At 42.4% G+C, this 261,292-nt stretch overlaps 3 protein-coding genes across 11 annotated transcripts; 1 reads left to right on the top strand and 2 right to left on the bottom strand.

Annotated features, from left to right (window-relative positions):
- The first annotated feature begins 20,767 nt into the window (after positions 1-20,767).
- Positions 20,768-166,020, top strand: ABTB2 (ankyrin repeat and BTB domain containing 2). The gene is made up of 17 exons (XM_009564432.2): positions 20,768-21,915; positions 113,452-113,598; positions 116,849-117,059; positions 142,715-142,867; positions 146,839-147,004; positions 150,316-150,405; positions 150,872-150,973; positions 152,818-152,914; positions 154,367-154,502; positions 156,623-156,849; positions 157,625-157,803; positions 158,877-158,982; positions 159,088-159,190; positions 159,810-159,900; positions 161,731-161,799; positions 162,218-162,331; positions 163,746-166,020. The coding sequence occupies exons 1-17, from the start codon at positions 21,051-21,053 to the stop codon at positions 163,941-163,943; spliced, it is 3,054 nt and encodes a 1,017-aa protein (XP_009562727.2). The 5' UTR covers positions 20,768-21,050; the 3' UTR covers positions 163,944-166,020.
- Positions 159,967-193,441, bottom strand: NAT10 (N-acetyltransferase 10). Of its 2 annotated transcripts, XM_054066900.1 has the most exons (29): positions 193,282-193,441; positions 192,684-192,775; positions 191,857-192,028; positions 191,443-191,565; positions 190,731-190,792; positions 189,748-189,862; positions 189,150-189,257; positions 188,238-188,371; positions 187,819-187,912; positions 187,198-187,296; positions 186,499-186,635; positions 185,268-185,392; positions 184,799-184,949; positions 184,241-184,337; positions 183,371-183,487; positions 183,143-183,244; positions 182,961-183,035; positions 182,253-182,369; positions 181,930-182,063; positions 181,074-181,122; positions 180,334-180,427; positions 180,130-180,240; positions 178,775-178,947; positions 177,577-177,696; positions 176,263-176,361; positions 175,780-175,853; positions 173,248-173,331; positions 171,971-172,104; positions 159,967-160,732 (listed from the first exon to the last, which is right to left on the bottom strand). In XM_054066900.1, the coding sequence occupies exons 1-28, from the start codon at positions 193,387-193,389 to the stop codon at positions 172,011-172,013; spliced, it is 3,060 nt and encodes a 1,019-aa protein (XP_053922875.1). In that variant the 5' UTR covers positions 193,390-193,441; the 3' UTR covers positions 159,967-160,732; positions 171,971-172,010. The 2 variants fall into 2 exon arrangements, with proteins under 2 accessions (XP_053922875.1, XP_009562715.2); XM_009564420.2 differs by lacking the exon at positions 159,967-160,732 and having other exon boundaries at positions 166,589-172,104.
- Positions 193,442-198,716: 5,275 nt separating this feature from the next.
- CAPRIN1 (cell cycle associated protein 1) lies at positions 198,717-236,396 on the bottom strand. Of its 8 annotated transcripts, none has more exons than XM_054068095.1 (19): positions 236,205-236,394; positions 235,748-235,941; positions 226,541-226,603; positions 224,752-224,838; positions 222,490-222,728; positions 222,297-222,379; positions 220,217-220,354; positions 219,170-219,222; positions 218,997-219,083; positions 214,044-214,199; positions 213,114-213,222; positions 212,481-212,554; positions 208,857-208,967; positions 208,187-208,336; positions 207,834-207,984; positions 205,801-205,995; positions 204,502-204,602; positions 204,257-204,320; positions 198,717-202,858 (listed from the first exon to the last, which is right to left on the bottom strand). In XM_054068095.1, exons 2-19 carry the CDS (start codon positions 235,937-235,939, stop codon positions 202,794-202,796), a joined length of 2,118 nt encoding a protein of 705 aa, XP_053924070.1. In that variant the 5' UTR covers positions 235,940-235,941; positions 236,205-236,394; the 3' UTR covers positions 198,717-202,793. The 8 variants fall into 8 exon arrangements, with proteins under 8 accessions (XP_053924070.1, XP_053924072.1, XP_053924075.1 ...); XM_054068097.1 differs by having other exon boundaries at positions 212,493-212,554; XM_054068100.1 differs by lacking the exon at positions 218,997-219,083 and having other exon boundaries at positions 236,205-236,396.
- Between the last annotated feature and the right edge of the window lie 24,896 nt (positions 236,397-261,292).

Below are 261,292 nucleotides of genomic sequence, written 5' to 3'. Positions count from 1 at the left end.
GGAAACATTCAAGGTCAGGTTGGATGGGGCTCTAAGCAAACTAATCCAACTAAAGACAGCCTTGCTCCTGCAGGGGGCTTGGACTAGATGACCTTTAAAGTTCCCTTCCAACCCAAAACATTCTATGATTCTAATTTATGTCAAAACTTTCTAAGGTTGCTTATATGGGAGAAGTTATTCAGTGGTATTACAGGATGAGGGTACTAAAAGCTGCAATTACTTTGGGAATTCCAGAAGCAAGGTTTGTTTCAGCGTGGAAAAAAAAATATTATTTCAATTGCAGAATGAAAGCGATGATTTAGTATGTAGTTAAGTGTTCATTCTTGTATCGCTGCCTCCAATGAGGCACAGGTGATACATAAACATTGGTCAAATGCACCCAGTTGTAAACGGTATTGCTTTGAAAGCCTGAATTTGTAACCTTAAAAAAAAAAAATCCCATTTCTGAATTAGTAAGAAAACTCCCTGGTTTGTACTTGGAAATGATGAGGTAAGGACAGTTCTCTTAGGCAGCTGTAAGTCTGCTCCCTAAAGGGTTGTCTATGCCGGCGATGTTTTCCACACTGGAGCCCCCAGGTCCATCTCTTGCACTGTGACATCCAAACCCTGCAGCAGGTCCCTGGCTTTGTGCCACAAGGATGTGCTACAGGCAGTAAAAGGGGTTAACAGGAGTATTGTGTCCAGTTCTGGAATCCTCAACATAAGAAGGACATGGAGCTGTTGGAATGGGTCCAGAGGAGGCTACAAAGAAGATCAGAGGGCTGGAGCACCTCCCATATGAGGACAGGCTGAGAGAGTTTGGGTCGTTCAGCCTGGAGAAGAGAAGGCTCCGAGGAGAGCTTCTAGCGACCTTTCAATACCTGAAGGGGCTACAAGAAAGCTGGGGAGGGGCTGTTTACAAAGGCTTGTAGTGATAGGACAAGGGACAATGGGTATAAACGGGAGACGGGCAGATTTAGACTAGACATAAAGAGGAATTTCTTCACCATGAGAGTGGTGAGGCACTGGCACAGTTTGCCCAGGGAAGCTGTGGCTGCCCCATCCCTGGAGGTGTTCAAGGCCAGGTTGGATGGGCCTTGGGCAGCCTGATCCAGTGGGAGGTGTCCCTGCCCATGGCAGAGGGGTTGGAACTAGATGATCTTTAAGGTCCTTTCCAACCCAGACTAGTCTATGATTCTATGATTCTATTTCTGAGGCAAAACCTTTCAGCAGCAGCAATGGTCTTAGGCTACTAGGTAATGGGATCCTGGGCTCTTGAAAGACAGCCAACAATGTCTATCTACCTGTTACTCTGTTGGCTTGCACTTCATGGCACACACTTCTGTATGGGGATCCTGGACACAGACCAGTGGATAAAACTACCTATACAGACTAGAAAACAGAAATATATATTAAAAAACTAAAATATATATTTTATTAGCTCTTCCCTGATGACAGCGGTTCTGGGTAATCCTGGCAGGTAGGAGACCTTTCTAAACAAACAGAAATTACCTAAATGTGGTGGCAGGAGTATTGGTTTATAAAAGAAGCTGAGCCAGCAAGTTTTGTGTGTGTCGTGGCTTGATTTCCCCTCCAGTCATTCCTGATAAGGATCCCAGTATGGTTCTTTACACAATAAATGTTACAACAGTGAAATAGCACAGCTTTGTTTACTCATAGCTCGTCAGAAAGGAATGAAACGGGGAAAATGTTTATCTGCAATATTATGTCCTCATTTTTTCTTTTAACAGACACAAAAGATAGTCTTCGCACATTATTTCCATTAGACAATTGCTTTATCTTTATTGTGTGTTGTGGTTTAACCCCAGCTGGCAACTAAGCCCCACAGAGAAACTTTATCCCAGCCCAAACCAGCACAACATCATATTATGTATCAGAGGGTTAAGACTCCCAAATTCCTCTCTGTACTACATAAGGAATATCACTACTCGTCCTCAGTGGTAATAAAAGAAAATTCCCCTTTTTCTGCTTCAGCTTCATTTAGGACATATCTTTCATGTCTTCAGGTCTTAATTTTCTTTCCCAGCAGGCTAACCAACATCATAAATAAGAGCAAGAAAGATAGATCACCTATATTTCTAATAGCTTTATACTTAATAGTCGTTGTTGGAGTACACCTACATCCGCATCTTCTGTGCAAGAGCTGATCAATCCCATGTACCAGACTTCCACTGCATTCAGAAGATCCTTGGAAAAGCTAAACAGGAGTAAATCCACAAAGATCTAAACAGTCTTTGTACAAAAAAAAGAAACTCTCTATAGTATCAGCCAAAGAAAAAAGTGTCCAAGCTTCGCAACAAGGTCTTAACCCACTGAAAATTTTGTTTTCAGGTTGGTAGCTCCCATTCTGCAAACTAAGTTTCACCATCAGCTGTTTCTGAGAACATTTAATGATCTTCCAGGTACTTCTTCAAGCTTATGTAGTGTTCTAGGTAGCAGTATACAGCTTGGGTTTTTTTTAAGATGACCTAGTTTATTAAAAAAAATGGTCTTTTTTGTAAGAAAAGACTGATTGAGACATCATATGGATTTAATATTAGCAGTGCGTCTATTTTTTTTAAATCAAATAATTGATATTTCAGCTTGCTTAACCAGCAAAATGAGGGAAATGTGGACATTTTCATGAAGAGATGTTGTTTGCTTTTCCTTTAAAGTTTAACACTTCTTTTCAACTGATGTTTGTAGATAAACTTGTTTGTCATCAGTCTGTTTCAGAATAAGAGTAACTTTCAAAAATGGCTTCTCTTTCATTTCCCAGAAACCTTTATTAACTGTAATGATAGAGGAAAAGAGATATATATATGCACAAATATCGGTATGTGTGCATAAAAAAAAAAAAACAAGAGGAGATTAAATATTATCTAAGAAAATAGGCCAAAAAAATTCCAAGAGAGAACACATGACATGAATGGAATAGTTTTTCAAAGCTGTTTGCACTCGAGCTTTACTAAACCCAAGCAACACATTTAGAAAAGTCAAATACAAAGCTATGTGTGAAACAAACACAAAATAATTCTCTCATCTCACCTTAATCTTCTATCTTTTCAGTGAAGAAAGCAGTGAATACTGGTTTCAATTCCACAGGTGCCTTGCTGTGGGTATCTTATTTACTTCCCTTTCCTCCTCTTCTATTTTGATATTTGATTCCTGCGGCGTGCTATTTGTCTGCATAAGCCTGCAGTTATATATACATTAAGTAAACAAATTAATCATCTTTATTTACTTAGAGACTGGTTCTGCGTTGCTACATGTCTTTCTGACATGCATAACCCAAACCACACTTCACCCTTAATTAAGATTTTGTGAGATTAATAGCGGTAATACTTAGCATTTGTATTTTGGTTTCTGTATTTAAAGTGAGTTTAAACACAAATTACAAGGTCAATTCCACTCACACATGCACGCACACACAATCCTGCTGTATATAAAGTTTATGTGTAGTTCGTTCTGTTACATAGAATCATAGAATAGTTTGAGTTGGAAGGGACCTTAAAGCCCATCCAGTTCCAACCTTCTGCCATGGGCAGGGACACCTCCCGCTGGATCAGGCTGCCCAAGGCCCCATCCAACCTGGCCTTCAACACCTCCAGGGATGGGGCAGCCACAGCTTCTCTGGGCAACCTATGCCAGTGCCTCACCACTCTCATGGTTAAGAAAGTCCTCCTTATGTCTAGTCTAAATCTGCCCCTCTCTGGTATATACCCATTGCCCCTCGTCCTATCACTACAAGCCTTTGTGAACAGTCTCTCCCCAGCTTTGTTGTAGCCCCTTCAGGTACTGGAAGGTCGCTATAAGGTCTGCTCGGAGCCTTCTCTTCTCCAGGCTGAACCCCAACTCTCTCAGCCTGTCCTCCTATGGGAGGTGCTCCAGCCCTCTGATCATCCTTGTAGCTCCTCTGGACTCATTCCAACAGCTCCATATCCTTCTTATGTTGAAGATTCCAGCACTGGACACAATACTCCAGGTGGGGTATCATAGGAGGGGAATAAAGGGGCATCCAAGGGAATTATCTGGAATCAGTCGAGTGGAGGGTCAATAGTGGCTGTTGCTTTGCTATTTAAGTTACATGAGCACCTAAATCTTTCATAGTACATATCTCAGCTGGCTACTTGGTACCACCTCCTGCTTAGGATTAAATCAGATCTGTAAATGTTTTAGAAAAACAGAGAACTATTAATAGAAACCACTGATTAATGTCTATTGTAATACAGTGGATGGAACATATTGTCTGTCTTGATTACAAAGTCACAATACACACCCAGAACAATTTTATATGTCAGAGTTGCAATTAGAAGGACATGGAGTCCATGCTTCTTTAATAAAGGTCAGCCAACATTGGGGTGACAGGCACTAAGATGTTGGGCATAGTATATGGTGAGAAGAGATGGACTATGAGATAGGTACTAATAAACTGTATATGCTCAGTAAGTTATGTCTGAAAACTTTTACTGCTTAAGCTACCATGATTATAAGTTTATCATTCAGTAACTTGCATTATATGCAGCCTTTTTAAGCTTATATTTTCAGTCACCAGATCTAATGGAAAAACATTGAAAATACTGAAATACATCGTCTTTTGAAGAGGTGAACAACTGGACAATGGAGAGAATGATGCTAGTGGAAAATGTAAGCAGTGATTCAAAGGATGGAGCTTCCAAACTCAAAGCATATATCACTATAAGATATACAAGCTTAGACAATTGCCATTTATCAGCAGGCATGAAGAAAAAGCTAGCTTTTATGGGAAATAGTGCATGTATATTGGGCGGTTGGTTGGTGGAGTGAGATACTAAGATGCAAAGCAGAGAGAAAACACGGACTTCTGAGAAAACACAGGTAGAAGAAAACCAGGAAAAGGCAATTAGGAAACCTCTTGTTTTTGTGTTTGAACTATTCCGTCATCCTGTAGTTATTAGGGCAACATCTTCATTTAAACCACCAGAGAAAAAGATTAACCTCAGAGGTAGAAAAGTGGGTCAGAATAATAATTGTTTTTGAACTGCGTGTTTTTCTTGTCCTCTGCGTCTTTCATTCTCCATAGGTGATAAAGATTTCAGTGATTCTGGAGCAGGCATGTCTTCAAACTGTCATAGTGGATGTGGTTAGCAAATCGCAATGGATACACCAGTCATAGAGTAAAATAGATTTTGCAGATTTTTGTACCAAAAAGAGAATGTCATTCATCTATATTTGATGGTTTGCAATAATTTATCAGTTTTCATACACAGAACTCCTGATTATCCTCATCAAGAGTTTGTGTTTCATATTTACTGCCAGAATGAGAGCTGCAATAAACTTCTTGAGATAACAGAACAGAAGTAGAATAAGATATGCAATACTTTTCAGGTGGAAAAGTATTCAAACATGTTTAGCATTCTGGATATCTCAGGGTTTTATTTTTATTCCTAGAAACTACATTATTAAAATTAATTCCCATCATGTAATTTTGTTAATACATTTGCTTTTATTTGATTTTCTTTCAAGTTAGAGCACCACTAAGTAAGCTTATGAGTGCTTTTCTTCATTTGTTCTCTGTATTAGCAGCACTGTTTGAAGCATTTACCTAATAGCAGTTCATAAAGCCTCTACTTTGAAACATGATTTTGCCCATTAATGCTTCGTTCTGCATAAGAAAAGATTTAAAGCTAGACGCAACACTCTTTTTTTTTCTGTTGTTTGCATCAGAAGCTCTTAAGCTTTTAACTGGGTCATGCAGCCAGTAGAACTTAGTCACATGTGCTTTAAATTACTCAAATGCTTAATTGGCCTGCTGGATGTTTGCATATATAAATGTGTGATCCAAGACTTCTGTTGAAACTATAGAAGTCATTTTATATGTTCCCATTCTGTACAAAGAAGAGAATCCTAAATGAACTGGGTTTTTTCAAACCAATTAAATTTGCAGAAAATTAAAGGCAATTAATGTTGCCTACCCAGCAGGACTAGAAAATAATGCTATTATTTCATTGTCAGGAAGAATGAGATACATGCTTTTGAAAGTTTTGGTTATCTGTCTGTAGCTAAATGCATCAGTATGGCTCTAGACTGGTATATGGATATTATTCATACCATTCATTACTATACCAATAAAATGAACTAAACTGAAGCTGCTACTGAGATGTATGAACAGAATTTGTTTGTCAATCCTGAATGTTCTATGATCTGTAAGAAGAAGAAAGAATAGTTTGATGCTGTGCTGAAAAATATCAGTGTAATATATCAGATTAAAAATGTTGCCTGTGGGAAGGTGTGCCCGATATATGCTTTATTAGGGGTCTACAGAATGTGAGGTGAACAAAAGAGATTGCATATATGCATAACAATATCAACACTGCTTTATCACCTGGGCATTCCATTTTAAAAGAAAAAAGCCCTAATTAGTGGTGTTTGGAGTGCATAGATGACATTGAGGTTGCAGGGTGAATAACACCAATAATGAAGAATTTAGACATGGTTCATAACCCAACTTTCAACTAAAACAATGTTAAAATTTGTTGTCTAATCACACATTGTTCTTCAGAGTTCTTCTGAATTTTCCTGTCAATATAGTATCGCAGTTATGACTGGAAGAGACAACAATGTGATCAGAGGAAGCTTAGGGGGGGAACCCAAACAAACCAGCCAGAGGAATGTCAACAAATGAGACGGTTTTTCTGTAACCATGGCAAATGTGGACACTGGGAAATGACAAAGAAAAAGGTATGTTGCATTTGTAAAACAAGAGGAGGGACAATGTCACTGTCTTTGAAACCAATAGGCAAGGAGCTAGAAATCCTCTGTACCTGATCTAGTCACAAACTGTTAAACCTGAGTCATTTTTTAGGCATCTAATTAATGTTTAGGTACCTAAAGAAAGGCTGGATTGATCTTTTTCTATTGAAGTAAGTTGTGAAAGGTGTGACGCTCTGCAAGCAGAGATACATCAAAGACTATTACAATGCATGTGACAATCTTAATAGGTACACATGATATTTATATGCTAGAGTATCAGTAAGTGTTTTACACATATAATGATCCAGTGTGCTGACTCGATGGGTCAAACTCCCAGTGCACAGGTTGCCTGCCAGCATCCCATTCAGATCGTAGTGTTTTCTAAGTTTACATTCTTACAACCCACATGTAGATGAATATGTTTTCTCTTACACTTTTTTAGTCCTGAAAATACAAATACACTTTAAAATATTTAATGGAAGCCTGCTCATTAGTGGTTTGTTTTCATTGGTTAAAAGACACTGAACGCAACTCAGATTTTCGAAGATGATTTCATTGAATTGTGAAATTAATGTAGTTTTTTAAATCTGCTTTATTATAGAAGAAGTAAAGTGGCTGTCTCTTTTGTTGCCCTGCTTAAGAGGGATAACAGCAATAGACTAAGACTTGAGGTTTGTCCCTTGAGATGGTTGAAAATAGAACCAAGGGAGTACTCATAGAATCATAGAATGGTTTGCGTTGGAAGGGACTTTAAAAATCATCCAGTTCTGCCTCCCCTGCCATAGGCAGGGACACCTCCCACTGGATCAGGTTGCTCCAAGCCCCATCCAACCTGGCCTTGAACACCTCCAGGGATGGGGCAGCCACAACTTCCCTGGGCAACCTGTGCCAGTGTCTCACCACCCTCATTATAAGGAATTTCTTCCTAATGTCTAATATAAATCTTCCCCCTTCCAATCTAAAGCCATTCCTCCTTGTCCTATCACTACATGCCCTTGTAAAAAGTTCCTCCTCAGCTTTTTTGGAGCCCCTTTCAGTACTAGAAGGCCATTTAAAGGTCTCCCCAGAGCCTTCTCTTCTCCAGGCTGAACTGCCCCAACTCTCTCAGTCTGTCCTCATAGCAGAGGTGCTCCAGCCTTTGGATCATCTTCGTGGCACTCCTCTGGACCCGTTCCAACATTTCTGTTTCCTTCTTATGTTGGAGATTCCAGAACTGGACACAGTACACCAGGTGGGGGTCTCACAAGAGTGGAGCAGAGGGGGAATATCACCTGCCTCGCCCTGCTGGCCACACTTCTTTTGATCCAGCCCAGGACATGATTGGCCTTCTGGGCTGCGAGAGCTCATTGCTCACTCAGGTTGAGCTTCTCATCAATCAGCACCCCCAAGTCCTTCTCCGCAGGGCTACTCTCAATTCATTAATTAATCCTAGAGTACTAGCACACTAATTAGTATTGTTTGAATTGATGGGCGCTGTACGTTCTCAGGACTTCTGAAATCCTGTTTTTATTTTGGCATTAATATTTTAGCCTTTTTTCACATTAAGTAGCTGTCATTCTCAGTATATTTTACATCATAATAGCAGGCATCTGAGGATGGAATACTGGCAAAAAAAGTCTGTTTACCATCTGCTTACATCTCTTTATTTTGACAGTAAGAAAGACTGCAAAGAAGTCCAGGGTCTTATGAGAGTCAAAGAAGCAAGGAACCCAGTCAGAGTGAAATACAGCCCTGTTAGCAGAATATTAGATAAACATTAACTAGCTCTTTTAGCCTGGAATAATTGGTCCACCCCAGTGCCTGCCATATGGCCAGCAGCTTGCCCACGCTCTTTGTCCCAGCTGCCTTGCGTAATGGCAGCACTGGAGTTGTTGTTCCGGTCCCTCTGATATAAGCAGTTTTTCACACTCACTATTTCTATGCCATTATAGGTTGCAAAGATGGCCATGATTTTATTAAAGACACAATAAGCAGGGCCTACTTCTGATTTCTGAAGTAGAATAAAAGGCCTAGATAAGGTCTTGACTGCTTTGACCACAGGTAGATGCATGGAAAATGAACAGAGCAGATTTTTTCTATGTTTTCTATGTTTAGGTACAACTATTCTTAAAGCTAAAGTTCTCTTCTGGACATCTGGTTCTCTGTTCATAGAAAATTCATTGCCTCAAATAGGTAAGTTGAAATTATGGAAGCATCTAATATCCTAAAAAAAAAGGTAAATAATTCCATAACTACAGTACTTAGGCACTGGGATCAGGTTTAGAAATGATAAGAATTCTGGATTTTATGCACAAGGAGAGCTGTGCTTTTAAACGTGTACCTGCTTCACAATAGTTGCTAGAAGATATAATATATATTTTGACATATCGACAAAGAACTTGGCTGTTTCATGACAGCCAAAAAGTGGTGAAATGTTCATAGAAACTGTAGCAAATTATTTGTTTCTTGAGTTTCTTTCTGGTCATTGACATTAAGACACCAGGCTGAGAGAGTTGGACTGGAAAAGAGAAAGCTCTGAGCAGACCTTATACGACCTTCCAGTACCTGAAGGGGCTACAACAAAGCTGGGGAGGGGCTGTTCACAAAGGCTTGTAGTGATAGGACAGAGGGGCAATGGGTATAAACTGGAGAGGGGCAGATTTAGACTAGACATAAGGAGGAATTTCTTCTCGATGAGAGTAGTGAGTTCCTGGCACAGGTTGCTCAGGGAAGCTGTGGCTGCCCCATCCCTGGAGGTGTTGAAGGCCAGGTTGGATGGGGTCTTGGGCAGCCTGATCCCGTGGGAGGTGTCCCTAGCTATGGCAGAGGGGTTGGAACTAGATGATCTTTATGGTCCCTTCCAACCCAAACTATTCTAGGATTCTATGATTCTAATTCTATCAATATGTTTCTTTCTGTCCCCTGCACTCTGGCTGGCCATTTACACAATAATTACAAAAGGTTTACAAGCCATTTACATTGCTAAGAAACCTGCACTGTAAGGATAAAAACTAAATACAGGTCATAACTTACAAACCACCAAACTTACAAACACACTCAAACCTAAGATGATCTACAGTGATCTATCAGCATTTTTATCCAGCTTTGTCCATGTGTGCTGGGTTTGGCTGGAAAGAGTTAATTTTCTTCATAGTAGCCAGTGTGGGCTCTGGTTTGAATTTGTGCTGGGATCAGCATTGAGAACACAGGGATGTTTTTGCTCTTGTAGAGCAGGGCTTACCTAGAGTCCAGGATTTTTCTGCTTCTCACCCACCTCACCAGTGAGGAGGCTGGGGGTGCACAAGGAGCTGGGACAGGGCACAGCTGGGACAGCGGATCCCAACAGGCTCAAGGGATGTTCCATACCATAGGATGGCACACTCAGCATATAAAGCTGGGGGAAGAAGAAGGAAGGGGGAAGCTTTCAGAGTGATGGCATTTGTCTTCCCAAGTAATTGTTAGGTATGATGGATCTCCTGCTTTCCTGGAGACAGCAAATGCCTGCCTGTTGATGGAAAGTGGTGAAAAAATTCCTTGGTTTGCTTTGCTTGAGCACCCATCTTCTTCTTTACCTGTTAAATTATCCTTATACCAACCCACAAGTTTTCTCAAACTCTTCCAGTTCTCTGCACCATCCCACCAGGGGCATGGGAGCGAGTGGCTGTGTGGGGCTTAGTTGCCAGTTAAACCACAATGGTATACATTTCCTATCTTTGTTGGGTTAAGAGCAGCATTTGTTCTGTGTTTGAACCGCACAGTTGGGTCTTGATCCATAATGTGGGCTTCTAAACAATTTTACAAGAAATTAATTTTCCATGAATTTGCTGTCCATTTTTTTTTAATATTCCTAGTCTCAAAATATTTGATACATTTTTACAGGTACAAGAAAAAGTACTGTGTTATACCAACTGTGTAAATTAGGCCAAGTTTTGATAACCAACTACTTTCGATCCAGTTCTAATGAATTATCCTATGACATCCACCCACCATTCTTCATTTCATTTCTTTTGTCAGCCTCTGATGTATTTCTGATTCATCATTTTATTGAGTGCTGGTGGATCCCATTCTTCATAATCCTGGCATCAGCCCCTCTTTTACTGAATCATACAAACTGTTATTATGTATTTTTCGGTTTCTGATATGTGCTAAGCAGAGAACATTATATGGCACTGAGATGCTTCCATGCTGGATGATGTGTCACAGGTACACCTTCCCAATGACGTAGGTGGAAAAAAAGTGAGTTGATAATTATCTACCCATTGCTTACAGCATGTGTTTCATCCTGAGTGGCAATAACAAATCGGCTTGTGTTCAAAAAGTATTCCTGGGTTATATCATAACAAGCAACCCTGAGTCATAACTGGAATTAGGTACAGAAGGAGGTGGACAGTGTTATGTTCATTAAGACTGTGTGTTGACTGGGTGGTTCTTGAGCCAGTGGTGCTAATTAAGATCTCAGTTACCTGTACATGTACTGAACTGACAATGAGTTTTGGAACCTTGTGGAGTTCAACAAGGCCAAGTGCAGGGTCCTGCACCTGGGTCAGGGCAACCCCAAGCACAAACACAGGCTGAGTGGCAGATGGAATAAGAGCAGCCCTGAAGAGAAGGACGTGGGGTGCTGGGGGGTGAGAAGCTCAAGGTAAGCTGGCAATGTGTGCTTAGAGCCCAGAAACCAACTCTATCCTGGGCTACATCAGAAGTGTAACCAGCAGGATGAGGGAGGTGATTCTACCCCTCTGCTCTGGTGAGAACGCACTTGGAGCCCTGCATTGAATTCTGGAGTCCTCAGCACAGGAAGGACATGGATCTGTTAGAGCAAGTCCAAAGGAGGCCACAAAGATGATCCGAGGGCTGGAGCACCTCCAACAGGCTGAGAGAGGTGGGGTTGTTCAGCCTGGAGAAGGCTCCAGGGAGATCTTAGAGCAGCTTCCAGTACTGAAAGGGGCTACAGGAAAGCTGGGGAGGAGTGCAGGGATGGGATGAGGAGGAATGGTTCTAAGCTGAAAGAGGGGAGATTTACATTAGATATTAGGAAGACATTTTTTTCCTGTGAGGGTGATGAGGCATTGGCACAAGTTGCTTAGAGAAGTCCAGTATGCCCCATCCCTGGAGGTGTTCAAGGCCAGGGTGGATGATCCACAAATGAATAAGTTTAAATCTCCTCCTCTGCGCATGTGGCGTTGCAGGGTTTGTCTTTGTGAAGCAGGTGTCTGAAACAGTGTACTATGCTGTGTCTGTCTTGCCAATATGTTGTGACCAAAATGGGTTCTCCCTCTTCTAGAGGCTTTACACTAGGGATAAAGAAAGAAACCAGACCTCTATTTCTACTTTGATAAATAGGAAGTCTAGTTTTATAAATAGGAACTTCACTACTGGGCAGTTCAGATGTTTCATTGGGCCGTTCAGCAACTATTCTAAGCAGTTATGTATGCGAGGTGTTGCACACTCACTGATCGCTCTGTAAGGCAAGATGTGGGAGTAGTGCCATATTATGGGACATGATCCGTTTGAACCTGTGCCACACATGCAGTGCCTCATCAGTGTTTGCATCCACCTTTACTACGTGCACTACATCAAGCAGCAGTTGTGCACACAGCAAAGGGAAAGCTGGTGTTCGTCTTTCCCCTGAGCGTTCTTCATTTTGCAGTGAATTGCACTCTGACACATCTGATAACCAGCCTGGAGCAGTTTAAGGAGTGGTGTTGTGGTATTTCCATACAAACAGCCCCAAGAAGGGGCCAGTGGGTTACTGTGACACTGCAAATCTGACAAGATTTGGTGTTTCTTGGGAAGCAAAGCTCAGACTAAGCACAGCCAGGGGGAAGCAGAATTTGGGCACAGCCTGTATACACAGCGATGCAGCAGTAGCCCTCATGAGGGCTTGTAAGAACTTTGTGACATCCCACATCAGCTAGGACTGGCGTATGTCAATACCAAAATAAACACTGCAGCTGTTGACCTAAGCTTCTGACTGATTCCCAACAAGGTAGAGGACACCTTAAGACTTGGGCTTTGCCCTTGCATTTCCCCTATCATTTGTCTTTAATTATGTCAGCATTGTTTACCATCATATATAAACACTACTCAGCATGGACTGATACACTCTGGGGCGCCGCTTTATTGCAGTGTTAGAATACTTTATAAGCTTTCCCAGTGCTTTCCTGACCGTTAAAGATTCTGAAAACCAAAACATTTAATTATAAATCTCTGTTTGTGTGGCTATTTTTTTCATTGACTCTGTGATCATAGTGGTTGACTCTAGATAATAATGTCAATACTAGAATTAGAGTTGAGGCCGTGGACTTTATTTCAGCACACACGTGTAAGGAAGCATGACACACATCCGTTGCAATCTGCCAACATAATTTACTCTATTAAGTGTCTCACGAGACAGGTTAACATTGCAGCCAGTGTATGCCTCCAGTAATAAGTCTAACTTTGGCATGAAGTTCATCCAAACATGTGAGCTCTCTGGCATAAGGGGCTGTAGCAAGTTTCCACATGTACGTGATAGAGGAGTGAAAACATGATGTGTGACCCCATGACCAGATAACTGAGATTATTGTGAGTTTCTCCAACGAATTATTTTAAACTGGTAGCTATTCATATAGAGACTCGTCAGAGCTGGTGTTGTATCAGAGCTAGAGATATAGGTGACTTGGGAAGTTTATCCTGCTGTAACTTTATAGCTGGATGTTATAAATTAATAGCTGTCAAATGCTGAAGAACATCATAATCTGCAACTATTTTGGTGATGCCTAACAACTCTAGGAATGGTCTAGTTGTTTCATCTCTGCATAAGAAAGAAAATGCAGGCACTCTAGAATTTTAAGTAATGGTAGAACCTGAAATGAAAAGAAAAGTGGTGGGAAAATAGACCTCAGTAAGTTTTAGTACACTACTTGCCTTGAATAATGTCATGTGATGAAGCAAATACTCTTCTATCTCTTCCTTTTGATCTGATTTCAGATTATAGAATCATAGAATCACAGAATCATAGAGTAATTTAGGTTGGAAGGGACCTTAAAGATCACCTGGCTCCAACCCCCCTGCCATGGGCAGGAACACCTCCCACTGGATCAGGCTGCTCAAGGCCCCATCCAACCTGGCCTTGAAGACCTCCAGGGATGGGGCAGCCATGACTTCCCTGAGATGGTATAATGTTCCTTTGTATAAAGAATATAATTCCCTTCCCAGATGGTATAATATGATCCCTCCCACCACCCTCACTGGTAAGACCTTGCTGCTAATGACTGAGAAAGTCTGATACCAGATCAAGTTATCATCCAGGAATTTATTGTGTATTTCAGATGCTGGTCTTTCTTATTCAGCCAGTTTTCTCCACCATCACAAAAATTTTATTATTTGTAGGACAAAGGGATCAAATGTATAATTTTTTTAGTTCCACAATCTTCCTGAATAAGGGTGAGTATAACACTTGTTCAGTTGTCTGATGCATTTAAAAGTAAAAAGTATATGTGAAACAGCTACTGAGGAAGGAGGTTATGTCCTGCATGTAACAAGTGCAGGAAGCTTCTTCAATGCTACTTTCATTCTCAGAAAGTATTTGATTTAAAGATATCTTCCCCTATAAAGCATCTGCTGAATTAAGAGAGATTGAAAATGGAATTAACCAGAAATGATTAAAGGTAAGAGGATTCAGCAGCAGTGTAAGAAATGTTAGTGAGGAGAGGGATTCCAAATGTGGGCAGGGCACCTGACTTTGGAATGGAAGGTTGCACTGAAAATGGTTCATCCTTCACAGTGCAAGGAGCAGGATTCATAGGATCACACAATTGTTGAGGTTAGAAAACGCCTCTGGAGATCATCTAGTCCAACCCTCAAAGCAGGGTCACCTAAAGCAGGTTGTCCAGGACTATGTCCAGTCGGGTTTTGAATATCTGCAAGGATGGAGACTCCACAACCTCCCTGGGCAACCAGTAAAAGGGAGGATACTCCCTCTCCCCCTGCTGGCAATGCTTTTCCTAATGCAGTCCAGGATGCTGTTGGCCGCCTTTGCCACAAGGATGTGCTGCTAGCTCACATTCAACTTATTCCCCAGGACACCTCAGGTCATTTTATGCAAAGTTGTTTTCCAACTGGTTAGACCGGACAGGCTGAGAGTTGGAGTTGTTCAGCCTGGAGAAGAGAAGGCTTAGGAGAGACCTTAGAGCAGCTTCCAGGACTGAAAGGGGCTCCAGGAAAGCTGGGGAGGGGCTCTTGATCAGGGAATGCAGGGAGAAGACAAGGGGGAACTGTTATAAACTGAAAGAGGGGAGATTGATGAGATATTAGGAAGAAATAAGGAACCTGTGAGGAAAAGAGGTTGCCTAGAGAAGCTGTGGCTGCCCCATCCCTGGAGGTGTTGAATGCCAGGATGGATGGAGCTTTGAGCAATGTGGGGCAGTGGGAGGTGTCCCTGCTTACAGCAAGGAGGTTGAAACTGGATGATCTTTAAGGTCCTTTCGGATCCAAAACATTCTATGATACTATATAGTGATGCATGGGGTTATTCCTCCCTCAATACAGGACTTGGTGTTTACTTTTGGTAACTCCACGAGATTCCTGTTTGTCTATTACTTCAGGCTGTTGAGGACCCTCTGAGTGGAAGCACCTAGTATATTCCATCACTTCTCCCATATTTTTGTCACTTGCAAACTTGCCGACTGGCCTCCAGCTCAGCTTTGTGATGCTGATCACAACCAGCAGCTCAGGCAGCTTTCAGTCCACCTCCCTGACCACTGATCTAAGCCATAATTCATCAATTTGCCAATGAGGATATTACAGGAGCAAGTGTCAAAAGCCTTGCTGAAGTGAAGATAAACACCATCAGCTGCTCTTCCCTCATTCATCATGCTGGTGATTTCATCAGAGAAGGCTGTCAGGTTAGTCAGGCATCATTTCCCTTTCATAACTCAACGCTGACTCCTCTAAATGACTTTTTTTTGTCCTCAATGATTCTGCAAATGGTTTGCAGGATTATATGTTCCACTCCAAGAATAAAAGTGAGGCTGACCAATTTGTAGCCAGTTGCTTTGAGTGACTTCTGGAGGAGCACAGTATAGTCAAAGCCGTCCAGTTAAGTTATCTGTACAGGAGCAGCAAACCAGTCTTTTTTTCATCTCAGGAATCTGATGTATGCATGCACAGAGATGCCACTCCAAGTTCATTCTCTCTCTAATTGTATCTACTACAAATAGGCAACTTTGGAAAGCAGAAAGGATTTTTTTTTAACGGATCCTAGATATTTCTTACGCTTTTCATCTCAGAAAGCAGGCTGGTGTATAAAATCTTCACCAATTAAGTTTTGTAAATGGTTTTGCCTAACAATTGCTATTAGTCATTACAGACATGATCCCTAATTTCTCCTCAGTTAGTAACAATAGTGTGACGTGGTGTCTGTCATTGCAAATAATAGCAAAGCTATTCTTTGCTGATTTCCTATGCTAAGCAAGGTTATCTTACTGAAAAAAATAAATGGAGAGTGATCTTTTTTAAAATAGGAATTCTGTTTTAACTGACAGCCTAAAGATAACAGAGAGGCAAGTTTGGTAAGGATAGGTAATGGCATTTATTTGACTAACTGGTACAGTTGAAAAAGTAGGTAGAATTTGTTAGGCAGGAGTGTTTTTGTGGAATTGTTAATAGCAAAATGGTTTTAGTCTATGCTAAATCATAGATAAAACCAAGATGGAGAAGGTAAGATTATTATTTATTACCAGCAAACCTGGAGATCTCAGGGTACTCTCAGGGTAGACAATTTCACTGAGTTCTAGCTACCTGAAACGCTTACACAAGCGATGGTTTTATTCCTAAGGGGTTTGAAGAACAAAGGCTTGGCCTGAAAATTTACATTCACGAGATTCTGTGTTCTCTTTTTAGATTTTAATTAGCGCTAGCAAGTAAATTTACCTATGAATTAGCAATTAACACATTCTGAAATGTAAGCAGTGTAACCTTTGGAAAGGTCACTGCACAAAATGAATGGGAGAAGAAGGTGACTCATTATACACAGGGGAAAAAGTCTCTCCTCAGCTGGGAAGATGCAGCTGGTACTTCCATTACTGCTCAGTAGCTGGTGTGGTCAGCAGTATTAGTAACTTGCTCAGCTCCTGTTGGACCATAAATTGAGGGGGTTTTGCTATGCTTTAGAAAGCACACCAAGTATACCTTATCTCTTCATCAGCGTTGAAAACAGGCAAAATGTATTCTCTTGACTGCAGTAAACATTCCCCCCCCCTCCCCCCCGCATGTAATTTAGACCCAATATGGGATTCACCTGCTCCAGTCATGATTCATCTCTATTTTCAATACCCCGCCTCTTCTGGGCTCAGATGATCTTCAGGTGTTGGGCAGCAACTGTTAACAGAGCTACCTTTTTAAGTGAAAAAAGAGCGTTCTGAATGTTGCAGACAAAGTGCAGTTAAATTAAGGAAATTGCTATCTATTTACAGTGGGCAAACAGAATAAGCACTTGCTCAAAACAGGAAAAGCAGCTTGAGAAGGAACTTTCTAGCAGGAACCGTGGAAGGAGTTTGTGTCCTATGGAGAAGCCCTGCCAGGTGCTGAGCCTTTGGGATCAGGAGCACTCCTACCCACAGCTGCAGAAAATCAGGCTTGGAAAGGGCTCCTCTCCTCTGCAGGTGCTGCTTCAGGGCTTTGGTTGCACCATTCAAATAGCTTTTTTGAGCACTCTGCTGAAAATAGTTATGGGGTCTTCTATTTCCTGGTGAAAAGCTTGAGTTTTCACTCCCTCAAGTGAGTAAAATAAGTTTGTATGAGACCTAGTGGTAAGAAACGTTTATGCTGCTCAATAGTATATATGTAAATATTGCTTTCTAGGAATAAACTGAACTTTGTGGCTTGAACAACTAACAGATTAATCTTTATTTTACTTCAAAAAGTATTGATTTGGAGTCTTTGGTACAGCTTACGTTTATGGGGGCTTTACGCTTGTTTGACTGTTATGTTTGACTGTTTTTTTTTTCACTAATCCAAATGGGTTTGTTATTTGTATGTTGGAGAACGCTGAGACTTTTAAATTCTAATTAATTCTGATGTGCTTTAGAATTAAAGTTTTAAGACTCTTTGCAAAGTCTGTAGTGTATTAGAGCCAGAATAATACTTGTATCTGAACTGTTTATGTGAAGGAAAAGGGGTCTTCTAGAGTGCTGTACTCTTGATGTGTGACTTGTAATCTTGATTGTTTGGGTTAGCAATTTTCTGGTAGCCCAGGATAAAAATTGCTTTCTGGAAATAGACCTTGGTTTTCATAACATAGTCTATAGTTTTATTACAAATTAAATGTGTTCTTCTTCGATTATTTCCTTCCATTTGTTTGTGCTTCTTTTAGCTGCTTTGGGGAATTATGGAATTGGCTGTTTCTAGTTTTCTGATACAGGTAGTGAATTAATGCTGCAAAGCACAGCATGTGGGGTGAACTTGTTCTGTCGTGGATAAGTAGTGCCCATGAAATTGAGAAGTGTTAGAGAACCCTTCATTGTCTGGTCCTCCTTCTCCCACATCAGTGTTGCTTTTGTGTTGAATATCTTGAAGCTTGAGGTTTAAATCTTCAGTTAAGAATATCCTTTCCGTGCTTGGGAGCTTCTGTTCCATGGCTGGCTTGCCTTTGGAAAAGGCTGATGATACCTTTGCAGAGAAGGGAGAGGATTTATCAGGCAAAGTGTTGTTAGGATGTACAACATTGAAAGGCTAAAAAAAGACAGCAGTGTAACTCCTGACAAAAAGAAAATGCCACATAAGGGCAGCAAGAAAGTGGATGCTGCTGTTAAGCTGGATGGGTTTTGTATTCTTAAATTACTTGGAATTGTAGGAATAACAAATTGTGTGGGAGTATTGGAGAAGTGAGATAAAGGGAAAGGATAGTAATGACTTGTAGAAATATAGTAATTGCACAGCTGCGTTTTTCCCAAATAATATCAAGTTCCCGGTGGCCAACTATATAGTGATTCTTGGTGGGAATTTACACTTGGTTTTAGATTGAAATTAATCCTAAGAGGTAGAGAGAACAGGAGGAAATCTAGAGAGAGATTTTTCAAAGAGCTGTTGCAGAACAAAGCACAAAGGATTTTTGACTGAGAAAGAGGTGATGGAGATCAGTCTTACTGCCTGCTTCTGTTCATATTGGGAATGGTTGGACTCGATGATCTAAGAGGTCTTTTCTAACCTAGTGATTCTATGATTCTATATAGTGCTGCTTGATGAGAAGCTCGATGTGAGCCAGCAATGTGCACTCGCAGCCCAGAAGGCCAACCGTATCCTGGGCCGCATCAAAAGAAGCGTGGCCAGCAGGGTAAGGGAAGCGATTCTGCCCTTCTGTTTCTCTCTTGTGAGACCTCACCTGGAGTACTGTGTCCAGTTCTGGAATCCTCAACATAAGAAGGACATGGAGCTGTTGGAACGGGTCTAGAGGAGGGTGCAAAGATGATCAGAGGGCTGGAGCACTTCCCATATGAGGACAGGCCTCATGAGAGGTGCTCCAGCCCTCACATGATCATTTTTCAGGCTTCCTCCTCTGGAGGAGGAGGAGAGGATCTCTCCAACAGCTCCACGTCCTCCCTGTGCTGAGGACTCCAGAACTGGACGCAGGGCTTCAGGTGGGTCTCACAGAGTGGAGCAGAGGGGCAGAATCCTTCCCTGCTGGTCCCACTGATCTGGATGCAGCCCAAGACACAGGTGGTTTCTGGGCTGCGAGCATATGTTGGCAAGTCACATTGACCCCCAGCACCCTCAAGTCCTTCTCTTCAGGGCTGCTGCCAGGGATTCTGAAAGTGTTGGCTCGTGGTGTGGCCAGACCTGAACGGTTTGGCGAGGTGGTTTCCTCTACACTGGATGATTTCAAAGCTCAGTTTGACAGGGTTGTGAGCCATCTCACTTGAAACTATACATCACCTAAAAGGCTGTGGTACCAAAAATGACAGCAAATAAAATTCTTTAAGACTCGTTTTGGAGGTTTAGAAAGTGAACACCCTTTATTAAGCCTGGGCAATACGGGGCAGCGATCTCCGTCAATCCTGTGCAGAGAGACAAGAACTGTGGACAGAATTTTTCCTACTTACATGCTTATGTATAAATTTCCCTGGAAGTCCATATTCCTGTGCATAGTCTATTACTTTCCAAGGACTCTTTTTAATGTTAATATGAAACTTCAACAGTCAAAACTTTTGCTAATTTGGAGCTTTAGAGCCAGCACTGCTTGACCTTGCATTTGAGATGGGAAGAGGCTGCAAACAGCCGGGGATTAGAGAAGAAGATGCATCTGCTCAGTGTAGATCATGCTGAACACGAGGTGTTATCCTCAAGGAATGAAAAATGTCTGCAAAAGCACTTTTTGAAAGAAGCCACGCTCTTGGTGGAAGAAAACATGCTATCGGAGGGACGTAACTTTTGAAGAACACACTCACTCAGATGAAACTTAACTCTACTTTGGCTTATATCAAAATATTACAAAAAGTGGAATGGGAATTACTTCTTGTATCGGTTGGACGCGACGATCCCCGAGGTTTCTTCCAACCTGGAGTTCTACGAAGATGTGAAAACTGTTTTCGAGTGACAACGCGCTGCCCCCGCTGCCGTTTCTCTCCCGGCCGCGAGGAGGTGCCCTCGACCCAGGACCTCGCGTAGGACCCAGGGAGGAGGAGAAATGGAGGAGGGGGAGGGGGGAACCGGGCTGCTCCGCTTCGCACCCGGCTCACGGTTCAAGGTCAGCGCTGAGTAAACGCCCGCACAAAGGCTCCTTTCATCCCGCCCGCACAATCCCCCTCATTCAACCGCTGACCCCTCGTTGCTTTCACCACCCCCAGAGCCGGGTGAAGGCGAACGGGCGAGTGGCCACTGCGGGCGAGCGTTGAGCCGGCGGGCTGACACCCCCCTCCGTGTAGCCCTGTCTCATCTGCATACGCCACGCCCACTCGTCTCATTGGCGGAGACGGCCCTCTATTTGCATACGCCCGCCCACGTCGCCTCTGATTGGCTATCGCTCCGCCGCGTGCGCCGCTGATTGGCTGAGCTGCCCCGTGCGCTGCCGCGGGGCGGAGCGTCCGGCAGAGCCGCGGCGGCCAAGTTGAGTGGGAGCCGCTGCCGAGTGTCCCGCGGCATCTCCTGCCCTCTCTGCAGCATCTCCTGCCCACCCCACCGCCCCCTCCCCAGGCAGGAGATGGCCCGGAGCATCCCTTCCGCGGGATGGAGGTAGCTGGTCCCCAGCCCAGCCTTCGTGCGGGGAGGGCTCCTTCCCACCGTGCTGCGCTGCGGCTCGGGAGGCGCAGCAGGGACCTCTCCAATCTTCACCTTCCGTGCTCTTTGCTGTTGGTTTAACTCCCCACACCCCGTTTTTTCCTATGGCTGGGATATACAGCTCTACTCTGAAGACCCTGGAGGATTTGACTCTGGACTCTGGTTATGGGGCAGGAGATTCCTGCAGGTCCCTCAGTCTCTCTTCTTCCAAGTCCAACTCGCAAGCCTTCACCTCTTCTCAGCACAGAGGCAACTGGTGGTACTACTCGGGCTCCATGAACAGTAGGAACAACAGTTGGGATACAGTCAACACCGTCCTGCCCGAAGACCCCGAGGTTGCAGATATCTTCTCCAAGTGTCCTAAGCTGCCGGATCTAGAGGAATACCCTTGGACTGATGAAGACATTGGAAGAATCCTACGCAAAGGGAAGGGAGATGGCAACCCCCGAACCTTTTCTCAGGACGCTGTCAGGCGGCTCTCGCAGTTATTGAGGCGTGCCTTGATCAGGATCTCCAGGGAAGCTCAACGACTCAGCGTGATGCACTCCAAGTGCACCAGGTTTGAGGTGCAGAGTGCCGTCAAGCTCATCCAGAGCTGGTCGCTGTCGGAAAGCTGCATCTTGGCATCCGTCAAGGCCCTCTCTCTATATAGCATGAGCGCTGGAGATGGGCTGAGGAAAGGTAAATCGGCGAGATGTGGCCTCACCTTTTCTGTTGGGAGGTTCTTCAGGTGGATGGTGGACACCAGGATCTCGGTTCGGATCCATGAGTACGCAGCCATCTCTTTAACTGCATGCATGGAAAATCTTGTAGAAGAGATTAAGGCGAGGGTTTTGGCAAGTCAGAGCCCAGATGGTGGAGGAGGGGAGATCTCAGCTGAAATCCTGGAGATGGTTATCAACAATGATGCTGAACTTTGGGGAGTGTTGCAACCTTATGAACATCTAATCTGTGGGAAAAACGCTAATGGTAAGACCCAGCTTTTACAATCGCTAAGTTTCATCCCAGCAAGCTTTCCAGTAAAATCATTGATTTTGGTACACTTGGGTTTTTTTTTCTGTTTTTTCTTTTCATCTGAATTGTATCTTGGCCGTGGTTTGCGTGTGCATGATGGCTTTACCAGGCAAGAATGGTTCTGCTTTATCCTTAAGATGTCCCAGTTTATAAAAGATGCAGGGGCTGTGGGAAACCAAGCCCTGTTGTCTTGGCAAACCTCTCCTGACTTTCCACCAGCTGCTGTTTTGAGCATTTTTACTGTAACTGGGGTGTAAACATGCTTCTCTGTAACCATAAGATGAAATGTGCTTTAAAAGCAGCTCTTCAGGAAAAAAAAAAACCAAAACAGTGGTTTTAAACAAAATCTATATTATAGAATCATAGAAGAGTTTGGGTTGGAAGGGACCTTAAAGATCATCCAGTTCTAACCCCCCCTGCCACGGGCAGGGACACCTCCCGCTGGATCACGTTGCTCCAAGCCCCATCCAACCTGGCCTTGAACACCCCCAGGGATGGGGCAGCCACCACTTCCCTGGGCAACCTGGGCCAGGGCCTCACCACTCTCATAGTGAAGAAATTCCTCTTTATGTCTAGTCTAACTCTGCCTCTCTCCAGTTTATTCCCATTGCCCCTCGTCCTATCACTACAAGCCTTTGTGAACAGTCCCTCTCCAGCTTTCCTATAGCAAGGATCTTATAGTTTCGTCTTAAAGTTGCTATTCCCACATACAGCCTGGAGAGGGAAAACAACAATTGTTTTATTTTCTTCTTTGTGGTAGTAAAATTCTGTTTCTGAGCAAGAACTTATACCTACATGTTGCTTCTTTCTAGTTTAGCAGAAACCTTTGATGTAATTACACTTGTGCAATAAATGAGAGCTTGTGCGTAGTTGCCAAGGTGCCTGATCTTTAAGGTCGCTTCCAACCCAAACTGGTCTATGATTCTATGAATGTTATTAATGAAATGCTGTGTCAGGTAAGGGCTGACTCTTAACTTGTGCTCCTTGGGAGGGTCAGATTCCTGTGGTTATCATGTACCAAGGCCATTGTGTCGTGATTTGGATCACTAAGTTGGGTGCATTCGCTGTCCCCACTGGGCCAGCCTGGTTCACTTTACAAGGTGAGAGGATGGCTGCTATTATGGTGCTCACAAAAGCTCTCTTGTGTGCTCTCTCTGCCCTCTGTCCACTGACAGGGTTACTAAATGTTGTGAAATAAATGTAAGGAGCCCTTTGGGATGCCCTCTTGGCACTGGTACAATAACTGTGACTTTAAAAGTCAGACGCAAACATCTACTCCTTTAACTACAAGCTCTTAGATGGCAGGCTATAAAGTTATGGGGATATCTTCCCCTTTGCCAAACACTTGTTATAAATCTTTGTGTACCATGGGGGTATTTCTTGCCAGGTCCAAAAAGAGAATTTGATTCACTCTCTTGTTCCTTGTTTAGCAAAGCTGGAATGAAATAATGTGATTCTGTAAGTAAAGGGTGCACTTTAGCTGGTCTCTGCTCAGTGCTCCTGCCACCCGGACACTGAGAGGAAGACTCGGTCCCTCACGGAGTTTTTTTCTTAAGGGAAATCTCCATCTTGGAGAAATTGCAATGAATGAATGGAAGCTGGTGTTCAATGGAAACATGCATGACTCGGCAGGGAAAGGCTTATAAATATTCAAGACACCAAATGGCCAGTTATGATAACGCTTGTGTAGTGCAATACCGAGCAGTCCCTGGCCACAGAAGGATTGGCTTCTGTTGCCTCTTTTGTTGTTCCTGCTTTTCAGATCAATTGTGTCAATAATTGAATGCCTTTTTTAAGTCTGAAAATTGAATCAAACCGTAGATGAAGGTATCCTGCGATTCCCTGTGACAGCCTGTCACTTGTGTTTTACCTGACACAAGTCAGTGAATCTTCCAAATGGCTTTTCTTGCAGTTGTAAGACCCCAAATGGTTTTATATGGATGCAAAAAGCCTGAAATAACTCCTTTCTTCTTTCTCCCAGCAGGAATTGTAAATTAGTAGTATTCATATCATTCTCTATGATGCTTTCAAGTGATCTTGACTTTTACATTAATTTAAATCTAGCGGTAAAATAGCTGGATTTATTCCATTGTAAGGAACAGGAAAATTTGCTTTACTATCATTTTTTTCTTTTATAGTGGAACACTTTAATGGAGCACTCGTAAATTGTGAACTTGGCATTTGTTTGTTTGGTTTATTTTATAGCACCGAGTCTGATGCTAGAGATAAAAAGCACTTAGAGGTTAAGTTCTAACTGTAGTCAAGCATTGCAATCTCCGGATGGAATCTGTGGCAGCATACTATGTAGAAGATTGCACTGGATTATCATAATGGACCTTTCTGGTGTTATGATCTATTTAATACCATTTTCGTTATTAGATCAGGATAGCGTGCTTCTTTGGAGTCTAAGAAACAGTAAGTAAATACATAAATCTTCATAAATTCTCAAGGAATTTTAGACCTGTATTTCTTCAGTGTCTCATCAAAGAGAGCGTTCCAGTCGCTGTCCTTATGGTTTTAGAGGCTGCAGGTTTAATGTTTTGTATTATAACAAAGGTCTTTTAATCAACACCTCTTGTGTGAAAGATAAAGCTTAAAACCCTAAGTGCTTAAGGGCAATTTTAATATTATTTATAAATACATAGTAATCCGTGACTTATTTATTCACCCTTTCCATGAAGCTGTTCTTTAATCAACTGTTTGCTGCCAGTGTGAGACGTTTTCTACTATTAGTGTGAGTTCTGACTTGACGCTTGGGACTCGGTCTGTCTGCCTTGGAAGGAGGAATGTCATCTGAGCCTCTGGCCCTAAGGAGTTCTGTAAAGTTCTTTGTGTGTCCTAATGCCTCCAAGAGTGCAGTCTCTTCAGACAGTGTCTACCTGGGGTGTTGCAAAAGTTATGCAGTGCCAGCTGGAACAAAAATGAAACAAATGCAGCAAAAACAATAAGCAGCTACCGAACACCTGGAAGGTAAAAAAAAAAAAATGGTATCCATGTATTATTTTCTATTTTTAATTAGATGGAGATATCTTTTTGTGTGAGGGTCGTGAGATACTGGCATAGGTTGCTCAGAGCAGTGGTGGCTGCCCCATCCCTGGAGGTGTTCAAGGCCAGGCTGGATGGAGCTTGGAGCCCCTGATCCATGGGAGGTGTCCCTGCCCATGGCAGGGTGGAACTGGATGGGCTTTAAGGTCCCTTCAAACCCAAACCATTCCATCATTCTACTTATACTTACTGGTTTGATGTAGCTAAAGTAGAGAATGCATTGTAATTGGCCAAGGATTTTGAGACGTGCTAATTTGGAATATTAGTGTCTATTTAAAATGTTTGTTGGGAGATGAGGAGAAATATGCACTTACCTCAGAAATGCTTTTCTTTCTCTTGATATTTCTGTGTTCGACTGGTTCATGGTTCATTAGAATCCAAACTGTGAGCACTGCAAATAGGTTTTGATGTTACCGTGCTGTTAACTCCAGCTCTTAGGTTGTATTTTGCTGAACTATCTGGTTACCGCTGAACACTCCTGTGACAGCCAATCCACCTGCTGTGCTGTTTAATGCACCAGCACATCCTGGTGCTCCATAGATAGAAGTGTGGACAGATGTTTTTGCACCGAAAGAGGAAAGGAGGGGGGAATTAAGCCTGGTAACGCTGCTGCTTCACATTCCTTGTAGCTGGAGCACTTCAAGTTCTCTATGGACCAACTAATCCACGAATTAGTGTGTTGATTAGCTCAGCTGATGGGGAGTAGAAACAGTCTGAAAATAAGCTCTGCTTGTGTCTTGAGACATTTTTCTTAGAAAGAGGTTGAGGAAGGATATGTGTGACCTTTCCTCATGGTGGAAGAGAATGATTTGGACTCAAAACAAGACCAAAGATGAGCCCTAAGCATCAAGCTTTGGATTTAGTATCGCTAACTAACCCCATTTGCTTTTATATTCCTCACTGCATTACTATACATTGAAAATTATACCTGTTCTTAACTTTGAAGATTTTGAGGTATGCCATCATAAAAATTCCTTTTTATCGTTATTAAAATGGTTTGGATTAACTCTTTTATTTTGATGTAGTCGTGGTACTGTACTGAAATCCAGCATGGAAAAACAATGTTGTGATATTTGAATAAATAGAATGTCCTTTTGTTATCTGAACTGAACAAACTGGTGTGCTTATAAAGATCCTCATCAATTTTAATAAGCTATTGGCTGCACGGCTATTTAAGAAAAAATTGCATGTTGGAAGGGGTGTGTTTTGAGGGACGGAGCTGCAAGCGCAATCAATAAGCAGAATAGAAATACAAGGGTAGGACAGCAGTACCGCAGGTGGTTTTGCAAATCATTGGAAAAATCAAACACACACACACACACGCCAGTCCTCTGTGTCATCAGAGCTGAAGCAGTAATTTGAAGCAGTGTTGCTCACTGGGGATTCCTGGACAGGAATACGATAGACCCATGTGTGCGTTTCTGTGAGAGCTGAGCTGGTGTCCTGTTTGAACTACGGCTTTGTTCACTTCCATACCATGTACCCCCAGCATATTTGTGTGCTCCTACTCATTCAGAAACTTGGATTTATACCTATGAACCCAGAGGGATAAAATCTTTAAGCCTAGATGTGAGTGCTTATGTATACTCGCTCGCCTCTCCTACCAGTGCAAGCCACTAGATGCAGAGTTAAAAACGCAGACATCTGCATGTATGCATCTTGCTGATGGTAAAGGGCAGATCAAGTAAGGCTAAAATGCCTATATTTTTTTCTGCATTATACTCAGTTCTCTGTGTGTGTGTATTTACTTTATAGAATCATAGCATGGTTTAAATTGGAAGGGACCTTAAAGGTCCAACCCTCCTGCCATGGGCAGGGACACCTCCCACTGGACCAGGTTGCTCCAAGCCCCATCCAACCTGGCCTTGAACACCTCCAGGGATGGGGCTTCCACCACTTATTTGGGCAACCTGGGCCAGTGCCTCCCCACCCTTACAGGAGGACATTCCTTCATAAGATCTCATCTCAGTTTCCCCTTTTTCAGCACCAAACCCTTCCCCTCATCCTGTCCCCACACTCCCTGATCAAGAGACCCTCCCCAGCTTTCCTGGAGCTCCTTTCAGTCCTGGAAGCTGCTCTAAGGTCTCCCCAGAGCTTTCTTTTCTCCAGGCTGAACAACCCCAACTCTCTCAGCCTGGCCTCACGTGGGAGGTGCTCCAGACCTCAGATTGTCTTTGTGGCCCTCAAACTTCATTAATGAAGTAATAATGTTATCTGAAATTTATCCTTTAAATTTCTGATATTACATCATGGCAGTAAAATATGTGTCCTTTCAATTCAGTTGATTAAAGAGCAAATGCTGAAGCTCCCTTGATGTTTAACAACTAGCAGCAAATGTTGATATTTGGATTTCACGTGGAATCAGCATCCATGTGATAGCTTAACACTATGAACTGAGGAGTTGGGCTGGTGGAGAAGGAACCTCTGGAGAGAGAAGACTGTAACTGCTTGTGTCGAGGCTGAAGTTTGTTGTTCCTGCTAAAGCCAGAAGTTTGAACTGAGCAAACACTGTTGAGGTCAGGACAGAGTTTTATTCATTTTTAGTTTAGTTTTCAGGTGAAACATCAAGCCACTTTAGCTAGAAGTTTAGCAGTGAATACCTGTGTAATATTTGGATGGACTTGGACTGGATTGAGCCTGGGGGTCTCTTCCAGTTCTAGACGTTCTATGACGTTTGGGGTGCTCTTGCATGTTTTTTGTGTCTGCAGAAAATGAGGAATGAGCTTTGAGTGTTCATCATATTCTTAATAATAAAATATGATATGGTTGATGTACCTGCCTTCTGACATCAGAATAATGAAAATTAAATCATCTCATTCCCAGTTTGAAGATCTTGCAGCATGCAGTGAACCTGTCTCTCTGAACTGAGCCAGCAGAGTGTTTTTTTTTTCTTGTACCCTGTCTAATTTCTCATGTGATTTGAAACCTAAACTCGTCATGGTGAGAATTGATGATTGTCAGTGAACTTCCCCACCTGATTTCTAGCATTACAAATTGCCTTCTCTTTCTCAAGATCAGTGCTTACCCAGGGCAGAAATGTTGTATATATTCTAGCTGGTTTGAAACCTTAATCCTACTTAATTTGGAGCTATTCCAAAACTAAATGAAATGGTAACATAGGATGGCAGTGATTTTTCAGTTGTGTTTTGCTAATGGGGTTGAGACGAAAGACCTTTTTACATTGAAAAAATCTTGTTTGAATATTAATGTTATTGTAACATTTTCACGTAGTAATGATTTATTTCTGCTGATGTACCTGGTATGATTCAATTAGTGTAGTTAATGGTCCATTTAGAGCTTCCTTCCCCATCTATTTAATTTTTCTTTTCCTTCCCCTAGCTTGGGGTTGTAATGTGTGGGTATGCAATGCTGCAAGGGAGATATTTAAGCTTTTAAAGCCCTCTGTTGTATGAAAGGTAAATAAGTATTTTCAGTACTTTACTTGCACTAGACTGAAGAAAATTCACTTATTACCCAATTACCAAGTTGCAGATGGGCATGGGTTTAGGACTCAAGTGCTTAAATAACTTCAGAAAAAACTGAAGCTCAAAATGCCTGTTTATGCTTGGGAGCTTAAACCCAAGGTCTTGTTGAACTAGAAGGAACTTCATTTTTTAAAAGAACTTGTCTTGCAGCAATGCAAGAAAATAGAGAAATAAGGCCAAAGGTAGTTTTAATACTATGATCATCACTGATTGATATCCTGTGATCTTTAAGTGAATATCTTATCCTTTCTTAAAGTAAAATGAGCAGCTGTTTGTCTTGAGAAATTTGTCCATTGTGCCAGCAGAACACAAAAGAAGAGAAACTCTGACTTCTAAACACACTGAAACCATCAGATACTCAGCAGTCCTTATTCTTGGGAATGTTTAAAAACAAGATAAAAATATTTTTTTGTTTATATTTTAGCTTTCATTTTGCATTTAGTCAACACTAAGCTTTTCAGGTTAATATATGTGGTCCTTTAATAAACGTTTTCACAGTGTTTACAGGCTCAGGACTTTGCAGTCTTACACTCTGGACATAACAAACCCCTTCTCATTGACTATGTTCTACTTCACCAGTTAAATAGAATAAAATGTCCATTTGCTCACACTGGGCTCTGAGAATCCGGGCTGATGAACAAAAGAATAAAACTGATTTCTGATGCTCTTCTTGTTTTAATGGGATTAATTTAACAAGTATTTTGAAACATAAGTGCCTAACGTGACATTTGGTTAAATTTAAAGAAGCCTTAGGCAGTGTTAAAACCAGTACAATGGTGGCTTCGTGCTTTCTCAACTTACAAACTGGGACAAAAATATTTCAACAGAACTCTGATTCCTTCCCTTACAGAACAAGAGCTGCATTTGTTAACAAAAATAACTGCTAGACCTTGTTGAGGGCATCTAGGTCAACATTAAGAAGAAATTCTTTACTGTGAGGGTAGTGAGGCACTGGCACAGGTTGCCCAGAGAAAGTGTGACTGCCCCATCCCTGGAGGTGTTCAAGGCCACTGATGAGGCTGCTCCAAACCTCATCCACTGCAAGGTGCCATTGGCATGACTGGATAGGCTTTAAGGTCCCTTCCAACCCAAACCATTCTCTGATTTGTGAACAAGGAGAGTTGTCTTGTTGGCCATGCAGGCCTTATCACAAGAAAGCAATAGCAGAAAGATGGAAGGGTGCAGCAATGTGAAGGGCTTGTTCCTTTCACCAACACATCCAGACTTGCCCTCTGACTTGGGTCACAAACCAAGCTGGGACAGTGAGCTCATTCTAATCCTTAGGAAAATTTTGGCTGCAGCGGGTGTGACTTGGTATGCTTGGTGCCTGGAGCAAGGAGAGACCAGCTATGGCAGGGCACAGCTGTAGTTTGTTTGTCGACCTGTAATTAAAGTGTCTGCCTACAGCCTACTAGGGTGGTGGCTGCAGCTTTTGTAAGTATGGAATATGTGGGATAGAATTAATAGCATGAAAGTAACTTCTGAGGGAAGGGTATGCCACAACTGCTGCTGTGTTTAGGGTGGAAACTATGGATTTGTCCTTTTAATTCAATTTAAGTGCCTTTCTGAGCTATAAAATCCTTGTCTATTAAAACCTGCTCACTTAAGTGTTCCTTGCAGATGAAAGTTCCTTGGAATTGTAAACTTCCTCCTCATCTGCTCAGAACCTGTTGCTTAATTATGTGATTTCACTAACTACGCTCCAGTTTGTGTTTTTTGTGGTGCACCTCTAGGAGACAGAGGCAGTTGCTTGGAATGGTCTTTACTATGATTATAGAATCATAGAATGCTTTGGGTTGGAAGGGACCTTTAGAGGTCATCTAGTCCAACTCCCCTGTAGAAGCAGAGACATCTTTAAACCGATGATCTCAACAGGAAACATTTCTTTGAAACAGATGATCGGCAAAGCAGGGATTGTGGCCTTCAACTTGTGAGAATCATTAAATTGGGTCACAGGGATTACTTACCCTCTTCTCACTGGCCAAGTAAAACCTGCCTGGTGTTCTTCATATGTGTTTGACCCAGACGATTCATAGGTTAGTTGTAAGTCTGAGCACTTGTCCATCTTGTTCTGGTTTTTTAATTACTGCATCTGGACCATTTTTGTCTTAAAGCATGTTTGGTGTTCACCTGGCTACCTAACCTGCTTCATGTCTGAGCTGAGATAAATTCCAGTATCTGGTGGGTGCTGCAAGGTTTCCTTCAACCATCTGTGAAGTGCTAGGGGCAGGAGATGGCAAAGCATCATCTTAATCATTTTGGGTCAGTCTATGTTGTTCATGTATTTCATGTGAGGCTTTCTCTCTACCCTAACTATGCTGTCCTACAGTGAGAAAATGCATCTCCATTTGTTGCCTTCTCTTATGCACAAGTAGCAAGTCAGCTGTTTGACTGGCTTGTGGGTTTGTGAGAGTGAAATTGAAATCGAAGTGTAATGATAAGATGAGGGGTAACGGTTTTAAGCTGAAAGAGGGGAGATTTAGATGAGATCTTAAGGAGAAATGTTTTGCTGTGAGGGTGGGGAGACCCTGGCCCATGTTGCCCAGAACAGTGGTGGCTGCCCCATCCCTGAAGGTGTTCAAGGCCAGGTTGCATGGGGCTTGGAGTAACCTGATCCAGTGGGAGATGTCCCTGCCCATGGCAGGAATGTCAGAACTGGATGGTCTTTAAGGTCCCTTCTAACCCAAACCATTCCATGATTATTTTTATTATTTTATCTAAAAAGACAAAAGGAAACCAGAGAAGTTTCTCAGTGACCAAAGCAGTGGGGTTTTGGTAGTGTTGCAGTGCCACAGCTGTATATCAAGAGACTGCATTTGGCTCTCCCAGTCCCCAAAAGTCTTGATATAAGCACAAAAAGAAGAAAACTGTGGAAAATGTGCTTGAGTAGTTGCTGTAGTTTTTGTGTACTGACACCAAAACGCTTGAGATGATTAAGGTTAGTTCTGGTATAATCATGGACTGGAGACTAAGAACTGAAACCAAATAAACATTTTGGACCAGCTTTTCAGTTATGCGTGTAGATTTATAGCAAATGATAAATTTGCTGTGGGGCTATGTGAGATCAAAGTAAGTGTTGTTTATGATATTTCAAGGATGAGAGGGAAGGAACACTATGGAAGACATCATCTCCTTGTCCCATTCTTTAGTGTTTATAACACTGCAGTCCATGTTGGATACTGCTGTTACTTTCATTTCCAGCCCAATCTGCACTCTGGGACCTGGAGAATAAAGAAGAAAACATGCATGTTTATGCTGGAACTTTTACATTAAAGAGATAAACATGCAGAGGCATAATTATCTATTACTTTTGTTATCCTATGTAGCTCTGTTTTCTTTTCTGATTATTCCAAGATGTCAGTGAATAGATTTTCTGCTAATATTTTTATTTTATTGCTTGTGAATAAAGCACTTGCTTCTCTTTGAGCTGAAGGGCAAGAGCTGAAGCTGGGAATTAGGCCAGTTTTGCCTTGTATTCTTTCTTCAACCTGTTTTGGATTTTTTGAATTTAGTAAAAATCCATTTGTTTGCTTGTTTTCAACCCAGTTCTCTCTGCAGCACAGGCTCATGTCAGTCCCCACAGATGAAAGCAAAAACCTGTTTGGTTTTTTTTTTTTAGTTACTTTTTGACAGTTCACTCATCATTAACTTTGATTCCACTTGGATGAGCCACTGATGATCCTGCAGTTCTTTTTAATGTGGAATAGTGTGTGTCTCCGCCTTCCTTGTTGGGTGAAGAAGTGGTGTTGGGTTGCTGCTGTGGGTGGTGAGGACGAGGGGCTGAAGCCAGGCATTGTGTTCCTGTGGTAGATGTGATGGGTGCAGGCAGAGAGCACAGCTCCATACTGCTACGCCAGAGTGCTACCGTCAGAAGTGTCTCTGGAGTGTTTTGTTGTGTGCCAGCTTTGGGAAGAATTGGCAATATGAGCCATGAGGAACATGAATGGACTGGTGCATGCTGTTTTCCTCAAGTGCTCGTCTGTTTCTGCATCACAAATGGTCAAGAGGTTGCTTTTGTACTTCTTTTTCAGTTTTTATGCAATTTAATGAGACAGTACCACAGGTCTAACCGAAACATTGGCGATGTGTGTATGTGGTGATAATATATGGAATCGTAGAATAGTTTGGGTTGAAAGGGACCTTAAATCCCATTCATTTCCAACACCTTCCACTGGATTAGATTGCTCAAAGCCCCATCCCACCTGGCCTTTGACACCTCCAGGGGTGGGGCAACCACCATTCTCTGGACAGCCTGTACCAGTGCCTCCCCACCCTCACAGGAAAACATTTCTTCCCAATATCTCGTCTCCATCTCCCCTCTTTCAGCTTCAAACCATTCCCCCTTGTCCTATCCCTGCACTCCTTGATTGGGAGCCCATCCTCTGCTTTCCTGTAGCTCCTTCAGTACTGGAAGCTGCTCTAAAGTCTCCCTAGAACCTTCTCTTCTCTAGGCTGAACAAACCCAACTCTCTCCTCTGTGGGATGGGTGTAATTTCTGGTTAATTGCACACTGAATTTCTGCTCTTTGGTTTGGACTTTATCTTCCCTCCACCCCCCATCCTCTTCTGTGCTCAACTCTGGCAGTTTTGTTTAGTCTAGAGATTGTAAAAATTGCTCCAGAGTTGAACTGATACAGGGGGGTTTTTTGTGGTCTTAGTATGGTTTCTTGTACTTTAAAGTTGTTATATAAAATTTATAAAGTGTCTTTGAGTATTTTCACTGAAGTGATGCTTTAATGTAGAGCACAGAGAAGATGGAAGACTAAAATAGTAAGCAAAGAAGATGTATCTTTATTAGTTGTTTGTAATAAACCATTTCATTCTATTGGCTGTATAAAGACTTCTAAAGCTTGCCCGTGGGCTCATGTTTTATTTCCAAGGAGTGTTATGGAAAGTTCTCTTATGTTGTGGCAATATATATATGGAAGTTTTGGCTTGTATGATATTGGTTTTGTTGGAGCTTACAGGATACTTCAGGGCGATGACAATAAGATCATAGAATAGTTTGGTTTGGAAGGGAGCTTGAAGATCATCCAGTTCCACTCCCCCTGCTGTGGGCAGGGACACCTCCCACGGGATCAGGCTGCCCAAGGCCCATCCAACCTGGCCTTGAACGCCTCCAGGGATGGGGCAGCCACAGCTTCCCTGGGCAACCTGTGTCAGTGCCTCACCAGTCTCATAGTGGAGAAATTCCTCCTTATGTCTAGTCTAAATCTGCCCCCCTCCAGTTTACAGCCATTGCCCCAGTCCTATTACTACAAGCCTTTGTAAACAGTCCCTCCCCAGCTTTCCTGGAGCCCCCTGAGGTACTGGAAGGTCGCTATAAGGTCTCTCTTTTCCAGCCTGAACAAGCCCAACTCTCTCAGCCTGTCCTCGTACGGGAGGTGCTCCATCATCAAGTAGGGAAGTTCTCAGAATTGTTGTCAATGAACTTCTACTGAAAGCAAGCTCAGCATCCATGTGAGAAGTGCTGTGCTGTTTAACTAAAATTCCATCGTGCTGGAGCCAAAGGAATAATTTCCATTAGCTTTAACAGTGTTTTGATTGGTCTCCAGGAGTAAATTGTGAATCTCTTAGTCCTGAATAATGTTGCTACCTGGTCTGGTGTGGGTAGAAAAGAAAGGCAGAAAGTCAGGAAAATAGAGCAGAGTTGTGAACTAGCTTTGAGAGGGGAAAGAGTTTCATTATGGAATAAAGCAGTGGTTTATGGATTTTAGCCTGTGATTCCTTACAATAGCAAAGGAATGATTCTGCTTATCGGAAAAGGCTGGATTCTTTCCAAATCAGTTGCCTGGGCTCTTGTGCTGAAATTGCTTGGAATGAGGCCATGTGTTTGTCTGGGGTAGTTTTGGTAATAAAAAAACTTCATAATAAACTTAAGGGCTTTACACCTTGAGGTGGGAGAAGCTTTGATGGCGACCATTTATTCAGTGGATATCCTGTCATGTATGCCAGGCACGGGGGATTTTAAGCATCCATACACTGAGGTAGTTTTGTAGCTGTGATGGTGAGTGCGATGTGTGTAACTGGGGTGTTCTTGTATAATGTTATTCCTTGAAAGAAGCATGTCCTTCCTCCCATCACCCCCCATCCTTGTTCTCTCAGGGCACTGCTGGATAAAGAATCTCTTATTAAAGCCACTCAAGGAAGATTCACTTTTAATGCTCCATCTCCTGGTGGAAAACAATGCTGGAATTGTTTCTGGTACCTGTATATAATCTTGGGTCTCGTATTCTTGTTTCAGACGTGGAAAGCAAACTCAACAGGAAGTGCAGGGATAGGACAAGGGGTGACGATTTTAAGCTGAAAGAGGGGAGATTTAGAAGAGATATTACCAAAAAATGTTTTGCTGTGAGGGTGGGGAGGCCCTGGAACAGGTTGCCCAGAGCAGTGGTGGCTGCCCCATCCCTGGAGGTGTTCAAGGCCAGGTTGGATGGGGCTTGGAGCCCCTGCTCCAGTAGGAGGTGTCCCTGCCCATGGCAGGGGAGTTGGAACTGGAAGGACTTTAAGGTTCCTTCCAACCCAAACCATTCTACAAAATGCAGTTTTCATCATAGCTTCCTTTGCAGGGTGATGTAGGTGCTGCACGTCAGTACATTTAGAGAGGGAACTGCTTTGCTTTGTTTTTAACCAGTTGCAGTGACCTGTGACCGGCTGGAATTGAGTGATATAACTGTGAATTTTCTACCTTGACAGCCATTCGGAATATTGTTTTCCTTTTATAGTACGGTGATGTAGATGATGTAAGGCTGTGTGGCCGTGGCTTTATGTTCACTGCAGAAGGCCAGAGCTTCCCCAAGGCAAGCACAATTTATAAATTAAAATGAATATAATTGATTAGCATGAAGGTAACTGCTGCCATATAGCCAAGGCTTAGATAATGTGTATGTTATGGAAGAAGATACTAAATTGGCAGAGGGCATTTGACCTGCCACCATCTGCAAAGCCTGCACTTCAATTTTCTGCCGTTGCCACGGGCTGCAGACTCAGACAGGAAATCATGGTAGGATGGGAAAGGGTCCAAAACATACACAGCGAGTATAAGGCGTGCAGTTAAAAGAGTCAGAGAACAGGCTATCTGTTCTGCAGCACAGGCAGTGCTAAGTAAAACTGGCTTGCGTGTGTGTGCGTGCATGTACCTTAAATGTCTTTTCATATTTTATATGCTTGTTTTTTTAAAAGCTTGAATTTTTTCCATGTAAAGTAACGTGTATAACTTCAAATGATCCATTTATATATGAGGGGCGTGATTCAACCCTCAATTAATTGGCTGCATTGCTCTGAAAGAAGAGGAAAGAGGTGGAGAATCAGGCCCCTGCACACATGGAGTAACTGCAGTGTTTTGTCTCAGCACATACAACAGAAGAACAGCCCCTGCCTCTGCTGTGGGATTTAGGTTTGTTTTTCGGGACTGAGGCTGGTTTTCTGTGTACTGGTCAAACACAGAGTTCCGAGTATCCCTGCGAGAGGCTTTGTGTATGACCTGGCAGGAGCGGGGATGCAGAAAATATTTGGTTAGTGAAGCTGGGTTGCTTCCTAGCACTGGGTAGGTCACAGGGTCCGAGTTATCAATGTCTTTTTCTGTGAACTAGAGGTTGGAACAGGGAATAATGGGATAATCTGCTTTTGCGAGCAAACAGTTGTCTTATCTGTCAAGGAGAGAGTGAGCATTATTAATCTACAGGTAATGAATTGCACTGTTTGCGAAGCTTCCAGTGGTCTCCAGAGAAGTGTACAACTGGTCAACTTATGCTCCATTGACAGATAGAATCATAGAATGCTTTGGGTTGGAAAAGACTAGTACCACCTCGCCAGCCACGGGCAGGGCCTCCTTACACTGGATCAGGTTGCTCACAGCCTCGTCCAACCTGGCCTTGAACACCACCAGGGGTGAGGTATCCATGATTTCTCTGGGCAACCTGTTCAGAGATTATGGGAGAGAATAACTTCTCCATCAATTTCTCATGTAATCTTTGTGTAGAAGATGCCCCTTAACAAAAAAAATAGCAACAAACCCAGCTCTGAGTGTTATGCTAGTGCCACGTTCTGGACTGAGAACAGGAGCTCAGCAAAATTCTTATGCCAAAAACCTGAACTAAAACTTTTTCTCACGGGCCTGTCTGTGTTTTTTTAATTCTGACTGACGGGAACAGTACAAGAAGGTGGTTTGTTCTCCAGGTATTTTCCAACCATACCTTTCATTTGGCTCTAAGAACTGCTTCCTGCTTGTCTTAGTTGTGTATGCGGTAGTAGCTTTTCAGCTGTATGGAAGAGTGGAACTGTGGGCAGGAGTAAGGTGAGGTCTGCATTTTAGTGCCAAAAATTGCTGAATGCAATGGTGATGCATCTGCCAAGAACGAGACTGAAGCTGCCAATTAATCCGATTTAGAAATCAAATAATTTAGGTAGCATTTAACCTTGGGGCTGGGATCAGCGAACGATGCAGTCTTTCATGACCCTGTATATTCTAGTAACTGCTGCTTTTTCTGAGTAATACAACCTCAAAAAGCCTTACTGATTTTTATTTTTTATTTTAAATAAATTGTGACTGGAGACAGTGTTCAAATTGCGAACTGCCTCAGCCAAGCCATCTGCCTGAGCCTTCAGCAGCGCATTGTGTTTCTGAAAAGCGTTCTAGCGAAACATCATAATGCTGAAAACTTTGAGCTGATGCTACACTAGAAGTGATCCAAAAAGCTGCTGCTGATTTACATGCGAACATTGCCAAGTATTTCTCTGATGGGAGTTCATGACAAAGTGCTGGAGTGATTGAGTAAGGCTGATTTGAACAATCTGTTGTGGGTTATAGCTCCTTCCGATATTCTGCAATTGTGAGAAGCTACTGTCACTCGTATTTTCAATCCGTGATTTGCTTAGAGGTATGAGATCTTCTGTTCCCAAGTCCCTTGGCCCAGTTCATAGAATCATGGAATGGTTTGGGTTGGAAAGGACCTTAAAAATCATCCAGTTCCACCCCACCTGCGAATGGGCAGAGACGCTTTCCACTGGATGAGTTTGCTCAAGGCCTCATCCAACCTGGTCTTCAACACCTCCAGGGATGGGGCATCCGTTTCTTTTGGGGGCGACCTATTCCAGTGCCTCACCAGAATTGGGGAGGGAGAGATACGGTATTTCTCAAATAAATATATTAATGCAATGGCTGGCTTCATCTGCCTTTGTCACTTACAGCAGTTTCTGTAGGGTGACAGAAAAGTTGTATTTGATTTTTGTTAATTAAGGATCGATAGACAAACTCAAATTAGACTTTTGCATCAGAATGTAGATATGAATTAAGAATACTTTGCATTCCTAACCTTGCTGTTTTAATTATTGCCAAGGAGCTTGCTAAGTGAATATCTGTAAAAGATACATAGTATTTATTTTATTTTTATTTATTTTATAAATACTATGGTTCATCTGAGGACGCTTTCCTATTGTTCAGGGACAACAGGTTACTTTTTGTGCTTGTGATGTGATGAACAACAAGAGCCTTAAAAGGTTTGTGTGGGAGTGATTTCTTCTACTTTTTGTGCTGAGAAATGAAGCGGTTCATATAAAGCAGCTGCTTATTTTGGAACAAAACCAGAATAACACTTTAAAGAACCCATTAATCACTTACTTTGACCTTAATTTATTATTAAAAAAACCCTTCTTGCCTTTACTGTTCATTTCGGGATGCTAGGAAATATGTTAGGTATTCTGATCTGCAGGTTAAGAGCATCAAATTAAGTTATAGGGAGCAAAACCATAGTGGATTCCTATTAAAGTATTGGCTCTCCTTTTACTCATTTTTAGGAGAGGAAGGCAGCCCTATAAATACCTACACAAATAAAGAACTGCTGTGAACTCTCATCTTGTTCCATAGTTCCTACATGGCAGCTTTTGTCCTGGGATAGTGGCTTCTTCTTTGTTCAGTCCTTGCCAACACTTTCCTGCAAGTCTTTCAGGAGGGGGGCGGGAAAGAGAAATAAGCCAACTTCTCCATCTTCCCTCCTCTCAGAAATCCCAACATTTATTTTACAAAAGAACTTATTCTGCATTTAGGCTCTTGGGTTCCTTGGCGAAGTGTCTGTTTTTTTGTTTTTTTTTTCTTTATTTATCCCCCATGTAGTCCTAGTGGTATCAGAAGAGTTATAATCATGTTAACTCGTTGCAGAGGTTTTTGAGTGCTATGAGTAAATGGATCAACCATTAAAACCTAGATTGGTTTTGAGATGGAGGGAGGAACCAAGACATGACTTTATGAAAAGGTTGAATAATTTAGACTAGACATAAGGAGGAATTTCCTCACTATGAGAGTGGTGAGGCACTGGCACAGGCTGCCCAGGGAAGTTGTGGCTGCCCCATCCCTGGAGGTGTTCAAGACCAGGTTGGATGAGGCTTGTAGCCTCCTGGTCCAGTGGGATGTGTCCCTGCCCATCACAGGGGTGTTGGAATTAGATGATCTTTAAGGTCTCTTCCAACCCAAACTGTTCTATGATTCTGTGATTCTGTCTGTCCTACAAATTGTGGGCTGGGCTGTGAGCTTATTTTATGTCTGTGGTGGCTTCTGTCTGCAACAGAGATTGTCTCTGCGTTATGGATCAGAATCTGACCTTATTTCACTGCTTCCCCACAACTGTTGTGCAGCAATCGCACAGCTGCTCACGGATAATATTTTTCCCAATTGGCTGCTTTGGGAGATGTTCTTTGGCCTCGACTTCTTAATGCAAGTAATCAGCCTCACTTTGGGAACGACATTCAGGCCGAGCAGGCAGTGGTGTTGAAGGCATTAAGCACTACTTAAATATTTGGTTCTGCTCAAAATGTTCAGGTCTTTAATGAAAATCACATTTATTTTTATGGGCAGTGAATTATGTGCTTCCTCCCTCTTTTTCCCCCTCTGACCCATCTCTTCTTCAGCTTATGACAAGCAAAGAGAAAAGAATGAAGTGTTTCATATAGATATATCTTGGAGGCTTTTTTCATTAATGTTATATATGCATGCTCTGTTACGTTCAGTATCCCCACTGATGTCAGGGGAGCTGCATGGACTTCCAGTTCACTGCTTAGTGTTTGGGTTTTTTTAAAGTACGTTTGATTCATTCATTCTGGAAGTACTGTGAGTTTACGAATTGGACCCAAGAAAGGTGGGAGGAGGAACAGAAATTAATGCTTTGGGAGCTGGAAGTCTTGGCTGCACTGCAGAACTACTTGGTCACATTAGAATGACTGAAATACTGCTTAGGAGGAGCTTCAGGAGGTCACCTAGTCCAGTCTCCCACCCATAGCTGGACTCCTGCTGGCTTTGCCTCTCTAAATCTAAATGTCCGTGTGGTAGATCCCATTGCCTCTCTGAGCCACTTGCTCGCTTGTTAGTGAAGAAGTTTCTCCTGATCTCCAGCCTGAGCCTCTCAAGCTGCAGTTTATAGCCGCTGCCCTTGGTGCACCATCTGGCACTCCTAGAATTTGATTCTGTAATTTTTGTAGCTAGCTTTCAAATAGCTTTAGGCTTCTTTTAGTCTGGCCCTTAGCATCCTTATAGACAGCCTATACAAGCCCACCTCCCCAACTCTCTCCTTGAAGGCTGTGTTGAGGTAAGTCCCTGGCCATTTTCAGAGATCTTCCGAAGTTTGTCCACATGCCTCTTGACTAGGGAAGACTAAAATAGTGTTGCCCACAAACTTGCTGAGGCTGATTGTGAAGATATTAAGCAATATAGACCCCAGTATCAGCTCCTGTGTTCTCTGCTCATTATCATAGAATCATTGAAGAATTTAGGTGGGAAGGGACCTTAAAGATCATCCAGTTCCAATGCCCCCTCCATGGGCAGGAACATCTGCTAGATCAGGTTGCTCAAAGTCTCATCTAAACTGGCCTTGAATGCCTCCAGGGATGGGGCAGCCACCACTTCAATGGGCAACCTGTGCCAGGGCCTCCCTACCCTGACAGGAAAACATATCTTCCTAAGATCTCATCTTAATCTCCCCTCTTTCAGCTTAAAACCATTCCCTCTTGTGCTATCTCTGCAGTCTTTGATCAAGAGCCCCTCACTAGCTTTCCTTTCACTACTGGAAGCTGCACCAAGGTCTCTCCGGAGCCTTCTCTACCACCAGACTTAACCCCAATTGTCAGCCTGTCCTCATATGGGAGGTGCTCCAATCCTCAGGTCATTTTTGTGGCCTCCTCTGCACTCACTCCAATAGTTCAATGTCCTCCCTGTGCTGAGGACTCTAGAGCTGGACACAGGCTCCAGGTGGGTCTCACCAGAGTGGAGCAGAGGGGCAGAATCTCCTCCTTCCCTGCTGGTCGCACTGATCTGGATGCAGCCCAGGACATGGTTGGTTTCTGGGCTGCAAGCATGCATTGCTGGCTCATGTTGAGCTTCTCATCCAGAAGCAGCCAGAAGTCCTTCTCTTCATGGCTCCTCTCAATCCATTATCATTCTCTTATAATGAACACTGTATACATAATATATAGAACTGTGTATTATGCAAGCTACCATCGTTTCTGCCTCACGTTGAGTGTGGAAAGGCTTTTCTGTTTAGAAACTGCTGTTGAATTCTGCCCAGGCAGAGTGCAGGGAAGCAGTGGCAGAGCTCCAGAGATTGAGAGGCTGTAGTGTGGCAAGGAGAAGGCAGCCATCAGGAGGCTCTCTCCAAAGCAGGTGGTAATCCCAGGTCTTCTGACTCCTGCCTGGTTTCTACAGACTTGGCTTCTCTGTGATACCAGTGTAAGTACCAGCGCTTTATTAGGCATCATCTTTGGGCTCGAGAACTTGCAGTGGAGTTGGACAGAAGTAAGTGTAGGAGGATGAAGTGTCCTATGACAGCCCTGTGGAAAGGCAAGACAGCCTGGGCTGATTGGGTCCAGGCTTCCCACTTGCAGTCACTGTTGCACTCCCTGCTGTAGAGGGACGTGTCCTGGTGTTGCTGAAGTCCTAGGATTGACAGACTGTAGTGCACCACATGGTGCCTTTGTGAAATATGGCAAAAGAGATTTTAAATGCAGACTTTTCTTTCTGCCAGAGCACGAAACTGAGACATCACTGGCTCTAGGGGTCCTCTGAAGAGAAATTACTTCATCACTAGAGAGTGAGCTTCTTGCTACCACAAGCTGTGATCCTTGAGTTCCCTTTTAGCCATTTGTAAAGTCAAAACTATTTCTAATGTTTTTTAAAAACTACAGAAAAACCAACCAAAAAAAAAAAAAGGTCAAACAAAAAAATCCCTAAAATCTCCTGCATGGTTGTTGAATGCTTCTTTAAACTCCTCTAGTGGAGCTCTGTTAGAGCTTTGGTGTCAATGCTGTAGTGTGTGAGAATACTGGTATTTTCACTGTTCAGGCACTTCTCCAAAATCAAGAGTTTGGTCTGGCCCTGAGCTCCGCTGCTGGTTTCAGGTTTCAAGAGGGTTTTCCCTTGTTCCCTCCACTCCTTTCCTGTCCCTTCCAACCACTGTTGAAGGCACAACCTGCTTGATTGTTTGAAGTTGAGGAGATGGGAAGGTAGGGTCTGTTGGAGACAGCAGGTTGCAGATTTGGATTTGTTGTCATTCTGTAGGAAGTTGCAGTCACTTATGTGAATGCTGACTTGGAAAATGGAGTTGCTCTGCCCTAAGTAAGAGGAGCGCGGAGAAGCAGATATTTTTGTTTCTCCACTTCATTAGGTTGTGGAGTGTTCACAAACCAAAGATTCATTCAATACTGTTTTGGAAAACGTGGCTCTAACCACTAGCTGCTCCTTCTTCCTTACACCAGCTGCCCAGGAAAACACGTCTCTACATGTCTTTACTTTAACATAATGTTAAAATTGTGTTAAATTATGGATTATGTCTTTAATGTAATCCTTAAAACAGGAATGTCACCTACAGAAATGAAGGCTAAGATATAGGTAAGCAGTTGAAGAGAATTTTATACCAGTTAAAATAACAGTGCTGGTGACTGTATGAGTTTCAGTGTACATGTACCACTTTTCTTCCCTTTTCTTCTATCTTTTGTTTATTTTGCGTCTAGGTTGTAAAGAAGTAGAGAGGTGGAGGACTGTAGGAGTTCCTTGATAGTAACCTTGTTCAGCTCTTGAACAAAGTCCTTAATAAAATGTGAGCTCTTAAAATGATTAGTAAAAATAATGGATTGGACTTGTCACTTCCTCTTATGGGAAAACGCAGAGATTATGCTGAAACACTTCTGAAAGAAGCTGGATCCCTTTAGCCAGCAGAATCGCTCCAGGATGCAGGGTGCCCTCTGAAGCTGGCAGTACTGGTGGAAAAAGAGGCTAGGGACATCTTTTTTAAAATCCCTACAAACTCTGGATGTGTCAGCGGAGATAATCCTGACTGGTACCTTTTATTTTAATCTGAAAGAGGGGAGATTTAGATGAGATTTTTGGGAAGAAATGTTTTCCTGTGAGGGTGGTTGCCAGGAGACATCGTGGCTGTCCCATCGCTGGAGGTGTTCAAGGCCAGGTGAATTGGGCTTGGAGTCCCTGATCCAGTGGGAGATGTCCCTGCCCATGGGAGGGAGATTGGAAATGGATGGGCTTTGAGGCCCCTTCCAACCCATTCTATAATTCTATGATTTACCAAGCTGGTATATATTACCAATTTTGGCATACCCCAGAAAAATGCTATTCTTCTATCTTGAATAGTGTCTCTGAATGAACATCTTGGATAGTGTCTCCTTGTGTTTACTAGTAGCAAGAGGGAACTTGTTCCCTACATACAAATTCATGTCTATCTGTCTCTAATTGAAGTAAACCCTCTGTGAAATTGCTACCCAGAAATGACCTCACTAAGGCTGTTTGCTTGAGTTCTTGGCAGTCACGTTTGAATACTCAATGCAGTAGTGAGAAAGCAGCAACCCCTCTCATAAGCTAGAGAATGAGGTGGTGGTGTCTGTTATAACAAAATGCTCTCCGATTCTGTGCTTTTAGTTAAAAAGTGATTAAAATGGTATACTAATATTGCATTTATTAGTTATATGCTGCCATGTGAAAGCCAAAGAAATGGTTGTATATAGAATGCTAAAATGCCGGAGGTTAAATGTGCCTCAGTATTTTGTATTAACCAAAGTAACCGTAGTGAGCTACTTAAATACAAACATTAGGGTAAAAATCCTGCACTATTCGAAGTCTGTTGCCAGTGAACCTTTGAATTTAGGTAATTTCATGCATGCGGAGGTAGACTTTATTTTTCCTTCATCAGCTAAAATAACAATAAGGCTGAACTTGGTATATTTATTTAGTGAAACACAGGATCCCAGCCCTGATGGTTTTAATCAGTGCCCTCGCTATGTGGTAATTAGGGGTTCTCTCCTGTGGTTCTGTTTTTACTTAACTTTCAGAATGTGTAGCCGGTTTCAGTTTCCAGAGATACTTGCAACTAATGTTAACTCATTTACATGCAGATTATCCAGAGGGGACTCTTAAACACACACTCACAGAAACTAAGACCTTTTCAGCACTTTTTTATTCAGTGTTCTTGAGTAAAATGTTATCTTTTTGTAGAATGATAGAATGGTTTGGGTTGGAGGGCACCTCAAACCCTATACAGTTCCACCCCCTGCCATGTGCAGGGACACCTCCCACTGGATCACGGGCTCCAAGCCCCATCCAACCTGGCCTTGAACACCTCCAGGGATGGGGCAGCCACCACTGCTCTGGGCAACCTGGGACAGTGCCTCACTACTCTCACAGGAAAACATTTCTTACTGAGATTTCATCTAAATCTTCCCTCTTTCAGCTTCAAATCGTTCCCCCTCATCCTATCCCTGCAATCCCCAATAAGGAGTCCCTCTCCAGCTTTCCTGTAGCCTCCTGGAAGGCCGCTATAAGGTCTCCCTGGAGCCGTCTCTTCTCCAGGCTGAACAGCCCCAACTCTCCAAGCCTTTCTTCACATGGGAGGTGCTCCAGCCCTCTACTCATCTTTGTGGGTCTCCTCCATTACCCACTCTAACAGACCCATGTCCTTCCTGTGCTGAGGACTCCAGAACTGAATGCAGGGCTCCAGATGAGGTCTCACCAGAGCAGGGTAAAGGGGGGGAGAATGGACCTCCCTTTCCCTGCTGATCACAGGCCTTCTGATGCAGCCCAGGATATGGTTGGCTTTCTGAGCTGCAAGTGCACATTGCTGTCTTTTGTGGGTAACTCACTTATTCCACTCTGCAAGCGTGCCCAGCTCTGCCAGTTCTTGCACACGAGGACTCTGAAGTTGAAGAGGGCTGGGGCTGTTTGCTTGCTCGTGTGCCACTGGATACAGCTCTACTTCTTTAAAAGTGCGTACCTGGAATCGGCTTTGGTCTGTAAATCTGTCACAGAGAAGCCAAGTCGAGAATGGGCCATTGGTTTTCTGAAGAATGTTTTGGTGGAAAAGGGCTTGTAGCAGGCTTCTTCATCACTGACCCCCTAAAAGTGACCTAAAAAATATTCTAAATTGTGTTTCTAACTGTGCAGCTGGATGCTATTTGCTCCCAGCAGTTACGGAATCACTCGAGACGTGCGGAAGTAGAAAAAATATATAGCACTTCAAGCTCTCTAAAACAGCTTTCCTGCATAATATGTGATCTTAAAATACTGGGTGGCAGTTCGGTCTGATATAAAAGTTTTATTGGTATGAGTTTGGGCCAGCCACGTTATTCAGGAAGCCACTACTGAGTTTTCAAGTCGTCTGAAGTGTGTGCTAGTAAAATCCTTTTATAAAGCAATACAGCCTCTTGCAAACTCCCTGTGTGAGCAGTCATCTGCGCCCCGGGATTTGGCTGGTGGGATGTTTGTGATGTGAGAGCCTCAGGCGCTGGTTTGTACAGGTACGCTGCTTTTAAAGCCAAACAAAAAGAGCCAGCTTCTCCCAGTTTCTCTGGATCCCAGGCTTTAGCAAAGGGATTACACAGAAACCACCTTTGCATTATGATGAAACCTGTTAATTAAGCCTTTCTCATTGCAGAACTGAGCCTGGCTGCTAATTCCTTTCCCTTCATGAGTATTAAGACTGAGAGGAAACCTGTTAGGTTTTAGCCAGGGTGCTGTGTACTTAACAGCTTCTGTAGCACCAGGAACATCTCATTGTGGGTATCCACGGCCTCTTTGCTGTAAGCAGAAAAATGAAAAGCCCGTCCCAAAACATGACCAATGAAGCAGAGACAGCGGGGCTTGAATTTTGCATTGCAAAGGTAAAAAAAAATATCTGTTTTATTGTGCCCTGTGCACTTAAAACATTTTGGTTGCAAATACAAGTGAGTTGGGGTCAGGGCAGGAGATTACTAACCTGGACAACTGGTATATAAGCATTGCTTCCTGAAAATGGGAATGTACCCAGCTGCTTTTAAAGGTCTCTGAATCCCTGACTTTGGTTGGAATATCCCCTCTCCACCCCTGATGCTTTAGGAATACTGCTAATTGTGAAAATGCCCTTGCAGTAGAAATGATGCAGTGTTGGGATGAAAGCATGTCGTGTTCAGATTGCAGTGGGATCACTTGTTATTTGTTTAGATTCCTAGCTAAATAGGTCTTTCCAGGCTTGTTGGCTCATTTCTTTGATCTGCCTTGGCACTTTTTCATTCTGTTGTGATTTTTTTTTCTTTGCACCTCGGCTGTTCGATCAGAGCAGCTTATGAGTTCGAATGTGTACTTTAGCTCTGACTTTGAAAAGGAGGGGGGTTCATCTTTACAGTTTTATCTTAAATAACAAGAAATTGGTAATAAAAGGTGCTTTAAGTAGTTTCAATAGGAAAACATTTTACAATGCAATGTGAGAAACCTGTTTAACTGGTATCGGTAGCAGTCTACTAACAGCAGCTTAACTTTAAACCTATGCTTACTAAACACAAAAAATGCATACACTTTTAATAAATAAAATACAGATACTTGAGTTCTTCTAAGAATAAGGTTTACTCTTCCATGTTGTAGAAGACCTGGTGTGTGAATGCAGACCGCAATTTGGAAATCCATAGGAGGTAGATATTGCAAAATAAATTGCTCAAAATTCTTCCCCTTCTTCATATTCCTCACCCCAAAAAGGGAAGGATGACTAAGAATGAGAATTATTACAAGCAAACAGTAGGGAACCCAGCACTGAAAGGCTCTAGTGTTCCAGTGCAGCGCTATCCCAGTAGTATCCCATACTCACCACAGTGAGTTTGTAGTAGCATCCCATGAAGAGCACTGAAATGAGAGAGGGGACTCGGGCTGTCTCCTGCTTTCTAAATGAAGGATGAGGTACTACTCCTGTTTTTATGCTGCCCAAATGGCCGGTTGATAATACTTAATCATTGGATGCAATTGAAGTGTTTGCAGATCTCTCTGGGTTTGGCCACATTATTCTTAAGTGTAACAGTGTGTTGGAAGGTTGTGGTGAATAAATGGGACAAGCTGTAGCTGAAGCTTGAAAACATGGGACATGCATTCACTACTAGGGCTCTTCTGTTGGGAAAGGGGAAAGGTAAACTGATCCTTTCGGAAAAGAAGGGAAAGGAAAGCAGATCCCTTTATGAAAAGAAAAACATATTAAGGGATAGTTTTGTTCATATTGGATTCACTTTTTTCTAGCAAGGTTTGACTTAATGTCATAGAATCATAGAATAGTTTTGATTGGAAGGGACCTTAAAGATCATCCAATTCTAAACTGCCTGCCATGGGGGTCACCTCCCACTGGATCAGGCTGCCCAAGACCCCATCCAACATGACCTTGAACACCTTCAGAGATGGGGCAGCCACAGCTTGTCTGGGCAACCTGTGCCAGTGCCTCACCACTCTTATCGTGAAGAAATTCCTCCTTATGTCTAGTCTAAATCTGCCCCTCTCCAGTTTATACCCATTGCCCCTACTCCTATCAATACAAGCCTCTGTAAAAAATACCTCTCCAGCTTTCTTGTAGCCCCCTTCAGGTACTTTAATTTGAATGTTGCTGCCAGTAGTGCAGTGCTATCTGATGTGGCACAGAGAATTCAATTCAGCTATCTGAGGCTGCCTTTCAAGGCAGCGTGGGAGCTGAGATTGAACTCTAGATGTTCTGGCTGGTTTAAGTTTTGAATTTCTGTGCTCCCTGCATCCTCCACTGTCCAGCTGTAATTTTAAAACTTGTGATTATAGATTTAGATTAGATATAGGGTAGGTTTAGATTATATAGAGTAGATTTAGATCAGATATTAAGAAGAAATTCTTTACTGTGAGGGTGGTGAAGCATTGGCCCAGGTTGCCCAGAGCAGTGGTGGCTGCCCCATCCCTGGAGGTGTTCCAGGCCAGGTTGGATGGGGCTTGGAGTAACCTGATCCAGTGGGAGGTGTCCCTGCCAATGGCAAGGGGGTGGTACAGAATGGGCTTTAAGTTCTGTTCCAATCCAAACCATTCTATGATTCTGTGATGTGGTTCTGTGATTATGGAGGGCAGGAGGCACTTGGTGCAGCACCAGTCAATGTTGAGATTCTTTAACAGTGATTTTGTACTGTGAGTATCAAGCCTTCAATGGAAATAACAAAACCTGTGAGACCTTACTGCGCTAAAAAACATTGGTGTTCAGAATGGTCTCCACAATTTCTTCTAACAGCTTACATGTGTGATATTTCCTCTTTAGCCTTGAAGGTTGAGACAGTCAGGAAAGAGCAGGGAACATGCCAGGAGCTGGTTAACTTGAAGTTCTGTTCTGCTCCGCTGTGGCATTCTGTCAGAAATAAATTTAGTGTATCATGACAAAATGTTTTAAGGAACAGTTCTTGCATTTGAGTAACACTTCCATGTTATAGAAAAGCAAACCACTGTGGGTAGTCATTACAGAAACATGTTTGTGCAGCTCACCATAGATCGCATCGAGCAACGACCTACTCATTCCCGTCTGGTGACATTTGCTCAGCCCAGCAGCCATCTGACTTCTGCTTTATGATAAGCTAAGGTGGTTTCCTTATTGCAAATGATGGGAAGGTCTCTTTCTTTCTGAAGCACGTAGTCATCTATTTTTGGATTCGGTTTGTATCTCATTCAAGATGACTCTTGCCGAGTATGTCAGAAAGCTTGTCATCATTCTTTTTTAAGTATTATACAGCTGAGTAGAATTAGGGCATACCATACACATGAGGAAACCCTCTTCCTTTTCCCTTTCAGCTACTCTGAAAAGCTGTATTAGTTCTCTATGTATTTGTGCAGATCACTAAGCATTGTAGGCAGTGTAATAAGAGGTGGAGAATTTCTTGTGAAGATGACACGCAAGAGTTTCGGTATGTGGCTTCTGCTTCACACCCTGCTTACAAAATATTGCAAGGACTCAACCCAGGAGCTATAAGGCTTACTGTTATTATAATAAATAACTTGTAATTTTTATAAAGTACCCATTTGTTAGTGTTTTGCAAGTATTAAACAAGCCTTGTAGCACCTTACTGAAGCAGGAATATATTGCAAATGTAAAATAAAAAATGAAAATGTGAAATATATGCAGACAAAGTGATTTGTTTAAAGTCACATGAAAAATAAAGTGGCAAAACTGGAAAGAAAATGCTGAAAGGTGTCTCTGTTGATATTTTGGTGCTACATAATGGACAGTTGTGCTGTTAGGCTAGGGCTTCTGCCAGCTCATCGAGAATTGGAGTAGATGTGTCCTGACTATGTTGCGCTCAATGCTCTTCAGCCAGCGCAGCAGCTGGTAAGAAATTGGAGCAAAACACAGTTCTTGCAGCAACCTCGGGTCTTACAGCCCACAAACATTGAAAGGGAGTCACAACACAGCAAAGCACCTTCTGCCTTTCATTGTATCTCCAAACAAGAAATGGGATGCTGTCTTCCTGAAATTCCTTCTGATGTTGAGCCTTTACTAGAGGGTGGTCTGCTTGAGACTTATGGACAAAGGCTATGCTAGGCTTAGAGTGTTAACCATTTATTGTAAGAAATTACTGTGATTAGAAGTCTTGGAGTGAATTTTGCTGGAGGGTCATGCTCCTCTATCACCTTAAATTATTGGTCTTGCTGGTTATGTGTAAGCTGTGAGGTGGATTTACTCTCCAGTGAGCCCTGCAGATCTGGTCTAACACCTTCCTGATGTTCCTACCACAAGGCAGGATGGGACTTGAGTGTGCATCCCTCCACCTCCTCCCCAGTCTGCCTGGTTGCCTGGGCACCTAAGTTTTATCTTCTAAGGAAAATTGGAGATTCTGGTAGAGTTACTGCTGCACAGCTGGCAAAATAAGACTGCAGGGAGCCCCTGGAGTGGTCCTGTCTCATAGGTTAGACGCTACTGATGATGAAGACCAATTGTGGCCACCACCATAGGGCAGCAGTTACTCTAGAGATGTACAAACCTTTCCATATCTTTGGATAAGAACAGTGTTTTGACATTTACATTCAAAGTTTCATTTTACTTCTGCAAGGGAAGAAGGTATTCATAAAAGAGCTATTTTTTCTAAACAGATTCCAGTAAATAACATGAAGAGCTTAATAAAGGGTAATTATCTCTTGTCGGGGGGAAGAAGTTTCATTTTCATCACTGCAAACTGAAACCACGTTGTAGGTGGCTGCTTGCAACAGAGTCCAAGCTTGGCTCTGAGAACTGAGCTGGGTTCATCCTTTCCTAAGAAAGGTTCTAGAGTGCAAATTAAACCTTTCCAATGTGGGTGGCAACTGTATCGTGTTGTGTTTTTTCTGTTGCTGATGGGTTTGTATCCCAAAGCAAGCAACACCTGTGTTTAGGCAGAAGAGGATAGAGCTTGGTAAAGACAATCTCCTCTTTCTCATGTGCCTGTGATCCTGGACTGTTGTGGTCTAGGGGGTTGGACCCGGATGACTTTTAAGGTCCATTCCAGCTAAATCATTCTGTGATTTGGAATCGGACAAATTGACTTGCACAGGTACTCCCTTTCCTGTGTTGGAGGAATTATTCTAAGGTGACATACCATGATGTTAGCATACAAGGACTTATGTTGTCTGTCAGCATAGTTAAAATACAATAATTAGCATAAACACAGGCTCCTTTGCATTGGTTCTTGAACTGCTAACAGAAGAGGAAAGCAAGAAAGGCTTGATCCATGCCCTAAGAACCAGCGATCCGGCTCTCTACCCAGCGTGAGAAGAAACAGAGCTGTTGAGCAAGAGGTTATCTTTGCTTCAGTGTAATTTTTCAAGTAGAAACACTCTTCAAACTGAAACTCAAAGAGTCAGGTGCTTGTGGAATCAAAACTAAGTAGAATGCTTGGAATGAAACCGGTTAACTGCACCATCCAGTCAAAACGTGCTTGAAATAGATGAGCACTGAGTTTCATTCTTGCTACTTGAATTGGGTTTTATTTTCAGAGGAATACTTGCTAAAATGTGTGTGGTTGTTGAGAATTTTTTCCATGTGAGGATTTCAGTTCTAAATAAGGGGCGGTAAAAATTTAGTAAGGCTGTTTTTTAAAGCTGTATAAGTGGAGCTGCTCTGTATTTGATAGGGCTGCCCCCAGGAAGAAGACAGCACCCAAAGTTGTCTACAGCTTTGCTGTGGCGCTGATGCTTACACAGTGTAAGCCCTGAATTAAAACTGAATCCGGCAGCTGAGGAAGAAAAGATTATCTTTCAGAATATTCTTAATGCCACTGAACAAAGAGAAAAGATCAAAGGCAACCAATCAACCTCATTTTTTTGTTTTATTCAATTGACTTCCGAAGGCTCCTGTTACTATAGTAACTCCAGTAGGTCTTTTAATTACAAAATTTGTAAAATCGCATCACTTATTCATGCTGGGGGGGGAAACAGTGGCACAAGTGCTTTACAAAAAAAAAAAGAAATTTGCAAACAAACTCCAGCAAATAAAGCTTGACAGACTTCCCATTAAGCATGACGGGGAATAACCCACCATCACCATAAATAAATTGGGTTCAAGTTCTCAGAAGGCAATCCCCTGATACGGGGTTCCCCCTTTGGCTACATCTCCATCCCTGTCCAAATAAAGCACTTCCCTCTCCACTGATACAGATGGTAGAGCTTATTCCTTATAGCCCCTAAATTTAATTACAGCATATCTGAGGGGAGCAGTTGTGTTATCACGTTAATTAGCAGCTTAGAGAACTGTTCCCTACTGGAAGTGTTGAATGCCAGTGTTTGTTGCAGGTACTGGCTTTATCAAAGGGGAATCATTTAGCAATAATGAGCACCTTTCAAATAATGATTGCATTTAAAATAGATGCTGTCGTTTTGTATTATCAGATATGTTTCCAAAATGGGTTTATACTCCAAACAGACTTATATTGACAGGGCCAGGGAAGACAAATTTGAGGCATATCATGTTAAGCAATTTCCAAATGCCATCTCTTGACTTGAATACGTGCTGAGTTGATGTGTTTGGCGGGTCTGATGTAGCTATGGGAGGCATCAGGTTGTCTGACTCCACAGGCGAATGCCATAGTAGAATTTTATTGTGAATCTTTCACTTGTTAAAAATAGGACACTTTAAATGACTGATATTTGGAATATCTGTCTATATATTTATTGTTTCCCCCTGCAAGGAAGTACGTATTGCTTTAGTCCGTTGTATTCATTACTCCAGTATGTCACACACCCCAACCTTGATTTTGTCTTCTGAGAAAGACTTTAATTGTATATCCCAGTAGTAAACTTACCTCTGGATTGTAATTTGCAATAATCCTGCTTGCTTGCTTGGCTGTGTTGAGAGTGGAGATGGCTTCTTTCAGAAGCTTTTGCTTTCCAGACTTCCCTTTGTCAAGTTTTTATGTTTATGTGCTCCCTACTTACCCCCATATGTCAAAACCTGCTTGCTTATATGGTATGGCCACAGCTTAATCCTACTTTTATACACCTTAGAGCAGCTTCCAGTACTTAAAGGGGGCTACAGGAAAGCTAGGGAGGGCGTAGAATATAAGATGGAATGGGAGGGTAGGAGGTAGGATGAGGGGTAATAGTTTTAAACTGAAAGAGTGGAGATTGAGATGAGATCTTAGGAAGAATTTTTTTCCTGTGAGGGTGGTGAGGCCCTGGCCCACGTTGCCCAGAGAAGTTGTGTCTGCCCCATTCTTGGAGGCCAGGTTGGATGGGGCTTGGAGTGCCTGATCCCATGGGAAGTGCATTTGTTGGAGTCTCTAAAGTGACAAGCTCTGCTGTAGAAGTTCTGTTTAGAGAACAGAAACCTTGGGGGCCAAGACACTTTAACCTATAGGCTGACGAGCTGTAGGTGTTGTGGAAATGCCTTCTTGCAAAGCAGCACCTTCACGTCCTCACATCCAGGAGGTTGGCCACAGTGGCCTGCAGGGATCTCGCAGGACAGTCTGGTTCCTCACATCACAAGAAAAAAAACATAATGATTAATCCTTTTAGTTGACAGAGTTGTAACCTGATGCACTGAGAAGAAATTAGAGTAAAATTTCTGTTGCTGTTGAGTATATATATTTTAAAGAAAGGAAATATACTGTTCCTTGAAAGTTTTGAAAACACACAGAGAAAAAAATCTAAGCTGTCTCATATCATTAGCTGCCCAAGATCCTATTGCACTGAATTGGTTTAGGTTGGATATTAGGAAAAGGTTCTTCGCTTGGAGGGTAGTGGAATTCTGGAACAGCTCCCCAGGGAAGCAGTCACAGCACCAAGCCAGACAGTACTCAAGAAGCATTTGGACAACTCTCTTGGACATGTGGTGTGAGTTTTGGGGTTGTCCTGTGCAGGGACAGGAGTTGGACTCGATGATCCTTGTGGGCCCCTTCCAACTCAAGACATTCTATGGTGTTGACAAACTGGTGTCCACTTCCCAAAGGCTCCTGAGCCTGTGAATGCAGGGAGGCTCTCCTGGTTAATCACAGTGGGGTAGAAAATAAGGCACATTTCAGAAGCTGATTCAAAGTGAAAAGTAATTTTTTAAGTGGAAAACATTGACTTGAGGCTTAAAAGTAATATTCACAAAGGTTAATTTTAACTTGGAGAGATCTTTTTCAATCAGCTCCAGGCTTTATACCATACCCTAGAGAACCTTCCATTTTAAACTTAGTTCTTTCTCAGCTTGCAGATTGTTATTTCTCAGTATGTGAAGCACAGCCAATGGTGCTAAATTTGAGGACCCGTAACTGTGAAAAGCCCTTGATTTGTCTTTTTTATTTAAAAAATGGCAGGGGGTGGGGGCTAAAGTTTTTGAATGAGGACTCTATTTTGGTTGGTTTTGTGCTGAAAGTTGCATGTGCTAAAAGAGCAAATGTCTTCTATCATCTCAATATCTCAGGATCAGGGGAAACAACTGTTTGAATTGTCGGTTGTGTCCTATAGCACAACCTCCTTAGGTTCAAAACTGCCACAGATGATGAAGTTTCCATTAAAGGATAATAAACTCTGTCTGTCAGTGTGACAAAAGAACTCTCTTATCTCTTTGGAATAAGAATGCTCTTTGAAGAGCTTCATAAAAGGCTGCAGTATGAAATAAGTCTGGTGGTTGGTTATTTTGAATTTCTATAAAGTATGTCTACCCGAAGGCTAAAGGGATTATCTGTGGAGGAACAAAACCTGAAAGATGAATGCTTTCCTTCCATGTGGTGAATGACATCTCTTTAGAAAGCATAGGTATAAATTGTTCTTCTTCGGCAGTGGCTCAAATCAGGAATGATTCCTTGACGTTAGTGGAGCCTTTCAAATCCAAGGGAAATTGCTACAGTTGAAGGTTAATTCAGTTTTAGGTTGAATGTGGATTTCAATTTGGGAATAAGTAATCATAATTCTGATCTGGCGTATGGTTATCTACCTCTGGAATTGAAACACCTTCTTTCATTCAGCTTTGCTTATGCCTTTAAGCAAATTAAAGTGACCAGCAACAAAGCTTAACTAGAACAGGCACCTCCATGCATTAATTTACGTAAGAACTGCTCTCTCTGAACTAAATGTTTGCAAGCCTGAAATCAGAGATAGGTTGGACCTGAATATTTAAATTAGTCATAGTCATATTTAATGTTTATGGATTACTCTTCATTACTTTTTTATTGATGAACCAAGTAAATCCTGAGCCCTTACTCAAAGGCAGGGACCCTGTGGTAGGGAGACTGAGGAAAGAGTTATGTGTTGCTCACCACCAGCCATACGCACCAAATTGGTGCACATCTAACTCAGAAAGAGAAATGATTTTACTGCTTTCAAGACATCTAGTGCATTAACCATTTGATGAGTAGGAACATATTGGTTTTTTCTCTTTTTTCCCCAGAATTAATTCTTACTTTTTGAACTGAGAAACTGAAAATTAGAGTAGAATTGTATTTTTTAACCAGCAAGGGTGAAACTGTTTCCATTTAATAATATTCCTTGTGTGCCAAAAGTGTCAAAGCCCCTTTACAAATGAACAACCTTGGCCAGTGAGCAGTATTAGATAGATTTGGCTTGCGGCTGAGTTGTGTGCAGGTTCATAAGTGGCCAGCAGTGCAGAGTTCTTTATCTGAGAATGGGTGCATTGTACATAATGAAGATGACGAAAGGAAGAATGTTACCCTGCTCATAGAAAAGCAATAGAAATAAAAAAAACCAAGCTTTGGAAAGAATTGCCACAGCACTATGCTTTTATGAAGTGTATATCCACTGAAATCAAAGGGAATGTAAAACCTTCCTTTGGTTAAACGGCTTCTGTCGTCTCTGCCAGGAGCCTCGGCATCTTTGCTGACAACTCCAGAGCTCTCTTAGTTTCTAATCACCTTAGGGAAAAGCATGCTCAGCTCGATGGATGAGAGGCTTAAACACAGAGTAGTTTGGCCTCTACAGATGAGCAGGAGGGGAACAGAGAGGGTGGTGAGCCAAAATTCAAATTATTAAAATATTTGGATGCTTTTGGTGCTATTTCATAGAATCATGGAATCATTAAGGTTGGAAAAGACTTCTAGGATCATCAAGCCTAACTGTCAGTCCAAGAATTTAATTTCATTTATTAAATGCCAGGACTCTGGGGACAAAATAAAGGGGCTGTGGGCGAAAGCTACTGGAACTCAGATTTACAAGCCCCTGTCATTCCCAATAATATTTGGCAAATGGCAGAATAAAATTAATGATGCCAAATTATCCTTCAGTGCAGTGTGTGATAGCTTTACTATTTTAGCTATTTCGATGTTGTAAATGATGGAGCTGATGGCACACTAATGTGATCCTTTCAGGCTTCTCGTTTATATTAATGAGTTTTAGTCATCTAAGGCAAACTGATAGCTACTGATTAATCGCTCAGCAACTTCCAGACTGGCATCAAAGGCTGATCTCCCTTTTTTACCTCTTTTTTTAACTCTTTGATGGGTTATGATTTAAGACAGCTAACAATTAACTCTAAGCTTAATTGAAATCCAGATGTTAAATTCTTGATAAAAGCTAATTTAATTCTGATCTAGAGTTGATTTTGGTCTGATTCTTTTTTTTTGAAAGTAGCTTTGAACTTTCAGAACAAGAGTGTGATTCATTTAACTTTTTTTTTTTTAGTTTTTTCACTCTGTTGAAGAGAGTTTGTTAAACTAATATTGAACAAAGCTAAATTATCATCAGAGCATCAAATAGCTGCTAGCAAAAACAATTAAACCCCTCAGAAAGCCTCAGATTTACCAAGAAAAAGGCAAACTGCTTTTCCTAGAATTTTAAGGTGTTTTTAGTTGTGTAAAGAACAAATACCCCATTTTCTGGACAGTATGTAATGGTAGAGACTAGGAGTGCGACCCTTAATAAGGAGCACCTGAGGGAACTGAGATTGTTTATCCTGGAGAAGAGGAGGCTGAGGGGGGACCTCATGACTCTCTACAGCTCCCAAAAGGAGGCTGTAGAGAGGTTCGTCCTGGTCTCTTCTCCCAAGTAATGAGTGATAGATTGAGAGTAAATGGCTTCAAGTTCCGCCAGGGGGGTGTTTAGATTGGATATTAGGAAAAATTTCTGTACTGACAGTGCTGAAGCATTGGAAGAGACTCCCCGTGGAAGTGGTGGGGTGTCCATCCCTGGAGGGATTCAAAAAGCATGTAGCTGTGGCACTTCAGTACATGATTTAGCAGGCACGGTGGTGTTGGGCTGAGGGTTGGGCTTGATGAGCTTAGAGGTCTTTTCCACCTCAGTGGTTCTATGACTAGGTATGTGCAGGTCATGAGGGAAATAACCATGACTTGTGTAAGAAAAGAAGGGAGGGTTTGGAAGAAAAATTATTGAGAGTAAAATAACTAAAGTCAGTCTCTGAACAAGACCAAGGGGTTTGTATGCAGGCAGCTGCTTCCTGATGAACTCTTTGAAATCTTGATGTAGGTTTTCTGTCACTACTATGAATGCAGGATTGTCACAACATGTTGGAATGCTCAGTGCAAGTAAAGTATCCTATTAATATGACATATATTACGTTAATACCTACATTGGGCTTCAATCATTCCATTTTTGAAGGAAAGATTTTCAAAGGGCAAGCAGACTACAACTCATTACGCTGTTTGTGCAGTTATTATTATTAATAATTTGTATTTTTCCTGGTCTGCTTGCTAAAAATTACATCAAGCTGTTGAAGTTCTTGCCCTGACACTCAGGTAATCTAGGTCAGCTTCTGCTTTTCAAACAACTTCCTTGTTTTTTTTTTTCCAGGAGGAATATTGCTACAGTTTTCTAAATAAGCTATTCCTCCAAAGAAGGAAACCTGATATGCTGAGAAATCTTGACCTGGAGGTCAGAAACGCTGTTCAGTGATCAGTGTGGCTTTAGAATATACAGAGATGTTGACGCTTCGCCTTGGTGCCTGGCATTTGAACTTTAAGGCTCTCCCACACATGGCTTCACACATAGGATGTGGACAGTGATGGGAACTAGATCTGCAAAACCCCACTCTCACTGGAGAAAGAGAGGGGAAAAAATAAGGGTATTGGTACACATTTAGTCTTCACTTTGAATCGAGACATTTTATAGTCACTAGATATTCTGAACAACATCTGCTAGAAAGATAAATCCATTGTAGTGGAAATTAAATGCATATTTTAAATTCAGACAGTTTTGTATTGTATTGTCAGTGAAGTAGAGGAAAAATTAATGTGAAAGCCATTTAAAAAGCTTGTGTAAAACTTGCATGTGCATTAAAGACTGTTGTCCTTTAGAATTAGACCCAAATCAGACTTTCTGGTCAGATTGACTGGTTTGTCTCTAATCTTAAGAGTTCTTTTCATCTTTAGAAACTGCATTTTGAAAAAAAAAAAAAAAAGCTTTCATATTCTGCAACGGAGTTATCCATCTGAACAATGAGCATCTGCTGCAGCTTGAGGTTCCTTATTTACTTGTGAGAGTGCTCCAGTTTGGAGGACTCTTCTTTTCTAGCACTTTTAATCTTCCAAAATCCTAACTTGTCTATTGATGTTAAGAGCCTGTTCGTTAAAACAGAATGAAACAGAATTCCCCCAGTTTTGGTTAGGTTTCTATTTCAAGCCTGCAGGGTTTAAGTTATTCTTCTCATCTGTAAAGAATGGAAGGAAGGATGTTCTGTCTGCCTTGTTTTAAAGAATGCTCTTCTGTTCATTTAATATTAAGTTCTGGCAGAATTGCTTGAGAATCACAAAACCTCCATAATTTGCAATAGGATGGCATGTATTGACAAATCTACTGTACCAAAGCCTTGACTTCCCATCGAAGGCTGTTAAGAACTTCCCATAGCCCTAACAATACTAATTAATAGCTAGGGTAAATTTTGCTTTTGCTGAGCTTTATGTTATATGAGAAGGTAAGATGATGGTTTTGCAGTGTGTGGACCAGGTTTAGAATCATGGAACCGTTGAGGTTGGAAAAGACCTCTAAGATCATCAAGTCCAACCATCAGCACAACACCACCATGCCTACTTAAGCTATGTCTCAAAACACCTCTCTGAGCCTCTTCAGGGATGGTGACTCCACCACTGCCCTGGGCAGCCTCTTCCAATGCTTCACTTCTTTACTCTTTTGGTAAAGAATTTTTTCCTAATGCCTAATCTAAACTTCCCCTGCAGCAACCTGAGGCCGTTTCCTCTCATCCTATCACTTGTTACTTGGGAGAAGAAACCAACATCCACCTTGCTACAACTTGCTTTCAGGGAGCTATGGAGAGTGATGAGGTCTCCCCTCAGCCTCCTCTTCTCCAAGCTAAACAATCCCGGTTTCATCAGGAATGTCTCGTGATCAATCACTCTCTGGATAGGTTGTTCTTCTGCCTCTCCACTGTGAACTTTATGCCAACTTCTGTAACTGCTTAGATGTTGTAGCAGAATAGAATCATAGAATAGTTTGGGTTGGAAGAGATCTTAAAGATCATCCAGTTCCAGCCCCTGCTATGGACAGGGATACCTTCCACTGGATCAGGTTGCTCAAAGCCCCATCCAAGCTGGCCTTGAACACCTCCAGGAATGGGGCAGCCACCACTTCCCTGGGCGACCTAGGCCAGTGCCTCACCACTCTCATGGTGAAGAAATTCCTCCTTATGTCTAGTCTAAATCTGCCCCTCTCCAGTTTATACCCATTTCCCCTTGCCCTATCACTACAAGCCTTTGTAAACAGTCCCTGTCCAGCTTTCTGGTAGCCCACTCAGGTACTGGAAGGTTGCTATAAGGTCTCCTTGGAGCCTTCTCTTCTCCAGGCTGAACAATCCCAACTCTCTCAGCCTGTCCTCGTATGGAATGTGCTCCAGCCCTCAGGTCATCTTTGTAGCCCTCCTCTGGACCCATTCCAACAGTTCCATCTCCTTCTTATGCTGAGGATTCCAGAACTGGACACAGTACTCCACATGAGGTCTCACAAGAGAGGAATAGAGGGGCAGAGTCACCTCCCTCACCCTGCTGGCCATGCTGCTGATACAGCCCAGGACATGGTTGGCCTTCTGGGCTGTGAGTGCACGTTGCTGGCTCATGTTGAGCTTCTCCTCTCCCAGCACCCCAAGTCCTTCTCTGCAGGGCTGCTCTCCATCACATCATCCCCCATCCTGTATTGAAATTGGGGATTGCTGTGACCCAGGTGTAGGTCCTTGCCCTTGTTGAACCTTATGAGTTTCACATAGACCCACTTCTCCAGCCTGTCCAGGTCCCTCTGGGTGACATCCTGTCCTTAAATGTGTAACGTATTTAGTTTTCTCAGGTGGGTGGAAGAGGAATCGGCTACTTATGAACAGCTGTTCCTTCACAGATGTCTGGAGATGATGTCCCATATTCTGTCTGTCACAGGACAGAGTTAGGAAACAGCATGGTAGAAAATTCAGGTTGTAGTTTTATGTTACACTGAGTTCGTTCTAAGTTATGGCTTCCAATGAAATGAGATCCTGTTCTCCGTGGGCCAGCCATGTGCTTCCACTGTTTGTGTTTGCTCTGGCAACTCTGTGACTGTGGGCAAGTTGGATCGGTTTGCTGACTTAATGGAAAAGTGGCTTTCAAAAATAAAAGCAAATTTTCCATTGGCTTGGATTGCTGACCTGAGACAGAAGACTACATAATGCCTTTCAAGACTGAGGGTGAGAATATCTACTGTAGGAAGAAAGAAAGAAAGTAGGATTTGCCTTTCAACAGCAGACAGTATGATGTAAAGCTGTGACCTTAGGTTGTGAACTCTGATTCCATGTAGTTTAAAGACACAGAATATTGAGGTTCTCTTTAAAACATCAGTTAGCATCTGCAGAGTGGGATCTTGATTCTGTATAATTGGATGTGAACCACCCTGTGTGGTTGTAGCAGGGCGTTTTGAAACACTGCAATGGGTGGAATTTGAATAGAGAGCTGTCACATCCCTGCTATCAGTGACTGGTTTCTGCCAATGGTATGGCGCATCCCTGACATCATGGGTATTTCCTAGAGAAAAGGGGATCGAGATGAAACTTCTCTGTGGTGTAACCTCTTATCAGAGGGTGTGGACTGAGTCTTTAAGCACCTTTATTTGACTCAGACAAGTAGGAGGCAGCCTACAACCCAGGTTTAGTGTTTTGAGTGAATGCTTCTCTTGTCAAGTTGGTGACTGACGTAACCTGAATTTCCAGGGTGAAAATCCTTTTTCCTCTCAGCTTCTGTGGACTAATCTACTCTTTCTGATTCACAATACATGAAGTAGTGGATGGACACACTTTTTTTGTTCTTAGCTAAAAGCTTTATGCCAGATCTCATCTCTCTTATCCACTTTGTTTCCATTCACTTGGATATAGATCAGGCGTAACTCTGAAGTCAAGGCATTTATAGAGTAGAATATTATGCTTTGGCTTTATTCATGGAAGCAGTCCCTACAGTTAACCTGATGGGATAAGCACTGCAGAATCAAATCTTAAGTCAATGAAAGTTATGGCTTGTTGGACTGAGTTGTATTTATGGTGTGAACAGACACAGCAAAAATAGCGTGTAGTGACTAAATATGTTATAGTGCTTAAAACTGAGGACTGTCATAAATACTGTCTGTATCACACTCCTGCCCTTTGGCAGTGGAAAGTAGAATAAAGAGATTAATTTTCCACATTCAGGAGAATCACAGATTCATTTAGGTCAGAAAAGACCTTTAAGATCATCAAGTCCAACTGTAAGCCTCACACTGCCAAGTCCACCACTAAACCAGGTCCCTAAGGCTTGCTAGGGCTCTGATGGACCTGTGAGCAAAGCTAGGCTGGTGCAGCACCCCAGAGCAATCCTTGCCTCTGAGAGGAGTAAAACCACGTTTACCAGACTTTTGGACACTTTTAACGGGAGCATTAGCAGAAGTTCACTCTCCTTTGTGCATCCAAGAGCTGCCGCTGTGTAGATCAATGTTCTTTATTACAGTAGCTAATAAAAAGAGATTTATCGCGTTACCTTGAGTTGTGCCTGGTTCTTACATCATCTCTGTTAAGTGTTTCCCCATTTACTGCAAAGGCAAATCCAGTCCTGTGGCTGTGAGGGCAGCTGTGCAGAGGTATTGTCCAGACAGGAGTTTGCATTGAACAATTTCACCAGTGAACCCTCTCGTCCCAGTAATTCAATGAGGCTGCAAATTCCCTGTTCCAGAGCACACCTTTTAACTGGCTTGAGAACTTACATCATGGCAAAAATTTTTAAAATGGGTCAAAATCATGCTATGAAATCAGCTGACTCATTGGAAATCAGGGTGTACAGTCCCATGTATACACCCTTTTGGTGTATAAAGCAGGTCTTTGCAAAAATATTTTATGGCCATGGTAAAAATCCTTATGCTTTTGTTCAATTACAGAATCCAAGGGATAACAGTAATCAGTTGCCTTCTATCGTTTCATTAACGTGCACTAGTGTATTTTTTTTTAAGCTGCATTTTAATGTTAGTAGGATACATTATCAATACATAAGGAATAAGTACAAATAGGAAGGTGAAACTCCAGGCTTTTTAATGAAAATTGTAACTGGAGAGAAATTGAAGTCACAACAGTGTAAGGAAAAACAGAGCCTGAGCTTGGACTCATGAAAGAGAATAGGAAATTCAGAAAACTGGGAGAATTGCTTACCAGTGAATTTTACTGTCACGTTCAGAAAAGAGACTTATAGAATGGTTTGGGTCAGAAGGGACCTTAAAGCCCATCTAGTTCCATTCCACTGCCAGAGGCAGGGACACCTCCTACTGGTTCTGGTTTCTCCAAGCCCCATTCAACCTGGCCTTGAACATCTCCAGGAAAGGGGCAGTCACCACTGCTCTGGGGAACCTGGGCCAGGGCCTCCCCACCCTCACAGCAAAGAGTTTCTTCCTAATATCTAATCTAAATCTCCATTCTTGCAGCTTAAAGCCATTCCCTCTTGTCGTATCCCTGCACTCCTTAATAAAGAGCCCCTCTCCATCTTTTCTGTAGCCCCTTTCAGTACTAGAAGGCTGCTAGCTTATTGATTACTGTATAAAACTCCAGTTTTCCCTGGCATTCCTTACAATTATTGGATTTCCTAATTTGCAGTTCTCAAGTCTGATCAATGAAAAGGCTAGAAAGTCTGAAAGTTGTTTTGATTTCTTTCAGTAGAAGCTCTTGCCTGATAACTACCTGATATTGCAGAACGGGGAGAAAAAAATGAGAGAAATGTGAAAGCTATTGGTGTTTGAAGGGGAAGCCTTGCTCCCTGAAGGATAGAGCTATTTCATGTTCCCCTTTTCAAATGGAGCATTACAGCTTACAATGCAGCAATTATTTTGTTGGGTAGGTGTTTCATTACCAACCTGGGCCTTGGAGGTGATGGGAGAAAATTTGTCTTGACCTTCCAGGGAAGCCATAAAAGAGAAATGATGTCTAAATAATAAATGTTGAGGAGAAATGTGAAATGCCTAACGGGTGTTACGCTTGGCTTTTGTGACATCTGTGCATTGTAGTATGAAGAGCTGGTATATGGATCAGTTCAAAAGCAGGAATATTTTCTATTGTTTCGTTGCATTTTTGACCTTCCTCCTTCTTCAGTACCTCTCAGTTTATTTTTTTTCCATGCAGGATGTGTGTTTTCCTGGGTTTTCCTCACAACTGGAGCAAACCGCAAAAAGCAGATTTGAAGAAAACTTTGATTCTAAAGTGAGGGTGATGGGATCAAGTTTTTATTTACTCTACTTTGCCATATGTGCAGGGTTTGGTATCAGTAGCCACACAGGAACAAATCTTGCCTTCTCCCTTTGATGGTCCTATGACAGCACAACTGGTCATAGTGTGGAAGAGGACGCACAGGAGTAGCTGCTGTGACATGTAGCCCTACTTTGTGTCACTGCTCAGGGGTAGGAGCACAGGTCATTCTTGGGTTTGGGTGTTGTGGTTGGGTTTTTTTCTTCCTTCGTTTTCCAAATTTAGATTTAATGGTTTTTAAAGGACCAGCAGTTGAGGTTATTGTCATTCCTGAGTTCCAAAACTTATAATTGTGTAGTTGTGCTGTTTAGTCCCTTTTTGAATAATCACAATGCTTTCTGTACTTCTGTTCTTTTCAATTGCTTTGGGAAAGGCCGATTTCCTCTCCAAGTGATCTATGATAAAACTGATTCTAATAGAAAAATGAACTGCTATCGAATAAATAGTCCATTAAACGGTCTTACTCTTAAAGCTTTCCTTCCAAAACAAGTATGAGTGTTGCTGTGTGTTGGTTTTCTTCTTATTTTATATTGCTCTAGATTTAATGGGGATGTCAATTCTCTTTTGCCAAGTTAATGTAATGCTCCCAAAGAATTGCTGATCTGGTCAGATAAATGATCATTATGTTGAGCTTTATTAGCGTTCCTAAGAACCCTTGTGTATCACGATCCATCATGCCAGAGCGTAGGAGTAACTTCTGATGGTATCTGGCTTGAATGATCTGCCTCATTCACTGTGAAGTTTTACATCCTCCACCATTTCAGATACCGATCGATCAGCTGTTTTTCTCAGGGTGCTTTGGCAGTCTTTGTTGTACTCCTAACAAGCATTTCTGTTCTTAGCTCAGATTCTTAGATAGAAACAATCTTTTAGGAGAAGTAAATGCTGAACAACTTACCCCCTGCTTTATTATATTCTTACTTGTGTCAACCAGATCTCCTGGACCCTGGCTGCCCAGGGAGGTGGTTGAGTCACCATCCCTGGAGGGGTAGATGAAGTGCTTAAGGATATAGTTTAGTAGTGGACAGGTATGGTTGGGCTTGATGATCTCAAAAGGTGTTTCCAACCTAGTGATTCTCTGATTTGGAGTAATGCTTCTTTAGCAAACAAGATTTGCTCTGATTAGCAGAGCATGTAGGCAGGTTTTGCATAAAGCCAAACTCCTGGCAGCCAGGAACTGAAGCTGTGGCACGCAAAGCATGGTGTCTGTGAGAGGCAGGGACTCTCAGCAGCTGAGTTCAGAATGCAGCACTGATGGAGAGCCACTCCTTCTTGCAAAGATAAGAAACTGCTGATAAGGAAATAAGAAGGATCTTGCCTTCTTTTGAAGTGACTTTTAAACTTTATATTCCCTTTGGGAAAAAAGAATCTGATCTGATACGGTGGTCTTGAAATGTTGCCTGTGCTAATTCTAGCTTGGAGTCTAAGGAAGCTAAACTGCCTGAAAGATTCTCTTTGATGTAGCAGCTAGCCACTAACCCTTTTTAGCATGCTTGTTGCTGTTCTGAGATTCCTCTCCTCCAAACATAGCTGTGCCTCTCCCCTCAGGTCTGGGGGAGTTTGAGTGCATTATGTTACTTGTAAAAGCAGAAACTTGATGAGTTCAGAGGACAAACCCCATGATTCATCTCTGACTTCTTGTCACTATCACAAACCTAGAAAAATACACAAGGAGTGCTGTCACTTTAACTGGTCTCAGCTGAGAGTTGGTTTTGGATTTTGGGAGATGTGCTAGTTCTTGGGGCTTCTACAAAGCCTTGGTACCACTTTGACATTATGATGACTGTATGTGCTGGAATGTCTTCTCTGCTCTTTTTTATTGCCTATCAGTCCCTTAGTTTTGCCACAAAGAGGTGTTTTAAAAAAATCTACCGTTGTGTTTGCTTAGATGATAATATTTATCTTTGTATGATTTCTGTTGGCAGATAGTTCAGATAAGCACGTTCCAAATTATAAGCTGGAAGGCTCATTCATCGTTACCCTTCAGCATTGCAGTGGCCATATGGATCACGACAGCAGCCTATCAGACAGTTTGGTTGCTCTTTTTTGTCAATCAAATTGACAATGACAATACAATGTAATCATAGAATGGTTTGGGTTGGAAGGGACCTTAAGATCATCCAGTTCCAACCGCTGCTGTGGACAGGAACAACTTCCACTGGATCAGGTTGCTCAAAGCCCCATCCAGCCTGGTCTTGAACACCTGCAGGGATGGGGCATCCATGACTTCCCTGGGCAACCTCTGCCAATGCCTCACCACCGTCACGGGAAAACACTTCTTCCAGGTATCTCATCTAAATTGCCCCTTTTTCTGCTCAAAACTGTTCCCCCTCATCCTATCCCTGCACTTCCCTTCCATGTCAAGTGACTCCCGTAACTCTTTACATGAAGTTGCAAGACACTTTGATCTGTACACATACATACTTTATTAGCAACACCACCACAGAATCCTGATAAACACACCATGTCGTTTCCTTAATTTCCTAAAATGAAAATCACTGGTTTATGAGGCTGTTCCATATGGGGTCTATGTAACGTATGCACGGTGACCATGAAGATGTTCAGGATACAAAGTTGTTACTCAAGTTTGATACCGATTTGCATAGACCTTTAAGAAGAATGAGTTAAACCATCACTTCCACCAAAATGAGTTGCAGAGAGTAGGAAGAAATGCCTTAATAGCTGTGAACATGCTCTTTCTGAAGCCGTCTAAGCCCTCTAAGTAAGTAATGTAGAAGTTGATAGTGGGAGCCAGATAGTCAACCACATTGTAAATAGTTAAAAGCTTTCTCTGTCTCATGGTAAAAGAGTCACCAAAGCTCAGCTGGGTGAGGGCCTTGTTATGTTGAACTGCCAAATGGAACTGAAACTGTATTTGGTTTCAGTGCTCTTTGTCAAAGACTTTACTGCTAAGGTTTAACATTAGAGAGCTGTATTGTCACTCATTTCACTGAACAGTTGTAGACTCAGATGCTGAGCGTATTTCATTCTGTTTAGGTGAGCATCGTGGAGCATTCATGCGTTGTAGTCTCTGTTTTGAATAAGAATCGTGGAGTTTCGTGCAGGAAGAGAGAAGATGTGAAGTGCATCCATCCATACTCAATAGGGATGTAGGACAGTGGGGGAAGAATGCAGTTGCAGGCAGAGTGGAGTGAAGATGAGACCACCTGGTCTTACCTCTGGGATCTGGCTACCTCGCTAGCAAGGATTTGGGATTTGCATGGATTTCCTGAGTTCATCTCAGAAGCACAACAGCAATTGCAGAGCCCTCATGTAATTCTGAGGAAAGAATTCGCCCTCTTGGGCCCTGAAGAAACCTTCGAATGTCGTTGTGATGCAGGCTATGATCCAAAATTATTTCCTAATGCATAAGAGTAAGTGCTGGTTTGCTCTTGTGTCTCACCTGTAAGCCTGACCAGCACTATATGGATTTAAGCATCTGCTATGAATTAAGGAGGTTCATGCAGCCAAGCCCCCTGACTTTTACTTCTATTGTTACTATTTTTCTGGACTTTGAGTGCATTTCTGGTTGACTGTGTGTGCCCTCCATAGCCTCTGTCTGCTGTGTCAACACAAAAGACACCCTGGAGGATAAGATGGAAAAGATTCTGTTGGGGAAACTGCATAGGAAGAACCCTCAAAGGAGCGATGTAAAGAGCATCCCTTGAGACTTAAATCTCCTGATCAGCTAAACAAGCATGGGACCAGTTAATCTTTCTGGTCCACTGGTGAGTTCAGGGTGTCTTTCAGAAGTAGGGAACTCTCAAAATAGGCATTAGATGGATCCTACCTAGTGTGTTTACTGTTGATTTGAGTTGATGGTACAACAGAAAGTTTTGCTGCCTCAGACAAAAGGATCTTAGAACTTGAAGTGTGGCTTCTGTTTATAGGGCCCCGTTGGCGTAGTGAAGGCCAGTTAATCTCTGGGATGCCAGTCAAGGTAATTTCTGATTTCATGTCATATTGCCTGTTACCAGCCCAGCAGGCTGGTCTGTCAAGGCTGGCGCTTCTCTTTCAGAGAGGTTAATTTTGTCTCACTTTCTGAACAGAAGGGAATAAAACTTAGCTTCTTTATTCTTTTGTTCCCCCTACATTGCCCATGTTAATTTAATTTGACAGCCTGGTGAATAGGATTTGTCAAATATTGTAACCTTAAGCAATGCAGATATTGAAAACTGTGCTTTAAATTTATATAATCCAGATGTGAGAACCAATAAAATGTTCAGATGAAATGAAATGTCAAGGCTTTGTGGGGAGAAAAGGGAGAAATACTATTTGCCACTTTTTTTTCCACACAGCATAAAGTGCAGAGCAATGTTCAATTAATTATATTGGTCTCCAAGAAGAGAAGCAGGTTTTATCATTTCAGTGCTGGTAGCTAATAATAAATACGATTGATATCATATACCTGCAGGAAAGCTGGGGAGGGGCTGTTGATCAGGGAGTGCAGGAATTGGACAAGGGAGGATGATTTTAAACTGAAAGAGGGGAGATTGAGATGAGGTATTAGGAGGAAATATGTTACTGTCAGGGTGGGGAGGCCCTGGCCCAGGTTGCCCAGAGCAGTGGTGGCTGCCCCATCCCTGGAGGTGCTGAAGGCCAGGCTGGATGGGGCTTGGAGCCCCTGATCCAGTGGAAGGTGTCCCTGCCCGTGGCAGGGGCTGGAACTGGAAGGGCTTTGAGGTTCCTTCCAACCCAAACAATTGTATGATTCTATGATTTTTAATATCAATATGAATTATCATCTTGAATTTACCTGCATTCAGTATAAAAGCTGAAGACCTTTTCAATCAAAACCAAACAATTTTTCACTGTTTTAAATAATTTGATAGTAAGCGGGAAGTTGCATGCACAGCTCAACAGTAAGTAAATGCTGGTGTTGAGAACACTGAACTTGATTTGTCTGTACCTTGTTGTTGTGGTATGATAAAATAAAGTCAGGCTGTTCTTAGACTTATTTCTGTTCTCCACCGTCTGAATTAAGTGCCCAGAAATACGTTAGAAATTAAATGGTATTTAAAGCACCACACTTAGTTCCACTCTCAGGAAAAACACCTTTTGTATTTGAATAAAATTAGACCTGAATCAAGATCATCTGTGGTTTTGATCACACCAAATCAAAATGTATACAAGGATGAGATTTTACATATCCAACTCAACTACTGGCACAGAATTACCTTTTATTCTTTGTCTGTTATACAAGGTTATCGCTACCTCTTAGGTACGAACGGAGATGCTTCTGTTTCCTTTTTTCACCTTTGAGAGTCTAAAAGGCTATGATATTGAAAGAGCTTCTTCAGGCTGATGTAAAGGCAAAGCTTTTATCAAAGATAGGTTTTGGAATGCAAGTTTGGGGCAAAGTCTGCATTTTTTTTCTGGAATATCCAGGTATCCCACTTGTTCCAGGCCACATTTAGGGTGCATTTTTTTATGCATCTGGCTTAGAAGTTGAGGCAAGAGCCACATTTGAGCAGGTAAAATTTCATAGCACTGGATTTTTTTCCAAGAGAAGTATCTGGGTAGGAATGCATGGTGCTGTAGCTACGTTTGAGAGAGAGAGTGCTTCCAAAGTGGTTCTGGCCTAACTTTTGTGTCTGCTGTCACAGAGAAGCTTTTGCATCCATCACAGCTAATTCAGATGGAGACAACACTGCTGAAGGATGTCAGGGAAGGCAGATCCACACTAAACAATTCCATGGTTTTTGAACAATGCAGTATCTGTTTGGATTTCTGGCTCTTTGAAAGTTTAAGATAACCAAGCACAAAGACCCAAGTAGTAGAAATGCCATTTAAAAAGCTCAGTCCCATTCAGCTGATCATATGATCCAGCCTCTTGGGTTTGTTTGATTCATTCATTAGCTGTGTAATCTGTTCGTTTCTCCTGAGCTTCCATAAATCACATGCTTGCCAGCGTGGAGAGAGTTATTGGAAAGGATGGAAGATCCATTAAGTCGAAATGAGAGTATGTGTCAAATGCTTACCCTAGCTAGCCGGGGGGAATGAGCCTCGGCCTCTCTACAGTGTGGAGCAGAAAGACCAGCAAAATCTCAGCCTTTTTCCCTGTTTCTGGTTAACATAATAAACATAGTACTGGGTTATTCCCAGGAGCGACACAGTGCAACTTCTAAAATGGGGATAGCTTTCTTCTGTCATGCTCAACCGTGGCTTTGTATGTTTTTCCTCCACATTACAACATGGTTTTAATCTAAACAGACAGCAGTTTTGTATGCCAAGCACATCAAATATATATTGTAAGGATAATGGAATGGAAGAAAGTAGCATGGCTCGCAAAGTGACTGTGTGATGGTACATGGAGAAGGAGGGGAAATTAGGGGAAAAGGCTGAACAGGGAATGGACCCCCTAAAGCAAAGCCACTAACGGAAAAAGCAGTCAGTGAATAGAGGTATTGTATGCAGTTTTGTGAAAGAGATTCCCCAGGGAAAGGTTAGGTTCCAGTATAAATGAAATCTCCCCTTAAACGGCATTCTTCCCTGTCCAGATACAGGCATGACCACTCCCTATACAGAACAGAATTGAGAGTATTTAACACTTCTGTTCTAATCTACATGGTTCTACAAGTGTCTTATTTTTGCCTTGATTGGAAGGGCTGTGTCATCAGGAGATTCTGCCTTTCTGGAAGATCATAGAATCATAGAATAGTTCGGGTTGGAACGGACCTTAAAGATCATCCAGTTTTAACCCCCCTGCCATGGGCAGGGACACCTCCCACTGGATCAGGCTGCCCAAGGCCCCATCCAAGCTGGCCTTGAACACCTCCAGGGAAGGGGCAGCCACGACTTCCCCGGGCAACCTGTGCCAGTGCCTCACCACTCTCATGGTGAAGAAATTCTTCCTTATGTCTAGTCTGAATCTACCCCTCTCCAGTTTATACCCATAAGATATTTGCTTCTAGGATCTCTCAAGCACCTCCTCCAATGTATTTATTTTCTTCCTTTTTTTTTTTTTATACTTGGTGTTGGTAGAATGTGTAGGCTGCACAACTCTAGAGAATAGAGTCAAAGCTGTGTAATTCTCCATAGTTTCATGTCTCTTCATATTCTGGGGCTACCAGATGCATCTGGGTTGTAGATCAACACATGGAAGCAACTGGAGCAATTGGGCAACATCACTGTGGAAAGAAAAAGCCATTTCAGAACGGAGATGTGAATGGAGAAGTGCTGGCTTTGGAAGCCGTAGGATTATTTATCTTGTGTGAGCGCACAAATGAGTACAGATAGGGGATATAAAAATGCTGGAGAAGAGAGTACATAGGACCAAGGAGGGAAGAAACAGACGGGATGCCTCTTGCAACCTGCTCTAAGGCCTGAAAGCTGTGTTATGTCAGGATGTCGTTCTGTTGTTCTGCTGACATAGTGGTAAGCTCTGTTTCTTTGACAGTTGTTTTTGGGTGCTTTTTGTTTAAGTAATTGCTGCTGTAATTAGAAAGTTCAATTCAATTTCAGTTTCCCTTACAGAAGAAGTTGGGTTTAGCTTTGGTGATAGCAAGAAGTTTTAAAAATCATGGAATGTAGTCTGAAAATGCAGAAACCTGAGAGTTACTGAATCTTGGTTAGAATAATATCCCAGGATTTGTTCTTTTTCAGGTTTTTTTCCCTCATTGTTTTTCAGCTCTTGAGTATGACCGGTATTTGCAGTAGAGAAATATACGTTAGGCTGGGCATGGTGAATCGAGCACTGAATTTTAACTGTGTGTAGCTCAGCACTGAGTTTAAGTTTTCACCATTCTTTAGAAACTCATTGAAGTGCTAGGCAAAGCCTCAGGGACTGCTTCAGGTTATTCAGATCCTGTTTAGCTATCAAGCATGAAGATCATGGAATGGTTTGGGTTGGAAGGGAATACTCTGCTCACACGCATACAGCTTTTGTTCCCCGGTATAGTGCAAACATCAGGACACGGGAATACAGGTTTCCATGAAACTTAAAATCATAGATCATAGAATCATAGAATAGTTTGGTTTGGAAGGGACCTTAAAGATCATCTAGTTCTAAACTCCTGCCATAGGCCGGGATACCTTCCACTAGATCAGGTTGCTCAAAGTCCCATCCATCCTCACCTTGAACATCTCCAGGGATGGGGCAAATGCAATGTCTCTGGGAAACCTGGGCCAGTGCCTCCCCCCCTCACAGGAAAACATTTCTTCCTAAGATCTTATTGAAATCTCCCTTCTTTCAGCTTAAAACTATTTCCCCTCATCCCATCCCTGCAATCCCTGATAAAGAGCCCCTCCCCAGCTTTCCTTTAGGCAGGGGTCATAAATATCCTATAGATACATTTATCTACTCTGTTGATCAAAGGCATTAAACCAGAATTGTCTGCTATTGTCACTAATATAGGAGGACTCTGATACTGGTATTGTTTTTAGAAAGTTCTCTTTAAGTTTATTGGAAAAAGATGGATTGCACAAGTAGTCGTGTGGGGCAAAGTCTGGGGCAGCAGGCACGAAAAAGAGCCATTCTCAGAGTGTGAGTGAGCATGCAAAGGAAACAAACTACATGCAGAAGGAGTAGAAACACATTTTAAAAAAGAAAAAATATCAAGTTGAAACATGTTCTTTTTAGTATATGGTCTCACTCTGCAGCTGCTCCTCCTTCAGCCAGGCATGCAACAGTTTTGTTGCTGCACTCCCAAAGGACTTGGCATCGCTTAGGCTGTCAAGACCAACGACAACACGGTGCTGCTGAAACATATGAAGTATGAGTTGAATGGTGCCAATACTTTATAATGCTAGTTTTGTACCCAAATAGGAGGATCCTGCACCGAACTGCTTTCTGTTCAGTTCTTTTTACAAATCTACACCTCTGACTTGTAGTCTTTGAGAAACGCATTTCACTCTCACTGTGGCTCTTCAGAGATGTTGCACGTTCTCAGTGTTGTGCTTTGATGTACTATATTTTGACAGTCGCTTCAAAGCTTAAGTGGATTGGGCTCCAGAGGGTTGTAGATTCAGGCTGCAATTTCAGATGGATGGGAAGAAGGGGGATAAGTCAGGTATCATAAGTGTCTGAACCCTGGGAAGCAGAATGGTACTCGGTAGCAGAGCCAATGTGATAATATAAGAGTGGACTGCTAGGAGCAGAGTTACAAGACAATTGGGACTAAATCACTTCTTTCTGAAAGTTTTCTCTCTGGAGCTCCTTTACTTTGTTTTATAGAGTAACGGAAATGGTCTAAACTAAAAAATAAGGGGGAAATGCAGAATTTCATATATTCTCACACTGACTCTCCCCCTGTGACCACAGGTAAAATGTTTGATTTCCAGTCTGTAAAACAGGTCTGATGCTTGCTTCCCCTCCTCGGAGAGATGGTGTGGGAATTCCTTCCATATATGAAGTATTTCATGTGCTATGCATGCAGAATGGACTTTATCCATGGAGATTTTTCTCCATGGCTCACAAAAGACCACACCTAATGTGTTGCTATGTTGCTGTCAGGTTTATTCATTTGAGTCATCAGAAAAAAGCTCACAAATTGGCATGAGCTCAGAGGAGAGCAACCCAAACAACTCAGGGACTGGCTGGAAGGGTTATATTAATAACTCCAGATTGGAAGAGATAAATGTATGTACTTCGGTGAAAGCTGTTCCTCTGGAGTTAATGATGCTATATTATTTTAAAGATGTAAATGTTGAAGGATTTGCTTACTGTGCTCCGGAGAGGTAATTGGCAGAGAAAAGAGGAAGCAAAAAGGAGCTTCAACTTGAATACCAAGGGAAAAGTATTTCCTGACAGTGGATCTGTTCCCTGCGAGTCTGCTTGACTAAGCAAGTGCTGAAAGCCTCGCTGTTTGAAACATGAAAGCCTTCTAAATATGGAAGAAGTCCTGAATGGAGATAAAGATGAAACCTAGTGAGTCCTGTCTGTTGCAATTACTGTAATTTTGGGAGGCTTGTCTACCTTTATTGATACAGCAGGAATGCCCAGGGGCTCCAATCAGAGGTGCGTGTTGTAGAAACACACAAACAAGCTTTCCTTATCTGTTAGAAAAGCTGTAGAGCCATCGGGATCTAGACCAACTCAGAAGTTGGTATCGAAGGGCTGCAGGCAACACTGGTGTGGATATTCCGCCCACTTCTGTTCCTCTCCCTGCAGAGGCAGGACAACAGCCTGCTGGCCACACCAACGTGTCTTGGAGTACCCAAGCAGGCAGTGGCAAATATCTCCTACTGCCTCATCATTCGTGCACACGTTGACTGCAGCATCATGCACTTGTGCAGATCACAAACACAGAAATACTGTCCCAGGCTTCCAAGGTCCTCTTGCTCTGTAATCATAGGAGCAACTGTTGGAAGGCAACTACTGAGGCACTGGAACAGGTTGCTCAGAAGTGGTGGCTGCCCCATCCCTGGAGGTGTTCAAGGCCAGATTGGATGGGGCTTCGAGCAACCTGCTGGGAGGTGTCCCTGCCCATGGAAGAGGATTTTGAACTGGGTGTCTTTGAGGTCCCTTCCAACCCAAGCCATTCCATGATTCTAAGAAAGCTCAGAAACTACAGAGAAAGCTTAAGTAGGAAAACTCAAGGAAAATCAGTTTAACTTTCCAGTTAATTGTAAACATATTTTCCCTTGCGTAAATAGTTTTGTTTCTCCTAGATTCCAGGTGTCCCAGTGCTGCAGTAAATGCCAGAGTTGACCTGAATATCTGAGGAAGGACAGCTGTGGTGCCCTGCAGTTCCTTACAGGCAGATTTATCCTGATAGTCTTAGCAGGGTATATTAAAAAGTGTTTAGTGCTGTGCTATTGCAATTACTGTGGTTTCAGTGATTAGGCTAACTGATTTAGACTTATCACAAGCATCTCTGCAATGCTCAGCAGTCAGCTAAGCATTTTTCCTAGAAAATAGCATCAGCAAAAATCAGTATTTATGCCATTTAAATAAGACGGAGACCTAAAATCAAACTGTTCTGATTGTGCAGTCTATTTAGATCAGGCAAATCCTAAACTCTGGTCTTTAGATTTAAGGAAGAACTCAGCCTCAATCATGGCTTTTAATTTGTCATACACTGGGTTTGATCAGAGAACTGGATCAAATGTCCTTCTTAAACAAAACAGTATGTTAGAAACCACATATAAGAAATTATAGCTCTGCAGCAGAATTTGTATTGCATGGGAAACACCTACCTTACTCGTTTAGCAAGGAGCGTTTAGAGTTTTGAAGGAAGTCCAAAGCTAGGACTTTAATGCAAAGTCCTGTAAAGAATCTGTCGTGCAGCTTGTTGACAAGGCGCTGCTGTGCCAAACCAGTCCACCTCTTTCACTGTCAATTTTCAATGAGATGGCGAGAAAGTTTGCTGCTTGTATGCAGTCTGTCAGTCACAGTGGCCCACACCCTGCACCATTCCGCACCCTTGTGCTCAGAGCCTCCCTTTTGTCCAAGGGAGAAGTCGTCTCTGGAGTGTTTAGCCAAAGGTGACTTCCCAAGTATGGTGTTCCCCATCAGTTTTCACCACATGTGGTATGACGAGTATTGTGTCCAGTTCTAGAATCCTCAACATAAGAAGGAGATGAAGGTGTTGGAATGGCTCCAGAGGTATGCTATAAAGATGATCCAAGGCTGGAGCACCTCCCAAACGAGGACAGGCTGAGAGAGTTGGGGTTGTTTGGACTGGAGAAGAGAAGGCTCCAAGGAGACCTTATAGCAACCTTATGGTACCTGAAGGGGCTACAAGAAAGCTAGGGAGGGACTGTTCACAAAGGCTCGTAATGATAGGATGAGGGACAATGGCTATAAACTGGACAGGCACAAATTTAGACTAGGCATAAGGAGGAGCTTCTTCGCGATGAGGGTGGTGAGGCCCTGGCCCAGGTTGCCCAGGGAAGTTGTGGCTGCTCCATCCCTGGAGGTGTTCAAGGCCAGGTTGGGTGGGGCCTTGGACAGCCTGATCCAGTGGGAGGTGTCCCTGCCTATGGCAGGGGGATTGGAACTGGATGATCTTTAAGGTCTCTTCCAAGCCAAACTATTCTACAATTCTGTGGTGGGGCATTCGTGACTTCTCTGGGCAACCTTTCAGCCATACCAAGCTTCAGCCCCAGCAGAACAACTCTTCACATCTCAGTCCATTATTTACTTTTAGCAGCGCATTGTGACTATAACAGTGCAGGAAGCTTTAGGGCATCTTGGATGGAGGATCTACAAAGGGAGCTAAAATCCATAGGTGCACGTGTGGAATTTCAACCTTTTCATGTTGTCTTTTTTTAGGATGCTTCTGTCTTGAGGTATTACCTTTGAGATAAATAGGTTTTAAAAAGCAGTTCCAGAGGAATGAAAAGAGTGGAATTGTTGAAACTCCAAGGATCCCCTGCTGTTCCTGTGCTGGGTAACTCCAACACGTAAACACGTACAGGCAGCAATTTTATCAGGATGTATGCTGCCAAGCAATTAACTAAACATGAAAAAAGATGTGATTTGGAGTTGAGTGCATTTGCTTTACTCTTTCAAACTAAAAATTAAAAGATGTGTGCCATATAGAAGCTTTCAGAACACATTTGTTGGTATTCTGGTTAATTAGTGGCTTAAAAACTCACAAAGCTATAATATGTTTTGTTTGGATAAACTTTAATTCAGACTCGCTTCTTGCCAGGAGAAAGTCTATACAAATGAAAGCCAAGGTGACAGTTCTATTCCCAGGACCAATTCTGAAAGTCAGAGTAGCTGATTTCTCCAGGCTGGTTTAGCTTTCCTTATCCACTCCCTGCTGTCTGTACATCCGAAAGTGTTCTCTGCATCCCGTCACTAACACTGTTCCAAAGAGAAATGCTGTGATAATGAGCGGTAACTTGACTGTCCCATTCATTAGATAGATTGGGACTTAATGATAACATTAATTGAATTGGCTGAATAAGTGCTCTTTGGGCGGGATGCCAGTGTTTCTGCGAGTTTGTGTAACAGACACGCTTCTGAGGAAGTGAATGAGATACGAGTCCGTCTACAGCAGGCACCGATGTGGTGTCTGTTCTCATGGTTCCCACCATCTTATGGCTCTGAAGGGATGCGTATAGAAGCGTGTGGCTGTGGCTGTGGTTTGATGCTTATTAGTGCTGGGGAGGTTGTCACAGTGATGATGATTGGAATTAGCACTTTGCAGATGGTATTCCCTGCCCTAGTGGCATGTTCACCCTAACCAACTCCGGTTGTTTGGCAGCTGCTGTGATCGCTCCTTGACTCAGAGAGTTCAATGGCTCTTTACCTCTTTCTTTACCTTCTGCCCTCCTCATCTCTTTGGCAATCAGAAGGCAGGAAAGCTTTTTTGTTGTCTTTCAAGGTCTCCTCACAGCAGATCTGCCAGTTTTCCCTTCCATTTGCTGGTCATGCATGTCGTCGCCAGCTCCTCCTCCGAGATTTGTGAGGGAGCATTGCACTGCGTCGGGTGCAGGGCTCAGCCTTCCTGTGAGACTCCCACTGCCTCAATAAAGACAGGATAAATGACAATGGATGCTGTGCTGGTATTGTCATCATTGAAGCCAAGATAACTCCTTCTGATCCATACTAATGCACAGTGTATGTATGTTAACAAAATCTGAGTTCTTTCATTATTTAACTATTATTTTTACTCAAGCCATTTCAATTATTCACTGCTTTGGTTGATGTTCCTCGGCCTTAACCAGAAACTTTGTTCAGAGCCAACAAGTCTGTATGTAGGCAGAGAGACAAGCAGGTCTTTTTAGGATTTCTGTTTTATTCTGAACATGGATATAGGGTTTTTTTCCTTTTTTTTCCTCCTCTCTGTCAAACTTTGAGCTTCAGCAGGCAGCTTCTAACTACTAACACATGTCTGGGGATGGGGAAAGAGATGCAAGAAGGAATACTCCAAGGAGTACAGTAGCATTTCTGCGTTCAGTAGGTTAGTCATCAGCTACTTCAGTCGTAAAACTAAAAAATGAAATGAACGATCTGTAAAGGAGCTGTAAATCTGAAAGACTGAGCTTTAGCTGTTCGTATCGGGATTGCATAGCAGATCATAACTGTCGTTTACCTAGTGTTTTCACTGTGAGGATCACGGACCACTTCAGTGCTTTGAAGGAGTGGGATGTTTATTGCTTCTACTTTAAAAATGAAAACATGAAGACCCAGGCAAAGCTGGATCTTGAATTTCTTGATTCACAACAGCCATTTACTGTTTTCAGTGGGAGATGCTGTATGGAAGGAGCTTTTGTAAGTTCAGCGAGCGGTGATTGAGTGGGAGATGAAACTGTCTGAGGTGGTGGTGAAGACTAAAATCTCTTGCTTCTTAATTTGTTCTTTGAATCTTGATATCATCTTAACTTTTGTCTTCAAAGCGAAACTCCCATCTCTCCACCTTCAGCACTTCCCAGCTCTAATCAGACAGGGGCTGTTGTCACTTGTAGTATTGGGAATCTCTCCATTGAACTTGTCCTGATGGTGATCCCAGTCAGCTATTGGAGTCTCGGTTTTAGTGCTGTGGGCTTTCACTGTACAAACCACGACCTGCGGTCCGTCTCGCCACCTCCTCTTCCCACCTCTGCCTTTGAACACTTTAAAATGTTGTTTCTATCTCCACCTTTCCCAAAATAAGTACTTTTCCCCCCGTTTTAAATATGATAGACACATGTCTGTTTACTTTAACTCCTTAAGGAGCATAAAGTTGTGGTTTAATTGTTATCTCCGGAGTATTTCACAGAATCAGAGTGGTTTGAGTTGGAGGGGACCATAAAGATTGTCAAGTTCCAACCCTCCTGCCATGGGCAGGGATACCTCCCGCTGGATCAGGTTGCTTAATGCCCCATCCAACCTGGCCTGGAACACCTGTAGGGATGAGGCAGCCACGACTTCTCTGGGCAACTTGGGCCGGGGTCTCACCACCCTCATAGGAAAACATTTCTTTCTAATATCTCATCTCAATCTCCCCTCTTTCAGCTTAAAACTGTTCCCCCCATCCTCTCCTTGCACTCCCTGATCAAGAGCCCCTCCTCAGCTGTCCTGGAGCACCTTTCAGTGTTGGAAAGCTGCTATATGGTCTCCCCAGAGCCTTCTCTTCTTTGGGAAAACAAGTAGCTGTAGAAATAAAAGTACTAGTAGTTGTCTTTTAAATCAAATTACTTTAATATATGTTATGTCTGGTTAGTATCTCCATTTAATTTTTGGTCTCATCTTATATTTAAGTTGCTCGTGAGACCTCTATGACTGTTGCTAGGGGTAAGCCATGAGAAATAGTTGCTATAAGGAGTAGAAGCACATCTGCCACATAATTGCAATCACGTTGTACTGCAGAATTTATCTGTCTGCTTCTGTGCATTCCTTTGTTGTTATCACCTGGGTTTCAGTGCTGCACAGGGAGCTGTACTGGGCTGAGGCTTTGGTTCAAGTCTCATCTTGAACACATATTCAGTCTTCTTTCTTTGCTTAGACTGAAAACTTTGGTTACAAATCTCAGTGAACAAGTCCTTTGAGCGATGCCAATTGTTTCTGTAGCTAATTATTGTGTGTTAGTAAATGAACCAGGTAGAAGAATGTTAAATATATCAGACTTGCAGCAACAAGTCTCCTGTCAAAAGGCAAAATCCTAACCTCTCCCTAAACTGGTGGGAAATCAGCAGTTACAGCTACCAGCTGGTAGGAAGGTTGGGAGCAGAGTAAAGCAGGAATAGAATTGTAAGTATTATACAATGAGCTGCTTCAAGTAGGAAAACAGTGTTTGAAAAGCAGAGACCCAGCCTGTTTCCCAAGTGGTTGTGTGCTGCTGGGGCTGTAAGGAAAGCCTCTTCTCTTTGGTTATTTTCCCCTCACCCCTTCCAGACTTGGTAACTGCTAAAGTGGAAGAGGAATTTGAATGCTGACTCAGAGGCCTCAGCACGTATTCTGTCCTGGTTGGTTTGATTCCTGCTTTTCCAGCTACAGCAGGATTTCTATAAATGAAGTTTCAGGCTCTCAAATGCATCCACTTGCCCAGAGGGGGAATAATGAAATCCAGAATGTAGCAATTCAAAACATTCCTGATTCCAAACCAATCCCCTGAGTCACTTAGTGCAAGGGACACAATTTAAGAGTGAGCTCAGTTCAAAACAAACCTGGATTTCATTATCAATTTGGGTTGATTTAATCTCACAGCCCTTTTATTATTCCTTTCTGGGACTCTCTGGGGTGAAAGTTATATGTAGAAAGAAAGTGTCTCACGTCGGTGACGTGCAGTGTAGCCTTTGACCGACTCCATGACTTTCCAGTCCAAAAAGGAAGCTCATGCTACAAGTAGGGCACGGCCAAATGTTTTGCCAGAAGTCATCACTGTATTTATCCATGAAATGGATGTGATAAACTATATTTTGAATTTAAATACACCGCTTCCTCTTTTCTTCCTGCGTTTGTAATGTGGCACTGAGGTGGTTGCTGTGTTGAGCGCACACTGTGCCAAGGCGGCAGATGCTGAGATGCTATCGGGTATCTACAGAGTTCTCAAAGAGTCTGGCCATGTAAGAGCATCGCTGACAGTGAATTGATCTCAGGTGTCAATGGCTGTCCTGCATAATTAATTACAACTTTATATGGCAGAAAGAGAAACTGTCTGTGTTAATGGTAATAAATGGATCTGTTTACTAAGGATCTATGTCACAGTTCACATTTTTTTTTTTTATCTTTCCACTGGTTTATCATTTCAACCAGGCATTTCCATTAATTAATTATGTGGTAATTAATCCTTGTTGCTGTTCATATCTGTTCTATCCAAGTAAATTTGTTTAACCTGGGTGACTAAGAATGAAGGCATTTATGAACTTGTGTCTGCACAAAGTGACCCCAACTAAACTATGCTTTTCATTCTATCGGTATCAATCCCTTCTGCTACTCCGAAGTACGTATACCCCTCTTTTGCATTAACATGTCTTTAACTTCAGCCAGGCTGTGAATTCTTCCCAGTGTGTTCCTCTTGCAGCCTGGTTGGAGTGCTCTCGGTGTTGGTGAGAAGTGAGTGCTGTGGATGTGGCAGGGAGGCAAGGGTTCCTCCATCTGGCTCAGCTACAGGGTAGGCTATGCAAAAAACAGAGGGCACAGCTCTTACTCCTGCTGGCCTGGCTGTTCTTCTCAGGAAGGAGTTTGTGCTAGGCTCCCATGTATGTGCTGAGATGTGGTTTGCTGATACGGTGTGACTCTTGGATGTTAGCTGCAAGTGATGTTTCTTGTATGTGGGAGGCTTTATCCCTGAGCTGTAGGACTAGGGGTTTGGAGGTTTGCAGCTATCGCGATGTTTGGATTAGGTTGGCTGTCAAGGATATGGCCTCTGCTAAGACCTCTCCCTCTGCTGACAGTGAACATCTAAATAGCGAACATCTTTTAGATACACTCTACGCTTTTCTTGAATTCCGACAACAGCTAAAATATAAACCTGTTTCACTTACAAACTACAAAACTGTGCATGTTTTCCAGTTGTAACCTAAGGATGTCATTTAATCTTGAGGCTCTCCAGCTGCACAGTAACCCTGAAAGCTCAAGTGAGTTTTATTTTCAGTACAGAGGGGAGATGTATGTATTATTCATGATGCAAAATGCAATGCAGTAAGCAGGTATTTGTGTTTTCATTCAGGTCAGTTATTTGTCTGTCAAAAAACCCAGCAAGTAATAGGTTGAGCTTTCCCCCCTCTGCTGATTACAGTTTATCCTCTTTCCTCATACCCTTCTTATCTATTCTTAATTCTCTATAGAAATGCCTCACTGAACGTGTCAGATGTTTAGTATTCTGGTGTTCTCTGCTTGAGCTCAGACATTCTAAGCAGTTGTTTTAGAAGACCTATAAATTGATTTCCTAAACAAGAATAATCTTATCTTAAACTGTTCTGCTTGATCAAAAATAAAGACATGGGAATTGTAAAGGCAAGTTCTTGGTTAAAATTTGAGAAATTTGAGAAGATCTATGAGAATCATAACTTACTTCGAAGGATATCTGAGTTTAGATTGTTTCTAGTGCAAATGCTGCATAGTCAAATTTTGATCTGATTTAAACAACTGGCAAGCCTTTGATGTCAGTAAGGTTATGCAAGGCTGTCTTTGCAAGCCTCTCGCCATTTCCTCCTACGAATACAATCTAGACTCTCAGGCTCTTCAAGATGAGCAGATGATTTACTGGGAAATTCACATGGATTTCACCAAGGTTTTCCCAACTTGTGATGCATATAGGCCATCAAATGCAGTTCTGATGCATTAACCTGACAACAGCTGACCTAGGAGCATATACTTCTGTTTCTGTTTAATAGTGAGGTAGAGGCATTCTCTCAATTTTAGAGAGTAAAGAAAAGTGCAAGGAATTATAAAACCATAGAATAATTAATGTTTGAGAAGACCTCTTAATGTGATCCAATCTAATTGTCAGCCCAACACCACAGTGCCTACTAAACCACGTCCCCAAGTGCCACGTGTACACGTTTTTTGAGCCCCTCCAGGGATGGTGACTCAACCACTTCCCTGGGCAGCCTATTCCAATGCTTCACCACTCTTTTGGTATTTTATCTAATATCCAAGCTAAACTTCCCCTGGCGCAGCTTGAGGCCATTTTCTCTCATCCTGTCACTTAGGAGAAGAGTTCAGCACCCACCTCACTACAGCCTCCTTTCAAGTAGTTGTAGAGAGTGATAAGGTTCTCCCCTCAGCCCCCTCTTCTTTGCTTAACTTAACATTTTTTCTGGCTAGTGACAATTACCAAACTGCATTGCATGTTATTACTGTTGTTTTTTTGAGGTAAGAGATCTGGAGGCTGCTAAAGCTTTAATAACCATGTCTGCAGATAATGGCATGCACTGCATAGCTCAACAATTGCCTGTGCCTTTTTTTGCAAAGCCTTTCGTCTCCCAGAACAGTGTCTAAGTCTTAGTCTCTTTTTGCTCATACTGATGTTGGTACGTAAGTTATGCAAATCAGTGTCATAGCAGCATCCTGGTTTATGCCAGTGGAGAAGGAGGTCTTTATACCTTTCTTACACCTGAGAGTGTTCTCTTCTCAGCATTGCTGCCTGGATGGCCAAGGTGTTGCGTTGTACTGTCTCCAATGTGGCACTGTGCTGCACTTAATAGGGGTGCTTAAATACGTTCAAAAGAAGTGTGACCAGCAGGTTGAGGGGAGGGGATTCTCCCCCTCTACTCTACTCTCATGAGACCTGTCATGGAGTCCTGCATTCAATTCTGGAGTCCTCAGCACAGGAAGGACATGGATCTGTTGGAGCAGGTCCAGAGGAGGCCACGGAGATGATCTGAGGGCTGGAGCACCTCCCATAGGAGGACAGCCTCAGAGAGTTGGGCTTGTTCAGCCTGGAGAAGACAAGACTCCAGGGAGATGTTATAGCAGCCTTCCAGTACTGAAAAGGGCTCCAGGGAATCTGGGTGAGGGGCTCTTTATCAGGGAGTGCAGGAATAGGATGAAGGGAAACAGTTTTAAGCTGAAAGAGGGGAGATTTCGATCAGATCTTAGGAAGGAATGTTTTCCTGTGAGGGTGGTGAGGCACTGGAGCAGGTTGCTACAGAGAAGCTGTAGCTGCCACATCCCTGGAAGTGTTCAAAGTCAGGCTGGATGGGGCTTTGAGCAACCTGATCCAGTGGGAGGTGTTCCTTCCTGTGGCAGTGGGATTGGAACTGGATGATCCTTAAGGTCCCTTCCAATCCAAACTGCTCTATGTCCATGGTTCCATTTAGGATAGTTTATGCAGAATGTTAGTCTTAATGTGCTCTGTTGTTACAGTGGAGAAGGAACCATGGGTAGTTCAGCTACGTGTGACAGCAGCTCTTCAAAAGTTGAGCTGTTGTGCACTGTAAGCAGGACCAGCCTATGATAAGCTTTCTACCAGATCCAAAGCCCACCTCCAGGCACTGCTTCTGTATATTGAGACCCACAGTTCAAGGCTCTGCATGTTCTGCTTTCTGTCTGGGATTACCTCTGACAAGCAGATATGACAACCATGGAAAAAGAAATCAGCAAAAAGAGTGGATGAAGATGTCCTAGGAAAGGGAGAAGAGGGGCTGTGTGTGTGGAGAAGAGGAATTATGGCTGTTTAGTTTGGTAGAACAGCTTAGGTAACTGCTGTCGATAGACATTGGTCTTGCCTTTCCCTGACTGTACCCTTGGCAGGTGTATATATCCCTTCATTTCCCAGTTCTTGGACTGATGAAACATGGTCAATACCATGAATCCTACTCCAGCTTGAGCTACAACCTCTCCTAGGGAAAGGCAGGTCTGCTGTAGAGAGGATGACTACTTGGAATATTTGCTTTGTATCTCCTGGACACAGTCTTTCCTGTAGCCCTCCCGTGCTTGGGGTGCTTGGACATGACAGCCCAAGGCCCCACGGCACTGCTGATCACACCAGCCCTACAGCAGGGGCTAACAGTAGTAAAGTGTGTATGTGGGTTTGCTTCTAAAAAGACATGGAATGTGTTTTTAAGGAGCATATTTCCTTTTTGCCTCCCCTCTGTGCATGGAGATGCTATTTTGGAGAAATCTGTGCAGCTACATCGGTTTGTAGAGGTCATAGACTATGCTGTTTCCTAAAACCCACTTCAGTCTCATGCACATGTGCATGTATACACTCTTCTAACTCAGAAGGTCTGTTCTGCTGGGTTCCACAATGAGATTTATTTTCTGGGACTTACTGGGAACATTATCACAGAAAACTCCTAGCTAGTGACCCAGCTCTGTTGTGTTTTTCTGCCTGTTTTTTATTATGCTTGTGGTTTTCACTAGATTTGCTTCAGCTGTGATTTATTTTCATGTTCTGCTCTGGCATTTACTGTTTAAGATTGCATATTCCTTGCATTTTGTTGAGTGTCACTTCTTTTCTCTGAGCTGCAAGATTATTTTGAGGTGACATCCAGGCTTTTGTCTTTCTCCTGAGCACATGACACTGGTTGTCCAGATTTCTATTAGAGCCAGATTCCAAGTCTGCTCAGCATCTCCTGCTTGACTTGGAGGTTTTGCTGCCTTTTTTTCTTACAGATACTTTCCTGAACCTGAAAAAAGTACTAAAATCCAGGGTCGTCTGGCTTTGAATGTCTTATATACTCATCACAGAGCAAGTCCAGAGAAGTCCACGAAGATGATCCGAGGGCTGGAGCACCTCCTCTATGAGGACAGGCTGAAAGTTGGGGTTGTTCAGCCTGGAGAAGGCTCCCAGGAGACCTTAGAGCAGCTTCCAGTACTGAAAGGGGCTCCAGAAAAGCTGGAGAGGGGCTCGTGATCAGGGAGTGCACGGATAGGGCGAGGGGGGATGGTTTTAAGCTGAAAGAGGGCAGATCTTAGGAAGTAATGTTTTCCTGTATGGGTGGTGAGGCATTTGCACAGGTTTCCCAGAGATGTTGTAGAAGCCCCATCCCTGGAGGTGTTCAAGGCCAGGTTAGATGAGTCTTTGAGCGACCTGATCCAGTGGGAGGTGCCTTTGTCCATGGCAGGAACTGGATGGGCTTTGAGGTCCTTTCCAACCCAGACCATTCTATGATTTTAGCATTTAATATTGAAAGCTGAAAAGAAATTGGGAGAGAATGCCTTGAGAAGCTGTTGAATGGATTGACCAGGGTAAAGGCTGAAAACAAGAAATACTTTGGGCTAATGCTCCCCCATAGATGCCAAATGGCACAAGCGATGTATCTGTCTTAATTCTTATCTGTTGCTGCTGTATCTGCATGCCCACAGTGGAGTCTGTAAGCTCTGCAGGTTGAATGCATCTGTAAAAGTTCGGCTTTTATAGGTTTGGGCTGAAAGGAAAACCCACACTGAGCATGATGGGAATGACTTGAGCTTCCAAATGGGAGAGCAAAGGATTTGGTCAGCAGGGCTGACAAAAACTGCTGCACTTCCAGAGAGCTGGATGTCCCACTCAAAATTATTTTTCCACAGAAAAGATTAAGACAAATCCTCAGACCTGTCTTCTCCATGGGCATTTTTTGTTTGGTGGAAAACAGCTAGAAAACTGCCAAATTTAGTTATGGTGTTTGAGGGTTTACCTGAGTAGTAAATAACAGTCTGGTGGCATGTAAGGACATCTGAGATGATCTTTAATTCTTTCTTTATTTAATTCACTGTGTATAGATTTTGGGGTGAGCATTCAGCAGAAAGATTTTGGGGTGAAGTACGAGCCAAGGTTTTCTCAGTAGATTTGAGCTGTTTCTGTTCTCCGATACAGATAAAGTGTGACTGTTAAAGAGCCCAGGAGGTCTTTCGTTTTGTGCTGTTCCACGTGTCTGTTAGGGGCTCCCATTTTGTTGGTACTGTGGGCTTTTTCCAGCTTTCGATCTGTAAGCTCAGCACTGTTGCTTGCAAGACCCATAGTCAATACTGCTTGTATTGTGTGGGCAGGAACTTCTCTGTTGATTGCCATATGATTCACAGTCTCACTGTGATACCAGCCTGTGTCATGTGTGTCCTGCTCCCACACCCACGGAGATCGCGTAAATCCTTTATTCTACTTGTATTTATTTTTTTTCTTTTGTAGTAAAAAGGGTGGCTAGAAAGCAGAAAGCAAGGTTTTCTGGCTTCCCTTCCTCTCTTCCTCCATCTGCGTATACATACAGACCACAGCCCCGTCTTGCCTTCCTAAGCCAGGATCCAATTACACCATATCCCAGCTCTGCTCCCTCTGCTCAACTACAAACACAAACCCAGTTTTTAGTGTGTTCTGTACCTTCCTGCAGTCTCCTCTACAAAACTGGTGCAAAAGGTGCCCTCTGCCAGCATTTCCAAAACAATCAGGGTTGGTGTTGAGTTTGCGACTTCGTCTGTTCATTTAAACAGCCCATGCTACTCTTGTATCCAAGCTTAACAGCTTTATCCTCAGTCATTCCTGTGTGGCAGGGAAGGGAAATTAAACATTAAGGTTGTCTGCTATGGCTTCTTATCGTGGGACTTGAGCTTGTGCATATTGCCTGCTTGTCAGATAGGATCCTGCTCCTTATCTTCAGTGAGCCAGCTGGAACTCATCTGGAGGAGCTTTGAACTGGAGCTGTAGCCCTAGGAATTGTGTTGGTGCAACCTGCACGAGTCACCTGGCTGGGGATGGTGAGGCTGGTACTGGAGGTGTTCTGGGTATGGCTGGTGTCACTTCTTTGTGATTCAAGAAGAGGTGACCTTCTATGTCTGGTTGTTGTTGTTCAACCGTGTCAAATGTGAAGAAACTAAACCAAAGCCTTGGGGAGCAGTAGGGCAGTATCATAGAATGTCTTGAGTTGGACAAGGATCATCGAGTCCAACTCCTGTGCCTGCATAGGACAATCCCAACATTCACACCACGTGTCTGAGGGTGTTGTCCAAATGCTTCTTGAATATTGTCAGGCTTGGTGCCATGACTACTTCCCTGGGGACCCTGTTCCAGTGCTCTGCCACCCTCCAAGTGAAGAACTTTTTCCTAATATCCAGCCTCAACTTCCCCTGGCACATCTTCCTGCCATTCTCTTGAGTCCTATCATTGGTCACCAGAGAGAAGAGAGCAGTGTCTGCTCTTCCTCCTCCCCTTGTGAGGAAGCTGTAGACCGCGATGAGGTCTCCCCTCAGTCTTCTCTTCTACATGCTGAACAGACCGAGTGACTTTAGTCGCTCCTCATATGGCTTCCCCTGTAAACCCTTCACCAACTTTGTGGCCTCCTCTGGACAATCTCCAGTAGATTGATATCCTTTTGATACTGTGGTGCCCAAATGAAGCGGGGCTGCACCAGTGTGGAGTAAAGTGGGACAGTGTCCCCAGCATGGGCTGTAGGCTGAGTCATCAACCAGAGAGCTGGCACCCATAAGGAGATCCAGATGTAGGTGTGTGGTAATAGCCTTCAGGACAGGCCTTGAGTACAAACATACTGGCCTTACTAATGGCCCAGTGTGAATTCCCATTCAAATTTTATGGTTTTATTATTTCAAATGAAACTCTGTGTAATTCTTTAAACCATTTTATTGTTTGCAAGGCTCTGTCCCTAAGCAGAAGAGCAGGGACGCTAAGTGTTAGGCAGAAAAATGTGACTGGTAAACCACAAAAACTGGAAAAGAATTTTGAGTGTGAATAACACTTCTCCTCCCCTTTCCATGAGGCTTCAGTTTGATGCAATCTACAAAATACAACAAGCGCTTTTATGGTAGGAAGGTTTTTTCCCCGATTCTCTGTTAGCTGTAATACTTTATTTTAGCCCTATAATTTGGTAATACCAAGCAGACTCCCAGGTTGGCTTTGGTTGCCTTAAGAAACTTGGAGAACCACTCTCACCCCACAGTTCACTTTTCAGAAGATGTAAAGAGGTCACCAAGAAACTGTTTAACTTGTAGTTTCTGCCTTCACAGTTCTGAATGATGCAACCTGCTATGGTTTAGATGGTGAAGGACTGTATGAGAACATGATGTGAATTTCCTTGGGTGGTGCGAAGCAGAAGGTAGTCCAGTGAGACTGATGTAAAATTGCTTTGAGTTGAGAGTGGTACCAAGCAGAATATAGCGCTGTGACATTTGCACTGATTGTGTATGACATAAGTCACAGGGTAAAAGCAAAGGCGCTGAAATAAAGAATCAGGAAAGAGAGACTAGCATTCTGTACCAATGGTTTGAGTTAGAAGGGACCTTAAAGCCCATCCAGTTCCAACCCCCCTGCCATGGGCAGGGACACTTATCACTGGATCAGGCGGCTCAAAGCTGGTTTTCCACCACACAACACGGCTAAGATTGACTAAAATCAAACAGTGGTTCTGTTGAATAAATTTTTCATAAACATCACTTAGAGATGTGAAGTTCAAAGGAGAAACAGCAAAGCTATTTTGGATATCTCTGCAAGGATGAGAAATAAATTATATTCTTTCTAGCAAGTCGTTCGGCATTTATATAAGCATGGACATTTACTCAGGAGAGGCAGCCCAGCCACATTTAAACAGCTAGGCAGCTGAAAAGTTATTTGATGTTTCCTGTGACAGAGAAACCAGGAACTGCGTGAAGCTGCAGGATGGTAGATTTACCATTTCATAAATAGTTCTGAATTTCCATATTTGACATAGAATTGATCTCTTTCTGCTATATTATCATGGAAAATAATCTTTAAAATATTGTTATTTTGAAGCATTGCAGATGTTGAGATGACAGCAAGGGCTGCTTCCTTGCCACTCCCTCAGCCGTTGCTTCCAGGGATTTGAGCCAAAGCTGGTACCTTGGGTATTCTGTTTTACATGTATAGTTATCCCGACTTTCTGCATGGCAGGATAAGCTGGTTGCAAAGTAGGCTGTAAAACAAATTAACAATAAGAAATGGTTTATTTCAGGCTAGTTTATGTGGTGTGATTTATGGGTGTTCCAAAATCACTCTGCTTCCATCGTGCAGGATCAGACAGATGATGTTGAATAATAAAACAAATAAGGAATGTTTATTTAAAAAAAAAATTGCAGCAGCAATTGCATTTGTGTTGGTTGGAAGAACGTATGAATGCTGAAAAGAGATTAAAGAGGCATTAGGGTGAGCCAAGATGTTATGCTTTTTAGAAGAGTGGGGAGGGGAAATTCATCCATTTCACAGTCTGGCTGTGAGCCTGCCAACCCTTAGTCATGGCCTTGTGAAAGGCAGCAGAGAAGCTGAACTGACCATTTACTTGCCTTTTACATTTGGAAGGAGTTACTTTGGAATAAAGAAAAAAAAATAAATCGGATTCTCTTGCATGATGAAATAAGTTATTTCTCTTTGGTTGGTAAGAGAAGGGTTCGAGCTGACCTTGTAGAGACCTTCTAGCACCTGAAGGCTCATCAGGAAAGCTGGGGAGGGACTGTTCACAAAGGCTTGTAGTGATAGGACAGGGGGCAATGGGTATAAACTGGAGAGGGGCAGATTCAGACTAGACATGAGGAATTTCTTCACCGTGAGAGTGGTGAGGCACTGGCACAGGTTGCCCAGGGAAGCTGTGGCTGCCCCATCCCTGGAGGTGTTCAAGGCCAGGTTGGTTGGGGCCTTGGGCAGCCTGATCTACTGAAGGTTGGAGCTAGATGATCTTTAAGGTACCTTCCAACCCGAACTATTTATGATTCTATGGTATTCAAGAAAGGAGGGCTCTGCTGCCACAAACTTGGAAGCAATTGCAGCTTGCTGGGCCAGAGCCCCCCATGGGAACAGAGAAGCAGTTCCCACCGGGGCCGACATCAGTAATGTCAGATGAAGCTGAAGTTGCTTAGAACCAAGCTAGGAATGTGGAAAGCTGCAAGGAAAGAAATAACTTTCTCTTAAAGATGACAACTGCAGTAATGAAGAAAGTAATGTAGATAATAAGTGGAGTTTTAGTAGGGGTTGTCTCCATGGCCATGGAGCACATTAGCATAGCTCAGTGTGAAAAGCTGTTGATAGAGTCCAGTCCGGCGTCTTTTTCCTCCTCTATAAAGTAAAATGGATCACATGCTCCAGCTGGAACCGTGTGGATTCATTACTCATTGCGGAATTATGGTAAACTGTCCTCTCTGGAGCCTCTGTTCTCTGTGCACCCACAGGAACCTGTCCTTCTGTGGGACACATTTTGACTCTTACTTCATCCACCTGTGGCATTTCTTCCTAGGTGCTCGTTTTCTTCTCTGTTTTTCCTGGCTTATTTGGTGTTTGAAACCCGTATAAATATGAAATGGAAAAACTCATATCATAGAAATATATCACGGAATCATAGAATGGTTTGGGTCGAAGAGACCTTGGAGATCATCCAGTTCCAACCGCTCCTGCCGTGGCCAGGGACACCTTCCACTGGATCAGGTTGCTCGAAACCTCGTCCAGCCTGGCCTTGAACACCTCCAAGCGAGTGGCAGCCACCACTTCTCTGGGCAGTCTGGGCCAGGGCCTCACCACCCTCACAGGAAAACTTTTCTTCCTAGTTTCTAATCTCAATCTTCCCTCTTTCAACTTCAAAGCATTCCACTTTGTCCTCTCTGAGAAAAAGAGCGCCTCTCTGAGGCGCTCTCTGAGAAAAAGCCCCTCCCCCTGCTTTTCTGGAGCCCCTTTCAGTACTGAAAGCTGCTCTGAGGTCTCTCCACAGCCTTCTCTTCTCCAGGCTGAACAACCTCATCTCTCTCAGCCTGTCCTCATATGGGAGGTGCTCCAGCCCTTGGATCGTTTCTGTGGCCTCCTCTGGACTTGCTCTAACAGCTCCATGTCTTTCCAGTGCTGCAGAACTGAATGCGTCTTTGGTCAGAGAGAAGCTGTGCTGCAGAAATGAGCCTTATGTAAAAAATATTTTCACCCATACTGAAAATACAAATATGCAATAAAAATGCACGTATTTTTCCCCTAGTTCCCAAGTATGGAAAAGGAGGCATGGAGTAAAATGTCCCAAAAGCCCTGAAAAAAAGACCCAAGGGGGGCTATAATCCAAGAAGTGTAATGTCCTGTTTCAGTGTCTGGACCAACATCCTCCCGTAGCCAACCTTGTGACAGACCAAGCTCATCTCTTGCTGCAGGACTTGAAGTTTCAAACAAAGCGGTGCTTTGTATGAAGCACAAAGAGAAGATGGCTGGGGAAGCTGGGTGTCTTTTAGTCTAACCACAACAGATTGATTGATTTCTTTATTTTTCTTTTTCCTCTCTAGGCAGACTCGGGCAATAAAGAGAATTTCCTATGGGTGTAAGTGGTGATATTATAAGTCATTTGCTGGCTCCCACTAGTGTGCCCGGGCTTGCCTTTCATGTCTGTTCAGTCTTTTAAAGGCTCCAACGAGCACAGATAGATTTTAGCCTTATCTCATAATTTGCTGTAAAACAGCTTCTTTGCTGAATAATTGGGGTTGAAAATGTTTTCTAGCAATAGAAAAAGGTAGCATTTTCATCAGAAATGAGATGTTGAGGCAGTGCTCGGCCTGTGTAGTTTCATGGTGGATCTGAACCAAACGCTTCTGGGCTATTCTCTTGCTCTGCATCGTGGTCTGTGTAGGTTGAAAATTAGAGTTTTAATTCTAAATACCAGAAATCTGTAATTGCAGCAACACCTCCCTTGCCTTAGACAATGAACTGCTTGCTTTTCAGTTTAATAGTTCTATTATTTGCTAACTTTGTCATGACTGTATTTGTTTGCTGAGGTTTGTCTTGCTGTTAGGGTCTGGTTTTCCCCGAAAAGTACATTGGAGGAAAACCAGAATTATGAAGTAGCCTTGCTTTGGGGCTGATATTTAACGTTATGTTTTACATAAAGCAGCAAACCACCACTTAGCCTTTCATCTCAGTGGATCATGATTTTAGTGTACACAATAGGGTCTTTTCACTCTAAGACCAAGGGTTTGCCTGCCATACCGCTTCCTTCCTCTGCATCTCTGGAGTCCTCAAGACAGCAAAAGCACAGATCTGTTGGGGTGAGTCCAGAGGAGGCCACGAAGATGATCCGAGGGCTGGAGCACCTCCCATGAGGATGGGCTGAGACAGCTGGGGGTTTTTCAGCCTGAAGAAGAGAAGATTCTGGGGAGACCTTAGAACAGCTTCCAGAACTGAAAGGGGCTCCAGGAAAGCTGGGGAGGGGCTCTTGACCAGGGAGTGCAGGGACAGGACGAGGGGGAATCTGAAAAAGGGAAGATTTAGATGAGGTATTAGGAAGATCTTTTTCCCCTGTGATGACAGTGAGGCCGTGGCTCAGGTTGCCCAGAGAAGTTATGGCTGCCCCATCCCTGGAGGTGTTCAAGGCCAGGCTGGATGGGGCTTGGAGCAACCTGATCCAGTGGGAGGTGTCCCTGCCCATGGCAGGGAGTGGAACTGGATGATCTTTAAGGTCGCTTCCAACCCAAGCCATTCTATGATCTCAGAGCATTTTCCAAGCATCTCTGAGGTATCATAAGTGGGAAGCACTGTTGTGAACTGTTTAGGGGATGAGAAAGCTGAGGGAAATGCTCCAGTCACGCGGTTTAGTGGCAGACTTCAATAAATTCAGCATTTCTGCTGCTGGATCTCATGAGCTACATACTAAACCTACTGTTGCATTTACAGCCTGCTAAGTCTTTTCCCACCATAACCTCTGTTTCAGCACAGTCTTATGGTTTGTAATGCTGCCTCAAAATAGTTTTCCTTCTCTTCTGAGCATAGAGAAGTTTTTCTTTGAAATACCTACCCGCCCCCAGATTTTTATTTTTAATCATCTCCTGCTGAAAAGCTCCCCATCAATCTGATCTCAGCTTGTCCTTCCAGCAGGAGAGGGGGTCTGTGCAGGCCCCATCCAGAGCAGGGAATGTCAGCGCCTCTCTGGGTTATTTAAGATACATCCACGATGTAATAAATCTGATGTTGTCATTCTAACGGTACAATAACTTGGAAATGAAAGAAGTCAGCTGGGGGAATATGTGTGCACTGGAAAAATCATCCAGAATACTGTGCTGGAGCAGGGGGTTGGATATTGTTGTGGAAAAAATTCTTGGAAGCTGTTAGTCTGGTGCACAGAAGCAATGAAGCAAAGCAGTGACGTTTGTTTAATGAAGGGGGTGAATATGAGAGGTGGCAGACTTAGTGCGTCTGTTCCTTCCAGACATCTTCATTCTTTTTTTGTCATGGTGCAGGTCTTGTTGGCACTGTCCCACAGGAGAAAGTGAACATAAAGAAAGGCAGAGGGTAACCAAAACAATTCTGAAACAGGCTTTAGCATTGAAATGATTTATTTTTTTCATTGTACCTTCCAGCTGAATACACTGAATAAACAATGTCCATGTGGAAATGCCTTGAGCTTTTAGGCTGTCAACCAGGTGCCATGGACTAAGTTGCATAAAACTATTCCATGGGGATGAATTTCACCTGCAGATTGCATCAGGTGTTCAGTGTTCCCGAGTAACCATGCAAACAGGAAAAGAATTATTGATGACCACTTCTTTTCTCCTACCCTTTTCCCTGGAATATGTCTGATTTGTGGAGCACTGGGATTCCTGCCCCACCACAGACCTGGGGAACAATGCCTGAAAGAAAGGTGGGAAGGGGCTCTTTATCAGGGTGTGCAGGGATAAGACATGGGGAGGACAGTTTTAAGCTGAAGGAGGGAAGATTTAGATAATATCTTAAGAAATATTTTCCTGTGAAGGTAGGGAAGCACTGGCCCAGGTTGCCCAGAGAAGTTGTGGCTGCCCCATCCCTGGAGGTGTTTTAAGGTCGGATTGGATGGGGCTTTGAGCAGCTTGAACCACTGGAAGGTGTCCCTGTCCATGGCAGGGGTGTTGGAACTGAATGATCTTTAAGGTCCCTTCCAACTCAAACCATTCTATGTTGTTGGGCAAGGAGTGCCTCTGTTTCTCTACCTAAAAAACAAAGGTAGTGATATTGATCTTTCCTTTGTACCAGAGCTGGGGCAGCTGAAGAAAGAGGTTATGTAGGTATTGTTTAAAACTCGCACTCCAGTTGCTGACCTGCTTTAAAAGGTGGTAGGGCTAAGTTGATTCAAATACATACATCAGTGTTCCTGCAAAGAGTGGTTTATGTCTATTCTCTTCTAAAAGAAATGGCAGGAGGAGTTCTTGGTTTGTTTTTTTCAGTCTGTTAGATGAGAAGAGATTTAGAGAGACCTCTTGTTTCACAGAAACGCAGAGTTGGAAGCAGTTCCTAAAGGTTCCAGTTTGACCTGAACCTCAGAACTTTAACCACGTTTGAACAAGGAGTTGATGATGATGAGCTAGATGATCTTTAAGGTCTCTTCCAACCCAAGCTATTCTATGATGTCCTTCAGAGAAGCCTAAATCTGAATCAAAATACGCTGTGTCTGTGTAGTGGGCCCAAATGCTCTGTCACAGCCTTTCACAGGAGTCTGAAATCCAGTCCTCGGGTTTCAGGTGATGTGTAGATGTAGGTAAAAAAACATTTTCCTTCCCAGTACTTGGTGTGGAAAGCAGAAATGCTAATATATCTTAAGTGCACTTCCTTGCGTTATAAAATACAACAGACAAAATTAGGAATAAAAACTTATGCAGCGAGTACGTTTAACTTTTATTTGTGGAGAAGACATTTTGGCAGCAGACATCAAAAAAGACATCATAACCTCTTTGAGATAGATGGCCTTGGTTTGCACTGTAAAACTTCCTGCACTCTGCTTTCCATTAGCTATTTGCTTATGAGATTTATATACTGTATAGATAAAAAACATAAAATCCGAGTTATGATACAGTTTAGACCTAACACAAACCTCAGGGATGATGCGATCAAGCTTAAAAGAGCCAGACTCTTTGTGGTTTGCTGCAACACAGTTCTTACTCAAGTCAATGTGTGAGATCACTTCACTGAAATCAGTGAAGTCCCAACAGCTTCTGTAATTCTGGCTGAAATGTTCTGTCATGCATACTTAGGAGTCGCATTTTTCCATCTGGGGATGCTCTTGGTATTTATGGGGATATCTGACAGGGAGGAAGCTGGCTGATAACTTGGAGGGAGCCTCTTTCATCCTGGTCAGATATTTGATTTAATGAAAAGTTTAGCTCAGATACTGAATGCTTTTGGTTCAGTGGAATTTACCCCCAGCCCAGACGGATTAAGAGATTATTATATTTTTTCCCATAATGTGAGCTCTGATGGGAGCTTAATGGTTATTACTGGAGCTGTTTAAGAGGATTCACCATTGTATGAACTGCTTATTCAGAAGCTGAACCTCATTTCAAGTCTTCTTTCATCAGAACGCTCCAGCCTGTATGGGGGTAGGGACAAAAGGAGAAGGTAGAAAAAAAGTCTATCCAAAAAATACCTTTTATATTTGCCTAAAGATTTTTCCTGTGAAGAGATAACACATGATGGAATAGAATTTATGTATACACAGAAACAAATCTTGGAGGAAAAAAATCTTACATGGAGTGTGTCAATTGCATTCAATTCTGGAATTCTCAGTACAGGAAGGACATGGAGCTGTTAGAGTGAGTCCAGAGGAGGCCATGGAGATGTTCTAAGGGCTGGAGCACCTCCTGTATGAGGCCAGGCTGAGAGAGTTGGGCTTGTTCAGCCTGGAGAAGAGAAGGCTCCAGAGAGATGTTATAGCAGCTTCCAGTACATGAAAAGGGCTCCAGGAAAGCTGGGGAGGGGCTCTTGATCAGGGAGTGCAGAGATAGGATGAGGGGAAAGATTTTAAGCTGAAAGAGGGAAGATTTATATGAGCTCTTAGGACGAAATGTTTTCCTGTGAGGGTGGGGAGGCCCTGGCATAGGTTGTCAGGTTGCCCAAAGGTTGCTTTTACAGGGCACTTGAGGAACGTGAGGTGTCCCTGTGTCCTCAGCATCACTCACACAGACGTATTGACTAACCGATCATCTTAAAATGTGATGCAATGCTGGACATACACTGCAGAAGTACTAACATTACTGTTAGGTTACAGAAGAAGAAGAAACTTCTGCAATTGAGGAAAAGAATGTAGGAAATGCTCTGTTCACATGCATGCGTCTTTGTTCCCTAATATAGTAGAAACATCAGGATATGGGAACTCAGGTTTTCATGAAACTTGGAATCATTGGGTTGGAAGCAACCTTAAAGCCCATCCAATTCCAACCCCCCTGCCATGGACAGGGACACCTCCCACTGGATCAGGTTGCTCAAAGCCCCATCCAGCCTGGCCTTGAAAACCTCCAGGGATGGGGCAGCCACAACTTCTTTGGGCAACCTGGGCTGGTGCCTCACCACCCTCACAGTAAAAAATTTCTTCCTAGTATCTAATCTGAGTCTACCTTCAGTGACTGCAACACTATAGGAACATCTGCCCAGCTGAAGAGAGTCTAAAATGATTGCTCTCTCCTAAGCTTTGTAGACCAGCACTAAGACACTTGGAGCATCGTCAACACACTGTGGTGGTAGTGTTTGACTACATGTGCGAGCCAAGCCTCCTGTCTTGTCAGTAGACATACTGGCTGCCCCAGCACAAGTACTATGACAGTGAGTATAAACCCTTCCATACTTCCCACCTCTCTGCGACCATTTTTCTGATGAAGGAGAGGAGGGATCCTGAGCAGGCCAGGGCTGTCATGATCTGTGGCATTGGGAAGTGCTTCAGACTTGGTGAATGCACCCACCAGTCCAGCCCTGACTTCTCAGCAGTCCTCAGATTGGGTTATAAACATTTTGGATGTTTTACTTTCTTAACTGGTAGGACTGTGTGGAGGCAGCTACTGGTTTTCGTTCTCCTTTCACCCCAGCAGTGGCCGCATTTTCTTTTTCCAGGAAGCACTGCCTATGAACTACCTTGTTTAATGTATAAGTTCTTATAGATACTTCAAGATAAAAGGAATCCATAATACTGTCTCAGAATTAATGGTGTGATGCCAGCTCCATCAGAGAGTTTATGAGTCTTGGCTTCTCAGACTCATAAAATAGGTAATTTATCAGATGTGCGAAATGAGAGAAACCACCCTCCAGCTGAAGTTGGGAACCTGCATGCTTTGATTGCATTGGGAGAGGAAGAGAACATTATTAGAGAGGCCTTCATGTTGTCGCTAGGTCAGCACCGTATTTTATTTCGGAGTGAAATTGTCAGATATTGAAAAAATGTTCTCTATTTATGATCTTTAAAATATTGAAGCATCAGCTGACATTTTTGCATGCGTTGTGCTTTTCTTTTCTAAACACAGCACAACACACGGAATTCCATGGCACACTGGCACTATCCTTCAATCCAGCTTGCCATCAGCACGAATGGCTCTATGGCATTTGAATTGGAGCTGTGTTGTGTTCATCCATCTTTAAGCATGAACCAAGAAAGCTCATGCCTGAGAACTACAAATTCTGGAAGTGTTAGTAAGAGATGTTCACTGTCCTAAGAGTCTTAAGATGGTTTAAAAACAAACACACACCACTTCCCCCTCCAACAATAACAGCCAACCAACCAACCAACCAAGAACCAGCGTAAGGAGTAAAGAGAAGGAATGTATTTATTTCTGGTTGTAGGTAGCAAGTTTAGAGACGAGATGCAGACTTGCCCTCAGCTCTGGAGAGAACTAGCTAGGGAGAGAACCCAAACCTCCTGCAAAACCATTTCTCCGTGTCCTTTGTACCAAGCAACTTGCTAATTTGAGAGTGATATTGTTCCAGTTCTCAGGCTATTGAGACTGATGTAATATTTTGGCTGCGATCAGGTGGATCATAATAGATTTTCTGGAACTATTTCCAGTTCTCTGTTTCTTTTCTTATAAACAACTTCTTGCACTTGGCAAATTCAGTTTATCTCAGAACGCCAAAATTAGGGGTAAGTTTTCTACTAATTTCTGAAAGTAAGTCTTTTACTGTTTTCTCAAAAAGCAGAAGAGATAATTGTAAGGGGTCCTGCATAATTTATGATTTTCTGTGTTTCAGCAGTTTCTACTATTTCTACAAGATGTGGTGGAGATGTAAGGGTGTGATTTTGTGGCACCTTAAACCAAACTAAATAGGGATTGCTGGAGTCTCACCCATCCCCTTTTGTCCCCAAATGTGCATGCCTGCCCTTGCATTTATGTGGTTTTACAGTGCTTAAGCTGAGGCAAGGAATTGATGTGACCAAAGCTAATCCTGCTGAGTGAGGGAATAACAAAAATAAGAGACATTCTTTTGTTTCCTGAAGCATCTCATGATACAACTGCACAAATGCCAATTCTGACAAATGCAGAGGCCAAGAACACAAAGCTCGGGGTCAAAGTAGAGAGGCAGGAGAATGGCTGCTCTGACATTGGACATAGTGGAATGGAAGTTTAAAGCAATGTGGATAGTAATGAGAGTACCAAGCCTTCAGCTCATTTTTAATGCCCTAGGTCTCTTCAAGACATTACCTTTCTGTGCGTCGGTCTGTGTGGAGTGGGTGATGTGGAGACACATGGGTGGAATCTGGCCTGAAGCACATTATAACGATGATCTTTCATCAGGTCACCTCTTTACAGAAGGTGAGAGGCAACCAGACAAAGATAACAGGTTAGACAAGTGCCAGTCACCTGCCGGTGAGTCAATGGGAGAGCTGCGATTTGAGCGTCCTATGCTGTTCATTTGCACTGCGGATTCTGAACTGTCTCAGAGAACAGCAAGGGATAAAAAGCTTGGTTTTACTGACTTGAGCGTCCAGGCACCTCGTCTAAACTGTAACACAGAGGCTCATCTTGCAAACACAGAAGAAACATAGCTCTTTTCTATTTTTAACAATCTTGGACACGTAATAGACAACTCTTTTGCAACAGGATAATGAGAATAGCAGAGGCTATGATGGCTGCAGGATTTTGATGTGTTTTCTGCTCTCAAAAGCGGCAGCTTTTGCCACCTGTCAGTGCCACAAGTTTTTAAACACTATCTAGTAGAGCTCTACTACTGCATACAGCCAAAACTGAGAGCTCTGGGCTTGACTACCACTCAGCTTTTCTCTGTGCATACCCATTTTTTTCTGCTCTCTTCTGGTTTTGGTAAAACTGCAGTTGCCAGGTTTGATCCAAACATCTGCTTTTTGCTGCCAGTTTTATGTAGTTTTGTGCTCTACCAGCATCACCAGCTACTGAGAAAGTACTTATGTAGCCAAGGATTGGACAGAAAAACTATCGGTGACCTGCTGGTTTACTGGTAAAAATGGGATTACAAGAAGCTCAAAGAGAAAGTGAGAGAAATTGCTTTCCTGTACTCTAGAGTTGGTTTGGTGGACACTCTAGTGATGTTTTTCAAGGTGAGATGAAGGAGATGGATTGCTTACACCTGAGTGAGGCACCCAGCAAAATACAAATAGAGGAACAGTGCAGCTGGAGAGCAGGATTCCTACTGGCTTTACACAGCTCAGAGGTTTCCACATTAGTTGCTGTCAGCATGGAGACCCCTTGACATTATTAGGTCAAAGAAAGGTGCTAATCCATCACAGAAAATGACTCCACACTTGATTTATATTCATTTATCTTTGCTTCGCACAAATGCTTTGTTCCTTATCCTGCTTTGTATCAGGCCAGCCTAATATATTGGCATCTCAATCATCATTTGGCTCCTACTGAGATGAAGAAGCAGTGGTCAGGCCTGCGGGGCCGTAACAGTAAATCAGTGATTTATTAGTAAGAACAGGGCAGGAAGGTGAAGAGAATCTTGAATAAAATAGGTAGTTAGAAGACTGTAGCATTTTTCTGTTAGTGTTTGATTATTCTGTCCCGAAGAACTGTAAAACAGCAAAACCAAGACAAAATCAAGTATCTTCAGGTTTCAGAGAACATTATTAAAGTGGATTTCTCTATCTTTGTATCCCTGAAGTAAGCTTGTGAAGGTGCATGTGGAAGCTGAATGACTTTACCCAGATGGCTACAGTGGATATCGAATTCCATTGGTATTAAGAAGCGGCACATCCAGCTCTGCTGGCTCACCCTTTGTTTATTGTGCTATTTTCCAGGGAATGAAGTGAAGGGAATGGAGACAAATGATATCAGGGGTTAAAGGATATGGAGCATTGTAAGTTCCTCTCAAGATCCTGAAAATTTCTAGGAAAAAGAAAATATTTCCAAGAGAAGAAAGCAGAAGTGGCTCTTACTTATTGGACTGTTTTCTAACACTCTCCCATTCTTTAATCCCTTCAGCAGGGAATGTTTGGGGTTTTTTTCCTGTTGCTTTCCCACTAGGTATCTATTTCCAGCCTCTCTGAGTCTTCTTGTGTGCTCCTTTCCCTTCCATGTTGCTGTTGTATTTCTTGTTGCTAAAATGATAGGTCTAAAGTACAATTTAGACTCCAAATAAATCTACGTTGTGGAGCACCTGGGTTTCAGAACCGAGTGCATTTCTTCTCTTTACTCCTCAGGTTTGCTTTTGATTGTTTGTTATTGCAGGAGGAGGGGAAGTGGTATGTGTTTATTTTTAAAATATCTTAAGATTCTTAGGACAGTAAGCATCTCAGATCCTATTCCAATCTTTATTCCTATCTGCATTTTGAAATTCCATAAATGGAACTGCAGTGCACTCTGGTTTTAGCCTTTACCAGCTTGTCGTTTTTAACAGAACAGTCTCTTATTTGAGCACTTGCATCAATAATTTGGTGAAAGGAATGGAGTGCTATTTGAGGAAAAAAGTATTCTTGGATAGTTGAGCGTCCCCAAATCTACATCTGCCATGGTTCTTGCTTTTGCTTTCCTCCGTGACAAATTTAGAAAGCCTTCTAAGACCTTTTTTTTCCTTGGCAGCAGTCAAAGCTATTAATGTTACTGGGATGTAGTGGTTGCATACAAACAGCTGGATCCAAAAAGTGATTACTTATGTGGTATGGGATTATTTACATGGCAAGGACCTTTGCTTTTCAACTACTTCCATGCTGTGGATCTCTGCTGTAGAGATGCCATCAGAGAGAAAATCGCAATGTCAAGCAATAATCTGAGTTCAACAGGGAACCAACAAAATAAAATATAGGAGGTTTATGTCCTAGGAGTTTAGGAAGAGGGAGTTTAAAGAGGGCCGGTAGGAAAGCTGAGAATGGGCTCTTTATCGGGGAGTGTAGGGATAGAATGAGGGCGAACGGTTTTCAGCTGAAAGAGGGGAGATTGAGATGAGATCTTGGGGAGAAATGTTTTCCTGTGAGGGTGGGGAGGCCCTGGCACAAGTTGCTCAGAGAAGTAATGGACGCCCCATCCCTGGAGGTGTTCAAGGCCAGGTTGGATGAGGCTTGCAGCACCCTGATCCAGTGGAAGGTGTCCCTGCTCATGGCAAGGAGGTTGGAACTAGATGGTCTGTAAGGTCCCTTCCAATCCAAACCATTCTGTGATTTAGGAGAGAGCTTGTTCAGTGCTGGAAATGGATGCTAACTGAAAAGGGGAGAGGAATGCAAAATGATAATAGCTGCCAGCTTTTCGTTTGCAGTCAGTTTGTGTCCTTCCTCAGGCCATTTTCTCTAGTCAGTGGGATGCCATGGTCCTGCTGTTTGAATAGCGTGTGACTGTGGGGAGGTTATTTTAGCACTGTATAATTCAAGATTACTTGAGGGATCATTGACTTCTCAGGCCACACAGGTAAGTAGGTGGGCACTCCAGAGCTTGTTTCCTATACCTCACATCCCACAGAACTTGCCAGCAGGGATAGGGCTGAGCTGCTCCTCTAGCAAAAGTGCAAGAAGTGGCACTTTATTTTGCAGTTAGCAGTGAGAATTCTGTAACATGTAATGAAAATTATTTTTATTCTTTCTCTGGCAGAAATGGTGGGCAAAAATCACAACATTGTTTTTGCTATTATCAGTGAAAACAAGCACTTCTGCATTTGGAGCCCTGGCTGTGCTCCTGTCAAAACTGTTCTGGCACGTGTGTCCATGATCTCTGAGCTAAACAGAATTTCTCCTTTCCTTTTTCCTTCTGCCATGTGGCAGTTTTTCCTGTTTTTTCTTCATCTCACCTGAAGGCAATCATGTCTACAAATAATTATGTTCCAAGTGTCAAGAAAATAATTGCCTGCTGTGAAATGGTGTAATTGGAGACTCAACACGTGAGGAAGCTTTAGAACACAGCACACTTGCAAAATCAGTTGGGTTGAATGATTGAATGCATTACAGATATGGAGCACAGGTCTAATAAAGATATAAAAATGTATTTTCCATGTCTAAAAAGGAAAATAAAATACGAGATAGAGACTGTAATTTTCATCCTCTACGTAGATGCTATCTGGAACATGTGGAAGTGTTTCCAGATCATAGAATAGTTTGGGCTGGAAGAGACCTTAAAGATTATCCAGTTTGCACCGCCTCTGATGGGCAGGAACACCTCTAACTGCATCAGGTGCACAAAGCCCTATCCAACCTGGCCTTGAACATCTCCAGGGATGGGACAGCCACAACTTCCCTGGGCAGCCTGTGCCAGTGCCTCACCGCCTTCATCATGAAGAAATTCCTCCTTATGCCTAGTCTAAATCTGTCCCTCTCCAAAGTATACCCATTGCCCCTTGTCCTATCCCCACAAGCCTTTGTGAACAGCCCCTCCCAAGCTTTCTTGTAGCCCCTTCAGGTACTGGAAGGTCATTATAAGGTCTCCTTGGAACCTTCTCCAGACTGAACAACCTCAACTCTCTCAGCCTGTCAGTCATGCTTTTTATGCTTATAAAAAAAAAAAGATACTGTTCTAGAATAAAAATACAGGCAACCTGTTTTTCTTCTGAGCTATTTAGAGTTATACAACAATACTGGGGATCCATTCATCAAAGCGATTTTCTGATTCCAATATTAATGTAAATGTCTATAAATAATATAGTGGCAACAGCATTCTTTTGAAAACAAAATTCAAAGAGGTACTGTTTGAAAAGTGAATACTTGCTTAGGGCAGTTATATTTAGGGCTCTAATGGAAGTGTACAAGTTATGCTTTTTATACAAACTATAAATGACTACAACCAAAAGGCTTAGACTTTGAAATGGATTTGGTACTTATGCGATGTGAGAGACAAACCAGACTCTTGTAGAGGAGTTGTTGGGGTGGCTTTTTTCTGCTAGCTTTACAGATATTGCCAAATTCTTATGATGTTGCTACCCCTAAAGGGTAGGTTCAAAAATAGATATTGTATCTGCTATTGTTTGTAATGGGTGTTGAGCCTTGAAAGCCTGAAACCTGGGAAGAGTACAAGCAGTGGTGATGATGATGGAGGAACAAGAAGGAAAGATGCAGAAGTAGAGAGTAAAATAGGTGCTAGAAGCCTGAGCGAGTGGCATATATCATGAAGAAAGCCAAGCATGAATGTAGATGGTATGAGATGGTCCTTTAGTGCTACACACGATGTGAGAAGTGGACTAAGGTGTGGCAAAGATAGGGCTAAATGCAGCAGTTGGTGAATAAGTGGAATTCCTCAGCTCCACTTCTGAGTCTTTAAACAAATTGGTCGTTGTTGAAAAGCTCTCAAGGATGATGTGAGGAAACAGAAAGTTGCAAAATGTTATCATTAGTAAAAGAGTGATTTACTGTATTGTGGCGGGGAGGAAAGTGCTAAATACTTTGTAGAATGGTTTGGGTTGGAAGGGACCTTAAAGAAACACTTCCAAGTGTTTGTTTGAGAAAATAAAATTTAAAAGAGGAGCAGCTTCTCCTCTCGGATAGAATTGTTGCTGATCTTTAGTGCTATCAAAATACTCCTAGAGAGTAAACCCTGTCTAATGGTGCATATCAAACACAAACATTGTTGTCTGTATGGTGGAGGTTTGTGTCTATGCTTGTCCCAAGAAACTTGTGCTCAACAAGCTAATATTGGGCTCCAAGCAGTTTTGGGGTAAAACCAACAAAGCTTGTGATTCATGAACTACTCATGCATGTAAATGCTGGTGTGAGGAATTTGTTGTAGCGACTTTGATAAAAATATTGGTATGCAATCTGCAATATAGTGTCTTTTTCCTCATGAATTACCCAGGATACACCCACCCAAAGTTTTCTGTTGTCTGGGGGATGACTCAAAACCTGAATCATTTTCAGCTGCTAGCACAGTCTGCATGTGATCATTCTAGCAAGACTCCAGACCTTGCCCTCTTGAGGGCAGACTTTATGATCTCAGGACTGTGCTGTGTCTCATATAGATAAAATTTCAGTCTTATACTGATTGATACGTATTTCACCCTAATAAAATCAAATCTGTCAGGCCTGCATTGCTGGTAGCTAATGGAGATAGTCCTTCAGTCATGGCAAGAAGACAAGTCCTTGAGGAGCTGTAGTTTGGCTACAGTTGACTTCCTTTTTCTTCCTGACTTTAATAAGTCAGCATAGAATAAACACCTTTTAAGATGCTCTAAATCATTGACTGATGGAATCACAATCTTGATGTTTATTATTAAGTGATCACAGTTTCTAAAATTTTACTTTAATCTACATTTGCTACAGCCAGAAAGTCTAACGAGGATGGATTTTATCAGGCCCAGGGCTGACCTGCATAAAGAATTTGATGGGCAGAGGTTGTGTAGAGTAAGGTCTTTCAAAAGATTGCTCTGGAATAGCTGAGAAGGGAGAGCATGGGATTATTCTGGAGTACTGCCCTGGTCAGATTCTCCATCTAGACGTTCCCTAAGAAAAGGAACTGGGAGTGACAGAGGATATAAATTTACTGTCCTCTTTTTGTGTTTGGCAAGCATACAGATCATGGGATGTATAAATAGAAGAATTGAACGCAAGTAAAGAGAGGTCATTATGGCATGTACAAAGAGCTTAGTCAGGCCACATCTGGGGAACTGGGCACGATTCAAAGACCATATTTCAGGAAGGACAGTGAACAATAAGGAACGGATTAGAAGAGGGTATTGTAGAGGGTATGAGGGCTCTAGTTGGTGCCCGCCATTGCTGCAATCCCACTGGTTGCTCCAAATGAAGCTGGTTTTACTGTAAAAGCACCTAAATTGGAGGCATCCAAAGAACTCCAAGGGAATAGAGAAAGTGGTATAAACCTCATCTCCCTAAGATTTCTAATCCTTACAGTAATGGACTTATTGTTTCTGGAGTTGCCATTGTTTACCTGTTCTCTCTCTCTCTTTTAATAATGTCTGGGTTTTAGCTTTCATATATTGCTTCTTGTGTGTATGTGTGTGTATATACTTTCTTCTCTATAAATTCTTATGGTATTTTTGCTATGTTTGTCAGGATTACTCTCCTGATATTGTATCCACATCAGAATCTCTATTAGGGTGAAGTGCATTTTGCCTTTCTTAACCTTCTCAGTTGGGTAAAGCTTCTCTTCTTGCATCCTAAGCTCCCTTGAGGTGAAATTATACGTTGTCACAATGTCTCTTCATCTCAGAAGTAGCTTTGGGATTGTTGAAAGTAAAAAGATGAACTGTTGCTAAAGGGCAAGAGTTGTCCTATCATCACCTAGGGGAAGTGGGGACACTGCTGAAACATGGAGTAGCATGAAGGGGTAAGATGAGAATGAGAAATGAAGCAAAAACACTGTGTCTATCAGACTATCCTTAACAGGAATGAAGCAATATCCCCCTTTTCCAGATAAGTGAACTGGGACATAGATTAAGTAAAGTGAGGGGTTTACACAACTGGTTAATGCTTAGTCTTCTGCCTGCTGGGCCACAGTGTGTTTTTGGCACAGGATTCTGCTTTTCTATTTCTTTCACAGTGTTCATAGTCTATTTATAGCACGCCTCATAAAAATTTTTCTCTGTTTTTTTTCCACTGATATTTACAGCCTAATATGGGGGTTTCTCTTTTATGTGCTTTACTGGATCCTGAAAATAAAAGTCCTAGAAATGTAGGTGGGTTTCTCTCTCAGACTAACATTGCAGTCTAGTGGGGGTCTTTGCCTGTCCTCAGAGGCTGTGTAGATCTGGAAAACCACATGTGCAAAAAATCATAATGGATTAACCTTGTCTTAGGGATGAACTTGTTGACCCTTTAGCATACATAGAATCACAGAATTGTTAAGGTTGGAAGAGTCCTCTAAGCTCATCCAGTCCAACTGTCAGCCCAGCACCACCATGCCTATTAAATCATGCCCCAAAGTGACATGTCTACATGTTTTCTGAACACCTCCAGGAATGGTGACTCCACCACTCACTGGGCAGCCTCTTCCAGTGTTTCACTACCCTTTCAGTAAAGAAATCTTTCCTAATATCCAATCTAAACTCCCCCCCGTGCAACTTGAGTCCATTTCTTCTCCTCCTGTCACTTGGGAGAAGAGACCAGAACCCACCTTGCTACAACCTCCTTTCTGGTAGTTGTAGAGAGTGATAAGGTCTCCCCTCATGCTCCATTTAGTTGTAGTCATAGTACAGTTTGTATTAACAGATCATATTCTCAAAGTCTTTTGTTATGACATATAAAATAGGCAGCACAGTTCTGCAAACCCAAACTAAAGCCCTGCAGTCATGCCATTTATTTAAAATCTCTGGATGCAGGTTGTGAGAGCAGTGGCTCCATGTTGGCCAGTTTCATACAGGTAGAGTCTAATGGCACAGGGATTCTGAACTGGAAGGCATGGCACTTCATGAAGTGGTTTAGTAGGCACTGTGATATTGGGTTGGCAGTTGGACTGGATGATCCTAAAGGTCTTTTCCAACCTCGATGATTCTATGATCGTATGATCTGGACTTTGCAAAGACCTGGTTCTGATGCATGAGCTTGGCAGTTGCTTCTCCTCCCCTTGTCTCTCTCCATCTAGGAAATGGGGACAACTGCCGTCTTATAAAAGCACTGATACCTTTTATCTTGTGAAGTACGCTGCTGCTGCTGAGGATAACATTTGCTATGTTTTTGAGCAGTCATTGAAGCAAAAGCCAAGAGTACGTTCCCTTGAGCTCAGGTTCAATTATGCACTTGGGGCTAAGCCAGGCTAGTGGTTGTCCAGAAGACCACAGGGATATGGAAGTGGGATTAATGACTCAGTAAGTACTGACTCGGTACTAAACCAAGACCTTTCTCCTACATTTATATTCATTTATCATCTTGTAGATCATAGGTGGATTCAAATATAACAGTTTTACAGGTACTTCTTGCCTTTTCCCATCCAAGTTCCAGCACAATTCCACCATTTTCATAGCAAAAGTGGGGCAAAGCATGTCAAGTGTTTCCAAGCACAGGATGAAGACAGGGCACAGTTCTTGCCTAGGGATAAAGAGGCATTGAAGTATTTAGAGTGACTGTCATTGGGTTTCTGCTCTTTTGGTGTTACAGCTCGCTTTGCACTGCAGAACCTGTGAGATGCACTGCTTTCCCCTCCTTTTGGAACATGAGCTGTTGCAGTGGCCCACACCCCGGAGGAAGGGTAGTGGATTTGGAGAGTGCTTTAAAATGCTGTTTTGTGGTATTTTAATACAAGATTTTAGTCAAGCAATGCCTATTGACATTGAGTTACGTGAAGGACCAGACTGCATGCTTCAAGACAATGGACCTCTGATAGCATGCCTGAAGTCCAGGCAAACTGCATTTTGTTAATTTGAAGGGGACATTGTCTCTACGAGCAGTTCAACCAAGACGAGGGAGCCCATGTGAGTGCTGTGTGAATCAGACAGATCTGTCCAGAAGTGTTCGATTAGGAGAGAAGCTCTTTGATGGAGTGATTCAGTTGAGCACTTGCGGAAGATTTAAAGATCATCTCCTCTGCTTGAAGCTCCTCCTTCTTCTGCTTCTCCTCCTGTTTTCAATTACAGTATTCCTGTTTAATGTGGATGCAGATACAACCGTGTTTGATTTTTTTTCTTACTGCTGACAGAGACAAACTGAAAGAGATGCCTGCCTGCTTTTATAGCAGAAGCCACATTATTTCCCTATATGTTAGCAATTAGATGCATTGTTTTCTGATCATAAGTCTTTCTCACAATCTATAGCATGACTGTAGTTGATTATAGAGCCTGATGTGTTTGGATTTGAGTGAGTTATATCAAGAACACTTTGGTTGCCTGTTTTTTGGGGGGTTGGGAGTGTTTGTTTGTGTTCTGTCAGAATGATTCTGGCTCATTTCATAAAATAAAGGAGAGTTGAGCTTTTCTGGCAGGGGTAGCTCAGCAAGAAGAAAGCGTAGCCCCAGGAATTGGCACTAATTCTAGGTAGTGCCCTGGACTCGGAATTGATTGGCAAGAGGGAACTGCATGGCATTGTGTGGCTTGATAGAATGGGAAACAAAAAACCAAGGAAAGCCTTGAATGCTCCTTGCCATGAAGAATTACAGGACTTTGTACAAGGTGACAGCCATCCTGATGTCACGGCCAAATTCCAATGTGGGAACTGTAATTGCAATTGGATGAGGGTTTTGCAGGGTCCATTGAAATCGGTGGGATTTGGCTGTTCACATCAGTGTAGTCAGATCATCACCATCACCCTTCGACATTTTGGCCTTCCAAATCGCAGCTCAGTTCACTGGGATCAGCCATCGTTCTCACCTCACAGAATGTTTCTTATGTAATTTATCACAAGCCAAACATTGCAAGAGTATGCTGATACTGGAGACCAAGGCCGCTTTTTCTTACTCAGTTTCCTAATACATTTTTGTAGCATATTCATAGCAGCTCTAATTTCTCATATGTGGCTTTTTGCAGTACTAGGGGCTTTCAGAAACAATTTATAATGTGTCCACATGATCCTGAACTTTCTGAGGGCTTTCATATCTGGTTGGTTTTGCCAAGTAGATACTTGTTTCCCATTGTTCTAGTTTGTATTACAGTAGCAAGCAATAAGGATCACTGTTGTGTTGGGTGCAATGCAAACACAATACAGAGGGAATCCTTGCCTAGAGAACCTGTTTTTTATTCTGGCCAAGGGAGAAATCAGTACACATTCTATTGTCTCATAGACTTTACAGGTTTATTAAAACCAAAAAAGGCACTTTTTCTCTGTCGGTATTTTACAGTGTATGGCCCTGTCCTCATTATATTTCTGATTCTTTGCCTAACCTGTCATGAATCCAGCCAGTGCATTTCTGAAATAAGGGAGTTCATACCCTGGGCAATTTCCTTGAGGAATCCCAGACAGCAGAATTTGAGTGCTTTCCAGACAGGTCTCCCTGGCCTTTTGCCACTTGTGAGTGGCCCCATCTTAACCTCCAGACATCATGTAAGCATTTGAAAGTCATCAAATGACTGATGAGTGAATCACTAGGAAGTTGTCTCCCAATGTGAAGGATTTAAATTGGAGAAAGCACAGAGAAAATTATTACAGCAAGGTAAAAATGATGGGGAGTCCTTTTTCATCAATGTAACACGCAAGCAGCATGAAGATAACATGGGTAGTTTAAAAATTAGTTGAAATAAGGTTTTTAAACATTAATATCTTAAAATTCAGGTAAAAGTCTGTATTTGCTTATATTCTTTACCATGAGGGTGATGAAGCCCAGGGAAGCTGTGGATGCCTCAGCCTTGGAGGTGTTCAATGTCAGGTTGGATGGAGCCTTGGGCAGCCTGATCTAGTGGGAGGTGTCCCTGCCCATGGCAGGGAGTTGGAACAGGATGATCTTTAAGATCCATTCCAACTCAAACTATTCTATGATTCTGTGATTCTATCTTGATATCACAAGAACAGAACTTGATGCCAGCCTCTGAATTACCACAGAATACGCAGAGACGGACCCAAGTTCTCCAGAACTTGCCTTGCTTGAGAATTGGACTGGTTGCCCATGCAGAGTTCTACACAGTTCTACTCATAGGGAGCAATCACGTCATAGCCAAGGCTCTCAGCAGATCTGCTGTACCTCTTAAAGCAGAAAGATGTCCAAGAGTGTGAGCAGAGTTTTCCCTGGACCTAGCTCAGACTGTGGAAACATTTTTAGTTGCTATTAAAAAGCATCAAATTACAGACAACAATTTCAAAATCTTTAGGCAAGCAGAATAATTGGGAGTTTCAGGAACTGCTTAACTGAAATTTCACCCAGTCGTGACTGCCTTTAAGATCATTGGCAGCAAGTGCCCATGGACAGGTTTCGTATATTAACTGAGGTAGAATAAATATGCCTTTATTTCCATCTTCTGTTTCAAAGGCTATGGAAATATCAGAAACAAATTGTTAGCCAGCCGTGCCTTAATCGCGGCGCTGAAAATGTGCTTTCAATTGGATTGCTAGAGTGTGCTGCCTCATGTTGTTCTAGAGAGGGGGACTTGTCACTCCTTGGGCCTTGAGGTTTGATCTAAGCCATATCCAAATCAATAGGCTGTCTGTAATTTCATGTGGACTTGGAGCCCATACTTAAATCTTGGTTAATTAAAAAAAAAATTGTCACTAGAATTCAAGATTATAGAATCATCGTAGAATCATAGAATGGCTTGAATTGGAAGGGACCTTAGAGGTCATATTGTTCCGGCCCCCCTGCCATGGGCAGGAACACCTCCCACTAGATCAGGTTGCTCAAAGCCCCATCCAACCTGGCCTTGAACACCTCCAGGGATGAGACAATGTCTAGGATACAGCTATGGTTGTGTAGGAAACACAACGTAGCCCACATCAGAGAAAATATTGTAAGAGCAGTGGTGTGTATGCCTGAATGGTTCATTCCTGCACAGTAATTACGTGCTGGTTCACATTGTTGTCTTGTGGGGAAAACATGTCCTTGAACGTCAGGAAATAAATAGGCAGTTTTAACGTGGTTTCAAACTGTGTTTCGACATGAATTAGTTTCTTTCAATTACAGTTGTGCCTGTTTCGCTAGCCATGGTTCAAACTAGTGTTGCCACAGATATAAAAATACAGAAATGTGAATGCAGGTAGGAATAGAAATTGCTCCTATGGTTTATAACACCTTTCGACTGCAAATTTCTTGATTTGGATGGGAGGAGAGCAGGTTCTGCCATTTGAGCTACAAGTAGTTTTTACAATGGAGTTGTCCCTGTTATCAGACAATGTGATTTTAATTGGTAGTAAAGATTAAGTCCTGTTCCTAATTATAATACCAGTGGGTAAAGCTTGACTGCAGATGTCCTTCTTAAAGGGACCTACAGGAAAGCTGGGGAGGGGCTTATTATCAGGGAGTGAAGAGATAGGATGAGGAGAATGGTTTTAAGCTCAAAGAGGGAAGATTTATGTTAGATATTAGGAAGAAATTCTTTACTGTGAGGGTGATGGGCACTGGCACAGGCTGCCCAGAGAAATGGTGGCTGCCCCATCCCTGGAGGTGTTCAAGGCCAGGTTGGATGGGGCTTCAAGCCCCTGGTCCAGTGGGAGGTGTTCCTGCCCGTGGCAGGAGGTTGGAACTGGATGGGCTTTTAAGGTCTCTTCCAACCCAAATCATTCTATGATTCTGCCTGAATTTATGATCTGAAGATCAAAGATGATGCTTTTCCAACTCCACACAGTTACTGGAATTTTATAAGAGAGGAAATCCTGATTAGCATGCTCTAAGACATAGTAATTGTGAAGTATGTTTCTTTCTTGCTGCCCATTTGGTCACTGCTCTCCATCCGTCTCAAACCTAGTGTCTAGAGGTGTGTTTTCTCTTACCTACCAAGGCGTGAGGAGCCTTTGTGAAATCTTAGGTAACAAGGGCCTGATTCATACTCCATTGCCCTCCCTGGGAAAATCCCCAGTGGCATCATCGGGCTTTGGCACATGGCTGGAGTCTCAGTAACTTCCTCATTTCTCTCGTATATAGAGGATATTCCTCAGCTGTACTAAGGCAGATGAGAACATAAATCTCATCCGCAGCTATCTGCTGTGAGTAATTTTTCCACAAGTAAATAAATCCTCCCTGTTTCCTCTTACCCACGGCACCTGGCAAACTGTTAACTGAGAAAATGTTGTTTCATTTGTGAGCCAACTTAAATAATTCTACAAATCTTTATTTTTTAATTCCTTGTTAGAAAACAGAACCAACTGAAACTGGCTGGCAGAGGAAATGTGCCCCTTTTTTTCCCTCCTCAACCTGGCTCAGTAATTAACTGCCCGTTTCTGTTTTCGCTTCTGTGGAATTCTATGCCTCTTTTTGAAACTTTTGACAAATCAGTCTATTTTCATTCTCCCTCTGCTGTAAATTCAATCCATATGTCTTAAAACATCCTTTCATAGCTTTGACATGGAAAAGGAAGTGGCTTAGGCTCTGCATAGGAGGTTCCAGTGTATTTCAAGCAAGCTCTTCTTTGCATGCATCACTTCTATTAGCTCCCAAAGGCTCGACTTCCTAATTATTCAGGTTACAGAGGGCATTGGCAGAGTTTTCTCCATTAACTAACAGTGATGTACAGTGAAAAAGCCCAACGGGATAAATCATTCCCTTATCCTCAAGCTATCCAGGAAGTTTTTGATGCAGCCCTTGGCTTTGCCACCAAGCAGGATGCAAAGAGGATGTGAGAAGGGTAGGAGAGATCAATTCAGCATGAAATTTCAAAAGAAAACATCAAGACGCAGAAACAAAGCTCGTACACAATGCACTGCCGTTCAGCTGGCAGGGGTTTGTTTGAGGAGAATACACAGCACCTACGTGACAGGAGGTCGCTGCCATAGGAGAAAAGCGTCTCCACATCTAAGGCTGAACAGGGGTCAGAGGGTGAGGGTGGGAAGGAAATGTAGGTCTAAGCTGGAATAGATCATATGGCTGCACATGGATCAAAGCTGGAAAAAATACAGGATGCAGCGGGGTAAGAGCGCAGGCAGCTGGGGCTCTAAGTGTCCTTGCCTGAAATCAAGTAAAATTCGGGATGGGGAATTGCATGATAGATTCATAATTAAAAATATAGAATCGTGGAATAGTTTGGGTTGGAGAAGACCTTGAAGATCATCCAGTTCCTCCCTTCCCGCCATGGTACCAACTGAATACAACTTAAAATATGGTAGCGACAAGAGTATGGGAACACTGGGAGCATTGCAAAAGGCTTTTCGGATCCACCTGCACCCTAGATGCGGTCTCACACTGCGTTTCATCAGATTCAGCCCCGACAGGTCCCCTCTCCTATGTCAGCTTCAGTCACACATACCATGCTCCCCACCTCACTTTGGCTCTAGAGGTCACATTTCCACCCTTCCTTCTCTCTGCCACCCAGAGCAATCATATGGCCAAAGGGCAACAAAATTCAGCTCATTAATTTGAAGAGATGCTATTCAACTAATGGATTTCTGGGAGGAAAGCAGGGAAGGCAATATTTTTTTGGATCTCTATGTGCTGCAGATCTGCTGTCTTCAACCAAAGACAACAGATGAAAAGGATGACTGCAGGGAGGTGAATGACTGCCCCTTTTAGAGACTGCCTGCCTCTCAACATGAAACTGTATGTCAAGTTTTTTGTAGCATTAGATTTATATAGATATTAGGAAGAAATGCTTTCCTATGAGAGTGGTGAGGCACTGGCACAGGTTGCCCAGAGAAGTTATGGCTGCCCCATCCCTGGAGGTGTTCAAGGCCAGGCTGGATGGGGTTTGGAGCAACCAGATCCAGTGAGAGGTGTCCCTGCCCATGGCAGGGAGTGGAACTGGATGAGCTTTAAGGTCCCTTCCAATCCAAACCATTCTGTGATCCCTGGTTGTCACTGCCAGTTCCCAGCCAATGCACCCAAATGGTCTCTAACTTGCCGATTACACACATGAGTTCTAGGGATATGTGCAAAGTAGGATGGGATTCCAATAATTACACAAAACTGCTTACAAATCCATTGTTCTGTACAGTTCCTCTGCATTTAATGCTCATGTGTGCAAGAAGATAAAATGGAAGGGGTGTGTGTGGTGTGAATGCTTATGTGCAGCGTAATTATCCATCTAATCTCTCTTCTTCATAGAGTGGTCATTTATAGTGGTGAAAATATATGCAGCCTCAAAACTTGTGGGTGTAGTTTGGCACATCCAAAGGTTCATACATGTAGAAACCACAGTCTGCGCGTTTGAAACCACATGCAGGTTCAAAGAACTGGCAAAGCCCATGGTTTTTGTTTTCAGGGTTGCAAAGATTGCAGCTATTATACCGTTTACCTTAGATGGATTTGAGGTTATCTTCCACACCTCTAGAAATGAGGCGCTTATATCTCGCAATCTGCATACAGCTGCGTGTGCACAGCTGAGTTGTTGTATAAACAATAGGAGAGACTTCACTAAAGCTTTTAGTGTAGTTTTATCTCAACTGCAATTTGTTTCTAGTTTTGAAAGGCTGTAGAAACATCCAGCCATACTCCCTGGAGCGAAGTTTCACTGTTTCAGCCATTCTAATGGTATTTACAGCACTGTTTGATTTGATTTGAACTGTTCAAAAGACCACAAGACCCCAGAGAGATGTGAACGTGTTCAAGTTCCTTATCGCTCCTATCACTAGAGCATCTTGCTTTTCCACTCCCATAACTTCACTCGTAACCGGACTGTTTGCTCTCATCCCCAGGTGTGCTGTCTCTGCCCGCCTCCTTTAGCCCATACAACGATGGCACTCTGTGCAGCGATGGACGGGCAGATGCTTATGCCCAGCTGGAACTCCGAACTTTAGAGCAGTCTCTGTTGGCAACTTGCGTTGGAAGCATCTCTGAACTGAGTAAGTCTTGGATGTAACCAAATGTGGGTTTCTTTCAGTGAGGCAGGAGAGCCAGTGCCTCCACTATTGAGGTCAGTGGGAGTGTTGCCATTGTTGACAGTGCAAGCGGTACTTGGCTAACATTGTGTAAGGTTTAATTGTCTCGTGGTGCTGTTTATGAAAATCAGGTTGTTTCATTAGACTACTTCAGCATTAGACTACTAATTCACCTTGGAGATGTGGCTTTTCTAGCCTTTTGGTAGTTAGGGGTGTCAGTGCCAACAGAAGATGAATGCTATTGCCTTGATGCCTCTGCAGACTTTCTTCTACATCTGTAGAACACAGCAGTAGCACTTCCCTCAGGTGGTGAAGAGGGTTCTCTTTATTAGTGTTTGTGCAGTGGAAATGTCAAGGGTGCAGGATATTCAAGGAAAAGCTTTTTGGTTACTTAAAAAAACAAAAAAAAAAAGCGAAGGGAAAAAATCTGAGAGCACTTTGGTAACAAAAATTTGTTCAAAACCTTCTTCTTTAATGCTAACCAAATGAAATGTTCCATTCCTAAACTATTCACAAAGCCCCTTTAAAGTAAACAAAAATGATTTGTGTTTTCCTGGTCTACTTTTCCCTTGCAACTTTTCTGCTGGCATCACTTTCTTAGTCTCCACCATCTGAATGCTAATGAACATCAGGGCCAGCAAGGAGCTTGTGGGTTTCACCATTTATTTTGCAACCTGCCTTAATTTGAGGTTTTCAAATTCCTTCAACACACCTCTATTTATCCTGGAACACAAGAGAACATTTGTAGCATGGGGCTGAGATTGAATACAGCTTCCTCTCTCTCTCTCTCTTCCCCCGTCCCTGCTTTGGCCAACTTGGTCATTACATCTAGTGAATAGATCTCCTGATACAGTTGCCTACTTTCCCTTTTTAAAAAAAAAAAAAAAGTTGCTGCACGTTGCCAGAAAAATAAAGAGAGTGAGTGTGCGAAGGAGAAGGAACGTTATTCTGAGATGAAAATTTGAATTCCAGATGCATTTCTGCTATAACTGTGCAGACTTCTGTGTTACTACCAGCACTAGAGTCATGATAGTCTCATAAAATGGTTACATCCTGGAGAGTCAGGAGCTACCAAAGTGGAAAGGCAGAGATGTTAGAAGGTTTTTCTGTTCTGAAGTGGGTTCCTAAACTGAATGTACTGTGCAACAAATGAGTGCCATAGTTTGATGTTGCAAAGTGGGGCTTTTAATGCTCTGATGATCTCCTGCTCTGCTCTGGTGAGACCTCACATGGAGTCCTGCATTCACTTCTGCAGTCCTCAGCACAGGGAGGACATGGAGCTGTTGGAGCAAGTCCAGAGGAGGCCATGAAGATGATTTGAGGGCTGGAGAACCTCACATAGGAGTAAAGCCTGAGACAGTTGGGCTTGTTCAGTCTGGGTAAGAGAAGGCTCTGGAGAGACTTTATAGAAGCCTTCCAGTACATAAAAGGGCTACAGGCAAGCTGAGGAGAGACTCTTGATCAGGGAGTGCAGGGATAGGATGAGGAGGAATATTTTTAAGCTGAAAGAGGGGAGATTTAGGTTAGATCTTAGAAAGAAAGGTTTTCCTGTGAGGGTGGTGAGGCACTGGAGCAGGTTGCCCAGAGAAGTGGCTGCTCCAGCGCTGGAGGTGTTCAAGGCCAGGCTGGGTGGGGCTTTGAGCAACCTGATCCAGTGGAAGGTGTCCCTGCCCATGGCAGGGGAGTTGATGATCTTTAAGGTCCCTTCCAATCCAAACCATTCTGCAATTCTATCATCTGAACCTCTAATACCGTTGTCATGTTTAGACATACAGAAGCTTTGTGGGGGGTTTCTCTCTTACCTGGGTAACACCAGAACTCCATGAGTTCAGCTGGAGGTTGTTTGGCAAATTCAGCATATTTCTCTTAGATATGAATGAACAAATAACTTCCTAAGAATTTCAGAGGGAGGTGTGACTAATTCATATGTGGCGTGGCTGAGTTCAGGGCACTCTCTCAGGAACCAGCTTTGTGATGGGGCGACTATTTCAGTTCCATCCTTTCCCAGTATTGTAACTATAGGACACAATAGAGTAACATTTCCTGTGAGAATTTTAGGAGACCGAGAAACAAAAAGCAAAAGAGGATTCTCCCAAGGAAAAAATAGATCCTGGCTATGTATAGTAATCTATAGTAATGTTTCAGCTCACTGGTAGGGTGGTCACAAAGATGTAGTGTCTGAAGCCTTTATTGCAAAGCTCTTGAGAGTTTTTAATGCACCACAATAAAAGGAGAGTAAACAGGGTGTGCCCAAAGGAAGCTTCTTACACAAAGAGCAGCTTTCTGTGGCTGCATAGCTGCTGTCTTGGGGTCATCACGCTGTGAGATCTTTAAAAATCTGCAGTCTTAATATCTTTTCTGAGTAGAGACTGTGTAATATGGGTTGCCTTCCTCCAGGCTTCCTCAAGCCTACCAGTACTCTGACACAGAGGCAGGCTGGCTCGAGTTCAAACACCAAGAGGACTGAGCAACCTAGAAAGCTCCCGGATTGAGCTTCTTACAAGGCTCAGGGGCAAATTTCTGGCAAGGCTTGTGACAGTCAGCATGATAGAGATTGGCTTTTTAATGAGAGAGTCAGGTCTTGTTATTCTGGAGAACCTTGCAGTTAAAGTGAGAATGAAAGAAGCAGACTCCTAGAAGAAGGGATTTCAGTATTGAACATAACATCATTCGTCACAAGTGCCTGGGTGCGAGGGCAGAACGTCATCACCTAGTTGAAAGAAATAGTAGCAACCTCATAACATAAAATGGTCATGTCAACTATGACAGTAAAGTATTTGTACTGGTGTAACTGGATTTGCCTTGTGCAAGCTGTGCGCCCAGGTCGGGCAGTCGACATTTATTTTACAAAGTAATTTTTGTGGGCCAGCAAGAAATTGGTTTACATGGTTGGAAAGAGGAGAAAACCAGCAATAAAACTGGCTGGAAAAATCACTGTAAAGCTGTTTTTCTGAATGTGTGGTGGCTGAGAAAAGTTTCATTCTAGATTTGTTTACGTTTTCTAACAACTTGTAATTTGAGAGGAAGTTAAATTTCCCATGCAGCAACCTGCAGAGTGGCAGCTTGAGAACACCTTATGTGGAGGAAAAAGAGTCTGTGCACACAAAAGACATTTCTTTAGCTATGAGAGATTTTATTTAGTTCAAAAAGTGTTCTCAATAGGGCTGTGGATGCATAGTAAGGAGATACTTTTGCATTCTTTCTCTTTGTGCAGGTGATTTGGTATCGCGAGCGATGCACCACATGCAGTGCTTGAACACCATCCGCCCAGGAATGAGCCCTATTCGGCAAACCCGGCAGCAGCAACCCATCTCCTGGTCCCCTGATGCTCTCCACACCCTCTACTACTTCCTACGCTGTCCTCAGATGGAGTCCATGGAGAACCCCAACCTTGACCCTCCGAGAATGACCCTGAACAATGAACGGTATGTAGGTTGGTCAGCTGGGAATTGGGCTAAGAAGGTCTCCTTGTGTAGAGTAACTGTGTGCCTGGTCAGCTCAGGCAGCTTTGTGGGATGCTACCTATCAGGCATCAGCTATTCCTGCAGTCAGGCCGGATTAGGGTGTCAGCCTTGCCAAGTTTATGAAGCCTTGGAATTGGAACTGGAAAGTGAGCTGTTTTTTCATGCAGTCTTTCCGAGCGAGGCATATACTGTATGCTGCCAACAAGTCTTGTCTAGAGACGCTGCCAAAAGTACATGTGGTTGCCTAAAGCAGTAAAGACCCTTACCAAAGAAAATCTTACCTTCTGAATAGCGCCAATTAACAGTTGCCATCGTTCTTGGGAAAAGCAGTGTCATTTGCCGTGCAGAGGGTTGAAAGGATTTATGAATGTCTTCTTAAGGATTACTTCAGTTAATGCTGTTTGTCTGTATAGAAAGAAATTTATGTAGGAAGCCAGTAACTAAACAGAAAATGCAGCGAGTCTCCCTACCTTCTGCCAGCATCCTAACTGACTCTGAAAGTAAGCCCATTATTAGAGTGGGTCAGAAATTTTCCAGTGGGATGTTTTTTCTGTTAGAAACCTCCCTGGTTTTCTTCCTGCCCAGCTCCTTGGCAGGCTGCCTGGCAGGCTGGTGGCAGCGGAGAGCTGAGGAACCTGAGAGCCCTGGCCACAAGCTGAGTTCCTTGACAGGTCAGGCAGCTCCTGTTCCTCAGCTCAAAGGCAGTCTGATAGTTGGCATCCTGCAGGGAGACCCAGGCCCCTCTGGACCTGTTAGATTTTACCAATCTGAAATACATAGCCGATTTTGTATTTATTTGAGCAATCTTACCTAAATGCGAAATTCACCATATCTGAGAAGTCAGGGCAGTCCGGTGCTCCTGATACTGGCCCAGATTGCCCAGAGAAATTGTGGATGCCCCATCCCTGGAGGTGTTCAAGGCCAGGCTAGATGGGGCCTTGGGCAGCCTGATCTAGAGGGACATGTCCTTGCCCATGGCAGAGGGGTTGGAATTAGATGGTCTTTAAGGTCCCTTCCAACCCAAACTATTCTATGTTTCTATGAGTTAAGGGAAGTTGAATAAAATAGGAAGAGGCACAGCTACGCAACTCTGAGCCCATTGGTAGCTCCCTAATTTAAGGTTCATTAATCGTAATCCAGTGCCCTACCTGGTGCAAAGTGGTTTATTTTGCATTTCATGTTTGCACACTGTGCAAAAAAAGAGTTTTCATGAGGCCAGATTCTGTAAAGTCGCACCACTGGTTCCCACAGTTGCACAGCTGAAGCTGCTGAGCAGCTTTTATCAGAAACATAGATTAAGCTTTCTATTTTGTGTTTTGTTCTTTTTAGTGCTCTCAGGATAATGATGTTACTACAGCTACTTGTTTTGTACACTGAGGATAATAAATGAGTTAAATCGGGAGTGCGGTTATCTCTCCAATTGCTCCCAAACAATGATTTTCACATGGTTCACTGGAGTTTTGTTTGAATGCAGGCTGCAACTCTATTCTGTTTTAAAATCCACACTAGATCCTATAACAGCTGGTGTAAGGGAAATTTCTGCCATATTTTCTGACCAGTACTTAACAGTAAAGGAAATTAAAGAGGATGTATTAAAATGGAGCAAAAACTGACATTGGGGGAAATAGACAGAACCTGAGGACTATTGGGTTAAACAGTTGGCTTTGAAATGTTTATGAAATCTGGAAATGAAATTAATACTGCCTATTACACCAGAAAAATGAACATCCAACCCTACCTTTCACTTGCTACAAGATGTGTTTGTATGTCTTTTGCTCTATCGACCTCTGCACGTGTTATTTAGCATAGCCAGTGGGATAAATACTGCTAGCAGCACTTTATACCAGAGATAGTTTATTCCTCCCTAGCTTAAGAGGAGAGATGGCTGAGGCTGCGTGTGAGATGCCGGACTCGTGGCATGATAGATGAGGGCAGTGATTCACCTAATGTGCCTTGGCAAAGCTGTGCAGCCCAGTTCTTTTATTCTTTCCTGAGCTGTGCTAAATCAGCTGCAAACTCTGCATTGCTCTTTTGTGCATTTATGCTCTCGCTCTGGAATATACTTGTTTTGTGCACTTCAATCCCCATTTGTTTTGTACTGAAAAAAATCTCGGTCACAAACAAGGACGAGAACGCTGACCTATTCTGCGTTTACCCATGCTTCAGTTTTGAGGTTGCTGTATAAAACTATTAGTATTTAATCTTAAATTTAGCAAAGAGAGGCTGTTAGAATTGCAGATTTGGTGAAACCTGATTTTGGGAAGATCTGTGAGCCGCATTGATTCAGTGGCATTGCAGTTGTTCAGTACATCTAGAGACCTGACCTACTGTCCACCTTGCTTGGCTTTCTGTTGTCTATGAGCTCTGTGTGTGTGTCACGCTGCAAAACGAAGTGCTGTAGAAATCATAACACTGTTGGTTCTGGGAGGCCTTTGCTGTTCTTCAGTTCAACACAAAGGCAAGTATAGAATTCAAGTTCTGAAACCATGCCCAGTGGAGGGTGTCATAGGCCATAAAGGGCTTTAAAAAACCTTGCCGAGCTTCTGAACATATCCTGCAGGAAACTATACAAGGTGTAGAATCACAGAGTCATTAAGGACCTCTAAGATCATCCAGTCCAACCATCAGCCCAACACCACTGTTGCTACTAAACCAGGCCTCCAAGTGCCACATCTAGATGTTTCTGCAACTACACACTTGCATCTAGATAGTCGGGGCACCCCAACGAACGCAGACAGTTTAAACTCCTAGAAGCTGTGTGCCTTATCAAGGCTAAAAACTTTAGCAACCAAAGAACTGAAGTGGCTAAACTGGAGAGTCCTGCAGGAGTCGGGTGGGAGTAGGCATCTCACTAGAGCATGGCAGATAGAGGAGCTTTCTGCTTTGGCCTCCAGTGTGTGAATGATTAAGAATACTGATAGATTGGAACTATGGAAAATCTGTGGGTAGGATATACCTGGTTCTGATACTTATTTCCAGGTAAAGTAATTGAAGCAGAAGAAGGAGAGGAGGCAGAATTAGAGAGTCTTACCTGCAGCACAAGTGTAGTGAGGAGCAGCTGATGAAACTAGGGTTGTTTAGCCTGGAGAAGAGGAGGCTGAGAGGAAACCTCATTGCTCTCTACAGTTACATGAAAGGAGGTTGTAGCAGGGTGGGTGCTGGTCTCTTCTCCCAATTAACAAGTGACAGAGTGAGAGGAAATGGCCTCAACTTGTGCCAGAGGAGGTTTTGATTGGACATTAGGAAGAAATTCTTTATCGAAAGAGTGGTGAAGCATTGCAACCTGCTGCCCAGGGCAGTGGTGGAGTCTCCATCCTTGGAGGGGTTCAAAAAGCATGTAGATGTGGCACTTTGGGACATGGTTTAGTAGGCACAGTGGTATTGGGCTGATGATTGGACTGATTGATCTTAGAGGTTTTTTCCAGCCTTCATGACTTATGGTTCTAGAGATGAAGCACCCAGGTGTCATGAGCAAAACATTTGAAATGTTTCCACAAGAGCTGCAGCTGCTTGCTGTCTGACCAAACCCTGACCCACTTGGAACCCCCAAATGTCCTTATTTGCTGCATGGGCAGTAGACCATCCACCGTTTGGTGTCAAATAAGCCACCTGAGGAGGTGTTTTGCAAATGCAGAGTGCCACTTGTGCAGTATTTTGGCAAACAAATTCTATCCTGAGGTGAAGAATGAGCTGCTTTGCTCAGTAAGGATACACCTGACTGCCCAAAGGCTAAGAGCTGTCTCTGCCATCAGAGAGCACAATTGCCTTGGTGCTGCAAAAAAAAAGCAGCTCTACTGGGCAATAAGATTTTTTTGTTTCTCAGAGATCATAGTTTGTATTATGTCAGAGTTCAGACAATGTGGTTTTGGACCATGAAGAGTAAGCAGACGCGTGGCACTCCCTCTCTCTGCTCTGTTTCTACTCTGGGTTATTTCCCGTTGCTTATGTCAGGCTGGCTGCGCTTGGAAGCACTCTGCAGTGTGAGATCATGTCCCAGAGCAACTGAGTGAGTTTGCTGGGATTGTTTGGGATGCTGCAACTTGAGAAGGGCCATCCAAAGGTAAATGAAGTTTCTTATCCCTTCTTCACTTTTTCCCAAGTGGAATATAAAAGCTTTTGTCTTGTTTTTAATGGTGTGTCAAGGAAAGAATGCTCTCTCAGTGATACTTATCTGCTCCCCATAGAGCACAAATCGGTCCATTTTATGGTCTCATTTTCCAGCTGGGTGGACTAGTCTACCTCAGGTGAATGGGCCAAGATGGCAGTCCAGCCTTAAAGCTGGGTGTAGAAGCCATTGACTGCTCTCACCTATCTCTGTTTGGTTATCTTGTGTTGGTACAGAATTTCTTGTAGGAAAAAGAGCATGATCTAATACCTAAAAATAGGGAGGGAAATTTAGATCCTGTTTCCTTGCATGGCTGATCATCTGTGTGTCTTTGGTAGGCTGAGATTACTCCTCTTCCAACTACCCTGTTAAAAAAAGCTATAATTGCATTTGCCTACTGTTGACGCTGTTGGTCTGTAGAACATTCTAAAAGCAATTCTGGGCTCATCCATCAGTACCCACAGATCTGGCCGTGTCAGACTTTCCTGAGCTATCTATGTTGCAGACGTGCCCGGTTTTACACATTGTCTGAGTTTACTGGTGCATTGTTTTATTCCAAATGTCAACGAAGCAATTTACATCAGCAGAAGCACACAGGCTGTACCCATCTGACTCTGTCAGTGAAAATCCAGTATATCGCTCATGAAATTCCAAAGCTGATGTAGGATTTGTCAATTGCCAACAGTAAAATTTGGAGCTTGCCCAGTTGATCGAAATTCATGGCTCTTCCGCTGGAAAAAGCTGTGGACACCGCAAGAAGCCAACCACAATTGCAGAGAGGGCCAACTTATAGGAGAAGAGAAAGCTCCATTCTGTTTTCCATGTGCAGGCATCTAGAAGGCTTGATCCTTCAGATTTTCTGCTTCTCTAGAGGATTCTGGTTTGTGATGTGATTGTGAAAAAAACAGAGGTCACTTGTTTTCTCCCTAGTTGCGTGAAATCCTTCTGAAAGGCTGCTGCTCATTCTGCTTTCAGCTGGATGGGTGCTTTTATTTACAAGGTTCAAAGGGGGTATAGATTTTTTTCTGCTCCAAGTCCTCCCATTACATCTGTTACCTAATGTGATACAGGGGTCATGGATAAGTATATTTTTCAGTAGGGTCAAGCAGGAGAAAATGGTTTAGTGCCTACTCTCCTGTGCCATATTAGATGGGCAGGACGGGGGAAGGAGCTGAGCTTGGGTTTTCTCTGCATGGACTATTTCTAGCAATGTCTGCTCTGGAATATTATTTGTTGGGAAAGGATGAAAAATGCATATGTGCTGCCAGGAGAAAAGATTGTAGCTATTCCATGCTGGTTTTGAGTGTTATTTGCTCAAATGCTATATTCTTACAATACCTGAGCTATTGTTTTAAATCATCATTAGCTAGAATGCTTGATTTTCCTGGAGAAGAGAAGGGTCCAGGGAGACCTTACAGTAACCTTCCTTTACCTGAAGGGGCTACAAGAAAGCTTGGGAGGGACTGTTCACAAAGGCTTCTAGTGATAGGACGAGGAGCAATGGGTATAAACCAGAGCGGGGCAGATTTAGACTAGGCATAAGGAGGAGTTTCTTCACCATGAGAGTGGGGAGGCCCTGGCACAGGTTGCCCAGGGAAGCTGTGGCTGCCCCATCCCTGGAGGTGTTCAAGGCCATGCTGGATGGGGCCTTGGGCAGCCTGATCCAGTGGGAGGTGTCCCTGCCCATGGCAGAGGGTTGGAACTGCATGGGCTTTAAGGTCCCTTCCAACCCAAAATATTCTATAAATCTGCGTTTTTGTCTTGTGGCATACAATCCAGATTTACTCTGGCTAGCATGGAAACTAGAGATGTGCCTAAAATAATAGTTCCTGAGTTCCTGGTACAGCGTCAAAATCCTGTCCAAGCATCCCATACCTCAGTGGTGTTCAAGTTTGCGTCTTGGCTTATTATACTCTCAGACTCCAATACTCATCCTCAGATCAGACTGAGCAGAGCAGCAGCGCATGATATCTCTTGTACTTTATAAAATTCAGTCTGTCTTCACATAAATCAGAGAAAAATAGTCTCCGAGTAGTTTGTGCATCTGCTTTCCTACTACTTTCAAGAGCCTTCTGATGAATGTCCCTATCAAGGGTCTTGCAGTGACTGAAGCAAAACAAAACCCCAGTGCTATGGCTATTTCTAAATCTCCAGTGACAGTCAGATGAAAACAGCCTCTTCATCACATCTAAATTTCATGTTTTGAGAAAGCATTACTTCGCTCTTACTTAGCACCTATTTACTTAATGATCTCTAGGTGCATCATTAGGAATAATTAGGACCTTCAGCTCATTCCGTCATGGTTAGTTGCTTTCTTCCCTTGTGTTCATAAACTGCCTGGCACAACCAAATGTTCATTCTGAAATTGCTTGAGACGGGAGTGATTTGGTCGTATGGATCAAATTTAGACAATGTTATAGATTCATTCATATTAAAGAGCATACTAACATCCCAGTAATCGATGTGAATTGTCTCCAGAAGGTGTTGCTCTGTGTTGCATGGGCATCCAACTGGCAGAAAAGGAAGGAAAATCAGGAATAGCCTACAGAATCTGCTGCCGAGACCTCTTTGCTTGAACTGCATCCTCACCATCGCAGTGGAGTATCACTGCTGGTTTTCAAGATAAATCTTTTCTCCAGATGGATGTTTCCAAACTCTCATTGATCTGTCATGAAGCTTTTTTCCCCCTCTGCTTTTTTTAACTGCAGGTTTATGGAATTTTATTAAGTGCAATAACTACATCATTGTCTGTCTTTTAGATTTATCTGCGCCCTAGCCTTTCCCAATTCAAATATAATATATTTATGTCTGAATTCTTTTATTTTACAGCCATATCCCATTGTTACCATGCCACATCAGGAACAGAACTTGATACACTTAGTTCTACGAGCTTTCTATATGAAAAGGGCTGCAATGAAATAAGTTTTGTGATCTCTCATCTGAGAGATCTTAATATCTTTCTATTCTGTCTACAGCTGCCTCACCAGTCAAGGATAAGTATATAGGAATAATAAACCTAGACCCTGATTCATGTGCCTTGAGAGAATTATGTTGTAATCATACATTCATGTTTAACAGTACTTAAATCCAAAGCCAGTGGAGTAATTATGGAAAGAAGTGTCAGTGAGCACATTCCAATCCTACCCTGACGCAATAATCCCATTGATTTTGTTATGAATGTACTGATTAAATATGGAGAAACAGAAAGAAGCTTCACATTGGACTGTGACTATCATGGCATTTCTTGTTCAAAGTGGACTTAAAAATGTGCCCCTCTTTGTTTTAAAGAAAAAAGTCTATTTGCTGTTGATGAAAGATTAGTTTGGTAGATTTATTAGAAGAGTAAGGCAACTATAAACAGATGTGATCATCTTCCTTCACCAATGCTAAGGAGAGAAGCCGTTACCATGTATTTTTGACTGTTTTGGACTTTGACCAGTTAATGTCACACTTAATCGTGATTTTGAGATACTCATCCACAAGGAAGATGCAGTGAATTCCCTGTTTCAGAGGTCATTAAGCTACAATCAGTGTGTAACTACTGACTAAAATTACCCGTTCATTGGCAGTGCTGGTCCTGACTTAGGCAGATTTATGTATTTATTGAGCCCATACTGAATTGAATCATAAAATCATAGAATGGGTTGGAATGGACCTCAAAGCCCATCCAGTTCCACCCAGGGACTGGGGCAGGGACATCTCCCGCTGGATCAGGCTGCTCAAAGCCTCATCCAACCTGGCCTTGAACATCTCTCCAGGGTTGGGGCAGCCACCACTGCTCTGGGCAACCTGTGTCAGTGCTTCACCACCCTCACAGGAAAACATGTCTTCCTAATATGTCATTTACATATCCCTTCTTTCAGCTTCAAACTATTCCCCCTCATCCTATTCCTGCACTCCCTAATCAAGAGCCACTCCCCAGCTTTCCTGTAGGCCCCCTTTAAGTACTGGAAGGAAGCAGTATCTTGAATATCTTCTCCAGTTTTGAGAACTGAGCACAAATGTCACTTAACAGGAGGAGTCAGTAGCTTTATCACACTTGGGGTGAACACCTTTTCCCCATCCTGCTCTGTATGGTGACATCTCAGCACACATTGCAGCAGTAACACGTAGCCAGATAAAAGCAGAACCACTTAGCAATGACTGACCTGCCAAAAGAGTCGAATCCCCTGCTAGTGAGAATCTACCGTACGTGCCCCTTGTATCCTACCTGAAGGGCTGGAGAGAGGTTTAGGATGAAACATTTTTGTTTGTTTATCACTCCGCATATGTGTGTCCCAACACACTCTGAGCGTCACAGCATTGGATATGTGAAGTGAGTTAAAACCAGGTCACATTAAAGTCAATAGGTGACAGTAGTTATTTTGGGATTCCTGGATGCATTCCTGCCTGGCATCATCTGTTGAGGTATTTTTAAGTCTCGTAATTTTCTCTATTGTTCACTTCTTTTTAATTAAAAGATTGCAAAATGAGAACATGAGGGGTAACCCTGGCAGCAGTGAAGGGAATTCCCTGCTGTCCCTGAGGATCTAATTCATCCAAGGGCACCTGCTGAAGCTGGCAATGCTGTCTACTCTGAATTTCCCCCCCGTGTCTTTTATGTTGTTTGTATAAACAAACACCACTCGATGCTTTTTAAGTCTGCCTATCTCGCACCTGGGGAAGATGAGCCTTTCTTCCATCCTGCTGCCTGTAAGCAATTTGTAGTGTGGCTGGAGTGTTTCCAAAGTAGCCTGTATCTTCTGATCTTGATGTATTGGAGCAGGGGTGTGGTACAAACATAGGTTATTTAAATTCTCCACAAAATTGCAAGGAAGAGAATCTCACTATATAGAAAATAGGTTTAGATTGGATATTAGGAATATTTCTTCCTGAAAAAGTGGTGAAGCATTGGAATGGGCTGCCTAGGGGAGTGGTGGAATCACCATCCTTGGAGGTGTTCAAAAAACGTGTAGATGTGGCACTTTGTGACATGGTTTAGTAGGCACGGTGTTGTTGAGCTAACAATGGACTTGATGATCTTAAAGGTCTTTTCCAACCTTAATGATTCTATGAAAATGGGACAGCACTGAGCAGACTGCATGGAGAGCAGAGACTGCCTTCCCATGCCAGCCTTGACACGCCTGTAGGCACCCTGTGTTGGATATTGTTTGTTGTTTGCTGTTACATGGGGAGAAGACGAAGCAGCAAGCCAGCATCAAAAATGAAGAGAAAATAATCCAGAAAAAAAATTTAAAACAAAACTGTTACAGCATATTTTGCTAAAAAGGCGTTATAGAAACACAGAAAGAATGAGACAAGGTCTTCTGGCTTCTTTTTTCACCTGTTCTGGTTTGATCTAAAGTAGAATGGTTTTCTGACTCTAGCCTAGCCTTGTCTAAGTAACTTCGTTTTCTGAAAGTTAACTACACATTTTTCAGACAGTGTTTCTCTCTGTAAGCAGGAACACAGAGCATTGGCATGCAGAAAGGCATTGCTTTCATCTATCCTTGTGGAGACAAAGGTCATCCTCAAGTTGGTGGAATGCCATAAATGAAAGGGGCAAAAGAGGGAGGAGCAGACAGGACAGGGGACGCAAAACTGCCAGAGAGTATTCCATCCTATATACATCACACTTAGGTATAAAACTGAGGGATCACGATCTTCTTTAATGACCAACGTCCAATGAGGACCTTGTCTGTCCTTTTGCCCTGATCTCAGATCCATGCATTCCTGAATTCCCCAGTTCCCTCCTGCCACTGAATCCAGCCAGGACCTTTCCTTATGCCTGTTCTGCAGCATCTGTGGTGACATACTCATGGGGGAAAGTGGCACAATTTCATATATTTGTATATATTTATTATTATTATTATTATTACTACTACTACTTTTTTTCTCTCATTTCACAGAATCACTAGGTTGGAAAAGACCTCCAAGATCATCAAGTTTCCCTTTTCCTGGCTTGGGGGAAGGGAACTGGGATCACAACTGCTTACATTTTAGCTGCCAAATTGAGCCGAGCTGGGTCAAAACCATAACAACCACCTTTCAGGCAGTGAAATAGTAGAGGATTGACCGAGAGTCTGAATTTCTCTACTTGACATTTGCTGGTTTGCTGTCATTTAATATCTGCCTGTCTCCATTTTTCCTAGGCATAGATCCTTACAGACAGTATTGTGATACCAATGTAGTAGTGCTCTTATCGCTGATTTAGGTAAAGAGCAGTGGAGGAAAGGTTCTGAGCAAAGAACGATGATGGTTACAAGCCAACAAGGTTCTTCTTTTTCAGTAATTGTCGTTTCCAGTTGAAGTTAATATGATTTCCTATTGGACTAAATTACAAACCATTGCTCACAGAACTTGCCTGTTTCCTGAGGAAGAAGTTAGCCCGTGCTTTAGCAAAGGCCACATTAAATAAAGACATAATTTGAGCTTTAGCTGTGCGGCAGCCAGGGCTGGCAGATTGTTAGGGTTTCTGCTCTTATTGTTCCTGACATCTTGGTAACAGAGAACTAAAAGCTAAGCTCTTCTGGAGAGTAAATGTTTCTAGGTATAATTTATGATAATAGCAAAACCCATTCTTTCTCTTTGACCTCCTGGAGATTAGAAACTAAGCTTTCCCTGGGGTAATCCTAAATTGCTGTCTCTATGCTTTGCTCCCTTTTCTAAAGGAGAATCGGGCACTTGGTACTTCTTTGTTCTATACCTGTGAGTGCATGTACTGCCATGACTTCAGGGAGACCTTAAGAGCAGCTTCCAGTACTTAAAGGGTGGCTCCAGGAAAGCTGGGGAGGGACTCTTGATCGGGGTATGCAGGGATAAAATGAGGGAGAATGGTTTTAAATTGAAGGAGAGGAGCTTTAGCTCAGATATTAAGAAGAATTTTTTTCCTATGTGGTTGGTGAGACACTGGCACAGGTTGCCCAAAGGATTTTGGGATGCCCCATCCCTGGAGGTGTTCAAGGCCAGGTTGGATGAGGCTTTGAGTAACCTGATACAGTGAGAGATGTCCCTGCCCATGGCAAGGGAATTGGAACCAGAGGATCTTGAAGGATCCCTTCTGACCCAAACCATTCTATGATTCTGTAATTCTATGACCTGATGGTCTGATATAAAGCTAAACCATACTGGTTTTATCACATTTTTACAGTAAATACCGAACTGACTGTTTTAAAAAGCATTTCTGATCTGCAAGAGAAATCTTATTCAAATGAGTTACATGTCTGGGCTGATTCAGCTCTGGTTCGTGGATTGTTCTAGGGCTAAACAACCTTGTGTTGACACAAGGCATGCTAGTCTAACATGTTGCTTTGAGAGGAAAGAGGCTGAGCTGTGTTTTGCTCTTAACTGCTTATCAGTATGAATTTGGAAAGATGCTGATGAAAGGAGCAGTTTCAGTCTGGAGTCAAACTACTGGGAACTCCAGATCCACTGAAGAGTTTGTACCTGAAGTTCTTTCTTCCATAGATTATGGAATCATAGAATCATTAAGATTGGAAAAGGCTTCTAAGATCATCCAGTCCAACTGTCAGCCCAACACCACCGAGCCTGCTAAACCATCTCCTGAAGCTCCACAACTACATGTTTTTTGAACACCTCCAGGGGTGGTACGTACGAGGAGCGGCTGAGAGAGCTGGGGTTGTTTAGCCTGGAGAAGAGGAGGCTGAGGGGAGACCTTATTACTCTCTACAACTACCTGAAAGGAGGTTGTGGAGAGGAGGGAGCTGGCCTCTTCTTCCAAGTGACAGGGGACAGGACAAGAGGGAATGGCCTGAAGCTCCACCAGGGGAGGTTCAGGTTGGATATCAGAAAAAAATTCTTCACAGAAAGAGTCATTGGGTACTGGAACAGCTGCCCAGGGAGGTGGTCGAGTCGCCTTCCCTGGAGGTGTTTAAGGAACGGGTGGATGAAGTGCTGAGGGACATGGTTTAGGGAGTGTTAGGAATGGTTGGACTCGATGATCCAGTGGGTCCTTTCCAACCTTGTGATTCTGTGATTCTGTGAACTGTCAGGAATTCAGGTAGCCACTTCTTATCTCCTCAGCTTCCTTCAGAAATGCAAAAGATCCCTCCAGAGAACCATGGGGTTCTTCTGAGCCAGGTGCTTCTAAATTGGTAGGCTTTTTCAGTAGGAAAGGGTGAGTTGTGCTTGATGCAGTATTAGGAGGACATAGTTAAGCTAGTTGAGAGGAATACAAACACATTAGTACGAAATTGTAACAGGACTAATATAACCTGCTCAGAATGGCTCTTGTTGTAATTACATTGCTTGCAGCATCCAGACTGTGTGATTAAGTTACCACTGTGCCAATTGTGTAGTCAGTGCTCAATTCCCTGTTGTGGCTGCCAAATTCTTCAGAAAGGATCACTCTGAAGAGTTGTGCATTAGAACATCACAGAAACATATGTTCCTTAAATGACTTTCCATCTGGGCATCCCATTCTTTCTATCCAAGAAGCCAGGATACTTTAATTAACTCACTTTGGAACCTCTCTTAGTCTGCTAAACTCTCTGTTAAGAAAATATGATTAAGGGTAAGGGGCCAAACTAACTTAATCTGACTGTATGTGTAGAAAGGGCATTCACCCCCGTATAAGTGATGTGTTCTGGGTATGTACACCTTTATTCACATAGTCAGGGCTCAGAGCTATCTGTTGTGAAGAAAGGCAAATGAAAACTAGTCTATTTTTCGAATTATTTAGTTTATTTTTATTTGAAGTAAAAACTCTGGGAAGAGAGATGCTGGTTTCGTATGTTTTGTCAACCTCTTATTGCTTATTCTTCCTTTGTGTTTGTAATGCTGGGCACTGCCTGTTGATAGAAAGTTTTATTCAAGCAACAGGTTATGAAGTGTAGATCAGATGAAGATTTTGAATGATAGTATATTTCTCAACAAGCTGAAAAAAATAATTGTGCACGTCCCTCTTGGTGTTAGAAGTGATACAGGTTTAATTTTGTCATTCTTAACATACCGTTCATCCATGCTGCTGTGGTTTTAGATCTGCTTTCTGGCAGCAGAGTTTTAACAGGGCTGACGAGGAAATATCCTTGTTATTTGGTATAAGATACACAACTTAACATTATGTCATGCTGACAGGTAGCTGGAGCTTGAAATTTCTCCGTGTTCCTGTAGTAACCACAGTGCTGCACCCTCTGCCATGGTCAAAGTGGAGCAGGTTGGACCTGTTGCAAGAACAGGTTTTAACTGTGCATAAGAAATGTTTATCTAATCTATTAATATATGACTTTTTAAGTGTGCCTTTTTAGAGAGATGGGGAAGCAGATAACCTGGATATGGGAGCTGTACAGCAGTTAGGTTTGTTAATTTGCCTGTACTGCAGATGTCACGGGTACAAACATTGCTAGAGCCTTACTCAGACATTTGCAAACACCATGAAATCTGCAACTCTGTAGAGTACGAGATGCAAAACTTTGGTAGTGTGGCAAGTTGCTTTGTAGGGAAGTATTGCTTTATGCAGCAGTGCATGCTGCTGACCTCCTATTTGTGCTAGTGGTCTTGGCAATTGCATGGTTAATGGATACAAGATTTGAAGGTAAGACCATTCCATCTCTCATTTGTGAAGGTTCCCCCCGCTTCTGGTGTAGAAGTGCATGTGTTTTGAAGAATGATTTAAGTTACCTACTAGCTTCTGCAATGTATAGATGCACTGGAATGGGTTGCCCAGGGAAGCTGTGGGTGCCCCATCCATGGAGTGTTCAAGGAAGGTTGGATAGGGCCTTGGGCAGCTTGATCGAGTGGGAGGGTGTCCCTGTCCATTGCAGGGGGGTTGGAACTAGGTGATCTTTAAGGTCCCTTCCAACCCAGACTATTCTGTAATTTTATGAACATGTTCCTTTGGGAGAAACTGGAAGAGCAGTTTCATGAGTTAGCATTATGAGCTGACAGCATTTGAAAGACTTTACACCAGACTTGCTAAAGTTCATGATATTTTGTCAACCGTAGCTATTGCCTGCAGCATGTAAATTCACTGTAATAGGAACCCTACAACTCTGGCCTTAGATCTGTGTATCTTAGATCTAGAAGGACTTGGAGGTGCTGGTGGATGAGAAGCTCACCATGAGCTGGCAATGTATCCTTGCAGCCTAGAAATCCAGCCATATTATGGGCTGCATCAAAAGCATTGGGACCAGCTGGTCAAGGAGCCTCATTCTGCCCCTCTGCTCTGTAAAACCTCACCTGGAGCCCTGCGTTCAGCTATGGAGTCCTCAGCCCAGGAAGGACATGTATGTGTTGGAGCAAGTCAGAGGAGGCCAAAAAGGTGGTTTGAGGGCTGGAGCACTTCCCATACAAGGACAGACTGGGAGAGCTGGGCTTGTTCATCCTGGAGAAGAGAAGGCTCTGGGGAGACCTTAGAGCAGCTTCTAGGACCGAAAGGGGCTCTAGGAAAGCTGGGGAACAGCTCTTGATCAAGGAGGGCAGGGACAGGATGAGGGGGAACGGTTTGAAGCTGAAAGAGGGGAGATCTTAGGAAGAAATGTTTTCCTATAAGGGTGGTGAGGCACTGGCACAAATTGTGCACAGAAGTCATGGATGCCCCATCCCTGGGGGTGTTCAGGGCCAGGTTGGATAGAGTTTTGAATACCTGGACCCAGTGGAATGTGTCCCTGCCCATGGCAGAGAGTTCAAGTGGATGATCTTTGAGGTTCCTCACAACCCAAACCTTTCTATGATTCTGTGCTCTGTGGACCTTTTTCTAAGAGAAAGCCACACAGTTTTCATAGCTCAGTAGAGATGTCAGGATGCTGCTAATACCCACAGTGGGAAAATCTTATTAGCTTAAGTTTACATGTGTCTTGTTTGCATTGTTCTTGATTAGACCAAGCTGTTATCTGTTATTTTTCAAAATCTCCTGAAGGTATATATTAAGGTATTGAAACATAATAGTATTATTAAAAATTCACTGGAGGTTTATACATGGGGTAACAGTCAAAGCAAGAGGCTGTTCAGCAGCATTTCTAGCAGATCTAAGTAACCGTGCTGAAAGCAGACGTAATAGCTGGAATTTGTGGCATCTGCTGAGATGTGCTTCAGCTCCAAATGTTGAAATTTAATGCATGTATGCTCTAAATTTAGGATATTTGGAAACTGAAGGAGTTTGAACCTTACCAATTAAGTCCAAATGTCAGAATCCCATCGTTAAGCAGTTAGGCCTGCCATTTAGAATGGTTTGAGTTGGAAGGGACCTTAAAGATCAACTAATTCCAACCTCCCTGCCATGGGCAGGGGCACCTCCCACTGGATCAGGCTGCACAAGGCCCCATCCAGCCTGGCCTTTATAGTGCTACTCTGCTTCATTGATACATATTGATTTGACCATAAAAATCATGGGGATAAAGCATAAAAAAGTATTAAATTGGGATGAATGGAAGAATGAGGGAACTTCTAGTCTGGCATAGAAGGACTGACTCCATCACAACAGTGGTTTTCATTAAATTCAGGACACTTCTGTTGCTTGTATTTCTCATATCTATACACGACACTATTTATTTAACTAGCTAAGGCAAAATGCAAACATAAACTCGTCGCGCTTTCCAGTAAAAACCAGAAACACATTCATTCACCACTGTTTCCAAACATCTTTGGATGAAATAGAACTCTTTCTTCATTTCTGCCCAGCAGCTCTTTTCAATATTTTAAGACAAGAACCAAGGAACAAAACAGAAGCTCCTTGAAGATGGAGGTGAAAGGTGTTCATCGAGCAGCTTGCCATTAAGACAAAGTGGTGTTCTCTTGCAAAATAACAATTAGAAAGATGCCATGCTGTTATCCTTTCCATCCAGCAGTGATGTTGCTCCTCCTTCTAATCTTTCATTAATGGCAGATCTTATGTCTTATCTGGCACTGACTTAGAAGACTACTGCCTATTCATTCACAAATACTACACCCTGTGGGTTAGATTGCCTTTTATTCAAGAAAACAGACTGTTAAATTTTGGCTGTTGAGACTTTCTGTGATTGTAATACAGCAGCCTGAACCTGGCTTATATAATTACACTATTGGGTAGAGCGAGCGCCTGATTTTAGTGCACGCATTATGTTATTGTGCCTAAGAGAGCTCTAAAATCAGTTCTTTTCATCTGCATGTATCAGTGTATTCCTTGTGCCTTCCTTCTGAATTAGTTATTGGAACTTCTCAGATTCCAGGATTGTGAATAGCCAAAAGATTACTTAGATTTTCATTAAGAAAACACTGACGTCAGCATCAGACAGGACTGACGTTAGGAGAAGGCCGTGCTTACAGCAGCGTGACATGGCACAGAAGTTTTAACATCAGTCAAGCCATTAAAAAAATAGAAGTTTCATCAAATTTACTTTTAAAAGAATCATACAATGGTTTAGGTTGGAAAGGACATTAAATATCATCCAGTTCCAGCCCCCTGCCCTAGGCAGAGGCAACATCCACTGGATCAGGATGCTCATCTTTTAACCTTGAAACATTTAGCCTGTAGATACCATTATTTTGTGTTTGAAAACTCCTCTTGTGAAATATTAATTAGTTTTTGGCTTGTGCTGTAAGGCAAAGGGGAAACATTTCCCTGTTTATTGTGAAAAACTCCTTGCTTTGGTGAGGATTGTCTTTGTTTAGCTGAACAAACTTTTGCAGTTATGATTTATTAAACGGTTTTCAGCATTCCAGAACTGCATGAAAATATTTATCTTTCTGGCTCTTTGTTCGCACAGTTGTAACTCGGGCTCTCCAGGCAATTTTCATAATTATGGCAATGCTCTGCCTGCAGGGTTTTACAGCTGGGCCCCGAAAATTAGTTCTATGATGGAATCTGGCGGATTGGTTTTGGCTTGAGAAGCAGCATATGTTTTTAACATATGCATGTTGGCAAATCAGATTGAAGTCAGAACTGAGAGGCCTGTTATCTCTATCCTGCTAGGACTTTGGGGAATTAAGTATAAAGGGCAAAAAAAGGGTGAGTCTCAGAAAATGGATAGTAAAGAACTGCACTGACCCCAGATAAAAGGTGTTTAAGGCCAAGCTGGATGGGGCTTTGAGCAACCTGATCCAGTGGGAGGTGTCCTTGCCCATGGCAGAGGGGTTGGAACTGGATGAGCTTTAAGATCCCTTCCAACCCAAACCATTTTATGATTCTAGGAAATCTTCTCGCAGATAGCACTGGTTTCTTTTAGTTTGCCAGTGTAGTTGCTGGAATAAACCATAGGAGTTACCTCTTGGTGTTCCCGCCCACAGAATCGAGGCTAATCCAAGAATAGCAGACAACCCATTCTGGCTCGCTGCCTGTGTTTATCTCTCCCTGTTGCATAGCATGCTGTTACAGGCTCGTTTCTTTAATGCATGTAGTTTGTATTCGCCTCCTGCTCCAAAATGTTCTCCTTTGCAAGAGGAATTGTTGCACATGGCAAGGTTTCCTCAGTCAGTCCGCTTGGTCCTGGGTACCAGGTCTCCTTCACATGTCAAACTGGTTGAAGAGGGAACAAAATGTGCCAGCCACTTCTTTTCTGGTAGCCAACGATGCTCACTAAAATGAATAAAACAGTAGTTTTTAAAATAACAACATGAAGGGACTTGTTAAGATTTTCCATGTGAGTTTATTTTGAAGGACAGCTGAAACTTTGAGACAGTTTGTGACCTGCTGTGTAACTCAGCAAAGTACATTTGGGCTTTTAGCAGCTTAAATTGTAAAAGCAAAACTGACAGACAGAAATTTCTGAGGGACACGCAGATGCAAAGGGTCCTTTCTGCCAGTCTGGCCAAGTCTGAGGGGCAGCATGAGGTGTGTTCCCACCACATGTCTGTCCAGCAGATGCAAGCACTGCTTCCTTCAGAGCTACTGTTGTGAAAGGGCTTGGGCCATGGTTAGATCTTGTCCAGAAAGTGCTTTGTGTTAGAAAATGTAAAGCATGCAAGTCAGGGAATTATAGAATCATAGAGTGGTTTGGGTTAGAAGGGTCCTCAAAGTCCACCCAGTTCCAAACCCCCTGCCATGAGCAGGGGCACCTCTCACTGGATCAGGTTGCTCCAAGCCCCATCCAACCTGGCCTTGAACACTTCCAGGGATGAGGCATCCACAGCTTCTCTGGGTAACCTGTGCCAGTGCCTCACTATCCTGACAGGAAAAAATGTCTTCCTAAGATCTCATTTAAATATCCCCTTTTTCAGCTCCAAAATATTCCTCCTCATCCTGTCCCTGCACTCCCTGATCAAGACCCCCTCCCCAAGCTTTCCTGGACCCCCTTTCAGTCCTGGAAGCTGCTCTGAGTTCTCGCTGGAGCCTTCTCTTCTCCAGGCTGAACAACCTCAACTCTCTCATCCTGGCCCCATGGGGGAAGTGCTCCAGCCCTCTGATCATCTTTTTATAAGAGGTGGGAAAGGCTTAACAGATTTGATGCGAATGACCTGGCCGAAGCCACTGCTCTGTGGTGGGAAATGCCTGTGTCTCAATGATGATGCAAGGATGCTCTCAACCTGTTAGACATGGGATTTGAGACCCTGGTCCTTCGGGGGACATCTGTAGAATTGACCTCTGTGAGTCTGGTTGTACAAGCTGACACACATAGGTCACCAGCAAGTGGTGTTTCTGTGTGTAGTTCCACAGATGTAACAGCAAGTCAGTCCTTGAGCTTGCATCTGGTCTTCTTGCAAGTGATTTAAACATACAGCTGTGTATTAATTGGGGTCAAGACTGCAGTTAGGTCCAGAGTCACGCTATAATAATTCATCTCCCAGATTGTTTGCAGTAGTTTTCAGCTTATGGAGAACTTTAGGATGTCAAGGAGTTGAGAGGAAGAAGAGAAGCGTGATCAGTGGTTTCCCTTCCTCCGCGTTTCCTCTGTGGAGGTGGCTACTCGCCACTGGCCGTTGGGGATCAAACAGCTCGGTGTGCATCTGGGGGAGACAGATGGAAGTCAGTCACATCCCTGACCACATAACTATGACCATATTGTTGTACATAAATCTATTGTGTTTATCTATCTGACTCTTATCATCAGCTATATACAATTTAAGGTGGTTATAATTCTTTTCTGTCTGTCTAGAAACCAAGAGTTCCTTCTGCCACAGCATCCAGATGTTACAAATATGTTTTTCTAATGAGACACATGGCGTATTCCAGAGCAGCACAAGTACTGAAAATGGAATCTTTCCCCTGTTGTTAAAATAAAGTTTGTAAAATGTGATTATAATAAATAAACCACAGACTTGAGGGGCTTTTTTGAGATTCATAGCAAGTTCCTAATGATTACTTCATGTTTTTTTTTAGTGAGCTTGAGTTTAGTTTTTACTCTGATTTGCACTTAACACAAAGTAAGATCTGTCTGATGCTGAGCCTTATTTCTAAGTGCGGTTTGCAGGCAAGGGTGGAAAAGGTGGGATTTCTGTCTGTGGTTGCTAAGAAAGTTCAGAGCTGCCAGTTCTAGATTTAAACTATTCTTATACCATTGGATATTCTGTAAGCAAAGGAAACTGTGAAGGCAGATTCAGTGGAGAAAGGATCCCAATAAATCTAATATTATCCAGATGTTTTTCATTCCATTAGTGACTGAAGGATAAGTCGCTAAACTGTGGCAGTTAGTGTCATGGCATATCTAAGCCAAGACCATATTAACTTGATAATGATCCACTAAAAGCTGAGAACTCTCATGTGCTAAGATGTGAGCCAGTCACTGCTTCAACTGAACGCAGAGAAAAACTTACTTTTCGGGCCAGTTGGATGAGATTAAATCTCTTCTTCCCTGTCTGCGAAGATCTGGGACTGTCTGCTTTGAAAGACGTGGCATTTGTTGAGCTGATCCTTGGATCAGTTCCAGCATGGTAATTCCCAGCTTTTCTCTATAAACATGGGAGGTTTTTTACAAATGCAGTAGAATATTTTGAATCCAAAAGGAATGGCTCCTGACTTCAGCTGGTTGTGTTTTGGAGCAAAGATTTTGTGTTTTTCTAAATCATCGTTTCTGTGGTTATTTTATTCACGTATAATTACATACTCAGAGACTTTTTTTTCCTCTGCAGCTTGAAGAAGGGTTTAGCGTTTGAGAATCCACTGTTTTCCCCATTAATGTGACACGGCTTAGATTTTGGATACTCTTGCCTCAGAGTCTTTTCCTTTCTCTGCTTAATGAGACTTCACTCTGTTGTTCTGACTGTTGCCATCCTGGGAGTTTTTCCATCGTGATGTAAAGTTCAAATAACATCTTCTAGCCACCTTCCTACATAATTCACCATTTTGTTGTGCATTAGGCTTATTCCCACCTTTTTCCCCACTATATTCTGCTCCTTGGATGTGGATCTCCCAGGACCTCTAGTGAGGAGTCTCGAAGAGCTATGGAAAAGCTTGCTTGGCTTATCTGCACTCTGGCAGGCATTCCCAGTATCTCTGCTGCTCACATTACTCCCTTCTCAGTGTGTGCACATATGACTTTTAAGCGTATTCCTTCTAAAAAACAAATTCAAAGGGAACAGGTGAGACTGAGCTACAGCTTTTTATAGCTGTTCTTAACTTGCCTTGTGTTAGCGACTTTCGGCTCGGTCATTTTAGGTTAGAATGGGACTGAACCCTAAAGTTTGGTTCCAGCATTAAACCCAAACATGGGCTTACTGCACTGAAAGCCTTTCTTCTTTTTTCAGTCCTTTGCAAAAAACACAGTGATCTCTAAAGATTTGGGATTCTTCTCTGCACATAAGTCCCTGTATAGTTTCAGTAAATGAAATGTGGGAGTTGTCATGAACCATTGTACTCTGACCATAAGTATTCTGATATTTATGCAGGGTTTGTGGTGCTTAGGTTTGCACGTGTTTGAAATGTTAGCAGGTGAAGGGAAGAGAAAGCTTGTTCAGTCAAACCATTTAGAAGAATCTGTGACAGTATGGGTGGAAGGCTGTCTATTCCATGTTTGTCTGAACCAGCTCAGACTGCCAGGAGAGAGACAGATTTTGCTGTCTCACCTGCTTCCATTAGGACAATATTTTCCTTCCTGCTTGAGAAGAAGTAACTTTTTCAGAAGAACAAGGGGTTTCTTTCTTGATGGTGCTGTCGCTGTTGGCTCCCTCTTTGTTTTGCTATGGCAAAATGGTAGGCAATGGAAAATAGCACAGGTGGAGAAGAGAGGTGGCTGCAGGGAAAATGTCTCCTCCTCGCCTTGCTCCTCCTCTCTTCAGTCACTGGAGCCTCCTGGGGACCAAGGCAGGAGGGAAGAATTTGATAGCATGGCTGTTTCTTTTGGGAAGACCTACTGCTTCCATGTGAGAAAGCAGGCAATCCTCACCTCTCAAAGTCCAGCTCCAAGTGCATTGTCTGAGCATTCAAGGCAGAGGAAGGATGGCAGAACTTTCTAACTCCTGTGGAAGTCTTTCCTCTTTTGCATACAATTAACTTCCCTATACCAAAAATGCCTTGGTCTCAAGGCTCTTAAAAAGCCTCAGAAGAGTCCACCTTGGAGACTGGTTTCTTTTTGTTGCATGAGTTAATGCTAAACTTCTGTGATCCCATAGCATGTCCTCAAAGACTGCCCACATGATCTCCATATGCCAGTCATGTCCCAGGCCATTCCCATCAAATGAGTGTAGTATGTTTGCCAGGAAAAAGTTACAACTTGCTTTAAATTCTCTGCCAAGTGCTGCTGCTGCCATCCTTTCTGGTTATGTCAAAATAAAACAACACGTTGTAGTTCAAATGAGGGGAAAAATCCCACAGTAGAGTCCATTTTTGCTCAGAGCTCACCTCGCCCAGCTCCAACCTGATCCCCTTAGGAATGGTGGAGAAAATTTCAGAGAACCTATGGATAAAATATTGACAACACGTGACCTGGAGGGGAGCAGGCTCCAGAGAGTTGCTGTAACAGCCTTCCAGTACTGAAAGGGGGCCTATATAAAGGCTGAGGAAGGGCTCTTTATCAGGGAGTGCTGTGGTAGGGGAATGGTTTTAAGCTGAAAGAGGGGAGATTTAGATGAGATCTTAGGAAGAAATATTTTTCTCAGAGGATGTGGAGGCTCTGCAGCAAGTCGCCCAGAGAAGTCATGAACACCCTGGAGGTGTTCAAAGCCAGGCTGGATGAGGCTTTGAGCAACGTTATCCTGTGGGACGTGTCCGGCCCATGACAGAGAGGCTGGAACCAGATGATCTTTAAGGTCCTTCCCAACCCAAACCATTCTATGAGTCTATGACCATATCAGATATCCCTGTCATTTTTTACAAGGTGTATGGTAGGTGAGCAGTGTCTATTCTGCTTCCCACTGCTGTGTGCTTTCCCAATTTACATGTGGCATCACTCTAAGACAACTTCATGGGCAGAAACTGAACAAAGCACTGGTGACATTCTTCACAGAAATCAGAGAGTCGATGTCCCTAGTGAACTACTGCTGCAAGTATGACAGTTTCCCAGGGCTAGATCACTTCATGTGCAGGATTTAATGAGCTGCCAAATGCTTCTAAATGTCAGAAAGTCCAGAGGAAAATGTACAGCACAGAGCGTGGCACAGACAGAAATTAATTCTTTCGCTCACAGCATCTCTCAGTTAATTTTCCATGAAGGTTTTTCCCCTTCCCCTCGCCAGTGTGTTTCAGACTGTGAAATGATCAATGTTTCCCTAGAGGCAGAGGGATGCTCAGGTGAAGGGTCGCGGGGATGATAATTACATTTATTTTCTAGAAAATGAATAATTGCATTTATTTTCTTAGAGCAATGCAACCTAATGCTGGCATTTCATTCAGCTGAACTCTTCCTTTCTGCTCAGATCATGGGATAATACTGCTTATCTGATGTGGTGTCAGCAAGCAAAGGCACACAGAGCTGTTCCTGCAAACGTTCCCAGAAAGGAAGGAGTTGGATAAAAGAAGTGTGTGTCTGGAAGGAGAATAGAAAATCCATCCTCAAGCTAGAAATTTTCAAGAGAAGTAAAGCTATTACAGCGAAATAGAAACTGAAGTCATTGTAGTCATTTTTGATAGAATAATCATTTTTGCAGCTTGCACAGCAATGTGAGTGGTGGGTTGGGACAAATTAGGATAGAACTAAGAGGAAAGCATCCTTCCTGACATTTCTTTTTGCAAGCCAAAGCCTGCTGTTCTTTGGGCACAGGTAACTAGTCAGTCTATTGAACTGTGAGTTCTAAAACCTTTGGAAAAATCTATCAAGAGTGAAAAAAATAAACATAAAAAAACCTCTTTCTCCTTCCCATTCCTCCCAAACCAGGTTTTCCACATTCAAGGTCTGCCAGTGCACACAGGCCATTAATAACTCTGGCATGTGTGAATTCTTTGCAGAATGGAAATTCCTTCATGATACGAGTCGTTTCTGGTGCAGACTCCATGGTAGTTCCCATGGACCGACCATGCTCTCGTGCTGCCCAGCGCAGGGTGTCACAGTGACCAAGGTTTGGCTTGCTACCTGATAATATGTTCAGGACTATACTGGATCAACATCGCTCTCTGTTCAGTAGCATTCCCACCATCGTGGGTTTTGGATCCTGTACTAGAGGCTCTGCTGAGTACATAGAAAGTGTAGATAGTTAATTTAGGCTCCTCCCTCAAGTGCCTGAATTTAAAAGGTGTAAATGCCTCTTTTGTAGACCAGATAAAGGTTGAAGTTCTCTGGAAGGAACTGTTGAAAGGCATCTTCCTAATGCTTGTTGGAGTGGATTGCTGCTCTTCCCTTACAGAAGTCGATCGACTCTGAATTGGCTGTACTGGAGGGATTCATCCTATGAGTCTGGGACCAGTTAGAAGGCTTAAACAGGCTGGGAGATTTGAGCTGGACTTCAAGGAAGTCTTTCAACTGATGAGCTACTGGGTAATTTTCCAAGTAATGAACGTAGCAGCCCTAATGTTTTGGTTGTTTGACATAGAAGTAAGCTGTTAGAAGCAGTAAGTAGATGTCCTGTTAAAAACACCCTTGCATTGACGATGCAGGATTGATCAGATGCTTCAAAGGACCTCTAACTTTGTTGGTGCTGCTTGCAGCTCAGAAGAGTGGGAGCAGAGGGAAAAATAGTGCCCTTTTTTGTAAAGAGACAGTGGCGGTGGTTTAGAGTGCACCCTGCAACTGGTTATATGGAAACAGGTGGCACGTATTGTACAGAGTGGAGTTATTCCACCTTGAAGGATGTTTGAAGTCATGCAAAGGGAGTTCTGCTTGCAAATTCCATTACTGATAAACATTTTCTAAGGGATTGACACTGCTTGCTCTTACTGTGCTTGCATATATGCGCACGTGTGTACCTGCACTGCTTTGAAAATGCCTTTCAGGGCTTCAGCTCCTTTCATTAACGCCAAAATATTTTCTTTATTTTCTGATTTGTATCCCTTTTTTCTCCAAAATTTGTAAAGGAATTGATACCTTCTCCCCTCAGTTATTTTCTTTTGAATGATTAAAAGAAAAGGTGGTTTTTTTCCCCGGTGTTTATAAATTCACTACTGGAAACAGGAAAGGTGTTTCAATTACAGCTGGTCTGAGTCTGCCATCAGGATGGAGGTATCCTTGGAAAAAGGATAAAATAAGAGATCAGTCTGGCAGTATATTGAGAGGATGGATGAGGTATGCTGTGTATGAAAGTATTATGGTTCCTATATATTACTGTGTAATCTCAGTACTGCATTCATTCATTCTTCAGCAGGAATAAAGGGGGGGTCTTCATAAGCTAGTCCAGAAAAGCTATTGTTGCTATTGTTATTACCTTATTTATATTCCTTTATTGCCTTGCAACCTTTCCTATCAAGTAAAACCTCACTGTGTTGGATGCTGTACAAATTAGGAACAGATAAATTACCTTTCCACAAATTGCTTGCAGTTTAAGTAATGTTGTACATTTATTCTTGCTCAGAAATGCCTGCATGCTAGTTGATGTCTTTTTGATTCTACTCATTCCTCACTAGGAAAACAGTTCGCATTAAAACGTAGCTGCATCAGTTCACATTAAACCATAGCTGCATCGGTTCTGCTGTGGTCTAGGGTGTCAATGGTACAAAAATAGAGGTCTGAAGGATGTGAAAAGTCATCGGATAGTGGTAATGTAACATAAAGATCAGTGGAGGTAGTACTGAATTTGCCTGGTTTAATGGAAGTTTCAAACAATTGGATATTTTTGATATTACTAAGTGAGCCGTGGAGCAGCACTTATGTATGGATTGTTTAGAACAACAGGCACAATTATTATATGAGCTGCACCCCTGGATGAGAACCTTCTGATCCAAAACAAAGCATTGGCTGCTTGAGTGATGAGGGGTGACTGATAGCTGATAAGGGTAGGAGCAGATCCCATCTGTTCAGTCTGACCCTGCTTCCCACAGAGTGGCAAAATATATTGCAGGAAACCAATGTGTCCCAGCATGACCCCAGGAGGCAGTTTGATAACCAAGGCTGCGCAATTCCCATTCCTTCCACCCATCATGAGCTGCCAGTCTTGCCAAGCGCAGGGACAGAGTCCTGTGTGGGTTTTACCCGTGCCAGCCTTCCACAAGCACACCCAGGGATTGCTCAATGAGTTGTGCCTTTACCGTTCAGTACAAGGTAGTGTTAACTATGATGTATTTCTTCCCTTGTTTGCACAGACCCTTCATGCTTCTGCCACCACTGATGGAATGGATGCGAGTGGCCATCACCTACGCTGAGCATCGGCGCAGTTTAACGGTGGACAGTGACGATATCAGGCAGACAGCCAGACTGCTCTTACCTGGACTAGACTGTGAGCCTCGGCAGCTAAAGTATGTGGACTCTATAAAGTACTTTATAAGCAGCTAAAAGACTTGTCAGTGCTTACAATGTTCTCCTTACTGATTATCACAGGAGCCAAATCTCAAAGTACTACAGGCAAGACATGTTTGACCTTTTAGTATTCCCAAAGATAAAAAAAACTTTGGCCAAATACTGCACTTGGGGTAGAAAGACTTTGTCTTGCCAAAAGGTAGGGAGGAAGAATGAGATAGAAAAGGATTGAAACACAAGTATTCAGGGTTTTTATGCCTCGGCCTTTATGACAAGATTATTCTTTGCTTTTTGAGATGCTTTGATGAAAAGTATAGGTACTTTTTAAAATCCTCCCCATATTGAACAGGGATTTATAATTAGCTTATTGCAAGGTGTCTGTATCTGCATGAGTATATTGCATGAGGTGTCTGGATCTGGATGAGCTTTAAAGTCCCTTCCAACCCAGCCTGTGATTCTATGATCATCTTTGTAGCAGAGGACAAAAATCAAACTTAGGCTTGCTTAGGTCTTTACTGTGAAGTGTCTTCCCTGAGTTTCATTTTCAGAGGTCTAAGGATGCTCTGTGATGTGTGGGAGGAGAGCGATGTGTGGCATTTGCTGCATGAAAGATTTAAACTAACAAAAAAAAACTGTAAGGAGGGAGCGGTACCTTGTTTCCAGTGCCCATTGAATGATCCTTTAGAGCAGTTCTTTGCATTTAGCCATTACAAGACCTTTCAGAGAAAAGGCAGTCTTGGAACTGAACCCAAATTTATCCCTAGCTCTGTTGTTTGACTAGAGGCAAATTGCAGCTTGCTTTTTCTCGTGATGAACAAGCTAAATGTCATTTAATGATAGTTCCTTGCAGTTGTGATGTATCAGGTAGGGTATGTTGAAATCCCTGAAAGAGAAGTTGTGCAGGAGAATGAAGTGTAATTTGCATAACCTGAAATTCAAACCACTAATATCTACTCTTTGACAGAGGCTGCTTGGGCAGCATTGTCTTCCACTACAACTGCTTGTGTCTTAGGGAATGAAGCCTTCTAATAGGATGCTGTCAGTTTATGTTTGCCAGACAATTCATAAACAGCCTCAATAGTCACATAAATGATAATATAATGCTGGACTGTGAAGAACTGTATTTCTTTTCCACCTACTTAAATATAAATGTTGGGATTTTAGTATTAAGTTATTATTACACGCTGCTTTTTTTATCATTTTACCAGTATTTATAGTAGGAGTTACTGCTTATGAAGCTCAGAGAGCACACCAGGCTCCTGCTCCATCTTCAAGCTATCCCTTCCCAAAGCAGGAGCTCAGCCCTATCCCTTTCCCTGCTCTCTGGGCTCTGCACCCTGATGTCTTGCAGTCCAGTTCTTCAGTTCATCCCCTGCGCACAGCTCAGTCTACATGGAAGCTGCTCTCTGGGTGACTCCAGGAGCAAAGGCTTTACCCTCAGAAGCGTGCAAGAGTTGGCCTTTCTTCTCCACAGGAAAACATCTCACACATGGAAATCCTGCTGTGGTTACAGCTGCTGCACAGCAGTTGTGCGTGTTGAGCTCTGGTGGGATGCTCTAACTTCTATCACATCTAAAAGAAAGAGCTGGTTAGCATCTATCCTGGAGGAGCACGCTGCCAATCCACTGCTGTACAACAGCAAACGTGCAGTAACCTTTGCACAGGGTGAGCCTGCAGGTCCCCAGGAATAAAGTTCTGACTTCAAATTCTTGCGCCTTGAACTGGGCTTCTAACAGCTCCACTCCAAGGGCTCCAGCCCAGCCCATGTTTGTTCCTGGTCTCTAACACTTCTGTGCAACCATTTTGGTTTGCTGTTTGCTCTGCAGGGCTCATCAGTGAATTGTCCCACCATCACCCTTGCTCCAACATTGCCTGTAAATAGCACTGGGTGGAATCGTGCCTGTTAGCAAAACATAAACAATATCCAAAGATGGTACCATCCCTTCAAAAACTTTTGTTTTCTGAGGTTCACTGGATTTCAAGGGATGTAATTTTATTTCATTTTTTTACATCTTCTCCTTCTTCTTCTCCTCATTTTACAAAGTCATTGTATTGTGTTCCACGTAATATTGTAGCACCATGCTTGGAATAATCTCCCCGGGGATGTGGTAGGTTCTTCTACACTGGACACTTTTAAGGCTGAGCTTGATAGGGCACTGGGCCATCTCATTTAAACTATAGATCACCTAAAAAGTTTGGACTTTGAGGTTCCTGGTAATCTGGCATTCTATGATACCAGTTACCACAACAACAAGATTATGAATCCTAGTAGCCTAGGATTTATGTATATCTAGCGTTAAGTCTCTTGCCTGACTGTCCTCTGTGTTCTGTAATGTGTACATCCTAATTTAGTATCTGGGTGCTTCAGAGGTCTTGTCTTCTGATGCACTTGGCTGCCTTGGAGACACATTTTATTTGCAGATGTATCTCCAAAGACCAAGTGACTCTAAGACTGTCGCTTTGCTTCCGAGCTGAGTGTTCCCCAAAATATACCCTGATGTAGTTCCTTTCTGAAAGCAGCTCTGGTGAGATGTTGGTTTCCCCTTGGACAATGTGACCTGTCACCAGGGTGCAGAGGAATCTTAGCTCAGCATCTTATTCATAGCATCTGCTCACCATTTGTCAACCAACACCAATGTAAGTTCAGAAGCATAAAAAATGACCTGCTGAATTAAAATGTGAAGAAGATGCGTCTTGAATCTTCTATGTGAAGTGATGAGTGTTTTTCCTATCTAGCAGGCCATACAAAGTTCCCAGAAGAGGTTAGCCCCGTTGAAAGGATCTCGTTTTTCAAAGGAACTTGGCAGGCTGATATCTCCCTCACTGAGAGTTTGCACAAGAGCCTGCGGTGAAAACCAGACAGCTAGTAGAGAAGGCATTGACCCCAAAATAACATCAAAGGGCTGACCTTATCATTGCCTAACTGAGATAGAAAACACCTCCAGCTCAGCAGTGTTTCTTCAGAGAAGGAGATACACTTCCAGGTTTGGAGTTCAGAAGTCTCTGAGCAGATAGCCAGAGGGTTTACAGTAATCTCTGGGCTTCTTCCAAGTGAGATAAAGGTCGTTTTATAGTCATCTGAAGGATAAGGATTTAATAGAGCCTCATAGAATCACTGACACACTTCCTATTATTGGAGTGTTGGAAAAGAGGTGGGAATGTCCCACTACCTAAATTTGATTTCCATTTTTTTAGTTTTGATTTTCTTTTCCAGAAAGGAGTAAGGATCATTATCTTCTTTCAGAAAATACTTTTATTTCAAAAGAATAGCTGGTAGACAAACAGCATAATTGTTCCTTCCTAGAACTGTACTGGTATTTTATTATAAACACTTTCTCTCCAGCTTTTTCTCCTACTTGCAGTATGTTTTTGTATATGTTCAATGGACTATCCTTGAACAAGCAGGAAAATACAGATATAGTATCCAAAATATATGCTCCTAATTATTTATCTCAGCTAGGGGGTTTTGAGAAGGAGAACAAAGGAAATATGGTTGCTGCAGGTTTGCAGCCTGTGAGAATCGTCACACCATAATAACTTCACTGCTGCAGAAACCCTGGTTGCTCAGTGGCCATTAGGGCATATTCCAGCATCTCCTTTGCCTTTTGCTGGATGAGGTTTAGCAGAAACAGTGCCTGTTCCAGAGCTGCTCTTGTATGGGTGAAAACTACTGCTCATGGCAAGGAATGATTTCTTCCTACCTTTCCTTCAGAGGAGGGCACCGGTGAGGTTTCTCCACTTGGACACCATTTTTTTCTGTAGTGCTTACATGATCTTAGTGCCTTTCTCTAAGAACTAACATTCCTATCCCCAGTACAAGTGATGTTAGCTGGATTTTCAGAAGTGATTACACAGTGGGGAAGGTGTACAACAGATAAACCCATGAAAATCCATAGGGTTGATTTCTGCAGGAGACAGGGCTAAAAATAAAAAAAAAGAACAAATCAAGAAATTATTTTGTCTTTCACAGACCTGAATGCTGCTTTAGTTCCTTCCGGAGACTGGACGCTAAGGCTGCTACTGAAAAATTCCAGCAGGATCTGGGTTTCCGCATGCTGAACTGTGGAAGAACAGATCTAATCAACCAAGCAATTGATGCACTGGGACCTGATGGCGTAAACACCATGGATGATCAGGTATGGCATACAACTACACACGCACAGATTCCATGTTTCTTTCCGTGTGGCAAATTAATTTGTGAGATCTGAAGTGTTAGTTGCCTCTCTAAAACTTTATGAATTCGAGCTTGGGGTTTAGTCTGCAAATGTGTCCCTGGAGTGAATTGTTTCTTTATCAGCTGGAATGCAGGTCTGTTCCCAGGATGAGCTGTCTCCAACACTGACGGAAGGCAGGTTAATGTGCTGGTTGCGAGGGAAACTCTGTCATTGTCTTAATGCTAAGACAATGTCAAAACAAGGTGGTTTTTACTAGTGACACTCTTTTCTGGTTCAGTAGCCCAAATCCAGTCTGGGTCAGTGATGAGTGACCAAAAGGTGTTGCTGTCTGATGGCTTTCAGGCGCGAAGTGAGTTACTCTCACTGTTGTCAGTACAGTCTGGCATCTAAGAAGCAACACCGAGAACCCCAGTGGCATTGGAATCAGTCGATATTAGCTTTGTTGAAAGCTCATCGTGTGTCTGGTTTTCGTTTTGACCTGTTCGCTGCTTAGCTACGTTGAACCATAGGGATTTTGTAGTCTGGGGAATCTTTAGCTCTCGTGCGGTCAGTCCCAGCCAATAACATCAGTCTGTCCTGTGGGGCATCATTCAGTGCATTGAATTAGCTTTTAATTAAAAAAAAACCCCAAACCTCCTCCACATAAACACTCGTTAGAGCTGTCAGAGCAATGAGAATGAGCTGTCATGCTAAACACGGGATTCTAACATGAGCGGGGCTTTGAAATCTTATGTGATAAAGGAGCATTAGAAAGACTGTAGAAGAAACTGGACAAGTTGTAGGGAACCTACAGGCATTCGTAAATAATAGAATCATAGACCCACAGAAGCATAGAATCGTTAAGGTTGGAAAAGACTTCTAAGATCATCCAATCCAACTGTCAGCCCAACACCACCGTGACTACTAAACCATGTCACAAAGTGCAACATCTACCTATTTCTTGAACATGCCCAAGGGTGGTGACTCCACCACTTCCCTGGGAAGCCTCTTCCAATGCTTCACCACTCTTTCAGTAAAGAATTTTTTTCCAATATCCAATCTGAACCTCACCTGGTGCAATTTGAGGCCATTTCCTCTCGCCCTATCCCTTGTTACGTGGGAGAAAAGACCAGCACGCACCTCGCTAACCACCTTTCAGGCAGTTGTAGAGAGCGATGAGGTCCTCAGCCTCTTCTCCACACTAAACAGCCCCAGGTCCTTCAGCTGCTTCCAGAACCCCAGTACTCCAGACCCTTCCCCAGCTCCATTCCCTTTTTCTGGACAGGCTCCAGCAACTTAATGTCTGTCTGGTTGAAAGGGACCCAAAACTCAGCACAGGATTCGAGGGGGATGAGTGCTGAGTACAGGGGGATGATCCCTTGCGTATTCCTGCTTGCCACACCATTGATGATGCAAGCCAGGATGATTTTGGCCTTCTTGGCCACGTGGGCCACTGCTGACTCGTATTCAGCCACTGTCAACCAGCACTTCCAGGTCCTTAAATGATTCTGGAGTATCTAATCTCTAAGCTAAGCAAGTGTCCTCTTTTATGTTACCAGTCACAGAGAGTTAAATCCAAACCCTAGCAGTGACTCTGCCAGAGCTGGAATATGAAACTAAATCCCTGGGAAGACATCCGCCAAAGCCGGGATACCCTAACTTGGGAAAACCAACTTGGGCATGGCAAGAGAAGGCAGGTCTCGGATAGAACACTTAACGCTGGCATCTGGTAGAGCTCAGTTCATATATTTTGATTTCTTTTGATCATGATGAGTCGTCTTACCCCTCTGCACAGCAGGAAGGCACTGCAAACTGGCAGGATCATTTCTCACATGACAAGTACAGCAGAAATTCCTACAACAAACAGAACTGTTGGACTATTTTAACACAGAAGCTTTAGATCCAGGTTCAGATTTTGACCACTCCCAGATTGTGAGCATGTCCAATGTTGAGGTGTGTTCAGACCCACCTCTGTGTGTACAGAGATATTTTTAGAGAGAAGGCCAGGCTGGATGGTGCTTTGAGCAACCTGATGCAGTAGAAGGCGTCCCTGCCCATGGCAGGGAGGATGGAAGTGGCTGAGCTTTAAGGTCTATCCAACCCAAACCATTCTATGAACTCAGAACATATCTTCAGAATCTTGAGTTTGGAGCAGGACCTTATATTTGCTTCTCGTGGAGACCAAGTGTAGGATTCTGGTTACACAGAATTTGAGGTGTTAAGGGAAACAATCTCTTTTTCCCTTTGTATACTGAGGAACATCAGGGAATGCAAAACTGATGTTAGAATTTAAAAGAAAAAGGAAAGGTTAGGTAAGTCTGTACAAACCTGTAGTTCTAGAACCCTGGCTGGTGCAGTAAATACGGGCTTGTGCCTGTAGACCCAGGTTTTGAATTCTCAGTTAAGTTTACTTGTCTATAATGAGAATGGATCCTCTCAAGTCTTCCTGACTCCCACCCTACCTGCCCCTGAAACAGCTTTGGAAATGTGTTTAACTGCCTCAAGTGCAGGAAGCTTGGGGTTGTGGCTGTTGTCACAAGATGCCTTTGCAGATACAAGGTCAGAGCTTCTCTGTGTGAGATGTAATTCTATTTTATGATACATGTCCCTCTCTAAAGAAGCTGCATTATTATACAACGAGCAGCAGAGATGCTGCCTGTGAAAAATTCAAACACTCACAATAATTAAGGAGAGAGAGGAAGCCATAGGATGTGGGCAGGAATAGATTTTACTAGGCCATTTCCTCTCTGTCCTTGGCTACTTCTGGAATGAACTCCATAAGTAAGGCTCATTTCTCTCATAATTCATCTCTGAGCCGTCATGGTTTGCTGGTTAAGTAGAGAGAGAGAGAGAGATTTATGGGATTGAAATGCTGAAATATTGTGGCAAATAGGATTTTAGCAATGGGGATAAGTTGCCAAATAAATTCAGCTTGTGTATTTTTATGTTGTTTTCTGCTTTCGGTTCATCCAGCTACAAATGATCCAAGAAATGGTGTTTCTTTTTTGACAGCCTTGACCTGTCAAAGCTCAAGAATTGTAGACAAGACATGGCTGGGATTTTCAGCGATCCCGTTTTGATTCTTGCAGTCTTGTCCCCTGATGTTTTGTCTGCCTCACTTTCCAGTACTGGTGCATTGTGCCTCTAGAAACAAAAATGATTTGAACATATATATAAATGTCCCTACAGACACACGCTGTCCTCTACATTAAGATCCAAACTCGCTATGTCCATGGCAGTTTCCCTGTTGATAAATATGAAAAGATGACCTTTCTTTTATCTTTTTTCTGCAGGGTATGACCCCACTAATGTATGCCTGTGCTGCTGGAGATGAAGCCATGGTCCAAATGCTTATAGATGCTGGCGCAAATTTAGATATACCAGTGAGTAATAAAGGACCCTCTCCCCATAATTATTCATCTCTAAACTAACAGGAGTCGTTATGAAATCTCTCCTAGCAACTGAAGGCTTCATTTCTGGAAGCTTCTGAGCAAGGCATTTCTTTCAGAAACCATTGCTTCAGGGATTTGGGAGGGAGATGAAAACCTTCAAAAGCTCTTGGAGCACTCAGTGGCTCCAATTATGTTTGGCGTTGGCAAGGCTAATAGGCACGGTGGGGGTAAAGGGGCCTCCCTCCTAGAAAAGCTGCCACAAGGAGAAACCAATCAGCCCATTAAAAGGGCCCAGGGGACTGGACAGAGTGACTGGTGCTGGCAGTGTTCTCTAGGCTAGGTTGTCATTCCCTGGGGTTGTCACTTACAAAGGAAAAAAGCCAGTTATGTACAAGTCTGCAGATCATGGCAGATAGACACTGCAGCAGTTCATAACCTCTGGGTTCCTTTTTCCCAGGTTCCCAGTACCTCTCCACGATACCATTCAGTCCATCCTGACAGCCGGCACTGGACTGCTCTTACCTTTGCTGTGCTACATGGGCACATCTCTGTCGTTCAGGTAAGCAGAGGAGATGCTTCATCCTTGCTGCCAGGTGTCCTGGGCACGGGTCCAGCACAGGCTCCACGTGTGCTTTCCTGGAATCCTTCTAAAAACCAGGGAAAACTTGCTTTTCTTGGGGAACTGTGAATTGATGACATAATTCTTAGCAAGGCCTCCAACAGAAAACACAGTACATTTCCTTATTTTCTTTGGTTTCAGTATTGGTTCGGGGCTTCTCGCTTCCAGAACAAATGCTGTGCAAGCATTTTGCTGGTATTAGGTAAACCAGTGCTTTATGTGGAGTGGTTACAGGTAGACTGCTTGATCAGGATGCTTTCTGGCGTTAGATGTTAATTGGTTTATGTGCAAAAATTAAGTATATGCTGATTTCTGCTATAATGGCAGCAAACGATCTGTAACTTCCTTTATAATCCATGAGAATTGCATGAACAGGACTTAAGCTGTCGTGGGAGTTGAGCCTCTCGCATCCTCCCCACTCCCTTTTCCAGGGAATTAACGCGTGGGGCAGTGGAATGGGGTGGAATCCTGAAAACCAAACTTCCAAGAGGAATTCAAAACTGATCACAGAAGATAGTTGATAACTGGTAAATTTAATTTACCTTTTGCTCAAAGGGGATTAAAAAAAAGATATGAGCACGTGGAGGCTGCACACTCTCATTTCTTTGCTTGTGTATATTTGGAAATAATCACCAAGATTAATCCTACCGAGCAAATTGCCAGGGCAGCCTTAATTTACATGTGAGATAAGACGGTGATTCTCCCAGGAGATGCAGCCAAGTATATCAAAGCTCCTGTTGGACTACATTACCTGCAAGGTTTTGTCTTTGATTTTGGTTAAAATTTCTAATGATTACATACTTTTTTTTCATTTGGCAGCTATTAAAAGGCTAAATGGCAGCTTTGGCTGAAATTAGCATATAAAATTGCCTTTTCAGTTAAGATCTGCCATGCGATACTTGCTTGGAATAGAAAGAAACAAACTAGCCGATGAATCCACAGTCAAGCTCTGCAAAGAGGTTTATAATAAAAATGTGAATGTGTTGTGGTTTGTGACAAGGTCATCACTAACTGAGCACGGCTGAAACACTTAAGTTGTGAGAATGTTGTAGGACAGAGCCAGCTGGACTCCTGTGTCCAGTGCAAGCACATGGGCAGGGCTCATCCTCCCACTCTGCACCTGCACACGGAGCTCTGGGTGCCCCGATGCTGTCTGCCAGCCCTCTGTGGCTGTAAAAGGTCCTCATCACCTTGTGACCTTCTCCCCTTTATCTAAGAGGGGGTAATTTCCCTCCCGAGCTCGTTCAATGAAAGCAGGTTCTGTGTGTGGCAAATGACTGCAGCTGCCCGGCTCCACAGGCTCCAAGAGACCAAGAGGTGTCTTTGGCCTCCAGGGCCAATTCTCTGGAGGAACCTCATTTCCTGCTCACAGCGTGAAACTAAATGAGACAGACTTCCTGCGCTAAAGAGAAGGGCTGATTGCAGAGCTCTTTGGGAAATTACAATTGCAAAATGATGTTCATAAAGGAGAGTTTAAAAAAAAAAGGAGGTAGGTGCTGTTCCCCAAGCTGCCAGCTGAGCACCTTTCCTGCACAAACCCACTGTTGACAGCACAGGGGAGCGAAAGAAAATAAGAAGGCTCTAAATTGACACTCATGTGGAGACTTTAGCCCTAGGCTGAACAAGAAAGCAAAAGTAATTTCCCTTGTAATGCATATTTTGCTTTAGCCTTTGAGATGGTCCCTTGAACCTACTGGTTGTTCTTTCAAACACACAGCCTCTTCTGTTTTGTCTTTCTGAATTGCTCTTTTCTGAGCTCCTTGTCTTTCCTGTGTCTCTTGCAGCTGCTTTTGGATGCTGGTGCCCACGTTGAAGGCTCTGCTGTTAACAGTGGAGAAGATAACTATGCCGAAACACCTCTCCAGCTGGCCTCCGCAGCAGGTAAGTCCAGCACAGCCACAGTGTACTTTGGCTCTTGTTACCACAGAGCAACCACCACAAATTCATGCGTCGTGTCTGTAAAATGCCTTAGGAGTCACTTTGCATTGTGTTGGAAGGTACATTGGGGACATTAGGGGCCTACAGGAAAGCTGGGGAGGGGCTCTTTATCAGGGAGTGCAGGGATAGGACAAAGGGGAAGGGTTTGAATGAAGCTGAAAAAGGGGAGATTTAGATGAAATGTTGGGCAGAAATGTTTTCCTGTCGGGGTGGAGAGGCACTGTCACAAGTTGCTTAGAAAAGTGGTGACTGTCCCATCCCTGGAGGTGTTCAAGGCCGGGCTGGATGGGACTTGGAACAACCTAGTCCAGTAGAAGGTGTCCCTGCCCATGGCGGGGGGGTGGAACTGGATGGGCTTTAAGGTCCATCCAACCCAAACCATTCTATGATTCTATGACATTAGAGATGTCGAATGGGTTTGGCACAGCGAGTGGGCTACAAAAAAGTCAGCATTTTTTTTCATTTCTAAAACCCCAGTAGGAACTGGGTCTGTGTTGGCAGCAGTTTAACAGCTGTTGTCATATGGCAAGAGCCTAAGGGGCACTAAATGTTTCTCCTTTTGCAGCTAGTCCCAACGCTTTCCTCCTGTCAGCAGCCTCTGTAGTAAAGCTGACTGAAACAACTCCTTTGCACAGGACAATGTCAAGAAACATAAGCCAGCTACTGTCTAGTTGGGGCATGTCTTGCATCTAAATAACTTTCAGATGCAAGAAGTAACAAGTTTATTTTTCCCCAGGCTGAATTGAAAGAAATTTGTCTTATTAATTTAGTAAATATGAGTAAAATTCTGAATTTCTTCTACTTAACTGTCAGGAGAAGAGATAGCATTCTGGGAGCAAGTCTGTGCTAGCCCAGAAGTGCCTCTTGTTTTTCAACACTTTTCACCTCTAACTGGTTTTAGTCTTTTCCCTTCGCTTCTTTCTGCTTCATTTTTTGCGTGTTGATGAAGACAAGCCTCTGGTCTCTTATTTTACCTTATTGAAGGGATAAAAAGACCAGCCTCCTCCCCTCCCAGTGACAGACACTCTTTGTGCTGGGTCTCTTCCCACTGCTCAGCACTACATCTAACGGAAGTGGTGGAAAGGAGGCCGTGGTCTGCAAAGATATCCTTGTCTGGTTAAACTGGTTGCGCACATCCCTGCTAGGGTGTATTGAAAGCACCAGCCAATTTTAATTCTCTCTTCATTCTACCTCTAACCAGTTGTGCAATATTAGGTAATTTAAGTGCTTTGTGCCTCAGTTTCTCTCTCTGAGGTGCTTGCAGGATGCTGTGAAAGCCTTAGTTGGTAGCGTAAAAGTTGCTGGTACAGTGTCTGTTACCAGCCCCGTGTCAGATGCTTTCAAAGGAGTCACGGAGATGGAATCATCATGATGTTTCTGTCAATGTTTTCCTAGGGAACTACGAGTTGGTCAGTTTATTACTAAGCAGAGGTGCTGATCCACTTCTGAGCATGTTGGAAGTCAACGGTATGTCTTCATCGCTTCATGAAGATATGAACTGCTTCAGTCACTCAGCTGCGCATGGGCACAGGTAAAGTTCTGTTTGTGTTGAGAACAAGGTTTTTGCCTATGACTATCACTGTAGCTATTCCTGTGTGACTTTTTATCACACATCTTGTACCCCAATCCTAGAAGACAGTGTTATGACTCTCTTGGTAGCAACCACATTTTAGTGCAGCACGGTTTGGATTCTGAGCTTCCTCACTTTTGAGCATCTGGAGGAACTGAAAGATCCTTTAAACTGGTCTTTTTTGCTCTCTGTTACATCTCTTTGAGAAAACATGATGCAAGACTTTCATTACTCAGCAATTATAACTTTGATCAAAGAAGGCATTATATTTTAGCCAAAAGCACAAAATACAACAGAAAGATCTTTGTTTTTTCTTATTCTTTCCCTTGCTGATCCAGCTCTGTAGCACTAAAGGCAAATAGGAACTGGTTCTAGGCTGTACGTGAGCAGACTAAGTCCCACCTATATAGGGTGACAAGGTTGTGGTTCATGTTCTGAGACAGAATTTAATCGCATTAAAGTGGCAAAAATAACCTGCGGCAGAATTTGGTTGACTGTATCTCTAGTTTTTGGATGGCTGACGAGATCAGTCATTAAAATGCTGAAAAGCCATCTTGGGCTTTCCAGACCTGTTTTCAGGGCAGTTAGTTAGAAATAAGAAAAAGTAGAAATAAATACTTAGTGCCTCATCCAGAAATCCTTCTGTTGCCAGAAATAAAAAAATGCTAGCGTAACAAGGCAATTAAAACCGCCCATGCAGATGGGCTGCAAGCCGTGCTCTCGGTGCTTTACAGTGGTGCCAAAACTGCACCTCCAGGTACATCGCACATCTGGATCCACCAGGGGAAAATATCCCAAGCTCAGATGAGGCCCAAACTCTGTTCCAGCTGTTATTTACAGTGTAAAAGTACACAGAGGCTGTTCTGTTCCCAATTTGGTTCCCCTCCCACCATCTTCTGCAACATCTGACTATGCAAACTGTGAAATTTCAGGCTTATTCTGCAGTCAGATAGGGCAGAAAAGCACAAATTTAACTTCTTTTAGGGACTACTGCGTAGTGTGGGTGCAAAGAGAGCACCAGCTAGTGGCAAAGCAGCAGCACAGCCGAGGACTGGGGTGGGCGTGCTGGGATGGGGAATGCCTGGTGCAGCTGGCTCCAGCTGTCTGCAGGGACACCAGGGATGTGAGCTCTCTAAAGTGGCTGGACACAAACAAGAAAGCCTCTTTCTTGCAACTGCTGTGTGAAATTCCAAACCGAAAACAAAATTCTCCCTGGGTTTAGTGATGCAGAACTACCATTTTTTATGGTTTCTATTGACTGATGCAGGAAACGAGTCTGACTAAAACAACGTAGCAGGACTTGGAGAGGTCGTTTGGGGAAACAGCAAGGGCTCGAACAGACACTCTCTGTTAAACTCAATCTTACTTCAGAGCTTAAAATGTTACCATGCTCAGAGCTGGCAGAAGGAAGCGTGCTTCTTTGCCAAAGTACAGACCGCAATAAAAACCAGTTTGCCCTCACATTCTGAAATGTGCCCTTGCTGCTGCTAAGGGACAGGAGAATATCCCATGTTTTTGCCTTTGCTACCAGGGCATGTGGGATAGGGGAGGTTGAGTGTTTTAAGTTGGGCTTGTTTAGCCTAGAGAAGAGAAGGCTCCGGGGAGACCCTAGAGCAACCGTCTAGTACTGAAAGGGGCTCCAGGAAAGCCGAGGAGGGACTTTTTATCAAGGAGTGCAGGGATAGGACAGGAGGAATGGTGTTAAGCTGAAAGAGGGGAGATTGAGATGAAATCTTAGGAAGAAACGTTTTGCTATGAGGGTGGGGAGGCCCTGGCCCAGGTTGCCCAGAGACATCATGGATGTCCCATCGTTGAAGGTGTTCAGGGCCAGGTTGGATGGGGCTTGGAGCAACCTGATCCAGTAGGAGGTGTTGCTGCTCATGGCTGGGGGGATCAGAACTGGATGGGCTTTATGGTCACTTCCAAATCAAACCATTCTATGATTCTGTAAAATGCTGTCTGTCTTTGGGAAGGAGATTATTATTTACAGAGACAGACCCCCTAAACCTAAATCACCATAGTCTGGTCTGAATTGTTAATATTTCATTAAATAAGAAGTGATATCTCTTCTTCCTCCTCAGGAATGTTCTGCGCAAGCTCCTGACCCAACCCCAGCAACTGAAAGGAGATGTCCTCTCGCTGGAGGAGATTTTAGCCGAGGGAGTAGAGAGTGACACCTCCAGCCAGGGCAGCTCCAGCGAGGGGCAAGTCCGGCTGTGTAAAACGAGAATGAAGGCTCTGCAGGAGGCCATGTATTACAGCGCTGAGCATGGCTACGTGGACATCACCATGGAGCTCAGGGCACTTGGTAAGGTGTTTTCTTTATTTTAAGCATTGTGCACATTAAAGGCGTGAAAAGCTTTTCCCTCTGCCCCTTTCACTTGGAGAAGAATCTGTTACGCCCAACTGTAAAGCTATCCCAAGCTTATGGGAACCAGCTGTCTAACTTAAACAAAAATTGTTTAAAGCTCCTCACCAGTTTTTTTCAGATTCCCACTGATTTGGGATGTCACTTGCTTTTGGCCGGATCCTCTGTTCCCAGATACCAAAAGCAAGGGCCAGGTCTTTTCATCAGATACTGACCCCTAAAATTCAGTGTTCAAGAGACTGGTTTCAGAAACAAAAATAACATCAGAGGTAAAATGGTTTAACGCGAAAGAACAGATTTGATCTAGAAGTAGGAAAGAGAAGGCTTGAAGTTTGTGTGTCTGGACTGTTATAGGTAACCAGGAGAAAAGACTTCACACCATGTTTGTGTAGGGTTAGGTATTCTTACAAGTTGAATTCCAATTTGTTTGCTAGCTCTGACTGATCATGAAGCTAAATACACACCAGAGAGTCTCTGGTCCTTTGCGATCAGCAGTGAGTTCCGCCTTAGTTCCTGGTGCTGATCCTCTGCTGGTGTAGACAGGTCATGTAATCTGTCAATGACCCAGTTCAGTCATCTTTAATATCAAGACAAAAACGTATCTGCTGTTAGGATGTATGGAAAGCTCTATTTCAGTGGTACAAAGCATTAGCAGCGGGACCATCTACTCACGACAAGTCGTCATCTTTCACTGTCCTTTTTGCTGTGGCTGCAGGAGTCCCCTGGAAGCTTCACGTGTGGATCGAGTCACTACGGACAACCTTCTACCAGTCTCGTTACTCAGTCGTACAGACCCTCTTACGGGAATTTGTCACCATTAAGGAAGAGGACTATAATGAAGAACTGGTTAATGAAGGCTTGCAGCTCATGTTTGACATCCTCAAAACCAGCAAAGTAATTATGAGTTTTGTATCAGTATAAAAATCAAGTGTTTGGTTTTTGCTGTCGTACAAGGTAGCACACAACAAAAATGAGTGGATGCCTGCACAAAGTCCCTGATGAGTTATGGTGCAAAAACAGCCCCAACAGTGTTTATCTAAATTCATATACAGTCCACAAGAATGGTCCTCACATTAGAGACATTAGTGTCAATACATGTGAAAGTTATTCTGTTAAAGTCCCATTCAGCAACTGGCTTTTGAAACCATGTGGGTGTAAGTGGAAGAGTTATCGATGCGGTAGTGGGCCATGCAGATTCTCTCAACAGGATCTTCTAGGAATTTTCTGACTAATGCTTTTGTTCAGCAACGTTTTCATTTCTCTTTTATTTAAAGGTCACCTGTGACTGTTTTTTCCTTGCTTTTCAAGGTGTGTTTAGAACAGATTTGATCCATGGTGTATAGTTTAGCTATCTCATTTTGCAGATAATTTTACTACCGTGTTCTCTTCCAAGAGGCTGCTGCCCTCCATAGAGGAGGGGGATGCCGGCATTCCAACTGTGAAGAGATACATTTGTAATGTACGGGCAGGGGAAGACAAAGAGTAGATACAGCTCTTGCCACCTCCATAACTGGTGACTACAACACCCATTGTAACCGTGCTTTAAATTAAAAGCAAGAGCTATAACCACGTCGGGGAGGTGGAATTGGATGATCCTTAAAGTCCCTTCCAACTCAAACCATTCTATGAACTAAATCCAATCACAAACTAGGAACCAGAACTTGGTACCTGACAGAAAAAGGGTATCATGAATGAAATGGGTGTTTGTGGGTTTCCCCATGACAGAGCAAGTGGAAGGATGAGCTTCTGCCAATGGACTCTTTCCGTTGGCAGAGTTTGGCCTGTAAACTGTTGCTGAGGGTATTCTATCAGAGCATTCTCATTCAGACCATGCGCTTGTCCCTCTGTTTGGAAGTTGTTCTTGTAGGGTGCCGTTGCTGTAAGCCTCAAGTGAACTGTACACAGCATGTTTGAAACTTGCTCAGTACAAAGTGTGAATGGTGATACCTGTTCCACCCTTCTTACAGAATGATTCCATCAATCAGCAGCTTGCATCCATTTTCACCCACTGCTATGGCAGCAGTCCGATACCCAGCATTCCTGAAATCCGAAAGACACTGCCAGCTCGGCTAGGTAAGATGCTCACCTAAACAGCAACGTTCTTCCAATTTTTTTATTTGTAAAGCATCCACAGTTTCAATAAAATATTCCTTTTTGTTTTTCTTCCCCCCCTTACAGACCCCCACTTTCTAAACAATAAGGAAATGTCTGATGTAACTTTCTTAGTAGAAGGAAAGCTATTTTATGCACACAAAGTCCTGCTGGTTACTGCATCCAACAGGTGAGTCGCTTTCTACGGGTGAGCGTTGTTAACAGCAGGTTTGGCCCTTCAGTCTCTCACATATGTCGGTGGCACTCGTCCCCTGCAGTAAGGCAGCTGCTAAGGATAAGAATTATAGACCATAAGTCAGGTCTGTGGGACAAAAGAATAGTAGGAGAGTAAAGATGAGTTTTTCTATCCACTCCTACTATCTGTTAGGGATTCCCAGAGCTCTGTTGATATAAACTAATCAGATTATATCTAAAAACCCATGCAGTAGTTGGAGTGGACATATCCAGCCATTCACTGCCTTTCCCTTCCCCGTCTCAGAGTCTGCTAGCTCCATCTACATTTGCTCCAGGCTTCCTGGAAACCTCACCCCTGACCTGCCACAGTGGCAGTTATTAGTTTCTTTCTCTGTTACTGGCATAGTAACAGCATTTTGCAACTGCTATAGGGTGGGATTGGATCAGACCCAAACAATTTTGAGGTTAAGCTGTCCCTGAAGTTCTAAACTAATGGCCATTAAATTGCAAACAAGAACAAAGAAGGATCTTTATTTTCCCCCAGCTCAGGCTGTTTGTCAATAGTAATGAGTATGGAAAGCGCTAATACAGAAACCTATTAAAACTGTTCTCAGATTTAAGACGCTGATGACCAATAAAACCGAACATGACGGGCACGGGAGCAAGACTGTTGAAATCAGTGATATGAAATACAATATATTCAAGGTATGTAACTTCACATTTTCTCTATTCTTTTCATCTTCTTACGTGCATGGAAGCTAAGAGGGCCAAGGCTTAGTATCACAGGAAATGTACAAGTTGAGGTGGAGTTTGTTTTGACGCACCAGTATTTCAAGAGTATCTGATCTTTGTCAAAACTTTTCAGCTAAGACCAACCTTAAAATGAAACCTCCAGCCTGCCTTCTTATTTTCTCACTAGGCAGCTGACTCCTCCATAAAGCAGGAGAATTCAATCTTCTACTGAAAGTAGTTTATACTTTTAAGACATTGTTTTCATTTAATTCAATTTTCATGCTGTGCTAAGCAAAATGTAAACTCATTTACAGCAGCTGGACCGCCAGGCTGTGTATTAATTCAAATGCGATGATCAGAAATCAGTGGTGTCCTGTGCAAAAAAGGCTCAGGATTGAGACTTGCACTTTGCTTTTATGATGTTTCAGTATTTAATGGACCTAAGGGAAGTTCATTCATGATGGATAACAAGTAGGTTACCTAACATACACCCAAGGAAGAAAAAAAGGCAGTGAAATGTGATAGTTAAGTTATTCCAGCTTTCCAGATCTGCATTTCCAATTTGGAAGTATAATACAGAACAGGGAACTCTGAAGTGCAGAAGAGGTTGTGTAACTATTTCATTACAGGGTTGGGCTTTTTCTCTTTTTATAAGCAAACAGAACAAGAAAGCTTTGGTCAGCAGTGCTGTCATCTCACCGACAGGACCAAGCTGACCATAAGAACATCTTTGTTCTACTTGAAAGGGGCTATACAAGTTTTGTCTTGGATAGATGACATCCAAGTTCTGCAGCTCAGGCCACAACTGAAAAAAAGAAAATATAATTGAGAATATTGAAACAAACCCCCTTAACAACATTTTTACATCACAAAGTTTCTAACGATAAACTTCTGCTTCACTGGAGAGTGCAACAATCCAAAATTAATTAAAACAGTGAAGTAGGCCATGGAATTAAACAGTCTGGTGGTAAATAAAATCAGATGAGTTAAGAAGGTGATGGCATCGCAGCAATCTCTGTTGCGGTACACAGAGAATGCTGAGCCACCAGAGATCGATGTTCTGCTCAGGGCTCTACCAGAAAGCAGCTTTGCTCCCCTGTAATTCTGTTATACGAGTGAGACAAGTTTAAAAGTAGAAGCTTAGTTTTTTTACCACTACTGTCAGGAATGTTAAGTACAGCATTCAATCCCCACACCTGCTTATATAGCACCCATGACACCAGAACAAGTTCTCTTTCCACCATCAAATCTAGTCGATCCCTAGATAAGGCAGTGTGGGTTTAGCTGGGGGTGTGCACACATAGATCAAAGAGCAAAAGCTGCCTCTTGCTCTCCCTGCAAACAATTAGGCCTTTTCCTCTGGCCCTGACAGGGGGACGGGGAGTGCTGGTAGCTGATGAGAAGCACAGCAGGGGAGGCGAGTGGCTGGGAGGTCCTCCAGGCACACATGCTCCTGGCACGACAGTTTCGGTGCTCCGGCGAGCTGGCAGCTCTGTGTGGGACCAGCCTGCAAGGCTTTACAAAATGAGATCCAAGGAACCGTTTTATAAGGACATCCGTGTTGCTCAAAGACACACTGGTACCCTTGGCCTAAAATCCTCAACAGGGCCCTTTTCAGAGCCCTGAGGAAGAAAGGAGTATTAGAAAGCAGCAGATGTGCAACACTAGAAGAAAGCGGACAGCAGAGGCAAAAGGCAGCACACCCCACGATTCCTCTCCACTCAGGAAGGAGAGCTCAGCCACTCACAGCCTCTTGTGACTCCGGTGGTCACAGCTTCATGCCTGGCCTTCTTCCCATTTCAGATGCTGATGCAGTATTTATACTACGGAGGAACAGAATCTATGGAAATTCCCACCACCGATATCTTAGAGGTAAGGGCATTTTCTTCTAAGTCTTGCCAAGTGCACTGGGGCAAAACCACAGCTTCAAAGGCAAAATCCAGGAGCTAAGAGCAAGCTTCCAATCCAGGAGTATACGTAACGCTTTGAAACGAGCTTAAAGTTTCAAAGCACCATTGCTTAGAAGTGAGAACTAGCAATTAATCATGGTTTATTATATCCATGGGATGCTGGGGGAAGCAGGGGGTAGGTGGCTGGAGAAGCAGGCTTTTGCTAAGAGGGAAATCTGTCGCTTTGGCTAGGCATTGAGTGGCCTTTCTGCTCTTTCATGAGGACTTAGCCCTTAAAGCAGGGAGTTAGAGATTGTTCAGAGAGAAAATCATCGGTTCTGTGTGCCTGCCTTCCCTTTCAAGGCTCATGATCTCAAATAGCCTCTCTCTTGTTCCAATAGCTGTTGTCGGCTGCCAGCCTGTTTCAACTGGATGGCCTCCAGAGACACTGTGAAATCCTCTGTGCCCAGACGATCAGCATGGACAACTCCGTTAACATCTATAAATATGCAAAGGTATATGCCAGACCGCCTTGTTTAAGAATCACAATGGAACAGCATGCACACTTTCTGCAGTCTCGATCTGTAACTAAATACAACAGGCACCGAGCCGGTCCCTGCTATGCTGGGGACTCAACCCCAACCGCAACCATGAGCAAGATGTTGTAGTCAAGTTGCAAAGTCCTACACAGCCCCAGAACATTTTCTTGTCTAAAGCAATCATGTATGAAATTGATGGGAGATCCCTACAGAGCGGGGAGAGGCATCTCAGCAGGCTGAGACAGCAACACCATCCAGCAAAGCGGAGGAGATTGAAATCCTCAGAGCAGCAGGGGTGATTGATCATAGCACAGCAACCAAGTAAACCCTTTCCTAGCACTCCTACTGCCAACACACACTATTTACAGCTCCAGAACTATTATAAACTGTTGTGTGACACATATTCACCTCTATGGCAAATAACCCACCTTAGCAATAAATTCATACATAAATAGTCTGCCATTCTGGAAGTCTATAGGGTCAGATCCCTTAAAGGCAAGCAGAAAGACTACACAAAGGGCTGATGATAATGTGCGTGTTTACTGTGTGGATAGTGTCGCACTGATCCTTTTTGATTCCCAACTCACAGTGGGACTTTTTTTTTCCTTGGAACTCAGGCCAGTTTCCTTCAGGACCTAAATTTTGACAGTGGTAGAGAGTGAGAAGGGAGCATTCCCAACTGGCCTTCGGTACTTTTCTTTAAATTAATATTTGCACAAAGATCCCAGAAAGTACTTTTCTTTAAATTAATATTTGCACAATCCCAGAAATGTACATGTGCGAAGTGCTTCTTAATACTGAACTCAAGTTCTTGGGTTTCATTTTTCTCCTATTGCTGAGCTTCCCCCACTTGTTCTGAAGCAAAGGGAACCAGATCACAACCAGAAATCCACCTAACATTTTAGAAGTGTAACATCCCTATTTTCCTGCATCCAGCTCCTTTATCTAGAAGTTAGAATCCCATCCTATGAACCATATTCTCATCGCTGTGAGCTGTGCGTGCCATCTGGCAGTGCGGTGTTTTATCTTGCAGCACACGACCTCCCCACTTGCAGAGCTAACCAGGTATCTTGGCTGCTACATCAGCCAGCTGCTCTGCTCCTTTAAGAGGAAGGGATCAGAGCGCGAGGCAGTGGCTCTGCCAACAGCACGCCATCAGAGGAAGGAATTAAAAAAGCTTGAATGCCTCCCTGCTCACACCTGTGCCTGCAAAAAAACACCAAAAGAAATGATCAGCCATCAGTAGTCCTACTTTTAGTGCTTTTCCAGTGTTACTACTGTCCCATTCCTGGCTTAGGAAACACTAAAGAGAAAAGTATTACAAGGGAGAAGAGCTCAGTGTGTCCTCGGATATACAGAAAAGGCTAATTGATCTTCCTCTCTCCTGCAGATTCACAATGCGCCTGAACTGGCCTCTTTTTGTGAGGGCTTCTTCCTCAAACACATGAGCTCCCTTCTGGAACAGGACTCATTCAAACAGCTGATCTACAGCAGGAACAGCAAAGTGCAAGGCCTGGACCCTCTGCGGGACTTGCAGACAGCCCTGGCCAGCCGCCTGCACTCTGTGTACGTCACCTCCAGGGTGTGAAGCAGGAACAAGGCAGTGGCAGGAACACTGGTTCAAATTGCATGGGGATGCATCGTCAGGCAACGCTGTGGCTTTTCTGTTTGCCTTCTGGATCTTGCCGAAAAGTCCCCTCCAACAGATAACCCCTCAGCAAGGGTGCTGTGCCTCATCCCGCTGACGGAGGGGGAGCTAAGCTGGCTTCTCTGTGCTACTACTGTCACAGAAACACTGTCACAGCACAAACAAGAACTGAGGATGCACGTGAAGAACCTGGACCGAAGAGAAGATCAACGCTGCCATTGAAACAAGCACAACACAAGGCTGTAGAGAAGTGAGGCAATTTACCTAGACCCAACACCTAGTACGTAGTCGCCAGTGTCCATCTGCACACGTCATGGCCACAGAGTTCATACACACCGATGTTTGACTTGTCAAAAGGCTGCACAGAAGGACTTTTCCAGTCCTGCAGACCGCTGCCCATCCAGTGAGTCACCTGCTGAACAGAAAAGCTGGTGTACGCACACGCTACTTCACTACAGTAATACACACCAGTGTCTCTTAAGTGGCAAGAAACTCAAACATAAAATCTCCCCTCAAACTCTTTGCACCTCGAGAGATTCCATAGATGTTCATGGCTGAGTAGAAGTTAATACTAACATCTAAAATGACTCACTCTTTAAACCTAATATGAAGTATCGAGCTGCTGGGGCAGGGAGAGGAAAATTGGGGGGTGCATTTTTTTAATACGGTTTTACTGTGCTCATTGTTAATCTGGATCCATTGGAGGGGGGTGCGGAAGAAATCTGTCTATCCTTTCACTATAAAGGTTTGATAGTCCCAATCACTTTCACCTTAAAAACCTGTTTCTGAGTGTTCTCTGTGAGACCTGACACCATAAAAGATGCTTTCTAACAGACTCAGGTATAGTAAGAGCTAGCACGATGCTGAAAAACTGCCCTAATAGCATAAATAGCAATAAAAGCCTCCCTAAGACCCTGAGGAGCTGGTTGGAATCAGAAGCTCTGACCTCTGGTCTTCGCTTCCTCATGGAATGATGTTGTTTCCAGAGATATGCTACCTCAGCAGGGACTGGGCATAGCGAACACCGGACTGGTTCCTATAGGTAAGCTGTGGTCTAACCTTTAGGCCCTGGCACTTAAACAAGATGCCTCAACTCAAATGCCCACGATTCACATTTTCCCTTTGTTCACAGCAGAAACATTTTTCTGGTCCAAAAGGACTCATTCTAAGCCACCTTCTAGCTGACTTAGAGCTTAAAAGGAGGCAGTTCACTCTACAGTTTTGTGTCCAACGCCGTGTTTTTGTGCATGTGTTTTTGTTTTTAATAATCCCAAGCGTAGGAAGGCAGGCAGCTGTGTGAAAACACAGACCTTGCTCTTACCCATAGCTTTAAGGAAAGACCTTAGTCCCACTGATCTTGGTTAGCACCCACCAGAAGCAGTTGCCAAGATGCTTTCATTCACTATAGGGGGAGGGAAGGAGAAGAGGAAGCCAGGTTTTCAGTGGACAACTACTGCTTCTTAAGAATTCAACGCTTAAATTGTAACTGAACACACTGGAAGAAGGAGGCTGAGCTGGGCCCAAGCTCCAAAGCACGACACGGACATGGTTTAGGTAGAGGAAGGGAAGGAGAACAAACTCCAGCATCTCCCACTGACTCCATCAAAAACTGACATCACCTTATTCTTAAAGGATTTATATCAGAGGCAAACTGCATGCAAGGATAAGGATGATTAGTCCAGGCTCAGTAAAGCTGACAAACAAATTAGTCCAGGCATGTTCCAGTTTGTGCTTTAGGTACACATCCAATTTTGGAGATCACCAGCTTCAATAACTCTATTTATTGTCTGAAAACCATATAGGTGTTTCAAAGTTATCACTGGTCTGCCTGAAAAATACCACGAAAGGCTTTATCTTGGAAAGTATTTTCAAGTAGCTGCTCCAGCTATCTGTACAAATATGTAGGTCCTCTTTTTGTTGCTGTAATATTACATTGCTTTGTTAATTGTACATTAATGTTGTCATTTATGTAAATGTACCAGGATTTTATTAACAACGTAATTTTAAAATACACAGCTGCTGTTATTTATTCTGCTCTTCTGACAATGAGAAAAACCATATTTAAAGATAATTCTGTGGAAAAGGCTGTTGGAGTTTTAGCACCTTAAATTTGGGGTTGCTATATATATATCTAATGTTATACTTTAAAACAAGGGTTAAGAAGCATCCATTTCCCCTTCCTAGGTTCAGATGGTTTTGGAAGTAATAAGTTGAAGTTGCATTATCCCCAGCTGAAGTGAGTTTATCTGCTTTCCGTCAAAAAACAGCCTAAAATAATCTTAATTCTAGGATTCTTCTCTGCAGCAGAAGAGACAGTGGGGGTTAAAGCAACTGTAAACCTGGAGGCATTCAAGCAGTCCTCAGAAATTAAACATCAAATTCCCTCCCAAATGCTAACAAATAGAATGTGAGGCATGTAACACTTCCTTTCCGAGTCACCTCAGAACCCAGCAGGCTGCAGCGGCCCTGGCTGGTGCTTCCCAGCAGCAGGATTCACATCAGAGCAGAGCATTTAAGAACGCTGACAGCCACACACAGTCAGGCATGCAGCAGCGTAGGAAGCAAAGGTGTTGATTTATCTACAAAGCAAGAAGTATACAGGTTAAATTCCACTGTCAGAGCAAGAATTTGACCCAGAGATATCGCCCCCTCCGCCTAAATTTACCCTGTAAATCTTGCAGACCCCTGCCGAGTTTGGGGATAAGGGCTGAGCTGTAACTCTGAATTTGGTGCTGCCTCCACGGGACTTACATACCTGCTCAGGGCACTAAGCACATTTCAGAGGAAATCATTAATACAGCTGGAACCTGTACTTGGCTGCCAAGAATCTTTCTATTATTCTTTCTTCCCTCGAATTTCCTTCCCTGTAAACAATGGGAAGCGTGCAGCGACTCTCAGGTGGAGCAAGGCTTGAAATCTAGTTCTGTAATAAATTACAATCACAAGCATTTCGTAGCATTTGATTTACATCATCCAAGAGGAACCTGCTGGGAATGATACGGTGCTTACTCTTGCATTGTGCCCTTACACCAGCATGCCTGGAAACCCACCAATGCAAACAACAACTTGTTCTCAGCAATCATGGAATACAAACACCCCAGATGCCCTTTAGGAGCACTTTTGCTCTAACAAGTAGATTAAATAGAAGTTTCTTATGAAACTAATTGCATCCCGCCTCTGTTTTGTACACTGCAGCCCTCAGAGTCCTAGAAAGTAGCAGAGCAGGGTTTGCTCAGCTTTGGGGAAGCACTTTGCTTGCTGTGATTATATCATTTCACGGAGCAAACAGCAAAGCTCACAGGTCTGTCGGAACACGCTCGATGACTCGCAGACTAGAATAAAAGCTCTTTGCTTCATAAGCAGCCTTTGCACAGCAGGCAAGCGCTGGCTGATGCGGCCCTGCTACCGACTGGCCCTTTGCCCTCACCAAATGCTGCCCAAGCCACCAGCCTTCCTGCACCTGCCGTAACAGAGGCAGCCAAGGAGACACGAGGAAAACAGAGGAGAGTGGAGACTCCCTCGAGGAACAGCGCAGCAAGCGGCTGTCGCCACTGCCTGTGGCAGAGAGAGGACTCAAAAGTGAGATTTGCCTCCCCAAAGGGTGGGTTTGAGTATAAGGGATCCATTAATCCAGAGAAAGCAATATGGCACTCGATGCTATTTGCTCAAGCGAAAGTGAGGCAGGAAAGGTTTCTGTCATTCAGCACAAAAGGACTTGGAGCTGTTAGAGTGAGTCCAGTGGAGGCCACAAAGATGATCTGAGGGCTGGAGCACTTCCCATACAAGGACAGACAGAGAGTTGGAATTGTTCAGCCTAGAGAAGAGAAGGCTCCAGGGAGGCCTTAGAGCAGCTTCCAAGACTGAAAGGGGCTCCAGGAAAGCTGGGGAGGGGCTCTTGATCAGAGAGTGTGGGGACAGGACAAAGGGAAACAGTTTAGAGCTGAAAACGGGGAGATTTTGATGACATCTTAGGCAGAAATGTTTTCCTTGGGGGTGGGGAGGCCCTGACACAGGTTGCCCAGGGAAGTCATGGATGCCCCATCCCTGGGGGTGTTCAAGGCTGGGTTGGATGAGGCTTTGAGCCCCTGATCCAGTAGGGGGTGTCCCTGCCCAGGGCAGGGGTTGGAATTGGATGGGCTGTAAGGTAACCTCCAACCCAAACCACTCTATCATTCTATGATGTGATGAAAAATGACAGCAGAGCAGGGAGAAAGGCTTTGCTAGCAGCAACACGCAGCCCCAGAGCTGGGTTCAGTGCTGCCTGTTAACCTCTTGTTTGTAACTAGAAAACAAGCAGGCCAGTTCACAACTGCCCGGCCACAGAACGACCCTCGTTCAAAGGGCAGCCAAAGCCCATTGCTTCACGTACTCACTCACTGGATGGGCAGCTTACTAGAGCACAGGATTTCACCCAATGCCCCCGTTTCCACCTCTAGCTCAGGCAGGGAAAGGCTCCCTGTGTCCCTCACCACCTCTCTCCATCCTCCAAGTGCCTACGAACAGAAAGCAGCCGTTAGAAAACACACGCCACGAGGTGCATGTAGTGTCATAGCCCTTACCAAGAGACAGGTTCGTGATTCAGAGACTGCACAGGGAGGGAACAGTGACACAGTCAAAGAAAAATCCAGCTGTGGAAGCAAAAAAGCTCCCAAGGCAGCATCATGATGGCCAAATGGAAAAGACATAGTTCCTCCTGCCCACTCTACACCTTGCCCTTATCCAGTACACCGATCTTTCCAGAGAGCTCATTTTTCCCTCACACAGCTGTGGGAGGCAAGACCCCTCCTGCAAGTACAGCCAGCTCACAGCAGCAGGGAAGATCCTCAGCTTCACTGGTTTTGCTTCCTCCCTTATACCTCACAGAGGTCAGTTCACTCCAGCTGTCAAAATAGCTCACGGGTCTCCGAGCAAGCAGGATGATTCCACTGACAACTAGGTCACATCTACCCACCACCTGCAGAGAGCTGCTCCGCTCAACGTGGCTTTCCAATTTCCCTCCAATTAGCCACAGCACTCCATCACTGCAGGCAAACAAGCACAGGAGAGCAGAGACAACCTGAGCAACGTGACAGATAGCGATCCAGGGAGCACTGAAAAAAGACCATAGACTGACCTTGTAGGTTTAAAATAGGGCCAGAGACACTAATGCATGTGGTTACTGGGCTGTGCAAAAACCTGTCCCAACTGACTGGAAAAGCAGGGGCAGAGGCAGCTGCATTGGCTTTGCCTGCGATAAAAGCTGCCATCAGCAGTGCACCAGGATCTTTCAAGCATTCACAGCCCCATCTGCAGGGGACGTGGGTACAGAAGGACCAGAAACCCGCTCTAGGCAGGGAAATGGGCTAAAAATGAACCAAACCAATCCAATCCTAAAATTCAAAGATAGAGAACTTGCTCTCCTCTCAGTTCATGTGTTGCAAGGCACTTTCTTAGGACACTTCTGGCTACAGAAAGAGGCATTCTTGCTTTGTTGTTGGATTGCATTCAACTAGCCCTTACTCTAGCTAGAATTCACTGATGGAAAGCACAGACAGAGGAAAATGTGGTTTGACTAGACTGGTTAAAAAAAGAGAAAGAAAAATCCACAGCTCTCACTTATTTTAGTATCCGAGGGCTTTTTTCCACTTTGCTGTTCAAGGAGCCACAGACAGGCAGAGGAATCCAAAAACCTGCCAGGAATCATAAAATGTACACGGAAAACCTGGAAAAGCATGGTCCAACTGAATACATACATTTTCTATAGACCTAGCAAAATTCTGCTTAAATCCAACTCCCACTCAGCAATGGAGAGGCAGACACGCAGCTCGGATCCTCCAAGCCTTTTAGAGCAAGTACAGGGCACCCAATCCACAGACAACACAGCAAGAACTACTACAGCCTACAGAAAGCAGTGGAGGCAGCTCTAGGAAGCTGTCAGCTAAATATTCCAGTAAAATCCCAGTTTGCTTGAAGAATCCAGCTTAAGTTTTAATCCTCCACCTTGATTTACAGACAATTTAAAAGAAATCTTGCTGGACAATATTTTCATACATCAACTCCTACTCAGACTGTTATCATGAATGTTTCCAACGTTCTTTCCCTAAGACGGTGCCAGTAAGTCAGGCATCAAAGCTGTTATAACTGCCACCTACCAGCATGAGACTGTATTGCCTGAAACCACCAGAAACCTCAGTCTGACTTAAGCCGTACACAGTAACAGCTTCATCACAGCCAGGCTGGAGAGTGAACCCTGAAAGGGCTCCAGCAGAAATTGGTTCTTTGTCTCTCAGGACCAAGTCAGGCATAGGCAGCATCCCCCATCCCCAAAGCAAGAGGCTGTAGCTCTTCACAGGACCACCACTTACCCTAATTTTAACACTAACAACAGCAAATTCAGAGAATTCACACTCACCTTTTCTTCTGCAGACTTCCTGGGCAGCTGTGAAGAGCCTCACACTTTTTGCCTTCTGTATCTGCTCCTTTTACCACTTTAAAACCTGTTGAGGGCAGCCAGCCACCACCTCATCCCTGCAGGCTGCCAGCACTGCTCTATCACACAGCTGGGTGATAACGTGCCCCTCATCAAGCCTTTAAGGGCTGCAGCTGCAGTTCTCCCTTCTCAGGCCTCAGCCGTGCCCCAAACGTGGGGGCTGTGCCCTCAGCACTGACTCTCAGAGTTGTCTGCTCACCAAAGGCACACCCAGGCCGTGCTGTGCAAAACCCATGCTTAACACAGATGCCTCCTAAACCAGCCTCCTAGAGGAGAAATACTCTTCACCGAGGGAGAAACTGTTTATTCAAGGATTTGATGGGAAAAGGCACTGTGAGATCTGCAAGTAAATATAATGCAGCTGTGTATCAGCTGTAGGCAATTCTCTGTCGTGAACCCCTAGGGTGTGAAGCTGGAGCATCAAGACAATGCACCAGAGCACTGAGATTTCAGATAGGGATGTTCTGTGTCACAGATTTGCTCTGGTTTTGAAGCCTCTGGAGTCTGATTCCTGTCAAACTTAGTCTTTCAGACACAAAGTCCCAGCTCCAGCCCAGTGAGTATTTATTGCCAAGCAGGGATCGTGGAGCAGCAGAGCCGGGGAATTCAGTTACTTGCCTGCTCAGCTGGCCCTGAGCTCAGAGAATACCACTATGACCAGGTGCTGGTATGGTAGTGCTGATTTCCTTAACACAAACCTTCTGACAAAGCCAAGCAGCAACTCTAGGTCAGCAGGGAGACAGAACGGCCAAAGCAGCTTCCCCAGCACCTGTTAATCCTGCTACCCTGCTTGAGAACTAAGAAATGTAAATTACTGAGCTATGGGAATGCTGAGACCTCGTAAGCAAGTGTGAATGCAAAAGAATAACCTTTATTACAGCTGCTTGAGGAAGACAGTAAGCAGGAACTATAGACTACCATCCAAAATAGAAGTGTTCATTGTATCCCCTGAACTCCTGCGAGCAGGGACCAAATTGTGAGTCTGAACTGACAACACGGTTAGTGCTCACTGAATAGCCAGCCCCAAATAAAAAGTTAATTGTTGTTAACACCAAAAAGTCCCTCAAGCTACAATGGAGTTGGTGGCGCTACTGAGGCAGTAGCTGCTTGTACCAAGATGTGCTGTGATGCTAGAAGGCAGAGTCACACAGCAACGTCTAACACATTTCTATCCTTAGTTGTCCAAACGTGTTTTTTAATAAAGACACCAAAGATTACAATGCAGGGAAGTTTACAGATCCATCTGCCCTCTTGGAATGGAAACCGTAGCTGCTAAAGTGCCCTCATAATATTCTGGAGTGCTGCACAGTGCCTTGCTCAAGCCCTGCAGTCACACTTCATAAAAACTCTTCATAGACTGTCTCCTGACAGGGTCACTCTACTTCCCAAAATGCAAACACTTTCAAAATGCCTCTAAGGTTTTTGCTTCCCTCCAGTTCTCACCCCACAAAAGAAAGTCTTTTGATTTAAAGAAGAATAGTACTTCTTCAGTACAGACCCATCGTGTGTTAATTCAAGTTCACTGATTGGCTTTAAAGTCATTTCTTCCACTTCTGCTTTATATCTTTAGTCTTCTTAAATTTCTTCAGTTTCTTGGGTCCTCTTGCTGTTTCTAATTTTCTCTTCTTGTCACTGGGAAACAGGAACAAAATATCTGTTAAAAGTACACTAGATTCTCATCCGGCTGGGGAATTTTTGTTGTAAAAGGGAGGCAAGGGCCTATATAGAAATGTGGTCGGGAGAACTATTTCTTGGGTCATTTAAACAGCTGCTAAAGAAAGCAGGAACAAGAGTAAGGCCTTGATTTTCTCATGCCTTCAGATTCTCTAATGCAATTTGAATCCCATAAGATCTTGATTTTTAGCACTTGTCATCGCTTATCATGACTTTAAGTTACGTGTCCTAAAGGCAATTCATGCAGGGCATCTGGAATTTAGAGTACCCAGAAAAAATGTTTGCACTGACAGTTTTAAGTGTACAATTTTGTTCCCACACTAGATTCCAACGAAAGCAAACATGACGGAGCTCTGATCTACATAAGCATTGACAAGACTCGTTCCCGCACGGCTTCTGGAAACTCACAGCTTCCAGCATTCATGAAAAAGCCAATAATATACAAAGAGTGGAATAGAGATCACGTCATTACTTCAGCTGTCAGGCACCCCAGGAAGGGGAAATCAGCAAGCAGGCAAGTCTCAGCTACAAATCTCCAAGGAAAAGATGAGGGAAGACCTCATGCTGGGCAAGGTAGAACAAAGAAGATGGATGAACAAAGAAGATGGATGAAAAGGAAGGAAATGCAGAAACTCAGACTCAATATACTGGAGGCTTAAGCTCACATTTGAAGGAATTATTCTTCCCCAAGTCTGCATTTTCACCAATGGGAATACCACAGGCTCCCACCCAGTGTTAATTCCCACCACAAACGGGACAGTTACATGGAATGAGAAGGGAGAAATAGTACCAAGTTCTGCGCATGATCTGGATCAACACTTAACTGTGTCTACACAAAAAGGCAGCTTATTATAACCGAGTTACACAAAGACAGGGCTATAGGGCAAGAGAATTCACAGCAGCAGTCCCGCCACTGAGGACCCAACAAAGCTCTCAGGTGCTCACACCCCGATTTCTCCAGGAAAAGCAAGAATCTACCAAGGACCCTAAGTTCATTTTATCTGCATTTAACTTTTCAGCTCACTCTTTTGATAAACATAATAAAGCCAGCAGTAAAGACCAGAGAGACAGACATCTGTGTAATATTTCAACTTGCTTAACCTTTTCAAACTGACGACGGAAGCATTCTGTCCTGCTTTGCTCAGCACCTCATTCCATTCTTCATCGTCACCCCGGATAATATATCTAAGTGAAAAAAGGAAAGGAAAACGCAAGTAAAATTGCTAGCACAAAGTAAGAAAGTAAGGCGATTATATTGTCAGGCACACACTACTCTAAAAGCAACCATCACCAAACAAATCTGTATTTGGAAATACACACAAAATGAGACCAGCAAAGGCATACAATAACTTGTCATGACTCTGTCAGCAGACTCAGTCCTAACTAGGTCAATAGCAACCAACAATTGTCCCCATCCAAAGCTGGTCAGTGTCCAATGCAGTTCTCTCAGGAGCCCCTATTGTAAACACCACAGAACTGTTCTATGAAAGCCTCTCATCAGAAAAGCAGAGCGCTGAGTAGAGTACATCTGTTATGAAAGCAAACATAAGGCCACAAAGGTTATACTTTCCATAGCAGTGGCATATACTTCTACTTTGCCCACTGGATTTCTTGCAGACCTTCAATCACTACAAACCTTTAAGCTTGACAACCACAATCAGATGTATGAAGATGTATATTCACTATACAGATTTCTTTATAAAAGCTTGAGGGCTTTTTTAATTTCTCTCCTCCTCCAAAAAAGAGAAGGATGGTTGTGGTGGTAAGGGAAGAGGATGTAACAAGCAATGGCTTATAATGGAAAGTTAGGTAAATTAGCAGCTGCTTTTAGAGCAGGAGTAAGCTTTAAGGGGAAGCTTCAGCCCGGGAAAAACTGAAGACCTGCAGCTTTCTTTTCAAAAGAGAAATTGAGACAACAATTGCTATTCAAATAAGCTCATGGTCTGTGTTCCTTGTCTGGCTGTTCAAGTACCCTGGAAATTACATTCAAATTTAACTAGCCAAAGCAGTCATGTAGGAAGATCGAGTGGTTGCTCTCCATCTCAGGTTCTTAGAGATTTAGAACAGAGTGGCCTTTGCTCATGCAAGGCTGAACAATACTGGACAAAGCCTTTTCAAAACAAACAGCTCTCTCTCTTCTATCAGTTTTCTATAACCTATATTGAAAATGGTTCAAAATAGATTTTTGTCTCTCTCTCCTTGTGGAGAACAGAAATCTACTTCTGGGTAAAGGAAAAAAAAAAGGGAACATGGTCCAAAATGACAAACAAGAATGTAACACTGTTAATGCTAATAAATGGAATTAAAACTTTCTAAAAATTCTGGTTATATTGTTATCCTAATGTGACTGACTAGCAAGCCACTTCAAATCACATCTAGTTTCGTCCTCCCTTCAAACAACACAACCAAAGATTCAAAGAAGCTTTTATTCCCTTTCTCAGATTTAACAGAGATTAATCTAGAGCCAAATCAGACAACTTTTCTAGGATATCAGTGCAGTAAACAGGATTTACAAGACAAAAAGTGGGAGGAGGAGAGACAGAAGGGAGAGTCAATGGTACGTGTAACTCCGTTGATCCAGAAAAAGAGACATCTGCTGACACTCCAAGTAAATTGCTGGTTCAGCTACTCAGTACCTTACAAATTGTCCAGCTCTACAGCTGTTAAAACGCTGTAGTTAGTAAAAGAAACTCTGCTTGGTTGCTCTTTTTCTGTTACTTTCATGTTTTGATGGGGGTTTTTTGTTAAAGGAGAGAATATCAAAATTAGCCAGGGACTATTTTCACTTGAGTTGTACGCACAGCTAAGCTGAATAGCAGACAACAAGATCTGCGTAGCCTGGTTTGAGGAAACTAATGACTATTTCTAGAAGCACAGGAAACATTACAAACAGTCCACAGCCAGGCAGCTTGCTTTATTACTCTGTATTATAGAACTATATAACATATATTGTATAACTACTGTACGAGACTGACACATAGATGCATAGTAAGAGCTATTACCATTTAAGTGAAATGAGAACAGATGTAAAAGAAGAAAGTGCTCAAGCTCATGCCAGAGGCACTGGGACAGAGCTGAGGACTCGTCCAGCATCCCTGATTGCAGTACATTTTTGGTCTGCAGCACTGTAACAAGAGACAGCCCCAATTCTAATAACAATATTCACAGACAGGCAGATCTCACTGCTGATAGCTGCGATCTGCTAACTCGCAAGCTTTTGCTTTCTGTTCAGAACAGCAGCAGAAAAAGGGAAGTCAGTAAGTTACCGTTTGGGAGTAGGACACGCTTCTTGAGCAAGGCATTAACCTACTGAGGCATAGATGTGAATGGCCTTGAACAGAAGTTGTTAATTTAATTCATACTGGTAAGCATGTTTCAAGCATGAAACAAGAACTGATAAATATTTATTGGCTGTCAGGCACACAATATCCAAATTTTCTATTAGAATAGCAGCAGACATTTATTCTACCTGGCCACTGTTGAAAATACCCACTATTTCCCCTTTTTTGTGGATTCAGATTGTGATACTGCAACCATGGCCTCGTGCACAAGTCTCGGTAAGATGTGTTAGTGTCCCAGCAGTCAAAAAGATATCAGGGGAAAACTGGATTTGAGACTCAGATAAATTCTTACTGTCTAAGGTCCATCTCCTTCAGCTTCCCCACTTCTCGCTTGTGTTTTTCTTGGAATTCTTTTGCAGCTTCTTCCTACAACAGGACAGCACAAGAAATGCACTAAATTCTAAGTGCAACAGTGACCAGTAATGCAAGGAGAACACCTTTCCCACTGAAAGAGAAGCACGTTGCCAAAACCAAATACCAGACGATTCTGAAGAGTTTCTCTCTTTTATATGAATATGTTTTCATGCTATTTGTATGCATATACTTGTAATATATAACTCCAAGAATAAGGTTCTGTGAAAAAAATCTGTACTGCAGGTTAACAAAGCACTACTACAAGCACATAACACAAAGCTGTCGCGTTTTAACTACCAGAAAGTGACAGACCTGATGTGGAGTTCTTTCCAGCCAAGAAAATTTAGATTACAAGGCTTCTACATCCAAGAGAACTCCACAAAGTGTGTACATAGGGACAAAGGAGAAAGCTCATAATTACCAAATCATCATTTAAAGATTTCAGTGTTGGCTCCATTACAATATCCTTTGTTGCCACCATCTGCTCCTCCACAGCTTTTTCCTGGACTGTGTTGAACAGCTGAAAATAAAGGAAGCCAACACAATTAAGACTTGCTCTAGGTTATTGTTTTAAAATAAATAAGAATTGCTGTCTGTCCCCATTAAACTCTTCTAACCTTGCAAATATTATCAGGCAGCTGTTTGTTTCTGATGCATGCATTCCATCATACAGGAATAAAAAGCTCAAAGCTGCTCCCTGAAAGCATAATTACATACAACTTTTACTAAAAGTGAATAAGTAAAAGCAGTCAGCACTCAGTGTCAGTCGCAGAAACATAGGGATCTCGTAGTTTATAACATAATTTATTAATACCTAGAATTATAGAATAGTTTGGGTTGGAAGGGACCTTAAAGATGATCTAGTTCCAACCCCCTGCCATGGGCAGGGACACCTCCCACTGGATCAGGCTGCCCAAGGCCCCGTCCAACCTGGCCTTGAACACCTCCAGGAATGGGGCAGCCACAACCACCCTTGGCAACCTGGACCAGTGTCTCACCACTCTCATCATGAGGAAATTCCTCCTTATGTCTAGTCTAACCAATGTACAGCACCACTTGATTGCATTTGTAGCTAAAAGCTGCATATTTATTTTTAGTATGTTATTTTCTTCAAGATAATTAATTACAAGAGTGTTATGCTGAACAAATCACCTCTCTAATGAACAACCTATGCCAGACAGCATCGCTACCACATCCCAAATCCTGAGAACCAGAGGCCTCACAGGCTCAGCAAGCAATTGCAAGCAGTTAGCAAGTATTCTGCCCATCTCACCATTTCATAACTCATCACGTTATTCACCTTATCACAAACATGAGAGAGAGAAAATGAGATCTAAAACTTTCCAATTATTTCACTGGACTTCAAATCTACCTCTGAATGACATTGGAAAAGGCTTTTGTCACAAAAAGTGAAGACGCTGCCTGTATAGTGAACGATCATTAAGAAATGGGTCAGGCTCAGCTGGCAACATGGGTTGTATGCTCAGCAGTCTGGTCAGGACATTTCAACATTTAAAAACATAACATAAGCACTATTATTTGGGACAACACTAAATAAAACAATGTCCTAAACACTTGTTTTTCCACTGGGATTTTCCCACCTTACAAAGAAGTTTACAGTCAATTACCAGGGACATGTTAAAGATACACAGTTCTACTCCAGCTTTCTATCAGTGCCACGCTAAGTATTGGAATTACACTTTGGTCAAGCTGAAGTTTGCCACGAGGCTCTTACCTGAACCACTTTGCGGATGATTCTGTTGAAGAGCCCCATCAACTGACTGCTGGGCAGTTCTACCTCCTTTTCCAGCTGGTCCAGAGATTTATGCTGTAGGCCAATCCCCAGAAAAAGGGCCTGAGGAAACGACATGCATTTGAGTTATAGAGGCTTTCAGAGCAAACACAGATCTGTAATACCCTCTGCACTCCCTATATTTTACCAAGCCCTCTGCTCAAGTAGTACAAGGCTCCTCTGAAGCTTTGTGCAGACACACTGGAAAACCCCTATATTATTCTGTAGATGGCAGGTTCTGTTCCATATTTAGTACAGATCAATACTTTTCTCCTGAAGTACAGTTCAGAGCCAAGTTTTGAGGGAGTTTAAGTCATAGTTCACACCATATTATAAATGCACAGAGTGCTTCACTGAACACAAAACAGAATATGATTTCCTACAAATTTCATTCAAAGCTAGGCTAAGGGTGGAAGAACACTACAAGCAGGAGAAATCACAAAGAGGACTACAAAAGAAGCAATCAACTGAAAGAACTGTTTTATCTTCTTAAGATAACATAAAACAGGAAACTATTCTGAATATATGAAGTCTGACAAAAAAAACCCCAAGACTAAACTTTTAGCTCGAGAACCAAGAGTGGGAGGGGAGAGACAAAGAGAACACGTTATAGAACATGTTCTAACCTTTCATGGCAAGACAAGGCTCAACTCAACTGCTTCACTCAGTATGAGTGGATGCAAGTTCAAATAAAGACGCTTTCTTACCCTTCATTGGAAAATATCAGGATGAAGAGCAAGACAATGTGCCAGCCCACAATGCTTTGCCCGTGAAGCAGCTTTTAGCTAGTAACACCACCACTGTGCTCAAGCATCCCATACTGTTCGCCAGACCTGGCTCACTCTTCCCAAAAAACAAGTCAGTGCTCAAGGGAACCCATTTTTTGTCAGTAGAAGATGTGAAAGCAAAAATGATAGAGATCCTCAACAGCCTTTCAGAAAATGATCTGCAGAATTGCTTTGAACATTGGCAGCATCATATGCAGCTGTAAGTCAACTCAAAAGGGATTTAGTTTGAAAGTAATCATAGTTCATTTTATTCATTTGTTTATTTAAATAGTTACAGGCACAGTCTTGGGATTTGTTTTGGCGGAACTCATATACAATGAGAGGTGATGGCTTGTTCTCACAGAGATACGTACCGACTGTGCAGCAGAGAGAGTGATATCACCCAGCTGGTTGAGAAAAAACATCCTGGCAATAGTAGGTACCATATCCATGATGAGATGATAGTCCACCATGTTGCGAGAGTACATCTCTAACCTCTTCAGGTCATACGGGATGAAAACTGATTCTAATTCAGCACGGCTGATGGCTAATAAGTAGAACAAAAAACAACAACGTCAAGAGTGTTCTTCATAGCTACCCAGGACCTTAGTATTTGACAAGTTTCTTTTCACACCATTGAGTAAAGGCCAACAACTATCCCATAGGTTCATTTCCCAACACACTTCAGAATCCAACATACTAGGTACAACCGCTTGTTCCAAACTGGTTTGGGTATTCCAAGTCTTTTCAGAGACATACCTCCATACGAAAAACACTGCAACTGTCAAAACAGACCAGCACATCAACTCAAAGATGCCAGAGAGACTGAAAACAGTGAGGGCTGAGAAACAGTTTGCCTAATCTTTAACTATCTTACACCAGTTTTCATAGCACCATAGAATGGTTTGAGTTGGAAGAGACCTTAAAGATCATCCAGCTCCAACCCCCATTCCACTAGATCAGGTTGCTTATTCAAGATGGCTTTGGATTTGCTGTTAAAGAGCTTTGTTTCCTTGTAGCAGTAATCAAAACTTTTTCACCAAGACAGACATGAAAACCACACAGCACACAGATTACTAAGCTCTCTCAAGAGGCGTCCCTTATCAGCCATACTGAGAAAATAACAATTTGCTTTTCAGCCACAAGTGACTGTTAGAACTGTCTTGTCTGGCCCCTTTCATTATGCTGCTTGTGTGCTTCCCCCAGCAAGGGCTGCACTGAGCCCCGTAACTTGTCATTGAACTAAAGCCTCTTTCCTTGAAAGACATCACATTCCAGTCTCCAAATTTCTGATGACAGTGCTCTTCCTAAGACCCTAAGCAAGCTGCTCTGCCTACTGACCCTTGCTGTTCAAGGTTTCCCTTTTAATTCCATACTGGATTTGGCAGTTGTCAGTATCCATCCATGTTTTGTCAGGCATTTAGTTGTTACAGTCAAGAGCCCTCCAATTTTGGGTTACTTAAATCTTTGATCAAAAAAGCAGGGGAAAAAAAACACACCAAAAAATGACCATTATTTGTTCTCAGTGTAAGAAAACATCCTTTTAGGTTTTACTTAGAAACTGAAGCATTTTTCTGGATAACAGGAACAAAACACAGTAACTAATCAAGAGAAATTCAAGGCACTTCACAGGAAACATCATATAACACAAGTAATTTGAGACTCCAACAAACTCATACACAGACTTTAAACTACAATTTAATTGAACATCACGAGCCAGGGTACTCACGCGGTTGTGGCTGCTGTTTGACATTTTTGTTCTGTAGAATATTCAATGCCAATGAGGGTGAGAATGTGCTGAACTGGTAGGAAAGCAGCGAAACGAACCGCCTCCTAAAATCTGTAGGACAAGATGATAAAATGAGCGATTCCTGCAGACATCTAGAATAAATATCCCAGAAGATTCTTCTACTGTTGGCCAAATCAAAGTTACCTTTCCAGAAGGCAGTAAGCCAAGGCTCCTGTTCACTTTCCTCTTCATTCAGCATCTTCAGCATGATGCACGAATGCTCACCAGTCAGGTCATTCTGATAAATGAGACATATTTCCCATCATGCCCATGAACCTGTTGCACTCTATGCTCAACTAAAGAAGGCAAAGGTCTTTTAAATCAACAACGACTCATGTATCTACTGCTACTGATCACCATTACCTAATGTAAAACCTATGAACTTCTAGAATTTGGTAAATCCCAGGGCTGAGGGATTCTGGCATCCTGACATAACCAGTAGCCAACAGTATTGCAAATTCCAGGCACACTCAAGAGCCAGAAAAACAAAAGAAAAATGCAGTGACACTGGACAAACAAATTGCCATCTCCAAAAGCACTGCAACTGCTAGTTCTGATTTCACAAATACCTAGAAAAATACAAGCTGAAGGGCCACTTGTGTATTTTACCAATAACCACATTAATAACCCTCAACAGTTGCACTTCTGCTCTGACTTTTCAGTGAAATGTACTTAGAAGACCACATTTACAACCCTAAAACTTTACACATTTAGCTACCTATAGGTCCAAAGAACAAAAATGAACACAAAACACACCTCAAATTTAAAAAACAAACCCCCTCAGAAAACATTTCTGCCAAAATCACATCTCACAGAAGGTCATGGAAAGATGCCCAGTGATTTCAATAGGGCAGGATTTCAATCCAGAATAGCATGCTACTTACTGGTGTCTGCCTCAGATAAACTGGCACAAACCCAGCACGTTTCCAAAACCTGGGGAAACGAAAAAGAGAAAATGCACCCAGAATCATGGAGCTGTTGTTTCTACAATAATATGCTGTGTTATTTTGAAACCGTCTCCTAAATTATGAAATCTCAACTTCCCACGCCATGGCTGAGAAAGTCCCAGAAAGCTATCTTACAGGCTTTGCTAATATTAGAAAGGTTAGCATATGTATTTTATATAAAATTACGTTGTAACATGAAGATAAAGCTTAAGAAAATAATGATTTACTGCTGCTGTAACTCAGTTCCTTCATGGTGAGAAAAGCAAAGAGCAGCCGCAGTTGCTGGTGAAAAGCATTTGCATTAGTCAGGAAACTAAAAACTGGCATTGAAGTCAGCAGCAGCTCAGGGTTCCACAGGTCTCAGGAAGAAGTATTTAACTATTCTCCCTATTTAGTATGGACTGTTCTTACTTCCCTAGTCTGGAAAAACTGGGAACAGAGACAACCAGTTAGGAATAGGTTTTCCCTCAGAAGGAGTCTGAGGAAAAACTACCTTGAAGGATGCACTTAGGGTCAGCCCTACGTAAAAATATCCAAGGGCTAAAATACCTGCATCTATATGCATTATATTATTTATAATATTATATTATGTGGCATAGAAATTGTTATATTAATATTTTATTCTATTATATAGATCCTTTCATTATTTATATTATATAATATATAACAATCATTAAAATTAATAGTCTATTGTGTAAAATACAAATAATATAATGTATGTAGATGCAGAGGTTTTAGCCCTTGGGTATTCTCTTTATTCTGGATGTAACTAGCAAATACACTAATGTCTTACTTGAGTAATCTTGGTGTTAGGCCATAAGATACCCCCAGATAGTCCAAGTTTTCAGCTTGTCTCTCACTCAGTTTGAGAAGTAAAGGAGGCAAGTCTTTCCGAGGTGTCACAACCTCTTCTAATAAACTAAGAGCCTGAAAACAGAAGTGGAAATCTGTTAGTAGCAATTCTCACAGAAATCTGTAAATCAAATCTCTTATTCCGTATAAAAAATAAATATGACTGTTTCCTCCTTACAGAGAGAAATCATTATTGAGACTTTCAGTGAAAACCAAACAGCTTCACACAATAGAAAATAGAAATAAATGTACTGGGCTCCATACCTCGATGCTTAGGTTTGCAATTTCTTTTGGCTTTTGAAATGGTTTTTCTTCCAAACATGGGAATTTGCCTTCATAGTACATCTGCAGTAAAGTCAGAGCTCTGCTGCCATAGCCCATCTGTCAAGCAGGAACACCAAACTATGAGCAAAAATATGAACCTAGCTTTTAAGACAGGGCAACAACATTCTCTCCTTACAAATCCTTTAAAACATTATCAGCACAGAGGTCACTCAAAAATGCATTTTCTTTGCTACACAGCAGCTCCGTGAAGGACACTACAGAACCTGAGTGTCTGAAATCACAATGAGAGCCCAGTCGGTACTCCAGGACTGTGTAATAATTCTCGGTACTAAACACTTGCACTCCCTAATGTCAAAAATATTTGGTAAACTCACAATGAATATAACTGGATCTTGATTTTATTCGTCTGCTTAGGATGTTGGCATGCTATAATGCTGCCTAGGAATGGCAAAAGCACTGGTTTGCTGCCCACCGAGAGGAAAGGAATGCCCTCAGCCTGCTGTGGCTCATGCCCATTTCTGGGCACCAGACCTCTTCTGTTACTGCCACTGGCTCACTCCCCAGGCTTAAAATGCTGAAAAGTGAAGCAACTGAAATGTTTGCCCTGTTCTCAAATTCCGCCTGTACAGCCATTCTCATTGTCCCACTGCTGGCTATTCACAGTAACTGGATTCCAAAATACTTTACCCCCTGATAATCCGGATGAACTGCAATACGAACAACACGCCCACCAGAGAGGCCCCCAAAATCTGGATCTTGGAACTGCATGAGAGACAAAAGTCAAATTAAACAATATAGATGGGTACTCTGTAAGTAAGAAATAGTGCTGAAATGTATCTTGGGTGTGATTACACAGCGAAGTTACTCACCTGCTCTGAAATGGTCCAGGGAATAAGATCACCAGAGGCTTTCTTCCCCCTAGAAAGGCTGTTCATGATCGACTGGCGAGAGATCTCACCTTCCATGCACACCTGCCAGGAAAAGTAAAAGAACATTAATGAAGGAAAAGTGTTTTCATAGAATCACAGAATGGTTTGCATTGGAAGGGACCTTAAAGATCATCCAGTTCATCTCACAGATAGATGCTGCTCTCTTACCTGAACAACAGCAAGTACTTCTGGCAATGAGTTCTGGGTAGGTGGAACTGGTGGCAAAAGGCAAAAAAGATGATGGGCAGGTGCATCAGATAGCATCTGAAGGTCATTGGGTGAGTTCTGGAGGGAACAGGAAGTTAAAGAATTATTCCACGAGAAGAGCTTCAAAGCCCAGTGTGATATTAGTCACTGATTTCTAAACAATACTGCCTTTTCTGAATTTAGGGCTACTAGGAAAGTCAGAACTAGCACAATACTGATGGATGAAGAAGCTCACAGGCCAGTTCACAGCTGTTACACTACCAGACAGCATCTGGTTTTCTCTAGTTGAACCTCTTGCTCTCATGTGTATGGAACTGAACTTTCCAACTTTATACAGCCACTTATCTCTTTATCTATCAAACCTTAAATAACTTTATTTAAGTGTCAGATTTTTAGTACTTCAGTATTTACAGACCCCACTACTCACACATACCATGGTCTTAAAACCTTGAGAAATTATTACTCTTTTCAGTAGGACAATGGAACTACTCTTTTGGTTAACCTCAGGCTACTAGAACACAGTAAAGAGAACTACAGAAGAGGTTCATCATCGATACTATTCTGACAAGCTTGTAGGCTCATCTAGAATTTTTTCTCCATAACTTCTAAAGACAAAAAGATTCTGGATATCTGTAAATCCAGTGTATTCAGCCAAGAGAAAGGCAGAGATCCTCTCAGAGAGGGGAGAATGCTGATCCGCATACAAAAAAAATCAACTGAAGCTGTTCAGAAAACCTCAATAAGTCAAATTCCATTAGACTATCGTAACAAGCACTGCTTCCTCCACAAAATTCCTAGCTGAAATTTTGATTGAAGCAGCACAAGCTTTACCTTGTAGTGCGAAGCCACATAGAGGGCCATCAGTCTCTGCAGAAAAATTTCCGATGCTTTGTGGTAACAAAAAAGTGTGTCTCTATTTACATAGTATCTAAACAGAAGGGTTAAGGAAACAACCTTCTTGAAAGAAGGAAAAAGCTCCTGTTTGGTTTAGAAGAAATATTTTCAATACAGCCTTGGGCTACAGGCCAGCTTGTGCTCTTTAGACTGTACAGCTCTATCTACGTAAATGAATGATAGGGCAGTGTTCATAGCTTTCTCACCCTTCATCTATAAAACTAAAACTTTCAGAATTCCAACAAGGATTTCCTTTCATTCAACTCTTCCTTAGGATTGTCTCTGCAGTAAAACTGGAGTTTGGTAATGTCCTAGTAACCCATACTGTCTTAACTAAAACTCAACTCCAGAAATGCAATAATAGACTTTTGCCAAAAGATCACATGCTGAAGTTATCACTTTAGCTGCAGAACCCACTATTAATCAGCTTGAAGAAGCCTCGTTCACATGAAAACACAGAATTTTGATCAGAGCACAGCACTGGAATAAGGATACAGGTCACATGTCTCAGGTAGTGGGCAGCCAGAGATAATTCTGGTGATGTTGAGACAGTCCAAACACAGCAGATCATTCAGCCACTTTTCAACTGGGTCACCGGGGGCATATCTGATCGATTCATGGAGGGAGACTTCATGCAATGTACGAGCTGCAAACAGATTTCAGAAAAGAAGATCTACTGTTGGAAGTTAGACCCAGTAAAGAATCCAGTAGGATCAGTGTCTTCTGAAGGGCTCCCAGGAAATCAGAAAATCATCAAATCATCACTTGTATAGCTTTCAAGGCCTTTAGAAGCATTTATATCTGAAAACCTTGAGGGAAACCCAGGAAAGTTCCTCCATGTTCCTGTACCACTGCCTTCCCACATCTGCAAAGTACATGGACACATCGGATATCCACAGGACTTGCCAGTCAGCAGCATCAGAGATCGGGGTTATACACCCCAGTCCAGAACACAATGGAATACCTGAGGCGAGTTTAGCTGTAGCTGTAGATTTGTTCTCCGCTGTCATGGTGACTTGGGTTTGTGCACTCTGTTGACGGAGCTGCTGAATGAGCTTCAGAGAGAGTGATCGACCGGTACCCTCATACCTGAAAAGCAGAAGACAAAAGCCTGAAGCAAATAACCGGGCAGAAATCCTGAGCCATGGAGAAGCTCCAACACAGAACCAGGCCGCCATCCAGAGCTGTGTTCCATTCTGAGGCCTGTGAGAGCCCCAACCATCTGTGAGAATCACTGCCTTTCGATGTTCTTGTGCATGCAGGACAAGATAGCCTACTCTGTCACTTTAACTTAGTCTCGCCATATTGGAAGGAATCACAGAATCACAGAATGGTAGGAGATGGAAAGGATCTCTGGAGCTCTTCCAGTCCAATCCCCCTGCTAAAGCAGGGTCACCTCGAGCAGGTAGCACAGGAACACATCCAGGCAGGCTTTAAATATCTTCAGAGAAGATACTCCACAACTTCCCTGGGCAGCCTGTTCCAGTGCTCCATCACCCTCACAGCAAAGTTTTTCCTCAAGTTCAGATGGAACTTCCCATGCTCCAGTTTGTGCCCACTGCCCCTTGTCCTGTCACTAGGCACCACTGAAGAGTCTGGCCTCACCCCCTAGACACCTGCCCTACTGATGAGCATTGATGAGACCCCTACTCAGTCTTATCTTCTCCAGGCTAAGTGGACCAACATCTCTCAGCCTTGACACCCAAGAGAGATGCTCCAGTCCCCTCATCCTGTTCATGCCCTCTGCTGGACTCTCTCCAGTAGTTCCTTGTCTTTCTGGAGCCGGGGAGCCCAGAATTGGACACAAGACTCCAGATGCAGTCTCACTAGGGCAGAGTAAAGGGGAAGGAGACCATCCCTCGACTTGCTTCCTGCACTTTTCCTGATGCACCCCAGGATACCAATGGCATGCGGAAGAAGGAAGGAACATCTTCCTTCTCTCCTAACAGACTGCAGAAACTCTTTATATATTTGCTCCTTGTAGCAGAACAAAGAGGTGCAAGTCAAAGTCTTAATGAATCCACAAGGGAACCAAAGGAAAGCAGCAAGTATGAGTACCAACTCATGGTTATTTCTAAGAGAAATCAAGAATTAGCATGACATGATGTAACTGTGTGTAGTAAAAAAGTACCACAGGTAATAAACAGTCCACTCGCACCTGCTTCCCAGGTAGAGAGTTGCTGCTCAAGCCTTACCCGTTAATTGTAGAAGCCATGAACACAAGGTAAGGCCCTAGCAGGTTTTTCACCAAGGGTAGAGGGATGGCAGCAGCTTCATCAATCACCACAAGTTCAGCTTGACCCAGTTTCACAGCATCAGCGGGGTGTATGTACTGCAAGGAATGAGAGGAGAACATCATTGCTAACAGCAGCTTGTTTGGGAGTTAGGGAAACATCAGAGCTGGCAAAACTGGAGCCCTTAAAAGCTCTTTGTTCTCCCTATTCTCCATGACCATCAAACCAGAAACTGACACATGAAAACAAACAGCTGGGAGAGGTTCCATGTTACCCTATCAAGGACTGGGTCACAAATCTTGTTCTGAACACTTCCACACAAAATTACCTCTGGAGATTGTGAAAATTAAGGAAATCTAAGCACAGGAAAAATGCTCTTCCTTCACTGTTTCTTTCACTTCCCTTTGCTTTTGTTTCAAGAAGAAACCCAGGAGCAATTACCAAGGTAGCTTTGCCAATATACAAGCTACTCACAGAAAGAAAATACTTTGTGAAAGTCACTCACCAGAAAAAAAGGAATGCCTTAAAGCCAAATCAGTCAGGACAGTTACACACCACACCAAATAAACATACTTAAAATCAAAACAACTACAGCATCAGTAAAGCCAACTGTTATGAACAAAAAAGCAGAAATGCAAAAAAGCAAAAGATGCCAGTAACCTGAATGGTCTGCCTGTGCTCCTTGAACACATTCACTCTGACAACAGCCTTGTTAAACTCTGGATTTAAAGACTGAACAATCTCGTAGTCCAGATGTTCCTGAAAGAAAACATTGTTAAATGTATGTACAAGCCAAAACATAAGAAAAATATCATTTACCGTTATCACAAAAATAAGTTTGCTAGTAGTACACTGTTAGTTCAAATTCTAGCTCAAAACCTCATAACAAAAGGTTCAGAGGCCTGAGAACCAAGAATTTTTTTTATTTGTGTTAAAAACTATTCCACAAAAGATTTTCCCAACTTAACAGACAAGGAAATACAACTGCATTATGATTCACTTTTGCAAGATATTGTTAGAAGAGCTCATAGAAGCAAAAGCTGGTAGCTAATCCATGTAAATAAAAATGACATATCACAGAATCATAGAACAGTCTGGGTAGGAAGGGACCTTCAAGATCATCCAATTCCAACCCCCCTACCATGGGTAGGGACACCTCCCATTAGATCAGGCTGCCCAAGGCCCCATCCAGTCTGGCCTTGAACTCCTTCAGATGAGATGTAAAACCCCTCCTAAACATGAAATCTGTGGAAGTATCATAAAATAAGCTGTTCTTCTTACCTCATATTGCAGTGCATCAAAGCCTTTAAATATGAACTCAAAGAGAGTGTGAAGGTTATCAGGGCTTGGAGACGTGACAAAGATATTGGAGTAACTGCATGGAAAAAACAAAATAAGACTTAGTTCTTTTCTACACATACTCAAACGGGTTGATTTCACCTAATAACCAAAATACAGCAGATTCTTTTGGACACTTATCTCACTTCACAAGTGATTATTTTTAAAGACTGGGGGTTTCTTATTACTGTGAAACAGGAAAAACCTGCATCAGTGTACGCAGCAATGAAAAGATTTAAGGCAACTAAAAAGGAAAGATGTGGGATCGGAAATTACAAATGTATTTAGATACTATTACCTTAATTATAAAAAAAACCTCATGGATGCAAATAAAGCCCAGGAGATGGGGAGGGATCACTCACCCAAAAGCTACTGCTCCAGCAATAGCTAGTCCTAAAGCAGCAGATTTACCGCGTCCCCTGGCTGCTGTTAATGCCACAGTGCTCCGTAGAGTCTTCTCAGAAATGGCTTCAATAAATTTTAGAACTGCTTTTGCCTGAGGGTCAGAGAAAAAAAAAAGAAAACAAAACTCAGCTGTGTTTAAATTGTTTTCAGCATTACTGAAGACTTACCACTAAAATACGTTTTCTTTCCCAGAACAGTAAGAAGGAAGAAAAAGAGAAGACAAGGTGACATTGCTGAACATTAAAACCTAGACAAATAACATGCAAAATTGAGTCCTTGCAGTTATTCAGGTCTAATCACAGACCAGGAAAACAATTCTCAATTACTACTTCCATGCCACTGACCACACAGTGTATTCCACAAGGCAGAAAGAGGCACATTGCTCTCAAAGGAGGAAGAACACACCTAGGCAGTGAGAAGGACTACTACAAACAGGCTCAAGCAGTGCCCGGCTCTGGGAGCCACCAGGCTGAATGGCAATTTCTCAGCGGATACTCCAAATCAGGAAAGAATGACAACAAGGCTTTCAGTTGCTCTAGCCAGTGATTCTCAAATTGGAATAAACACAGTGTAGAGCAAGCAACAAGGGCTTAGTAAGACATGCTATAGATTTTCCACTTCTATTCAGAACTAAACTAAATGGCAACTTCATCTTCCTGTCTCCATTCCACTTATTTGTAACTTCATGAAAAAAATCACCACTACTTCCATTGAGCTACTCTGTTCAATAAATTCTTCAAGGCAATTCTTTTAAGATCACACCCACCAATGCTCACTCACTAATTTGATTACATGCAAGATAAGACACAAACATCAGCACCTAAAGTGACCTGTCAAGCAGAGTATCTCAAATGTAACACCACACCAACCTGATCCAGAGTTTTACAGCCATCCACTAAAACTCCTACAGGTTGTGTGTCCTGCAAGCTCTCCTTCAGTTCTTTCAGCTCCAAGTCCTGTGGCTGGAGCCTATCTTCCTGTAAGGACAGGATTTACCAGAACAGGATTAGTGAAGAACATTTCAGCACAATTATACTTTTGTGACGTCTTCTGGTATCTTTTATCAGGCATAGAAAGGTTCCTGAAAAATTTAAATCACAGAATCATTTGGTTGGAAAAGACCTTTGAGATCATCGAATCCAACCGTACCTACCCACTACCAAACGTTATCCCTGAGCAACTCACCTACCCGCCTTTTAAACAGCAATACAGCAAAACCAATAAATACAGGCAAGTACATAAAAAAAACCTGTGAAACAAAGTAAAACAAGGAGGGAAAAACAGACAACTTTCCAAGCTTCACCCACACCAGGTTTAATTTTTGCAGGACACCCCACCTCCTTGTCTGCAACAGCATTATTTGATACAGAGGGAAAGGAAAGCGTCCTCTTTTTAAAATCTTTAAGATCCTGCGGTCAACCTGGACCAATTTCACCCAAGGAACCACAGCTGACGTTGCTTACTGACCTGCGACTGCGGTGGAACCGGTGTGATGTTTGCAACGTGACTGGAGATGGGCAAGATATTCAGTTGATCATCAATCACCATGCAATTCTTGCACGAGGCCAGAGACAGAATGAACCTGGGCAGTCAAGCAAAGACAACTGGGTAAAAATATCAGCAATACAATTGCATTTTGGTAGTTAATTTGACTCTTTTCTAAACCAAGACACAGTATCTATAGCTACTTATAGCTGAGCTACAAGAAGTTCATACAACTGGTAGTGTGCTGCTTCTCACAAAACCAGGACTGTCTATGCAAAACAGGTATCCACTTACTAGGATGTCTCCAAAGAACACTAACTAAAGACAAACTACCAAGAGCGCTACAAAGGGACTTCTAGTAGGTAGCTGCGTATAAGCATAAGGTGTGAATCCTCAGCAATTATGACGAACACTGACCCCCAAAGACTGCAGCCAGTGCTGGCTTATTCATCCTTCTAATTTCTGACATCACATAAGTACCTGCATCCTAAAGATCGAATTCTATAGTTTTTCTATGGCTAGAGCTAGCACTCAGTCACTCAACAAGAGCTGCCTATTCCATACAACAAAAGCAGAAGAAACATCTTTATATCACACTTCTAAAACCATAGAGAATACTCTGCACTAAGCAGCTTTATGTTTTACAGTAGTGCAATAAGCATCTGAACTTCTGTGCATCTGGAAATATGTTTCTATAGAACATTTCAAGACAGGGACTCAGGGGAGTTGACAAATAAGGGCTTATTTGCATTTTCCCTTGTAACATATGCCATAAGCTTGTATACAATTCCTCCAACAACAAACAGTATTCATTTCCAGAACAGTACATGAAAACCTCACTGAACCAGCCCAGAAGCCCAGTTCCAGCAAACCTATTGTATGCTTTCCTAATAAGAATACACAAAGCTATTCCAGATGCTCTTTTGGGCATACAGCCTAGATCCTTTACATTCTTAATGACTTACCTCTCATTAAACCGTCCCACCACGTCCTGGTGTGCTTCCGTTCTGTATCGAGAGTGTACATCCTGCAACAAAAAGAAAAGTGAATCAGGAGAACAAACAGCAGCAACCATGACTTTTAGGAGATTGTTACTCATGGGACAATCCAACTTCTTTTCCACTCTTGTAAATTACCATCTGCCTTTCCATCAACACTGCATCCCAGACAGGATTCTGATTTTCTGGTTTTTGTGAAACATCCACATTTTCCAAATACCTGCTAAAAAGGTACTTTTCCCTACTGGCATCATTACTAATGGAAACTGTTCCTGCTTTAGAGGTTAAGCATACTCAATGTGAATAGATCATACATAGAAATATATAGTGGTTGTGAAGCTGATCTCACCTAGCAACAGGTCATGAAACTCAAAAAGCCTACTTTTTACTTAAAATTTCTGTGACATGGGCATGCAGCACAAATACTTTCAAAACTATTGTGAAACAGAAGGACCCAGCTAAACCTGTGAATTTGAGTGGTGTTCCTTTGTAGCCTAGCACTGCTTCAAGACACATGGGACGGCAGAACTGCCTAAGCAGACACATTTAATCACGAATGAAGGAGCCAGAAAGATGATGCAAGGAAACTCAAAACCCATAACAAAAACAAAAAGGCAATCACTCAGCATCACCACAATGCACATGCTGATACAAAACAGATACATTACGTTGAACATACCATGGTCATGGTATAGAGCTGCTTCAATGAGTTCATAGTTCTCAGGAGAATCACCACAATTCCACCACCTTCTACTGTTTCAACAGTTCTAGCCAGCAGGTTTGGAGTCAAGGCTTCAAAATCCTAGGAAATAATATTTCAAAGTTCCCCAGAGCTCATCAGTGCCACTAGCACCTACTAAAAGGAAGCCTCAAAACATTATTTCTTTAAGTTTGATTCACAGTTAACATTTGCATTAATCAATGTCCCATTAAAATCCTACCAACAAGGCAATCTCACCCACACAAAATGCATGAAAGACACATGAAGCCATCATAACTGAATTAACACAAGCAACAAATACTATTCCTGCAGCTTTTAAACTGAAGGCAATTGATACCACGTCCTTTTCAAGCCAGAAGTTTAACTCCTTACCTGAAGTACACACATGCCGAAAGTATTACCAAGGATCTTATGAGTTTCATTGTAATAGCAGTAGCGAATGTTTGTGGCTGCTATAAACAACTCAAAAGGATCATCGTCCTTTATGTTTAAAGTTCCACTTCTAATTTTCTTCTGTAGTTGCCGCATCCTCTTCTTCCGGTGGCTGGAGAACAAAATTATGTAGACGTTCTCTTGGAAACAGGTTTGAGAAAAGTGCATTCAAGTCTAATGGGAAGTGAGAGCTCAGCCTCCAAGGAAAAAGAGCCTTGGACCCCAACTGCTGCTGTCAGGATATGTTCCCATGTGCCTTCAGCCTGAGTGGTGGATATGACACAGAACCAGCTGGTTTTGCAGGGAACCGCTTGGTTGGAATCACGTGGTTCCAGGTAACACCTCCTTCCTGACTCAGTGTGCAGACTGTAAGTATGCACATAAATCTAAGAATTAGAATTGTAAAGGTTTATTCAAAATGATGACATTTGAACGCTTAATCTGCATTCAGTCCTTGATATTACTGAGGCTGAAAAGGTGAGAAATTAAAAGTTTTGTCTTTTTGAGGTTAAAGAGGTGAAGGAGACCCCGGTCCAGAACAACAGAGTTAGTGTTAGTTCTACAGAAAGAAACCTAGTGCTGATGTCAACAGTATTACGGAAACCAAATTCTAGTTCTGGAAGACTAAACATCCCGTAGCTCCTCCAAGAACTAACCTAGTTTCTGCTTACAACTGAATTACACAATCTATGTTCAGCAGGCCAGTCACGGAGGTTTTGTTTCACCCAGAGCAGCAACCACTGCATGAAACACAAACGGTATCTTACCTGCTAAAGCCCAGCTCCTTTTTGTAACACCATAGGACAGAGGGTCTGGCCTTAACAGTTGCTTTTGACAACATGTGATGAAGTATAACCACCTGCCAAAACACAGAAGCAACTGTACTCAGAAGTCAACACCAAAGACGGAAGCATTCTTCTATACTTGGTTCTACGGTTATGTTTTCATCCTATCACTATAGGCCTTTGTCTAGTCTAAATCTGCCCCTCTCCAGTTTATAGCCATTGCCCCTCATATTATCACGACAAATCTTAGTGAACAGCCCCTCCCCAGCTTTCCCGTAGCCCCTTCAGATGCCGGAAGGTCGCTGTAAGGTCTCCTCAGAGCCTTCTCTTCTCCAGGCCGAACAAATCCAACTCCCTCAGCCTGTCCTCGTATGGGAGGTGCTCCAGCCCTCTGTACACTCCTTGTAGCCTCCTCTAGACTTGCTCTAAAAGCTCCATACCCTTCTTATGTTGAAGATTCCAGGATTCCAATCCCCTCCTTCCCTGCTGGTCACGCTGCTTTGGATGCAGCCCAGGATACGGTTGATTTCTGGGCTGCGAGCGCTCCGGCTCAGGTCGAGCCTCTCACCAACCATCTCACCTGATCCTTGCCGCGGTCACCCACCACCACGAAGAGGGTCCGCTGCCTCTCGGCCACGCCATTCTCAATCAGCACCCGCAGGCGGTTATCCACCTTGCGGCGCTGCATGGCTGCGGGGCGGCTGCGGCCGCGCACCCTGAACACGTGGGAGCGAGGACCCCGCGGCGCCCGAGGACCCCGCGGCTGCCCGCGCCTTCGCCTGCGCGGAGCGAGGCAAAAAGGAGTGCCTGATAGAAAAGGGGAATATTTTTGAACTATGCTAAAATAGAGTGAAATTTCATCTCAATAATTGTATTTTTGAGTTAGACTGAACGACCCTCTGATATCATGGCTTTTGATAGCAGGTTTTTGGTTCAAATAGTGTTTTTCCAGGCATTCTCGTGATAAAAGGAGTTCCTATTACAAAAAGCAGAGTATTTTTGATTTACGCTAAAACGGATTGAAGTTTCACCTCAATTATTGTATTTTTGGAGAGTTAGACTGAACGTCCCTCTGATATCATGGCTTTTTATAGCATGTTTTGTTCAAAGAGTGTAGTTACTGTTACAAAAAGTGGAATATTTTTTATATAAGCTAAAATGGAGTGAAGGTTCATCTCAATAATTGTATTTTTTGAGTTAGACTGTAAGTCCCGCTGATATCATGGATTTTTATAACTTTTTTGTTCAAATAGTGGTTTTCCAGACACTGTCATGATACAAGAAGTAGTTACTATTAAAAAATAAGTGGACTATTTTTTATTTAAGCTAAAATAGAGTGAAATTTCACCTCAATAATTGTATTTTTTGAGAGTTAGACAGACAGTGTCCCTGATCTCATGGCTGTGAAATGTGTTCACCTGATTCGTGTCAGTGTGGAGCAATGCTGGGGCCACAGGATGACATGGCTTTTATAACATTTTTATGTTCAAATAGCGTTTTTCCAGACACTGTCATGATACAAGAAGTAGTTACTATAACAAAAAGTGGAATAGTTTTTGTATTAAAGCTAAAGTTTCATCTAAGTAAATGTATTTTTTTAAAGTCAGACAGAATGGCCCTCTTAAAGTGTATTTTTATAGCTTTTCTTTTAAAATAGTGTTTTTTCCAGGCACTGTTACGATACAAGAAATAGATACTATTACAAAAAGTAGAATATTTTTCATATAAACTAAAGTAAAGTTTAATCTCAGTAATTGTATTTCATCTCAGTAATCGTATTTTTTGAAAGCTAGAATGCCCCTCTGACACCGTGTTTTCTTTCCAACTGTGTTTTTCCAGGCACGGCTCATTCTTTGGAGATGTCTGTGCCCACAAACTGCAGCCTGCGGGGAGAAAGTGATATAAAAAGTAGTCACTACTACAAAATACATTGATTTAAGCTAAAGTAGAGTTAAGTTTTCATCCAAGTAACTGTCTTTTTTGAAAGTTAGACAGAACGTCCCTCTGACAGCATGGTTTTTTTATAGCTTGCTTTTCAAATGTTTTTCCAGACACTCTTACACCCCGTGTTCAATATCTCTGCTGAGCAGATGTGTGTTCTTCTGAAATCCCCTCTGTTTGCAGCCTTTCACTTCGATAAAAGAAGTAGTTACTATTACAAAAAGTGGAATATTTTTTATTTAAGCTAAAGTAGAGTTAAATTTCATCTAAGTAATTGAATTTTGTGAAAGTTAGAATGTCCCTCTGAACACATGTTTTCGCACAAACGGTGTTTTCCCAGATACTGATTATGCTTTGGAGATTATAATGTCTTGTGTTAAGTATGATCTCTGCTGAACAGATGTAATCTCCAATCTAATTCTTCTCTAATCACCTCTGTTTGCAGTCTTTCTCTATCTCAAATGTAAGGTCATACAGAGCTGGCTCTAAAGCTCCAACTTGGCAAGAGCTTTGACTGTTGTGAAATTCATAACATTAAAATTAGTCCTTGGTAAGCAATGGAACATGCAAAAGATTTCTGGGAAAAATTATACATATGCAGGGTAGTGAAGAATACATTCTGTCCGCAGCTCTTGTCTCACTGCACATTATTGATGGAGATCACTCCCTCATGTTGCCCAGGTCTGACCAAGGGGTGTTTGCTGTCTAAAACTCCAAAATGCATCTTATTGGCCGGCATTTTTGGTATTAGGCAGAGATATATTTTAGATACATATAAGCAGAATTTAAGCTTGTTTTCCACATGGAAAGGTCATAGTGGACTTAAGGAAACACATTACTCAAAGCCTTGATAGTGCATTGGCACTCCTCAAATCCTGTGTTCAGCCTCCTGTTGACAGGACAAGGAGGAATGGCTTTAAACTGGAAGGGAGAAGATTTAGGTTAGAAAATAGGAAGAAATTCTTCACAGGGAGCGTGGGGAGACACTGGCCCAGGCTGCCCAGGGAAGTTGTGGATGCCCCCTCCCTGGAAGTGTTCAAGGCTGGGCTGGATGGTTCAGTGTGAGGTGTCCCTGCCCATTGCAGGCAGGTTGGAAGTGAACAATCTTTAAAGTCCCTTCCAATCCAAACCATTCTATTATTCTCTGATTCTTCATCCAGGAAAAGGAGTTAGTTTGGGAAGCTACTTCTTAGATGACTGCTGTACCGCACTTACATACAACACTAGCACCAACCTGACTCCTACCGCAGCAGCTCTCCAAAGCCCCCAGAGAACAGCTCACTCCAGGTATGAGGGCTGGGAACCTCCGTGTCTGTTCTGTTTGGCCATTTCTGTGTAACAGACGGTAAAAAGGGGAGAAGCCAAACATCAATTGCAATGGCAATGATGATTTTATGTTTTTAAATCCTTTGTTCTGAAGACCTCTTGCTTGCAAACCCCAGCCTTGCTGGTGCAAACACCGTGCGTCTGATGATTTTATGACCATTCCCTTTCCATACACCATGGTTCCCCACTATCTGTGTCACCAGGTGTCCTGAACTGCCGAGAGGGGAAAAAATAAGGCATTTGGATACCCAGTATTCCCATGCAAACAAGACTGCAGAAAGCAAGCAGCACACACACAGACAGAAGAATAACCAGGTCTTTAGGACACATTATTACCCGATACTAATTTATGAAATCCTAGGAAATTTAGGAACCCTGCTTCTCAATAACTCTACGTTGCTTGTATCGTCTAAGCTCCACTGTTTAATAATGTCAGAGCTGTCTGAAAGTTTTCCATGCAAAATCCAAAGTTTCACAACTGTGGAGCCACAAGTGAACAGTTTATCAGTCTGGCTTTATTTAAATTGTAGTAAAAGCTTTCAGAAACACTAAATTTGTTCTCAAACCAGGAGCAAAACTATCCCTAATACCCTAAACTCTGTAATATTAATCTTTCAACACCAAAGTTGAGCCAAGCTATTTGCATAGATGTATTTATTCTTAGTTTTTAATACTGCTAAAGGAAAAAGGAGATCTGAACACGTGAACAATGAAATATTTAAACCTGGTAACACCGTAGGAAAAATGTGTTTAGCACTGGATGTGTTTTGGGATAAAATATTCAAAAGTTTTAAAATATAGCCATAGTATGATAAAACTATTGAATTAACCACCATGAAGGCTGTGGAGCAGTATTTTTTGAGGAGGTGAACCCAGGTAAACCCAGTTACTAAGACAAAACCACCAACACAATTGAAGTGTAACAAGACAATTCCTCAAAGTAGAGGTATGAAATATTTGCTTAAAAGGGAAGAACATAAAACATTTAAATAGATTTATTTTTCAAGTGTGTACATAAGCCATGAACCAATTTGCTTTTGATGTTGAGTTAAAGAACCGCAAAGACATATATACAAGTATGTTTAAGGCCATCAGAAAAATTTAAATCTAACAATTAACTAACACGTAATTCTGAAGACTTATTTTATATGGCAGATGCATTACTAAAAGTTGTTCTAAAATTGAATAGCTTCAAAAAAGGAAATACATTTTCATGGAATAAAAGTCTAATGGATAATTACTAAAATTTATCATGATACTAAAATTTCTGGTGTACTCTTGATCCACTATTGGGTATTTGAGCACGTTTTATAGGAAGGAGTTGGCCACCGTAGTTGGAACTGAGCTACTTACACCCGTCTGATTGCTTTATGAGCATTAAAAAGTGTGTGTGTGGGGGGCAGAACATAGCTCTTAGAGTTAATAGGTTAATAATTGCAGCAAGAGCTAGTGCAGATAAATTTAACCTTGAACAAAACATCAGGTTAGGCTGAAGTTTTCCTAACATGGATCTCTTAAGCATTGCTCAAATTTGCTCTAGGATGTGGATTCTGGAAAACAGAATTCTTTCCTCCATTAAGGCTGGATCTATAGAGCCACAAATAGTTTTAATTGCTTTTTTTAAATTGGATTCATAAGAAAGTGGTCAATACAAAAGCACCTCTTTTAGATAAATTAATTGCTCAGAAAATCAGTCTCTCATACCTGTCACACCCACCAAAAATGCAACAATGCCTGGTTCTGAAGCCCTGCAGGAACAGAGATCCAAGATGCTGGTTTTAAACATGCGAGCGTCAGGGCCTTCATTTTACAAAGGAAGAGATATTAAGTTTCTTTAATGGTCTACTACAGCGTAGATGTTCACCTTCCCTTCCCTGTTAGATGATTTGAACGCAACACCAAATCCTAAACAGCCAGGTGCAGTGGTTCTTAGAAACATTGAACCTTTCCTCTCAGAAAATCTAACTGACTAGGATGAAACACATTCAAATGTAAAATCAAGCAATGTTTGCAAAGCAGTAAGTCTGAAGGGTCTTCCCCATCTCCCTCCCTCTGGAAAATCAAAAGGCCAAACAGAAACACAATTAAGTGTAAGTGGTTTGCCTTTTTCACCACTACCTGATATTAAATAAGGGGATCTTCCCTAAGTTCACATCAAAACTCCTTCCGTTACGTTCTGCCACTGATTCTGACAGCCAGTATCAGTACAAGGTCCACCAAACACTCAAGATGCTGATGTTGTGACCAAACAGTCAAGGAAATTTAAACCAATTTTGTCATTTAGAGAAAACCAGCATTACAAGGAAACCACACAATTTCACAATGTCTTCGGTTGCCAGTGACATTCCAGACAATAACCATAACTATCTTTAAGCCCAGCTTTAAATACAGACGTAACCTTCTTTCTAGGGACATAATCTTCTTTTACACTAAAATGAAGCTCTCATTGTTCAGAACTGTTTCCTGCTTGCTCTCCAGATGAGGCACTGCTTTTTTGGTGTTCTTCGCTGATTGATAGATCCACCCCATCTGCCGAACTTTAACGATCCCAGCTCAAATGCTTAAAACCCTACTCTCACCCATATTCAATGCAGATGGATATTGTAAAAACAGGTGCATAGATCTGAAAGACTAAACTATACCATCTACTTGATAGTCACAAAACTCAATTCCAGCTACAAACTGGTATCTTCAAGTATTTCTTTAGATACTTCACATACACTTCAATCAGGATCAGTTTCACATCAGTGAAAGGGATGGTCTTTATTTTTCAAGATGTGACTGGCAGCTGCATTAACAGGGCTGGTAATGAGCAGTGTTTTCGTGTCCCTTGGTATCCAGAGAAGACTCGGCAAGGGAGAAGACTCAGCATGCGAGAAGACTCTAAAAAACAGCACAATTTTGTTCACCAACCCCAAACGCTTGTATCTTAGATGTGCATTTATAAAGAATAGCAAGAAAAGCCAACTATTCAGCTTAGGCAGTGGCAGTACCTCAAAGAGATTACAGCGATTTTTCTGACCAGTTTGCTTTGTAGTCTGCTGGACCACAAAGGTTTTATGCCATTTGCTTTTAATCCTATGAAGTTTAATGACTTCTTCAGTATTATAATCTTTTCGGTATTTGCCTAGAGTTAAAGCCTTTCCAGTAATATTGCCATTTGGGGGTAAAGACAGAAGCTCGATCCTGTTTCCAAAGACCCATATGAAGGTAATGTGCCACCGAAGAATCTGCCTGCCTAACAAACAAGGTCAACAGGACAGTATAAGACAACACATTTTTTAAGTGCAGGAAGCTCTCAGAGAGGTATGAAGTCCCACCAGAACACACTAACTGGCTATTAACAAGAAGGCTACATTATTCTTCCAACTACTCTGAATGATGTTTTGCTTTAGGGATTGCTATACAAAAAGGACAGGATCTTGGAAAGAAAAAGTAGGGGTTAACTGATATCTCCGACTCCCTTCACAGCAAAATCCAAAAGTGGTATTGGTGAACTGGTCTTAAAAAGACAGCCTGTATGCAGGGAGAACAAGTGTAGGACAACATTGACCTTAGGTGTGAGACAACAGCTGATTATTTTTTAGTTACAAAAGTATTCAAGTTGTAAGATGCCTAAGAAGAATCCAAGTTTCCCAGGCACAGTAAGATTAGGTAGAAACATCTGGAAACTTGAGTGACTTATACATTATTTACTCGAGGATCTTTGTATTACAGTCAAGAGGAAGCAAGATGCAGAAGCTAGAATCGTGTTTTCGAACACATACCATTACACATTATCACAGCCTGACAATATCAAATAATGAATCCCCTGCTAAGACAAAACTCTCCTCAGAGTAGCTGTATATGCAACAAGGCAGACATAACGAGATTGTTATGCTCCTAAATGATTGATTCACAGCAGAATCAGGTAAAACGACCCCAAAGTGCAAATGATGTGTCTACATACAGGCTCAGAAGTACCACTTTGTTATGAGTGCCTTCCAACTACAGGCACCAAGCCTGCCCTATCCTAAAGCAGCACGTAACCAGAACACACAGTTGCCTTCCCAGGGCCCAGAAAGGGTTCACAACAAAACCAGCCCCCAACGGACAGTATTACCTAAATATGATCACTTCTTATAATGGTCTTTGTTCAAAACATCAAGACTCATCTAGGAGTGCTTGTGAGGAGGATATAACTTGGAACTAGACTGATGTTATGGAGTGAAGACACCTAGACGCTCCCCTGAACAGGACAGAAAAAGGGTGTGCATCTGTGTGCCATACTGTGACTCAAGCCAACTTTTCAGTACATTGTTTATTAGACGCATGTATTGAGATTAAAGGAGTCAAGTGTGAATTCCCAGATCAAAACACATCTTGCCTACTTGTTTTACTGTTATAACACATCTCCCTCTACCAGCATACAATAGAGCAGCTACTCTAAAGACCATTTTTATACATAAAAAGGCTTACAAAGCTGTTTCTCAATTTAAAGGCCTCTCAACTACTCCACGTTTTATTAATAAATTTAAATTAAAAATACCTCAAACCTGTAAGTGGAATGCTCTGGTCCATTCAGCAGTCTTTAATTCAATACACTGCAAGTTGAACAGTAAACTAAATTAGCTCTTTAAGAAGCATTTGGTGTGCAATGGAAAAAGCTGAATAGCTTGTGTTCCACCAATCATTTGAGAAGTAAGCTGATGCACAAAAAAAAAAAAAAAAGAACTGTTTTCCTACATCAGTTCAACAGTAAAACGTTTGAAAACGTTTGTCTTTTTATTTTTTCCAGTTAAAAAACAGTTGGGACTATTAGCTCAGTAACAGCTTCCTAGAAAAAAGACACAGAACAGCAACTTCTCACCAGACTGCAGTTTATATTCGGAATGTTTCTAGGCCTTGACTAAAACTGCTGCTTTGAGCCATCAGCATTGCTTCAGGATGTCTGGTCTGTAACGTCTTCTTCACAAGCTTATCCTTCTCAGTAAAAACATCACTCAGTTGTGCTTTTCACACAGAACATGGAAAAGTGTTATTATTCGTATGGAGTTTCAGATTATTCCACAACAAAGCCAAAATATCAAGTCTGAAAGTTCAGTGGCGATACGAAGTAGAAATGACCCTCTGAGTGAAAACACCCTTCAGTTTTGTATGTAACAACGTGTAGCTGTTCCTTATTTTCACCTTTCTACAGGTAAGAATTATATGACAAGCAATAATTAACATATATAGCACTTTTCTTCTTGCAGGTGCTATAGAATGTGACAGAACTACCAACACCTCTATGGAGGCAGCTATCAATATATTCTCTCCACTGCAGAGAGAGTGCATGTGCGCAAAAGGTAGGCACAAGTGATTTTCTGAAGATTATGCCACAAGGATGCAGTAAAACTTGAATAAGACTCGGTATTTTCCAGCTCCTAGTCTTACGCCATTTCTTTTATACATTGCTGCCTTAACAAAAAGTCCATAAAATAAAAAGTTTCCCAGAAGTCACAGATGTTAGAATAAAATTAGAAAAACAGGAGGAGGCTTTATATCTATTCAGGAAAGACAGACTCTACCAGAGTAGGGGAACCAACCTCATGAAACGTCACCCCATTACATTCAATTTGTTTCAGTCGTTGAAAACCAGTGTTCCAGGATACAATTTTTAAAAACATGTTTTATTTCTCTTGCTTATACCATCAGAACTGTAACTGCTGTCTGTCATTTCCCTTCAAAGGGGAAATCAATTCAAACACATACTGGTGCTTTTCAAAAGAGAGCAATTAAAAGGGCAGCAGCAGCGGGCATTTGAGATTTCTTAAAACCTTCAAGGCTGCAGGAAAGACAAAAGGACATGTGACCAAAAATGTTATGATTATCCATTAGAGATTTCCATCAGTACCGGCATCAGTTATTTAGGTGATAATACAGCAAGGTCAAGTATTAGTGACAGACAATGTGCAAGTCATAAGGAATGATAGAGAATACCAATCCTTACAAAAGTCATTGCTATCAAAGAAACTTAGAAGTGTTTCAAAGAGATATCTAAATACTTCACATGAAATATACAGTGGCCATCAAGATTATATCTCACATTTGTCACAAAATTTTGTTGAAGTGCCAAATGAAACCTTTCTTTTTTAAAAAAAATGACACAGCTACATCAGCAGTTATGCGAGCAATCTGAGATACTTACTTAGCCACAGTGAACAGGGCCCTGGGGATCAGGGGAGCTGTAGCTAAGGGTGCTGCTTCTTCGTCAAAAACTGGCTATAAGCCTATTTATCTATTTCGGGAAATATGCATCGCTACGCATCTTTGAACTGTTCAGTGCTTCAATTTAGTAAGAAAAAGTTGAAATGCAGTTGCTCTACCAAACCACAGTTCACCTTTTCCATCCTTTCACGGGGACATTAAGTTTTGTCAATTGCCACCACAGTAACTCTTCACTAATTTACAGATTTTATCCAAATTTGTTACATCACTTAAATGTCAGAAGTGAGTCTTCGCTTTTTCCTGCCACTTCAATTAACCATGGAGATTGCATCACCCTGAAAATTGCCTTTTTTTTTTTTGCTTTACTCTTAGCAAGGGTGAGGAATCTGAATCTCATGTGCAAGGCTCAAGATGATGCTTAGGACAGAACATGCAGAGTAAACGTTGTTTTGTTCCTTTCCATATCCAGGTAATATAAAGCTGGCAACTGTAGTCCTGTCATTATGAGTAATGAAAATAGTCCCTTTACATCAAACTTCCTGTAAGGGAGAACAAATAGATAATAAATCTTCTGGTAACATGTATAGTACACTGGCCAGTGTGTTTTTGGCGTTTATTGTAATCCTGTGAATCCATTTAATTCACTTGCTGAGCATTCATTTGAGGCATCCCTCTGTTTGGTCTTGGGGGCCCTCCACGACCTAGAAAATAGAAAAAAGCAGCACTTGAATTATGCATGAAGTCAGGTTATTTTAAAAAAGAATCCTCAGATACATATTCTAGACTATATATGGTTCTAAAAGTTCCTTCAAATCAAAACTCAATAGCATGTACCTGCCTTTACAGTTTTCATCTTCATTCTGATACTTTCCCCCCACCAAACTCCAAAGTTGTCATCACTTCCCAGTAAAAACGGGAAAAAAAAAAAAATCAAGTCATGAAGAATAAAAGTTTTGCACTCATTTAAGAAATAACTGGTTTACAGTATTTTAAATTTAAGTACTGTGAGGTAACTAGCCCATTTTAACTTCCATTTTCTTGCTTCACAAAGAGATTTCCTGTAGATGACATGCTCAGTATGAGAATTGTGGGTCACCTGGGGGATTCCTCTCACTTTTGCCTACAGAGCCCTGTCAAGAAACCTCAAGGCTTTTCTTCATTGTAGTTGCACTTCCTAAAATAAGCTCCCAGTTTCACCGTGCTGCACTTCAAGGCAGTTCCACACTACAGGGACTTTCGGCACCACCAAGACAGTCAAAGACAGAACTCTTCAAAACCAAAAGTATCACAGAGAGCTGTGGTTTCATATAGACATGTAGAGCCTCAAGCTTGCCTCACTGATGAGGTGCTGTGGTAACTCAAGGTTTTCAAGGAAATGTCTCTGTCGAGACAGACAATCTCACCACCAAAAATCTACTAAGGAAAGAACTGTGGGAATCGTGTTTAGAAGGGCAAACACTCATACAAAGCTAGAAGACAACACACCTCCATAGGCTAAAAGCAACAATTCTCTAGGATCAAGGAACAGATGAGCATAGGCGGAAGCTCTGTATCCTTACAGCAAAAAAGACCTCCACAACAGATGCAGTAGGACATCTTATAACGCAACAGAGTACCATACGATTTGAAGGCCTACAGCAAGCTGAAGCCCAATGTCTACTTTATAAGCAACTCCTACTTGCAAACCACTCATGCACCACCTAATCAGATCTTAAGTCATGATTAACACACAAAAATGCTTACTTTCCTAAGGTGTACATTAATAAAAGGCAACTAAATTGTTGTCCTACATTTAGAGTGTCAAAAGCAGTTGTTGTTTTCACTTCTTTTCAAAGAATTCGTCATTCAACAGCCATCTAAACTGCTGCAAGTTCAAAGGATCACAGTAGAATTCAAGTCTGAAAGGACTTCAAGAAGTCCTCCAAGTCCAATCTCTGTTCACAAGCATGGTCAACTATCAAGTCAGAGGAAGACAGAAATATTCTTCAGTTGTGACCTGCTACATAAGGAATAAGGTTGCTTTTTAAATCCATTACTCCAGAAGTTGGACCAAAAAATTCCATTCTGCACAAATCAATTATTCACTACTCAGGAATTACCTCTAGGAGCTCCCCGAGGTCCACTTTGTCCAGAGCCACGTTTGAAATTCTGCTGATATCCATCCTAAAGCAAAGAAACGAAAAAAGCTGACCAAAAAAAAATGGGTATTTTGTTGCATTTCAGTAAGCTATTAACTGCCAATAAATTAAGATGCTTTTAAAACTAAATGCACTGACAAAATACCTGCGACTTCAACGTGCAAAATTTTATTAAAGTAACTATACACAACATAATACTAGCTTACCCGCTGGTAGTTCGAATAATCCCGAGGAGCACTGAACTGGGGCTGCGTGTAACCACTGTTTGGAGTGTTGGAAAAGGAAGGACGGTAGCCATCATATCCTCCTAAGGAACAGGGTACAAGTCTTTCACTTGGAAATGACAGCCTATTACTTATTGCTACCATCTAAAGAAAAGCAGTAACAGTACTCTACCTAAACCTGAGGAAAAAATCCTCTGTACCTGCAAGTCAAGCATTTGCAGCGTCAATGTTAATACTTTTACAAGAAACAAGAATGGAGACCTAATAAGAACCGGGAGAAGACAGCAATTCACTGCATTTCTCTAGTAATGTCAAGTTTGATTTCTGTAATGTTCAAATCCAGAGTTAAATATAATACTAGGATCTAAATGGGACAGCTGCGACTGCAAGGCCACAACTGCCAACTCAAGTAAGAAGCTGCTCCTGAGCCAAACTTCTCCTGCATGCTGGGAACCATGTCCAACGATGGTTCTCAAGAGTCCAACATGTGGAATTCAGGTCAGTTTTAAACAGACAAGCAATGACCACTGTGTTCCCTACTGCAATCAGTTGTATTTTCATTATCCAGGTTTTCCCTCTACTTTCCAGCCACATGAGAGGAAAAGAGCACAGCAAAAGAACACAATACTGTATCCATTAGTGTAACCCCTTAACACATGACAAGGACACCATCTCTCTCCTGCTCAAACATACACACCTTCCTAACATCGACACATGTAGTAATCTTGAGGAATCATGAAAGTTCTGATGTATCCAGAACTACAGTATCATTTTTCTGCTGCTAATTCCCACAGAGCAATGACTTTTGGACTTTTCTATTCTTGTATTTCTACATTATCCAGCCTCCTCTTAATATGATGGAACATAAAACTTTAAAAAACAGTGCTTCTACTGTAACTGGAAATCAAAAACATTTTTTAAACGCTAATTGGCATCTAAATTCCTGGCTTGATGGTTGCAAAATTCTGCTGGATACTTCCATGTTTGCTTTCAGTTGCAGGGGGTGCCTAGTCAAACTAACACTAAGCACTCAGCACAGAGCAGAAAAAAATGCAACTTCATTTACATTCTAGTTCAGAAGCCTAACCAAACACCTCAAGCTTCAGTTGTTTGCCTTCGCTAAAGCAAACCAAACTTTTACTACACTTTTAAATACCTTACAGAGACAATAACCACAGTATAAAAACATCAGGAGGTCAGTTTAACACTTGATACCTTGACACACTCTTTCCAGAAAGCAGTAAATAAATTGAAGTGAGTGAGTTAAATAAAACTGCTTACCTCTAAATCCATTTGACGGTCCCCTGTAGCCATTCATTAAACCACGAGCCCCACGTGATCCACCACGGGACACTCCTCGACTGTTATAATAAGGTTGACTGTTCCGTGGAAATCCAGTGTTCTGCTGGGGAGGCTGCTGGTGGTTACCCGCCACTTGATGGGTCTGGTCCGGGGATCCATGGTAGGTTCCAACCACTATGTTGGAAGTAGGGAAGAAAAAAAATGAAGTCTGTGTTCCTTTACAGTCCCACATATACTCTCTTCAAACTCAACATTCCAACCTTTGATGAACAAAACTTATTCACTGAACAAAACTTATTACTCACCGAACAAAACTTATTTCTTTGAATGGCTGAGCAGAATTAAGTATGAAATTTCCTTGTCAGATACCCCTGTTTCAAAGGTGCTGTTTCAAAGTCTAAAAATCAGCAACACACTGAAAAAAACCCAAAACTAATAAAGTTAACTTACTTCTCTAACTTCCTCCTCTCTGAGCTGGCAGAAAGCCACTGCATCTTTGCTTTCATTAACTAAATCCTCTCTTAGGTGTAGTTGTACATACTAAGGTAAGATAGACAGGAACATTTTAACAGAACTGCTGTTTTGACTATGTAAGCTGGGGGATCCTTTTTATACAGGATGTGCCAATTGAAAGGCAAGAGTAGGATGGATAGCTTGGGACTATCAGCATCTTTGAAGTAAGATACACCACATATTGACTTTACAGGCATCATCAACAACTGAATGGATTACAAAAGCAATACAAGGGCTACACGCTCAGTAAGTGAATAAAAAATGGAATTCTGTATGTAAGAGCAAAACAGCTGTACAATTTAGCCTGATACCAAATTCTGAAGCAAGATCTCAAACAAAGCTTGTGTGATGAAGTGCCTTTCACACGCTGGAAAGGAAGATTTTTTCATCAAGGAGCACAACTTTGTTTATTTCACTCAGCCACACAGCACTATGGAACTTCTGCAGAGATCTTCCCTTCTCCTCAGCTTCACATCAATCCTCATGGAATTTATCCTTTTGAGCGTCTATTAGCATGTAGGTTTTGTTCTAAGGCCACTGCATTTTCTATGCATCAACAGTTATATTTATTTAGCTGTTTTTTTTAAAGTAAGCATTTAATATTGCATGGCCCAACTTCGACACCTGCAATCCGCGGATTGTCTTCCTGCCTTATGCTGTACCATAACTCAAAAAACAGACAAAAAGTTGGTTCTCCCTCTTCTCATCCACTCACTCCAGTACCCTAGCTTGCAAGAAAGACAAAATTCAAGACCATAATCAGTTACAGAGAAAACTGATCAGGCTCTCCCTCGCTCTACCTCCTGTAGTTGCTAGCCCTTCACCCTTATCTCTGTCCTGTCTCCATCGCTCAAAATCCCTCACTGCACCTGCAAAATCTAAATCAGTGGAAAGTGAGGACAGCACTGGGAAGAAAACAGCTTTGTACACAAACTTTACCATTTGTCTGGTTTTTTTTACATTACTGACTTGGCAAAACGTCTTGCCTGCTGTCTTCAAACCAGATCTAACTGATCTTAGCAAAGGGTTCTAGACCTTTATGAACCTTAAACCACCTGTGAGCAGCAGTCTATATCTGCGCTCAATTCCAGCTTACCATTTCCTTTTTAAAATGTCATCTCAAATAGCACAGCCTTTTTCTTTCTTTAACAAGCCAATTTAAGTAAGGACCATCCAACCTTAACATCAGCAGAGCAAGTACTCCACTAAACACCTTTTACCTTTAGAATAATCCTTAATCCTGTTCATGTTTTCTCTTAAACTGAATCAAGTGGCAAAATTATTTTAACAGCTGGAGATCCATATTCTGAATTTCCTCTCCTGCTGGATATTCAAACTGAGACAGAGTAAAAAAACAGAAACTGTTCAGGGGAAAGCTTGGCAGGACTGGGAACATTTGAGAATGTGTGTGCTTTGCTACATCACCTAGGACTTCACAGCCTGATCATCTGCTCTGCCAGAAGTACTGCCATTTTAGTTTTTGCGGAAGTAAAATTTACCTGTCTGGAGCTGATCTTGCTGAAGATCAGATTGTTCTACTTGATGAGGCTGATTGGAGAAACTCTGGTTGTAACTGGCCTGGTACTGGTTTTGCTGCTTAAGGGTTTCTGGCTCATTAACAGGAGGAACGGGTGCATTCATGTTGAATACCTATAACGAGAGAAAAACAGCTCTCTGGTCCAACTCATATTTTCTAATTCCTTACTGTATCGTTTAAAGAATTATGCAAGTCTGAGAAATGTGAATAATGAAAGTCTATTTTAGGTAATTACGTGACTGATTCCAGCATATGTATAACATCACGAGGAGCAGCTATCAAAATAAAGGGATCCAGAATTAATTTACTACTTACTGTTTGCATGGATTGGAATGGAGCTGCATTAACATTGATTCCGCTGCTATGCAAAGGTTTGCTAGATCCAGCCTGGAACACCTGCGGCTGGGATGCAGTGGGAAGTGATGATGATGATGGGGTCTGGTCTGCATTCAGTGACATTGAAGCCTAATAATTAAAACAAATACATTTTAGCAGTTTTTGAATAACAAAAAAACCCAACTTAAAACTTCACTTAAAACGAAAGTAACGCCTCAGGTTCACCTCAAAGGAGCATTTTCTACTTCAGCTGAACAGCCTCATTCACAACTACATAGCGGGAGAGGAAAAACCTAGCAGTCTTCTCTCTCATTAACTTGAAAAACAACTAGGAAAAGCTACAGGGGGAAATGAACAGGTTTGAGCTAACTGCTAGCCAATGTGAAAAAATAACTCACATTTCCTAAGCCAACAACACTGACAGTCACATGCTGATGTTGATGCATTACTTCTAACTGAAGAGACAATCTATTGAAGTCTTACTACGAAGGACTTGCTGGTCATAAACAAGTTCAAAAGTTTGTAGTTAAACAGAACTGAAGTAGCCCTATCAGCTAAACTAAAATGACAAAACGTAACAAAAATACAAACTAACGTTTGATCACACCTGCAAGGAGAGCCCTTCCCACCCCTGCAAAATCTGACTTGCCTGAATCTGGTCAATGGATTCTTTCTGTGGCCGTTGCTCTGTTGTGTGAGAAGGCTGATACATGGGCTGGGAGGCTGTATATCCCTCACTGGTAGAGGAGACCAAGGGAACCTGACAAAATAAACCCCAAAGCCCCCACAAGTCAGCTGATGCTCACACACAGTTTTATAAAAAGTATCAGAACCCCAGGATGAATGGTACTCTCCAGTAAAAATATGTATTCCAGCAAGTCTTTAAAACCATTAAAAATTAAGTACTTTTTAACAAGCAGAGGTTTAGCCACCTCATCCTGACTCATACTCTTAACATGCCACAATACCGATCTCCTGCCAGACCGTATTCTATGGATATTTCTGAATCCGCTCAACACACTTGCTTTTACTGAAGAATATGGCAGGGTGGGTTGGAACTGGATGATCTTTAAGGTCTCTTCCAGCCCAAACCATTCTATGAGTCTAATCTCCTTCTCCTCATTCCCTTATGCAACTTCAACTACCGTTACAGAAGACCTGGGGAATGACACACAGAGAAATACACAGAAATTTGAATGAGAGAACTCTAAGCTTCTAGAGAAATAGAGCAGTGCTGGTTTTCAAGTGGAGTGAGTTTGCTTATATTATAGCCACTGCTCCCCTACACAGGGTCTGTCGAAAACTCTGGCGAACAAAGCAGAGCACTTTGCATTTAAGGCTACTGGGGACTTTAAGAGGCAACTGCTAATGCCTGATGGGTGTGTTCACATCACCTTGTTGAACACTCAAAAGAAAAGAGGTAAGTTTGGATCCTGCTCACAAGATACCCAGGGGAATTGCTGGCAGCTTTGGTTGAAGCAAGCAAAATGAGGAAAAGCAACAAATCCACTGTAGTAAGAGGCATAATTTAACAGTAAAATAAAAGCTAGTGCAGAGAGAACGCTCTCACAAAAATACCCTGCTGAGTGTACGAGAACTTCATGCAGCTAAATCCAGAGGAAACTCGAGAAAAAAAACCACATTCCTGTTTCTGTACAAATGAGTGACTCAAAACTTACAGACCTAATCTGGACAAGATAGAGCAAGCAATTTATACTGGCATCACTCTGAAAGAGACAATCTATCCCGGTTTTTCTAGTGGCTTCCAAGCACCTACAGCGATTAAATTTGTTACTTGAGGCCAGCAGAGTCCTCAGAGACACCACACGTGCTTCATACAACATCAGGATGTTCTTTAATTGCTAGACAATTCAGTAAAAAACCAGCACATCCTAATGACAAGGTGAATACATCATTTATACATTGCAGAAATTTAAGATACCCTACTTAAATAGGAATTTCATGAAAGCTCAACTGAAAACCAGTGAAACTCACTCTGACTACTCTATAAGTCCAGTATTGAAGTATTATCCAAGCAAGCAAATGGGACTCAACCCAACAGAACAGGTCAAAACCATCACAAACTATACTATTAGCCTGTTCAATCTATTCACGGTCTGATGCCCACTTTAACAGACGCAGACTGCCCTTTAACTAAACAATTTTGGTTTGGGCATTTCTGTCACAAAGAAGCATATAAAGGACAACTTGCATCTATCTACAAGAAAGGTTGCAGGGAGGATCCAGGGAACTACAGTCCTGCCAGTCTGACCTCAGTGCCGGAGAAAGTCATGGAACAGGTAATCTTGAGTGCTATCACGAAGCACATGCAAGAGAACCAGGTGATCAGGCCCAGTCAACACAGGTTCATGAAAGGCAGGTCTTGCCAAACTAACCTGATCGCCTTCTATGACAAGGTGACTCGACTACTGGATGGGGGAAAGGCTGTGGATGTAGTCTTCTTGGACTTCAGTAAAGCCTTTGACAGTTTCTCACAGCGTTCTGCTTCAAAAACTGTCTGCTGCTGGCCTGGACAGGCGCACACTCTCCTGGGTTGAAAACTGGTTGGATGGCCGGGCCCAGAGAATTGTGGTAAATGGAGTTAACTCCAGCTGGAGGTCAGTCACAAGTGGGGGTTCCTCAGGGCTCAGTACTGGGTCCAGCCCTGTTCAATGTCTTTATCAATGACCTGGATGAAGGCATTGAGTGCACCCTCAGCAAGTTTGCAGATGACACTAAGCTGGGTGGAAGCGTGGATCTGATCAAGGGTAGGGAGGCTCTGCAGAGGGATCTGAACAGGCTGGACTGCTGGGCTGAGACCAATGGGATGAGGTTTAACAAGGCCAAATGCCGGGTCCTGCACTTGGGGCACAACAACCCTATGCAGTGCTGCAGACTGGGAGAAGTCTGGCTAGAAAGCTGCACAGAGGAGAGGACCTGGGGGTGTTGGTTGACACAGCCAACTGAACATGAGCCAGCAGCGTGCCCAGGTGGCCAAGTAGGCCAATGACATCTTGGCTTGTATCAGAAACTGTGTGACCAGTAGGTCCAGGGAGGTTATTCTCCCTCTGTACTCAGCACTGGTGAGACTGCACCTTGAGTACTGTGTTCAGTTCTGGGCCCCTCACCACAAGAAGGATGTTGAGGCTCTGGAGCATGTCCAGAGAAGAGCAACAAAGCTGGTGAGGGGGCTGGAGAACAAGTCTTACAAGGAGCGGCTGAGAGAGCTGGGCTTGTTTAGCGTTGAGAAGAGGCTGAGGGGAGACCTTATTGCTCTCTACAACTACCTGTAAGGAAGTTGTGGAGAGGAGGGAGCTGGCCTTTTCTCCCAAGTGACAAGGGACAGGACAAGGGGGAATGGCCTCAAGCTCCGCCAGGGGAGGTTCAGGCTTGACATCAGGAAAAAAAATTTTCACAGAAAGGGTCATTGGGCACTGGAATAGGCTGCCCAGGGAGGTGGTGGAGTCACTTTCCTGGAGGTGTTTAAGGGTCAGGTGCACGAGGTGCTGAGAAGCATGGTTTAGGGAGTGTTAGGAATGGATGGACTCGATGACCCACTGGCTCCCTTCCAACCTAGTGATTCTATAATTCTATCTAAATTTAAAATTATTACTCCATATGGCTTTGTTCAGTAGTATTCTCTTCTATGTTAAAACTGACATCAAATTATTAGTCCACCTTGAACAGAATGCACAGAGTTAACCTCAAGTTAAATAGCACATATTTGAGAACGACTGCACAGAGCAGCATCCCAAAGTCCTTCCTCGCAGTCATGAAAAATTCAGTCACATGGGATACAGATTTTAAGTGATGGAAGCCTAACACATAGGCATGTGGAAGTAAATTAGTGAAATGAATCACTTCCACACACTGCATTTAAGGACTGAGGTGAGCTCCACAGACGGAAACTACCAAGAAGTTCACACTAGGCCATTAGAGCAGTGCAAACTGCAACTGCTTCCACGCCTGTGCCCTTCAGGAGCACAGGAGGCTTCTAATTCTAAATGCAGTTTCCTCAATCAACTTGTACTTCAACCTTGAACCCCACAGTTTTTTAAAGAAGGTTATGTCTGATAAGACTCAGTTACAGAAAATCTGCAATGTCTGCATAGAATAAAAACTGTGTAGAGTAATGCTTGTAATACTGAAGAGAGAACCAATTTCCCAAATCAGAACTTCAGGTTTTTCTTAGTTGCCCACATAGCTAGGGCTTAAATACTATTACAGTATCAATCAAGACTGAAATAAATTTAAAATTCAAAATACAACTTACTGAACATTTTACCTGCGTAGCTTCTGGTTGCACAGGAACTTGATTAGGCTGGGCAAGTCTTGACTCGGCATGAACTGCAGTAAAATAATTTCAGTTATTACAGAGTACAACCAAATCTTCTACAACATAGCACTACCATCTTATCTAGACCAGTTACTATAGGGGTTCATCATTGAAAAGATGATTATGCCTTCAGCATGGCAAAGCCGTACTGAAAATACCAATTACCATTTCCATTCAAAGTATGTTTTTTCCAGATGTGCAAAATATTCCAGTGATTTCTGAAACGCTATTAAAAAAAGGCTATGAAAATTATGTTTTGCTCATTTAACTAAGTTTAACATGTCAGGGATATGGTTTAGTAGTGGACAGATATGGTTGAACTCAATACCAAAGGCCTTTTCCAACCTAAAGATTCTGTGATTCTATGTCGCACACTTCCAAGCAAAACCCAGACACAAGTGAGAATCTGGAGTCTACAAATGCTTGGAAAGTACAATTGCATTTCTGAGAAAAATCACACATAGCAGCAATGTAACAACCCATTTCCTATGTAGCAATAAGCGAAGCACTGCTAATCAGATGACTTGCACGCTCCCCCGATACTTGTGTTTAGGATTTACCATTACAAACCTGGAGGGCAAACCATTTGTGGCATGTCCAAATTCTGTGCTGGATTCATGGGCTGTGCAGACACAATGGCAGGATCAAGTGTTTGGTTCTCAAACTCCAGCATAGAGTCCTGGGAGAAAAAGAAAATCAAATCCAACTTACTGTATTTTTAAAAAACTAACATTGTATATAGAAGTGAACAAGTCATATTAAAAGAAGTTGAGTACACAGTTACACAATTGCTGGGTTTGCCACACATTTTAAATCAATTAAGGTAATAAAAATTCCAAAATGCATTTATCACAATAAATATTCAGTTCATGTATACAAGTTCGAACCTAAGTGACAAAGAGAGAACTGGTGGGAGATTTTACTAGCCAGAGAGAACAGGCAGTGATCTGTTCTTTATTCTTTATCCTAAATTAGCATTTTTCACTTTGTAGGAAGAAAAAGGATTGTAAGCACATGCATCATTTGTTACCAAGGTGTCTACTCTTTCTTTGTGGAGGAGGAGAGGCTTTTTCTGATGTACTCCATTATCTCCCAATGCATTTCTAGCCATTCTGACTTCATGGGTTAGAAGAGAGCATTAAGGAAAAAACTCAAAACACTCTCTTCACATGTTGCTGTTTTTCATAACACAACATTTCAAGCGAGTTTACAGAAGGAATATTTTACATGGGTCTTAAGTAGAAAAGACTTGAGCACCCAGTGATGAACTTTGTGCATCCTCTGTAGGTTCAGCACAAACAAGGACTGAAAAAAAAAAAGCTAAATAACATTCCAGTTGAACTTGGACAGCAATACTGGTTTATACAGCACTACATAGTTTGCAAGACCATTTTATCTGTCAAATAAAGCACAGCAGAATCCTTACATCATGACTATGAGCCAGAAAGGGCTAATTTGTTTCTTTGTTTCTAACTTCCCAGTAGGGTGGGTTCATCATACCTGCATGAAGTTATAGGGGCCCTGCATCTGTGCCATAAGGTCCTGTACTCGTTGTCTTCTAACCAGAGGATCTGCTTGAGCCACAGTAGTGAGCGTGTGAGGTTCAGGAACTGGAGGAGACGTAGCTTGTGTTTGTTGCTGCAGCGAATTTACAACCTAAGAAGAAACAAGCAATGGACTGAAATTTCAGCTTAAGACAACACTGCACAGAAGTGACTCAGTAGTTCTTGAAATTTACGGCTATTGCCTAACTCATTACAGACATAATTGCTCTAGTGTTCTTGAGGAAAAATAATACATCCTTCTACAGTCACACCACAACTGGTGGCCAGCAACTGGTCTGAGCACTTCACAGAATGAGACAGTTAAGATTGCTCTATTTACTTTCAATCTACTCTGTTCCCCATCAAGAGCAGCGCTAACAAAATTTTTTTCAACATCACCAAGTTTTTTTTTTTAGAGCAGGATTTGAGAGAGCAATTTATCAACATTTGGAAATCCAAAGAAATCCAAGGAAGAGCAAGTTTCAGGAAGGTGCACACATGGAGAACAATTCTTGTCACATCTTTTTGGTACATTTAAGTAACAGTCAGAATTTCAGGGTCTTTAAAGACTTCAGAATTTAAAATTTTCACAGCCTCATCTGGACCCGAGTTCTCAAGTGTTCCAGCCAGCTGATTGATAGCCTCAGAGCAGCAGGCAGCACTGTGTGATGGAAGGATTGCAAGACAGCACCATGAGGGGACATCAGAAGCCCAGAAGCAGAAGCACAACTCACACTGGGCAACAAAGCTTAGATTTACCAGGCATATTCCAATATGGGACACACAGAGGTACAAATAGCAACACACTTTCAAATATCACCTCAAAGACAGCAGAACAACTGGGAATGCTACACACTAGCATCTAAGAACATCCATCAAACAGCTTAAAAACAGATACTTACAAGCACAGCTGAGCCGCACAAAGGAGCACTTTTGCCCTCCTAACCAGTTTTGCTCTTTAGGCAACTCCCATGATACAGAAGTGCCATTTCCATTTTGCATTCATGTCAACAACTGTCTTTTAAAGGGGTAATAGTCAATTTGTTTATTGCTTCTCTGTTCCCATGAGCTTTTAATCACGTCCCAGATAAACAGGTAAGCCTTACACTTAACATTTGCATAGGATGTAAGTGAGCATACACACCCCTGAAAGTTATATTTATGTAAAATAGCTGGTTTCTTATTAGAACTGCAGAAAACAGATTTCTGTCACTTGTCATGGCTGCTGTATAAAGCAGTCCTAATTTAGATCAGTTCTATAACCACAGGTCTGAACTTTGAATTTGAACTTCCTCTATCCACCCTGAAAGCCTTTGATTTTCTTTAAACTTCTCAAAGAAAGCTACAGCACCTTCCCATATGCCTCCTCTTTGCTCAGATACACAAACATGTTTGTATATGATGTTCCACACATGCAATTGCCTGACAAACTCCAATGCCTCTTCCCTTTACCAAAACCCTAGCCATCTGTAACAGAAAATTAAAAAACCAACAAACCTCTAAACAAACCTAAAAACCAACCACAGCCTCCCTTTCTCTTCAAGATTTCCTTCAGATCCAAATCACAGCTATTAGCCATCCAAAGACAAGCAATGTGACAGTTCCCATGGAAGCATACCCTAAGGCTGTCCACACTGGAAAACAAGCAGAACTGCTCTGCTGTATTACAGTCCCCAAACTCCAAATCATGGGATGTTTCCAAAATAAGAATCAAGCCCTGCGAGTATGGCTTTTTTTTCAAATGTTATTTAAGAGTACACACTTACATCACAAAGCTTTAAAGAAAAAAAGGCAGCCAGATGACAAAGTGAAACTCAAGGGGTAAAACCAGGAGCTACTCATCACCTACGTAATAATTATCAAAGATGTTCTTAATTATTTGAGCATTCGCTCAACTTATGAAGTCCAAGTCATTCATAACAATTCAGAATATTCAAGAAAAAACAAGCTGATGGAATAATAAAAAACAAAAACAAGGGACAGAATTTTATCTGACTTTTTCCTTCTTCGCAAATAGTACATTACTAACTTCAGATGGCATTTAGTATTTTACATTATCTTTTTCAAACTTTTTTTTTAATGCCCAAAGGAACTGCTTAGGCTCTCTTCTTTGTCTCATTATGACTACCTGATACTTCGACCTGTTACAATCATAGCAGGATGAACCTACAAAAATATGTCCTGTTTTGTGTGCTGAGTAGCCAGTGGACAGGCTGCAGTTCTACAGTTAGATTCCCAACAGTCTGCTCCACGAAAAAGATACCGAGGCTACTCAAACATAAGGACCATTATTCAAAAAGCAAAGTATTACCCAATCATACATTTCCATTCATCTTGTAGACACAGCAGCAAGATGAAACTTTTCTTTTAGAAAGCTGAACCTCTCTGCAGAACAGTATTTGACGCAAACGGCATGTTCCCTTTCTGACACCCTGCCCTTTGACCTTCTCAAGAGATAGAGCTGCCCAGAAACAATCAGAGCAGAATGACAGGGTGTACAAGGCCAGTGGGCAAAGGAGGAGTTTAAAGATAAAGACCGCAAACCAACTGGAATGAACTTGTATTCTGGCAGTCACAGTACAGGGTTTACAATTCTACACAAAATACACATTCATCCAACTAGAATTCCACAATCTAAGACACAGAGAACGTTGTATACAAACAGAATCAGGAATTTATTAAAAAGGAAGTGGTTAAAAAAAAATAAAACAACAAAATACCCCAAACAACCATACCCACCCCCAACTAAAACCCCCACTGTTATCAGTGAAGGACATCTTCACCAAAATTAAAACATCACATAATCCAAATACAAATACACTTGGAGAATTCACAAGCAAATTCCTTAGTTTAGAACTTGTGGAAGGTCCATACAGAAATGTCACTGCAAGACACCATCACTTCTCAAACTATAAACATACTACACCACAGAAATCTTGACTGCGTCACATCTACTGGAGGGTTACTGAAAGAGAGGAGTTTGCAAAAGCCTTCCCCTTCATTAACAATGATGGAAATCTTCTGTGTAAATGCTCTCTTTTGGAACACTATCAAGTTCCAAAAGCAACAGCCATCATTTACAGCTCTTTCTACACTAATGCCACAACCACCTTGAGCTGGAGAGGACAAAGGCTCTATACAACATGCATCATTGTCTTCCCTAAGGACAACCAAGTTGCATTCTTGTGAGAAACAGGATTCTGGTGCCAAGAAGAACAACAAGAGTAATTTTTAAAGACCATTATTCTCAATTTCTCCTTTTTGTGTTAAGTCTGAGAAAAGGCTCTTAAACTTTAAAGTATTCATCTGTACACAGTCCAAGAAACGAGGACAGAAAGGAGTACTAGAGTAGATATTCATTGTGCTGGAGAACAAGATTTAGTCACGTATTAAAGACGTGAAAAATCAAGGGTTTGAGATCAGTCTGATACCAAACCATAATATGAATTTTTGCTGTACTAGTACAGTTAATCCATATGATTATTACTCCCATGAGGAAGCGTCAAGGTTAAACTGTGCAATACGGGTTCTTTAAGAGGAAAGGGAAGCACAACAGGCTTCAAGCCTAAGGGCACGGCCTATACTCTCATGTCTTCATCCATAGTATTAAGAACTACAGAGAACTGAACCTCTGAGCTACTCTGGACACTTGGTATAAACATCAATGTAATTTGGATATATTTCAAGATAGATTGAAGCCAATCAAGCAGTAACTTTAAAATACTGCATCTTGCAAGAACATCTCAATAAAGCATGACTTCAGTGTGTTGTTTTGCAGGGTTTCTTTCAGTTTAAGACAGTTCTTAAATTGCATTCAATAGCAATGCTATTGTAGGGTTTTTTAATTACGCAAGGGAATGGGATACTGTGACAAGATGCTACCAAAATCATTCACACACAGCAAAGTTGTCTAGTTACAGAAGCCTCATTCTAAGTAGCATTGAATATCTTGATAGTCTATAACACCACAAGATATGAATTTCAGCCAGAATTTTATATTTATGAATGTAAAAATTGGGCAGATTAGATGATAATTTCAAGACAGCTCCTCTTTTTCATGACCTGAAGGGATGAACACTTACTCCACTCCTACATTTAAAAGGGCCTGAAGTCATCAAGTCTAAAAAACTGACCATCTGTAATTTGCTGCTAGCACAGGGTAAAGTAAATAAAAAAAATTATCTTCAACATCTGGAAGATGCTGCTCAGACCTGTTCCTAACAGATGGATATTACCCAAGTCCCAACATAAAATACGTGAATGACTCCACGCAACTTGTCCTTTCCAGTACATGAAGAACATGAATTCTAGTATCCTAAAATGGAGTTGTACATATAGTTAAATCTAGAGCCAGCCTAAAATCACTAAACTGGGAAAGGATCCCAATAGCAACGTACCACAAACATCACAAGTGGACAATCACTCAACTGCAAAGCAGTAACAAGTTAAATAACTACAGCTCTTGAAAGCAGAGATGTACAGACAGGCATATTTTAACATCAAATTACGTGCATATGCAATCTGGGGTAGCTGTTGAGATACTAATTTTCAGCTCGCTCTCCGTGGAACTGCTCAATGAAACACACAACTATGCCATGCTGTCAGCAGCTGTGTAGATAAACTTAAACTCTACAATGGCAGCAAAGTTCTCTTAAAAAAAGTGTTGAAAAAAAATATTTTTAAGCCTCAGACTTCAGTCCTATTTTCCCAAGCAAGCCACTATTGAACAAAAGCAAGTTCCCCACAAACTTAGCCAGCTAAATATTTAACTGAAGAATGAGTGAGTCCAAGCCTACTTACGTATTTTTATATATATTGGGGGAGAAAGGGTACAATACTATAACCTATCATGAATTGCGAGCCAGCGGAAACAGGGATTGCATTTTACCTGCAGTACACAAGATCTTACCTCAACCGTTTCAACTGTCCACTCATCTACCTGTTCCTTCTCACTACTGCTGAACTGAGTCTCTGCCATGAATTGTCTGTTTACATACTAAAATAAAAATAAGAAAGGGTATGAAAGTAAAAGTAAGTGGCATTAAAGCTGTATAAAATGACAATCTTTCCAGTGAATAATACCTCAGTTGATTCCACTTCAGTTGGCTCAGTAAATTCTTCTGCTGGATCAGGTTCTGAAAGAAGAATATACCATTTATTTGTGGTTTTTTCACATAAACCAAAAACCACGGTACAGATCTAAAAGATACAAAGGACAATGAAAAAAACTTCCCCAACAGAAGTGGAATTTCGAAAAAGTGTGATGCAGTTTTTCAGTCATCCCTTATCAAAAAGCATTTACTTTAAGTATTCTAGACTATTAGTACACAGCAGGTACAGTGTGTAAGAATGGACATTTACTCCTGAATGACATTAATACTGAATATTAGGAGCTTGCTAAGGAAATAAGACATCTTCAAAAGGACAGGACTTTGAGCCTCAATATTGCTGACTTGTACAGATAAGTATCTGCTGGGTTCAGAAACAAATCGACTTTAATCTTTCATCTCTTTAATGCTACAGACAAACAAAGTTTTGTTTATAAATCATAATGAGAAGTCCTACAAGAAAACCAAATAGTAAAGAGATGATGTTCATTTCATTTGCATAAACTGGCTTCTAAATAATTTCACTGTGAGCCTGGGATTATATTTCAGCAAGTGACATATTGGACAAGTGCTGAAAGCAGCTGTGTTCAAACCCAAGTACTACTGAGTGACTTTGTTCCTGCATTCAACTGACACTCCACAGCTATAACAGTAAGGCTTTCCTTGCACATGATATGAGATATTTATGATGTAATCATTAGGAAGGATTACTGTCCCTCCAAAGAACTAGCTGGCAAGAATCAGAACCTTTCTGGAACACATCTCTGCTTGTCTTTCCTCCCTGCTCAAAGCCAGGCTGAAGGAATGTCTGACTGCTCCTCTAGATGCTGTCTGGCTGGATGTATACTTATCATCAAAAAATGGCTTTTCTATTCAAAACATCAGTACACCTGAGGACCTTAGAGACAGGTGTTTTGGGGGCTTAAAACTGCATTTGCAATGTAATCATTCTGACGAATGCAAAGGGACAAGACAGTACAACACAAATATGCTAGTCTTGTAGGGATATTCATATTCTTACCAGCTTCCGCTACAGCATCTTCCACTGCAGGTGCAGGTGCTGCCTCTTCTTCCTCGCATAATCCATTCTGATGGTTATGGGTGCTATCAAAGTAACTAGTTTGAAGAATACGTTCAACAATCTCCTTTAGCACTTTATCTAGGAAAATGGAAGTTAAAAGATTAATAGTAATCCAATCCACATAATCTTTCCTTTCTTCCTAAATCAATTTTATTACCCTTTTGCTGGGAAGATGCTGCTGCCCTAAGCTAGAAGTATTTCTGTACCAGTGTCCATGGACTGTCTTATTAAGTCATATTAAATAAAGCAATAAATAACCAACTTCTATTCAGAAAATCTGGAAGGGCAAGGAGCCTCTTAAGAATACATAATACTCTTCAGAAGATTCGTGAAAGACTTAACCTCACCTTTAAGTGTATTAATTTAATTACCATACTTTTATTCCTGGTATTTTAAAAGAATCTGTGGTTACTTAGGTTTCAGTGAAAAAAGCTTCAACTGTAACTGATTTTATTTGCAATTTCCTAATTAAGACACCTTATTGTAAGTCAAATTCTTACAAAACAACTGTCAGAACAGTACAAATTCCCACAGGCACCACCTTCCCGAAGGTTCTTCCCCTGAGGTGAAGTGGCTCAGAACAGCCTTTGTAAGCGGAACAAGCACAAGCTTGCACTCAAATCAACACTGTGGTGTCTTAACCCAAAACAAATCAGCCCCTTTGGCAAGGCAGCTTTATTGTCTAGGCCAACAGAAACCAAAACATACTCAAAAATGGAAGATTCATAATGCTCACCTGGCAAGGCAATACACAGAAAAGCAAAGACATACATTAATGTTCATCCCCATTCTAAGACTAAGCAAACCTACAAGCGCATCCTGAGATCCAGATACAATACCCAGCCCGACTTGATCTAGTAAGAGTAAGACAAGGTCTCCAAGGACCTTGCATCCACTCTCTCCTGAAAACTATCCCCATACCTCCTCCTTCCTCCACCTCCTCAAAGTACATGGGACGTGACCTCTGTGGCTCTCAAAGATCTAATATCACAACCATTTCAGACACGAGTTCTTGCAGAACAAATATTAATGAAAAAAATTCTCACTAAATTTAATTTCAACAATGCAAACAATGTTAAGTTTCCTAGTCTGCTATAAACAAGGAAAATCCAGTTACCATTAAGACCATAGTATCTTACAATCTCATAGTATCTTACAATCTCACTTTCTGTGGTTACAAAACAAAATGTGCAACAGCTCAATACTGCTCTAATATAGTATTTTTCTTATAAATGAGGAAAGTTTTAAGTAATTTTACCTATGAAATGATTCTACGCCCCAAAACTCACCTATTTATTTCCGACTAAGAGGCCTCAAAAATCCCCCATGACACCAGAAAGGCCTAGCAGAGTCATTTTCTTCAAGTCTAATGTTACAAGGTATCATTTGTGAAAATTTGCATTTCTGACAGGAAGCCTCTATCTGCATGACCACATCCTGATTTACAGAGTTAATAAATCAAAATTGGACAAAACCAGAATGCTTTTTTGCATAAGACAAGGATGAAGTCAAGAAGCATCTGAACAACACCCTCAGAAACATGATGTGAGTTTCGGGGTTCTCCTATGCAGGGACAGGAGTTGGACTTGATAACCCTTGTGGGTCTCTTCCAACTGAGAACATTCTACGATCACAGTAAATAAGGCCACACCAGTTTATATATTAGGTCATATTACCAACATAGCTCCTTGTTCACACATTCCCAGAAAATGAAGAGCTGCTACTAAGCACTATCAGCCGCAGAATACTGCTGAAAGAACAAGAATGGACCAAGCTTAAATACCAAGAAATGCTACCTCAGTAAAAAAATCACACACAAAGCTCACACTTCAGAAAGTTATTCTGTTACTGTCCAGTGAACATCAGAAAAAGTAGCTACTCTTAAAAACTCAAAGATAATTAACCGCTGAAATTCTCTTTTCTCAGACACTATTTTAGTTCAAAAACAAATTCAGGGCACTCTTTCAATATATACTACATATATTATGATAGTTACAGGTACATATTATACTATACTTACAGGTTGTTCCACAGACTGGTTTCTCCTTCCCTTCCAGTAAGTCCCACAGGTGAACAGATGCTTGCTCATACTGCTCAGTCAACCTTAAAAAATAATTACTGAGAGTGAATTTCTTATTAAGTCTGTAAGTTACCCTAGTACAAATATGTTACCTGACTTGACAATTACAAAAAGTACTTTACTGTAAGCCTACCTCATGTTCATGTCTCGTTCAGGGTAAACTAGCTTGTAAAACTCATCCAGCATTGTCAGTTCCTCCTCTGTGAGTACTGGCACTCCATTTGTTCCTTGTTTCAAGTCATTGCGAACTTCATCATCATCCAACTTTTCCAAAATGAACTGCAGCTCTAGTACAGTCTTTAAACGCTTCTGTTCAGCTTCTTCTCGCATCAGTTGCTCCCTGCGAGCTGTCTTTTTTATTGTTTTCTGGATCTGTTTAAAATTAAAAGACGTTTTAAGTTGCTTGAACCTGGATTCTGTAGTGAACTTGTGGCAAAAAAAAAAAAAAGATCTGTAATGTCTTTTATTGATAAGTAGAGATGCATACTGGTGTTGAACTGCAACTTTATCTAATGTTACAGCAGAAGTCGAAAGCCTACCAATTAAAGCAAACTTCAAAAGTTATCATAAACCTTGGATCATATTGGACCTTGGTCATACTGTTTCTTGAAGTCTGTACTCCTCCGCGTGACTCAACGAGGATTTACAGCAATTAGAAAAGGCACAGAGGAGGGCAACTCAAATGATTATGGTGACAGACCAGTTGCCTCAGGAGTGAGGCCCAAGTCTTAGGTTTTTCAATTTGGAGGAGTAAGGGTGATCCAGATTTTTCATAAAACCCACAAAGGCCAGCAGATGACACAAACAGAGCAGTTATTCACCATATCCCATGACAGTAGGAGGCACTCATTAAAATCACTAGGAGATCAGCTTAAAACAGATAAACAGAAGTACTCAGAGTTCTTACACTTTCTTACACAGAGGGAACATTCTGCCACGAAAGGCTGAGGAGACGGACAGCATCAGCAGGTCGAAAAAGGATTTAAACTCTAAATGCACCACTAGCCTGAATCTATAGGATATTTCTTCTATTTTTGTTCTTAATCCAAGCTTCTAGCATCCAAAATTCAGCTTGTTTACGTTGTAACTATACAAAATCTTTCACCTTTTTTAAAAAAAAAAAAACCTTGTAACAACAACTTCTCTGTAGCATCTAAATTTCTTTCTTTAACATCAGAGACATATCTTAGGATCAACTGCATGAGAAATAACTGCAATGAGGAAAAATTGCAACTCCGTCTGAAAGCAGAATACAGATTTTTCACTCCTGGATTCAGTCGCTTACATTTAGCTGACCAGGGAAACACTTCAGGACAAACCTGTCAGAAGAAAGTTCTTCATTACTAACATACCATAAACGTACACAGAGCCCTGATGCGAGAAAAGCAAAACAATTAATTGGCTTAAAGGCTTATAAATTTATCACTGCATCAAACGCAGCAAGAATTTATAATGTGACGATGCTGATGCTTTTCAAATTATCATAGTCTGTTCAGAATCTAAATACGTTTGTTACACCAGTCTGCTGCACTACCAGCACTGCTGCTCTTTCTTTAACTCACTAACTCTTAACCGTGTTACTACCTTTAGAACCTTCCAGTCCTGTGTAATACATTATACTTTCAGCTTTCTCCAGAATTAATTCTGCCTTTCAAAGATACTGCAGAGGCCTGAACTGTATCCTTCTATTTGCAGCTCTTGGCACAAGAAATAAAGCAAAGCTGTTTAAACAACAGGAATCGTCTATCAGTTTAAGAACTTGTTCTTGATTACACTGCTGTTATTTTACATCCTTGATAAAACCAACTGAAAACATGACCTCATTCACTAGTATTCAGTCAACTTATCCTTTATAAAAATAACATTAATCACACGCCGTACTGCAGTTTCAGATTGTATTTGCAGTTAACAACACAGCAGGAGTATTTAAAAAGGAACTGCGATGCTTTCAGTTGCTGGATTCAATATCCTATGGTAATATAAAGAAATTAAAACCCCCATCCACTTGCCAGAGGGCAAAGCAAGTTAAATCTCCATTTTCTTTTAGAAAATGTTACTATTGGTGGTAAATGGCTGTCTGAAATGTTACACAACAGAGAGGTCTCTTTTGCACTCAGTTTTAAACAGTTATGTTTTGTCAGAAAATTAAATTATTATCGTTTCCTACATTTACACAGTCCACCCCAAAAATCTTTTTGGAATAGTATTAAAAAAACCACTGACACAAACTAGTACAGAGTACTAATGTACAGCCAAACACACAGGAAATCATGAGCATTTCAACTCTGGAAATAGAAGAGACTACTGCATCTGGTATTAGTGAGAAGAAAGTTTAAAGCCCAAGTCTTTGGCATTGCAGCCAACAGTGCTGTTGCACCACTTACTCTTTACTTACATCTTGGCTCAGAGCCATGAAACTCCTCTGCAGTTCTTTCGCAAATTCCAGATTATTCGTCACTTCCTGGTACTTTGACACTGCATCCTTAAAAAAAAAAAAAAAAAACCACAAAAGTAAACTAACACAAACAGAACAAAATACATACTCACAACAAATGAATTCCTACAGATGTAGTTCCTAAGTGAGACATGACATCCTTGAATGGGACTGCAACTGTGCGAAGACAAATTTTGATTTTTCAGTGGCCAAAATATTGTGAAGACTAATCTGGCAACTCAACACTGCTCAAGAGAGAAAGTTTTGAGAATTAATGCATTATCTTGAGTCAGAGCCAAAATCAAAATGCTATAAAGAGCATGACGTTCCCTTCTCCACAAATCTTTACTATTTGCTGTTTTCTTAAATCTAATATTCTGATTTGCACCGAAGCAATCCAATCCCCTTAACCCACTTTGCAGCACTGAAAGGTTAGTCAAATCAGGAGAAAAAACAGATGAAACATTTGCACTCCTGCTGTGTCAAACCTAACAATGGATGTTCTCGAACTACTGACCCAGAGAAAAGGTACTATTTTCTTTGACAAGCAGGGAACCTTAACTGTACTTGCCTTTTTTTTTTTTTAAAGGATTAATACTTCTAACTAAGAAAATTGCTACACACAGGAAATTCACAAAATTCATCATTCTTAGCCGATTTGTAGAAGCAGAAGACATAAGTGGAAATAAATACTTTCAGCATTTCCCCAACCAAAAAAGATTTTATCTTTATGAATTGTGTTATTCTGGATGCAGCCTTCAAAGAAGTTCATGAGCTTCCCTCCTAACTATGAAATTTCAGTTGTCTTTCCTGCTCATCAAACAGAAAACTTCTCATGCTTCATTTTTACAACACACCATTAAAAAATAAAAATATGGGGATCAGTGATATTTCAGTTTTCGGCTGGCACAGAACCACCAAAGCAAAGCCTTGACAGATGAAAAGATCACAGATGAAAAGATCACAAAGGGAAGCATCTAATTCTAGTAATTGTGAACAGCTGCAATAGTTGCAGGGTGCAGTTTTTTTTTTTTCCCTTCCCTCTTTTCAATGTTAAAAATTATTAACAAAATATTGTTAATTACTGAGCATGTGGTAATCTCCTAAAGTATCAGTATGCATGTTTGCATCATACAACTGAATTTAATTTGATACTTGTTTTATATTTATTACAACTGGGAAACTGCTGTTGAGTCAGCTCCACAATAATCTGCTTTAAGAAAGAGCCTCAACAAGGAAAGAGGCAGCACACATCCAGTGAGTCCTCCTTACCCGGAGCATCATACCTGCTGAATCGAGAGCTGTGATACACACACACAGAGCTGATTTCCACAGCCCTTCACAACTTGCTCTAAGCTAACCCACTAATTTCACCACATAATATTTGCGAGCTACCACCAAGTGACCACACTCCCGAAGTTCCAGGGCACATTTTCTAAGAAAAGGATGACTGCAAGAGAACCTCAAAGGTATCACTTAGCTTCTTCAACAGCCCTATGTTAGAAGGTATCCCTATTTTCACTGCAGCTTATTTACAACCTAACCGCAACAAGCGCAAAGCATCACAACACATTCCTCTACCTACTCTTTCAGTTTCTGACTAACAGAAAAATTAAGACGTTCTAGGCAAAAAAAAACGGAGGCCAACTCAGAGCTCTTAACAAGGGAAAAGCAGAAGTGAAACCCAGTCACTCCTTCCCCACTCAGATCACAAAACAACTTAGAGATTTGGCGTGTTTTTTATTTTTACCAGTTGATCTTGATTCAGACGTTCTCCCTTGTTCATTCGTTCCTGGTAATCATCAAGTTTGCTCTGAAAAGAAAGAAAAATGTTATTAAAGGAGCCAAAATAGTACAAGTAGAAAAAAGCAGTAACTCTCAACAAAATTAGCTACTAGTATTACAGTAAACACAGACTGTAACACACAACACAAGGACACAACTGTTAAGTAGAAGTGGTACCTGAGAAAACTCATCTTCTGGGTTAAAAAAAGTGAATACTTTCCCAAGAGACAAATATTTTAATGTTACTTGGTTATCACAGTATATCTTCAAGACCAGTCTTAATTTCTGAAGAAATGCACATTCCTCCTAATGGGGAGAGCACTCTCAAGCCACACACTTCCTTCAGTCCAGAGACCTGAACTCAGCTCTGAGACAGGGCTTATTACCACTGTATTAGTATGATACCAAATCATGACTGCAAAAACACACTGTCAATGTAATAAGATTCAGAACTGTAATTCTCTGTACTTGCATCAGTTAAGATAGTTTTAAAGAATTTAAATCAGCTTCTAATCCTTTGCACAAGAATGCCCACCAACAGGATTCATATTAATAGCTCTACAATATTTTTCTTCAAGTACATTAAGGATTCTTTTTCACGGGAAGAAAGTAAAAAAGCAATCATTACTTCCAAATGCAGCAGAATAAGTTCTCTAGTCTGCTTAAATACGAGACCATACAAAATGTTGGCATTAGCCAAAAGCAGGTAAAACTTGTGCAATCCCAAGGCATAAGGATTCTACCAGGGGAACTAGAAAGGTTCTTAAAAAGGAAGCAATGCCTGTAAGAATAACGTACCCTACTATTAAGCTCTAAATTTGCACTATTTCTGTATTATCACAGATCATTATTTTTTAAGAAATTTGCTGTGATCTTATTAAAAGAAAGCTCTTGAAGTGAATCCTCAACAATTATCTTCCCAATCTAGCGTAAAGAGCAACATGAAAAAGAAAGCAAATGAACACTTTATTTTGAATGTAAAAGGATTAAAACCCTGATGCAGAGTTCATATTTGCCACTGGATGACAGCTTTTTTTGCTGGTGGTGATCTTTGCTTTTTACTATTTTTGTTTCAGGTTGTTTCAGTTAAACATTTTACTGATATCTGTTTAACTTATTCAAACTTTATGCTCAATCTCAGACCTTTTGGAAAGATTAATGTCTGTGGAACAGTTTAATAAGAAATCTCTTATGAAGTATCTGATGTCCAGCATCACTTACTGAAAAACAAAATTGCCCTTATGAGACAGACTCAGTCTTTTTGATGTCAACAGTTTGTGTCTCTGGAAATCCTACTGGTTAGATGCAGCACTTCATCTTTCAGTGTTTCAGAGCCACTAACAGACTAGGCAAAGTCAAAGAAGTTAAGAACTTCATGAGCTCTGAAAGTGTATTAATGGTAATTTCATGCTGGGGACAAATGCTAGAACAGGGTAACTGTAGTCAAACACAGCAGCCCCAGTTGAAGAGCATTCGGTATGTTGGAGATGTACCACAACAGAAAACGGGCGTTTTGCTCTTTACATACTAATTTTAGAATAGATGATGACATGGTTGGACAATCACAGAAGTAGCTTTCATGATTTAGAAGACTGTAGCCGAGCTGTGAAGTCAAAAGGGAGAGCAAAGAGCTCTAACACTGCATCGCCCCAGTGAAAAGCCAGCCAGGTTAACCAAAGTTACTGGTGCTTAAAGTAGCTTAAATCCTACAATGAAGCAGCTTTGGAGACAAAACTTTAAGGCAGTCCTACTTGCTCAAACCATTTACTCCCATGCTGCAGATCACAATTCCCTTGGTCACAGGGATGCAATTGTTTGTGAGGCTGCATAGCAAAGAGACTGCTAACACCAGCCAGTTTAAACAGCATCTACATAACTGCATTAAAAACCCCCAAATTTCTGTGATCCAGCTTCCAACACAAACCAACAAACAATAACAAAAGGAAGGAACATCAAATACTAGGAGAGCACTAAATAGATCAACTGCTGAGGAAAACAAACTGCAAAGTTATGCTGCAAAACACTTTTATCACCCATTTTGGTGGCCAAGGGCATAAGGCAGGGGGGGTGGGGGAAGAGACAAGAAGTACCACAAATAACAATTGTTTCTGCCTAGCTTTTCACACAGACTTCAGCATGGCTGGTATCTATAGATTAAGCATATTGCAATAACAATTCAAACTGTTCAAGTGTTTCTTAAACAGTCAAATATTCTTCGGTCCTATGTAAACGCTTTGTTCATTTTCATTCAGCAATCTATAAGATAAAAACAAAGGCTAACATATCCATTTCTAACCATTACGAATAAAATAAAAGCTACTTCACTTTTTTCTTCCTTAAAACCATTTGTATCAGAAAAGTAAAAGCAAAGGAAGGAAAGATCTTTCAGCTGCAATGCAGAGGACAACCAAATGTGTTTAGTTACATATTACCACCAAGACTTCAACTGCCAAGTAAGCATTTTTCTATCATCCCAAAGATACTCTAAGAACCAAATGCTGCATTACACAAAAATACTAAAGGAAGCAAAATGCTTTCTTTAATCTGTACCGTCAACTACCAGCAACCCTAGAGCAGCATTAGTTCTCTAAAATAACTGCAGTACAATCCCTGCTCAGCAACCCACTGCAGTGTCTGCAAGAAGTAAAGATTTTCTTAATTTCACTCCTCCAACACAACTTCATCCTCTTTCAGCATGGATATACATCTTGAAGCACAAAAGCTAAACTAGCAGGAAAAAAGTATCAAGTGAGCACATAAATTGCTCATCGAACAGCTTGTGAGCCAGCAGCCCCCAGTTCTCCAGACAGCAAACCACCATGCTTCACCTTTCTCCACTGATACCTGAAGTATTTTAGAGCTCCCTGGAAGAAAAGCAGAATGTATCAGCTACCAGGGGGCACAGAGGAAGGTAGTGGTGTTCACTGCTTAAGTATGCACTAATTTTATTTTAATAGGAATCCAAAATTGAGTAACTTTATTATTGTAATAGATACCTTCTCCTCACACTCAAGTTCTCATTACCTTCTCTCAACTGCCTCAAAAATGTTATTCTGACGTGAAAAACAAAATGCAATTACATGACATTAGCTTCAAAAACAATACTAGTTTTAAACATGACCACTCAGCTGTGCTGCTACAGCCATTTACACTGCTGTGCTATAAACTGGATCACTGGAATGATCTGATTAAAAATAACCCTTAAAAAGGGGGCCAGGAGCAGGAGGGAGATACTATATTTAACTGGGTAATTTCAATGGCATGGTTTATACCAGTTACAGCTGCGCAAGTGTCTATGACAAACTGCAAGGTGGAAGGGGAGAAGGTAACCTCTTCAATCAGCTGAAACATTTTGTGATACACACCTTGTACAAGCAAAGAAAAGATGGAGGAGACTATTGTTAAGTCTGTTTCCTAAGGTATCTCAAAAACAGCATGTGTTTTTAAACAGCATTAAACAATTAAGACTATTCAAAAATTTAAAATAGCTGCAGAATACATTTTAAACTGAAGCAAAATAAAAGCCAAGCTAAGAATCAGAAGTTTATTAACTTGTTTGACATTTGTACATGCTCATGCTCAGCTTACCCCAGGGGACACTCATCCCAAACTGGGCATTCTCCTGCTCACCACACGTTCCTGACCCTTCCCACACACCAGCTGGGTCCAGAGCCTGATCCAACCTCACATGTAAAGCCAAAGAGACACAAGAATGGCTAGGAGCAGGACCTAGTCCTTCCCAATGAAACACAGAACAATCAATCAGTACAGGCAATCTTTGAATGTAAACCTTTTAAACTCGGATGAGTTGACTACAGAGGAGAAAATTGCTTCTTCAGCTACCTGAACTAAGTGAAGCCACACATGAATGAACCTCCTACAAGTTTTGCTAGCTGCAAATAGCTGTTCTTTGTCCCAATTTCCATGCAGCATCTCCTACAGAAACACTATACCTTCACAGGTAAGACAACTACCCTTAGATGTTGTTCTACACATCATTTATGTTCAAAATCAGATACTTTGACAACAGCAAGTGAATTCCACCACACAAGCTGGGCTCTCCCATCACCTTCTGTGTATCTTTTCCTTCTGAAAGAAAAGCATCAACAAAACATTAAAACATCTGAAAAATGTAAATAACTGGAAGATCTTTCACAGCCTGTAGGACTCATCACGGATCTAGTTCACAGAACTTGCTACAAGAAAAAATCCTTATGCTACATAAAACAGTTCAAAACAGCATGCTGAAACCAGAAAGTACCAAACAGCCCATAATTCAACAGATAAACCTCCTTGTTTTTTAGAAGGTGAAGCTTGGTTATTCCACACCGCTATCAAAAGAGGTTTCAAAGAAATATTTGGGCTTTCAATACACAGTCGCAATCTAATATTCCAAATTCCTGGTTTCAAAACCATGTTTAACCTCCCCAGATAAATCTGAAACCAAGCTCCAGGAGGAGAACTTCTGGACAGACACTCAAGCCTCCAACATTCAAGTGGCCCAAATAATCGTGCCAAAGCACTCATGAGCGCCACTACTGACCAGCAACTTGAAGGACAGCACTTCCCTGCTATCATTAGCTGCGCCTACGAGAATAGAAAACTAGTCTCAGCTTTCACTACAGCAGGTTTGTAACGGTTTCCTAAGGGAAATCCAACATTTCATTGAACCAAGTCAGATCAACTTGAAATATCAGTCTCCTGTCCCAGTGAGAAGTTTTGGGTCATAATGACAGAGGCATTTTTTAAGTACTAATTTTTCAACCCAGTTCAAGATTATACTTACTTGGAAACTCAGAGACGGGCTGATAAAGCACCAGCATCTTAAGTTACCAGCTACAGCTAAAATGTGCCACCTTTTTAAGCACATACACTAAACTCAGGTGACACCAAATAGTTTAAGCTAACGTGCTTATTTCATATTTACAGTTGTGCAAGAATAATCTTTGTGATCACCTGCCCATACCTTAAATCGTGTGTCAGCAAACAAGAGATTTTGTCCCTCTTACAGACCACTTGGTTTTAAAACCTGTTTTTACATAGCTCATTCTATATTACACAAATTGAAAGCAAAAGTAACTTTTCTTCTTTTTAGTCATTGTATCGATACATGACTTAGATCTACATTCAACTGGCCTAACTTGGACAGGTTTTCACTCTGAAAAAAACCAAAAAGCAGAAGAGGTAGGAAGCGAAAAAAAATGCAAGTCTTACCGAAGTATTTTCTCATTGGGAACCTGGAGAGCTAGTAGGGTTCTAACTTCAAACGTCTAAGCACAACCTGGAGGACACAACTTTTAAATCAACTAAGCCTGGCAACATACACTGCAGTCGCATGTCTGAAGGACTTGTAGAGAAAATACCCCTTCAATTACCCCTTTCCATACACACATCTGATCATCTAAGAACAGAGAAAGAGAACAATATGGCATTCCTGTCTTTTCCAAGCACAAAGAGATGAAAAGGTAACAGGCATTTTCAGGCCATGTTTTCACATACATTTATGAGCAGCAATTCAATTTACCCTAGTCCCTTTCAATACAAGCAATACTTATTTTTCCAAATAATGAGGTGACTTGTAGGAAGAGAAAATGTAAATATAACTAATAACCTAGTATTTCTAGTTTATACAAAAACATTTAAAATACTATAGAACTGGTTACAAATACTATGATTTGAAATTGAGTGCTGTACTTTGATTGTCAGTCACCCCATTTTATCCACAGAGTTTAGAAGGAAACATGGTATTACATAATTTACTTCCAAACTTCTAATTTCTTGATAAAGAGTGACTTTTCCTCAACTAGAACATAACATACCTCAATATACCATCTAAGACCTAAGATGGTACCTCTTACAACGCAACTATTTTTCGTCCTTAAAAAACACAGGTCTAAGTCAAGTACATTTTTGCATTCATTCTCAAACACAAAGCTCTCAAAATCTATACTGGCCTTTGTTATCAGTCACTGACAAAGAAAAGATTAAACGTTCAACTAGGCAGAAATTCAGTGATATTTACTGGATTCTTCACCCACTCCTGTCTGCATGGTACCCAATATAATTTTATTCTCTTGATGATTAAATATTCTCATCAAAAGATTCAAGGTAAAGGAAAGCGAATGAATGTGTGCACTTAAATCTATCAAGTAATAAAAATACTGATGCCCTTGTGTACAATAAACTTTGTTTTCAGGACACTCGACACACAATGCTCTCTTTAGTAACAAATTTACTAAAGAACTATTGATCCCCTCACCAAATGAAGAGGCTCAAGCCCACAAATCCTGATTTAACACAACAAGAATAACGGATCTCACGACTTCTCTAGCATTTACATGCAGGCCTTCAGGAAGTTTCAGAACTTCTTCAGTCTGTTAAGACTTAGGAGTAATCTTTTAACTTCAATTCCTCAGTGCAAGAGCACACCTAGATTTTCTTCAAGACCCAACCTCTGCCTTTTCTAAGCACACACTGCCTAGCCCTGAGCACCCCAAAAAGACTCACTTTAAGTAATGTTAATGGAATATCTTTCAATGGAGGCCATCACCATAAAAAAAGGCATTCTGTCTCCTCTGCACTGGCTACAACACCATAACTATAAAAAGCAGTGACAGAAGCCACAAATACACAAAATAACCACGAAAACCCATAAGATCTTCATGAGATCAGTATCACCAATTTTCTCTTTTCTGCCAGAACAACAACCTCCCATACATCCTTCTCACTTAAGATTCAATGAAAGCTGACTAGAAGTCTAATTAAACAGAATGGAATGGCCAAGCTAAGTGCAATTTATTTTAAAAGGTGAATAAAAACACTACTAGGGTGGAAAGCTGACCTACATGCCAATAGACATGTTTACTCTCTTTATTAAAGTACAGATGTGAAGAATGTTCACTTGCTACTTTTAGTTTTTAAAATACACATTTTGAACACCACAGAAAAATATTTTTAGAAGATTTTTGTGGTAGATAAAACAATAATTTCAAATCATTTTATTGCACTGAAACAACTAGAGCCATGTAGGAAGATCTGCATTGTTTCTCAAGGTGAGGACCAGCGTTCTTGTGTGCGTGGACATTCATAGGTATTAACACAAGTTGAAGACAGATATCTTGTCCCATCTATACATGGCACCATTCAGACAATGCAAGAAAAGATCTCCCGATTCTAAGATTTATCTAAAACCTCCCAGCCTGGTGCTTTTTGCCATTTTGTTTTCAAGAAAAGAGGAAACTCCCACACCCATTATTTAGCTGGGAAACTACACACATCTTTACAGCTAAAGCATAGCTTGTTTCATTTGCAACTCATCTGTACAGACTAATTTACTGCTATTTTCACTTTCTATACATACAGGATACCAGGCTAGCCTATAAGGAGCTACAGCACTTGTTAAAAATTAACAAAGAGTAATTGTGCGTATTTACTTCTAAGAGCAGAACAGATTCAGTGCTTCAACACAGACATGAAACTATTTTTCAGTGTTCCCTAGTTTTAGAATCACAGAAGCATCAAATAGCTTGGCTTGGAACCGAACTATACAGGTTATCTAGCCCACAACCCTGCAGTAAGCAGGGACATCTTCAACTTGATCAGGTTACTTGGAGTCCCATCCAACTTGACTTGTTCTGGAGATCAGGCATTGACTCCCTATCTGGGCAACTTGTGCCAGTGTTTCACCATCCTCCACGTTAAAAATTTCTTCTGAGCATCAAGACTAAGTGTCTGTTGCTTTAGTTTAAAACCATTACTCCTTGTCCTATTGCTACAGGCACTGCTAAAAAGTTTTTCTTTAAAATCCCCCTTTAAGTATCGAAGAGTGTTCCGACGCAAGTCTTTACGATATATGCCCCCGAATATTTTTCCACTGGCTCCTTGGGCTGGAAAGCCCTCCGAGGATTTAATCCAGCAACACAGAGCACAGACTGGGCGCCACATAACCGTATGCACGTATAACTCCGTTTCTCTTCTGTCACAACTCGCATCATCCAAGGCCCACAGATTTGGTAGCTGCTCTTTCTAGAAATAGGTTTTAGTTTAAAACAATTACCCCTCCTTCTATTGCTACAGGCCCTGTTAAGAAGTTTCTCCCATGTTTCTCAAAAGCCCCCTTTAAGTGTTGAAAGGAGTTTTGAAAATAGTCTTAAGGCTACATGCCCCCGGGTATTTTTCCACTGGCTCCTTGGGCTGGAAAACCCTCTGAGGATCATTTAATCCAGCAACAAAGAGCACAGACCGGGTGCCACATAACCATATGGACCCACGACTCCCTTGTTTCTCTTCTGTCACAATTCGCACCATCCGAGGCCCACGGATTTGGTAGCTGCTTTCTAGAAATGAGTCAAGCTGGAAGCGGGGTTAAGACTCCCAAACGGACGGGCTAAGAGCGACGAAAAGCGAGAGGCTCGAGGCTCTCGGGGCGGGGTGGGGAGGGATGGCGGCTCCCGGCTTTGTGCCGGCTCTGGCACACAATGCAGTTCCGCCGGGGCGGCCGCCGCCATGTTAGCTCCCGCCTCCATGTGCACGGGCTCTGACGAGAGCCTCGCCACGGTCTCATCCCGCTGCTCCCCTCGCTGGGATGGGGAAGGGGAACGACGTCCAGCCACGGGGATGGAGTGGCCGGGGCGGGGAGGGGTGGCGGAATCGGGAGTGGTGGCGGAGGGGGGAAAGCAGAATGGGGAGGGGAACAAAAGGCAGAATGAGAGGCGGGGGGAGCCAAGGGGTCTCGCTGGAAGAGGGGAGGGAGCCACGACCCCATCCCAGCCTGTACGCCCCCCGCCCCGCGCCCAGGGTGTGGTAAGGTGGGGAGCGGCCGAACGGCTTCCGGGAGAGACCGGACGGCCAAAGGGGCGCGGGGATCCCCAAAAAGGGACGGGGAAAAAACGGTGCTCGCCCTTCTGGAACCTTCCAGCAGGCGGCCTCTGGGGGCGATGCGGGGAACAACCCGCCCGGGGGAGCGGGAGGGCACGGCTGAGCACAAGGAACAGAAGACAAAACACCATGGGACGCTGCAACATCCCTTTGAGACGGCCCATCAGCGGGGACAAGGCTCGCTAGAGCACAGGGTGCCCGGGGTGTGGAGGCTGGGCGACAGCGAGGCCCACCCTGGGGGTCACAGAGGGTCGCGCAGCCATCTAAAGCGGAAGGGAGACACACAGGAGAGCACCTTTTTCTTCTCTAGGTTGCGCAGCTTCTTGTCGATCACTCCCAGGATCTGCTTCATTGCCTCGGTTTGCACCGAGGTGATGCTGCCGCCCGACGCTTGCGGGGCGGCTGCGGTTGCTGGAGCAGTTTCACCGCCCGGGCCTGCTTTCCCGCTGTTGCTGCTCGCCATAGTGCTGTTAGTAGCTGAGGGCATCTCTGTGAGGAGGAGAGAAAGAGAAAGAAAGGGAGGAGGAAAGGACAGAGCGCGTTATGAGGAGCGGGGCCGCCGGCGGGGACACGCGGGGCGGGCGAGCGCGCGCGCACTCGGCCTTTTCCCCACGCCCAGGGGCGCGCGCACCTGCCTGGGGGAAGAGGGGGGGAGAAGTCACGTGACGGAAGGCGGGCGCGCGCCCAGCCCAACGGTCATTTCCCCTCAGCTCGACACCCCCTCGCAAAAAGGGCCTCACTACCCTCCTCACCCTGTGCGCGAGTGGCCCGGGGGAACTGGGGGAGGGGAAGGAAACTCAATGCGCTGCGGTCTCGCTCTTAGGAATGGACGCCTTAGCCGACCCCGGCCCCACCGCCCGCGCTGCTCCTGCCACCTCCGCACCGCGCTACTAAAAAGAGAGAAGGACCGAGGGCGCGCACGCCAGCGCGTAAGGCAAGGGCGGCGCGGGAGCGAGCGGCGCGGGGTCCTCGCTGCTGCCAGCTGCCCGCCGAGAACGCCTGAGGAGGAGAAAGGCGCTTCCCGGCGTCGGCTGGCGGGTGCTCGGCGCGGGGTCCTTCAGGCATGCGGCGGTCGCCTAAGCGCTAGACACAATGGAGAGGCGGGGCTACCCGCCACAGGCCCTCGCAGCGCCCTCACCTTCCGCTCTTACAGCGCGGGGCTGTGACCCTCGCGGGACAACCGGTGTGTTGGGCTCTTTGTGGCCGCCCCCGAGGAGCGGGGCGCTGGCGAGGACTGCCCTGCTGAGGCCACGGGGCTGACGGGCGGGGGAGCCTCTCCTGCCTCCTCCGCCTCCCCGTGGGTGGGGCTGTTCTCAGCACGAGCGAGACTGGAAAGCTTGTTGTGTGCCTTTGAGGCATGTCTCGAGAGCTGTGGGCGGGTTGTGGAGGTGTAATAGGGCCCTAATGACGGCGTTTCAGTCGATGGAAGCGGTTCTTCCGTTGGTCTTTCCTACTGGGATTTGCCCTAGAGTTCCCTGCATCTCCAAACGCCATTCCAGAATACTACACAGCATAGCTGGTTTTAGTCTTACACATTTTTGTGACCCAAAGCAGCGCCATGGGCTGGCACTTGCTGAACCTTTTTGTAGAATCACATAATGCCAGGCTGGAAGGGACCTCAAGGATCATCTGGTCCAACCTTTTTAGGTGATCAGCGGTTTAAATCATAGAATTATAGAATCATAGATCAGTTTGGGTTGGAGGGGGGTTAAAGATCATCCAGTTCCAACCCCCTTGCCAGAGGCAGGGACAACTTCCACTAGATCAGGCTGCCCAAGGCCCAGTCAACCTGGCCTTCAACACCTCCAGGGATGGGGCAGCCAGGAGTTCCCTGGGCAACCTGGGCCAGTGCCTCACCACTCTCACAGTGAAGAAATTCTTATTTATGTCTAGTCTAAATGAGGTGGCCCAGCACTCTGTCAAGCTCAGCCTTAAAAGTGTCCAGTGCAGAAGAATGTACCACATCCCTAGGGAGATTATTCCAGTGTTTAACTGTTCTCATGGTGAAAGTGTTTCTTCTGGAATCGTATCAGAATCTTCCCCAGGAGCAACTTAGCTGTTGTCTTTTCCATGTCTTGGTAGACACCGTTTATGTACTGGTACATGGCAATAAGGTCTCTTCTAAGTCTTCTCTTTGCAAAGCTGAACAAACCCAGATCTCTCTGCCTTGCTTCATATTGCAGGTTTCCTAGTCCTGTGATGATTTTAGTGGCCCTTCTCTGGACGCTCTTTAGCCTGTCCCTATCTTTTCTGTATAGCAGAGACCAAAACTGAACTAAGTACTTTCTTCTATGCTGACAATGAATAAATATTCAATATTAATTTAAAGAAAAAGCGTCAGAGTTTCTGTGAAGTAAAGTTGTTTTGGCTTTGTTTTAATGAATACTCTGCCTTCTTCCGAGAGTTACAGCTTGAAAATGAAATGCCACTGCCTCCAGCGGGCTGCGGGGCCAAATAACATTGGAGAGGTTTTTGTATTTATTCAGTTGTCTTTCTGGAATTAAGGAATGGAAGACTTTGGGAATATAAGGCCCTGAAAAGTGGATTCCCATTAATTGCAAAATGGAGATGGATTTTTTGGTTGTAATACCAGCTTCAGGTTTTATTTCTACCGTTTTTTTTAAAGGTGAATTTTTCTTTAATCTGTTAATCATGGATCCACACAGTGACACAAAAACAAGTGTTTCTTGAGCAACTGGGCCAACCTAATGGTTCTCTGCCACTGAGACAGAGATGTCTCATTACTCTTACTCACCAAATCCCTGTGTACAATCCATCCTGGTTCTTGCTCTCCAGGAGTCAATTCAAGTTGATAATACAATAAGAAACTGCTTGCCTTGACCTCATTGTGTAGTAGTTAATTTTCAATTGTCAGATTTTTTGCTTCATTTAATCTGTAAATATTGCTTATCTGCTTCTGCTTTTCATGTATGCCTGCATTTTCTGTAGTAGCTCAATAATTTGTTGTTTTGTGTCAGGTTATTTGCTTCCCAAATCACTTCCTTTTGCATAACAGGTTATAAAACAAGTGTAAGACATCATCCAACCCAATTATTTCAGTTGAATAAATGAAGTAAAGAAATATCTTCAAAAAATGGGAGTCCGTTTCTTTTCAGTAATCACCAAGAAGATTTTGTTAATACCATTATATTTTCAATATCTAATATTTAGGTATTTAATTCTCCAAGCTCCTTACACAGGGGTTGAAATAACTTTTTTCCCCAAGTCAAACATAGTTTGTTCATGAACATGTGAAGCACATTGAGGGGTTTTGACCTCTGTAATTACATAAACTGTAATGCTGTAAAATAACATAGAATTATTTATTCCATTCCTGTTCATTTTGCTGCCTTCTTACGTTGCCATTGCAATTCTGCGTGAGCCCTGGGCGCTCAACCAAGTTGTAGGATCTCAATGTCATTTGTACTCAAAACCTGTATTGCTGAAGTGCTAAAAAATCTGCAATAAAAGAAAAATCAGAGCTAATGGAAGAATTGGTGACAATAAATTAAGAATGTACATTGGACCACAATGGAGCCCTGTTCTTGTCCACCGACATGAGATATTTATTCTTCATGGGGGAGCATAATAAAAAATATCAAATATTAATGCTCTCATAATAAAAAGAAGTTCAAAATGCTGCTCCTGAGAGCAGTTATTACAGGAGATTACAAGAGTAATAATTACATGACAATTACTGCATCAAAGCTCTTTGTAATTACACTGGATGCTGTTTTAGTTAGCCAAAGATAAAGTTTACATGCTAAAGCACAAGTGACTATAAGCAAAACATTAAATATTTTACACAGAGACTGCAAAAGAAAAACTTTTTACTTAAAAAAACAAAATACATTTGTGAATTTAGCCTGGAATAAGCCTTACTAATTTCATTTAGCAGATTCTTACTATAACACAGCAACTTTGTACCAAAAATATCTGTCACTGTTGTGTTGCAGCATAATTCACAGTCAGTACTGTGCAGCAGTCACTCTGTGTGGGCTCCATACCAGGTCTCCAGACCCTCCAGCATTCTCTTGGAGCAGCATGGGACCACCTGAAGTCCACGTTTCCCTGATTTGCATCAACTTTAGAAGTAAAATTTTGATATTTTCAAAATTCACTTGGAAAAAAACTTTCAGGCAAGCACACTGTGCTGCACAATTGATGTTAACTCTTAAAATAACTCTTAATACTCAGCGTGTTTAAAATATTGGGCAGGTCATGCTCTCATATATTCATCTAGTTCTTTCATACCATTCCTCAAAAAACAACCACCACAAATTCATTGTAATTCTCTGCCAACAATATTTATCATCAGCATCTGGCCAAGAAAACCCCAGATAAGAATTCCCCACCATCAAAGAAGAGGTGAGACCTCATCCTCTCTACACTGAGGAAGTGTTGAACCACTTCTGATATGTGAGTAAGCTTTATCCTGGCAACTTCTAACATGGCAAACTTGTAATTAGCATGTGGGTCCCAGCCTTTACATTTCTTAGAGATAAATGTCACCTTGCTTACCACATATGGTGTGATCTCCTTGTAGATCTGGATTTGGGTCACTCCGCCTTCGAGTTCTTTGATGTTACCTAGCTGGTTGAAATCACACTTCTGCATAAGTATGATGCAGATCAAAACTTTTTATTTGTAGGGAGCTGGCTTTGTATTTCATGTTTGTGAGCCGTGTAAAGGAAGGTCAGCTCTGGAGTTGCTGATTTTTGCGTCATTAAGGAAAGGCAAGGGAGAAGAGAAGGTTCCCCAGCAAAGGCATATGTCACACTTCCATGAATGTCAACCTTTAGGCTAGAGAGTTGCTCAGGATGAGGGAGGGCTCCACCTTCCTGCAGGTAGTGTGGGGAGCCAGATTTAGGAGACACTTAGCTTTGCTCTTCATATTCCACGTGAATGTGTCCCATGCTAGATCTCTCTGGGTTTTCATTCATCTTTATTTCACATAGACTGTAATTGGAAAGTGTGAATACACCTTTTCTGTTTAATTCTCAGTTTCCAGCCTCAGAAGGGTAAAACCAGGGGCAGGTGTGTTTGCAACACACATAACTGGCCAGTGGAATGAAAAAGAAGATGGAGAGGAAGAAAGTCTTAAGCTTCTTGGAGTAATCAGGGCTCAACTGTTTCATAAATATTCTGAGGGGAAGGGGACATAGAGCCTCCCCACTGAAGTATTGTCTCAGGCAAGAATTTTGTGATCGTCCTGTATATCACTTTTGTTACTCCTGAGACACCTTCCTAGCCCTTCCCTTTCCAGATTACCTGCTTTTGCGCACTTGATCAGGAACTTTCAACCAAGCCAAGCCTTGCTTCTCCCTCTGGGGAACATGCTGCAAGGAAGTACTACTAGTCCCCTACCCTGTTGTTCTTCCTCTGGGCAAAAAAAGAAAGAAAGAAAAAAAGATTGCTTTTCCCCAGTGTCCCAAGAGCTACTTCCAAGCAAGAGTGAGGTCTGAGTTTGTTGTGAGCCCCAAAGACAGGCTGTGTCTCCCTGCGGCTCCACCTTGTTCAGACCATTCCTGTGCAGGCATCAAAGCAGATAGATGGAGACGTGCTCCTGCCTCCCTGAATGTGGTACTCTGGCCCTGTCTTTCCATCTTCTTGCCACCTACTTTTCCGAAACAGCAACCGGTCTTGCATCTCACCAGCTTTCCCACCCTTTTGATGTGTTCTCTGCTTCCCCAAAACAGGAATTCTGTCCCATGACGTGCAGAGTTCTCTCCTTAAATGCTGCATCTGCTGCCTGTTCATACTCAGAATTATTCTGAATAATATACTGAAATAATATAATTTATGACTTCTATTTATTCTGCATTAGGTTGGGGGTTTTTTTCAGTAGGATCCATAAGACTAAAATGAAATTTCCTGTGTGCACATTATCACAGTTCTGACTGATGTGATCAGTTCACTGACTGATCTCATTGGATGTTCAGAGACTTCAAGTGCTGCTGGGAACATAACAGTAGGAGCAGGGAGAGAAGAAGCTGTATCTTAAGTTGAAAAGCAGATCCCATGCCACTGGTGATGGATAGAAAATAAGAAGCCCCAATTTCTATTTCCAGTGCCCAGATTAGTATGCAGGGATTATGGTTAGAAAAATAAGTAAATACTTTAACTTATAAAATGGCAAAATTTTAAGTAGAGCTATGAATCCGGGTCTACAATATCTTTTATTTGCCTTTGATGTTACAAACTTACTTTGGAGAGTAGAACTCTGTATACAGCAATACAACTCTGGAGCAAGAATCCTGTTTGGGAACTGTAGAATCTGAACCTTCACTAAGTGTTGCTGTCTTCAGACTCTGCAGCTTTCAAAAGCCATGGTTCCTCCTGCATATCAGGCAGTTTTAGAAACTTAGTGCTTTGTTTTTATTTAGATTTCCTTTTTCCCAGAGGAATTTGCTCAGAGCAGAGAAATTCCTGTTCTATCTAAATGCATGGGCTGGATAACATTCATAATAAAATTAAAGCTTGGCATCTGGTTTTGTCTGAATAAAATTAAATTACAAGTTTTATACCATAAATGTTAAGTATTCACATGTTAGCAGCAAGATCAATGCAAAATTCAAAAGATATTTGGGTTCAAAGGAGGTTAAGTGATATCTGATGGCATGTTTAGTCAAAAGTAGTGTAATTCCAATCCGATACAGCAAAAATTTTTGAAATGCCACTAAATGATTTGTGACATTTTTTGACATTTCCCTACAGAGCCATTGATGGGACAGAATTATCATAGAATCATAGAATAACTGGGGTTGGAAGGGACCTTAAAGATCTTCCAGTTCCAACTCCCCTCCCACTAGATCAGGCTGCCCAAAACCACATCCAACCTGGCCTTGAACACCTCCATGGATGGGGCAGCCACCACTTCCCTGGGCAACGTGGGCCAGGGCCTTACAGCTCTCATAGTGAAGAAATTCCTCCTTATGTCTAGTCTAAATCTGCCCCTCTCCAGTTTATACCCATTGCCTCTAGTCCTATCACTACAGGCTTTTTTTAAACAGTCCCTCCGAGCTTTCCTGTAGCCCCTGCGGGTACTGGAAGGTCACTATAAGGTCTCCTTGGAGCCTTCTGTTCTCCAGGCTGAACAACCCCAACTCTCTCAGCCTGTCCTCATATGGAAGGTGCTCCAGCCCTCTGATCATCTTTGTAGCCTCCTCTGGATCTGTTCCAACAGCTCCATCTCCTTCTTATGTTGAGGATTCCAGAACTGGACACATTATAAAATATTTCTTCTTTTGTCACACAGATCTTCAGTCCTTTCATGAAGCAATTGTTTACAAAAGTCTTCAGCTTACAGAAGTAAATAAACAGGCTGGGACACTAGTTTGCTACATAAACCGTATGCAAAACAGATCAAGCATTCATTTGAATGTTCAAAGTCCTGGTATAAGAAGGGAGTGTGTATGTTGATCATACATACCAAAGAAGAAGCCTCAACGCTGAAAAGCAGCTTAAAACTGCTTGGGGCTTTATATTTGCCTGCATCAACTCATTTGAATGGGCCCAGCTTACCACGCTACCCAGACTGTTCTGCACCCATCCTCCCTCTAATCTACTTTTTCAGTCATCTTTTTGTATTTGTAAATTATATCACGTGATTCTGTATTGATTGCCTTACTGTTAAGGAAAATACTGGGTGGCATTATGACAAACGCTGCAGCTCCAACCAAAACATCAAATTTCTATTCAGTTTTGGGGATTTTTTGCACCCATCAGACACTTTACTATATCACACCAGTTTAAATGAGAGCATCACAAGGCCACAAGTCAAACTTGGGCTTAGTGTAGTCTAAGTACATTAGATCTCTACTTCTGGAGAATATCTAGAGTGGTTGTCATCCAAAACTTGTCATCACCTCAAAAAAATAAAGAATCCATTTTGTTTCAAAAATCTGTTCTCTATAACTGTGGTGATAACATGGATCTTACTGCAAGGTTATTCAGTCCTGTGCTGGAAGGTATAATAAAAATCAAGAGTTGGAAGTCAAAGATACTCAGCGAGCAGCAAGGGCCAGCTGCCCCCTGAGGGAGGCCAGATTTTGTTGCAGGTGGAACAGGGCTTGTGATGTGTACCGACTTCTCTTAATTTCTATCGATCTAGAAATGGAGGAGCCCAAATATTTCTTCACAAATCCAGCTCTGGCCTGCCCACTTAGCCCTCAGTAGATTTGTGCCTATGCTCTTAATCTCTTCATCTGATATGATCATGCATGGTCATTAAAAAACCCTTTGCTTTAGTATTCATAATTTATTCATGGTCAGGAAACATAGTTTCCAAATGAACCTAAGGACTGCTAATCAAACCTCCTGCTCTGCAACTGGCAGATCAAAATCGTCCTGTATATCACATGCATACAAAAGGTAGGGGAGAAGTAAATTTGAAAGTAACTTGCCCCATCCTTGGATATGTTGAAGGCCAGGTTGGATGGGGCTTTGGGCAGCCTGATCTAGTGGGATGTGTTCCTGCTTATGGCAGGGGGTTGGAACTGGGTGGGCTTTAAAGTCCTTTCCAACCCGAAACATTCTATGATTCTATGATCTTTGAACAGTAGGCATTTGTGCTTAAATGTGATATAAAAAACCATAAAACATCCAGTCAACATCCTTTCTTTTCTTTTACATCATGGTTACATTGATAGGATTTAAGGATTTTACAGTGGAATTGTAATGTACAGCCTGTATCTGTCTTTGATGTAGTGCAGAGGTTTCAAATGCTGTTCAGCAGCTGCCTGTTCTTTTAGTCGTTCTTTCTAAGCACACTCTTATTTTCCATATCAGAATATTTTGTACAAGAGGTTTTAAGTATTTCCTGTTGCTTTCTGACTATGCCACACTGGGAAATAGATATTAGGTTAAGTGTAAATGATATGATAAAGCCTGAGATAAGCAGGTCAGTATAAACAAGTACACAAGAGCCAGACTGCAAAAAGGCATTTTCATCTCAGTGCACAGGGATTTACATGTCAGCACTATTTTCTGTTCTCACATTGGGAGAAACTTTGCCATTTGAAAGCTCGCAATGTGCTTTTCAGCTGGGAAACAAAATAAAAGCAACATGTTGATCTGCCACTTGGAAACTGAGCTGTACACTACATCTTCCTAAATTCCTAAAGATGCTCTGCCTTTATTCATGAAACATCCTAAGTGCTTGGGAAATAAAGGAGATGAAATACAGCCAATATAAATTTGTCAAGACCAAACCGCTTCAAACTATTTAATTTCCTTCCATGAATAGTATTGCATGGACAGAGAAGAAGCAGATGACATCTGCAGGCTTTAATAAAGGTTCTAATACTCTCACACAACCCATAAGTGACCTAAGAAAACATAACCTCAATGAAATGATTGTAAAGTGGGTGCAAAGCTTGTCTACTTAAAGAATAATTGGCAGCAATTCCCTGTCAAAATGAAAGGAGGTATGAAGCAAGGTATCATTGGAATTTGTTCACTTGTCCCTGCAAGTTAATATTTTCATTATGACCTTGATGGCAGAACAGAGGGTATGAAAGCTGTGGAAAAAGGTGAAATACTTGCGAGACAAAATGTGAAATGGTCAAAAATGAAGACGAAACTCCGTGTGGACAAGTCTTATGCAGCAATAAGCAACTTCATAACCTCCTGAACCTCCTGCTGGGGGATAATGTGTTAGCCGGTATTTCTGCAGAAAAAGATCAGGAGGTGATAATGAATCACAAGCCAAATCTTGTGATTTCGTTGCAGAAAAAGCAAACATCATCTCCAGGTGCTTGTATTCTGTGAGTCACAAAATACAACTGTGTCATGATATCATCATTCAGGACTCAGCTGAAGTAATGTGTCCTGTTCTAAGCACTAAATTTGAAGTTTCATACAGATAAGTTGGAAATAGCATTGAAGAAACATCAGGAATAGCCAGAGATCTGATAAACATTATCTCTGTAGAAAGGTTGAAAGAGCCGGGGTTCCTTGGCCTAGCAAAGAGTATGGTGAAGAAACACAACTGTGTAACCATATTGCATTAGAAAGACAGATTCAAAGAGAAAGAAGAAAACATAGCATTTTTATCCAAGTTATTTAGAATAAGAAGCAGCAATATCAACGCTGCAGTAACAGAGATTCAGATTACATGCAAAGATAACTTTCTATCAGTAAGAGTCATGAAGCAGTACGATAACCTGACTGGGAGGCTGCTGCTAGCAGTCCATCCTGGGACTAAACTGCGTCTTGAGTCCAGCCTGTCCTGTATCAGCCTTATGGATCCCTTAAAACAAACAGTTACCCTTTACATTCAAGTTATCAAGAGGAAATGGCCTCAAGTTGCACAAAGGGAGGCTTAGATTAGATATTAGGAAAAACTTCTTTACTGAAAGCATTGGAAGAGGCTGCCCAGGGAAGTGGTGGAGTCTCCTTCCCTGGAGATGTTCAAAAAAAAGTGTAGACGTGGCGCTTTGTGACATGGTTTATTAGGCATGGTGGCATTGCACTGGTGCTTGGACTTGATCTTAGAGGTCTTTTCCAACCTTAACGATTCTGTGATTCTATGATTACATATGATTCTATAACCAGTCACTTTTGGAATGATGTCTTTTGCAGTCATAAAATTAAGTTCAAGGACTCTTCAAGTCCAAACTTTTCAAGTCCATTGGGCAGTTCTATTCTCCAGCACCCCAGTGATAAATGGGTCATAAATGTCTTCAAAGAACAATAGAGCTGCTCACCAGGCAACTGTCCAAGTCATAAACACACAAGGTAGGGCCCCACTGCAGCTCAGGAAAGAGCTTTCCCTAAGGAGGCTGTAGCAGGCAGATTTATCTAAGACCAACACAAGATGTAAGGCTTTTAAAAAATAATGTTGATTCACTGACATTAGCAACTAACATATTGCAATAATGTTACACACTGAGAATCGCAATGACAGAACAATTATGTAATTAGAAAGTAAAATTAATTACATCAGGTTTTAATTACTTAATAACCAAGAAATTGTCATCAGGATGAAGGCTGGGAAAATGTCATGGAAAATTAACAGGGAGTGCTGGTTAACAGAAAGTTTTCCTTACAAACTCAAAGTCTGGAAGCAGGCTTACATCTTCGCAAGCCCACTGCCAAGTTTCCTTTTGTGTCACCACTTATGTGACAGTCTCCATTTGCGGACTGGAAGCCTAGCTGAACCTGAAGGCAAGAGCTGAGACCTGCAATGGGTTGGCAGCAGTAGGTAGGATGGCTGCTAGAGAGGGGGAAAGCCCCAGCCCGACCATTTGGTCCAGATCTGAAGAGCCTGCAAAAGTGCCATGGTATGGCTGATAACAGCTCATGCCATTGAGACATGTGTTTCATTGGCTTAAATGAAGGATTACTGCATCAAAATCTAAATAGGCAAAAGATGTGATTTGGAATAAATATTGGGGATACAATAGAATCATAGAATCGTAGAATTATTAGGGTTGGAAAAGACCTTGATCAAGTCCAACTATCTAACACCACCCTGCCTACTAGACTGTGTCCTGATGTGCCACGTCTACATGTTTTTTGAATACCTCCAGGGAAGGATACTCTACCACTTCTCTGCGCAGCCTCTTCCAATGCTTTACCACTTTTTCAATAAATAAATTTTTCCTAATACCCAATCTAAACCTCCCCTGGAGCAACTTAAGACCATTGCCTCTCATCCTATCACTTGTTACTTGGGAGAAGAAACCAACACCCACCTCACTACAACCTTCTTTTAAGTAACTGTAGAGCCTGATGAAGTCTTCCACAGCATCCTTTTCTCCAGGCTAAACAATCCCAGTTCCTTCAGCTGCTACTCATGAGACTTGTTGTCCATACCCTTTCCCACATCTATTGCTCTTCTCTGGACACGCTGCAGCACCTCACTGTCTTTCTTGTACTGAGGGGCCCAAAACTGAACATAGTATTTGAGGTTTGGCCTCACCAATGCCAAGTACAGGACCACAATCACTTCCCTGCTTCTGCTGGCCACACCATTTTTGATACAAGCCGAGATGAGTTACAAAGGACCTTATATGACCAAGGTTTTTTTTGTGTAGGGTTGTTACTGGAGCAACTTCCTGAGTTGCTTCAGATGACTTGAAAAGCAGTCTGACATTTAAACTCATGATGATGATGATTAAGGTAGTAACTGTGATGAGAAAGGCAGACAAACAAGAAGACACAGTCTTTAAATAAACAGAGAGTAGACAGAAAAATTGAAAACATTCAAATAACGTGTGTCTCTGAGCCAGCGTGTTTGTTTTTGCAAGACAGGTTGCAATTAACGTTTGAAAAAATATGTAAATAATATTTCATGTGAATATTCCCATGGACATAGGCTTGTGATCTAGTAATTATTCAAAAACAGCGCAAGTGTTTTGTCATTCCTGACTGTGGCATGTTCTGCGCTTTAATCTGTCCTTTGGTCTGGCAGCTGCCAGATTTCCATAACTGGGTCACCTGGTTCTTTCTCAACTTTGCTTTCTGCTGTGAAGTGAAAAATTAGCATTCTGTGTGACATACATTTGGGGCTTCTGGGAGGAGCTTGAATGGCTTCTCTGGAAAGTAAGGAATCCTGAAATATGTGGGAAAATATGCTGGAAGAATGAATTCATATTTGTGGATAACATGGATTTTCAGTGACCTTTGCAAACACAGTCTAGGATGAAAGGAGGTCACAGAGAGGTGTCTGCTGGCCTCTTCTCCCAAGTGACAGGGGACAGGACAAGGGGGAATGACCTCAAGCTGTGCAGAGGAGGTTCAGACTGGATATCAGGAGAAAATTTTTCACAGAAATGATCACTAGGCCCTAGTAGAGGCTGCCCAAGAAGGTGATGGAGTCCCCATCCCTGGAGGTATTTAAAAGATGGCTAGACAATGTGCTCAGGGACATGGCTTAGTGGCAGATAGGAATAGTTGGACTTGATGATCTAAGAGGTCTTTTCAACCTAGTGATTCTATGTTTCTATGAATTCTAAGTGATCTCTTCACCAAAAGGATTCTCAAGCACTGGAAGTGCTGCCCAGGGAGGTGGTTGAGGCATCCATGGAGAGGTTTAAAAGATGTGTAGATGAGGTGCTTTGGGGTATGGTTTATTAGTGGACAGGTTGGACTCGATGGTCATAGAATCATAGGATCATAGAATCATAGAATAGTTTGGGTTGGAAGGGACATTAAAGATCACCTAGTTACAACCCCCCTGCGATGGGATCTCAAAGGTCTTTTCCGACCAAGTCTATGGTCTATTCTATGAAAATTGTTTGTTGGCCAAAGGAAAAGAAAAATGTTACTTGATGCAGAGGAATAATATTAGACTCACTCCGTGTTTTGAGTAGTGACAAACACTACTGTAGTGCCTATGAATACATCATAATAAAATATTAAAATAATTAGAACAGTAATTATAACTCTAATTTAAATAGCTGTTTAATTCGGAAATACATGAGTCATCTTGAGTGACTTTTTTATTTACATAGGCTTGAAGAGGTGACAGTGATGTGTAAAGTATTTGCTATTTTAACCACTAGAGGGGGTTCAAGAGCTGTTTGAAAAATCCATTTTTAACTCATCCCTTGGATTTCAAAGCAGGGATGCTCTGAGACTCATGGTTTGAAGGAAGAATGGGAGGCGGCTCAGAGAGGGGCTCAGCTCTGAGTTCTGCTGGCCTTCACATGCCAGGGAAGAAGAGTAAGACGAAAGAATGGAGGCAATTGTCACCTTTGTGAAGTTCTGGTGACACACCACAGGGCATACACATCCCTAGTGGCAAACAGCACGTAAAGGACAATCCAATCGTTAGGGACAAATAAACTCGGAAGTGTTTGTTCCAAAAGGTGTATATTTAGTTTTAGTTTTATTAAGAAAAGCTATGGATTGCGTATCCTGGGGATGAGAAAGCAGTGCCATTTTACTAACTCAGTGCTAAGGATGTAAAGGTTTTTCATCACTTGTGAAATTTGTCATCGTGTTAGAGTTTTGGCCAAACAGAACATTGCTACTAGGACCTCTACAGGGAATAAAAAAACAGTGGAGACCTTTAGTGGCATGTCTGCTATGGCACACTATCCTTCCTCCTCAAAGTGCAGTTTCCAAAGCCAGCTTTATTAAAGAAGCCAAATATGTCTCATTAGCGAAGGCAGTAAAGAACTCTGAATTGCCTATTCCACGTTCAGTAGGGATCTCTTCCTCCTCACGGAGTGGCCTCCAGGTGGTTTATGCTCTCTCTGTTAGACAAACACCCTTCTTCCTCCCACCTTTCCTGGCTTCTAACATCCCTTTCTGTATTTTTCCAGTCCTTGCTGCCCAGTAAGACCAGCAACTTTATGGGGACACAAATACATGTTAGGGTTTGGCATTATTTGCCAATATTTAATCCTAAACAATGAAAAAAGAAAATCTCAACTGGTAGCATAAGCATCAGATGAAAACTTAATTTCTCTTAGGCTTACAAGCCTACTCATAACAGTTGAACACTCAGATTTAACTGGAGAAAGGAGAGTTTCCAGGTGAGGACAGAAGTGAGAGCATTGCCTTACCTGATATGATGGGAAGTGGTAGAAAGAGTAAATTCAGCTGTAAATCATGAGTGTCAGATGGTAAGAGTGGAGCTGGCCAGAGGGGCTGGTCATTTTTACGAGTGGGATTGGGTCAAAATTAGACTCAAGCACTTCACACTTTGCTCTGCAGCAATGGTGCACAATGGATTAAGACCAGCATCTTTGCATTCCTCATCATGCCAGTGGGATGTAAGTCTCATGGTAAACCTTAGGGATCTCCTGAGCTTGCTTTCTTCATGTGAAAGTCACTGTCAGAAGCCAAGTTTCTATAAACAAATCCTATGAAACTCCATTGAGCTCCTCTTTGAAATAAGCCATGGTCCCCACTTCACTTCTAGATAATTGCACGAGTTCTGCCGTTATTTAACCTGCCCTTTCTCTTTGTATGTGTTGGGGGAACAAATGGGGATGTGGCAGAAGCCAATTTTGTAGAAAGTGGTCTCCTTGCAGAAAAGGGGAAAGCTATGAAAAGAGAGAGAGGGCAGGGGATGAGACAAGCAGACTGTTTTGGAAAACAGCTCTGCTATCCCGTTTCTTTTTGCCCTTAGACAGTTTTGCACCAAATCCATGCTCCATAGCTGCTCCTGCAGACTCTCTTTTTAAAGTCCTGCCTTTTTCAAATGCTTGTTATGTACTTGACCTCTCTCAGTTTTTACAGTCCACTGGAAAGGTTTGTAAGTGATTTATGACAGAAGGGAAGAAGGCCAGAGACTGTTAACCTTCTCCTAGCTCTCCAGTTTTAATGGACTTAAGATGTGATAAGAGGTGAAGCTTGGACACAGACCTACAATGCCTGACCCCAAGGCTGGATTCCACCAGAGCACCCAAAAGAGAAGCTAGAGTGGCAGAGTGAGGATCTGAGCCAGAGGACAAAACTTTGGCACCATTTAAAGTAATGTCAAAGGTTTTACTGACTGCAAAAAGAAATGTTTCCTCCTGAGGCCTTTGGGGTTGATAGGTAAGGATTAGAAATGTCTTTGTTTTAACAGGACATCTCAAAACCCTGTGGCTATGGATAATTTTTATGCTCAAAGAAACTTGAAATCAGAGAATTAGGGACTCGCAAGTAGTTCAGATTGGAAGGAACCTCAGGAGGTCTCTAGTCCTGTCTCACAGACCCCCAAGGCTGGACACTGCACAACCTCTTGGGCAACCTGTGCTCCTGTTCATAGAACCCAGGATGTTGCTGGTCTTCTTTGCTGCCAGGAACACTGTAAGCCCATGTGCAATTCACAGTCCACTGAGTGACTCGGATCCATCTCAGCAGAGCTGCTCCCCAGCCAGTTGATCCTGGCCTGTGTGGTTGCCAAGGGCTCTTCCTACCCAGAAACAGAAGAAACATCTAATTGGACAAGTGATTCTATTGCAATTTTTATTCTCCTACATGAAAAAATTCATATATGTATTAGAAAAAAATTAATGAAAGCCTCCTGTTTGAAAATAATTCCTGCAAGTCTAAACTAGCTTTCCCCTTGCACCACTCATCCAGGAACTGTTGCGTTCATTTGCAGTTTCTTGTGTACAGAAATGTGTAGATTTGGGGACTCATTAAACAAGCTTAGAGGAGTCTTTAATTAGCACTCACTGTTTTTCAGGCTATTAGCCTAATTTTAGATTTCTAGAATATTGGTGTCAGTTGTAGATACCGAGCCTGTTCAGAAACCAAACCAAACAACAATTGCTTATATAAAGAAAAATTTTGTGCCAATCTGCTTTTCTTACTCACTGTTGCTTCTGCTGATCTGAAAGCCACATTCTTGTGAAGTCTTCTGGCAGGAAAGGGAGGGGTTTTTTTCTGTCCTCTGTATCAGTGAAGAGTGATTTGCATGAGCAAAAATTACCAGTTTTGCTTGAGTCTGATCTTCAAGTCTTGTTAATAATGATGTTGAGAAATCCAGAGCTGATTTTCCTTTTAGTAGTTCTCTCTTCTGCAGCTACTGCAATGCTCTCCCAACTTTTATCCACTAGAAGGCAGAAGTGAGGTTTTATGAGCCCTTTCACCAAAAAATTGCACATCACGACTATTTATAGCAAAGCGACAGCCGCTGTTTTTCTATGGTTTCATCATCTTTCTTCTACCAAGCACTTCTCATTTTCAAGGGTCCCAAGGCCTTCACAAACTTGACCTGACATAAGCATTGCACACAGGAATCATCCTATCTGCAAACGGTAGCTCAGCGGTGGGCTGCAACACTTCTGAGCCTCACAGGACATGCATGGAAGAATATATTATCTAGCTGAAACTTCAGGGGAAATTTTAAAAGGCAGATTGTAATTAATTGAGTTGGAATTTGGCCAAGGCAGAGACTTTAATATGTCTTCTTTCCTGGCTCAGTTTTTTTTTTTTTTTTTTTTTTTTTTGCAGACTTGGGAGTCACCTAACACCCTTGTCTGGAGCTTATGCCTTTGTCAAATCCATTTCAGTCCCATTCCTGTCAGAAAGGACCGGCTGTGGGGCTGGAGATCAGGTTAGCCCTTAGCCGTGTGTGTGAATGAATGCCCCATCCCTGGCGGTGTTCAAGGCCAGGTTGGATGGGCAGCCTGATCCAGTGGGATGTCCCTGCCCACGGCAGAGGGGTTGGAAGTGGATGATCTTTAAGGTCCCTTCCAACCCAAACTATTCTATGATTCTGTGATTCTATGTCTTAAGTGTTCTCTCATGCAAGTCCTATCTTCAGCATCCCTCCTCATCATCATATTTTTCCACCACAGCTGCTCCCAAACTTCGATTTGGCATCCTTGCCCACTTCTAATTTCTTTGTCATCCTTATGCCGTGTAATGCCCACTGCCTTTGGAGGAACTCCTGCATCAGCAGTGGTCAGATCTCTCTTATTTAATGCAGCAGCTTCTGGCCCATAGAGCGTTGGTGGTCTCTTTCAGTGTATCAGTGTTTTCATGTCTTCAGCTTCTGGCTAAGCACATCTTTTTACTTGTCCCTCCTTTTCCTTAGCACCAATTAAACTCCCTAAGGCATGTGTAAAAGATGCTCATTCTTTCCAAGACAGAAACAATTTCTTTCTCTTATCCATAGATTTCAAAACCCAAGATGACTGCAGCAATTTTTTCAGTTAGCAAAGAAAATCAACTTTACCTCATTTATCTGACAATTATGCAATGTCCTTTGCATAATGTGAAATTTAAATTGTCCATTGTCATATGCCTCAACTCATTTACATCCTAATGTCCATTTGAAGTAACGAGGAAAACCTTGGTGAATTCATAGCCCTTTGTTTCATACCAGACTTGGTTTGAACCAGGTGCTTAATTTTCTGCCAATTCCAATAGCACGGCAGGAGTTCCCAGCATTTACACTACCAACGTGTTTATCTGAATGCCGTATCATTTTCGTCTTCCAAATAAAATGCCTTCAAAGCATCAACGAAATAATAAGCACTTTGAAACCCCATTCTTTTCTTTCCCATCAACTGCAAAAATCTACATATCTGATTAATGCAACTTCATCCTGATCTGAAGCCACACTGTGTTTCTCTCACTGCTCCCTCTAAAACCAGCTTTGAGCTGTTGACTATTACTTTCATCAGAATATTTTTTAGTACTGACAATAAGCTTTCACCTCCATAATTACATTTATCAGCAGGATCTCCTTTTGCCAGGACTGGGACAACTATTGCCTTCAGCGAGTCACCTGGTAGTCTCGCTCGCTCCCATAACCCTGTATTTGTGTACATACTCCACAACCTTTCTCATTTTTAACTGATTCACCACTCTGCTTGTTCTTAAGATGTTGGCTGGATACTGATTCAGCACTACCTTACAAGTTAACAAGTTTCTTCTTGCAGGGTATCATTAAATCATCCATATATAAAGATGTTCTCCGTGCCAAAGCTGTCTTTGATCCTTCTACCAACTCATAGTTACAGAGTCATTGCCATTAACGGATGTTTCTTGAGGGTCTTCAGAAGTACTGAAGTTCTTTAATGTGTGAGATGTAACAACACCACTGTACAAGAAAGCACGGCAAAGTTCTTGAAATTCTATTACAGTCACTTATTATAAAATAGAGGGTTCATGCTATGTCAGCCTTTCAGATTTCACCCATGGCTCTGGTCCCTGAAGCCCATCAATAATGATGATCTGGGTGGAAAGAGTACTTAGCAATTTAGAGGGCAACTGTGGAATAAAAAGCTCCACCCCCAGGACACTTCCATGTTAGATGTCAAACAGTTAAAAAAAATAGGGTTTTTTCCTCCCCTCCCTCGTTTGCATGGAAAAGCCATCATCATTTGTACAAGTATTGTCAGATCCAGTCTGACACCTTGGTATATATGAGGTTTTAAACATCATGGTAACAAGTTACAGCAATCAACTGTTTATTACATAAAAAGTAAAATATTCGGCCATTTAAAAAGTGTGTTTTCTTTCCATGTCATGAAACATCTCCTTACTTTGTGTTGTGGAAAAGGCAGACTGGATCGTAACTTCGTACTTACTGTGATTTCTCCTGTTGTTCATTGTTATTCACAACCCTGTTATGGGCAAAAATATGACCACAAAAATGTATAATTTGAGTTTTGAAGTCATTCTGTGTACTGTTCCTACAAACATGTTTCATCATAAAAACAGATGCACTCAATTACTTCTATGACAGTAAACCACGTGGTTTCTTTTCATTGCATTCCTGCTACATTTTTGACCTTAATCATACAGAGCATCTTATTCCTTAACTTTTCTCTTTATCCTCTGTACTACCTCCCTTTACCACCTTTCATATTTATTCTCTCCTCCTCTCTCTCTCCCTCTCTTTCCCTGCCCATATTGTTTTCACTTTCAGAGCTCCAAGAAGCCCTTCCCTCCTGTGAACACCTAATTTACGATATCAGTATGTGCCTTGGGTGAAGCTGCTGAGCCCCTGCAGCTCCCACTGCAGCAGAGGTGAAGAAGGTGGTCAGCAACCCACAGAGTATTTTTGTTTCTGAGAGCTTAGTACATTTTGTACGCTTCCCTTTTTCGCTGTCTGCGTGAAATATATACGTGACGCATACTGTGACATTTGACAGAAGGGTGTACAGGGGTGTCCTTTCCCTAAAAGAAGAGAAAGGGACCCTCAGAAGCAACTTGCTGAACGTGCGTATGTCATCATACATGGCCAGAGACTGCTGATTCTGCCTTCAGGATGGGGTGAGAGAAAAGCGGGAGCAGAAAAAAACCCACAAGTTTTTTAATTCTTTTTGCAGACCATTTCTTGGTTGGTTCCGTTGCTATCGCTTTGAAGACTTTTTTACACACCCTTGTGAAAGGAGTGTTTGTGCCTCTGTGGAGGCCGATAAGGATGCGTGAGAGGTGGTGGTCTCACCCCACCCGCTGACCACACGGCTGTTCCCTTTCCTCCTGCTTCGCTCGCTCTTCTTGAGATGCCAGGACATATGGGAGGAGGGATAGCTGTCTCCTCATTATCATTACGCTGCAGAGAAAGCAGTCGGCAACATCACCCCAACTTCACTGGCTGTGTTTATACAGTCTGTTTCCAGCTCTGTTGTTAAGCAACTTTATCAGCTCCTTCAGCTGCTCTGCAGTGACACACGAGGTGTCCACTCAGGGGACAACTTTGCAGCATTTGGGAAGCTCAGACCTACAGCTCTGTGCATGAAGAATTTCAAGAAAGGATGGCCTCAGGAGGGGTTGGGAGGTTTGGGCCAGCAGGACTGCATGTTTCTAGTAACTGCTGTCACTACATTTTCAGGAGACCAGGTTGCATTTTAGCATCTTCCTTCATCAATCAGGGATGTGCCAGAAATATCTTTTAATCCTCCCACCATCCCTCTTCAAAAGCTTTTACCCCCTAAGGAAGGACCTCCGGGCAATACTATACATAGAGCTGATTTCTTCTCAGCTTCCCACACCTAGGATCTGGTGGGAACAACAGCCAACTGTCTTCTGGAAGCACACACCCCCACACAAAGGTGCCCTCAGCTTTCAAGGGAAGCCACTTTGGATGGCTGATAAGCAGGCAGGACATCTCATATTCCCAGCTATGTGGCTCTTAGTGCCTCTGTGCTGATCCAGAACATCACCATAAGCCTCCATAAAATTTTTCTTCTGCTAGCAGGGCGAGTAACAGGTTTGTAACCCTTCCTTCTGAATATTTCTCACTCAATGTAGTCATCACTGTGCTTCTGTCGGGCAGGTGATTTTATTTCAATTGCATATATATATGGGAGGGGCTGGAGCACTATGAGGACAGGCTGAGAGAGTTGGGCCTGTTCAGTCTGGAGAAGAGAAGGCTCCAAGGAGAACTTATAGCGACCTTCCAGTACCTGAAGGGGCTCCAAGAAAGGTGGGCAGAGACTGTTCACAAAGGCTTGGAGCGATAGGACGAGGGGCAGTGGGTATAAACTGGAGAGGGGCAGATTAGACTAGACATAAGGAAGAATTTCTTCACCATGAGAGTGGTAAGACACTGGAACAGGGAAGTGGTGGCTGCCCCATCCCTGGAGGTATTCAAGGCTGTGTTGGATGGCAGCTTTGAGCAACCTGATCTAGTGGAAGGTGTCCCTGCCCATGGCAGGGGTTTGGAACTGGGTGATCTTTAAGGTCCCTTCCAACCCAAACTATTCTATGATTCTATGATTTTATGATTCTATGATTCTATGACTCTATGATTCTATGATTCTATGATTTTACTTTTCGTAGATGTTCCACCTTGACAGTTCTTTTAAAGACAAGTTTTGGCTAGAGAAAACTGATGCTCTGTGTATTGCTATTGATACCATGTATGCTCCTCTTCTGGAACTACAATAATTAACCAAGAGATTTTGTGCAACCCTATTGAGTTCTGCCAGAATATTTGCACGTTGTGAAACTCTTTGTAGAACTAGGCTTTAATCTGTTTTTTTTATGGCATGCCTGGTATAATAGGTGCACACCTCCCAGCCGAAACCTCTACAGACTGCTGTGATGATATATAAAGAAACTCAGGGAACAAGACAGGATTTGAAATATGGCCCAGGTGGCATAAACATTTCCTCAGGTAGAAAAAATTCCTCCCTTTTGCTCAGAACAAAGGGAGCTTTCCTAAACATGGTCTGCATAGCTTAAGCATAGACAAATTTCACCTGAATCTCTTTCCTGCTGCCTTATACAACTTTCAGAAGGGGATTTATTTTCCTAGATGTGTTTGCACACATCACCCTGCCCTGGAAAACCTTTTCTTTTATCCTCAGTTTTGTTTCCAAGTAATCTTTCAAGTATTCCTACAATTGAGCAGATGTTTAATAGCCAGGGACAAGTCTGGCATTGAAGAAAAGATATTTTCAAAGTAATTTTGGGGGACCTGACAAGGAGCTGTTACTAGTGGCTTCTAAGTGTGTTTTCTTCCTCTTTTGATAGATCTGGTTGCATCGTGCAAAGCCTCTATGGACTCGGTTTAACAAAAGCGTGATGGATCTGACCCTTTGTATTCTTTGCCATTAAAGCTAGAAAAATGTTAGCTTTTTACTCTACTGTTATCTTGCCAAACATCATTTTACTCCTTGGAAAGACTGGCTTTGTAACATGTTAGGTGCAGCAGTCACCCACATGGGCTTGTATCTTTTTATCCAAGTGTGCCAGCTTCTTTTTGCCTTTTGTTTTACCAAAGATTTTGCTTTATTGTGTCTCTGCTCTTTCTGAGTAGATGTTACTAGCTTGAAAGATGATTTGCCTGATCAGTTGCCCTAATAAACAAAAGTTTCATTTGCAAATCTGTCTTGGGTAATTATAGACATTAAGCACATTTGGATCCCTATTGGTCATCCTTTATTTTCAATGACAATGTATCTATGGGATGCTTAGCTAGCAAATTGAGAGGGGAAAAAACACTCCTACCCCAATTAGGCTGATGAAACTAAGTAGAGGAGGATGGTGAGAGATGCAGAAATAAGAATGTTATTACTCATATTCTAATGGTGAAGCAGAATCTCTTCAAATAGCTCCCCAAAAATGTCACTGTTTATTTCAAATGTGACAGCCTACTAGAAACAACCTCCCAGGCTTGCTGGTACTGCTGTCATTAATTATTGAGTCATGTCCCAGAAAGGAGGTTAAAGATTCAGGTTCTTTGGATAATAATGGCAGCGATAGCAAATGGGAAGCCTTTCTGGATCCTGCTATTGAATCAAGCCTTAGAGATGCCCAATATAATGCTATCGACATGATGGAAAGTGAGATTGTTCCTGGTGAAAACAAAGGGTGAAGGGAGGTGCCAGGCAGTCATCCTTTAGATACCCCTTTTTATTCCAAACCAGGAGGAATTGTTTTGTGGTGGGGTCTTGTGCTGCTTACCACCACTCCAGTGCTAGTATGAGGTAGCTCAATGGAGCTTTACTGTGGTGATGCTACCTTCATAACAGGGACAGTATGTGGGATGTCTGAGTTTAGTTGGGCTGAAAATCAACATCCCTTTCACCTTCTCAAAAGCCTGAGCTCATTCCAAGAGATGCTGGCTACAATCCAGGCCATGGAGAGCTGATGTGGGATGGCTGGTGGATTTATGACTTTAGGTATACCTATTTTTCTGAATGGCTTTCAGCTATGTGAATGGAGTATGGTCAAAGAATGCAAGACATCTAGGATTTTCTGCAGTGTTTTGTTTGCATAATTTTGTAGAAATAACAGAATAACCCCCCTGGTGATATCCTTGATGCCCTTGTTTCTTTGTCATTTCGTTTAGTAGATACTGAATTTTCTCTCTGTCTAAAGCTTGACCCTGCTTTTTCTTTGAGTTGCATCCATAACCTTTTTGTTTGTTTGTTTGTTTGTTTTAGAAGTGTCATTCATATGGAATTCAGGAGAATAATTTAGTCTTGTATCTTTAGAAACTGAAAGATGTGCTGCATGTTTCACGTTCCTACCAAAATATGAAATCATAGACTCATAGAATACTCTGGGTTGGAAGGGACCTCTACAGGTCACCCAGTCCAACCTCCCTGCAGGAACAGGGAGATCTTTAACCAGGTCACGTTGCTCAGAGCCCCATTCAACCTGACCTGGAATGCTTCCAGGGATGGGGCCACCACTATCTCTCTAAGCAGCCTCTGCCAGTGTTTCACCACCTTCACTGTAAAAAATGTCTTCCTTATATCCAGTCCAAATATCCCCTCCCCTAGTTTAAAACCATTGCTCCTTGTCCTGCCACAATAGACCTTGCTAAAAAGTCTATCCCCATCTTTTCCATAGGCCCCAAATCCCAGCCTTCTTTTTCACCTCCACGATTGTAATATAAGACATGGGTAACTGTTTATGAAGAATTATAAAAAAATATTTGTGTGATAACAACTAAGCCAAAAGTTCACATTTGCTAACCCTCTACTGTACATTTCTAACTTGATGAAACATTAGGAAAGAAGTCACAGAAGATATTTTCCTGTCAATTTATCTCTTGGGTTTTTATCTCCAGCACAGAAAGTGAGTGCCATCTGACTCAAGGATTTAAAATGAAGAATACTAGTGCAGTACCACATATTCTAATATTTTGCTAATTGAACTTCTCATTTTTAAAATAATATTTCACAGTTAACGTTCTTCCCACCAAGTCACTTGTTCCAGTAATTCCAGTGTCCTTATTTGTGACGTTATCTCAGCTGGGATCCCAGTGTGGAAGATGCTGTACAAGCACAAGTCTGGGACGGATGCTACACTAAAAGTTTCCAAGGACAAACCAGGCTAAAGGTAGTAGAAAGGTAACAGCATCATTTGACTGTGGAATGGAAAACTTCAGAGGCAGACAAGGCAGTCTTCCCAAGATCACTCTGGGAACCTCTGGCACAGTCAAGAGCTTAATTAACATCTCCTGTTAAGAGAGAGTCTTTCAAAGACAATCCTTCCTCTCCCCATCAGTATTTTTTCTACTCCAAAGCCAGTGGAAAGAACTCTTTGATTTCAGTGGTGTTTGAACAGAGTCCCAAATGTCCCACTCAAATCCATTGTTGTTTCCCCAAGCAACACAAAGATAAGACATTATCCAATGCAGAGAAGAATTTTAACCTCTGCTTCTGTGTAGTTATGCCTACAAGTTCAGTCAAAGCGTGGTAGAGCAGCAGGAGCTCTGCGCCCTTGCTGGCAGTCAGTGTACTAAGAAAATTACTTCTTTTTGTTGCTTCTTGTTATTAGCTGTGTCTCACATGGGTTACACTGGTACCATCATTCTCTCCTTTTGAACTTCGCAGTTTGAGTTCAAACATGGGAGGGTTTTTTTTTTTTTTGCTTAGCTCACATCTTACTTGGATACAGAGTACTTCTCTTGTGAGACCTCATCTGGAATACTGTGTCCAGTTCTGGAATCCTCAAGTAAGGAGGACATGGAGCTGTTGGAACGGGTCCAGAGGAGGGCTACAAAGATGATCAGAGGGCTGGAGCACCTCCCATATGAGGACAGGCTGAGAGAGTTGGGCTTGTTCAGCCTGGAGAAGGGAAGGCTCCGAGGAGAGCTTATAGCGACGTTCGAGTACCTGAAGGGGGCCTATGGAAAGGGGTTATTCGTAAAGGCTTGTGGGGATAGGACCAGAGGCAATGGGTATAAACTGGAGAGGGGCAGATTTAGACTCGGCATTAGGAAGAATTTCTTCATGATGAGAGTGGTGAGGCACTGGCACAGGTTGCCCAAGGATGTTGTGGCTGCCCCATCCCTGGAGGTGTTCAAGGCCAGGTTGGATGGGGCCTTGGGCAGCCTGATCTAGTGGGATGTCCCTGCCCATGGCAGGGGGTTGGAGCTACATGATTGTTAAGGTCCCTTTCATCTCTTGTGATGAGAATATCCACTGTCCCTACCTTCTATTTTTATCGTTCCCAGTGAGGCAGTAACCACCAGAAAGTGAATTTTGTAGCCCATTGCTACTGGTGAGGCTGCACCTTGGATACTGTGTTCACTTTTGGGCCTCTGAGTACAGGAGAAACATTGAGCTGCTGGAGCATGTCCAGAGAAGAGCTATGAAGTTGGTGAAGGGTCTAGAGGACAAATCTTATGAGGAGTGGCTGAAGAGACTGGGATTGTTTAGCCTGGAGGAGTCTTAGAGGTGACCTCATCGCTTTCTGCAGCATCCTGAAAGGAGGTTGTGGTGAGGCAGGTGCTGGTCTTTTCTCCCAAGTAGGAGATAGGACAAGAGGAAATGGCCTCAAGTTGCTCCAGGGGAGGTTTTGATTGTATATTAGGAAAAATTTCTTTAGTAAAGGAGTGGTGAAACATTGGAAAAGGCTGCCCAGGGAAATGAGAGAGTCTCCATCCCCGGAGATATTCAAAAAGGGTGAAGACATCGCACTTTGGGACATGGTTTAGTAGACACAGTGGTGTTGGGCTGATGGTTAG

Source organism: Cuculus canorus, chromosome 5 (genome assembly GCF_017976375.1).
Source record: "Cuculus canorus isolate bCucCan1 chromosome 5, bCucCan1.pri, whole genome shotgun sequence".
Taxonomy (NCBI): domain Eukaryota; kingdom Metazoa; phylum Chordata; class Aves; order Cuculiformes; family Cuculidae; genus Cuculus; species Cuculus canorus.
This window is presented reverse-complemented; position numbering and strand designations above follow the sequence as displayed.

What these genes read in the sequence shown, in the direction of transcription:
- ABTB2 (XM_009564432.2), top strand. Translation starts at nt 21,051, where the DNA reads ATGGCTGGGATATACAGCTCTACTCTGAAGACCCTGGAGGATTTGACT. An exon ending in CTGTGGGAAAAACGCTAATG is followed by an intron (nt 21,916 to 113,451) that starts GTAAGACCCAGC and finishes TCTCATCCCCAG; the next exon opens with GTGTGCTGTCTCTGCCCGCC. An exon ending in GACACTGCCAGCTCGGCTAG is followed by an intron (nt 158,983 to 159,087) that starts GTAAGATGCTCA and finishes CCCCCCTTACAG; the next exon opens with ACCCCCACTTTCTAAACAAT.
- NAT10 (XM_054066900.1), bottom strand. Translation starts at nt 193,389, where the DNA reads ATGCAGCGCCGCAAGGTGGATAACCGCCTGCGGGTGCTGATTGAGAAT. An exon ending in AGCTCTATACCATGACCATG is followed by an intron (nt 190,793 to 191,442) that starts GTATGTTCAACG and finishes TTTTTGTTGCAG; the next exon opens with GATGTACACTCTCGATACAG. An exon ending in CGGTTCCACCGCAGTCGCAG is followed by an intron (nt 189,258 to 189,747) that starts GTCAGTAAGCAA and finishes CTGTCCTTACAG; the next exon opens with GAAGATAGGCTCCAGCCACA.
- CAPRIN1 (XM_054068095.1), bottom strand. Translation starts at nt 235,939, where the DNA reads ATGCCCTCAGCTACTAACAGCACTATGGCGAGCAGCAACAGCGGGAAA. An exon ending in TCATGGCTCTGAGCCAAGAT is followed by an intron (nt 222,729 to 224,751) that starts GTAAGTAAAGAG and finishes AATTTTAAACAG; the next exon opens with ATCCAGAAAACAATAAAAAA. An exon ending in GCAAGATCAGCTCCAGACAG is followed by an intron (nt 205,996 to 207,833) that starts GTAAATTTTACT and finishes CTTCCAACATAG; the next exon opens with TGGTTGGAACCTACCATGGA.